At 42.4% G+C, this 288,358-nt stretch overlaps 7 protein-coding genes, 1 long non-coding RNA gene, 1 other non-coding gene and 3 pseudogenes across 25 annotated transcripts; 6 read left to right on the forward strand and 6 right to left on the reverse strand.

Annotated features, from left to right (window-relative positions):
• The first annotated feature begins 1,970 nt into the window (after nt 1-1,970).
• cd18 (CD18 protein) lies at nt 1,971-26,823 on the forward strand. The gene is given in 18 exon segments (NM_001124435.1): nt 1,971-1,997; nt 10,952-11,000; nt 11,182-11,279; nt 12,334-12,538; nt 13,061-13,231; nt 13,474-13,715; nt 15,697-15,855; nt 16,071-16,166; nt 16,404-16,493; nt 16,748-16,825; nt 16,828-16,843; nt 16,845-16,882; nt 21,723-21,916; nt 22,252-22,484; nt 22,711-22,930; nt 23,250-23,461; nt 23,735-23,901; nt 25,767-26,823. Coding segments are annotated over 17 exon segments (2,331 nt in total). The 5' UTR covers nt 1,971-1,997; nt 10,952-10,954; the 3' UTR covers nt 25,833-26,823.
• Nucleotides 26,518-54,064, forward strand: LOC110520005 (villin-1). 6 transcript variants are annotated; one of them, XM_090229585.1, is made up of 20 exons: nt 26,518-27,613; nt 37,581-37,689; nt 38,147-38,221; nt 38,339-38,535; nt 41,968-42,076; nt 44,199-44,307; nt 44,679-44,889; nt 45,204-45,282; nt 48,672-48,770; nt 49,126-49,279; nt 49,356-49,456; nt 49,566-49,703; nt 49,912-50,070; nt 50,283-50,462; nt 50,601-50,746; nt 50,940-51,084; nt 51,964-52,152; nt 52,345-52,413; nt 52,736-52,888; nt 53,027-54,064. In XM_090229585.1, exons 2-20 carry the CDS (start codon nt 37,609-37,611, stop codon nt 53,138-53,140), a joined length of 2,508 nt encoding a protein of 835 aa, XP_090085711.1. In that variant the 5' UTR covers nt 26,518-27,613; nt 37,581-37,608; the 3' UTR covers nt 53,141-54,064. The 6 variants fall into 6 exon arrangements, with proteins under 6 accessions (XP_090085711.1, XP_090085713.1, XP_090085714.1 ...); XM_090229587.1 differs by having other exon boundaries at nt 27,607-27,842; XM_090229588.1 differs by having other exon boundaries at nt 27,611-27,770.
• A 1,526-nt stretch (nt 54,065-55,590) lies between these two features.
• On the reverse strand, nt 55,591-57,075 carry LOC149984616 (peroxisomal N(1)-acetyl-spermine/spermidine oxidase-like; annotated as a pseudogene).
• Nucleotides 57,076-62,865: 5,790 nt separating this feature from the next.
• Nucleotides 62,866-63,604, reverse strand: LOC118956426 (uncharacterized). Its single transcript, XR_016494709.1, has 2 exons — nt 63,477-63,604; nt 62,866-63,305 (listed from the first exon to the last, which is right to left on the reverse strand). It is a non-coding gene; the product is annotated as an uncharacterized LOC118956426 (long non-coding RNA).
• A 1,962-nt stretch (nt 63,605-65,566) lies between these two features.
• On the reverse strand, nt 65,567-81,168 carry LOC110520006 (sterol 26-hydroxylase, mitochondrial). Of its 2 annotated transcripts, XM_021596960.3 has the most exons (9): nt 80,713-81,168; nt 76,828-77,018; nt 75,873-76,072; nt 68,651-68,848; nt 67,837-68,000; nt 67,577-67,743; nt 67,377-67,458; nt 67,019-67,219; nt 65,567-66,109 (listed from the first exon to the last, which is right to left on the reverse strand). In XM_021596960.3, the coding sequence occupies exons 1-9, from the start codon at nt 80,953-80,955 to the stop codon at nt 65,978-65,980; spliced, it is 1,578 nt and encodes a 525-aa protein (XP_021452635.3). In that variant the 5' UTR covers nt 80,956-81,168; the 3' UTR covers nt 65,567-65,977. The 2 variants fall into 2 exon arrangements, with proteins under 2 accessions (XP_021452635.3, XP_021452636.3); XM_021596961.3 differs by lacking the exon at nt 67,019-67,219.
• Nucleotides 69,273-71,091, reverse strand: LOC110520007 (toll-like receptor 12; annotated as a pseudogene).
• Nucleotides 81,169-88,100: 6,932 nt separating the features above from the next.
• On the reverse strand, nt 88,101-110,447 carry LOC110520009 (1-phosphatidylinositol 4,5-bisphosphate phosphodiesterase delta-4). 6 transcript variants are annotated; one of them, XR_016494710.1, is made up of 16 exons: nt 109,649-110,079; nt 107,748-107,801; nt 106,738-106,896; nt 106,330-106,558; nt 106,059-106,188; nt 105,420-105,651; nt 103,870-104,071; nt 103,612-103,756; nt 103,187-103,339; nt 100,048-100,200; nt 99,567-99,717; nt 99,295-99,411; nt 90,261-90,419; nt 89,993-90,125; nt 89,261-89,410; nt 88,101-88,972 (listed from the first exon to the last, which is right to left on the reverse strand). XR_016494710.1 is itself a non-coding variant. In XM_021596963.3 (16 exons), exons 2-16 carry the CDS (start codon nt 107,767-107,769, stop codon nt 88,872-88,874), a joined length of 2,253 nt encoding a protein of 750 aa, XP_021452638.2. In that variant the 5' UTR covers nt 107,770-107,801; nt 109,649-110,447; the 3' UTR covers nt 88,101-88,871. The 6 variants fall into 6 exon arrangements, 2 of the variants coding, with proteins under 2 accessions (XP_021452638.2, XP_090085718.1); XR_016494712.1 differs by having other exon boundaries at nt 99,947-100,200; XR_016494711.1 differs by having other exon boundaries at nt 90,261-90,436; nt 99,947-100,200.
• Nucleotides 110,448-112,745: 2,298 nt separating this feature from the next.
• LOC110520010 (ubiquitin carboxyl-terminal hydrolase 37) lies at nt 112,746-136,081 on the forward strand. 2 transcript variants are annotated; one of them, XM_090229593.1, is made up of 24 exons: nt 112,746-113,150; nt 119,214-119,421; nt 119,566-119,731; nt 119,864-119,952; nt 120,046-120,161; nt 123,866-123,943; nt 124,215-124,303; nt 124,483-124,576; nt 124,719-124,874; nt 125,117-125,248; nt 125,528-125,651; nt 125,746-125,969; nt 126,213-126,330; nt 126,495-126,574; nt 126,784-126,948; nt 127,151-127,201; nt 127,359-127,494; nt 127,619-127,844; nt 128,102-128,262; nt 129,155-129,215; nt 129,341-129,456; nt 132,925-132,994; nt 133,281-133,419; nt 134,000-136,081. In XM_090229593.1, the coding sequence occupies exons 2-24, from the start codon at nt 119,248-119,250 to the stop codon at nt 134,088-134,090; spliced, it is 2,856 nt and encodes a 951-aa protein (XP_090085719.1). In that variant the 5' UTR covers nt 112,746-113,150; nt 119,214-119,247; the 3' UTR covers nt 134,091-136,081. The 2 variants fall into 2 exon arrangements, with proteins under 2 accessions (XP_090085719.1, XP_036830114.1); XM_036974219.2 differs by lacking the exon at nt 112,746-113,150 and adding an exon at nt 113,815-114,125.
• A 16,865-nt stretch (nt 136,082-152,946) lies between these two features.
• LOC110505238 (uncharacterized) lies at nt 152,947-158,207 on the forward strand. Its single transcript, XR_002470717.3, has 5 exons — nt 152,947-153,003; nt 153,196-153,267; nt 156,069-156,153; nt 156,690-156,830; nt 157,712-158,207. It is a non-coding gene; the product is annotated as an uncharacterized LOC110505238 (transcript).
• Nucleotides 158,208-164,836: 6,629 nt separating this feature from the next.
• Nucleotides 164,837-215,598, forward strand: LOC110520011 (3-hydroxyisobutyryl-CoA hydrolase). Of its 2 annotated transcripts, none has more exons than XM_021596969.3 (14): nt 164,837-165,013; nt 171,038-171,080; nt 171,350-171,481; nt 172,526-172,610; nt 172,752-172,832; nt 173,056-173,108; nt 188,951-189,029; nt 205,043-205,188; nt 205,617-205,703; nt 208,317-208,375; nt 211,850-211,931; nt 213,407-213,529; nt 213,756-213,789; nt 213,971-215,598. In XM_021596969.3, exons 1-14 carry the CDS (start codon nt 164,982-164,984, stop codon nt 214,084-214,086), a joined length of 1,152 nt encoding a protein of 383 aa, XP_021452644.3. In that variant the 5' UTR covers nt 164,837-164,981; the 3' UTR covers nt 214,087-215,598. The 2 variants fall into 2 exon arrangements, with proteins under 2 accessions (XP_021452644.3, XP_021452643.3); XM_021596968.3 differs by having other exon boundaries at nt 164,856-165,013; nt 171,347-171,481.
• A 7,262-nt stretch (nt 215,599-222,860) lies between these two features.
• LOC110520012 (A-kinase anchoring protein 19 pseudogene) lies at nt 222,861-228,176 on the reverse strand (annotated as a pseudogene). Of its 3 annotated transcripts, none has more exons than XR_016494714.1 (3): nt 227,342-227,866; nt 226,602-226,662; nt 222,861-226,007 (listed from the first exon to the last, which is right to left on the reverse strand). The product of XR_016494714.1 is annotated as an A-kinase anchoring protein 19 pseudogene, transcript variant X2 (transcript). The 3 variants fall into 3 exon arrangements; XR_002472923.3 differs by having other exon boundaries at nt 226,602-226,739; XR_016494715.1 differs by lacking the exon at nt 226,602-226,662 and having other exon boundaries at nt 227,342-228,176.
• Nucleotides 228,177-229,343: 1,167 nt separating this feature from the next.
• LOC100135920 (myostatin 2) lies at nt 229,344-232,121 on the forward strand. The gene is given in 3 exon segments (NM_001124283.2): nt 229,344-229,829; nt 230,398-230,765; nt 231,565-232,121. Coding segments are annotated over 3 exon segments (1,122 nt in total). The 5' UTR covers nt 229,344-229,456; the 3' UTR covers nt 231,946-232,121.
• Nucleotides 232,122-288,358: the final 56,237 nt, after the last annotated feature.

Raw genomic sequence — 288,358 nt, forward strand, 5'->3', positions numbered from 1 at the left:
GAGCAGTAAATCTGTGGTGAACAACAATTGCAATTAAGACCAGCTGTGCTGGTGATTTTAGAGCATGGTTGAATGAGAAATCAGCTAGCAAACGTCTAGTGGCCATTAGTGGTTGCAGTTGGCCCCTTGGAATTGCAACCTGTCAAAATTGAAAATGATATATGAATTAGAATTGTGAATAGTCATCCTGAGGGATTGAATGTTTAGGTTTTAAACCGTTTGCCATACCGACTTTTCTGACACTCAAAATAGGTAATATATGTGTTTTGTCTCTAAACTGTTTCATGGTCAACTTTTCCAAAAGATGGCGATATAGTATACTATCACCAGTGACATCTTGTTTTGTGGCGTCTACATTTTTACATGTACTCTCATGTGCAGGATAACGAACGGTATAAAATTGTGTATCAATAGCACTTTTTACTCAATATTTTTTCAGAGCCACAGTTCATTTTAAAGGGGTAATCTGGGACTGATACATTCATTTTGGACTTTTAATTAATGATATATAGCCATTGAATGTTTAAGAATGTAACTTACAAATGCATCATGAGCATAGTTCATCTGTCTTACTTCATCACAACCATAAAGATAGGCTTGTTTTTACTCCACTGTTTGTAAACCATCCAATTGTAAACAAAGACTGTAAAACTTCAAAACATGGTTAAAACTGTCATGTTGATCTCTTGGATGGTCAGTCCTTGCATCCATAGCTCTGTCTATGAATTTGAGAGTGGTTACGTTTATTGAGCCCCACCCCTCAGCTGTTCACCAAAACGTTGCCGGGTGTCTGCTTTGTTGTTGTTTGAATCCCAGAATGCCCCCTTTGAACTTACTTCTCATAATACTCTGGTGTATTGCAGTTTGAGAATATGTCTTCTCTAGGCCTCAACCTCCAGGTTATCTTATGATAATGGTAAATTAATCAATGAACTAAAACTAATGTATTTACAAACTAATGTCACAATAGTCAGTTCTACCCACAGTCTGACACAATAACATCCAAATAGCCTTGTTGCCACACTTTAACTTCTTCTTTCAGAATCACGTACTGTAGCATTTCAGTTTACATCCACTATGACTGTAATTTGTGGTTGTCTTACCTAGCTACCTTAAAATGAGTACACTAACTGGACTTTGGATAAGAGAATCTGCTAAATGACAAAATGTCAAATGTAAATATACCTTGACAGAGGTTGTGTCATGTTCAGCTTCTCTTGTTATGATGGAAAGTATCAGGAAATTTCACGTATGCAAAATTATGCTGAGACTCACTTTTTCACTTAAACATGTAAGCTAAACAAACCATTGATCGCAAAGTTAAACAAACCATACAACTCTATGCACAAGGACTACTAAACAAACATACCTTCCAGTTGTTCTATAGCTCACTCAAAGAGGAAGGTCATAAGGTCATAATTCTACATCCCTATTACACACATGCCTGAGATGGTTTAAACCAAATATGATCTATTATTATGAATAGAATTAGAAAATGGGTGGTTCGGGCCCTGAATGCTGATTGGCTGAAAGCCGTGGTATATCAGACCATACACCATGGGTATGGCAAAACATGTATTTTTCCTGCACGGCTAAGGACTGTGTCATAGAACAGCCCATAGCAGTGGTATATTGGCCATATACCACACCCCCTCGGGCCTTATTGCTTAATTATATTATACACTGTGTGTACAAAATATTTAGAACACCTTCCTAATTTTGAGTTGCAGTGGATTTAACAAGTGGCATCAGTAAGGGATTGTAGCTTTCACCTGGATTCACCTCGTCAGTCTATGGAAAGAGCAGGGGTTCTTTAATAGTGTTTTGTACATTTCCTCTTTGTTCATACTATTTCCCTCCATAGCCTTCCTGTCATGTGGGTGGTTGTGTTTCACAAGCTAACTGACATTCACCTCAAGCAGTCAGTCAGCTGCATAGAGAACACACCCATGACAGTGAGTTGAGGGTTACGTAGGAGCTGCAGCACCTTGACCTTTGTGAGTAGCATCCTTACTGCTGTATTTGAGATGTATGTTTGTTGATTCATGTAAGGTTACTGGACACAGTAACATTTTTATTAAGCCTAATTAATAACTGATTACAAAATGTAACTAATGGGACATTCTATCTTTAGGAAAAGCATACAGATAATAGTTTTTAATGTGTTGAAGTAGATTTGATCAAAGTAAAAAAGAATGTAATTTTGTGGCATATCAGATCAAAGATTACCTGACTATAAGGATTTATATAAAATATATCAATCAAATGTATTTTTAGTCCTTTTGACCTCAGCAGATGTTACAAAGTGCTTTACAGAAACCCAGCCTAAAACCCCAAACAGCAAACAATGCAGATGTAGACACACTGTGGCTAGAAAAAAACTCCCTAGAAAGACAGGAACCTACTATAGGAAGACATCTGGAGAGGAAGCAAGCTCTGTGGGGTGTAAAAGAGATAACCATCACACTTGAGCAATATGATTATTCTATATACTACAGCACACATTTGGTTCTTTCTATAAAATCTGTCAATTTTTTTAAATGTCATTACATTGAGATATAAGATATATAGCTATATTCAATCAAATTCACGGGTTGATTATCATGGTTGGTGACGTGATGGATTTGTCCAAAATCGTGTGACATAAACATTACTTTTCTGTCATCAAAAAGAGAGGAGGACCAAGGCACTCTTCATATAATTAATTAAAATGCCTTTATTTGTATGGCATGTTCAATGGAAACAAAATGTTAATAGTCTGACGTGTTTCAGTGGCATGGCCTTTGTCAAAGAGCACCTTCTGTCTACCAAAGTCTACTATTGTGTACCTTAGCAGGGCTTCCTTTCCTTCCCTTTGTATTCCTTTTCTGTCCTTGCATTGTAAGTTGTCCTTATATCATATATTAACCATTAATCAGTTAAATTAGACATTGAACTTGAACCATGTAATAATCCTGGATCTAAGTGTTTTTGGTATAGCGATCTCAGAAATGCAGTGTAACGATGTAACATTTGGTGTCTTCTTATATTACAGGGTGAAAACAGTTTTCAAAGTCACACTAATTCAAAATAATAAATACAATTGCAAAATCAAATGCCTCTAAATGAAAGATACTTCAAACGTACATCCATACTGTCATTAACATGGTTCTTCAATAATTATGCGTAACACGTATTGAATGCGCATTTGGTGTCTAGCTGATTTGTTACGCCTGGATATTTTCACATATCATCATCTAATATGAAGGAATTTCCCAAATGACAGTCAAGTGACAAACAGCTGTTGTTTTCCTGTGTTTTTTATGCCTCTGATTGGACACTGAGTCAACTGTACGCAATTGTGTAGGATAAACTATTGTGCAACACCCAACGCGATTCCTATTAATTATTCTGGATATAATGACAACAAAATACATAGCCTAGAGGGCTAATTCACAATATGATCTGGTAATGGAATAACATGACAAATATATTAATTTTTCCATGTTACACCTGCAATTTTAAACAATACAGGGGGCTTGAAGAAGCCTACTTTAACTTGAATTTGGAGCTCAGAAATGTAAGTACTGGAATAGGCCTACCTTGTAAACCAGACATTTCCTCAATTTGGTGCTTGAAAAGTTGTAGCCAATTTATTAGCTCCGTGCGGTTATTATGAGGACGACAACAGGAAATGCTGGCTTCAACTTGGCTTTCCATACAAATCCTTATATTAAAATGGGAACCTGGTTTATGGTCACTTTATCATTATAAAAACAGGTAATAATTTGATTTTTTTTTTCTCGTTTCAAACCATTTTGAAATGTTTATGCCAATGTCACACTTTGGCCCATTATTTTTTTAGAAATACCTATTTACAGCTAACGTTGACCCAATGTTTAACTGTCGTATGAGATCATTTCGTTGATTTATCAACACGTATACAAATAAAGATTTGCAAGAGGAACTAACATTGTAACTCTAATGCCATGTTTGGAGGACAGAAAAAACTCCTAAGCAATGATAAAAAGACTCGATGAACTAGAAATAATGTAAAATATCATAAAATGACAGTAGCTATCCAATATTATCACAAACGAAAGCTCACAGCCTGTTTTATCCGGCTATTATTAGTTCCTCTATAGCCTAAAGTGGAGCATTTAATGTTTCTAATATTAACCCATTTAGTTGACACATATTTGTGGCGGATTGCTCACCACTTACTAGTGAGGCAAGAAAAGATCATGATTGCTCATGCCTTATAAGGAGATGAGTGAATTGCTTAAGTACTGCTAGTTAACCATTTGAGAAGTGAAATATTTCACAAGAGTATGGGTCATTCCAACTTAAAAAGCACCATCTCAGATTGTTCTAAAATCATGTCTGTAGTTAGTAACATATATGATTAGCATTCCTGAAACATTATTTTGTTGAAATAGAATTTGATCTCTGAGAAATTAAGCTAATTTAATAAGCAAATGTAACCCAGAAGCCAAATGAGAAAATAAGCCAAATTAGCCCTTTTCATTTATAGGATTCAGATAACATTCAATACATGTAGTACCCAACATCCAATTTGGATCTTCTTACATTTAAGTATAAGTAAAACATGAGGAATCAAAAACAAAGCACCATTAAATCCATTATTAAAAAATGGAAAGAATATGGCACCACAACAAACCTCCCAAGAGAGGGCCGCCGACCAAAACTCACGGACCAGGCAAGAAGGTCATTAATCAGAGAGGCAACAAAGAGACCAAAGATAACCCTGAAGGAGCTGCAAAGCTTCACAGCGGAGATTGGAGTATCTGTCCACAGGACAGCTAGGCTTTACGAAAGAGTGGGCAGAAAAAAGCCATTGCTTGAAGAAAAAAATAAGCAAACACGTTTGGTGTTCACCAAAAGGCATGTGGGAGACTCCCCAAGCATATGGAAGAAGGTACTCTGGTCAGATGAGACTAAAATTGAGCTTTTTGGCCATCAAGAAAAATATTATGTCTGGTGCAAACCCAACACCCAACACCTCTCATCACCCCGAGACCGCCATCCCCACAGTGAAGCATGGTGTTGGCAGCATCATGCTGTGGGGATGTTTTTCATCGGCAGGGACTGGGACACTGATCAGCATTGAAGTAATGATGGATGGTGCTAAATACTGGGAAATTCTTGAGGGAAACCTGTTTCAGTCTTTCAAAGATTTGAGACTGGGATGGAGTTTCAATCTACTGCAGAGATAGCCTGCAGAGTTCTGTCATACTATCCAGGTCTTTGCCCAAACAATTTGAGCTTCTACTTTTAAAAATCCATCTTTCCAGGAACAAGTCTCCCACCGTTTCCGCTTGCTATAGACCACCCACTGCCTCCAGCTGTGCCCTGGACACCATATGTGAATTGATTGCCCCCCCCCCATCTATCGTCAGAGCTCGTACTGTTAGGTGACCTAAACTGGGACAAGCTTAATTCCATTCTACAATCTAAGCTAGATGCCTTCAGTCTCACACAAATTATCAATGAACCTACCAGGTACACCCCCAAATCCCTAAAAACAGGCACCCTCATAGATATCATCCTAACCAACCTGCCCTCCAAATACACCTCTGCTGTCTTCAACCAGGATCTCAGCGATCACTGCCTCATTGCCTGCGTCCATAATGGGTCAGCGGTCAAACGACCACCCCTCATCACTGTCAAACGCTCCCTAAAACACTTCAGTGAGCAGGCCTTTCTAATTGACCTGGCCCGGGAGTCCTGGAAGGATGTTGACCTCATTCCATCAGTAGAGGATGCCTGGTTATTCTTTAAAAGTGCTTTCCTCGCCATCTTAAATAAGCATGCCCCATTCAAAAAAAAATGTAACCAGGAACAGATATAGCCATTGGTTCACTCCAGACCTGACTGCCCTTGACCAGCACAAAAACATCCTGTGGCGTACTGCATTGGCATCGAATAGCCCCCGCGATATGTAACTTTTCAGGGGAGTTAGGAACCAATATCTGTAAATAGCCCATCCAACTACCTTTTTATTTATTTTGCTCCTTTGCACTCCAGTATCTCTACAGTACTTGCACATTCATCTTCTTTGCATCTATCACTCCAGTGTTTAATTGCTAAATTGTAAATATTTCGCCACTATGGCCTATTTATTGCCTTTACCTCCCTTATCTTACCTCATTTGCACACACTGTAATACTTTCTTTCTGTTGTGTTATTGACTGTATGTTTGTTTATTCCATGTGTAACTCTGTTGTTGTTTGTGTCGCACTGCTTTGCCTTATCTTGGCCAGGTCGCAGTTGTAAATTAGAACTTGTTCTCAACTGGCATACCTGGTTAAATAAAGGTGAAATAAATAAAAAATCACCTTCCAGCAGGACAATGACCCTAAGCATACTGCTAAAGCAACACTAGAGTGGTTTAAGGGGAAACATTTAAATGTCTTGGAATGGCCTAGTGAAAGCCCGGACCTCAATCCAATTGAGAATCTGTGGTACGACTTAGAGATTGCTGTACATCAGCGGAACCCATCCAACTTGAAGGAGCTGGAGCTGTTTTGCCTTGAAGAATGGGCAAAAATCCCAGTGGCTCGATGTGCCAAGCTTATAGAGACATACCCCAAGAGACTTGCAGCTGTATTTGCTGCAAAAGGTGGCTCTACAAAATATTGACTTGGGGAGGTAGTTATGCACGCTCAAGTTTTCAGTATTTTTTTGTCTTATTTTTTGTTTGTTTCACAAGAATCTTGCATCTTCAAAGTGGCAGGCATGTGTAAATCAAATGATACAGACCCCCCAAAAATCAATTTTAATTCCAGGTTGTAAGGCAACAAAATAGCAAATAAAAAAATAGCAAATAAGCCACTATAAGTCTATGTAGATTCATATACACTGCTCAAAAAAATAAAGGGAACACTTAAACAACACAATGTAACTCCAAGTCAACCCCACTTCTGTGAAATCAAACTGTCCACTTAGGAAGCAACACTGATTGACAATAAATTTCACATGCTGTTGTGCAAATGGAATAGACAACAGGTGGAAATTATAGGCAATTAGCAAGACACCCCCAATAAAGGAGTGGTTCTGCAGGTGGGGACCACAGACCACTTCTCAGTTCCTATGCTTCCTGGCTGATGTTTTGGTCACTTTTGAATGCTGCCGGTGCTTTCACTCTAGTGGTAGCATGAGACGGAGTCTACAACCCACACAAGTGGCTCAGGTAGTGCAGCTCATCCAGGATGGCACATCAATGCGAGCTGTGGCAAGAAGGTTTGCTGTGTCTGTCAGCGTAATGTCCAGAGCATGGAGGCGCTACCAGGAGACAGGCCAGTACATCAGGAGGCCGTAGGAGGGCAACAACCCAGCAGCAGGACCGCTACCTCCGCCTTTGTGCAAGGAGTAGCAGGAGGAGCACTGCCAGAGCACTGCAAAATGACCTCCAGCAGGCCACAAATGTGCATGTGTCTGCTCAAACGGTCAGAAACAGACTCCATGAGGGTGGTATGAGGGCCCAACGTCCACAGGTGGGGGTTGTGCTTACAGCCCAACACCGTGCAGGACGTTTTTCATTTGCCAGAGAACACCAAGATTGGCAAATTCGCCACTGGCGCCCTGTGCTCTTCACAGATGAAAGCAGGTTCACACTGAGCACATGTGACAGACATGACAGTCTGGAGACGCCGTGGAGAACGTTCTGCTGCCTGCAACATCCTCCAGCATGACCGGTTTGGCGGAGGGTCAGTTATGGTGTGGGGTGGCATTTCTTTGAGGGGCCGCACAGCCCTCCATGTGCTCGCCAGAGGTAGCTAGACTGCCATTAGGTACCGAGATGAGATCCTCAGACCCCTTGTGAGACCATATGCTGGTGCGGTTGGCCCTGGGTTCCTCCTAATGCAAGACAATGCTAGACCTCATGTGGCTGGAGTGTGTCAGCAGTTCCTGCAAGAGGAAGGCATTGCTGCTATGGACTGGCCCGCCCGTTCCCCAGACCTGAATCCAATTGAGCACATCTGGGACATCATGTCTGGCTCCATCCACCAACGCCACGTTGCACCACAGACTGTCCACGAGTTGGCGGATGCTTTAGTCAAGGTCTGGGAGGAGATCCCTCAGGAGACCATCCGCCACCTCATCAGGAGCATGCCCAGGCGTTGTAGGGAGGTCATACAGGCACGTGGAGGCCACACACACTACTGAGCCTCATTTTGACTTGTTTTAAGGACACGACATCAAAGTTGGATCAGCCTGTAGTGTGGTTTTCCACTTTAATTTTGAGTGTGACTCCAAATCCAGACCTCCATGGGTTGATAAATTTGATTTCCATTGATAATTTTTGTGTGATTTTGTTGTCAGCACATTCAACTATGTAAAGAAAAAAGTATTTAATAAGAATATTTCATTCATTCAGATCTAGGATGTGTTTTTTTAGTGTTCCCTTTATTTTTTTGAGCAGTGTATATTGTATGACTGATTGTACTCCAATACACAACATGTTAGCTATACCTCACTGGGTGTTTTATTTGCATTGTTTTTTTGTTCTTAGATACCCACCAGGATAAATAATAGTAATTCATTAATTTGCAGTGCCTTCAGAAAGTACTCATCCCCTTGACTTAGTCCAGATCTAGTTGTGTTACAGCCTGAATTCAAAATGGATTAAATATATTTTTTCCCACCTATCTACACACAATACCTTATAATGACAAAGTGAAAACATGTTTCTAGAATTGTTTGCAAATTGAATACAAAAATGCTAATTTACTTAAGTATTCACACCCCTGAGTCAATACTTTGTAGAAGCACCTTTGACAGTGATTACAGCTGGGAGTCTTTCTGGGTAAGTCTCTATGTCTCCCATACCTGGATTTGTGCAACATTTGCTCATTATTATTTTTAAAATTATTCAAGCTCTGTCAAATTGGTTGTTGACCATTGCTAGACAACCATTTCCAGGTCTTACTATAGATTTTCAAGTACATTTAAGTCAAAACTGTAACTCGGCTTTCAGGAAGATTCACTGTCTTCTTGGTAAACAACTCCAGTGTAGATGTGGCCTTGTATTTTAGGTTATTGTCCTTCTGAAAGATGAATTAATCTCCCAGCATCTAGTGGAAAGCAGACTGAACCAGGTTTTCTCTAGGATTTTGCATGTGCTTAGCTCCATTCCATAATTTCTTTTCCCTGAAATATTCCCCAGTCCTTAATGATTACACACATACCCATAACATGATGCAGCCACCACTATGCTTGAAAATATGGAGCGTGGTACTCAGTAATGTGTTCTTTTGGATTTGCCTCAAACAAGTTTTTGTTCCTGAATAGAGTGTTAATTGCTCTTCCACATTTTTGGCATTATTACTTTAGTGTCTTGTTGCATGTTTTTGAATATTTGTATTCTGTGCATGCTTCCTTCTTTTCACTCTGTCAATTAGGTTAGTATTTTGGAGTAACTTCAATGTTGTTGATCCGTCCTCAGTTTTCTCCTATCACAGCCATTTAACTCTGTAACTGTTTTAATGTCGCCAATGGCCTCATGTTGAAATCCCTGAGTGGTTTCCTTCCTCTCTGGCCACTAAGTTACGAAGGACACCTGCATATTTGTAGTGGCTAAGGGTGTTGATACACAATCCAAAGTGTAATTAATAACTTTACCATACTCAAACGGATATTCACTGTCTGTTTTTTTTTACCCATCTACCAATAGTTGCCTTTCTTTGTGAGGCATTGGAAAACCTCCCTGGTCGTCGTGGTTGAATTTGTTTTTGAAATTCACTGTTCAACTGAGAGACCTTACATGTAATTGAATGAATGTGTGGGTTACAGAGATGAGGTAGTCATTCTAAAATCACGTTAAACACTATTATTGCAAACAGAGTGACTCCAGAGTTGAATCCATTGTATATTCAGGCTGTAACAGCAGCTATGCTTTGGAACGATAATTTTATCTCCTTTAGCCTCTCCATTCATATTAGTGGATTTGTCTTCAGTATGTGTGGTTTTAGTTAATGTAGGTCCGTATGCAAACCCCTCTTTGTCTGTGTTGCCCACTCATTTCCATTATAGCAGCCCAATGTCCGAAAGTGAAACTATAGATTCCTCTATGAGAAAAGATTGTGTCATGTAAGAGAAATTGACATTTAAAGTAATGAATTCAGAAAACACAGTGTAAAACCATGTATGGCCTGTTTACTTCAACGCTGTAATGGTGTGAAGCTGTGAGTCCACAAAAACAAGTAACCACGGCAATATTAGCCTCCATCACCATAAACAGAACGAGCACATAATCATTATGACCCGTGCTAATAAATACCAGAGCCATATCTTTAGAGTTACTTAAGTCCAACTTTTAGAGTTTGAAATATTATTTTAATTCTAGACACCCGTTTTTGTGCTAGCTCTAAAGAAATGAAAATATTAAGCATATAACTTTGATATCCTGCGTGTGCTTTTCCCTGTGGATGTATTTTACATTTCCTCTTTTTGAAGTTTGCACAGCAAACATTTACTTGGGAACAATTTATTATGATCTTGGCTGCAAGGAGTTTTGTTTTGAAGATACCGTATATTAACAACAAGCACTGTGGGTGTGAATGTTTGGGAAAGTTTCCAGGCCTGGCGATACTGTGGTAGCCATTGTTGACGTTCTCTTTTTTTCTTCATTTCTTTAACTCTGAACTTCTAATGGATCCATCTCAGTTTTTATTTTGTTCAATTGCCCTTAAAAGTGAGAGTGTTGATCACGTCCACCCAGATTGTTTTTGCTCAGACAGAGCATTGTACAGTGGCCATATAATGTGCATCAAATTGTAGTGGTGTAAGAGCTCTTAAAGTGTATGTTCAGCTACAGCGCATGCATCTTTTACTGGTACTTGAATGGTAAAAGATATATATCGCTGGATATCTAAAAGGTGTGCCTGTAATAGTCTTCAACGTGGTCAAGGTCGATGGAATGACGGCTGTTCCCTCTTTCTGTCACCAGGGAATGTATAAGTGTGTGTCTCTCCTACTCCTGCTGATGGGCAGAGGAGGTAAGTTTTTACAGTCATCAAATCCCCTCTTGATATTGAAAAGTCTCACAATTACATGATGAGAGTCATCCTGTGTGTGTGTGTGTGTGTGTGTGTGTGTGTGTGTGTGTGTGTGTGTGTGTGTGTGTGTGTGTGTGTGTGTGTGTGTGTGTGTGTGTGTGTGTGTGTGTGTTTACCCTAGTTCTCTCCCAGGAAGTGGAAGTATGTTCCAAAACGGTGATCAACTCCTGCAGGGACTGCATCAGATCAGGAGCGTACTGCACGTGGTGTAAACAACTGGTGAGGAGCACAAATATGTGTGATACTAGTGCTAAAACTAGAGAAGTAAATTAACGAGAGTCAGGTGTGGGCCCAAATGCTAACACCTTTGTGAGTTCACATGTATGTATAAAAGCTGTGTGGGTACACTAGGTGTCAGTGGTGGAGAAAGTACCCAACTGTCATACTTGAGTAAAAGTAAAGATACATTACCTTAATAGAAAATGACTAAAGTAAAAGTGAAAGTCACCCAGTAAAATATTACTTGAGTAAAAGTATTTTGGTATTTTGTTTAAAATATACTTAAGTATAAAAAGTGCATGTATTTGGTAAAATATACTTAAGTATCAAAAGTAAAAGTATAAATTATTTCAAATTCCTTATGTTAAGTATACCGGCACTCAGACATCATTTACAAATTTGTTTTTAGTGAGTCCGCCAGATAGGAGGCAGTAAGGGTGACTCGAGATGTTCTCTTGATAAGTGTGTGAATTGGACCATTTTCTTATCCTTCTAAGCATTTAAAATGTAATGAGTACTTTTGGGTGTCAGGGAAACTGTATGGAGTAAAAAGTACAATATTTTCTTTAGGAATGTAGTGAATAAAAGCAAACGTTGTCAAAAATATGAATAGTAAAGTACAGAAGCCACCAAATAATGATACTTTAAAGTATTTTTACTTAATTACCTTACACCGCTGCTAGGTGCTAGCACTATGCATTTGGCTGTCTATGTAAAGCAGTGTATGCAAACAGAGCTGAGAATATGCATGAAGGTGTTAAGCCACAGTATGTGGGTTGGTGTGCTAGCATACGCTTGTGAAGACCCCGTTTTATTTCCATCATTTGAATAATAGTCATTTTACATCTAAATGTGTAACTGTGCACAAGGGCAGTCAACTGTAACAACATTTACAGAGAATGGGCAACTGAAGAAAAAGTATCATTTTGAGTTACAGGATAGTTTGTTAATAGTCTGATTGAGCGTCTACAGACGTGGTTGACATACCTAAGGGCCCTAACCATTCAAAACACACTTATTTTAAATCCAGAGTTTATGTTTTTCCCATTCCCAGAACTTCACCAAGCCAGGTGAGCAAGAAGCAGCTCGCTGTGACACCCGGGCTCAGCTAGAAGAGAGGGGCTGCATGGGAAAAGACATTGTATCCCCCCTGAATATCCTTACTGTGACTAAGAACACCGCCCTGTCCACAAATGCATTTGTCAAGGACGAACCCATCCAGCTGCGTCCTCAGGAGGTCAATCTGAAGCTCAGACCAGGTGGGTGTTCTCAAAATGGCCAAATTGGGTTTTTCTTCTTCTTCGTTTTTTTCTTCTTCTTCGGCCACTAACATTGTATTACCGCCCAAACTGGGTTCTAAGATGACTGCCATGTTTTGAAAATGGATAAAATCATGTAGTTGGATGAAGGACTAAAAGCCTGTTTTAGCATGGGCAGCGCCATTATAGACTTTCAGCATTTTGAAGGTGTCAACTGTGTGGGACTTCCTATGGGTTAAGGAAGGTTCACAGAATTACATCCAGGTCACCACCAGGGATCTGCCAATTAATTAAACTCCTCAGCAATCATCCCATAACTGCATGTGGCAGTAAACAACCAACCTTGGCTTTATGCCCTCTGTCCAACTCTATAACTGGAACATGTTAAAAGTAGCCCTAAGTAATCAAACAGAATGAAATTATCTAAATTTCATCATATCACATTATCGTCATGTGCTTTTGACTTGACATATTTTTATGTGCTTGAGATTTCAGTTTTCACCTCGATTTTGCTTTGCTCAGGGCTGCCTCGGACGTTCAAGCTGGACTTTCGGAGAGTGGAGGGCTATCCTGTTGATCTCTACTACCTGATGGATCTCTCCTACTCCATGGAGGACGATCTGAGGAGCATCAAGACTCTGGGAAACGAGCTCTTTAAAGCTCTGCAAGGAATCACAAAACAAGGGCGAATAGGTGATATCATAAATATCATTTGACTCTTCTATTTGCATTTGGTTTAGCATACCTTGGGGTGCCAGGTTGGTGGGATTTACCCTTTTGGGACGTGTCTATTAATTCCATTCCAACAGCCGAGCTAAAGTATTTCAAATGATTTCAAATAGTATTTGAACCAAGGTCTGTCTCAGCCTCAATTCCTCGTCTATCTATGAGTGTCCATGAATCATATTTTTTATCATCTTTATCTTTTGCTGCAGGCTTCGGCTCTTTCGTAGACAAGACTGTCCTGCCTTTCACTAACACCAACCCAGAGAAGCTGAAGAAGCCATGCGAAGAAAAGGAGCTGTTCTGTCAACCTGCCTTTGGCTACAGGCATGTTCTTAGCATGACAGAGAACAAAGCTGACTTTAATAGGGAGGTAGACAAGCAGCGTATCTCTGGGAACTTGGACTCCCCTGAAGGGACGCTGGACGCCATCATGCAGGCTGCAGTATGTGGGGTAAGAGTAGTCTAATCCCAAGGGCAAAATTAGTTGAACCAACGTTCTATCAACATACTGATATTGAACATCAATATAATGTTTGGTTAACCTATTGTCAAAGCAGCATTGTGTATCATAGATAAGTACAGTGGGGCAAAACAGTATTTAGTCAGCCACCAATTGTGCAAGTTCTCCCACTTAAAAAGATGAGAGGCCTGTCATTTTCATCATAGGTACACTTCAGCTATGACAGACAAAATGAGACAAAAAAAATCCAGAAAATCACATTGTAGGATTTTTAATGAATTTATTTGCAAATTATGGTGGAAAATAAGTATTTGGTCAATAACAAAAGTTTATCTCAATACTCTGTTATATACCCTTTGTTGGCAATGAAAGAGGTCAAACGTTTTCTGTAAGTCTTCACAAGGTTTTCACACACTGTTGCTGGTATTTTGGCCCATTCCTCCATGCAGATCTCCTCTAGAGCAGTGATGTTTTGGGGCTGTTGCTGGGCAACACGGACTTTCAACTCCCTCCAAATATTTTCTATGGGGTTGAGATCTGGAGACTGGCAAGGCCACTCCAGGACCTTGAAATGCTTCTTACGAAGCCACTCCTTCGTTGCCCGGGCGGTGTGTTTGGGATCATTGTCATGCTGAAAGACCCAGCCATGTTTCATCTTCAATGCCCTTGCTGATGGAAGGAGGTTTTCACTCAAAATCTCATGATACATTCATTCTTTCCTTTACACGGATCAGTCGTCCTGGTCCCTTTGCAGAAAAACAGCCCCAATGCATGATGTTTCCACCCCCATGCTTCACAGTAGGTATGGTGTTCTTTGGATGCAACTCAGCATTCTTTGTCCTCCAAACATGACGAGTTGAGTTTTTACCAAAAAGTTATATTTTGGTTTCATCTGACAGTATGGCATTCTCCTAATCTTCTTCTGGATCATCCAAATGCTCTATAGCAAACTTCAGACGGGCCTGGACATGTACTGGCTTAAGCAGGGGGACACGTCTGGCACTGCAGGATTTGAGTCCCTGGCGGCGTAGTGTGTTACTGATGGTAGGCTTTGTTACTTTGGTCCCAGCTCTCTGCAGGTCATTCACTAGGTCCCCCCGTGTGGTTCTGGGATTTTTGCTCACCGTTCTTGTGATCATTTTGACCCCACGGGGTGAGATCTTGCGTGGAGCCCCAGATCGAGGGAGATTATCAGTGGTCTTGTATGTCTTCCATTTCCTAATAATTGCTCCCACAGTTGATTTCTTCAAACCAAGCTGCTTACCTATTGCAGATTCAGTCTTCCCAGCCTGGTGCAAGTCTACAATGTTGTTTCTGGTGTCCTTTGACAGCTCTTTGGTATTGGCCATAGGGGAGTTTGGAGTGTGACTGTTTGAGGTTGTGGACAGGTGTCTTTTATACTGATAACAAGTTCAAACAGGTGCCATTAATACAGGTAACGAATGGAGGACAGAGGAGCCTCTTAAAGAAGAAGTTACAGGTCTGTGAGAGCCAGAAATCTTGCTTGTTTGTAGGTGACCAAATACTTATTTTCCACCATAATTTGCAAATAAATTCATAAAAAATCCTACAATGTGATTTTCTGGATTTTTTTTCTCATTTTGTCTGTCATAGCTGAAGTGTACCTATGATGAAAATGACAGGCCTCTCATCTTTTTAAGTGGGAGAACTTGCACAATTGGTGGCTGACTAAATTATTTTTTGCCCCACTGTACATACTGTAGATAGATAGGTAGATGGGGAAGTAGTTCACTTCTGAAACACCCCATCTCTTTTTTGTCTTCAGACACAACACTCCCTCACACATGATAGGCTGAGTATAGCACTGCATGAGGCTTGCATGCGGGAACAGTAGATAAAGTGACTCACACTTCCTCTGTGAGTGTGACTCAAAAAAACTCCAATGTGGGATGTAAACTTTTTCGCATCTTTTCCATCCATTTTACATGAAGCCTTCAATTGTTTTCCACAGGACAGGATTGGCTGGAGGAATAGCAGCACTCGGCTAATCGTCCTGACCACCGACGATGGCTTCCACATGGCAGGGGATGGCAAGCTGGCTGGCATACTGGAGCCCAACGACGAGAGATGTTACATGGACAACAAGCTGTACACTAAGAGCAATGACATGGTATGTGATGATGACATGGGACACATTCAGATCAATATGATTGGTCCTCACCAAGACTTTGATATACTGTACTGCATATGAAAAATACCATGAGAGAATATGAAAAATATGTAATGAATGAACTGGGACTGAACTAAAGCCTGTATATTCCAACCCTTTTGGCCCTAAACAATTACATTCTTGAGGTTGTACAAGTTAAGTGTCTCTGTATGTAGGACTACCCATCTGTTGGTCAAGTGGCTTCGCAGTTAGAGAAGAACAACATTCAGCCAATCTTTGCTGTGACAAAGAACATGGAGAATGTATACAGGGTAAGTGGACTCTCTTTATTTCGATCATTCTTTCTTTTTTTCTTCCTCAGTTTTTCTACTGTTATAAACGCCAACATATGTAATGCAGTAACTTATTAATACTGCCACATAATAATGAAGAGTATCCTAAATAACTCTTACAATACACCTGACCCCCCCCCCCAACAAAACTCTGTTGAGGGGAAATGTACTTGATTCGATTGTGATGTGTTGTTGTCTTACCTAACTATCTTCCAGGAACTCAGTAGAATGATCCCCAAGTCTGAGGTGGGAGTATTGTCAGAGGACTCCAAAAATGTTGTTGAATTGATCCAAGCTGCCTACAATGTAAGACATTTACAATATTTGTTCAATTCTTATTCAGATATTTACAATCTTTTCTTATTCATTTAACAAATCTCTTTAAAAAAAAGATGGTACTCCAATAATTATGTGTTTAATGTGTAGAACCTTGCTTGATTTTTATCATAAACCTCTAGTATCTCTAGGAATAATGTATCAGTTTGGATTTGCTTGGGATGTTTTTTTTCTGGTGATTTAGCATTGGTGTCAACTCTGAGACTGTTTTGTGTCTGACACAGAGGCTCTCCTCCAAAGTGACAGTGACTCATGATGCTCTCCCTGACAATGTGAGAGTCACTTACACTCCACTCTGTCCTGGAGGGGGACCCGCAGGGGACAAGGGGGTCTGTGATAACGTCAAAGTAGGAGACTTGGTAAGAGATCAGAAGTAAAAGACTATCACATACCAAATATTTATATGGTAACACTTGATAATAACTGAAGTATTAATCAACTATTGATAAAACAGTAATATGTATTTCATTTCTTTGTAAATGAAATGCATTCCAAAACAGACTGCAACTCTTTGTTAAGGGTTTCAGTGACTTCATTAGCTGTGGTTGCTGATGCGTTTATGGTTGAATCCTCAGCATACATGAACACACATGCTTTGTTTAATGCATATGGCAGTTCATTAGTAAACATATAAAAGAGTAGAGGGCCTAGAAAGCTGCCCTGTGGTACACCACACTTTACATGTTTGACATTAGAGAAGATACCATTAAAGAAAACCCGTTGAGTTCTATTAGATACAGTGGGGCAAAAAGTATTTAGTCAGCTACCAATTGTGCAAGTTCTCCCACTTAAAAAGATGAGAGAGGCCTGTAATTTTCATCATAGGTACACTTCAACTATGACAGACAAAATGAGAAGAAGAAAATCCAGAAAATCACATTGTAGGATTTTTAATGAATTTATTTTCAAATTATGGTGGAAAATAAGTATTTGGTCACCTACAAACAAGCAAGATTTCTGGCTCTCACAGACCTGTAACTTCGTCTTTAAGAGGCTCCTCTGTCTTCCTCGTTACCTGAATTAATGGCACCTGTTTGAACTTGTTATCAGTATAAAAGACACCTGTCCACAACCTCAAACAGTCACACTCCAAACTCCACTATGGCCAAGACCAAAGAGCTGTCAAAGGACACCAGAAACAAAATTGTAGACCTGCACCAGGCTGGGAAGACTGAATCTGCAATAGGTAAGCAGCTTGGTTTGAAGAAATCAACTGTGGGAGCAATTATTAGGAAATGGAAGACATACAAGACCACTGATAATCTCCCTCGATCTGGGGCTCCACGCAATATCTCACCCGTGGGGTCAAAATGATCACAAGAACGGTGAGCAAAAATCCCAGAACCACACGGGAGAACCTAGTGAATGACCTGCAGAGAGCTGGGACCAAAGTAATAAAGCCTACCATCAGTAACACACTACGCTGCCAGGGACTCAAATCCTGCAGTGCCAGACGTGTCCCCCTGCTTAAGCCAGTACATGTCCAGGCCCGTCTGAAGTTTGCTAGAGAGCATTTGAATGATCCAGATGAAGATTGGGAGAATGTCATATGGTCAGATGAAACTAAAATATAACTTTTTGGTAAAAACTCAACTCGTCGTGTTTGGAGGACAAAGAATGCTGAGTTGCATCCAAAGAACACCATACCTACTGTGAAGCATGGGGGTGGAAACATCATGCTTTGGGGCTGTTTTTCTGCAAAGGGACCAGGACGACTGATCCGTGTAAAGGAAAGAATGAATGGGGCCATGTATCGTGAGATTTTGAGTGAAAACCTCCTTCCATCAGCAAGGGCATTGAAGATGAAACGTGGTTGGGTCTTTCAGCATGACAATGATCCCAAACACACCACCCGGGCAACGAAGGAGTGGCTTCGTAAAAAGCATTTCAAGGTCCTGGAGTGGCCTTGCCAGTCTCCAGATCTCAACCCAATTGAAAATCTTTGGAGGGAGTTGAAAGTCTGTGTTGCCCAGCAACAGCCCCAAAACATCACTGACTGCTCTAGAGGAGATCTGCTTGGAGGAATGGGCCAAAATACCAGCAACAGTGTGTGAAAACCTTGTGAAGACTTACAGAAAACGTTTGACCTCTGTCATTGCCAACAAAGGGTATATAACAAAGTATTAAGATAAACTTTTGTTATTGACCAAATACTTATTTTCCACCATAATTTGCAAATAAATTCATTAAAAATCCTACAATGTGATTTTCTGGATTTTTTTTATTTCATTTTGTCTGTCATAATTGAAGTGTACCTATGATGAAAATTACAGGCCTCTCTCATCTTTTTAAGTGGGAGAACTTGCACAATTGGAGTCTGACTAAATACTTTTTTGCCCCACTGTAGATAGCTCTGAATCCACAATATAGCAGAGGTTAAAAAGCCATAACACATACCAGTCAAAAGTTTAGACACAGCTACTCATTGAAGGAATTTTCTTTATTTCTACTATTTTATACATTGTAAAAATAATAATGAAGACATCACAACTATGAAATAACACATAAGGAATCATGTAGTGACCAGAAAAGTGTTAAACAAACCAAATATATTTTAGATTTTAGATTCTTCAAAGTAGCCACCCTTTGTCTTGATTCAGCTTTACACACTCTTGGCATTCTCTTAACCAGCTTCACCTGGAATGCTTTTCCAACAGTCTTGAAGGAGTTCCCACATATGCTGAGCATTTGTTGGCTGCTTTTCCTTCACTCTGCGGTGCGGTCCAACTCATCCCAAACCATCTCAATTTGGTTGACGTCGGATGATTGTGGAGGCCAGGTCATCTGATGCAGCACTCCATCACTCTCCTTCTTGGTCAAATAGCCCTTAAACAGCTTGGAAGTGTGTTGGATCATTGTCGTGTTGAAAAACAAATGATATAGTAGTCCCACTCAGCGTAAACCAGATGGGATGGCATATCGCTGCAGAATGCTGTGGTAGCCATGCTGGTTAAGTTTGTCATGAATACAAAATAAATCACAGACAGTGTCACCAGTATAGCACCCCCACACCATCACACCTCCTCCTCCATGCTTCATAGTGGGAACCACACATGCGGAGATCATGCGTTCACCTACTCTGTGTCTCACAAAGACGGCAGTTGGACCGAAAAATCTCACATTTGGACTCATCAGAACAAAGGACAGATTTTCACAGGTCTAATGTCCACTGCTCGTGTTTCTTGGCCCAAGCAAGTCTCTTCTTATTATTGGTGTCCTTTAGTAGTGATTTCTTTGCAGCAATTCGACCATGAAGGTCTGATTCACACAGTCTCCTGTGAATAGGTGATGTTGAGATGTGTCTGTTACTTGAACTCTGTGAAGCATTTATTTGGGCTCCAAATTCTAACTCTAATGAACTTGTCCTCTGCAGCAGAGGTAATTCTGGGTCTTCCTTTCCTGTGGCGGTCCTCATGAGAGCCAGTTTCATCATAGCGCTTGATGGTTTTTGTGACTGCACTTGAAGAAACTTTCAAAGTTCTGGAAATTTTACGGATTGACTGAAGTAATGATGGACTGTTGTTTCTCTTTGCTTATTTGAGCTGTTCTTGCCATAATATGGACTTGGTCTTTTATCAAATAGGGTGATATTCTGTATACCACAACTACCTTGTCACAACACAATTGTTTGTCTCAAAGGTATTAAGAAGGAAAGAAATTAACATTTAACAAGGCACACCTGTTATTTGAAATTCATTCCAGGTAACTACCTCATGAAGCTGGTTGAGAGAATGCCAAGAGTGTGCAAAGCTGTCATCAAGGCCAAGGTTGGCTACTTTGAAGAATCTCATATATAAAATATATTTTGATTTATTTAACATTATTGGTTACTACATGATTCGGTGTGTGTTATTTCATAGTTTTGATGCCTTCATTATTATTCACAATGTAAAAAAAATAGTCAAAATAAAGAAAAACCCTTGAATGAGTAGGTGTGTCCAAACTTTTGACTGGTACTGTATGTTTTTTCAACAACAGGTTATGGTCAATATTATCAAAGGCTGCACTGAAATCTAACAGTACAGCTCCCACAATCTTCTTATTATCAATTTCTTTCAACCAATCATCAGTCATTTGTGTCAGTGCAGTACATGTTGAATGCCCTTCACTATAAGCATGCTGAAAGTCTGTTGTTAATTTGTTTACAGAGAAATAGCATTGTATTTGGTCAAACACAATTCTTTCCAACAGTTTGCTCAGAGCTGGCGGCAAACTGATAGGTCTGCTGTTTCAACCAATAAAGGCCGCTTTACCACTCTTGGGTAGCGAAATTACTTTGGCTTCCCTCCAGGTCTGAGGACAAAGACTTTCCTGTAGGCCCAGATGAATGATATGACAGATATGAGTGGCTATAGAGTCAGCTACCATCCTCAGTAGCTTTCCATCTATGTTATCAATGCCAGGAGGTTTGTCATTGTCGATCGATAACAATCCTTTTTCACATCTCCCACACTAACTTTACAAAATTGAAACTTGCAAAACTTTTCTTTCATAGTTGCGATGCTTTTCTTTTTTTATGCATGAATACAATGGCTCACTGTTCGTTGTTGTCATTTCCTGCCTAAGTTTGCACAATTTGCTACATGTAATGAAGTAATCGCTAAAATAATTGGTGAATAAGCCATCTGATTCGATGAAAGATGGAATTGAATTTGTTTTTCTGCCCATAATTTAATTTAAAGTACTTCAAAGTTTTTTTCCATCATTCTTCATATCATTGATCTTGGCTTTATAATACAGTTTCTGTTTATTTTTGTTGAGTTTAGTCACATAATTCCTCAATTTGCAGTAAGTCAGCCAGTCAGATGTGCAGCCAGACTTATTAGCCACTCCTTTTGCCCCATCTCTTTCAACCACACAGTTTTTCAATTCCTCATCAATCCATTGAGCCTTAACAGTTCCAACAGTCAGTTTCTTAACAGGTGCATGTTTATGAATAATTGGAAGAAGCAATTTCATAAATTCATCAATTGCAGTATCTGGATGCTACTTATTAATCACATCAGACCAACAAATATTTTTAACATCATCCACATAAGAGTCACAGCAAAGTATTTTGTATGATCTTACACAATATTTATTTTACTCTCTTATACACTATTTTAGATCCATTTAGTTAAATGATAATAAATAGCAAAAAAAACATTATCCAAACACATACCACAAATTTACTCATTGCGTCTCCTGAATTCCTCTCAGGTGTCTTTCAACGTAACAGTGACGGCAGATGAATGTATAGACAGGGAGAGGTCTTTTCTGATTGGCCCATTGGGCATAAAAGACAAGCTGAAGGTGAGCTTGTCGACTCGCTGCGAGTGTGAATGTGATGACCCCAAGGAGGAGAATCACAAGGACTGCGACGGGAAGGGTAAAGTCAAATGTGGCATGTGCAGGTAAGGCGGGCATTGGTTGGGATATACAACAAATAGCATGTGCTTTTGTTTCCCCAATATATTCCAACTTATGTTGATATAGTCAATATTGAATCCAATATATGATGCATGATTTCCCCTTCATCCCCCTAGAAGTGCATTGAGTCACCTGAAAAACAAAGAAACTGAGAAACATGGATTGTTATGAACCATCTATTTCATTCTATTTTCTATACTGTATTTCTATTCTCTGTACTCAGGGGGAACAAAAAGACACCACAATTTTGGGGGGTGGTAAATGTAAAGTCTTCACAAGCAATCAGTACAGTAGGCTTTTTCCTCCCAACTCTGTGCAGTTGCAATGCCGGCTTCGTGGGTCAGAAGTGCGAGTGCGCCATCGGGGAGAAGGACGAGAGCTCTCTGAGGGCGGCATGCCGGAAGGACAACGGCACGGAGTGCGAAGGACGAGGGGACTGTGTGTGTGGCATTTGCCAGTGCTATGCCCAACAAGGCGGCAGCACCTACTACGGCACGCACTGCGAGTGTGAAAACGAGAGCTGCGAGAAGTTTCAGAACAAACTGTGTGGAGGTGCAGTCTGATAGAATATATGAAAATATCAATAAATTTAAAAAATAGATTAATAGATTTTTACAGAAACATTGGAAATATAGATGGAAATATATATACAGTACATGTACTGTATAACAATAGAAAGAACACCTGCCATCTGATAATGACAGTCTCATTATGACTGAGGGTACACACGTGAAGTATTAAAACAATTCTGACGTAAAATCATGTCTCTGTGTTGAAGGGAACGGGAAATGCCGTTGTAAAATTTGCGAATGCAACCCCGAGTACGAAGGCACCGCCTGCCAATGCAAGAAGTCGGATGAGCAGTGTCGCACACCAAGCGGGAGCGTGTGCAGCGGCAGGGGCACATGCCAGTGTAACCAGTGCAAGTGTATCGAGGGCTACCAGCGGCCCTACTGTCTGACCTGTCCCGCCTGCCAGACTCCCTGTATAACCAAGGGGTAAGACGGCCTGGGCCCACCTTTTTCACTCACTCACAACCACTGTATTCACTGGCCCCTTTAGGTAATGTTGTTGGATCCATCGTGTACATGTTAAATTGCATCACAACCATAGGACAAACAAAGACGGTTACCATTGACCGTAAAGGATGACTGGTAGAACAGAATGTAGCACTTAAAAATATCATTTCTGCGTGTTGCCATCTTACTCAACGCGAGGGGTTTTGGAACCAAAGCATGTGTTGAAGTCCTTAAAGGGAGAAGACAAAATGTTGAGCAAGGAAGTTTTCCACTCTCTACCTCGTTCTTCTATTTTCAGGAAGTGCATCGAGTGTCTGGGCTTTCAGACAGGCCCGTTCAGCAAGAACTGCTCCCAGACCTGTAAGAGTATTAATGAATTTGAGATGGTGGAGACATTGCCACCTGGTAAGCCTTGTGACGTGAGGGATGTGGAGAACTGCCGGGTGTTCTTTATCATTAAACAGTTGGATGGAGAGGACAACTACTCCGCCCAGATACTAAAGACCAGAGGTGAGAGACGTATGTCTTGTGCAACTAAAAAGTATGCCCATGTTACCTTCATAGCCCACAGAAAACAGATCATGTTTTCTGGGGGTTTTAGTTGACCGACCACGTTGTTTGATGGGCATCAAGATGAAGCCTCCAAGTCACATTGAAAGCATCTGAATCACAGTGTCCGAGAGATGTTTGCTACCAAATGTTTTCACAGTAAACGTAACATGCTACAGCCTCCAGGACTGCCTAAAAATGTATGGTTGTTAATGTCTGTCATAATTGTTTTAGAATGTCCGGAGTTGCCAAACATCTACGCCATCATTGGAGGCTCCATTGCGGGCGTGGCCCTGATCGGCTTACTGATCCTGCTCATCATCAAAGCCATCCTCTACATGAGAGACGTGAAGGAGTTCCGCAGGTTTGAGAATGAGCAGAAGAAAGGAAAGTGGTCCCCGGTGAGTGACATTTGCTACTTCATAGAAATCATCACTTTGGCACAGATTCATTATTCCCTTTTTTATGTGCTTTTCTCTCTATGCGTATTCTGACAAAGAACTTAAGCGTGAGAATAACATACTATATTCACCCACTATTAGTTTGAAGTGGAGCTTGAATAAATGAATATGTGACCTTGAATTAGTTCCCTAATAATTCTACCACCTTTACGCGCGAGGAAACCATGAATAAGATCTAGCGAACCTACCAGTTCCAAATGGAAAAAGCATTTACATTTGGTGCATTTAGAAATTGCACCGTTCTCCATGCACTGAAATCTACAACTTGGTAAGGTCTATTGATAAGAGCTGTGTCAATTAGTAATCCATTTGGAGAAGGGGATTGTAAATACGCATAGCAATTATTTTTAGATGATTTTTCCTTATGATCCCTGGACACTAATGGGAAACCAGCCATATGGAAGCAAACTGAAAATCATATGAACATGACATGTACTGCACAGTGAAATGGGATATAAATAGCAGTGCCGATCAGAATTCTGATTGTGTACCCTTATAATATGTGTGCATGAAATTTGGAGATCCAAGCTATAGGCTTATGTAGGGTCGAACCTGCCGAATTGATGTATGCCAGTGTTTCCAAACTAGGTAGTGGGGACCCCAAAATGTGCAATGCTTGGTGATTACTTGATTATTTGAATCAGCTGTGTAGTGCTATGACAAAAAACTAAATGTGCAACTAAATGTGCACCCTTATATGCCCAGGCCGTTCTCCATTTTATTTTACAATTTGTATCATGCTAAATATTAGCCACTATCGGTAGCCACTGTCAGTAATACCCACATACATTTAATTTTGCATCATTCCATTCCATTCCGTTTACCTTCCTTTCCCCTCTCATGTCCTTGTAAATTGTTCTTGAGGGTCGCTAGCATTAGTGGATCATCTTAGGCTAACGTTGTGTAATAATTTAGGACACGTAACCTATTTGAATGATTATGAAACTCAGTGAGAATTAGGGTAGATTTATAGGATTATTGTTCAACCCCTATTGTACTTTTTTTCACATTCCAATATTTAATGGATTGAACTCGAATATGGTAACTTTCAGAAGAAATCAAAATGTATTTTCTGTACGGTGTTTTGTGCATAAATGCTCTCAAAGTTTTTTTTCAAGGATTCATACATACTTTTCTAACCAAAAAATATGCCTAAATAATCTACAAGATCAGTCTTTTTTTAATCCACCAGTTGGTGCTGAAACGGAGACGAATATGCATAGATGGCTTTCTTTCATTGACCCTTATATTCTGAACCCGTTCTCGCAATATATTCTATTGAGTCTGTCGACAAAATTCTAATTAAAGGTGCTTCGTATTTAAAGGGATGGCTTAAGACAAAAGTACTGAAAACCCCATTGAATGAAAACTCCACGAAAATATGTTGGCCGCAAGCGGGATGGTTTCAGTGGTTGAATTAAATGTATTCAGAGTGCGCAAAGTAGCCACACCTGCTGAGCGCGTTACTCGACTAAATACAGTAAGTCTGAATACCAAATACTGAGAAGTGCGTAGGAGGAAAGGCATACATTCTTAATTGGGATCGGGCTCTTTGAGAATAGATAGAGCTGCACAGCATTGGTCTCCAGAACCGGAGGAGACTTGTTTATAAAGCGCTTTTGCAAGATTTGATCAGTAACTGTGCGTAAGTCGAAATCCATGCCAATGTTGTGATTTGCTATAAATGTATGGCTGGCAAAGACAGCAGCTATTTAAAACAAGACACCGCATTTATCACTCCAGATATCTGAGTTCCATACATTACTGATTTTTCATCATACGTAATTTACTATCTTTCTCAATAGGGAGACAATCCACTATTCATGAACGCGACCACCACCGTGGCTAACCCTACCTTCACTGGAGAATAAGATCAACATCAGTCAGCCCAGACAATCAAGTTGGATTCAAATGCATGTACATTTATTGTTTCTGTTTTAATGTGCTTTTTTTTCTCCACAATTTATAAGTTGGTTTACAAATAGTATTTTTTTATGTGTTCCAAGACTGAATTCAAGAATGATCATGCACTGATTGGAAAAAAACTGTTGCAATGTTGCTACAGGGTCCTTCCACCTAAAAAAAGACCAAGTAAGAGGTTCAGATTATTCTGAAATGGTTTCTGTTAACGTTAGCATTTCTGCAACATTATTTTGTTGGAACAATATTTGATCTCTGAGAAATTAAGCTAATTTATTGCACGGAAATTGGCCATTTTAATTTATAGGATTCATATAATATTCAACAATTATAGTACCTAATATCCGATTTGGACCAAACTTTTGATAACAATGGGTAAGACATGAGGAATCAAAAGAAGTGGTCAAAAGCCATCCACGGACCCCCCCCTATTAATTAATTTTGTTCCTTCAACCAATGTAATGTATTCTCAGTGAATTGAGTGAGGTTTTTTTCCCCTGTTCAGAGGAATTAGTCATTGAAGTTGTTGGGTCCTACATCCTGACCACTAAATGGTGCTGTTCCTGCTATTTGGGGATAATTTATTAAAGATTTTCTTACCCTGTAAGCAGTTTACGGACCAGGTATGACAGCAACCCATTATTTGGTTTTGTTTACCTTGCCACTGTTTCAAATGCTAACTTTTTAGCATTTGTGTCACAAATCCAATGCAAGTTAATGGTACCTATATTAGGATAATTCACGCTTTATATCCAAATCATCCTAAAGTTTCAAATAATGTATTGTGTAACTCAATGATATTTCTTACAGCAATTATTTTTGTAGCTTTTATTTACAAATCTACAATGTACCATGACTCTACATATCCTATGAGGAAATATTGTGTAAAGCAGCAAACGATCACTGATATTTTTCATTACAAATAAAACTCTCTCTTGATTTGATGGACTCCAGCTCATGATTCAGAGAAAGAGAATGTGATGCACTCTGCAGTCATCACAACGACAGAGCATCTACAAAGATCTACTATTGTGTACACTAGCAGCGCTTCCCTTCCTTTTTCCCCCTACATTTTAATAATATTCAAATTCATATTATCAACAAATCTACTATCTCATCTTCCTATTATGCAAAGCTTGATGTCAGGAAAATACCTGACTTTCAAATCTACACAAGACAGAAAGTTCTGCAACCTGCAGCTTCCCAAGCGCTCAAAATCCTGTGCAACCTTGCCATACCAGCTGATCGGCCCATTGTGTTAGAGACGGGGAGGGGGGGGACGGGAGAGGGAACTACGGAGAGAGGCAGGGGGAGCTGGGTCTCCTATGTGTGATTGTTGAGGTTGGGTCTTATCCCCTTCTCTGAGGGCCTTCGACACTCCGTAGCACTTTCACAAAGGGAGAGCCATGGAGCTGAACTAACCATTCACCCAGAGCCACGGAAGGAGGGTGAGAGTCCGCCAGCCCAGCCCCAGGAAAGGAGCACCCAGTGGCAGCCACTCAACAGGGGATACAGGCAGCTCCGAGGTGCTGGCTCTCTTTATCTCCTTCCAGGCACCACCACCACAGCACCAAGGGGTTGGTTAATGAGTTGGAGGAGGCAGAGGGAGTGGCTGTACACAAGGGGCTGAAGTTCACCGAGACACAAGCAGCAGGTGGAGGGAGAGATTGTGAGAGAGAGCCTGACGCACTGACGCTGTCAAGGAGACACACACACCCTCCACCTGACTGAGGTAGGTGAAGCAGTGTTTGACGGGTGAATGCTCCTTGTTTGTTTCCTTGTGTTTCCAGGGGGGTTGTGGTGCACGGCGCTTGTGGTGCACGACTCTGGGAACAGGCTTTGATTTAGTGTGGATTGGACACCAATTCCGAAAGGGAGAAGGTTGTTTCGTGAGTAAACGAGACCTGGAGTCAAACCCTTAGGGCTGACTTTCCACCTAAGGGCTTCAGAGCTGTCAGCAGGTGTGAGCACGTGTTTGTGTGTAATGTGTTAGTGTGTCCGTTTGTATGGATGTTTAAGGTCATCTGTTTCTTTGAGCCTGCTTACATATGTGCACTGTTTGTGTGCCCCTACTGGCATTGTGTGTATGTTGTGTCTCTGTACGCGCCTACTGCGTGTGTGTGTCTGTCTGTCTATCTGATGTGTGTATGCAATCACAGGTCATTGCAAAGCTGAGGGGAAGTGCACCGTATGTATGGCGCTGCCTGCAATGTTTCTGTGTCTCTGTACGAAGCCTACTGTTTGTCGGTGTATGCATGTGTACGTGCATGTCTGTACATCACGTGTAGCCTGTGCCTCTGAGTGTTGGCAAGTCCGTAGATACCTTTCGGTAACCTGTCTTGCTCTGAATTTTCCCATGCCCGCCCCTCTTCTCTAATCAGCAGCGTTTCTGAGGGGCTCCTGTGTTGAGTTGTTGCATGACTTCAGGGGAACAAAAGTCCGGCCCATTAGTGGACCAAACAGCTCCCCACTGTAGCAGTGCACCTCCCACTTAGCGTTTGCCAAATTTGAATGGTCCGTTTAACTTTGTGAAGTTCTTTGAAGATCCATTTGGCCCGGGGAAACGAAGGCAACCCGGTCCAAATGACACAGAGTCAGACCACAGTGGTCTGATCTTTTGGACAGTGGTCAGACAGAGAGGCCAACGAAGGACAAGGAGGGAGAGAAGAGAGTGGTTGGCTGAGGGAAGGGGCCTCCATGATAACAAGAAGGCTTGAATAACAGCCTTCATTCAATATTTGGTTCAGCTGTAGTTCATACTGTACATCATGCTTAGCCTGTAAGTGGTTAGGGTTTGTAAATTGTTGTGGTGTGTGCATGTGTGTGTGTGTGTGTGTGTGTGTGTGTGTGACGTGTGTGTATACATTTGCAGGTCATCATAAAGCTGAGAGGAACTACAAGGGTTAATCATTTGTGCATTTCAGACCATATTTTGGATTGTGGTCAGGAGACCTGGAGGGTTGATAAGAACTGCACATTTTAGAGCAGCCTTTGATTGCCCCCAGCACAAGGTGCACCTGTGCACTGATCAAATCTAATTTATTTATAAAGCCCTTCTTACATCAGCTGATATCTCAAAGTGCTGTACAGAAACCCAGCCTAAAACCCCAAACAGCAAGCAATGCAGGTGTAGAAGCACGGTGGCTAGGAAAAACTCCCTAGAACTCCCTATATGGAACATTTCTGGGATATTATATTTCAGCTCATGAAACATTGGAACACTTTACATGCATGTTGCATTTATATTTTTTGCTCAGTGTACATGCAGTTGTTGTCAGCAGCCAAAAGAGAGATCTTCTGGTAGTTCTGGGCTAATGCAAGACAGCAAAATCTTGTGTGTTAAAAGTCATGTAATGATTAACTAGGCTATTGAATCACTGATACTTATTTTACATAATGTATTAGAAATCATTTATACATACATCCTCTGAGTCAGCAACAGTCGTCTAATGGCTTCATTAAGTATAGTCTCCTCAACTGTCTCCACACTGAAATACTGAAATAAATTAGCAATTAGCTAATTGCCAATGTCAGGCTGGGTCTGTAGTTCTATTTGGCATATCCCATTTAAAATAATTGTGTTTATTTGAAAGAGTAGCCTAGATGTTTGGATTATATAGCTAAATTAGCTAGCTAGCTCACATTGTAATAACGTTAAACTTCGTCTAGCTAATAGTTTATTACTTTGGCTTCATATATATTCATATAATATATATATATATATATTTGAAATAAATAATCAACTTTGCTTACCTTACATTGAAAAATAATGTGTTTATTGGTGGGCTACTTGGTTCAGCTGTAGTTCATACTGTACATCATGCTTAGCCTGTAAGTGGTTAGGGTTTGTAAATTGTTGTGGTGTGTGCATGTGTGTGTGTGTGTGTGTGTGACGCACGCCACTGTCCTCTTGCATGTTCATGTTGGAATGGCAGTTGTTTTTTTTTAATTGACCAAAAGGTACTATACAGAAACCCTTTGAGTTCCGACAAAATTTCCATACTCATAAAAAGCTTATTTCTCTCAAATTTTGGGCACAAATTTATTTACATCCCTGTTAGTGAGCATTTCTCCTTTGCCAAGATAATCCATCCACCTGACAGATGTAGCATATCTAGAAGCTGATTAAACTGCATGATCATAACACAGGTGCATCTTGTGTTGGGGACCAAAAAGGCCACTCTAAAATGTGCAGTTTTGTCACACAACACAATGCCACAGATGTCTCAAGTTTTGAGGGAGCATGCAATTGGCATGCTGACTGCAGGAATGTCCAACAGAGCTGTTGCCAGAGAATTGAAAGTTAATTGCTCTACCATAAGCCACTGTCATTTTAGAGGATTTGGCAGTACATCCAACCGGCCTCACCACCGCAGACCACATGTAACCACTCCAGCCCAGGACCTCCACATCTGGCTTCTTCACCTGCGGGATCGTCTGGGGGGGGGGGGGGGGGGGTGGTATTTCTGTCTTTAATAAAGCCCTTTTGTTGGGAAAAACTCATTCTGATTGGCTGGGCCTGGCTCCCAAGTGGGTGGCCCTATGCCCTCCCAGGCCCACACATGGCTGTGCCTCTTCCCAGTCATATGAAATCCATAGATTAGGGCCTAATGAATTCATTTCAATTGACTAATTTTCTTCTATGAACTGTATCTCAGTAAAATCTTTGAAATTGTTGCATGTTGCGTTTATATTTTTGTTCAGTATATATACCTATTTTAGGAAAGGGTTCCTTAAGCTCATCCAAAAACCAAAAGGTTCTATATAGAACCCCAAAGAACCCTTTTTTCTAAGAGTGCATAACCTACAGAAAACCATAATACAACCAACGAAGAACAAATAACACACACTGTATTATCTGCATTATAAACTGGGTGGTTCGAGCCCTGAATACTGATTGGTTGACAGCCGTGGTAAATCAGAACATATACCACAGGTATGACAATACATTTATTTTTACTGTTCTAATAACATTAGTAATCCGTTTATAATAGCAATAAGGCACCTTGGGGGTTTGTGGTATATGGCCAATATACCATGGCTAAGGGCCGTATCCAGGCACTCTGCGTTGCGTTGTACGTAAGAACAGCCCTTAGCCATGGTATATTGACCATATACCACACCCTCCTGGGCCGTATTGATTAATTGTGCTTCCCTTTACTGACCAAACCCACAGACAGACCAATAATACACAGAAACAACCCATACTTATAACAAACTCCAAATCACCAAGCAACTCCATTAATATTGAATGGGAATTTCACTGATACAACACGTTCAGTTTGAAACTAATTGATGACCAAAGCCAACTCAAACACAAAACGGCTAGCTTTCATGGTATTCATGGAGATATTGTGTTCTGTACATTCTAGGACTTTCTTCAAAAGAATTTAACACAATTGTTTGGGGAAAAAACAAACATGTAACACACAAGTCATTACTGTGCAATTAAGAATAATTTTCATAGAAATACCTGGTAATTTTCTATAGCCTAAAATAAAGTGTTCCTCTAAATGTATATTCAACAGCAAACAAACAACAAGGGCAGGCAGGAGAGGGTTGACCACAAGTAAATATGAGTCACTACTGATGAGGAGGACAAACACAATGAGACAGCTATGGACTAAACACTTGTTTCTAGGAACAAGGTCGCTCGGCACTAGATGAGAGAAGGCACACACACCTGTATGCATATCACATCTGCTTGCCATATATGGTCACTGAGGTAATGGACAATCAAGTGTGTGTGTGTGTGTGTGTGTGTGTGTGTGTGTGTGTGTGTGTGTGTGTGTGTGTGTGTGTGTGTGTGTGTGTGTGTGTGTGTGTGTGTGTGTGTGTGTGTGTGTGTCTGTTAGAGAGAGAGAGGGAAAAATGCAGGTGCTGTAAATGGGGTGGTAAGATCCTGCTAGATCCTGACATATCTCACCCTTTCCTCTCCACTCCTGCTTCCACCACATTAGGTGAGTCCTTTGTACAACGTACCAAGCTATTGGTCTGTTCCTGTTTGTTTCCGCGAAGATAAAAGAGGGTTTATGTTGAACAGGCTCTGTCTTGATGTAGACAATAAAGGATGAAATGTTGACTTGGTTACTGTGGAGCCTTGGAGAGGTAGGCTAAGCTGACCTGCGTTAGATGCCGGTATCAGCTACAGTAGTGTCAACCTGCAAATGTTATATTGGTATTAGGATACACAGACATTTAAATGACTGTACAACACTTCAGCTTGACGCATTGAAAAAGGATGGATCACTGTAGATTTTGGGCACCGATGGTGAAAGTCTTCATGCCGTGACATGGTTGTTGCTGTAATAGATACACGTAGGCTACTTTTTTAGCTTTTGTGATCCATTTCACAGCTAGCATTTGTGTGCAAATTTTCCTATGTATTTTTTACATGTTAGTAGATGGCATGAGAAGGGTGGAGAAAGCAACCTAATGAACCAAAACCAAGGACAACTAGGGCATGACCACAGGCACAGTCCCTTAGAAATTAGGCAATGCTTGGGCTAAAAAACTAGGACGTATCGTGTCTACACACACAAACAATTTCCAGACCATTAAACTTGGTATTAAACTTGTGCAGCTTTCTAAAATGGGGACTTGACTGATCAACCAGGTGAAACAGTGTCTTACCGTTGTATGAGTTATTGTAGTTCACTGTAGTCCACATGTTGAGGGGATGTACACTACCGTTCAAAAGTTTGGGGTCATTTAGAAATGTCCTTGTTTTTGAAAGAAAAGCAATTTTTTTGTCCATTAAAATAACATAAAATTGATCAGGAATACAGTGTAGACATTGTTAATGTTGTTGATCTTCAGTTTCTTGGCAATTTCTTGCATGGAAAGTCTTCATTTCTCAGAACAAGAATAGACTGACGAGTTTCAGAAGAAAGTTATTTGTTTCTGGCTATTTTGAGCCTGTAATCGAACCCATAAATGCTGATGTTCCAGATACTCAACTAGTCTAAAGAAGGCCAGTTTTATTGCTTCTTTAATCAGAACAACAGTTTTCAGCTGTGCTAACATAATTGCAAAAGGGTTTTCTAATGATCAATTAGCCTTTTAAAACTATAAACTTGGATTAGCTAACACAACGTGCCATTGGAACACAGGAGTGATGGTTGCTTATAATGGTCCTCTGTACGCCTATGTAGATATTCCATTAAAAATCACCTACAATAGACATTTACAACATTTGCAAGGTCTACACTGTATTTCTGATGAATTTGATGTTATTTTAATGGACAAAAAATGTGCTTTTCTTTAAAAAACAAGGACATTTCTAAGTGACCCCAAGTATTTGAAAGGTAGTGTAGATGTTATAGTATGGGGAGGGATCTACAACACTACTACCCTACATCACCTTAGTAAGAGGAGAGATGTCATTTGGCACTATGCCAGGCCCTCACCCGATGGGGCCATATCAGTCAATATTATACCACAGGGTGCTGCCCTGCTTGGTCAACGTCAGGGGTTGGTAGTAACTGTAAAGCTATGGGACCTTGAGGTCACAGGCAGGATGATTATCACAGTGCAATAAAAGTTCACCGATCATGAACCATCTCCACCTTTGAACTGGGTTGAGGAAATCAGTGGGATTCATTTCATGGTTGGTTGGCCTGGGAACAGATGTGGGAGGAGGAGTGTCCTCTGTCAACCTGTCACTAAACCAACGTTAGGCCCCTCCTTCATCATAGAGTATTATCCAATCAGGACACAGCGAATATAGGTGTGGTTGCAATGAGTCATTATTGTATTACTCTATCAACAGACCTCTGAATAGCAGTTAGAGGATAATTATTTTCCTCATAAAGTTATTGTTTTATGATAAGCATACACGCATCTATACTGTGGTTAGTTCATAAGTAGAAAGACAAATTATGAGTGCATTGGTCTCACTTATCCTCAATTGGAAATGCTAATAGACTAAATATAATAGTAATAAAGTTTTTGAGGATGTAGATTAAGCAGTGGTATAAATGTAAACAGTAAACACATACAGTACACACACTAACATTGACCAACCATACACAAATGAGTTGCTGGAGGAGTAAATCATCAAGCTCTCAGAGTCTCACTGTAAAATCAGATGTCTAAACCTTTGTCTACAAGCTTCACATTTCGAAGGTTAAGTTTAGGCATTAATTTCGATAGTTAAGGGTTAAGCTTTGGGATAGGGTTCAAACAAACCAAAAAAACGAGTGCCTAGCACTGGGATTGGACAAGTAACCCTCAGAGCTGGAGCTCGCAGTTTACGCCCACCTGCTATTCCGACCACAATGCCCTAGCAAAACCCAAGCCTACTTTATTGTAATAGCACTCACCGTTTCCCCCTGGTGGCGGATTTTGAAGTCATCTCCTAACGTCCTGCTTACCCAACCGGAGGTCTAGTTTCGCAGTGGATGTGTGAATAGCCTATCATGGGTCTTTGTAATTATGAGCGTTATACCCATCAGTAAATGTACCAATGATGTAGGGTGGGGCTTATGATTGATTGATTTACAAACACTCGGGCTACAAAGGACACAGTGTGATAGACATTTTAGGGCTCTATTCAATTTGCATCGGAGAAATTTGGCTTTCCTGCTTTAGTGGAGACTACGTTCAAGGTAAACGCTGCTTATGGCGGCTCAATCGGAAATTACCTTTAGATTTCCAGTCGCAGAATCTGATTGAATAGAGCGCTTAGTCTGTTTCAGCAATGGCTGCTGTTTGGTTTAGCAGCCATATGGAGACAGCTGGGAAGTCTGCGGTTACAAGAAATGGGCAGAGAGCAAACACAGCACAATAACACGTCATGGTCCACTTCTCATAAACTGAACTATGCATCCTCTATGGTCTATCAGCAGCCAGCCTGTCTGCCAGCCACAGATAGCATACTGATCCAGCTGGCCCTTATACTCTCAATAGGAAGATGCTTTCAATGGGGACAATTTTTTGTTTTATTTAAAAAAAATGTAAAAATCACCTTTATTTAACCAGGTAGGCCAGTTGACAACAAGTTCTCATTTACAACTGCGACCTGGCCAAGATAAAGCAAAGCAGTGCGACACAAACAACACAGAGTTACACATGGAATAAACAAAAGCACAGTTAATAACATAATAGAAAAGTCTGTATACAGTGTGTGCGAATGAAGAAAGATTAGTGAGGTAAGGCAATAAATAGGCCATTGTGGCGAAATAATTACAATTTAGCAATTAAACACTGGAGTGATAGATATGCAGAGATACTGGGGTGCAAGGGAGAAAGAAAAAAAGCATTTGGGGATGAGGTAGTTGGGTGGCTATTTACAGATGGGCTATGTACAGGTGCAATGATCTGTATGCTGCTCTGACAGCTGATGCTTAAAGTTAGTGAGGGAGATATGAGTCTCCAGCTTCAGTGATTTTTGAAATTCGTTCCAGTCATTGGCAGCAGAGAACTGGAAGGAAAGGCGGCCAAAGGAAGTGTTGGCTTTGTGGGTGACTAGTGAACTATACCTGCTGGAGCGCGTGCTATGGGTGGGTGCTGCTATGGTGACCAGTGAGCTGAGATAAGGTGGGGCTTTACCCAGTAAAGACTTATAGATGACCTGGAGCCAATGGGTTTGGCGATGAATATGACGCGAGGGCCAGCCAACGAGAGCATACAGGTCGCAGTGGTGGGTAGTATATGGGGCTTTGGTGACAAAACGGATGGCACTGTGATAGACTACCTCCAATTTGCTGAGTAGAGTGTTGGAGGCTATTTTGTAAATGACATTGCCGAAGTCAAGGATCGGTAGGATAGTCAGTTTTACGAGGGTGTGTTTGGCAGCATGAGTGAAAGATGCTTGGTTGCGAAATAGGAAGCTGATTCTGGATTTTATTTTGGATTGGAGATGCTTAATGTGAGTCTGGAAGGAGAGTTTACAGTCTAACCAGACACCTAGGTATTTGTAGTTGTCCACATATTCTAAGTCAGAACCGGGCGGGCAGGTGCAGGCAGCAATCGGTTGAATAGCATGCATTTAGTTTTACTTGCATTTAAGAGCAGTTGGAGGCCACGGAAGGAGAGATGTATGGCATTGAAGCTCGTCTGGAGGTTTGTTAACACAGTGTCCAAAGAAGGGTGGAATAGTAGTCCTGTTATGTGGACGTTTTGTCCCTATGTTGTTGGGGATTATATCTATCTGATATTCAACTCAAGGCTTTTCGCAGTGGACATTTAAATACAGATTAAACATAGGCTAGTCCGGGACAAAAATACATGCTCTGTGCCAAATTTCTATTGAAATGTTTTATTTGTTCAGGACTAGGCTTAGCCTAATGTCTCGTGATCAGATTGTGTGCAGATGACAAAATTACGCAAGAGTTTACTTCATGGTTAACAGAGATTCGGTTTAGCCTAATCTGTGTCTGAGATACCGGTTTTAAAGGTTTAAAGCCTTCATAAGGTCATTGTTCTCCATCTCTCTCTTAGATTCATAGAGAAGAACTTGGCTACCATAAGAACTTGGCTTCGGCTCGCAGCAAAATGTACCAACTAAATGACAAAACATAATGTGTCAATCCCTTAATTTATGCTGTGCAATGGAATAGACTATTACATGAAACACACTTTAGATGCATTTTCAGTTTTGAGATAGATTGTAATGAGTCAAATAAGCCATGAGACCATAGCAGTATAACCATTATAGACACCGTTGTAAGGCGGCACCATGTGTTTTGGCACTCAGGAAATTGGAGACTGCTGTATGTGTTCAAGGATGTGGTAACATTTGGGCGGTACTGAGGCTTTCACTTCCTTCAATGTGGCCAACTGTTTACAATACTCCTGCAATGGTTTCTTCAAAATAAGTGGTTCATTCGAGTAGGGTCCCACCCTGCTTTTGACAGTAAATGAGCACATAGTGAGATACTCTTGAGCAGTATACTCCCATTACCATTCTGTGACCTGAGACAGAAAATGAAATAATCTACTGAGGTGACATCATTGACTCAGCAAATGAACAACTCAAAGATATGCGGGTCAACACCAGCACCAGCTGTCAGAGCAGCTCACAGATTACTGCACCTGTACATAGCCCATCTATAATTTAGCCCAAACAACTACCCCTTCCCCTACTGTAGTTATTTATTTATTTTTGCTCCTTTGCACCCCATTATTTATATCTCTACTTTGCACATTCTTCCACTGCAAATCAACCATTCCAGTGTTTTACTTGCTATATTGTATTTACTTCGCCACCATGGCCTTTTTTTTTTGCCTTTACCTCCCTTATCTCACCTCATTTGCTCACATTGTATATAGACTTATTTTTCTACTGTATTATTGACTGTATGTTTGTTTTACTCCATGTGTAACTCTGTGTTGTTGTATGTGTCGAACTGCCTTGCTTTATCTTGGCCAGGTCGCAATTGTAAATGATAACTTGTTCTCAACTTGCCTACCTGGTTAAATAAAGGTGAAATTAAAAATAAAAACATTTAAACTCCTCCCCTTAGTAAGTCATACAAGGTAGCGGAGCCAGGTAACACTAAGAAACAGTAGAGTTGATAGAGTTTGTGTCTGTTTTGATTAGGTTTTCAGTATTCTAAGTTATCTGTGTCATGGTATGGAATAGTACTGAATGTGTATACAAAATAATTAATTCAGGTTAGCGAGTTCCATTAAGACATAGTGAACCCCGCAATGACTCACATACCATTCCCCCCCCCCCCCCCCTTTCCTTCTAGGTATCTTTTCTAAGCTGAATCTGGCACCATGCCACAGATGCAGGTCAAAACCCAAGTTGCAAAAGTCCTCAATAAAACCACACCAGGGCTGCAGATATGGAGAATAGAGGTGAGACACCAGAACATATATATATGGTCATCACTACACACTTAGAAAAAAAAGGTGCTACCTAGAACCTAAAATAAATATTTGGCTGTCCCCATAAGAGAACCCTTTGAAGAACCCTTTTTTGGTTCAAGTATAACCCTTTTGGTTCCAGGAAGAACCCTTATGGGGTCCATGTGGAACCCTTTCCACAGAGGATTCTACATGGAACCCAAAAGGGTTATACCTGGAACCAAAATGGTTATACTTGAACCAAAAAAGGGTTCTTCAAAGGGTTCTCTTATGGGGAGGGCCGAAGAACCATTTTGGAACCTTTTTTTTCTAAGAGTGTGTAAAGAATATGATAGCAGAACAAACGTCTAATATGTCAATGCCATTCCAAGTTAGGCTCTTAATCTAAACTTTTTCACACAAGGACATTAAATGCTATTGAACTTGTTCATATTTGCCTATTGGTCAGGACATGGAGATGGTGCCCTTCTCTTCTAAAGCATATGGACAATTCTATGAAGGTGACAGCTATGTTGTTCTATACGTAAGTAATCAATGTAACATTATGTTGGCGTAGTCAAAACTACTCCTAAAAAGTGGCCTATACGGACAAAATACACAAAGTGACATCCCAGTAACATATTTCTGTCTGATCCTGTAGACCAATAAGATGCGTAGCTCGTTCACCTACGACCTCCACTATTGGCTGGGAAAGGCCACCTCCCATGACGAGCAAGGGGCGGCGGCCATCTACACCACTATGATGGACGAGCACCTGGGAGGCATGGCTGTGCAGCACCGTGAGGCACAGGGCTATGAGAGCGACACCTTTCGTGGATACTTCAAAAAGGGCATCATGTGAGTGATGTACAACAAACTACACCTGTCTACTGTGTGGATAATATGTAATGTCAAACTATTTATAGACAAACAAGTTCAGTTCCTTCAACTCATTATTCACACATCATCAGAGTGCAACGTATATTGAACACTGAACGAGAGACCTCGGTTTAATGTTTGTGTAAATTTGTGACAGTAGTTCCTTGCAAAAGTTTGATTTATATACTTTTTGATTTTGTGACCCCTACCATCTGCCCTGTGATTGCCGAAGCTAGCTACTAGCCTAGCTGGGAGCTATCATTGTCAAACTAGCAGGGTTTTCCACAAACAGCTTGAACACAGTACACGACACAGTTAGCCCTTGTCCCACGGTTATTATTCTCTGCTGCTTTTCCCCTGCAACCTGACCTGGCTGGAACTACAATGTATTGCTACCAACATCAGCGATGCTACAACCAACAGTATGTGCAAAGATACTGCTTTTGTCCTCACTGCTGTGAGCAAATCTTTAGGAGGACACATTTCAGATTTTTTGGATTTATAACATAATCCAGTTAGAATCAGGAATTCCCCAGGGCAACTATCTAGGTCCCTTGCCTTTTCAATCGTTACTTACGACATACAGCTGGCTTTGAGTAAAGCCAGTGTGTCTATGTAGGCAGATGACTCAACACTATACACGTCAGTTACTAAAGTGACTGAAATGACTGCAACATTTGACAAAAAAGCTGCCGTCAGTTTTAGAATTGGTGGCACGGAATAAGTTAGTCCTAAATATTTCAAAAACTAAAAGCATTGTATTTGGGACAAATCAGTCATTAAACCCTAAACCTCAACTAAATCTTGTAATGACTAATGTGGAAATTGAGCAAGTTGAGGTAACTAAACTGCTTGGTTGTTCAATGTTCATACAACAGTAGCTAAGATGTGTAGAAGTCTGTCCATAATAAAGCGTTACTCCTCATTCTAAACAACACTATCAACAGGGCAGGTCCTACAGGCCCTAGTTTGTTGCATCTGGACTACTGTTCAGTCGTGTAATCAGGGGCCACAAAGAGGGACTTAGGAACATTACAATTGGATCAGAACAGGGCAGCATGTCTGGCCCTGAAATGTACACGAAGAGCTAACATTAATAATATGCATGTCAATCTCTCATGGCTCAAAGTGGAGGAGAGATTGACTTCATCACTAGTGCGTAAAGAATGGTGCCGGAGGAGATGGCTGCCGTTTTACGGGCTCCTAACCAATTGTGCTATTTTGTGTGTTTTTTGTGTTGTTTGTAACTTATTTTGTACATAATGTTTCTGCCACCGTCTCTTATGACAAAAAATAACTTCTGGGTATCAGAACAGCGATTACTCACCTCGAAATGGACGAAAAAAAATGATTTAACGAGTCGGACGCAAAGGATTTACTCCAGATACCGGACCAGGCCCAAATCCCCTTCATTCTCATTAATATAAGATGCCGATACGGGGGACCATCCGTCCTATTGGCCAACATGTAATCATTGGAGAATAAACTGGATAAGCTCCGGTCAAGTCTATCCTACCAACAGGACATTAAAAACTGCAATATCTTACATGGATAATATACAATTGGCTGGTTTTTCTGTGCATCAGCAAGACAGAACAGCTGCCTCCCTTGTATTACCACAAGGGGTGGCAGTCTGTGTCTATTTGTCAATAACAGCTGGTGCGCGAAGGTTTTAAGGTTTTGCTTACCTGAGGTGGAGTATCTCATGATAAGCTGTAGACCACATTATTTACTAAGAGTGTTTTCATCTATATTTTTCGTAGCTGTCTATTTACCACCACAAACCGATGCTGGCACTAAGACCGCACTCATCGAGCTATATAAAGTCATGAGCAAACAAGAAAATGCTCCTCCAGAAGCACTGCTCCTAGTTGTCGTGGACTTTAATGCAGGAAAACTATTTTCTACCAGCATGTTACATGTGCAACCAGGTGGGAAAAAACCTCTAGACCACCTTTACTCCACGCACAGAGATGCTTACAAAGCTTTCTCTCGCCCTCCATTTGACAAATCTGACCATAATTCCATCCTCCTGACTTACAAGCAAAAACTAAAGCAGGAAGCACCAGTGACTCGCTCAATACGGAAGTGGTCAGCTGATGCAGATGCTAAGTTACAGGACTGTTTTTTGTTCTGGGATGGCATTGAGGAGTATACCACAGCAGTCACCAGCTTCATCATGAATTGCATTGATGACATTGTCCCCACAGTGACCATACTTACATACCCCAACCAGAAGCCATAGATTACAGGTAACATCCACACTAAGCTAAAGGGTAGAGCTGCCACTTTCAAGGAGCAGGACGCTTATAAGAAATCCCGCTATTCCCTCAGACGAATCATCAAAGAGGCAAATCATCAAGACTAACATTGAATCCCTACTACACCAGCTCCCACGCTCGTTGGGTATGTCAGTGCTTGCAAATTATTACAGACTACAAAAGGATGCCCAGCCGCAAGCTGCCTAATTGCACCTTCCTACCAGGCGAGCTAATGTAGGTATTACAGTCATAGACTGTTCTCTGTGCTGCCGCACGGAAAGAAGTGCTGGAGCGCATTTGAAAGAGGGGTCTCAAATGAGCATAGGGGGTTTACAGGGTGTGTGTGTCCCAGTCATCAGATCACAACCCAAGTGAACACTTATGGGAGATTTTGGAGCAGCACCTGAGACAACGTTTCTCATGGCAGAATGGTGTCGCATCCCTCCAATAGAGTTCCAGACACTTGTAGAATCTATGCCAAGGCGCATTGAAGCTGTTCTGGCCAAACACGCTATTAAGAAACTTCATGTTGGCGTTCTTGGCAGTTCCTGTAGATTGTAGTGATATTATATAGCCCCCTCCCCTCTACAGCAAAGGCTGTTTCCTCTTGTAGTGTTTCTTTATCTAATCTTAAATTGCATCGCAACTGATGGTCAGAGGGGATGTTACTACAGCAGGCAGGATAAAAAAAATAAACCCTGTGAGGAAGTTAACACAACCATCACTTCTGCATTCTGGCTTCTGAAAAAAAGCATAATGGTCAGGCAGAAGAGTATGTAGGGTGGAGTGGAGTCAGAGTGGTACAGCGCAACATAAATAACTTCAGAACCAAACAGTGACGCACAACGCAAGCTGACGTACCTAATATGTAATGGTATTCAGCAGGGTTCAATTTAAATTGAAGCCAGTCAATTCAGGAACTGAGTTGAATTTTAAATTTGAAAAAAAATGTAATAAATAGTTTATCCATTCTATTGAGAAGTCATTGTAAATATATGCCTATTTTTCAATTATTTATTTTGAATGTCAGTTTACTGACATCAATTCAAATGGACCCCTATCCTGGTATTAATTCCACATAATGACAGCTTTCAAAACCATCATTGATGGCTGTCATCTGACAGCACTCCTTGTGTGTGATTTTCCACAGCTACAAGAGTGGCGGCGTGGCGTCTGGGATGAAGCAGGTGGAGACCAACACCTACAACATCTGCCGCCTGCTCCATGTCAAGGGAAGGAAGCATGTGGTGGCTGGAGAGGTGAAAAAGAAGTACTCCCTTTTCCACATTTTGATACGTTACAGCCTTATTCTAAAACTGACAAAATATTTTTTCCCCTTCATCAATCTACACACAATACCCCATGGTGACAAAGCAAAAACAGGTTTTTAGAACTGAAATATAACATTTACATAAGTATTCAGACCCTTTACTCTGTACTTTGTTGAAGCACCTTTGGCAGCGATTACAGCCTCGGGTCTTCTTGGGTATGACGCTCCAAGCTTGGCACACCTGTATTCGAGGAGTATCTCCCATTTTTCTCTGCAGATCCTCTGTCAGGTTGGATGGGGTGAGATAGCACAGCTATTTTCAGGTCCCTTCAGAGATGTTCGATGGGGTTAAAGTCCAGGTTCTGGCTGGGCCACTCAAGGATATTCAGAGACTAGTCCCGAAGCCACTCCTGCGTTATCTTGGTTGTGTGCTTAGGGTCGTTGTCCTGTTTGAAGAAGAATCTTCACACCAGTCCGAGGTCCTGAGCTCTCTGGAGCAGGTTTTCATCAAGGATCTCTCTGTACTTTGCTCCGCTCATCTTTCCCTCGATCCTGACTAGTCTCCCAGTCCCTGCCGCTAAAAACATCCCCACAGCATGATACTGCCACCACCATGCTTTACCGTTGGGATGGTGTCAGGTTTCCTCCTGACGTGGCACTTGGCATTCATCAGACCAGATAATCTTGTTTCTCATGGTCTGAGAGTCTTTAGGTGTCTTTTTGCTCTAAGCGGGCTGTCATGTGCCTTTTACTGAAGAGTGGCTTCCGTCTGGCCACTCTACCATAAAGGTCTGATTGACTGCTGCAGAGATGGTTGTCCTTCTGGAAGGTTCTCCCATCTCCACAGAGAAAATCTGGAGCTTGGTCAGTGTCCATCGGGTTCTTCGTCACCTCCCTGACCATGGCCCTTCTCCCCAGATTGCTCAGTTTGGCCGGGCGGCCAGCTCTAGGAAGAGTCTAGGTGGTTCCAAACTTCTTACTTTTAAAAATGGTGAAGGCCACTGTGTTCTTGGGATCTTCAATGAGACAGACCATTTTTGGTACCCTTCCTCATATCTGTACCTCGACACAGTCCTGTCTCAGAGCTCTACGGACAATTCCTTCGACCTCATGGCTTGGTTTTTTCTCTAACGTGCACTTTCAACTATGGGACCTTATATAGACAGATGTGTTCCTTTCAAAATCAGAATTACTTATGCAAATAAGGTATTTCAGATTTGCATTTTTTTTTTTTATAAACAAACTGTTTTTGCTTTGCCATTATGGGGTATTGTGTAGGGGGTCTGAATACTTTCTGAATGCACTGTATATATTTCCTTTCTTGATAACTTAGCTTACCTCTTTAACTGTTCAATTGTCATTCAATTGTCATGCACATTGATTGATTAAGAAGTGTTAGGAGTTTACATTGGTATCATAATTGATAGTTATGAGGTTGGGAGATTGGGAACCTATTTAACTGGTTAGCTGAAACCAACTTCATAAAATTGCTAGAAACAACATTTAAATTTGACCTATTCATCAAGAAGGAATCAATAGGCTACATAAATTGAGAAAATTCATTTACAAGCGTACCTCCGTCAGCTAAAATCAAGTAAAACGCTGTGTGCATGTCACCCTCTCTCTCCTCCTCCACTGACTAAGGGCACTCACTAGTGACTAAAGTATCTAGTGACCTGACTAAGCATCTCTTTGCTCCGTGCACCTTGGAAGGAACCACTTACTAGGGAGAATAGGGGGGATACTCTTTGCCTGATCCAGTTACTGTGCCCCCTCTGCCAAATACCTCTGACCAATCGTTTAGTAAATAATAATGATAAAGCGTGGGCTTAGAAATTATGTTTAGTCATGAATTTAACATCTGAAAATGTAAAAACAGGACAAATATGAGGAGGCATGTGCCTCTGTACCCCCTACGTTACTTGATATAACCACGTCAGCATCGAGTAAAAGCCTCAATCTCCCTAGTAAGTGGTTCCTTCCTGTTGCTGTTTGTAATCATATTGTTAATCAAATTCAGGGAATGTTATAATGAAATTAATCTGTGAGTCCTTTCCATCCCCATCCATCACCTTTTCCATCACCATCCATCCATCCATCCTGGAGCACAGGTGGACATGAGCTGGAGCAGCTTTAACAAGGGGGATGTGTTCCTGCTTGACCTGGGCAACCTCATCATCCAGTGGAACGGACCCAAGAGCAACCGTATGGAAAGACTCAAGTTAAGGAGAAATTCTATACCAGTGAAAAAGTGGCTGGCACTTTTAGTTTTTTTTTTTTTACTTTGGTGCATAATGAATGTGTGATAGGTGAAATCATGGGTCAAACTACATTGCCTTCACACCTCCAGGCATATCAGATGTCAGTGATCAGTGATAACCACGAGGAAGAGAAGTGAGGAAGGGTGCATTTTTTAAGGATTCAAACAAGGCCCCTAAGTAGGAAGACCTCTGCCTATAAACCTAGCCCTTACAGCATGGACAAGCATAAAATTAAGACTGGATTGTGGTTCCAATGGCTCAGTGGGGTAGAACAATTGTGAATGTTGACCGTTCTGTAAGGTTGATGTTGTCGCGGATGTTGTTCTTTGCAGGGAATGACTCTAGCCAAGGACATCCGTGACAGGGAAAGAGGGGGACGGGCGCAGGTTAGCGTGGTGGAAGGTGATGACGAGAAGTCTTCCGAGGAGGCCATGAAGCTGATGAAGCAGCACCTGGGAGAGACGAGACGAGACATCAGGGACAGCATCGTGTCTGATGACGTGGTCGACCAGAAGCTGAGGTCCAGCGTCAAGCTCTTCCAGTGAGTGCTGACCATCTCAGGGATGTTTATAACCTCCTTAGGATCTGTCATAGACATTATAGCCCCTTTGTGACCTGTCATATACATTATAAACTCTTATGACTGACATTTCATAGACATTATAACCTCGTATGACCTGTCATAGACATTATAACCTCGTATGACCTGTCATAAACATATACGTAGCAGATATGTAGCAGATGTGAACTAGCTAGTGAGAGTTAGCCATCATGCAGTATGTGACACGGTTGGCACGCTTCTCATTATTATAGAATTATTGTGAAAAATAACAGAATTATGTTTGTTCTGTGCAGTATCTCAGATGCCCAGGGGAACCTTGTGGTGCAGGAGGTAGCAGTGAAGCCTCTGTCTCAGGACCTGTTGAATCACGAGGTCAGACTCCTTGTCAATCATGGAAAGGGGAGGGAGCATGATAAGGGGAAGGGTTTTGGTGGCACTTTAGTGTTCAGTGCTGAAATAACAGGGTAATGTCCGGAAAGTAATAGGAAACAACAGGGAAATAAGGCAGCAACTCCCAGATATGAACTAATAACCCATTAATAGTTTGATTGTAGCTGCTAAATACTTACAGTACCAGTCAAAAGTTTGGACACACCTACTCATTGAAGAGTTTTCTAATACTTTTACTATTTTCTACATTGTAGAATAATAGTGAAGACATCAAAACTATAAAATAACACATAATGAATCATGTAGTCACAAATCTAAATATATTTTAGATTCTTCAAAGTACACACCCTTTGCCTTGATGTCAACTTTGCACACTCTTGGCATTCTCTCAACCAGCTTCATGAGGATTGCTTTTCCAACAGTCTTGAAGGAGTTCCTACATATGATGAGCACTTGTTGGCTGCTTTTCCTGCAGTCCAACTCATCCCAAATAATTTCAATTGGTTTGAGGTCGGGTGATTGTGGAGGCCAGGTCATCTGATGCAACGCTCCATCACTCTCCTTCTTGAGAAAATAGCCCTTACACAGCTTGGAGGTGTGTTGAATCATTGTCCTGTTGAAAAACAAATGATAGTGGGACTAAGCGCAAACCAGATGGGATGGCGTGTCACTGCAGAATGCTGTGGTAGCCATGCTGGTTAAGTGGGCCTTCATTTTAGATAAATCACTGACAGTGTCACCAGTAAAACACCCCCACACTTCATGGTGGGAACTACACATGCAGAGATCATCTGTTCACCTACTCTGCGTCTCACAAAGACATGGCGTTTGGAACCAAAAATCTCAAACTCATCAGACCAAAGGACAGATTTCCACCGGTCTAACGTCCATTGCTCGTTTTTCTTGGTACAAGCAAGTCTCTTATTATTATTGGTGTCCTTGAGCAGTGGTTTCTTTGCAGCAATTCGACCATGAAGGCCTGATTCACGCAGTCTCCTCTGAACAGTTGATGTTGAGAGGTGTGTGTTACTTGAACTCGGTGAAGCATTTATTTGGGCTGCAATCTTAGGTGCAGTTAACTCTGATGAACTTATCCTCTGCAGCAGAGGTAACTCTAGGTCTTCCTTTCCTGTGGCTGTCCTCATGAGAGCCAGTTTCATCATTGCTCTTGATGGTTTTTGCGGCTGCACTTGAAGAAACTTTCAAAGTTTTTGAAATGTTCCGAATTCACTGACTTCATGTCTTAAAGTAATGATGGACTGTTGTTTCTTGTGGCTTATTTGAGCTGTTCTTGCCATAATATGGACTTGGTCTTTTACCAAATATTTCCCTGTTGTTTCCTGTTAAATTCCGGTCGTTACCCTGTTGTTTCCACAGCTACATACTAACTATTAACAGGTTATTACCACTTTCTTACCTGGTTATTGCCGTCTTATTTCCCTATTGTTTCCTATTACTTTCCGGATATTACCCTGTTGTTTCCACAGCTACATACTAACTATTAACAGGTTATTACCACTTTCTTACCTGGTCATTGCCGTCTTATTTCCCTATTGTTTCCTATTACTTTCCGGATATTACCCTGTTATTTCAGCACTTTTATCCACATTTTAAAGTATGTGGGCGTGCGCCATGAAATCATATCGACTGAGCTTAAGCATAATAAAATGATCAGGCTCATAAAAGAATGAGAAAATGATAAGGATATCCTCTTAGCCGTGGTGTATTGGCCATATCACAAACCCCCCGAGGTGCCTTATTGCTATTATAAACTTGTTATCAACGTAATCAGAGCAGTAAAAATAAGTGTTTACCTATGGTACCTGTGTCAAACCTGAGGGATGCGGTCTGGCTTTTTTATGGCAGTTTTGGAGCAGTGGCTTCGTTCTTGTTGTATGTCAGTATAGGGCTTGTTTCACGGTGGATATGGATACTTTTCCACCTGTTTCCTCCAGCATCTTCACAAGGTCCTTTGCTGTTGTTCTGGGATTGATGTGCACTTTTCGCACCAAAGTACGTTCATCTCTAGGAGACAGAACGCATCTCCTTCCTGAGCGGTATGACGGCTGCGTGGGCCCATGGTGTTTAAACTTGCGTACTATTGTTGAACGTGGTACCTTCAGGCGTTTGGAAATTGCTCCCAAGGATGAACCAGACTTGTGGAGGTCTACACAATTTTTCTGAGGTCTTGGCTGATTTCTTTTGATTTTCCCATGATGTCATGCAAAGAGGCACTGAGTTTGAAGGTAGGCCTTGAAATACATCCACAGGTACACCTCCAATTGACTCAAACTATGTCAATTAGCCTATCAGAAGCTTCGAAAGACATGATGTCATTTTCTGGAATTTTCCAAGCTGTTTAAAGGCACAGTCAACTTAGTGTATGTAAACTTCTGACCCACTGGAATTGTGATACAGTTAATTATAAGTTAAATAATATGTCTGTAAACAATTGTTTGAAAAATTACTTGTCATGCACAAAGTAGATGTCCTAACCGACTTGCCAGAACTATAGTTTGTTAACAAGACATTTGTGGAGTTTTAATGACTCCAACCTAAGTGTATGTGAACTTCCGACTTCAACTGTATTTACCCATTGATTCTTGAAGAATACAACTTTTAGCTTCGTTCAATTGTCGTACCCAATCAGAAACTCGAACATAAGCTTGTTTTACTCCAATGTTTGTAAACAAAGTAAATGTAAACTAACACTGTACTGTATAGCCACAAAACATACATAAAACTATCATTTTAGTATCCATAGCTCTGTCTATGAATTTGAGACTGGTTACATTCCCTCCAGCCCCATCCCTCAGCTTTTTACCGAAACAGTGGCAAGGGCATGCAGTGAATGGAATGGTATCAAACAAATGGAAACTAGGTGTTCGATGTGTTTGAGACCATTCCTTTGAGATTCCGTTCCAGCCATTATTATGAGCCCCTCCTACCAATTTAAAATGCCACCAGCTACCACTGCTTTTAATGTAATATTAAAATGCAATCCAGGTGGTTAGGTTGTGTTATTATATGAAGCACAGTGATAATACATTAAGTTGTTGTATAAATACAAATGATCTGACATTGTTTTCCAATTGGAATTTGGTTGTGCTTTTCGATGGTTGTCTTTTTGAGTGGGTGAATTTGACCAAAATGGCCACCTTGAAATGTCGTAGTGTGCCCAGTGGGCTGAATCTGTTAGAATGGTTGCAGATATTCTGACTATGCCACACAAGAGTTGTGCAGCAATGAATAATGCAGTGCTGACACTCATTTAGGCAAACAGTAAACCTCTTTAGTTGGCGGTAGAGGTATCAATAAATTCAATTATATTAATTGAAACATTATCTAATCTAAATGAACTAATTTCACAGGATTGCTATCTGTTGGATCAAGGTGGTTTAAGGATCTTTATCTGGAAAGGAAAGAAGGCTTCCAAGACAGAACGGTCCAAGTCTTTGGATAAAGCAGAAGTGAGCTGCACCTCGACACATTTTAGTTTCACAATGCTTTTGATATCCCTTTGCTGTCCCCTGGATGCTTTTTAGTTGAATACGGGGGGGGGGGGTCCTAAAATATCACCCCCTCCCCCCTTTTTGTACAACCCAGATACCAGTTACTTCAACAAGTTAACCCTAAAAATCACCTGGATACCTGAAACACGTATTTCGGTCCTGGATCACAGATACACACAATCCCTTACCAATTCAACTCTCTCTGACACCCATAACTCTTACCCAACCTAATTTAAGAATACTTAAAAAAAACGGAGGGAGTGATATTTTAGGACCCCTCTGTATTCAACTAAAAAGTATCTTGTAATTCTAGGCATACAAGAAGGCGAAGGGCTACCCTATCTCCACCTACGTCGAGACGGTGAATGATGGTGCCGAGTCTGCCGTGTTCAAGCAGCTGTTCCAGAGGTGGAGCGTGAAGGGTCAAACTGTGGGGATGGGGACCACAAACTGTCCAGGCAAAATTGGTGAGCAAGTCACACAAAAAAAAACACTGATTGAGCCAAAATTGGTATCTCTAAATGTTTTTTCTTGACAATGCAGCCAAGGTTGAGCAGATCAAGTTTGATGCTACTTCCATGCATGCAAGGCCTGACGTGGCTGCCCAGCAGAAAATGGTCGATGACGGAACAGGTGAAGCAGAGGTTGGTAACAACCTGTAATAACTAGCTTTGACAAAATAATTATTCATAATCCTCCCCTTTAAACTGTATATCCAATGGAAATCAACACTTCCCATTTTCCTCCAATCAGGTGTGGAGGTTAGAGGACAGTGAACTGGTGCCTGTGGACAGGAAGTGGTTGGGCCACTTCTATGGAGGCGACTGCTATCTCATCCTCTACAAATATGATGTCAGCAATAGGAGTCACTACATACTATACATATGGCAGGTCAGAACACCCTACTATCCAACATTCCCTCTTTGGCATTATAGGCATAGCTCTCTGTGATGCCTGGCAATCAAGCTTTGATAATACCAGAAATGTTTTATATGAGCAGAGCTTAATTCCATGACTTAGTCTCTGGCTTGCTTGCTTTCCATGCAACCTTATGCAGAAATGTACAGGAACTATGGTGTGTTTGATGTGTACAATGTAGGGTCGCCATGCAAGCACCGGTGAGCTGGCTGCCTCTGCTTTCCAAGCCGTGAACATCGACCAGCAGTACAACGGTGAGCCAGTTCAGGTCCGAGTGCCCATGGGGAAAGAACCACTCCACCTCATGGCCATATTTAAGGGCAAGATGGTGGTCTATGAGGTAGGCGCTTCATGTTATTCATGGTAAGGGATTTCAAATGTCAACTTACAAGAGGTGACTGAAATATGAGACCACATAGATCTTATTCAATTACGAGACAAATTCAAAAAGTCCAAATTATGTTTGACATCATTTGGTTCCGTCTTGGTGATTGGAATCTCACCATGAATGTTATCCTAGCTCATCATCAATATTGCAATCATGGTTTGCAGGAGGGGAGCTCCAGGGCCAACTCTGCACATGTCCAGCCGGCGGTTCGTCTCTTCCACATCCACGGCACCAACGAGTTCAACACCCGCGCCATCGAAGTGCCAGCACGCTCCTCGTCCCTCAACTCCAACGACGTCTTTGTGCTCAGCACTGACACTTGCTGCTATCTGTGGTACGGAAAGGTAAGCACCATTTCAGAGAACTGCCATAAACGTATAATCCAGGTTTGACAATGTAACAGTTCTCCAGTTAAGCACTGATGAGGAGAGTACAAGGGCTGTACCTAGTTATGCGACAGCTATGACTCTTATCCCTTGCAGGGCTGTTGTGGTGATGAGCGAGAGATGGGCAAATCCCTGGCAGACATCATCTCCAGGAGGGAAAAACATGTAATCGCAGAGGGTCAGGAGACGGCTAACTTCTGGCTAAATCTGGGAGGCAAGACCCAGTATGCCAACAGCAAGAGGTACCACACTTCATCCCTTGGTTTTATAGTTCCCTAAGGGTCCTATTCGACTGAACTCAGTTAGCGGGTTGAAATGAAATGTATTCATAAAAGCATTGTACTAGACAGCAAAACACTGTCTAGTACAATGTAACTGAAAAATGACATCCACGTCTGATGCCTTCTGCCTGGGTCATCTGTGGTCTCTACCAAGGCTTCAGGAAGAGCACAACAACATCACCCCACGTCTCTTCGAGTGCTCCAATCAGACAGGCCGCTTCCTGGCCATGGAGGTCACCAACTTTAACCAGGACGACCTGGACGAAGATGACATCATGCTGCTGGACATCTGGGATATGGTGAATACCTGTATTTTTAACCCTGGAATCCAAACTGATGTGCTGTGTTTCCCCGTTGTTTCAGTTTGGTCTTCAGGCAGGATACTACTGTACTGTCCTTTGGTCGTCTCTATCAATTAGTGCTGAGCGATTAGTGCTTTTTGGGGTTGGTTTGGTTTCAGTTAGATTATTAAGAAATAATCACATTTTTCCATTTCGGTTTTCGATGATTTGAATGCTGTAACACAGAACAGAACAATGAATAAAAGTTCAGTGATGCTAGTGACTGCTCATTACTGCTTATTCCCTTATTAACCATCATTTATTCACATTACTTCATCAAATATTTCAGTTGAAGTGTATATTACATATGTTTTATTTGAGGACTTTATTATCTGACAAAATCACTATTTTGTACATCTTCAAAGAAAATAAGGCAAACTTTTATGACTGCTGAATGCCAACTATAAATCACTTTGATAATGTATTTTCAGGTAGATGCCTCGCGAAGCAACAGCCGCTCTCTATATGCCCTCACGATTGCGCATTCTTGTCCCTTCCATTTCAGGCTAAAAGAAAGATTATGGTCATTGTAGTTAGTTATCACACTTTGTAGATAGGTAGATTATTGGACTGTCGGAAACTTCAACTCCCTACTACATCGTACAGTTGAGGCTAGATCTAATTTATCTCTAGAGAAACTGTGCAATGTGCGCATTGAGCTCACAGAAAAAAAACGAACAAACTGGAATTCAAATAATTGAACAGCTGTCAGTCAATTAGTTGTTTAAAAAAAAACGAAAAATAAAAGACATTTCAGTTAATCGCTCAGCACTACCATCAATCTACGATCTGGAAGGTTGGTTCTTTTAAAACACAGGAGGTCCTCTTCCTCCTCAGGTGTTCCTGTGGTTGGGCAAGGGAGCTAATCAAATAGAGAAGGAGAATGTGGTCCCCACGGCACATGAGTACCTGAGGACCCACCCAGGTGGTCGAAATGTGGACACCCCCATCGTGCTGGTCAAACAGGGCTTTGAGCCTCCCACCTTCACAGGCTGGTTCCACGCCTGGGACCCACACATGTGGAGTGTATGTAGCATGCTTTGTAGTCAAGATAATTATGAGATGATAATACATATTGTAAGAGGGTCAAATACGTATGACAAGCCTAACAATGCATTCTAACTGCATAATGATGCATTTCACCGCTTGGCTTCAGGTAGTGTTACCAAAGTCTCTTTACTCAGGGCACAAAAGCTGCTTTGCTTTGTATATCTACAGGGAGGGAAATCCTACCAGGAGTTGAAGGCTGAGCTTGGGGACGCCAGCGACTTCATCCAGATCACCGTGGTGAGTCTCTAATCTCTCTCAAGCCCACTCACGTCACCTGATTTACGAAACAGTTCTCATGTAAACATTCTTTACAAATGCACAGTGCAACGTACAGTATGCAATCCAAAGGAATTGTACAGTATTTACGTGTTCATGTTAATATGCATTAGAAAAAAATGTCCACCAATGAAGTTCCCAAAGGTCTAGCCACGATTTGACCGGGTGTTCTAACCTAGGCAAGTCAAATCCAAATAATGATTGTATCGTCATAGAAACCACAGTCAGATATGATTTTCTGCTCTGGATAAATGAATGGTCTGTTGTCTGTTTATGGCTACAGGACAGAAGCACATCCAACTCTACTCAAAAGAACTCCAAGAGCATTGGAGAACCACTGCTGTCCCCGACCGTTGGGGCCACCTTCCCTGCAGACAAGCTGTTGAACCGCCAGACAGAGGACCTGCCCGATGGGGTTGACCCCACCAAGAAGGAGGTAAAATAACAATGGATCTCCATGATTGGTCTCTCGCCAGTCTATACTTCAGTGTAGCTGTCAGCTAAATTCCTGATTAATGTAGTCAGTCACTCATCTATTTTAACATGTAATATACCATACCTCGATCTTTTCCAGGAGTATCTGTCCAATGCTGACTTTGCTCTGATCCTGGGTGTGTCCCGGGTAGAGTTCTACTCCATGCCCACCTGGAAGCAGCAGAATCTGAAGAAAGAGAAGGGTCTGTTCTAGGAGAAGAATATCTGCACCTCAGGTCTCATTTTGACAGCGTAAAATAGCAGCGTGCTGTCGTCAAATCACACGGTATCTCCTCAAATACTCTCTTGGGAATCTATTTCATAGGGAGGTTGGAATGCAAGAACTATACATCTTAATTCTGTATCTTGAATTTGCACCGTTATTCGTGCATCCTTAAACTCCAAACATATTGCCCCTGCGTGGACTTTGTATCATTCCAAATTAGATCCACTAAAACAAAAGTATAGGGAGAATATCAGACATGGCGAACACTAGCACTGCTTTTTTGCGGTGTCAAAATTAGGCCCCTCGTGTTTTGTCATCTAGCCTTGCAATTCAATCATTCACACATTCTCAGATAACCAACAGTAGGTTGGTTATCAAATGACTGTGCCTTAGGCTTTTTTTTTTGTTTCTGAAATGTTGCTGTTGTAATTTAAACAATCAAGTTATGGAGAGGAAAAGTGTAGGGGATAGGAATAATTATATACGTTTTGTTATCTGAGATTTATCATAGGCACAATAAGCAGCACTTTTCCCCTGAATTGCTACTTGTGTCACCGAATTCTACCTGGATATATAATGTAGATGTCAAGCATTTAAGACTAAGCAGGAGATGATATTGGTTCTATACTTTATTTTCACAATGAGCCTTATTAACATTGAAAATGTGTCTAAAATGTTTCTTTGTAATGCCAATATTCAGAGGACCGCAAGGGCTTAGTTATATGTTGTAGTGCAGAAATATAAAGATGAGTTACTTCATATGCTTTATAATATAAATGTTTAGATCTAATGTATCAATGAAATTCAAGATTGTCAAATGGGGATAACTACTGCGCTATTTAGTTTTTGTCTTTATATGAAGACCCTTCAAATGCCATGCTGAATGGCAGTCAATAAAGATAATATTCCCCACTTTGTGTAAGTTCAATACCTTCAGCAAATCATAATAACTAAAACTGGATGTGAAATGAAATAGCAAAGTGTGGTAAAATACAGTTACTAACAGGGTTCCCATGCTTTTAAAAAACAGTTCTGTACCATAACAGTATAAATCACTTTCGTTTCCAGTTCAGATTCTGTTCCTCTAATCATTTCTCTGTTCTGTTCCCGGAACCGATTCCAACTCCTGTCTTTACTTGTATAAAAGCTGTGGAAGGAAACTTGGTTAGTTGAACTGAATGATAAATCCCATATCGGTCTTTCACAGTCAGGCCAACCCCTGTACTGTGCAAGTAGGCTAAGGTAGGCCTACTATTGAAGCTGGGGCCAAGACTAATTTCTCCAGCCTCCTGAGGTTGAAGAGGCACTGTTGCGCCTTCTTCACCACACTGTCTGTGTGGGTGGAACATTTCATATTGTCAGTGATGTGTACGCCAAAGAACTTGAAGCTTTCCATCTTCTCCACTGCGGTCCCGTCAATGTGGATGGGGCATGCTCCCTCTGCTGTTTCCTGAAGTCCACGATCAGCTTCTTCATTTGTTGACGTTGAGGGAGAGGTGAGGGCCCTGTCTCGTCATTGTTGGTAATTGTCTGCAAACTTGATCGTTGAGGCGTGAGTGGCCATGCAGCCATGGGCGAACAGGCAGTACAGGAGGGGGTTGAGCACTCACACTTGTAGGGCCCATGTGTTGAGGATCAGCGAAGTGGAGGTGTTGGTTCCTACCTTCACCACCTGGGGGGGGCCCGTCAGGAAGTCCAGGACCCAGTTGCACAGGGTGGGATTCCGACCCAGGGCCCAAATCTTAATGATGAGCTTGGAGGGTACTATGGTGTTGAAGGCTGAACTATAGTCAAGGAACAGCATAGGTATACGTAGGTATCCCCTCTTGTCCAGAGGGGATAGGGCAGTATATGTTACTGTCCCTGATTTCTCTCTGGAAGGAGATCCTCACACTTAGCTCGTCTACTTTATTGTCCAGAGACTGAACATCAGCAAGTAATATACTCGGTAGTGGTGGATGGTGTGCACGCCTCCTCAGTCGGACTAGAAGTCCACTCTAAATACCTTTTCTCCGCCAAAGGCATCTTGTAGCAGCCTCTGGGATAAGTTAAATTGCCCGTTCTTTTTGTGTTATTACATACAGCCGGAAATAACTTTTGGTTATCAGAGCGACCGTAACTCACCAGCATTACTACCAGGAATACGACTTTCCCTAATTGTAACCTGATCGTAATGCTGGTGAGTTACCGTCGCTCTGATATACAAAAGTTATTTCCGGCTGTATGTAATAACACAAAATAACGTTCTGGGCTAATAATGTAGGAAATAACACACAAAAAAACAAAATACTGCAATGTTGCTTAGGAGCTAGAAGCAGAGCTACCATGTCTGTTGGCGCCATCTTCCTGTTAAGTCTTCACATAGGGATGAATGGTGTCACGTGATCAATGGATTTATCCATTTATATAATCTATGGTGCGAAACCGTTGGAGGATATCTACAGACCCCACCTTAACGACAGGGTGAAAGGTTAAACAGGAATGTCAGATATCTCAGTGATGAGATATGATGGCCACACCTCTCTCCCACACACCCAATGATAGGTGCACAGGTCAGTGTCTGAGTGATAGACAGACGTGACACACACCTCATACACACCTGACCCAACATCTTCTCGTCCAGGCTCTCCATATGTCGGGCCTCCCGGCCTGTGATCCAGCTGCAGAGGATGGTGGGATGGCGGGCCACTGTGTCGAAGCCACCTATCTTATACCATATGTCTCTCCAGGCACCACCCTCTGACTGAGAGTGCTGGTATACCTCTTCATCCCCCCCTGCGTCCCACACCAATTGGATCCTGACCCAGTCGCGGGACCAGAACCTGTCCTCGAATCGCAGGTAGATCTTGTCCAATATGCATCGGCCTTGGACTTTGGGAGGGCTTGCTTGAACATGGCCGCCACATTCTCTATCTGGAAGCCTAAAGGGATGGTCACGATGACGTGGTCTGCAGTAAAGCACTGGCCCCCCCTGGCACAGCACTCTGGCTGGATGAGTGTGGCTCTCTTTCTCCAGAGCCCAGTGGATACTGTGTACTGGTCTGTCACACAGCATGGCTCCAGGGGTATGGCTGTCCAGGAGAGTGTCTGCCAGGACCCAGAGAGTTGAAAAAGTGCTCTTTCCAAGACTATGTAGTGACCCAGCTACAAGGCATACATCTCGTACAGGTGGGACCTGGCCTCATCCGTGCATTTGCTCCTCTTGCACCACTCAAACACCCCTGGGCAGTCCTCTAAGGCCGCAGGGGGTCAGCTGGGTGACCTCCTCGTCCAAGTAGCCCCTCAAGCTCTGGGTGGTATGCCTTATCTCAGAATCAAAAGCGATGGAGGTGAGTACCTACTGAAGAGGGCACATACCTGCTCCACCTCCCCCAACAGCAGCTGCCTCCCGCTCTCCTCGAAGAACAAGTCCCTAGGGGTGACGGAGACCTGCAGCCACATGATGCTAGCTGAGCCCCGCTACCTGGGCTAGCAAGAAGAGAGCAGTGGTGGCTGGTTGGAGGCGATATAGGAAGATATGCTCATTGTAATTGCTGGAATATAATAAATGGAACGGTATCAAACATCAAACAAATGGAACCCACATGACGCGTACCATTGATTCCATTCCAGGCAATGAGCCTGTCCTCCCATAGCTCCTCCCATCTCCCCTGGAAGAGTGTATTGCCCTCCTGGATCCAGTTGGCCCCCAGCTCAATGATATTCTGGCCAAAGGGTTTGGTGGTGTGGATGCGGCCTCCAGGCCTGCTCATAGCCTCCAGGACTTGGACCTGCTGAAAGCCTGATTTGACAAGGGTGGATGCTGCAGATAAGCCTGCTTCACCAGCACCAACAACCACCAGAACTGTACTCACTCTGCAGTAAGCTGTCTCCTGGGGGAAGTAGGTGGGAAGGGTAAGGTACCGTTTTTGCCCTGTCACCATAGAATTGCTTGGGACACATACCAAACACACTTTACTTATTGCATGCTGTACTTCTGCAACTGTGTAACAATAATAGGCAATTCCAGTTGCTCAACAGTTTAGCCCAAACTGTATCCACATTTTCCATATTTAGAGGCTATTCTATGATTTTCCAAAAGTTGCATGACTGTATTAGCATTTTTTACATTCAGCATCACTCCATCAAGAGAAATATGCAGTGCCTTTGAAAAGTATTCATACCCCTTGACTTTTTCCACATTTTGTTGCGTTACAGCCTGAATTGAAAATGGCTTGGTTTTTGCTCTGACATGCATTGTCAGCTGTGGGACCTTATATAGACAGGTGTGTGCTATTCCAAATCATGTCCAACAATTGAATTTACCACAGATGGACAATCAGAAGCCACTCTTCAGTAAAAGGCACATGACAGCCTGCTTGGAGTTTGCCAAAAGGCACCTGATCTGATGAAACCAAAATTGAACTATTTGGCCTAAATGCCAAGTGTCACATCTGGACAAAACCTGGCACCATCCCTATGGTGAAGCATGGTGGTGGCAGCATCATGCTGTGGGGATGTTTATCAGCGGCAGGGACTAGGAGACAAGTCAGGATCAAGGGAAAGGTGAACGGAGCAAAGTACAGAGAGATCCTTGATGAAAACCTGCTCCAGAGCATTCAGGACCTCAGACTGGGGCGGACCTTCACCTTCCAACAGGACAACGACCCTAAGCACACAGCCAAGACAACGCAGGATTGGCTTCGGGACAAGTCTCTGAATGTCCATGAGTGGCCAAGCCAGAGCCCGGACTTGAACCCGATCGATCGAACATCTCTGGAGAGACCAGAAAATAGCTGTGCAGCAACGCTCCCCATCCAACCTGACAGAGCTTGAGTGGATCTGCAGTGAAGAATAGGAGAAACTCCCCAAATACAGGTGAGCCAAGCTTGTAGCGTTATACCCAAGAAGACTCAAGCATGTAATCACTGCCAAAAGTGCTTCAACAAAGTACTGAGTAAAGGGTCTGAATACTTATGAAAATGTGATATTTCAGTTGCAAAAATGTATAAAAACCTGTTTTTCCTTGTCATTATGGGGTATTGTGTGTAGATTGAAGAGGGAAAAACATGTATTAATCAATTTTATAATAAGGCTGTAACGTAACAAAATGTGGAAAAAGTCAAGGGGTCTGAATACTTTCCGAATGCACTGTATACGTCATGTCCACCACACCCAGGTGGTAATGAGTATACTATGTATAATGTATATTGATTGATTTGTTGTAGATAGGGAAATAGATGATTGTTGTAATAAACTCACAATGTGGAAATATTTTATTTTTCATGATAAATAAATGTTTTCAGCTGTCACAAAGGAAAGTTTATACATTCAGGGGTCATGTTGAATTATTAATATTAGGAAAACCTTAAAAATCACTTAAAATAATATTCAATACAAGTTAACGTACAAATATATAAGAAATGTGTTAGAAATAAATTGTATGATATTTCATTTTCAACTAAAAATGGATGTTTAATGACGTGATGGAAATTACATGTGCCTATGGCTATCTGCGGAAAATGACAGAAATATATGAATTCCTGAATGGTACGATCGCAGCCATTATTGAAAAGATCATGATTATTAGAAAGCAAATTACGGACTCCTCTTTAAATCTGCGTATTCCTTCAAAGCTCAGTTGTCCTGAGTCTGCACAACTCTGCCAGGACCTAGGATCAAGAGAGACGCTCAAGTGTTTTAGTACTATATCTCTTGACACAATGATGAAAATAATCATGGCCTCTAAACCTTCAAGCTGCATACTGGACCCTATTCCAACTAAACTACTGAAAGAGCTGCTTCCTGTGCTTGGCCCTCCTATGTTGAACATAATAAACGGCTCTCTATCCACCGGATGTGTACCAAACTCACTGAAAGTGGCAGTAATAAAGCCTCTCTTGAAAAAGCCAAACCTTGACCCAGAAAATATAAAAAAACTATCGGCCTATATCGAATCATCCATTCCTCTCAAAAATTTTAGAAAAGGCTGTTGCGCAGCAACTTACTGCCTTCCTGAAGACAAACAATGGACACGAAATGCTTCAGTCTGGTTTTAGACCAATCATAGCACTGAGACTGCACTTGTGAAGGTGGTAAATTACCTTTTAATGGCATCAGACCGAGGCTCTGCATCTGTCCTCGTGCTCGTAGACCTTAGTGCTGCTTTTGATACCATCGATCACCACATTCTTTTGGAGAGATTGGAAACCCAAATTGGTCTACACGGACAAGTTCTGGCCTGGTTTAGATCTTATCTGTCGGAAAGATATCAGTTTGTCTCTGTGAATGGTTTGTCCTCTGACAAATCAACTGTAAATGTTGGTGTTCCTCAAGGTTCTGTTTTAGGACCACTATTGTTTTCACTATATATTTTACCTCTTGGGGATGTCATTCGAAAACATAATGTTAACTTTCACTGCTATGCGGATGACACACAGCTGTACATTTCAATGAAACATGGTGAAGCCCCAAAATTGCCCTCGCTAGAAGCCTGTGTTTCAGACATAAGGAAGTGGATGGCTGCAAACGTTCTACTTTTAAACTCGGACAAAACAGAGATGCTTGTTCTAGGTCCCAAGAAACAAAGAAATCTTCTGTTGAATCTGACAATTAATCTTAATGGTTGTACAGTCGTCTCAAATAAAACTGTGAAGGACCTCGGCGTTACTCTGGACCCTGATCTCTCTTTTGAAGAACATATCAAGACCATTTCAAGGACAGCTTTTTTCCATCTACGTAACATTGCAAAAATAAGAAACTTTCTGTCCAAAAATTCATCCATGCTTTTGTCACATCTAGGTTAGACAACTACAATGCTCTACTTTCCGGCTACCCGGATAAAGCACTAAATAAACTTCAGTTAGTGCTATATACGGCTGCTAGAATCCTGACTAGAACCAAAAAAATTTACTCCAGTTACTCCAGTGCTAGCCTCCCTACACTGGCTTCCTGTCAAGACAAGGGCTGATTTCAAGGTTTTACTGCTAACCTACAAAGCATTACATGGGCTTGCTCCTACCTATCTCTCTGATTTGGTCCTGCCGTACATACCTACACGTACGCTACGGTCACAAGATGCAGGCCTCCTAATTGTCCCTAGAATTTCTAAGCAAACAGCTGGAGGCAGGGCTTTCTCCTATAGAGCTCCATTTTTATGGAATGGTCTGCCTACCCATGTAAGAGACGCAAACTCGGTCTCAACCTTTAAGTCTTTACTGAAGACTCATCTCTTCAGTGGGTCATATGATTGAGTGTAGTCTGGCCCAGGAGTGGGAAGGTGAATGGAAAGGCTCTGGAGCAACGAACCGCCCTTGCTGTCTCTGCCTGGCTGGTTCCCCTCTTTCCACTGGGATTCTCTGCCTCTAACCCTATTACAGGGGCTGAGTCACTGGCTTACTGGGGCTCTTTCATACCGTCCCTTGGAGGGGTGCGTCACTTGCGTGGGTTGAGTCACTGATGTGATCTTCAAATCAAATCAAATCACATTTTATTTGTCACATACACATGGTTAGCAGATGTTAATGCGAGTGTAGCGAAATGCTTGTGCTTCTAGTTCCGACAATGCAGTAATAACCAACAAGTAATCTAGCTAACAATTCCAAAACTACTACCTTATAGACACAAGTGTAAGGGGATAAAGAATATGTACATAAAGATATATGAATGAGTGATGGTACAGAGCGGCATAGGCAAGATACAGTAGATGGTATTGAGTGCAGTATATACATATGAGATGAGTATGTAAACAAAGTGGCATAGTTAAAGTGGCTAGTGATACATGTATTACATAAAGATGCAGTAGATTATATAGAGTACAGTATAGACATATGAGATGAATAATGTAGGGTATGTAAACATATTAGGTAGCATTGTTTAAAATGGCTAGTGATATATTTTACATCATTTCCCATCAATTCCCATTATTAAAGTGGCTGGAGTTGAGTCAGTGTGTTGGCAGCAGCCACTCAATGTTAGTGGTGGCTGTTTAACAGTCTGATGGCCTTGAGATAGAAGCATCTTCCTGTCTGGGTTGGCCCTAGGACCATGCCTCAGGACTACCTGACATGATGACTCCTTGCTGTCCCCAGTCCACCTGGCCGTGCTGCTGCTCCAGTTTCAACTGTTCTGCCTTATTATTATTGGACCATGCTGGTCATTTATGAACATTTGAACATCTTGGCCATGTTCTGTTATAATCTCCACCCGGCACAGCCAGAAGAGGACTGGCCACCCCACATAGCCTGGTTCCCTCTCTAGGTTTCTTCCTAGGTTTTGGCCTTTCTAGGGAGTTTTTCCTAGCCACCGTGCTTCTACACCTGCATTGCTTGCTGTTTGGGGTTTTAGGCTGGGTTTCTGTACAGCACTTTGAGATATCAGCTGATGTACGAAGGGCTATATGAATAAATTTGATTTTATTTGATTATCAGATAATGTTTCTAGGCAAATCAAAGACAAATATAATACTGGAAAAGTGGTTTTTCAATGACTTTTCATTTCTGAAAGCTTGCAAGGCCAAAGTGCCCGAAGTTGCAGAATCACCCATTTACTGTACATATGAAATGTCTTCTCGCATCCTTTGAATTAGTGCTGGCTGCATTCATATGCCACGCATTGTTGACAAGTTGACTGTTTTAATATGGGCATCTTGTTTTTCCCTTATTCACTTCCATTAATCAAAGCCCTGAAAGGGAGGAGTATGACAATAACGGCCCGCTTCAGAGGCCCTTATTGGCCAAGACATAGCGTCTGCTATCCAGGGTTTATATACATCATTGGGAGACAAATGGTCAAATATGACATCCATCTCGCCTGGAGGATGTGTCATAATACCAATAAAACCGAGCAGTCAAACACGGAAATTGTCCCAATGGTGAATTTTACAAACACTTTAAATGAAGAATGTGTTTGGTGTTGGCTTACCTTGGGGTGGAGTTTTGATAACCGTGTAATTCCCTCTCGGACAAGGTGAGTTTTATCAATACATTTGCCTCAATTTACTAAACAAAAAATAAACGCTAATTAGCAACAGAGAAGGCAAGACAACAAACTACTACGGGAAACTACTGCACGTCATCTCTAGTTGACGCCGTCAGCTACAGTTCACCAGCAGGATCAAAGACCGTGTGTCCAATCCATGATGAATCCATGTGCTGTATTGAAATGAATTGAATAAAGTGTTGAACTTCTTCCGTACCTTTTCTCTGTTTTAACTAGCCACTGACTACACTTCAGCTAGCTAGTTAACAGAGCAGTAGTTAGTGGAGCTACAACGTACTGCTTTGGTCAGGGCCAGCATGAGGGATACAGTTTATCCTGTGTCGGTGAGTGTAGCTTTTAAGGTAAGTTTGAGCATCTTAGCAATACAATGTGTTGTATACAGCTGTCAACATTCTACAAGGAAAAATCCCCAATCAATGATATAATCATTAACCAGATTACCCTGGATACCAGACTTAGATGAGTGATATCTCAGTTGTAGAATGTTGTGATTGATGAGACTTGAACTGAACAGCCTGTACTATAGTTTTATGACCAGAGAAAAATCTTCAAAGGCACAGTATTCATTTATACAGATGGTACATTAATTCACAGTCTTTATTTATAGGATCCTTCCCACTATATGATTGATATGTCAAGTGATAAAATCCCAAGTGATCAATTAAAAGTTTATGGAAAAATTGTACTTGCCCTCTTGTGAAAAATACAGTTGATTAAATATTGTACAGCTGCAGTGTCATCAATCAAATCAAACTTTATTTATATAGCACATTTCTTACAACTAATGCATTTCAAGGTGTTCACAGTCATGCATTGAAAGGCATGTGGCACTTAACATCCTTCCTCTTGGCAGGTCTCTATAGTTGACCAGGGGATTCTCTCTACCACATGCAAATGCCTCCATAGAGCTTATCAGTGTAGCCATGCAGCATATTTTGGAGGTTCACAATATCGGTCGTATGGGTGTGGAATGTAAGAGAAGGAAGCCAGCCATGTCCAACCAGGTGCAGCAAGTGGAGGACCTGTACTCGACCGAAGACTACGACCCTCTGTCCCAAGACCCCACAGAGGAGGATCTTCAGTATGGTTATCTCTCTCTTTCTCTCTCTCTCTCTCTCTGAACCGTCTCCGAAGCAGATTCTGTGGAATGGCATGTCATTGGGTGGGATGTTGTCTGTAAAGTGGGGCACAGATAACAAAGAAGAGGACATCAAGGCATTCAAAATGTCTACAGGGATGGATGTGCAGGAGTCATGGGGTCTGGGATCCTGGGTGCCTCACCAGATGGTCTAGTGGCCACCACAGCGGTGGAGGTCAAGTGTCCCTATGGTGCAAGGGGCCTTACCATTGAAGGGGCAGTGAAGTCAAAGGATTTTTATATCAAGAGGGAGGGTCTTAACGCCTCAGTGAAGACTATCCTCACTGGCACCAGGTCCAAGGTCAGCTCCAATTCACTGGAAGCGGCACCTGCTTCTTTGTTGGACATAAAGTCAAAATGTCGATGGATCTACAAATTCAATGTTTTACACAATATTGTATCATATTTGATGAGTTACTAACCTGTCCGTTCACAGGCTCGATGTGCTGTAGTCTCCACAACTGGACGCCAGCGCTCGGATCCCACTGACACAGGATGTCCATGCACAGGATGGTCTGAGGGATGCACTCCTGTTGAACTTGTAAACAAAGAGATATTTGGTCAGTGGGGGAATCTTTTTTAAGGCTGTAAAACCATTTTTATCTAGACAGAAAACACATTTTTCTGACCATAACAGAAACCCACCTTGGACAATGTGACAAGTAGTCCCTCAACATCCAATCTTAAGTCATGAGAACCATACACAAACATACAGTGCAGATATATTTACAAATTCATTGTTGTATCACATTTGATGAGCTACTGATCTGTCCATCCACAGGCTCGATCTCCACAACTGGATGCTTGCGCTCAAAAATCACACTGGCACAGCACGTCCACGCACGGGATGTCCTGAGGGATGGACTGGAAAACAAAGAGACATTTGGTCAGTGGTCGGCCTTTTTCAATGCTGCATCAACATCTTTATCTGGACAGAAAATGTACTGTTTATCATAACACAAACCCACCTTGGACAATGTGGTCCCGTCCCTCAACACCCAATCCTCATGCCTCTTTGTTATTGTTTCCCAAACAACAGTCTGGAACTTCCTCTTCTGCCATGGTGGATGAGTTACCTTTTCTGGTAAAAAAAAAAAACAAACAGGGCCATTTCTCTCAATAGAGATTGCATCATCTGTGGATCTGTTGGGGCGGTATGCAAATTGGAGTGGGTCTAGGGCTTCTGGGATAATGGTTTGATGTGAGCCATAACCAGCCTTTCAAAGCACTTCATGGCTACAGACGTGAGTGCTACGGGTCAGTAGTAATTTAGGCAGGTTACCTTAGTGTTCTTGGGCACAGGGATTATGATGGTCGGCTTGAAACATGTTGGTATTACAGACTCAGTCAGGTTTAAAATTCCAGAAAGTTCCAGTGAAGGGAAATCTTAATGCTACAGTATGCAATGACATTCTAGACAATTCTGTGCTTCCAACTTTGTGGCAACAGTTTGGGGAATGCCCTTTCCTGTTTCAGCATGACAATGCCCCCGTGCACAAAGCGAGGTCCATGCAGAAATGGTTTGTTGAGATCGGTGTGGAAGAACTTGACTGGCTTGCACAGAGCCCTGACCTCAACGCCATTGAACACCTTTGGGATGAATTGGAACTCCAACTACGAGCCAGGCCTAATTGCCCTACATCAGTGCCCAACCTCACTGATGCTCTTGTGGCATCAGTCAGTCCCCGCAGCAATGTTCCAACTTCTACTGGAAATCCTTCCCAGAAGAGTGGAGGCTGTTATAGCAGCAAATGGGGGACCAACTCCATATTGATTTCCATGATTTTGGAATGAGATGTTCGACGAGCAGGTGTCCACATACTTTTGGACATGTGGTGTATGAAGTAGTTCCAAAATCCCCAACGCAGAAATTAATGGTGAAAAAACAACGATTGGAACCATTTCCAGGTTTTACCGCTAGGTTTTATGGGTTATATGACTCTGTGGTACTCAATTTGTGCACTGCAGTCATGCATCGTGAATATCCAGACCTCATTATGACTAGTCCTACATGTGTAGCTACTGCAGTTGTTTGACACCGTCAATAACTGTACTTCCTGGTGACTGGTATGCTACTGCCATCTGCTGGACATTATTGCAGCATCCCGGACAGGTACCAATGACTGATTATGTGACTGATCAACCACAATGTGCCGTTTTGGTGCACCTGTATGAAGTTAAACATCCACATAAGAAATGGAACAACTTCACAGATGGAGGGAATGAGGTATACATAGTACGTTTTTATTTTAATTTTAAAGCAGGCCTACTCACACACACAGAGGGGGACGCAGATATCAAGAACTACAACATCACTGTAGTGAATTTATTGACAGAAACAGAAAATATTTTCCATAGTAAGAAAATACATTTTCATCAACAAAATAGAGAATAGTTTGGTCTTGATATAGTTTGGTCTAGATACAGAAATTCATATTGTACATAATAATAAGCCATTGTAAAGCCTTTCCAGAATGACCAACATAAGTAGTGAAGTGAAGCTGAACCCCAGAAACTACAAAAACAAACCTTCAATACAACAGTATTAGGTTGGAGTGTAACAAGTTGCCGTTTCAGTCCAGCTTCCCCCTGCTTCCAATGCAATGTCAACCTATTTATGTATGTTTATTTAAATTCAACGATAGATATATTGAAGGCCTTTATAGCATTGCTACTTGGGTACATGGCTATCACCCAGCTTTAACAAATCAAAGCGCAGCTCTGTTTGTCCTCTCCACGAAGTGCAGATTGACTTGTCTGTCTGCTACTAAGACGGTGCGATTGAGGGCTTTCACCTCTCCTATGCTGGGGTCCGGTCTGATTTCAAACAGCTTGATTATCTGGGGGGAGAGAAAAATATATATTTTTGTCATTGTCTGGGTCTCTTCAGGGGTAGCCATGTTTCACTTTAACATCCATGTCCGATAGGCTCATTGGTCACACACAAGTTCATGCCTCCACCACCTACCACAAATTCATGAAGCCATGCACCCTGAGGTATACACACTATTGGAATTTGCTGCAGTAGCTTAGACATGTAGAGTATGTTCTGTTTTTGTATTTTAATGTCATTCACAGCAAAGTGTGATTATAATGTCCACCTAGGCCTTCATTGTATTTGTAACTGAAAAGCAATGGAAGCCAAGGTAAACTTTTCATTGTGGGACTACCCAATGGGCAATACACGTTTCTTCAATACTTTTAATAAGTAGCCTGATGATGGTGAGTTCAAAGTTGCCACCTTGCCGCGCAAGACAAGTAGCCTGTTACTGCGCAGCTTGGTCAAGCATCTACAGCAGTGTATATAAAAGCATTCGGTTCACCTGTCGGGATCACATTCAGGCTGCAGTTGATTGAAAATATGACAGCTCCTCTGTGAACATTGGCTACGGAGGAGACAAGTAGCCTGACAAGTAGCCTGTTACTGCGCAGCTTGGTCAAGCATCTACAGCAGTGTATATAAAAGCATTCGGTTCACCTGTCGGGATCACATTCAGGCTGCAGTTGATTGAAAATATGACAGCTCCTCTGTGAACATTGGCTACGGAGGATAATAAGGTAGGCTATGAATTGTTCCAATAGTTTGTTAACAGTAGAATAGGTCTAATAGGCTACAATCGCATATAGCATAGTGATTGAAGTAGCCTAGCCTGCTAGAACTGTTGATCAACTCTGCTATCTGCTGTGCTGTTTATCCACATTCTATACTTTTCCCTATGACACTCAGGTATAAAATCTCTGGCTCTTACCCGTGACAGAGCCAAGTACATCTCCAGTTCAGCTATACGACGACCTACACAGCCCCGAACCCCAAACCCAAATGGTATAGAGCCAAATGGGTTTGGTCGAACTCGGCCATCCCTCAACCATCGTTCAGGCTTGAACTTTGATGGTTCTGGGAATGTCTTTTCATCCTGGCTGGTGGCATAGTGACACATTGTAAACGAAGTCTACAGACAAGACATCAGGGAGGGAATTAATTGCTACAGCACTACTTCGACAAAGACATAATTGACATGAATTCAAATGATGTTTTGTTTCAATGGTTGGGCCATTTGTAGGCCATTAAAGTGAATATGTTGATTGTGCCCCTAAAGCTAGACTAACCTTCTTGGGAAAGAAATGTCCTCCAATTATGATATCATTCTCTATCATGATGCGTGCATTCATCGGGACCACAGGGTACATTCTGGTAAACAGGACATACATCAAAAAATTGTGTTAGAGAAAGGTAATGGAACTTTCAAGAACTGGCAGGACCAAGTTTGTGAAACCCTAACGTACCCGACCACTTCCACAGTTCTTACCTCAGTGCTTCCTTGATGACGGCCTTGAGGTACGGCATACGGTTAACGTCTTGGGCAGATGGGATCTTGTCTCCTGGTACGCAGTGGGACACCTCCTGATAAAGGGTGTCCTGCGCATTGGGGTACCTGGACAGCAGGTGCATGGCCCACATCATGGTATTGGATGTCTTCAAGTATGACAACAACAACAGTGTTAGTGAATACAAGCCCTTACGGTACAACACATCGAGATTGTAGTGAAGCTCCATGGATTTGCTAACCGTGTCCACTCCAGCCAATAACAGCTCAGTGACGCTGCCGTACACCTCTTTGTTGGTCATCTTGGTGTTGGAGAGGAGGTACGTTAAATATTCTCCCTCGACTTCCTGGTCTGTATCCACTCGCTTCTGAATTGCCTCCATCTTCATGTCAATCAACTTCCCAGCTGAAAAAGTCCAGCATTATCTACCTCAGGGATTCCCAAACTTTTTCACGTCCAGCATTCGGGAACATCCCGCGCCAACCCCTGCGGGTCTATTTCTATTGGCACAGGCACTGTTCATGACATAAACTGTTCACACCCCTCTTGTTGGTGGAGATAATTTAGCAGTTTTAAAGCAAATTTTCTTGCATTTCTATACATTTTGCGATGTCTAATGTGTATTCCTGTGATATTTCAGTGAATAAAAAATGACAACAAAATCTAAGTGCTAAAAAAACAAAAAAAAATGGGCTAGTTGATCTGGACACTTCTGACAAGTTATAAATATCTCTAGGGTATGCATTGACTGACATGACAAGAGGAACTGATGATGCACTACCCAATTTCGAAATTGCACCTTATGCATTCTGATAGAGGTTTAAAGTTGGACTAAGTTGCTTAAAATGTTGTTTTTTATATAAATATATATATATTTGTTTTTTAGAAAGTACTTTTTGTGGGGGGGGGGGGGGGGCCCTCCATGCCGACCCCTCAGTTTGGGAACCACTGATCTAGGTGACCCAATAGGTCCAATATCACAATGCACTCTCCAATCCAATGCTTTTTAAATTCTTGAGAAGGTATGACCAAGTGACGGGATGTCAATAACTCACAGAATTTGAAGATGCCCTCCCAGCCAGCGATGTAGTGCCTGTAGACTGGCAGGATGTTGCGGCTCCACTTAGGCAGCATGGCCACCGGCATGCTGTAGGAGAACATCTGAGCGATGGAGTCGATGAAGTCCTGCGTCTCTACCGGGATCTCTTCCTCCAGACAGCCGATCCGTGTCTCAAACAGGATGGAAGAGATTCCTGAAGAACAGAGATTAGATATTTATCACTGAAACAGAGGCAGGCAATTCTCACTTGCTGTATGTAGTAACCTACATTTACTAAAACCAACCCCCACAAAAGTATTTTGCTTTAAATGCTGTAAAGACCCACATATTCTGAAAGACATCAGGCTTTCCTCTTATAGGGAGGCAAATCAAAAAACACAAAATATCAAACAAGATAACAAAAAGTAAAGTAAAAGTATTTTGCAAAAACAGGTAGCACATGTTAAAATGTAAAAAGACAGGTCTGTAAATGTTGAATACCCCTGTTGTGATAAGTAGGTAGGGAGGAGGAAGGAAAAGAACTGAAAATGTCAAAACAAACATCTTCACATTTTCACATTTTTGTAAATATTAAATAACCATTAAGATAACCGTATAGCAGTAAGTAGCAGTAGAAATATTGTTGTCCGTTAGTTTACTCCAGCTAGGGTAGGGATGGTAGGGTAAAGGGGGAAAAGTATAGAGAAGAAAAAAAACTAAATAAAGGGATTACAAATTATACCAATACTTACATTGATAGAACCTACAATCTATCTGCAATATTAAAGCTGGTCTTAAAATTAGAAATAGAAACTGTATCTGTGTCCGCAATTGCTGTCCATTGGCTGGTTCAGGAGCCAGTTTCGTCCAGAGCCAGTCCCAGTAGGCAGGCTGCAGGGTCGGGTCCTGGGGCTAGTCCAGGTAGGTCCTGGTCTTGACCAGCCTGGCCAGCCTGTGGTGGGTAGAGAGCTGACGAGGAGGGATGTCCTCCAAGAAGGCCAGGATGAGGATGTCCCTGTGCCCCACCAGCAGATGGAGGGTGGCCAGTCACAGCTCCAAGGAGCACCAATTACTGCGCCGGTAGTGATGACTCACCAGACGCCACTGCCATAGAGGCCGTCAGTGATGTTTTCCACAATGACCTTCACAACAAGTCCCTGTTGTGCAGACGGAGACGCAGGAACGGAGAACTTCTCTGCTTGAGGCCTGGCAGCAGTTGCTACACCATCCCATGTTCGTCTCTGCCGCTATATGACACAAAGGCATTGTAGCGGTATCGCTCCCTGGGGTTGGGCCTCCGCATGGCCTCCTCCATCCAACCGCAAACGATGTGGCAGAGGGCCAGCAGGTAGTCTCCAGCCAGCTGATTGAGCAGGACCACAAGTATGAAGAGGAGCAGGCTCATGGAGGTGCATATGAAGAGGATAAAGCCCATGTCCAGGGAAGAGTTGGCCTCTTGTTGAAACTCTGGATGCCATCTTAATTTTTGCACGTATTGCCAGCTCCCCAGCATGCCATATGATGACCTGGATTTGTCTCTGTCCCCTGGCCCCAGTTCTCCAGCCAGCCGTTCTCACAGCTGCAGTACAGGCGAGGATAGTAGAACATACCTAAGGCTGGTCAGGTTCTGGGAAGTTCTCCATCACACTAAACTCCATTGTCACATCCACATATAAAGTGCAGAAGTGCAGGTCTCTGCTCAACTCCTCCCCCAGAGGAAGGATTCTACAGTAGATGAGACTCAAGCTCTCCAGCCTGTTCAGGTCATCGTAACATGACGCCCAGTGCTGGCCGAGCGATGAGATCCACGTTCATTAGCTTCAGATCACTCAGCTGCACTAGTCTGTTTAAGTCAGTCATGTCCAAACTCTGTCGAGGAAACCAACTGAAATTCAAACTCCTGTAGGGAGGTGAAGTACAGGTCAAAGAAGTCAGACCCACACAGGAGTTGTCCTGTCTTGGCATTGAGGTAGACAACTGACCGAAAGCATGACCACCAGCAATCCTGGAAGATCACAGTCGACGGAGAGTTTTAAGGCGAAGCCTGGTTTTGGGGCTCTGTTGCTGATAATGATGATGGTAAGAGGACACCAGGAGCTAATGTTCGTGTGAGTCAGACCTTGAGGGAAGACACCAAATATGTGTGTCGGATTCACACTTGTCTCTAACTCACTGGTTGGAGGGCGAAAGTCCAAATGTAGTTCCTTCAGCAAAGTAAGGTGGATGAATGCAGATGCTTCAATATGTATAATTGGGTTATCATACAGCAGTAGGGTTTCCAAGCTGTCCAGGCCAAATAAACTGTTGTCAGATGTTGCGTAGTTGTTCCTGAATTTAGGATTAAGTAACAACATTTGTGTCATTGAAAGTTTGCGTTTCACAAATTGATTGAAAGGAACTGTTTTCCTCGTCAAAGTAAAAAGTATCTATTCTGCTGATTCTAGACTGCAGAAGCTGTCTGTCTGCTCACTAATGTCAGGCAAATCGAGAGATGAAATGTTTTCAAAGCTTCTGAATGCTCCTTTCCATAAATTATGTGCAATAGGGAATGAAAAAACATATTTTCTTTTCAGATGATATAAAGTTCAAGAATTGCTCCATTTGTGTCTGAGCAATTTTGGTGTCTCAAAATGATAATCCCCTTTGACTCAAAGTCCAGGGTTGTCAATGACCGCGATATATCGACTATCCTGCATAGCAAATCAGAAAGCTCCTGTGTACAGCTGTTGACTGTGATTTTCTTCAAAACAGGGATTCCCCCATTGCATCCATTACCATCACAGAAAGCCCGTAATTCTGAATGGACAGTTCACTGAATGTGTTGGACGGAAGGGATGAATTGTAACACTGTAGCTCACAGAAAAGAGAAAGTGCCTTCACACTGGACAGCCCCTTGAAGGTGCCAGGGAGAATCGGGGGCAGACAGCCTTTGACATTAAGGATCTCAAGGATGCAGAGTCAAGAGAGAGCGCCAGGCTACATCACATATGCATTCCTGATCTTGATACAGAGGGTCTGGCAGTGAGACAGGACTGTTATGGCCTGGCGCTGCTGGTGGAGAAGTCAGGTGCAGGAGAGCAGAGAGTTGTGATCAGGCGCACTTTATTTGGCAGGAGAAAATAACAGTAGGACCGCGTCAAAAACCTCCAGCCAAAAATAGGCAATAGTGTAAATGTGCCAAAATAGACAGTGAGGGAAAAAAGTATTTGATCCCCTGCTGATTTTTACGTTTGCCCACTGACAAAGAAATTATCAGGTTTATTTTAACAGTGAGAGACAGAATCACAACAAAAAAATCCAGAAAAAACGAATGTCAAAAATGTTATCAATTGATTAGCATTTTATTGAGGGAAATAAGTATTTGACCCCCTCTCAATCAAAAAGATTTCTGGCTCCCAGGTGTCTTTTATACAGGTAACGAGCCTGAGATTAGGAGCACACTCTTAAAGGGAGTGCTCCTAATCTCAGTTTGTTACCTGTATAAAAGACACATGTCAGGGACAAGATTGTAGACCTACACAAGGCAGGAATGGGCTACAAGACCATCGCCAAGCAGCTTGGTGAGAAGGTGACAATGGTTGGTTTGATTATTCGCAAATGGAAGAAACACAAAAGAACTGTCAATCTCCCTCGGCCTGGGGATCCATGCATGATCTCACCTCGTGGAGTTGCAATGATCATGAGAACAGTGGTGAATCAGCCCAGAACTACACGGGAGGATCTTGTCAATGATCTCAAGGCAGCTGGGACCATAGTCACCAAGAAAACAATTGGTAACACACTACGCCGTGAAGGACTGAAATCCTGCAGCGCCCGCAAGGAGCCTCTACTCAAGAAAGCACATATACATGCCCGTCTGAAGTTTGCCAATGAACATCTGAATGATTCAGAGGACAACTGGGTGAAAGTGTTGTGGTCAGATGAGACCAAAATGGAGCTCTTTGGCAACTCAACTCGCCGTGTTTGGAGGAGGAGGAATGCTGCCTGCTTATGCTTTGGGGGTGTTTTTCTGATAAGGGGACAGGACAACTTCACCGCATCAAAAGGACGATGGACGGGGCCATGTACCGTCAAATCTTGGGTGAGAACCTCCTTGCCTCAGCCAGGATATTGAAAATGGGTTGTGGATGGGTATTCCATCATAACAAAGGAGTGGCTCAAGAAGAAGCACATTAAGGTCCTGGAGTGGCCTAGCCAGTCTCCAGACCTTAATCCCATAGAAAATCTGTGGAGGGAGCTGAAGGTTCGAGTTGCCAAACGTCAGCCTCGAAACCATAATGACTTGGAGAAGATCTGCAAAGAGGAGTGGGACAAAATCCCTCCTGAGATGTGTGCAAACCTGGTGGCCAACTACAAGAAATGTCTGACCTCTATGATTGCCAACAAGGGTTTTGCCACCAAGTACTAAGTCATGTTTTGCAGAGGGGTCAAATACTTATTTCCCTCATTAAAATGCAAATCAATTTATAACATTTTTGACATGTGTTTTTCTGTATTTTTTTGTTGTTGTTCTGTCTCTCACTGTTCAAATAAACCTACCATCAAAATTATAGACTGATCATTTCTTTGTCAGTGGACAAACATACAAAATCAGCAGGGGATCAAATACTTTTTTCCCTCACTGTACAAAGTGACAAGACATGATGGGGAACAGAGGAATAAATACATAATACATGATGAAAACTGGGTGTGCAGGGAACAAGACAATGGATACATTAAAAATGGAGCGGCGATGGCTAGAAAGCTGGTGACTTCGACCGCCGAACGCCGCCCGAACAAGGAGAGGAGCCCACTTCGGCGGAAGTCGTGACAAGGACGATAGATAGGTTGAGTTTGAGGTCACATACTGTACATCCCAGCAAATGGCAGATAGGTAGTTGTAACGACAATCCCTTGGGTGAAAGATATCCCAGGTCCAGACAGACAGATATAAGACACGTTTATTACTCAACCAACCCCAGGATCCTATGATACAAACTGCTAATTGTCTCAACTGAACACAGTGTAGCCTCATCTTTCTTGTGAAGTGGAGACACTGGTCATATCAAATCACATTGTATTTGTTACATGCGCTGAATACAACAGGTGTAGGTAGACCTCACTTTGAAATGCTTACTTATAAGCCTTTAACCAACAATGCAGGGTTTTATTAATTTTTTTTAAGTAATGTTATTAAAGAGACTATATACAGGGGGTACCGGTACCGAGTCAACGTGTGGGGGTACAGGTTAGTCGAGATAATAAAGGTATTGCAGTGCATTTGGAAAGTATTCAGACCCCTTGAGTTGTTCCACATTTTGTTACGTCACAGCCTTATTCTGAAATGGATTCAATTGTTTTTTCCACTCATCAATCTACACACAATACCCCATAATGACAAAGAAAATAGTTTTTTAGAAATTTTAGCAAATTTAACAGAAATGTCCCTTTACGCAGTACTTTGTTGAAGCACCTTTGGCAGCGATTACAGCCTCGAGTCTTCTTAGGTATGACGCTACAAGCTTGGCACACCTGTATTTGGGGAGTTTCTCCTATTATTCTCTTCAGATCCTCTCAAGCTCTGTCAGGTTGGATGGGGTCTCTCCATGGATGTTTGATCAGGTTCAAGTCCGGGCTTTGGCTGGGCCACTGAAGAACATTCAGAGAATTGTTCCGAAGGTCAACCTTCGCCCCTAGTCTGAGGTCCTGAGTGCTCTGGAGCAGATTTTCATCAAGGATCTCTTGGTACTTTTCTCCTTTAATCTTTCCCTCAATCCTGACAAGTCTCCCAGTCCCTGCCACTGAAAAACATTCCCACAGCATGATGCTGCCACCACCATGCTTCACCATAGGGATTGTGCCAGGTTTCTTCCTGACGTTACGCTTGGATTTCATGCCAAAGAGTTCAATCTTTGTTCCTTCAGACCAGAGAATCTTTCTCACAGTCTGAGTGTCCTTTAGGTGCATTTTGGCAAACTCCAACAGGCTGTTACCTGCCTTTTTACTGAGGAGTGGCTTACGTCTGGCCACTCTACCATAAACGCTTGTTTGGTGGAGTGCTGCAGAGATGGTTGTACTTCTGGAAGGTTCTCCCATCTCCACAGAGGAACTCTGGAGCTCTGTCAGAGTGACTATCGGGTTCTTGGTCACCTCCCTGACCAAGGCCCTTCTCCCCCGATTGCTCAATTTGGCCGGGTGGCCAGCTCTGGTAAGAGTCTTGGTGGTTCTAAACTTTTTCCATTTAAGAATGATGGAGCCCACTATGTTCTTTGGGACTTTCAATGCTGCAAAAGAGTGTTGGTACCCTTCCCCAGATCTGTGCCTTGACACAATCTGTCTCGGAGCTCTACGGGCAATTCCTTTGAGGCTCATAGCAAAGGGTCTGAATACTTATGTAAATAATAACTGTTTTTTATTTTTTATAAATTCGCAAACATTTCTATAAACCTGCTTTTGCTTTGTCATTATGGGGTGTTGTGTGTATATTGATGAAGAAAATGTGTATTTAATCCATTTAAGAATAAGGCTGTAACGTGACAAATTGTGGAAAAGGGGAAGGGGTCTGAATACTTTCCAAATGCACTGTATGCACATGTAGGTAGGGTTAATGTGATTATGCATACTGTAGATAATACCTAGACTTGGCGCTCCAGTACCGCTTGAAGTGCAGTAGCAGAGAGAACAGTCTATGACTTGGGTGGCTGGAGTCTGACATTTTTAGAGGTTCTGGATGGCGGGAAGCTTGGCCCCAGTGATCTACTGGGCCGCACGCACTATCCACTGTAGTGCCTTGCAGTCGGATGCCGAGCAGTTGCAATACCAAGCGGTGATGCAACTAGTCAGGATGCTCACGATTGTGCAGCTGCATAACTTTTTGAGGACCTGAGGGCCCATGTCAAATATTTTCAGTCTCCTAAGGGGGAATAGGCATTGTCGTGCCCTCTTCGTGACTGTCTTGGTGTGTTTGAACCATGATAGTCACAGAATAATACGAAGTGCTCTGAGAAGTGCTCTGATGTGTCATGAACATGCTTGGCCCTGTTATAATGTCTTATAATCATCTCAATGAGCTGGACGAAATAACAGCCAGTTTGAGACAGTTGAAAATGTAATGCATGGCGACAGCCTACATGAGCCTCACACATGCTTATAATTAGTTATATAGCATTATACCTGATTCTTTATAATTTAACTTAAAATGAACTAGAAATAAGGGTGAAAGAATCGTCCCCTCACACACAGGCAGGATTTCCACGTACCCTCCAGAGAGAATCGGTAGAGCTCATTGGACAGGTTGGTCACAAGGTCTCCCGATGGACTTATCCGGCGCAGGTGGTAGATCCTCTTGATCAGGTCACTGACCACCTCGTTGACAACGTCTCCGTACTGCACCGAGTCTTTGGGGTGCATCATGCGCTTGTTCAGCACAGTCCGCAGCTTGTACCACTTTTCCCCTTCCCTGTCAGAAAACATAATATATCAGGCACTGCATGACACACTCACAGCACATTCACAGCAAAGCAATGATATGGCAGGATAATACATTTTGATTAGTTGGCACATATTGGAATATAGCTCATTACTGCTCATTTATATGGCTTTACTCTTCTTGAGCATCTGTTTGATTCACATGCCTGGAGTTTGACCTACAAAGGGCCTAACAGGTCTTGCAGCATTTGGAGAACACAACTGGGGGAATGTAGTCAGAATGTCTGCCATGCTTATCTATTTGAAACATCTATGTTGGTGTGCATATCAAATCTCACTAAGATAGATGGCTGCTTAGGCCAAGTAAGATGGCTGTAGGCTTATACAGTTTGATGGTTCCAAAAGGAAGCTCCCAGTGCAAACTATGCTGTGTAAGTCTTAGGTCATGTTTCCTGCCTTGCACACTTGCATGGCCTATGGAAATGGTTAATGACACAGCCTTTCTGGATCACTATTGATCACTATCTGTGGCAATCTCTTTCATGACAGAGCACTGGTGTATCAATTATGTCCCTGGGTGTGATTATAAGACATGTACTGTGTATGTACAACACTCTCATGTAACTGTTTTCCATTTCCCACTGCTATGTCCCTCTCTTATGCGATCTCATCACTGCCTGCCATCAGATGGCGAAGCTATAAATTGGTTGAGGCAAAAGACCAGCAATGTACAGGGATGTCATTGTCACCACCTGTCAGGAGACAGTGGCCATCCCTGAGCCTTACTCAGTAAAGGGGCCATAGCCGATGCCTCTCAGGTCCCGGTACTCTGTCCAGAGGGACATATCTCCTCGGCTGGGGAACTTCTCACCCTTCCTAAGTAGCTCCTCCAGGAGCTCCACACTGTTGAGGGCGATGGAGTGAAACTTGCCCATGCCCATTTTGTACATGGGGCCGTACAGCTGTTTCTCATACACCTAGAACACACAGAGAGAGAGAGAGAAAGAGAGACTAGCATTTGCGGAGGGAACAAACTCAGGGTGTTACATACAGTATACTTTATAGTACACTAAACATCTCTACCATTCAGGATGTTCCACATTGTTGTGTAACTGAAAATATCCCTTTTTGAAAATATCACTTTTATGGATTAAGATGGCGCTGAGGAACATGGCTGATGTTTTACATTCTCCCAACCAATTGTGCTATTTTGTTGTTTTTTTGCATTTTGTGTAACTTCTTTTTTTACTTATTGTGTAAATAATGTTGTTGCTGCCGTCTCTTATGACCGAAAATAACTTCTGGACATCAGAAAAGCGACTACTCACTGCGGACTGAAAGAAACTTTGTCCTTTGATGAGTCCGACGAGAAGGATATCCTGCTTTCACAGGAACAAACCCAGATCCATACATTTTGCATGAAGAAAAGACGGCGGAAAAGGGGCCGCAGATCGGGCAGCCTTCTGAGAATCCAGAGGCGAGTGAGTAAATTCCCACTGCCATCCGTTCTTCTTGCTAACGTGCAATCATTGAAAAATAAAATTGATGACCTACGATTAAGATTATCCCCCCAGAGGGACATTAAAAACTGTAACATCTTATGTTTCACCGAGACGTGGTTGAACGAAGATACGGACAATATAGAGCTAGCGGGATTACCCTTGGTAAGACGAGGGGTGTTATTAAATAAGTCTCGAGGTATTGCTCTCCTGAAGTACCTTATGATAAGCTGTAGACCACAGTATCTACCAAGAGAGTTCTCATCTGTATTATTTGTAGCCGTCTATTTACCACCACAGAACGAAGCTGGCACTAAGATCTCTCTCAACCAACTCTATAAGGCCATAAGTAAAGAAGAAAATGCTCACCCAGAAGCGGCGCTCCTAGTGGCGGGGGACTTTAATGCAGAAAAACTTAAATCAGTTTTACGTTAGCAAGAAGAACCAGCATGTCACATGTGCAACCGGGGGGGGGGGGGGGGGGGGGGGGGGGAATCCTAGACCACCTTTACTCCACACACAGAAATGCATACAAAGCTCTCCCCCAATCTCCATTTGGCAAATCTGACCATAATTCTATCTTCCTGATTCCTGCTTATAAGCAAAAACTAAAGCAGGAAGTAGCAGTGACTCGCTCAATACAGAAGTGGTCAGATGACGCAGATGCTACACTACAGGGCTGTTTTGCTAGCACAGACTGGAATATGTTCCGGGATTCATCCAATGGCATTGAGGAGTACAGCACCTCAGTCATCGGCTTCATCAATAAGTGCACCGATGACGTCGTCCCCACAGTGACTGTACGTACATATCCCGACCACAAGCAATGGGTACACACAACATCCGCATCGAGCTAAAGACTAGAGATGCTGCTTTCAAGGGGCGGGACACTAATCCGAACTATAAGAAATCCCGCTATGCTCTCAGACGACCCATCAAACAAGCAAAGCGTTAATACAAGATTAAGATTGAATCCTACTACACCGGCTCTGACGCTTGTCAGATGTGTCAGGGCTTGTAAACTCTTACAGACTACAAAAGGAAACCCAGACGCGAGCTGCCCAGTGACCCGAGCCTACCAGATGAGCTAAATGCCATTTTATGCTCACTTCGAGGCAAGCAAAACTGAAGCATGCAAGAGAGCACCAGCTGTTCTGGATGACTGTGTGATAACGCTCTCGGTAGCCGATGTGAACAAAACCTTTAAACAGGTCAACATTCACAAAGTCACTGGGCCAGATGGATTACCAGGATGTGTACTCAAAGCATGTGCGGACCATCTGTCAAGTGTCTTCACTGACATTTTCAACCTCTCCCTGACCGAGTCTGTAATACCTACATGTTTCAAGCAGGACACCATAGTCCCTGTGCCCAAGAAAGCGAAGGTAACCTGCCTAAATTATTACCGCCCCGAGGCACTCACATCGGTAGCCATGAAGTCATGGCTCACATCAACAACATCCTCCCGGACAGCCTAGACCTGCTCCAATTTGCATACCGCCCCAACAGATCCACAGATGACGCAATATCAATCGCACTCCACACTGCCCTTTCTCACCTGGAAAAAAGGAACACCTATGTGAGAATGCTGTTCATTGACTACAGCTCAGCATTCAACACCATAGCGCCCACGAAGTTCATCACTAAGCTAAGGACTCTGGGACTAAACACCTCCCTCTGCAACTGGATCCTGAACTTCCTGATGACTCCAACACCATCATTAAGTTTGCTGACAACACAACAGCCTGATCACAAACAACGATGAGATGGTCTATAGGGAGGAGGTCAGAGAACTGGCAGTGTGGTGCCAGGACAACAATTGATTGTGGACTACAGGAAAAGGCGGGCCGAACAGCCCCTCATTAACATCAACAGGGGCTGGAGTGGAGCGGGTCGAGAGTTTCAAGTTCCTTGGTGTCCACATCACCAACGAATTATCATGGTCCAAACATTCCAAGACAGTTGTGAAGGGGGCACAACAAAAACTTTTCCCCCTCAGGAGACTGAAAAGATTTGGCATGGGTCCTCAGATCCTCAATAGGTTCTACAGCTGCACCATCGAGAGCATCCTGACCGGTTGCATCACCGCCTGGTATGGCAACTGCTCGGCATCTGACCGTAAGGTGCTACAGAGGGTAGTGTGAACGGCCCAGTACATCACTGGGGCCAAGCTTCCTGCCATCCAGGATCTATATAATAGGCAGTGTCAGAGGAAAGCCCATAAAATTGTCAGAGACTCCAGTCACCCAAGTTATGGACTGTTTTCTCTGCTCCTGCAAGGCAAGTGGTTCCGGAGCGTCAAGTCCATGATCCAAAGGCTCCTCAACAGCTTCTACCCCCAAGCCATAAGACTGCTGAACAATTCAGAAAATCGCCACCGGACAATTTACATTGACCCTTCCCCCTTTTGTAGTATACTGCTACTCGCTGTTTGTTTGTTATCTATGCATAGTCACTTCACCCCCACCTACATGTACAGATTACCTCAAATAGCATGTACCCCCGCACACTGACTCGGTACCGGTGCCCCTGTATATAGCCTTGTTATTGTTATTCTTATTGTGTTACTTTTTATTATTACTTTATATTTTAGTCTACTTTGTAAATATTTTGTTAACTCTCCTTGAACTGCTCTGTTGGTTAGGGGCTTGTAAGTAAGCATTTCACGGTAAAGTCTACACTTGTTGTATTCGGAAAGTGTGACAAATAAAGTTTGATTTGATTTTGATCTGATATTTGGAAAAGGGGTCAACAAACCCCTCAACATGCATTCTGGCAGAATAAATCTAAACCTCTGCCCTTTTGTAATCCTAGCTGTGTCAATGGAGATGGCCCTTGGGATAGTATTTCCAAAGCGAAGGCAGCTCTTGAAGAAGGTAAACACTGCATGTCAGAGAATACCTGTTGTTAGCCCACTAGGTTAAATCCATTATACTCTCCTCTATGCACCATAACAGTCTCTGTGGGTCAGCTTTGACTAAACACAAACGCCTCACACAGATCTCATGTTTCAACTCTAGTTAGTGAGCAGTAACAGAGAAACACACAGTAAGGTATCGGAAACTTACTGTACCCAAAACATAGAGAGGGGTATCAGCAGCCACCATTCCAAAAACAGAGCACACTTTAAAAAAAAAACATTTCCATAGAGGGCATAGCCTTTTTACTGTACCTGTAGCTCATGTAGGCGGTTGTAGTAGCCTTTGACAAACATTCTGTAAAACATATCCCAGGTTTTGATCCTGGGGAGGTCATCTGCAGTCCGAATCTTACTCTGGGAGGGGGATGGTAGGGTGTTGGCGGGAGAACGGGTGCCTCCTACCCACCTGGTGGAGACCAGAGCTGGGGCTATGGAGCACAGCAGGAGCCAGCGGCCGCTCCTCTGCATCGCACTCTGGGCCAGATGCACGGCCATGATGGGAGCAGTAAGAGGAATTGTCTAAAAACACAGGGCTCCTCTTTCACCAGTGAGACTGGGGAGTGGCCATGTCTTTGGGAGCCTGGGGAGGTTAACCCTTCAGCTTCAACATGAAAGAACAGGAAATAAGGAAATAAGGCTGAAGGCTGAAGAGCAGCCCTACTGGAAGACTGGAACACATAGAAATAACTAGTCTTTCCGGTCAGATGTACTGTACCAATGTGTTATGGGATTTTTATGAATAAAGACTAAATTATGTACAGTATATCACAAAAGTGAGTACACCCCTCACATTTTTTTTAAATATTTGAGTATATATTTTCATGTGACAACACTGCAGAAATGACACTTTGCTACAATGTAAAGTAGTGAGTGTACAGCTTGTATAACAGTGTAAATTTGCTGTCCCCTCAAAATAACTCAACACACAGCCATTAATGTCTAAACCGCTGGCAACAAAAGTGAGTACACCCCTAAGTGAAAATGTCCATATTGGGCCCATTAGCCATTTTCCCTCCCCGGTGTCATGTGACTCATTAGTGTTACAAGGTCTCAGGTGTGAATGGGGAGCAGGTGTGTTAAATTTGGTGTCATCGCTCTCACACTCCCTCATACTGACTGGTCACTGGAAGTTCAACATGGCACCTCATGGCAAAGAACTCGCTGAGGATCTGAAAAAAATAATTGTTGCTCTACATAAAGATGGCCTGGGCTATAAGAAGATTGCCAAGACCCTGAAACTGAGCTGCAGCACGGTGGCCAAGACCATACAGCAGTTTATCTGGACAGGTTCCACTCAGAACAGGCCTCGCCATGGTCGACCAAAGAAGTTGAGTGCACAGGCTCAGCGTCATATCCAGAGGTTGTCTTTGGGAAATAGACGTATGAGTGCTGTCAGCATTGCTGCAGAGGTTGAAGGGGTGTCAGCCTGTCAGTGGTCAGACCATACGCCATACACTGCATCAAACATCAAATTGGTCTGCATGGCTGTCGTCCCAGAAGGAAGCCTCTTCTAAAGATGATGCACAAGAAAGCCTGCAAACAGTTTGCTGAAGACAAGCAGACTAAGGACATGGATTACTGGAATCATGTCCTGTAGTCTGATGAGACCAAGATCAACTTATTTGGTTCAGATGGTGTCAAGCGTGTGTGGCGGCAACCAGGTGAGGAGTGCAAAAACAAGTGTGTCATGTCTACAGTCAAGCATGGTGGTGGGAGTGCCATGGTCTGGGGCTGCATGAGTGCTGCCGGCACTGGGGAGCTACAGTTCATTGTACTGTTTCATTGTACTGTTCATTGTACTGTGACATACTGACGCATAGTATGATCCCCTCCCTTCAGAGACTGGGCCGCAGGGCAGTATTCCAACATGATAACGACCCCAAACACACTTCCAAGACGACCACTGCCTTGCTAAAGAAGCTGAGGGTAAAGGTGATGGACTGGCCAAGCATGTCTCCAGACCTAAACCCTATTGAGCATCTGTGGGGCATCCTCAAACGGAAGGTGGAGGAGTGCAAGGTCTCTAACATCCACCAGCTCCGTGATGTCGTCATGGAGGAGTGGAAGAGGACTCCAGTGGCAACCTGTGAAGCTCTGGTGAACTCCATGCCCAAGAGGGTTAAGGCAGTGCTGGAAAATGATGGTGGCCACACAAAATATTGACACTTTGGGCTCAACATGGACATTTTCACTTAGGGGTGTACTCACTTTTGATGCCAGCGGTTTAGACATTAATGGCTGTGTGTTGAGTTATTTGGAGGGGACAGCAAATTTACACTGTTATACAAGCTGTACACTCACTACTTTACATTGTAGCAAAGTGTCATTTCTTCAGTGTTGTCACATGAAAAGATATACTCAAATATTTACAAAAATGTGAGGGGTGTACTCACTTTTGTGATATACTGTATACATTTAACTTAGAACTATAACTCAACAGAATACTACTATGTTACTGTATGAATGTATGAATCTTATTAGAATCATAATACTGGATATAATGTGTGTAGTTTTAGTCAAGAATTAGAACAAGGACTTTCTGTTCCTTGTTAGAAACTAATGGAGCTATCGTCAGACTGACTGGAATACTGTGTTCCTTGCAGCACATTCTGTCCATACCCAGGGAGAGGATAGACCTTGGACTTGTAGTAGATTGTTTAACAGGTGGCAGACAATGTGGGAATGCTTGTGAACTACATTACGATTGTGTCTGAGAGGAGGAGAGACATTTATGATGAAATGTGAGGTATATAAACCAATGTACATGGTATTATGACCAGCGCTCTTGAGAAAAAATGCTTTTGGCTAATTTTGGTAGAGTGGTCTCTGTCTACTTTATGCAAATACGGATCTTACAAACTCTTAGAAACAGACAGGGTGATTTAAATTGGTTAATGAACACCTAAGAACTAAATTCATGTAACACAATGTTCCAGCACATGTCTGGGATTTCCGAGAATAATGAATAACAGTAAATGCTGAAATGGAGAATGTGTTGAAACATTTAAAGTCTCACACTTTACTTCTTGTGATCATTTTGACCCCACGGGGTGAGATCTTGCGTGGAGCCCCAGATCGAGGGAGATTATCAGTGGTCTTGTATGTCTTCCATTTCCTAATAATTGCTCCCACAGTTGATTTCTTCAAACCAAGCTGCTTACCTATTGCAGATTCAGTCTTCCCAGCCTGGTGCAGGTCTACAATTTTGTTTCTGGTGTCCTTTGACAGCTCTTTGGTCTTGGCCATAGTGAAGTTTGGAGTGTGACTGTTTGAGGTTGTCGACAGGTGTCTGTTATACTGATAACAAGTTCAAACAGGTGCCATTAATACAGGTAACGAGTGGAGGACAGAGGAGCCTCTTAAAGAAGAAGTTACAGGTCTGTGAGAGCCAGAAATCTTGCTTGTTTGTAGGTGACCAAATACTTATTTTCCACCATAATTTGCAAATAAATTCATAAAAAATCCTACAATGTGATTTTCTGGATTTTTTAAACTAATTTTGTCTGTCATTGTTGAAGTGTACGTATGATGAAAATTACAGGCCTCTCTCATCTTTTTAAGTGGGAAAACTTTCACAATTGGTGGCTGACTAAATACTTTTTTGCCCCACTGTACACTAAGTTGACTGTGCCTTTAAACAGCTTGAAAAATTCCAGAAAATTATGTCATGGCTTTAAAAGCTTCTGATAGGCTAATTGACATAATTTGAGTCAATTGGGGGTGTACCTGTGGATGTATTGAAGGTACGCCTGAAGGTACCACGTTCATCTGTACAAACAATAGTACGCAAGTTTAAACACCATGGGACCACACAGGCATCATACCGCTCAGGAAGGAGACGCGTTCTGTCTCCTAGAGATGTACTTTGGTGCGAAAAGTGCAAATCAATCCCAGAACAACAGCAAAGGACCTTGTGAAGATGCTGGAGGAAACAGCTACAAAAGTATCTATATCCACAGTAAAACAAGTCCTATATCGACATAATCTGAAAGGCCGCTCAGCAAGGAAGAAGCCACTGCTCCAAAACCGCCATAAAAAGCCAGACTGCGGTTTGCAACTGCACTTGGGGACAAAGATTGTACTTTTTGGAGAAATATCCTCCGGTCTGATGAAACAAAAATAGAACTGTCTAGCCATAATTACCATCATTATGTTTAGAGGAAAAAGGGGGAGGCTTGCAAGCCGAAGAACACCATCCCAATCGTGAAACACAGAGGTGGCAGCATCTTTTCTGCAGGAGGGACTGGTGCACTTCACAAAATAGATAGCATCATGAGGGAGAAAAATGATGTGGATATATTGAAGCAACATCTCAAGACATCAGTCAGGAAGTTAAAGCTTGGTTGCAAATGGGTCTTCCAAATGGACAATGACCCCAAGCATACTTACAAAGTTGTGGCAATAGCTTAAGGACAACAAAGTCAAGGTATTGGAGTGGTCATCACAAAGCCTTGACCTCAATTCTATGGAAAATCTGTGGGCAGAACTGAAAAAGCGTGTTTGAGCAAGGAGGCCTACAAACTTGACTCAGTTACACCAGCTCTGTCAGGAGGAATGGGCCAAAATTCACCCAACTTATTGTGGGAAGCTTGTGGAAGGCTGCCCAAAATGTTTGACCCAAGTTAAACAAGTTAAAGGCAATGCTACCAAATAGTAATTGAGTGTATGTAAACTTCTGGCCCACTGGGAATGTGATGAAAGAAATAAAAGCTGAAATAAATCATTCTCTCTATTATTATTCTGACATTTCACATCCTTAAAATAAAGTGGAGATCCTAACTGACCTAAGACAGGGCATTTGTACTAGGATTAAATGTCAGGAATTGTGAAAAACTGAGTTTAAATGTATTTGGCTAAGGTGTATGTCAACTTATGACTTCTACTGTATATAGGAGAGGTGGAACCAAGCATTCTGGGTATTAGCTCTAGGAACTGTGCATTGTCTATAAAGGGGAGGCTCTCAGTCCAACAGTCAAGACTGTTGGGCTGACGGTTTCATTGTTGCAATAATTAATTGATATTAAATAAGATGATTGTTTGAAGAAATTACCAAGTCTCTCTCAGTACTGAATTTCCAACAAATTTTTTTGCGACGAGGAGGTGATCTGCAACTTCACCTGTTGACCGCTCCTGAAGATCTGGGTAAACTGTGCACAGGGGATCAGAAATTAGGATCTCAGGGTAAACCACGCTTATTATTGAGCACCTGGACCCGATCTGAGATCTGAGAAGTAGCGGGCACGGGATACCAGATCTCAGACGTAGTACTGAGAGAGGTAGGCTTGGACAATCTATCAATAAGTGATGAAATTATAAAGGAAAAATAAAGAAAAAATTAAAGCCCCTCTTGAGGGTACGCTCAGAGTGAGGTCTTCCTTAAGAGGGCCATAGCTAAGGTAACTAGCAGGACTGAGTTTAGTTGATACGATTGTTATTAAGCGGGATATCCTTGGGCACAATTGTTAATTAGCCAGTTGCGGGCAACCAAAAGTCCAGATCTGTGGTACTGAGTTGATCACAGTAGGATTGGTGAGGTTAATGTAGAGTGAAGGACTAGAGGACTAGGGTAATCTTGCGAGAAAAATCAATGATTGTTTGAAGAAATAACCAAGTCTCTCTAAGTACTGAATTTCCACGACAAGTCCCTCTCTTTGAAAGCTGCAGCTCTACACTTTACCTCAGTGCGATTGTTGCCTGTAATCCATGGCTTCTAGTTGGGGTATGTACGTACAGTCACTGTGGGGAAGACGGTATCAATGCACTTATTGATGAAGCCAGTGACTGTTGTGGTGTTCTCCTCAATGCCATCGGAAGAATCCCAGAACATATTCCAGTCTGTGCTATCAATACAGTCCTGTAGCTTGGCATCTGCTTAATCTGACCACATTTTTATTGACCGAGTCATTGGTGCTTCCTGCTTTAATTTTTGCTTGTAATCAGGAATCAGGAGGATAGAATTATGGTCAGATTTGCCAAATGGAGGGCGAGGGAGAACTTTGTACGCATCTCTGTGTGTGGAGTAAAGGTGGTCAGAGTTTTAAACCTTGAGACTTTCTTAGATATCGTGCACCAGCTGTTGTTTACAAATATACATAGACCGCCACCCCTTGTCTTACCAGAGACTGCTTTTCTATCCTGCCGATACAGTGTATAACCCGCCAGCTGTATGTTATTCATGTCGTCGTTCAGCCACAACTCGGTGAAACATAAGATATTACAATGTTTAATGTCCGTTGGTAGGATATACGTGCTTGTAGTTCATCCACTTTATTACCCAGCGATTGTACATTGGCCAGTAGTACCAATGGCAAAGGCAGATTAGCCACTTGTCGCCGGATCCTCACAAGGCATCTCGATCTCCTTCTGCGAAACCTCCATTTCTTTCTCCTGCGAATGACAGGGATGAGGGTCTGTTCGCGTGTCTGGAGTAAATCCCTTTCGTCCAACTCATTAAAGAAAAATTATTTGTCCAGTTCAAATTGAGTAATCGCACTTCTGATGTCCAGAATCTATTTTCGGTCATAAGCGACTGTAGCAGCAACATTTTGTCAAAAAAAAGTGACAAAGAGCCTATAAAACAGCAGCCATCCCCTCCAGCGCCATCTTAACACCACACTAGATCAGAGCTTCAACAAACGGACTGACCATGCCAGTGCTGCAGAGGTACAGTGCCTTCAGAAAGTATTCATACCCCTTGACGTATTCTACATTTTGTGGTGTTACCGCCTGAATTCAAAGTTGATTAAGTAGATATTTTTCTGACCCATTTACAAAAATACCTCATTATGACAAAGTGGCCAATTCAATTGTTTGGACATGTTTTAGAAAGAAACAAAGCTTTCTATATAAGGTCCCACAGTTGACAGTCCATGTCAGAGCAGAAAGTAGGCAAGTCAGTTAAGAACAAATTCTTATTTACAATGACTGCCTACCCCGGCCAAACCCGAACCCTGGTGACACTGGGCCAATTGTGCGCCGCCACATGGGACTCCCAATCACGGCCAATTGTGATATAGCCTGGAATCGAACCAGGGTCTGAGATGCAATGCCTTAGACTGCTGCGCCACTCGGGAGACCCAGATACTATAACATGAAGTCCAAGGAACTGGCCGTAGATCTCCGAAATATAATTGTGAATAGGCATATACCGTATCTGGGGAAGGCTATAAAACTATTTATAAGGTGTTAAAATATTCCAAGAGCACAGTGCTCTCCATCATTGGGAAATTGAAAAAATATGGAATTACCCAGACTCTGCCTAGAGCTGGCCGTTCGACCAAACTGAGCAACCGGGCAAGAAGGACCTTGGTCAGGGAGGTGACCAAGAACCCAGTGACCACTCTGACAGAACTACAGAATTCCTTGGCTGAGATGGGAGAACCTACCAGAAGGACAACAGTCTCTACAGCACTTCACCAATCTGGGCTTTATAGGAGAGTGACCGGGCGGAATCTACTCCTGAGAAAAAGGCACATGGCAGCACGCCTGGAGTTTGCAACAAAATAAAGCAAAAGATCTGTGGTCTGATGAGACATTATTTAAAACAGCCAATTAATGGTGTGTAGTACAAAATTGAAAACTGACATAAAATGAATGGAAAGTATTTTTAACCAATAGGAATATAGCTTTCTAAAATATCGTTTTTTAAAGACAGGTCTTTCATTTCTCTTTATTTACAGAGCTCTATGCACATAAATACTTTACAGTTTAATACTTTTACAACACGATTCTTTAGATAATAGATATAGTTTCATGCCACACTTTGAAGAACTGTAAAGAATATCTATTGAAATGTTTAGATGGAGGAATAATTGTTTATACAATTAAGCTACTCTACCAGCACACAGTGCAAATGTTGAATACTTGGATGGTTATAAAACTGATTTTTTTTTAAAAGAGGCCATTGCAAAGTCTGTTACTCTAAAATGACCTTTGAACCCTGCAATATGTCAGTCCTTGCATCAGTTTGATGAGCCAAGAGCTATTGAATGTGCCATGTCAAAGAAGCTAACACTGGGCTCAAGCATTTCTTCATTGATTTCATCTCAGTTATATGCGTGGGCGTCAAACGTGGACCACTATATGATTTGACGCACTCCCATGACATTCAAGTTTTTAAAAAACTCTGATTATTTTAAAAGATTATATATTGGGGAAATAGCAAAAAAATCCCTAAAATGCTGAAAATTCCCAGGTAAGGCTGTCTAGGCCATGAGACAAGTGTTTTTTTGTCTTTCATCAGTGTGAGGCCCCGCTGATGTTGCTTGAACAGAAACTGCTATTTAAGCAGAAATGATCTAAAGCAGTTCATTGGGCGTATAGATTTAGCTTTAAAAACTGATAACAGTATTATTGTAACCCTCCCATGTGGTTGGTGTTTGCGGCATGTTATTCAGCCAATCCTTGGGCCATCAGACTTCTGTTGTTAGCTCGGAGATCTTGATGTTGACAAACAGAGAAGACAGAGGGATTGCCGTCCCATCTTTGGACAGAAGGTGGATATGGCGATATCCTGTGAAGTGTGGGGAGAGGAGCCAAAAGAAATTCAGCTTGTTGTCATGAAGAACCACTTGGAAACCATCCCTCATACAATAAAATATGTACATTTGTACATTACAGGCTTACATTAAAACACTCAGCAGGGATGTCAAATTCTGACAAGATTCATCAATTGATTTAACCTTTAGCGAGTCAATAGGATCAAATTATTTTGTACAATCATTTAAAGAAAACTGTCATTGGGATTTACCCAGTTGTCCAGACTTCACCCTCAGGTGTAATATGATAAGGTCAATCTTACCTGGCTGAATACAGGTGAAGGGCACAGTGAACTGGCCCATGAAGTCGTTCCTGGAGGACTTGTCATAGTCCTCCACCACAAAACGCACCAGGGCCAACTCAGGGACATGGACGATAAAATTGAGGGTCTCATTCCACAGAGGGTTAAAACCTGTAGGCAGGGGGCAGCAGATTCCAGGTTTTAGACAGCCAAGAGAAGTACAGGGGTTCTATCTAATTGACTAAAACATGGCATGGTGTATCATACTTACGTGTAATAATAATGATAATGCATGCCTTTCTTTTTTTTTACATCAGTAACAGTAGAACGTTTGGACACACCTACTCATTCAAGGGTTTTACTTTATTTTGACTATTTTCTACATTGTAGAATAATAGTGAAGACATCAAAACTATGAAATAACACATATGGAATCATGTAGTAACCAAAAAAGTGTTAAACAAAGACAAATAAAGAAAAACCTTTGAATGAGTAGTTGTGTCCAAACTTTTGACTGGTACTGTATATTTTTTAAGTCTTAGTTTATTGGATAGAAGACAGAGGAGAGTTTGCTGAAATAACATTGGGCCGAATTGGAACCCATGCTGCTGCGGTTCATGTGCACTGGAGGAAGCGGCCTAGACCCCCTTAGGCCACAAAGCGGCCTAGACCACTTTAGACCAGGAGTAAGCTGGGTCTGTACAAAGACCCCAATGAATGTGTTTTGACAGTCCTTGAAAGCTGGTCCCTCACCGTTGTTGTCAATGTAACTAGTTTCTTGCTTGGCTTGGTCCTGAAATACTCCGTAGATCTCCACTCTAACCAGAGGGTCAACGATAGAGCCCTCCTTGTGGTTCACCTTTGGTAGCTGCTGCCCACTGATCACCTTATGGACAACACATGCACATAAAAATCAAAACTCAGACAAGGATACATACTCAAAAACATTGCAAATGAAACCGGCAAAACACACTAACTGTACATGCACACAACAAAACACAACAGATAGTTGTTTCTGGACCTGGATAGACAGGCGGAGTGATGTGTAACCATTCCGGTCCTGGGGTCTCTCTGGATCAAAAGAGTCATCATTCCTCATGAAGTCAGGTTTGAGGACGTAGCCGCAGCAGCCGTTCTGACTGAAGAGCCCATCGTTCAGATCCATCTCTGGCCCAGCTGTCTGGAAGTTCAGAGCCACTAAGAGAACATCAAATATATGCATACAGCTCTTTTCACAAATTTGTCACAAAGTGAAGAAGAGTGAGGAGACAACGTGCTTGTAGTCTCTAACTCTCCTTGGCTTGCACCCTGTTTCTCTCCAGACCCATCTACAGGATGTGTTACCTTGCCATTTCGGGCAGTAAACCTTCTCCTTCTTTCTTCCAGCCAGGAAGCAAGCAATGCATGTACGGATGTGTACAGTGTGTTTAGCCAGGCCTAATGTAATGTATATATTAGAAACAACAGGTTCTAGGCCTGTTTAAGGTAAATCGTCTGGGACAGAGAGTGTATAAAAAAAAACAAGCAAAGTTTTACGTTATGTGCTAGCTGGGCTATGCCTGAACTTGCGCAGCTAGCACATAATGTTCCAGGAACATACATTCTGTTCTCAGAACATAAAGAAAACGTCCCATAAAAACCACAAGAAAAACCTTCGTAGCGTTCAAAGAGAACGTTCTAAGAAAGTTATTTAACAACATAGACATTCCGTTCTCAGCATCAACAGAAGTCTCTCTCTATCCTCTATCTTGTGAAGCGTGGACCTCGCACACTAATTGGCCACACCTGATCTTAATGAGTAATTGTTTTCTTTTGGAATTGGGTTTGTTTGAATAGACTAAAATTAAAAGCTTTGTATGCATGAAAAAAACATGGCATGCTAGCTCCATCCTGGTGGCAAATTGGACTAATTCCATGGATAGAGAACAGAAGATTATGGGCTCTATTTTCGGTTGGCATTAAGGCGGCGCTAGCGTCGATCTCATGTTCGTTGGCAATTTCAACCTGTTAAAGCTAGCGCTCTGCTATTTTCAAACTGTTGGCAATTTACCTGTCTTATATCATCTCGCTTGCGCTCAGATGGGAGGGATAGAAATATTTGATATGTTGATATGTATGTTTCCTTAAAAATGTGATCCAAAGTTCTCATTTCAGGCAGGGCTAGTAGGGATATGTAAGACCAACCAAAAGCTGGTTTTATCAGTAACACGGTTGGTTATGGCATGAATTTTGACAGTGGAAAAACACAGCCTATGTAGCCGTGATGCACACTGTCAATGTGCGCATGGAAGAAGAGTTTTAAGAAACATAAAACTATAGTTTTTCCCCCATTTCATTTTATTTGATTGAAAACCAAGCATAGTCTCCCTTCCTCTCAATGAAAGCTGTTTATTTTTGTCTTGACCAATGCAGTCAAGACTGTTGAAAAAGGGCTTGTCTCGTGAGACCACTTGGAAATAAAACTTAATCACCGAAGCTTATTAAAAGAGCTAACGTTCCCTTTTTTATCTTTGTGTTGTAGGCAGGCCTACATTATTATAGCCATGCAGATCCCTCGGTAAATACTGGTGAACCTTGTTTTTAGAAGTTGTTTTCCTGTAACAATTGCTTGTTTTTACGTTTCATATGTTCAAAACCCAAGCCCTCCGTAGGTTACCCTGGGCCAGGGCTGCCCAACCCTCTTTCCTGGAGCTCCACCGTCCAGCGTGTTTTCAGTCCGACCCTAATTTAAAACACCTGATTCTAATTAGCTGCTCAACAAGACATTAACTAGCTGAATCAGATATGTTAAATTAGGGTTGGACTGAAAACCTACAGGACAGGAGATCTCCAGGAAGAGGGTTGGGCAGCCCTGCCCTAGGTCTACTATAATGAAGGCTGGCTCAACAGCAATACGTCTTGTCTTTTTTTATACTGCCGATTTTATTATATTGTAATGACCTGGCTGGATCATAAAGGAACAGTTGTCCAGACATAGGATTGAGTTTACGAATTCACGGCTACTGTTTGGCCGTAGCCCACGCCAAATAAATGAAAGATACCAGTATAAAACAACAGCGACCTGCTCTTGTGGGGAGAAAAAAGGGCTAAAAAAAAAAAGATGGTTCTCTCTTTGTCTTTATATTGGATCCTTGTCCAGCTACAGTGAAAAATGTTGATGTGTGTAAAACCCTCCATAGTCTGTGTAGTTGTAATATTATATGCCCACAGGGAGTCATTATGGTGCCTGTAGCTGTATTGGACATAGCCTATTTAAAAACAAGTTGTTGTTGTGTTTTGTTTATAATTTGATAATTATTTGTTGTCTTTTTAGGCCTTATCAGTAAAGAATGTAATCTTGCCTATTGACAACGTTTTGCATTTCCATGTTCAGCCATAATGCAATTTACAGTAGGCCTAGCCCCAATATCAGTGTGAATGCTACCATTCATAAGTTTGGACACACCTAATCATTCAAGGGTTTTTCTTTTCTTTTCTATTTTCTACATTGTAGAATAGAGAAGACATTAGAACTATGAAATAACACATATGGAATCATGTAGTATCCTAAGAAGTGTTAAACAAATCAAAATATATTTTAGATTCTTAGCCACCCTTGTATAAACACTTTGCACAGCATCACCAGCAAAGAAGGAGAGTGATGTTGCTGCATCAGATGACCTGGCCTCCACAATCCCCCGACTTCCACCCAATTGAGATGGTTTGGGATGAATTTATATTTGATATTCTTCAAAGTAGCCACCCTTTGCCTTGATGACAGCTTTGCACACTCTTGGCATTCCCTCAACCAGCTTCATGAGGAAGTCACCAGGAAAGCATTTCAATTAACAGGTGTGCATTGTTAAAAGTTAATTTGTTGAATTTCTTTCCTTATTATTGCGTTTGAGACAATCAGTTGTGCTGTGACAAGGTAGGGTTGGTATACAGAAGATAGCCCTATATGGTAAAAGACCCAAGTCCATATTATTGGAAGAACAGCTCAAATAAGCAAAGACAAAATGACAGTCCATCATTACTGTAAAGATGGCACCAACTTCTAGTCCTTAGGAAACTTTGCAGTATTTCTTTTAATGTATTATTTCTTACAATGTTAGCCCAGAAAATCTCAAGTGTTGTTACATACAACCGGGAAGAACTATTGGATATTAGAGCGACGTCAACTTACCATCACTACGACCAGGAATGCGATTTTCCTGAAGCGGCTCCTTTCTACGTACCACCTAGGGCATTTGAATTGATTCCAGAGGCTGACCCAAAACAACGCTGCTGGAGAAGAGGTAGACGGAGCAGTCTTCTGGTCAGACTTAGCAGGCGCGCACACCCCCCACCACTTCCGAGTATATTACTCGCTAATGTCCAGTCTCTAGATAACAAGGAAGACAAAATTAAGGCAAGGGTTGCTTTGCAGAGAGACATCAGGGATTGTAACACACTCTGTCTCACGGAAAATCTCTCGGGATATGCTGTCGGAGTGGTTACATACAGGAACTCAAGTCCTTTTGTTCACCTGACCTAAAATTCCACAATCAAATGCCAACTGTATTATCTCCCGAGGGAATTATCCTTGATTATTGTCACACGTGTATATCCCCCCTCAAGCCAATACCACAACAGCCCTCAAGGAACTTCACTGGACTTTACTTCATGCAAACTGGAAACCATATATCCAGAGGCTGCATTTATTATAGCTGGTAATTTTAACAAAGCAAATTTGAGAACAATTCTATCAGCATATTGACTGTAGATCTCGTGCTGGAAAAACACTGGATCACTGCTACTCTAACTTCGGCTCCCCTCCTTGTTCGGGCGGGGTTCTGCGGTTGGCGTCACCGGCTTTCTAGCCATGGCCACTCCATTTTTCATTGTTCCATTTGTTTTGTCTTGTTCCCCACACACCTGGTTTACATTCCCTAATCACACTGCATATATACATTCCTCTGTTCCCCCCCATGTCTTTGTGTGGAATTATTTTGTTATGTGTTTAGTGTTATGCGCCAGCCTGGTTTTTCCCCGGGTATTGTGATTTGACCCGTAGTATGTTTATTGTCATACATTTGCATTATTGTGAGTGGTTTTGTGCTGATACACTTTTGCCATTGGCTGGAGGGTCTTTTGTGCTTCTGCCAAATAAAGTGTGCCTGATCACAACTCTCTGCTTTCCTGCACCTAACTTCTCACCAGTAGCGCACAACCTTGACAGTATGCTGTATTTTGTACCATCTATTGCATCTTGCTCTGTCATTGCTCATCCATATATTTATATGTCTATATTCTTATTCCATTCCTTTACTTAGATTTGTGTTTATTAGGTAGATTTTGTGGAATCTTTAGATTACATGTTAGATAGTGCTGCACTGTCGGAACCAGAAGCACACGCATTTTGCTACACTAGCTATAACATCTGCTATCCATGTACACTCCCGTTCATAAGTTTGGTGTCACTTAGAAATGTCCTTGTTTTCCATGAAAACATACATGAAATGAGTTGCAAAATGAATATAAAATATAGTCAAGATGTTGACAAGGTTGTGAATAATGATTTTTAATTGAAATAATAATTGTGTCCTTCAAACTTTGCTTTTGTCAAAGAATCCTCCATTTGCAGCAATTACAGTTTTGCAGACCTTTGGCACTCTAATTGTCAATTTGTTCAGGTAATCTGAAGAGATTTCACCCCATGCTTCCTGAAGCACCTCCCACAAGTTGGACTGGCTTGATGGGCACTTCTTACGTACCATATGGTCAAGCTGCTCCTACAACAGCTCAATAGGGTTGAGATCCGATGACTGTGCTGGCCACTCCATTCAAGACAGAACACCAGCTGACTGCTTCTTCTTAAATAGTTATTGCATAGTTTGGAGCTGTGCTTTGGGTCATTGTACTGTTGTAGGAGGAAATCGGCACCAATTAAGTGCCGTCCACAAGGTATGGCATGGCTTTACAAAACGGAGTGATAGCCTTCCTTCTTCTAGATCCCTTTTACCCTGTACACATCTCAAACTTTACCACCACCAAAGCACCCCCAGACAATCACATTGCCTCCACCATGCTTGACAGATGGCGCCAAGCCCTCCTCCAGCATCTTTCATGTTTTCTGCGTCTCACAAATGTTCTTCTTTGTGATCAGAACACCTCAAACTCAAACTCTGTCCATAACACTCTTTTCCAATCTTCATCTGTCCAGTGTCTGTGTTCTTTTGCCCATCTTAATCTTTTATTTTTTCTTTGCAACTCTGCCTAGAAGGCCAGCATCCCGGAGTCACCTCTTCACTGTTGACGTTGAGACTGGTGTTTTGCGGGTACTATTTAATGAAGCTGCAAGTTTAGGACTTCAAGTGAGGTGTCTATTTCTCTAACTAGACACTCTATTGTACTTGTCTTCTTGTTCAGTTGTGAAACTGGGCCTCCCACACCTCTTTCTAAATTATAAATTATAGATGGGCTAAATTATAGATGGACTATGTACAGGTGCAGTAATCTGTGAGCTGCTCTGACAGCTGGTGCTTAAAGCTAGTGAGGGAGATAAGTGTTTCCAGTTTCAGAGATTTTTGTAGTTCGTTCCAGTCATTGGCAGCAGATAACTGGAAGGACAGGTGGCCAAAGGAGAAATTGGTTTTGGGGGTGACCAGAGAGATATACCTGCTGGTGCGCGTGCTACAGGTGGGTGCTGCTATGGTGACCAGCGAGCTGAGATAAGGAGGGAATTTACCTAGCAGGGTCTCGTAGATGACCTAGAGCCAGTGGGTTTGGCAACGAGTATGAAGCAAGGGTCAGCCAACAAGAGCGTTCAGGTCGCAATGGTGAGTAGTATATGGGGCTTTGGTGACAAAACGGATGGCACTGTGATAGACTGCATCCAATTTATTGAGTAGGGTATTGGAGGCTATTTTGTAAATGACATCGCCGAAGTCGAGGATCAGTAGGATGGTCAGTTTTACGAGGGTATGTTTGGCAGCATGAGTGAAGGATGCTTTGTTGCGAAATAGGAAGCCAATTCTAGATTTAACTTTGGATTGGAGATGTTTGATGTGAGTCTGGAAGGAGAGTTTACAGTCTAACCAGACACCTAGGTATTTGTAGTTGTCCACATATTCTAAGTCAGAACCGTCCATAGTAGTGATGTTGGACAGGCGGGCAGGTGCAGGCAGCAATCAGTTGAAGAGTTGCAGTTGGAGGCCACGGAAGGAGAGTTGTATGGCATTGAAGCTTGTCTGGAGGGTTGATAACACAGTGTCCAAAGAAGGGCCAGAAGGATACAGGATGGTGTCGTCTGCGTAGAGGTGGATCAGAGACTCACCAGCAGCAAGAGCGACATCATTGATGTATACAGAGAATAGAGTCGGCCCAAAAAAATTGAACCCTGTGGCACCCCCATAGAGACTGCCAGAGGCCCAGACAACAGGCCCTCCGATTTGACACGCTGAACTCTATCAGAGAAGTAACAATCATTTGAGAAACCAAGGCTATCGAGTCTGCCGTGGAGGATTTGGTGATTGACAGAGTCGAAAGCTTTGGCCAGGTCAATGAATATGGCTGCACAGTATTGTTTGTTATCGATGGCGGTTAATAAGATATCATTTAGGACCTTGAGTGTGGCTGAGGTGCACCCATGACCAGCTCTGAAACCAGATTGCATAGCGGAGAAGGTGGTCGGTAATCTGTTTGTTGAATTGGCTTTCGAAGACCTTAGAAAGGCAGGGTAGGATAGATATAGGTCTGTAGCAGTTTGGGTCAAGAGTTTCCCCCCCTTTGAAGAGGGGGATGACCGCAGCTGCTTTCCAATCTTTGGGAATCTCAGATGACACAAAGAGAGGTGGAAAAGGCTAGTAATAGGGGTTGCAACAATTTCGGCAGATAATTTTAGAAAGAAAGGGTCCAGATTGTCGAGCCCGGCTGATTTGTAGGGGTCCAGATTTTGCAGCTCTTTCAGAACATCAGCTGACGGGATTTGGGAGAAGGAGAAATGGGGAAGGCTTGGGCGAGTTGCTGTGGGGGGTGCAGTGCTGTTGACCGGGGTAGGGGTAGGGGTAGCCAGGTGGAAAGCATGGCCATCCGTAGAAATATGCTTATTGAAATTCTCAATTATAGTGGATTTATCGGTGGTGACAGTGTTTCCTATCCTCAATGCAGTGGGCAGCTGGGAGGAGGTGTTCTTATTCTCCATGGACTTTACAGTGTCCCAGAACTTTTTTGAGTTTGTGTTGCAGGAAATGAATTTCTGCTTGAAAAAGCTAGTGCTGGCTTTTCTAACTGCCTGTGTATATTGGTTTCTAGCTTCCCTGAAAAGTTGCATATCACGCTAATGCAGAACGCCATAGGATGTTTTTGTGTTGGTTAAGGGTAGGCAGGTCTGGAGAGAACCAAGGGCTATATCTGTTCCTGGTTCTACATTTCTTGAATGGGGCATGCTTATTTAAGATGGTGAGGAAGGCATTTAAAAAAAATAACCAGGCATCCTCCACTGACGGGATGAGGTCAATATCCTTCCAGGATACCTGGGCCAGGTCGATTAGAAAGGCCTGCTCGCTGAAGTGTTTCAGGGAGCGTTTGACAGTGATGAGTGGAGGTCGTTTGACTGCTGACCCATTACGGATGCAGGCAATGATCACTGAGATCTTGGTTGAAAACAGCAGAGGTGTATTTAGAGGGCAAGATGGTTAGGATGATATCTATGAGGGTGCCCGTGTTTACGGCTTTGGGGTGGTACCTGGTAGGTTCATTGATCATTTGTGTGAGATTGAGGGCATTAGATTGTAGGATGGCTGAGGTGTTAAGCATGTTCCAGTTTAGGTAACCTAGCAGCACGAGCTCTGAAGATAGATGGGGGGCAATCAGTTCACATATGGTGTCCAGAGCACAGCTGGGGGCAGAGGGTGGTCTATAGCAGGCGGCAACAGTGAGAGACTTGTTTTTAGTGAGGTGGATTTTTAAAAATAGAAGTTCAAATTGTTTGGGTACAGACCTGGATAGTAGGACAGAACTCTGCAGACTATCTCTGCAGTAGACTGCAACACCGCCCCCTTTGGCCGTTCTATCTTGTCTGAAAATGTTGTAGTTAAGGATGGAGATTTCAGAGTTTTTGGTGGTCTTCCTAAGCCAGGATTCAGACACGGCTAGAACAATATATTTGGATTTGTTTAACACTTTTTTTTAGTTACTACATGATTCCATGTGTTCTTTCATAGTTTTGATATCTTCACTATTGTTATACTCAAACCCTTGAATGAGTAGGTGTGTCCAAACTTTTGAATGGTTCTGTATATATTTCCATATTGAAGCCATGCAATTACTTAGAACAGTGTGGACTGCGAACAGGTTCAAGTTAACATATTTAGCAAAGATGGGATAGGTCTACATTTTGTCATTTTGCTTCTGCAAGCTATTTAACAAACTATGACGGACTAACATTGGAATTGGAGTTGATTCCAAGGCAATACATAAAAGACCGCAAATACACAACTTGAACCAACCATATATTTAGCCACGGAGCATGTTCTGATTGGCCAGTGAGGGGTCAAGCCTCGACACACATACTTCTTTATTCATCAAAACCCAATCCTTTCGCACCACCACAATCATTATTATTGGTTGTAAAAATAGCTAAATATTCACCCCGAACCTATAGCGCTACCACATTTCTATGTGTCCTATCTGTGCTTGTAGTTCAAAAAAGTTAACCCAAAATAAGCATAAGCAATAACAGTGTTATTAAAAATGTTATTGAAACATTCAATTAAAGTTTTAAGGAAGCCACAAAATAACCTATAATTTTAGTTCTCAAAAGCGTTAATAAAAACTCCAGGGAAAAATTTCAAGGAACCAGAGTAAATGTTCTCAGAACCTCCCTGCAACCTAAAAATAAACATTCCCAGAACAGACAACATTTTTTACTTCCGTTATCAGAACATTTAAAAACATTCAGTTTTACGGGTCAGTAAACGCATGACTTCATTCCCAGAATCAATGGGAAACCGAAACTGCTAGCTTGTTTAAAAACAGATTTACACTACAACATTGACCTGAGTACAAAATGGTTTTAGTGAAGAGGCTCTCACCTATCTGACAGCCTACGTTCCACAGCTCCTGTGGGTTGTAGTTGGAGGAGTCGGTCCTCATGCCACTGGGGTAGACCCTGCTCAGCTGTCTGCTGTTGTGGTGCACAAACTCTGCCCCTGAGAAAGACACAGCCATACAGTGATGCTTTTGTCTATCCCATAACCCAGCGGACCTACAACAGTGAATGGTTGTGAATTCCTAACCAATGATCCTTGGCAATATCGATACATTGTTTGGTATGTAGGTATTGCTAAAATAGTTCAGGGTGCACCTGTGTCCTTTGCAAGTTTCCTGGCCTTGGATTCAGAGAAGGAGGACATCTCGTAGCACTTGGAGTGCAGGCGAGAGTACTCAAAGCTGTGGAAATGAACACTCTTACAGTACACGACCAGATCCGATAGTTCCCTGGAGAACTTGGATTTCTGAAGAGACAGGACGTTACATGTGAGTGAACAAATATCACCTGCTTGGTGGCTATTAATTAAACCATCGCATATCATGATTAGCTGGCAGGTCAAAGCACAGTGTTTATTGTTTGCTTAGTGTGTGATATTTTTTGCAAAATGGCAGAATGTATTGTCAGTAATAATCTAGTAATGTATAAGTGTAATAGTTGGTGCAGATGACTGCAAGAGGTTGCCAGTCGTTCACCTCCATCCATCCATCCTTCCGTCCATCCTAACAGATCCATCCATCCGTCTGTCCATCATCCGTCCGTTCATCCTTCCAGATACATACGTCCAGCCACGTACCTTATCATTGAGACGAAGGGCCTCTGCAGACAGGCTCTTAGGGTCAGCCTCATCTTCGTCGCTGACCTCATCAGTGACCTCATCGGTCAGCGTTTCACTTTCTTCTACGCCGCCAATCTTCTTCGCTTTCAGCAGGACCTTTCCCTTCAGATCCTTGTATGAGTATGCACGAATCCAAGGACACATGCGCGTACGGGCGCACACACACACACACATACACACACACATACATACACACACATGTGTATAGATGACCGTGTATAATAACTGATGCCAATGAATAGATGATGTCATGTATTATACGTAGATGACGCCAAAGGAAATACTGTGCCATGTTTGAATATTATTTTTTTAGTGTCTCAAATCTATTTGAGTGGTCCACAATATGTTTTTGCTTTATTTGTATTTTGTATCGTCAATTATTATATCATTTTGGAGTAACACTTTAATACATTTTTCTAACTAACTTTAGTCTAGCACACACATACACAAACACACACCTCATTGGATATTTATCTCTCTTTTAAGTGCTCTGACTAGAAGAAGAGTATGAAAATCACTGCTCCCAGCATGACTGCTGAATAAAAACCTGAACAAAGTCATAGACAGGAAATCAAATCCTTAGAGAACGTCTTCTCAATTGACTTGATAAATAGTTGACTTGCCTTGTTGAATAAGGGTTACAGTAGAGTAGATAAATAGAATAGAATAGAATAGAATCAACTTTGCTTGCCCAGGGACCCCAACCCAGGCAAATGGGCAACCCAGAGACCCCCATCATATGTTAGCAAAAATAAACACACACATCTTGCCTTATCAGGTGAATGTAATCAAAATGTTCAATTGAATAGATTTGGTAGACAGCTTCATTATCTAGACCTTCCCACTGATCATTGGAGAGGAAGTGTAAACTCTAACACTCCATTAGCTAGAAAGGTATCTTGGCTGCGTAGATTTTTTTTTTGCTGTTGTAAAGCTCATTTTCTGCCCTTCTATACATTTTGCCATGGCTAATGCTTTGTTCCTCTGCTCAAACATTATCACAAAAATCAATGGCATGTGCCCTGAATTTTTCGATTCCTCCTGATTGTCCAGCTTTTATTTGATTGTTAGCTCTCAAAGATGGTATTATTTAAAAATGTGTAAAAATGTATATAGTTCAATATTTTTTATTCATGCATTCTATCTGTTTTTTGTTGTTTTAAGTTGACACTGAAACTTATTTTTCACCCCGAAAATCATCACTTAGATGGCCTTCCTAATAATGTTGTATACAGAAAAAAGCCTGTAATTAGCACCAATGACTGTAATTTCCTCCATATTAAAGGAGATTTTGGTAATGAAGCCATTTATTTACTTCAGTGTCAGCTAGCATGCTAACTGTTCCTATAGACTTCCAATCATTGTGCTAACGCTAGTTAGCATTGGCTTGTGAAAGTACATCTACAGTGCCTTGCGAAAGTATTCGGCCCCCTTGAACTTTGCAACCTTTTGCCACATTTCAGGCTTCAAACATAAATATATAAAACTGTATTTTTTTGTGAAGAATCAACAACAAGTGGGACACAATCATGAAGTGGAACGACATTTATTGGATATTTCAAACTTTTTTAACAAATCAAAAACTGAAAAATTGGGCGTGCAAAATTATTCAGCCCCCTTAAGTTAATACTTTGTAGCGCCACCTTTTGCTGCGATTACAGCTGTAAGTCGCTTGGGGTATGTCTCTATCAGTTTTGCACATCGAGAGACTGACATTTTTTCCCATTCCTCCTTGCAAAACAGCTCGAGCTCAGTGAGGTTGGATGGAGAGCATTTGTGAACAGCAGTTTTCAGTTCTTTCCACAGATTCTCGATTGGATTCAGGTCTGGACTTTGACTTGGCCATTCTAACACCTGGATATGTTTATTTTTGAACCATTCCATTGTAGATTTTGCTTTATGTTTTGGATCATTGTCTTGTTGGAAGACAAATCTCCGTCCCAGTCTCAGGTCTTTTGCAGACTCCATCAGGTTTTCTTCCAGAATGGTCCTGTATTTGGCTCCATCCATCTTCCCATCAATTTTAACCATCTTCCCTGTCCCTGCTGAAGAAAAGCAGGCCCAAACCATGATGCTGCCACCACCATGTTTGACAGTGGGGATGGTGTGTTCAGCTGTGTTGCTTTTACGCCAAACAAAACGTTTTGCATTGTTGCCAAAAAGTTCCATTTTGGTTTCATCTGACCAGAGCACCTTCTTCCACATGTTTGGTGTGTCTCCCAGGTGGCTTGTGGCAAACTTTAAACAACACTTTTTATGGATATCTTTAAGAAATGTCTTTCTTCTTGCCACTCTTCCATAAAAAAGCTGAAAGTTTAGAGGGACGGCCAGGTCTTGGTAGATTTGCAGTGGTCTGATACTCCTTCCATTTCAATATTATCACTTGCACAGTGCTCCTTGGGATGTTTAAAGCTTGGGAAATCTTTTTGTATCCAAATCCGACTTTAAACTTCTTCACAACAGTATCTCGAACCTGCCTGGTGTGTTCCTTGTTCTTCATGATGCTCTCTGCGCTTTTAACGGACCTCTGAGACTATCACAGTGCAGGTGCATTTATACGGAGACTTGATTACACACAGGTGGATTGTATTTATCATCATTAGTCATTTAGGTCAACATTGGATCATTCAGAGATCCTCACTGAACTTCTGGAGAGAGTTTGCTGCACTGAAAGTAAAGGGGCTGAATAATTTTGCATGCCCAATTTTTCAGTTTTTGATATGTTAAAAAAGTTTTATATATCCAATAAATGTCGTTCCACCTCATGATTGTGTCCCACTTGTTGTTGATTCTTCACAAAAAAATACAGTTTTATATCTTTATGTTTGAAGCCTGAAATGTGGCAAAAGGTTGCAAAGTTCAAGGGGGCCGAATACTTTCGCAAGGCACTGTAACTTCCTTCATGCTGGACGCAGAGACATAAAAATGGTATCCACAATGGTCCTCTTTTGCAGCTAGCGATAGTAAAATATGTATCTTTCACCACAAAATCCCCAACAAATTACTCCCCCCTCCAAAAAACAAAAATTTGCGGAGCCACTGCAGTACCACCCCGGACCCTGATCAGTGAATTGAAGCGGTCCAGTGTTGGTCTTACCTGAGGAGAGGGCAGCTCTTGGGGAACCAGTCTGTCGAGGGGGGCCCTGAGCAGTGTGTCCCCCAGGATGGTGTCCAGAAGCTGGGCCATGACCCTCTGCTGCTCCATGCTGCAGTGGTTCTCCAGGGACAGGATGACAGGAAACTCAGACACCTAGGACACCGGGAGAGGGGAGAGGGGACGGACGGAATTCCTAAAAGGATGTGTTGAACTTTGACAGTCTTTTTTTTTTTACAGTCGTTCTTCTGAGAAGAGGTGAAGGCTGAAGACAGGATGTTTCATGATGCTGAATACTTGGTTGAAGCAAAAACCAATACAGAAGACAAATGGACAGAACCACTAAGAGACTGGATTAGATTTAGAGTTGTGGATAGAGCTGCCGTGGTCATGGAGGCTACAGTTAATTCAGGTATTGAAGTGCCCACCTTGAAGGCGTACTCCGCCAGTGTGGTGATGACGTCTCTGAAAAGTATCTTGGACGTGAAGGTGTGGCCGTGATAAACAACCGGCTCTCCATTTGGCCCATCCCAACAGTCCACCTCAACGCAACGACAGCCACGCTTCAGAGCCCTGCACACAGACACACTGAGTTCAACAGCAGTGCATATCAAAAGCTGTTTGAACAGTGCCTTACTGCCATGTAAGCTATAAAGGGTTGCAATGCTGAGTGTTTTGTTCCTCACTGGATGTAGGCCTCCTGGCTGCTCTGTCCTCGGAGCTGGTCATCCATCAGGTAGGTGTTGTGGGAGGAGCAGATGAAGTAGTGGCTGAGGGGCTGGCTCATGTCCTGGTGTAGGGCCAGCAGCTGGGGATCCAAGATGGCGCCCTCTGGAGAGACCAGGTACATCTGGAAGCCGTCTATAGACATGGCCCCGTGTTTCTTGGCTGTGAGAAGACATGGGAAGTTCTGTCTTATATAAGTCAAACCAATCAGAAAATGCTCAGTAAACTACATCTCTCTGTTGATTGTGGTCGACAATGACAGTTGATTACAATTGACTATGGTCAGTATAATTGTGGTCAATCATGGTTACTAGTTGAAAAATCTATATATATGGACATACAATATACAATACTTAATATAAGGACAAATATATCTATAAAAAAAATCTTATTGGAACTGTAATGGAAATTTTAATGTTTGTGCTTTTCTTATAACTAATTTCTGTGTTCTATTCATATGCTGTTCTATAAATCAATTTCTGTGTTCATGCAAGTGGCTGACTGTACAAATCCTCGCTTATCAGTAGCTGCAATTTGGCAGTATGACCAGACCTTGTTTGGAGAACAAACGAAAGATATCTCAGTTTAAAGGTTTCAGCTTGGAGAGAAAGAAGCCTTGTAAGGTGTTGGTCTGTCCCATGTTATGAAACAGTATTGGTCGGTCACATGAATAAAACAAAACGGTAATGAATTAATTATGCTAAATCATGCAAATATAACTTGTCTGTGCATAGCCGTATATAAGACAACTGCTGGGTCTGCCCAGGCAGAGCTCCTGATTGACATGTGTACTATGGTTGTAACGCTTCTCGTTGGTGGAAGGAGAGGAGGACCAAGGTGCAGCGTGGTAAGTGTTCATATTATTTAATGAAATATGCAACACTAGACAAAACAACAAACACGACAAACAAACAGTCCTGAAAGGTGAAACCAAACCACTAAACAGGAAACAACCACCCACAAAACACAATGGATTACAGGCTACCTAAATATGGTTCTCAATCAGGGACAACGATTGACAGCTGCCTCTGATTGAGAACCATACCAGGCCAAACACAGAAATAGCAAATCATAGAAAACCTAACATAGACAACCCACCCAACTCATGCCCTGACCATACTAAACAAAGACATAACAAAAGAACTAAGGTCAGAACGTGACAATGGTGCATTGAGTTGGTTGGAACCTCTCCAGCACGCTGACAATAAACAATGATTAATTTAAAATTGGCTTTGAGTGTCCCTGTGTAAGAATTTCCATGACAGAAACCCCCCAAAAAAACTACAAAGTAAAAAAAATAAAAGGGCACAAAAAAACGTACAACATATTTTTTATGAAACATGGCGACTTGTTGACCGACCATTGTGGGCTCTTGTGGTTCACTCAGGTATACTAGGTAATGATCATTGTGGTTGTCATTCATTATGATTGACATTGTCTTAATGAGGCTATTAATGATCTCATTCATATAGTTGATTGTGGTTGACCACAGTTGCACAGTGGTCCTTACCGTTCTCTGAGGGTTCATAGCGGTCAATCAACTCTTGGGCGTGTTCCAGACTCCTCTCCCCCTCCTGCTGCTCCTGCTTCAGGAAGTCCTCCAGCTCAGCGAGGGTTAATATCTGTCCGTCCCGAGAATAGTCCTGGAACACCCGCCACACATCCTCCCTCTTCGTCAGCATCTTATAGAACTGGACAAACTCCTCGTTCTCCAGACAACCGGACTCTGAGTTATCAGCCATCTGGGGGTAAAAGCAAAGAGCAGAATACTTGTCTACTTCAGAGAAAAGGTGTTCCCATTACATTTTATTTTCGATTAGAGTTCTACCACCTTATGATGGTAGACCACTGACGGTGTAGTCACTTACGATGACGTCATAGAAAAGCAACCAATGTTGGGGACAATTCCACCACTTACATCATCCACATTTAACTACTGCTCACTATACTTTAAGGTTGATTACATGTCAAAATCCATGGATTTGCATGTGAGTATATGAGCATATGCCTAAATTCCAAATGAATGGGAAAGATAAGCACCCTCCCATTCATTTGGGATTGACAGACAAATAGCTGGATCTATACAAGAGTTAGCATGGGAGATGGATTCAATTCAAAAGTGAACAGTAGATGATGACGGTAACCTCACCGTGAAAAGGCGAAGAGTGTACTCTTCATTCATGTCCACGTTCATCATCTTCAGCAGTGTGCGCACCTCCTTGAAGTTCATCCGTCCATCTTTGTTTTTATCCGCCTTTTGAAACCAGTCCCAGATCCACCTGAGAAAAAGGAAGACGCTGGCTAAGGGCAACAATTAGTAAGAGTTAAGATAGAATGGAGCAACATTATAGACCCTCATTGGTTTGTATGGTTAATCAATCCGTATGTTGTATTTAATGCTGAGCTTGGAACAAGGATACTGGTCGAGCCTCTCCTTGTCATTCATGCTCTTAGTGTTCTGGATCAGTTTGCGGACACCCCGGATCCAGACCTGCGCCTCGGACGGCGACTCCGCCACCAGGTCCAAGTTGCTGCGGCGACCACGGAACACCAGGGTGAAACAGAGGTCAGCGGGGAACTCATCAGCGATACTTAGCAGGATCTCCGACTGGTGACCCTCGCGCACCACATCCACGTCAGCCACAGAGACTAAGAGAGAACATTAGGCATCATGTGAAGACATACTCAGGCTTTTTCTATGCTAAAGTGATTTCTCAATAGATGGTATGGCCGTTCATTCAACTTTTTATCTACAGTCTGATCAATTATTATGCTGTCTCCTCCCTGCTTCCTCCACCCACCCAAACCCACACACTTGCAGTACTCACAGGTGGAGTGGCCTGTCCCTGCCCACCTGGACTTGTACCAGATGGTCTGGCCATCCTCCTGCAGGCGGAAGTGCCGCTGCTTCTTCCAAGAGCGAGACTTGACCTTCCTCAACATTGCCCCCGCCTTCATCACCTGGAGGTCCTCATCACCCTGGGCAACTGTGCAGGATCAGGGGTTAGTGGTCAAGGTTGTGGTCAAAAGTCATCTTGACCATCCTTACAAATATAGTCTTAATCAATTTAGACCTCGTATTGTTTCTCTATTCTGGTTAACGGAGATTTTGATCAGAGGAAATTCTCTTAAGAATCCACACGTTTAAAAAAACTTTTGCCTAAAATGACATACCCAAATCTAACTGCCTGTAGCTCAGGACTTGAAGCAAGGATATGCATATTCATGATATCATTTTAAAGGAAACACTTTGAAGTTTGTGGAAATGTTAAATCAATGTCTGAGAAAATAACACATTAGATCTAGTAAAAGATAATACAAAGACAAAAACATGTTTTTTTTTTTTTTTTGTACAATCATCTTTGAAATGCAAGGTAAAGGCCATAATGTATTATGCCAACCCAGGCACAATTTAGATTTAGGCCACTAAATGGCAGCAGTGTATGTGCAAAGTTTTAGACTGATCCAATGAAACATTGCATTTATGTTCCAAATTTTGTATCAAGACTGCCCAAATGTGCCTAATTGGTTTATTAGTACATTTTCAACTTCATAACTGTGCACTTTCCTCAAACAATAGCATGGTATTATTTCACTGTAATAGCTACTGTAAATTGGACAGTGCAGTTAGATTTAAAATAATTTAAGTGTTCTGCCAATAACAGATATGTCTATGTCCTGGGAAATGTTATTGTTACTTGCAACCTCATGCTAATCACAATAGCCTACGTTAGCTCAACCGTCCCGCGGGGGACCCACCAATCATGTAGAGGTTTTAAATTGTATTATTGCATGATTGATGCAATCTCATGCAACCTTTTAGTATCTGTCAACTTACACAAGCTTTGGGGAGATTCCATTGCTAGCCTTGACACATGCCCGTGGGAATTTCCTGCAAAAAAGAAGACAAAAATAATTGCTGTGATACAAATTGTGCTGTAATAGTGACACAAGTAAAATGATTCCCTCCCTACTTCCTGATCAGTGTGGACATCCATGGCTGAATAATCGATCTAACTGTGTCATCAACATTTTAGCTGGGTTGCATGCAGAGCTCGGAAATCCCATCAGACTTATGCTTTATTTTTCGATCTACTGATTGACTAAGAGGGAGAGGTGTAGAAGATTGACAACCCAAAGCTTGGCATTTCTTACAGTCGGTGTGCCGCATGGACTCAATTAAGTCTAGTGTAGTTTGCACTGCAGAATGCTCAAGCAGTATAGGAGTGAATGCAGTTTAACCAGGACAATACAGAGAATGAACCAGGTGTCTCATTCATGAATCTAAAAAATCGCACCAAAAGTAACAGGTAACTCTCCAATTCAGATGCGAATTCTCAAGTCATATGCCATAACCGAATTGACTCCAACCCTATTCTCTATGTCCCTGTGTTAGTATGACAACTACTTTTGGTGCTGCTATCAAATACAAATGTATTAGCCTTTGGAAGAAAATATATTCCGCACCAATCAGCTGTCTAGTTCCCTAGGGAAGAGGTGCTCAACTCCTCACAGAGAGGAAACTCACAAGAACTTATTGTATTGTACACTCCAATCAGTCAAATGTTCCATAAAGGGAGAGTTCTTTTTTGGCTGTAGAATGTCTCCCTTTCCTCACATTGTCATTTTACAACCTTTGTAGAACAATGGCTAATTTTGATTGTATATTTTCTCTTTTTTTTTTACCGTTTACAGCAAGGTAAATTGTTCCATAGTTCAAAATACCACAAAGGCATTTCCTCCCAGCCCCACTGTTAGTTTGTGAACGAAATATCCACTCCTTCTTCAGCAATACAAGTGTAAATAAAGCATTGTCCCTGAAGTACTGCAAAGAAACTATCTGTTTAATATTTTTTAACAACACCAGTGATGTTTTTGATATGTGGTGTTTGTGAAAAGATGTGAAAGAATAGGAAGAGCTCTCACAAAGCAATCATTTTCATGGACCCCTCCTACACATACAGTACACTCTCATGTGTACACACAAAGTCATACGATTCTAACCAATGAATAAACTTTTATGTTATGTTATTTGGTGGGCCGTTGATAGTGTTTTGGAAATATGACTAATACCCAGCCACGTGCCTGAGAGTATCCACCTGACCACAAACACAGGGAGAGAATCCTGACTCACTGGCAAGTCGGTGTCATACTTTAAATGGGCTACTCACACTAAAACTACTCAAAGTATTAAAGAAACACTGTTTATCAAGTGAAATGGCAGCCTCATCATATGCCCATATGTCTTCACTGTACATTTAATTACAAGCACCCCTTATTATAAACATCTGCGATATATGACCTTCATTGTAAATTAGGCTGTCATTGTAAATAAGAATATGTTCTTAACTGACTTGCCTAGTTAAATAATGGTTAAATTTTAAAATTTCCCCTTTCATGAAAGCTCTGTACTCAACCCTCAATGGGCTGTTGCTACAGTTCAGGAGGAGCTGTGTGAAGAATCCTGTAAACAAATTCAGGTCCACCAGTCTTTTAGCACACATGTAAAATGTGCTTGTGCCATGTAGGGAGGCTGGCTGAAGGACAACAAAGTAGAACCAGCTGCTGTAATATGAGACAGAATAAAAACAGCAACCAGGGGGTAAGATTATAATCAAACCAACAACCGCAACACTAAACCACAACCTGTGCTGAACACATTATGTAGTGTAGGCTATGCCTTTTACAATCAAGATGAGGACAAATAGAATGAGTCAAAGGAGAAGAAATTACACTTACCAAATTGTAGACCTCTCCCTCGGGTCTTTGCCCTGGCCCCGCTGGGGCTGCCACTGCTGTGAAGAGCTCCAGAATAGATTGGGGATGTTTGGTGAGAGAAATCCAGGAAAATGCTACAGGAAAAGGCTCCAGACCAGGATTAGGAAGTGTCAAAGATAGCTGGCCACCCAAAAGAGATAGGGGTCTGGCGGGGGTAGCAGGCCTAGTAGAAAGCTCCAGAACTATGGACGCTTAGGGAGTGTCCCGAGACCACTAGCCAAGCACTGGGCTCAGGAGATGGGGAGTGTCCAGAGGAAAGCTGGCTCAGTGTATATGTCCTCTATGCTCTACTTTGCCTGCTTCATCTGGGAAAAGGTTGCCGCCTTCTGGTACACTCCTCCCCCATCCACCTACCCCCCTCTCCTTCCTTCCCTACCACTCCCTCTCTTTTCCTATTTTCCTACACCCTGATGAGGGCTGTTCAATTTTTCCAAGGCTGCTTTAAAAAAATCCTTTGCTGTTTTCCTGTAGGCTGCCACAGTATGCTGCTGCTCACTTTAAATGTCTTGCTCTCCCCGTCTCCATACACACACTCTCTCTCTACCTTATCCATGAGCAGACTGCAGATTCGATTCACCCCTCTCCATTGTTTTAAGGACAGCAATCCAGACAGTACTCGTGTTTACCTCAGCACAGACAGATTACAGATAACTCAGTCTAGGAGAGGTTGCCTGTGCAATATCAAAATGCATGTAGAGAGTGGCATACAGTCGTCCAGTTCACACATACCCAGACAATCCTTTCCATACCTACTGTACTTATCCCATCAATGAGTTAACGTCTATTGCACATGCAGCCATGGTTTGCTGCGTTTATTGTCTATTATAAACTGGGTGGTTTGAGTTCTGAATGCTGATTGGCTGACAGCCGTGGTATATAAGACTGTATACAACGGGTATGACGAAACATTTATTTTTACTGCTCTAATTACATTGGTCGCCAGTTTATAATAGCAATTAAGGCACCTCGGTGGTTTGTGGTATATGGCCAATATACCACGGCTAAGGGCTGTTCTTAGGCACGACGCATCGCGGAGTGCCTGGACACAGCCCTTAGCCGTGGTATATTGGCCATATGCCCCTCGTGCCTTATTGCTTAAATATATTATTTTCCACTATATTGGTACCTACTTTATGTAAGCGTCATTCCACCCTCCTGTGGAACCTTGATCTGGTATACATGTATATGGAAAACAATATAATGGAAAATCCTGAAGGTTGATGGTTAGGTTTAATGGCCTCTTTGCAACTAGAATGCAACCTACTTGTACTAGAAACACTTGAATAACTATTTTACAATCAAATTATTTTTTCTTCTTACAGAACTGCTTTTGATCATAATCCATTTTCAATATCTACAAATGCTAGTTTTCCTAATGCACACTCAGAATAACATAACATTCAGCGTTTCAGATGGGTGGATAGAACATTTGTTTAGTTGGCACTTGAAAACATTACACACATTTTGGCAGAGATCGTCTAGGGATCCAATTTATTTACAAACGGTGTGAATCTCACAATAAACAAAAAGAAAATCCCTTGTATTGTTAATGTCACCTATAGAGGAAATGGTAGGATAAAAACTGCTGAAGCAAATGCGCAAGTGGGGTAGGGGAAACCTTTTATTTTGATTCAATAATGACGTTGCACTTCAAGATACGTTGCACTCCCAGATCATTTCACGATAACTCTGAAATTAAGTTTGAAATCTCAATTTCCAATACAAGAGAATATATCAGTTATTCCTTCAACATTTCAAGGAGGTAAACGGTTTTTGCTGACCAACTGAGAGTGGGGCTTTGTTTTGGAATACATAACAGTAGATTTGTTAAACGAATAGCTCCTAAGAAAAAAGCTAGCTTTCTGTTGATGCCTGGCCTCAAGAAATCAAGTAAATGGATTAAGAGAAAATATGAAGAAAAACATTCCCAGAAAGAGCCGGTAGTTGCTTGTTCTGTTCAGGAGAGTACAAAAAACTGCGGGAGCAACATGCTTTTTAGCTAGTCTAAAACAAGGCCAATTTGTGACATCAACGTTCATGTGCTTTTTGATAACATCAATGTTAAACCTCATATTATGCATGTCTGCGGAATATATATAATAAATGTAACGCAAACACTTCCATAAGGATTTAGGGAGCATTGTGACAACGTCTCAGTGACAATGCCATGAAAGTGGCAATTACAACTTATACTGTAGAGCTGTATAGTTTCTGTCACATTGGTTTAACTTTTTCCAGTCCTAGCATATTTGTCTCTGACACTGGGACCTCTTGGCTTAAACGACATTCATAGCACAGCTCCTCTCAGTGGACATAAAGACACAAGAGAACAAATTAAACTGGCCTTTTCAAATTTCTCATATATTTATTTACATTCTGCACATTTTCAACAGACTGAAAATAGTTGTTATTTAGGCAAAATAATTGTGAGAAAATACTAACACATTATAAGGGCGTTATACGTGCTTATGGTAAGTTCTACAGTGCCTTTTAACGCCAGCCAACATTTACAAAAAAAATGTGTTTATGTGTTCAAGGTAACAAACTACTTTAATTTTGAAGCTTTTTGAGCTTAATGCACCTAAAATATGCTGATTTCACTGAGCTTGTGTTTGCAAAGGGTCTTGAGATAGGTGTTCTTGTTATAGTGATAGAGGACTCAATTTTGTATATGTGCCATTATAGCCAGATATATTAGAAAAGGAGGAGATAAGAATCACAGCTGGAAATGAATAGTAAATCATATAACGCCCCCCGCCCAGCAGACTGTCGACCAATTGCATTCATGTTGTTGTGCTGCACCAAGCGGTTGCTAAGCTAATCGTCACGCAATCCTGTCAAAAAGTCAGGGAATGAGTTGAGAAATCTGCCTATTTTCCTCAAAAGTATGGAATTTTACGATTTCAAAGCTAATTATCTCAAATCCTGGAAACGATTTGTAATGTTGAGCTTCTTGTTTACATAATTCATGCTCATGTTGGCTTTTTGTGCTAGCATCCAATTGACTCCCATTCCTTGAAGAAGAGATCTACTTGTCTGAGTTTTCCCAGAATGCAACGCACTACCCATTGAGATTCCCATCTACTCAAAAGTATCTCTGTTTTGCGTATGTGACAGCATGGGCAGCGCCATTGAGGCAATCTCCATTTTGAAGTAGTCAATTTTCTTCTTCACAATTGGCTGATCCTTCCTGGACATGACTCCAACAGGGTCACCAGGAGGGATCAGCAAATGCAGTTGGAAGTCCCACCCAGTTCACTACATTAAAATGGTGGAAGCCTGCAATGGGGACTTGGCTGTGGTAGTTGTAACTGAAGGTCAAGGTTGGGAAATAGAGGAAGCGGATGTTTTGTTTGAATCAGATTGCGTGTCTAGTGGAGATGAGAGGAAAAAAATATTGGATTTACAATGGCAAATACAAAAGGATATAAGAGAAGAAAAGTGGTAGTGGAATCCAAGCCAAGTAAGTGTTTGGATCAATGTTACCTGAGAGATCCGTTTGAAGTCTCTAAAAATCGTGGATGCATTGGGTAAATGGGTGAGAATAATGATACGTTTTCTTTGTGTCTGCAAATGCAAATAATATGGCCATGTGTCAAGTGTATGTAGAAGGGAGGAGTATCGTATGCCAGCTGAGCCTAAATTCTGCAATTGAACATGCGGCCAAATTTCTGAAGTGTCCTGTTAGGGTGAAGGAGACAGGTGGCAAGAATACGGGCTGTCCAGCATGTCACCTATCCGGAGGCATTGAGAAGAGTGGAAGAAATTAGTGATGTTGAAGAACTAATGATAGTAGGAGTAGAGACACCAGAGACGATTCCTTGGTCAACAGAGGGAATCTGAAATGTTGCATCTAAAGAAGGTGGAAAAGCTGAGGAAATGGACATCGTCGTGAGTGCGATTGAGTTTTTTTGGGGAAATTGGGATTTTACAGCAGAGGCATTACAATGCATGGTCATCACAGACCCCTGAGCCTGTGTAGGGAAGTTATTGGAATTGTGAGAGAAGGAGTATAATTGGTTTTTAATAAAAATGTTGTATTTTGTATAATGTCAGGACCCCCTTTCCCACGATTGATATAATTTTGTTTCACTACCGTTTAGAGTAGGTGGCGGCAGTACACCAGTAGTCTGCCATAATTCCTCAAAGTAGAATAAACCAGCAATGGCGATGCTCAGGCTAATACGACTTTTTGGCCAGTAGAGGCCTCTATCATTCTCTTTGGTTCCTCTATATCATTTCCGCTTTACATTTTCACATTCCCGCCATCATCGAGTACGGTAGGAAAACGTCGTGTGTGTGTGGACCACACTGTCAACAATATAATATTGGGACCACCGAATGCCGGCAAAAAACAATTTACTACTCCCTTAGGACTTATATAGAGATATATTTTTTTTATATTTTAAAAGTTTCGGTTCAGGGATATTTCATTCGGGTAAGTGTTTTTTTTGTCTTGTAATTAAGTTTAGACGATGTTTTCACCTCCATCAAATGGCAAACAAGCAAATTAGCCAGTTAGTTAGCTAGCAGACGTTAGATCCTCGGCCTTATCGTGCAGGGGATATGGCTAGACTAGGTTCAATGTGCAACTATCCAGTTGTGTTTTGCTGAGTTGATTGGGGGCGTCAATCTCATTTTATAAAATTCAGTTGGCCCCGTTTTGTTAGCAAGCCAACGTTAGCTGTACAGTCGCTTAACGTTAGCTAGTTAACTGACCCGCGTGTAATGGTTGGGTCCTCCCCCTACGTCCCCAGAACTGATATAACGTTAAATTAGCTAGCTAGCTAGCTAGCTAGCCATCAGAATCCGACTGGAGAAGTAATTAACGTCTAGTCGGATTCTTATGACTTATCAACTAACGTTAGCTAATCTGACCATCCACATTGAACAAGTAGGTGATACAGTTGAATCTATAAACTCATCATATTTTCATGCAATCGATTCCATAACGTTGCAGTAGCTAAACATCGTTATGTCAGTTCAATTATTAACCAGGTAGCGTTAACGCTAACTTCGCAAACTATTCTGACACTCAGCTAAAACCCTACATTTACAGAGCTATCTGAGAGCATGCCCATCTCTAACGTTAGTTCCCTATGCAAATCAACTACATTTGTTAACTAAATTTCAGCAATTAGATTTACCAATAATGTTACCTATGCTTGCAACTTTAGCCACAATTAGGGTGTTAGGTGTTAATTCAACTTTGGTTCTGGTGTTATACTAAGTATTTCATGTTGTAGAGCAGCTTTTCAGGAACACAGAACAATTTATTTCATGAAGATAGGATTTACTATTGCTGAGATGTTTTATTTTCAATTGACCGAAAAGGGTCGCGGACAGGTCATTGATAATCCCTTGTCGAAAATAAAGCATCAAAACACCTGTCTGGAATCTCAATTCAATACCCTATGTCCAATATCTGAAGATAGGGTGGCCATATTGTTATGACATAGTCCGGGCTGATGTAGCGCACTTTTTTTTAAATGAAATTAATCTGCAAAATTATACAAAAAAAACTGCTGTAAATTAAGCCCATTTTAAGGTAGGATTGTCATACTATTAACCAATATTAAATGCTTTATGCAAAACTGAGTTGAAACAATTTATGAAAGTAAACTTTCTGACTTTGGGCAAATTAGATATGTAATATGCTAATTCGTCTAAAGAATTTATTGAAAAAAAATACAGCATGTGAAACCCATTAATTTAAAGTCCGGTGGTCATGAACAAAAAGCAGTGTTATTAATTATCAATTATTAACAGTTGGGCTGTATGTCACAGTTATGCTGTATTCAGTAGTCCAACTGTTTAGGCCTAGAGTGCCAAAAATACACCCAACCCTGTGCCACCTGAATACCCTGTTCCACCTGAAGATTTCCTAGCCGATAATAGCTGGCTTTTGTCAGATATTTTTTAGGAAAGCCGCTAAATATTATTGGCACGGGCTAATTGTTCGGGAGAAGAAGGGAAAAATCCCATTGCGAAATTATGCTTTTTAGCCTATTCATTGATGGAAATACATTTGACTGGTTGTGCTTATCGGTCTATAGGTTAATTTAGTGGAATTAGTTTGCCGCGTGTGGACAGTAGGCTATATTCGTTATGTATCTTATTTATCACATGCATACAGATACAAGGCCTTTGAGTGGAAAATCTATCATACAGCGTAGGAGCTGCTGCTGCAGCACCCCGTGGTGCTTTCCAGACAATTGGGAACTGTGGAAAAATACGAAGTGAAATTATGGCGTCTGTGATCTTTACATCGAATGTCAGAGCTCTAGAAAGAGACTCGAGTTGGAATTCTGTTGGAGGACCATACAAATAGAATTTTCCCAGTTGTCTTGAATGCACTAAAGTCCCAGTTGTTTTGAACGTGGGATCAAACTGCAGCAGAAGGCAGGCTTCATCAGCATGTCACACACCACTTTGCAAGAGCTGGAGGCAGTATGCATTTTGAAAACGTATACTTGTACTGAACAAAAACATATAAATGCAACAATTTCGAAGATTTTACTGAGTTACAGTTCATATAAGGAAATCGGTCAATTGAAATCAATTTATTAGGCCCTAATCTATGGATTTCCAATGACTGGGCAAGGGTGGGCCTGGGAGGTCATAGGCCCACCCAGACTGATGTCCTGAGTGCTCTGGAGCAGGTTTTCATCAATGATCTATTTTGTACTTAACTCTGTTAATCTTTCCCTCGATCCTGACTAGTCTCCCAGTCCCTTCCACTGAAAACGGAAAGGAGCTAAATATGCAGGTTTAAAAATATATACTTCTGTGTATTGATTTGAATTTCTTGATTTTAAGAAAGGCGTTGGTGTTTATAGTTAGGTTCAGTCGTGCAACGATTGTGCTTTTTTTTCTCGCAAATGCGCTTTTGTTAAATCATCCCCCAGTGTTGCATCGATTGATTATATGCAGCGCAGGACACGCTAGATAAACTAGTAATATCATCAACCATGTGTAGTTAACTAGTGATTATGATTGATTGTTTTTTATAAGATAAGTTTAATGCTAGCTAGCAACTTACCTTGACTTCTACTGCATTCGTGTAACAGGCATGCTCCTCGTGGAGTGCAATGAGAGGCAGGTGGTTAGAGCGTTGAACTAGTTAACCATAAGGTTGCAAGATTGAATCCCAGAGCTGACAAGGTAAAAAAATCTGTCGTTCTGCCACTGCAGTTAACCCACCGTTCCTAGGCCGTCATTGAAAATAAGAATGTGTTCTTAACTGACTTGCCTAGTTAAATAAAGGTGTTAAAAAAAATAAAAAAAATAAAAGAAAATCTGCGTCCAAAAATACAGATTTCTGATTGTTATGAAAACTTGAAATCGGCCATTCAGATTAATCGGTCGACCTCTGCTCCAGAAGCCGTATTTTCTTCTGTTGAAGCCATTCTGTTGTTGATTTACTTCTGTGTTTTGGGTCGTTGTCCTGTTGCATCACCCAACTTCGAGTGTACTTCAATTGGCGGATAGATAGCCTTACATTCTCCTGCAAAATGTCTTGATTAACTTGGATTAATTTTCCCTTCGACGATAGCAAGCTGTCCAGCAAAGCAGCCCCAAACCATGATGCTCCCTCTACCGTAGGGATATTGGTGCTGTGTGCTGTGCCTTTTTTTCTCCACACATAGTGTTGTGTTTTCCTTCCAAACATCTCAACTGTAGTTTCATCTGTCCACAGAATATTTTGCCAGTAGCGCATCCAGGTACTCTTTTGCAGGAATGTTTTTTTTTTTTTTTGGACAGCCGTGGCTTCTTCCGTGGTGTCCTCCCATGAACACCATTCTTTGTTTAGTGTTTTACGTATTGTAGACTCGTCAACAGAGATGTTAGCATGTTCATGAGATTTTTGTTAGTCTTTAGCGGACACTGTAGGATTCTTCTTAACTTCTTGACGCACCCATCCCGTTAGCGGGATCATTTTCGTCAACACCCGCTGAGTTGCTGACTGCCAAATTAAAATGTAAATTACTAAAAATATTTAGTTTTTATGAAATCACAAGTGCAATATAGCGAAACACAGTTTAGCTTGTTGTTAATCCACCTGGCGTGTCAGATTTCAATACAGCTTTTCGGCAAAAGCATAACAAGCGTTTTATGTAAGAACATCTCTCTCAGTAGACAAAATGTTACAAACACCTAGCAGCCGAGTAGATTGGTCACGAAAGTCAGAAAAGCAATAGATTAAATCGCTTACCTTGGATGATCTTCGGATGTTTGCACTCACGAGACTCCCAGTTACACAAATGTTCCTTTTTGTTCCATAAAGATTATTTTTATATCCAAAATACCTCCATTTGTTTGGCGCGTTATGTTCAGAAATCCAAAGGCTCGAGCGGTCATCGCAGACGAAAATTCCAAATTGTATCCGTAATGTCCACAGAAACATGTCAAAGTTTTTTATAATCAATCCTCAAGTTGTTTTTAAAATATATAATCTATAATATATCAACCGGGACTGTCGCTTTTTCAATAGGAGAGGGAGAGACGATGGCTGCCCCACTCTGTTGCGCAAGCAAAACTCTGCGAACACCCAGCTATCCACTGACGCGATGTTATCTTTCTCGCTCGTTTTTCAAAATAAAAGCCTGAAACTATGTCTAAAGTCTGACACCTTGAGGAAGCCATAGGAAAAGGAATCTGGTTGATATCCCTTTAAATGGAGGCAAGGCATCCAATGGAACAGAGAGCTTTCAGGAAAAACATCACTTCCTAGTTTTGATTTTCCTCAGGTTTTCGCCTGCGATATCAGTTCTGTTATACACAGACAATAGTTCGACAGAGTGTTTTCTATCCTAATCTGACAATTATATGCATATTCTAGATTCTGGGCCTGAGAAATAGGCAGTTTCATATGGGTACTTTTTTTTTTTATAGCCAAAAACAAAAATCCTGCCCCCTACACTCAAGTTAACCTCATTGAGCATTCTGCTCTGTGCTCTTGCAGTCACCTTTGCAGGATAGCCACTCCTAGGGAGCGTAGCAACAGTGCTGAACTTTCTCCATTTACAGACAATTTTACCGTGGACTGATGAACATAAAGGCTTTTAGAGATACTTTTGTAACCCTTTCCAGCTTTATGCAAGTCAACAATTCGTAATATTCTTTCGAGGCATGGTTCACATCAGGCAATGCTTCTTGTGAATAGCAAACTCAAATTTTGTGAGTTTTTTTAATTTTTTATAGGGCAAGGCAGCTCTAACCAACATCTCAAGTCTTGTCTCATTGATTGGACAATTTGCTTTTGGAGAAGTCATTAGCCTAGGGGTTCACATACATTTTACAACCTACTCTGTGAATGTTTAAGTATATTCAATATAGACAATAAAAATACAATAATTTGTGTGTTAAACACTGTTTTTCTATCGTTGTGACTTAGCTGAAGAACAGATAAAATGTTATGACCAATTTATACAGAAATCCAGGTAATTCCAGAAGGTTCACATACTTTTTCTTGCCACTGTATATATTTTAAGAATATGTCCTTCTACTTTTCCCTTCCATTAAGGTTATTTTGGAGAGCACCACCCTGACAGTCACCAATGGCAGTTGCAGTGCCCAAACTCTCCAGTGGTGCTGTTGTCAAAATCCGCTACAACAGCATAGATGTGGGCACCACTCGATGGAAGGAGGGGACCTTTGAGGTTCTTGAGAAGGATAACAAAGTCAACCTGTGCCTGAAGTTTAGTGCCGGTGGTGCAGCCAAAAGTTTCCAGGTATTGTATAATAGTGTTTTCCCCCATACGTGCTCATTTCACGTACCAAAATTGCATGCTTACATTGGACTTGAATAGCTGAGAAATTCTGTATGTTAAGGCAGTCTGAATGTAGATGTTCATTATATATTTCTATGCTTTCAGCTCAACCATAATGTGAATAATGTCGTGATGCAGCCCATACACACTATGAGACGAATTGTGGTGACTCTGAAGGATGACAGCATAGTCACCCTTGAGAGAGTTCCCCCTGTTGTGGCTGAGAAAATGAAAGAATACCTTGAAAAGCTGAAGCATGGAAAATCAACCGGTAACAATCTATTGGAAATTGTAGATCATTAAGTCTTTAATTAAAAAAAAAAAAAAGCTGTTTCTTAAAGTTGCAGCATGATTTACTGTGGACCAGTCCCTCTGCTGGAAAGTAAGTGTTGTTTTCTGGTAGTTCTAAAGACCTCCCAGGGAAGTGCCAGCTTTGGTGTGCTCGGGAATCGATCCGTAAAAAATGAGACCAGTCCGCATGGAGAACGACAGGTAAATAATTGCGTTTAGAAAACACCTGTCATTTAAAACCACACTAAGTACCTCTGACAAGCTCATCCACTTAAACTCTGCCTCTTTATCAAGACAACACCCAGGCGACCCATTGTGGACAACAGGGAGGAGACGACGACCCGCAAGCCCCTGGGTAGCCCCAGCAGAGTGACCTCCACACCTGCCCGCAGTGGGCTGTCTGAGAACAGGTAGTCATTCCCTCCTACAGAGGGAAATCATATTTTTTTTAGCTCCACATTAAATTACTTCACCAATCATGCGGTGTGGACAGAGCAGCGTGCTATGGAGTGGGCAAGCTATAGCCCAGTGAGTTGTTTACATACATGATGGAAAGTGTAGGGCAATGACAATTTTGCTGGTGGGGAGAGGGGGTGGAAGAGATTTGACTTGAAGCCCTGGGCATCTTGTGATGACATACATTATCTAAATTAGGCCCATAGAATTATTCCTACGGAGGAGTGGCTTCTATGGAGGAACTTTGAATGTTTTTGAACTTCAGTTGGCTTAACATTGGACCAGAGAAGCTAACAAGCTTGTGTGTGCAGAGTGGCACCAGAATTAAAAACACATCTTACTTTTTTGTAGTTTAATAAATCCAATGTGAAAGGTGAGGATAACTATAGTATCCCTAACTAGCATTAAAAAAAGTTAATCCATTCTTGTCATGAAAAATGTATCTCCCTATCTTCTGAGTCACGCTTGTAATATCGGTAGGCTACAGATTTTCAGCTGGCTGGCAGACAATGAAAGAAGTTTTTGGTTAATAGAGGGAGGGCTTTGTGTTTTTTGTGGGACTGGGGGGAAAATTATGTAACAGAATGTTATTAACTTCTCTGGGATATGTGGGACGCTCCCACCTTTTCCAAAGAAGGAGAGGTGTCACAAAAGACAGAAATAGCGTTAAAATTAATCACTAACCTTTGATCTTCACCGGATGGCATGCCCAGGACTCCATGTTAGACAATAAATGTGTGTTTTTGTTCGATAAAGTTAATCTTTATGTCCAAAAACCTCATTTGAAATTGGCATGTTATGTTCAGAAATGCATTGTCTCAAACAAACATCCGGTGAAAGTGCAGAGAGCCACATCAAATTACAGAAATACTCATCATAAACATTGATAAAAGATACAAGTGTTAAACACACATTTAAAAAAACTTCTCCTTAATGCAACCGCTGTGTCAGATTTCAAAAAGGCTTTATGGTAAAAGCACACCATACAATTATGTTAGGTCAGCTCCTAGCCACAGAAAAACATACAGCCATTTTCCAACCAAGGAGATGTGTCACAAATTATAAATATTCACTTACCTTTGATCTTCATCGGAATGCACTCCCAGGAATCCCAGTTCCACAATAAATGTTTGTTTTGTTCCATTTATGTCCAAATACATCCTTTTTGTTTGCGTTTAGTACAGTAATCCAAATGCACAATGCGTGAGCACTTAGTTCAGACAAAGTAAAAAAAAGTTATATTACAGTTCGTAGAAACATGTCAAACGATGTTTAGAATCAATCTTTAGGATGTTTTTATCACGAATCTTCAATAATATTCCAACCGGACAATTCCTTTGTCTTTCGAAATGAAAGGGGACGCTGCTCGCTCTCACGGCCGCGCGTATTATTTAGCTCATGGCATTCTGCCAGACCCCTTTGCCAAACAGCTCTTATTCACTCCCCCTTCATAGTAGAAGCCTGAAACCAGTTTCTAAAGACTGTTGACATCTAGTGGAAGCCTTAGGAAGTGCAATATTACCCCATAGACACTGTATATTGGATAGGCAAAGACTTAAACCTACAAACCTCAGATTTCCCACTTCCTGGTTGGATTTATTTCTCTGGTTTTTGCCTGCCTTATGAGTTCTGTTATACTCACATCATTCAAACAGTTTTAGAAACTTCAGTGTTTTATATCCAAATCTACTAATTTATATGCATATTCTAGCTTTTGGGCCTGAGTAGCAGGCAGTTTACTCTGGGCACCTTATTCATCCAAGCTACTCAATACTGCCCCCCAGTCCCAAAGAAGTTAACCGGTTCCCATGCCTTTAAAATAACGGTTCTGTTCTGGGACAGTATAGATCACTTTTGTTCTTATTCTGTTCCTTAACAAATGTTAATTTCTAGTGTTCTGTTCACTGAACCGGTTCCAACCCTTGATGAAAATACCCTCAAATTAAAGCTGACAGTCTAAACTTTAACCTCCGTAGTAGAGGTCGACCAATTATGATTTTTCGATACCGATTATTGGAGGACCAAAAAAAGCCGTTGCCGATTTTTATTTGTAATAATGACAATTACAACAATACTGAATGAACATTTATTTTAACTTAATATAATACATCAATAAAATCAATTTAGCCTCAAGTAAATAATGAAACCTGTTCAATTTGGTTTAAATAATGCATAAACAAAGTGTTGGAGAAGAAAGTAAAAGTGCAATATGTGCTATGTAAGAAAGTTAACGTTTCAGTTCCTTGCTCAGAACATGAGAACATATGAAAGCTGGTGGTCCCTTTTTAACATGAGTCTTCAATATTCCCAGGTAAGAAGTTTTAGGTTGTAGTTATTATAGGAATTGTAGGACTATTTCCCTCTATACCATTTGTATTTCATGAACCTTTGACTATTGGATGTTCTTATAGGTACTTTAGTATTGCCAGTGTAACAGTATATCTTCCGTCCCTCTCCTCGCTCCTCCCTGGGCTCGAACCAGCAACACAACGACAACAGCCACCATTGAAGCAGCGTTACCCATGCAGAGCAAGGGGAACTATTACTAGAAGGCTCAGAGCGAGTGATGTTTGAAACACTATTAGCGCGCGCTAGCCATTTCATTTCGGTTACACCAGCCTCATCTCGGGAGTTGATAGGCTTGAAGTCATAAACCGCGCCAATGCTTGACGCACAACGAAGAGCTGCTGGCAAAACGCAAAGAAAGTGCTGTTTGAATGAATGTTTACGCTCCTGCTTCTGCCTACCACCGCTCCGTCAGATACTTGGATGCTTGTATGCTCAGTCAGATTATATGCAACGCAGGACACGCTAGATAATATCTAGTAGTATCATCAACCATGTGGGGATAACTAGTGATTATGATTGATTTGTTTTTTATAAGATAAGTTTAAGGCTAGCTAGCAACTTACCTTGGCTTACTGCATTCGCGTAACAGGCAATCAGTCTCCTTGTGGAGTGCAACGAGCGGCAGGTCGTTATTGCGTTGGACTAATTAACTGTAAGGTTGCAAGAATGGGTCCCCCGAGCTGACAAGGTGAAAATCTGTCCTTCTGCCCCTGAACGAGGCAGTTAACCCACCATTCCTAGGCCGTCATTGAAAATAAGAATGTGTTCTTAACTGAATTGCCTAGTTAAATAAAGGTATACATTTTGTTTGGGGGGGGGGGGGGGGCAAATCGGGGCCCAAAAATACTAATTTCCGATTGTTATGAAAACTTGAAATCGGCCCTAATTAATCGTCCATTCCGATTAATCGGTCGACCTCTACTCCATAGTCATTGCAACATTTCAAATCCAAAGTGCTGGAGTATAGAGCTAAAACAACCCCAAAAGAATAATTCACTGTCCAAATACTTTTGGACCTCACTGCATGTCATTTAGCAGATGCTTTTATCCAATGTGACTTAGTAATGCATGCATACATTTTACATGTGTGGCCCCAACGGGAATCGAACCCACAACTCTTGGTGTTGTAATCACAATGCTCTACCAAATGAGTCACAGGACCACTTTGCAACACAACCTCTGTCCCAAATCTCCTCCCCTCTCACTAGCCTTTCCCCTGAGAGAACATTTCTACACTTGACATTGGCATTAGATTTTTTTGTATTTATTGGTCTCGTAACCAATCTTAATGCTCGGTTTGCCCCCTCAGGAATGAGAAGAGGAAGAGACTCCACATCTTTGACTGTGACTTGACTGAGGACTACCCCAAGGAGAATGACTCATCCAGGTATGACAAAGGCAATATGTTACTCTACCAAGCAAAGTTTTGGGTTGATTTCACATCCCTTACTGTCATTTTAGGAATTGAAATGCTGTCCTATGAAAATGTCTTGTCTGTAGTCCACTGACTGATATTGACCAGGAATGCACCATACACTGCTACCATTACTGGGATATGAACACTATTATACCATGGGAAATAAATTTGCGGCAATGGTAGTGAAACCATTGTGCTCCACTTAATTTAAACTGTTCTCTTTAATCTTACTTTATATCAGCAACAACAAGGCCACGTCGGACCCCTCCAGGAAATTTCTGCTGAGCTGCAAAGACAAGCTGAAACAGGCGGAGGAGAAGCGTAGCTCAGGTGAAGACCCTCAGTCAGTCTGCTACACATACAAAGTGGGGATGTCCTTCTCCAGACTAGAACAGAAGCGTCTCCAGACGCCCTGTCTTTGTCTGACATTACTGACTTTATTGTCCCTATGAGGAAATTTTGTTGCAGAGTCATGTACACGTCTGATAACTGTCTAGCTTTGCCAACAGTTTCACTGGTCCAGGCACCACTTCAGCCCACGTCATTCTACGGCAGCCGATCGGCGACCAAAGACTACTCCGCGAGTCAATCCTTTCTAGACAGGTAAGTAAAACATTTAAAAAAAAAAAATGTTTTACCTTTATTTATCCGGGTTGTTTCATTGTTGTTAATGATGCATTAGAATGTATTTTTAAGATGCTGCCACACCTTCAGTTCCTCAACATTTATTCCCTCCTCCCCACAGGCCATCCACTACATCCCAGACCACCTCGGCTAAGAGAAGTCTCATGTTACCCAATCACTCAACCCCCTTAAAGAAAGTGCGCCCCACTCTGGACTACGGTGGCTGGAACAAGCCGAGACCGTCCACTCTGGCCCAGCCCCAGCCTCCACTGCAAGGGTAAGGAGACACCTCAGGGTTATAGTGGTGATTCTGAAGTTAACCTCCATAGTCAATAAGGGGCTGTTCTAGTGCTGCCTAACTACCAGAAGTTAGTCATTTACTGTAACTGTTCATGCTTGTTATGAGTATGCCAGTACAGACACTTCCATGTCACAACATGTATTCTTACCACCAATGGTTGTAGTGGTGGTACGGATATAGAGTATAACTCAAATGTCCTCTTAACATCTTTGCTGCAGATTCTCCAACCTGGGCAACACGTGTTACATGAACGCCATCCTCCAGTCTCTTTTCAGCCTGCCATCATTCTCCAATGATCTGCTGAAGCAGGGAATCCCATGGAAGAAGGTCCCAGCCAACGCCCTGCTCAGGTAGGCTGCTGTTAGTGTTTCATCAGTCAGCCTCTTCAGCTAACCCCATAACTGAATATAGGAAACTGTCATTAGTTTGATCAGTTCTTCAAATGTCCTCACCTTGTTTCTTCTTAAACACAAAATATTTCTACTTTTTCCAAGGGATGCACCTTTTAAAAAATCTGTTTTGGTGGCTGAGTGATGTCATTTACCAAATTAACTGCTTAGCTGACTTGTGCAACTGCCCTGCGCCCTTATGTACCACTAACCCCCCTCCCTTTCTCCCTGTGCATGCAGACGCTTTGCCCACTTGCTGGCCAAGAAGGACATCTCGTGCCCCGAGGTGAAGAAAGACCTGCTGAGGAGAGTGAAGAGTGCCATCTCCTCCACCGCCGAGCGCTTCTCCGGATACATGCAGAACGTAAGACCTACAATATTAACACCACCACCATTTAGACTCTTACGCGGCTCTGTATATTCGCTCACATGGTGACTTCCTCATTCTCTCTCTATAGGATGCCCATGAGTTTCTGAGCCAGTGCATGGACCAGCTGAAGGAGGATGTGGAGAAAATGAACAAGAGCTGGAAAAGCGAGTCGGCAGCGGCCGCGTGGGATGAGCCTCCCCAGCAGGCGGCCGCAGCCCGGCCCGGGGAGGAAGCGGACACCTCGCGCATCTACACCTGTCCTGTGGTGGTTAACATGGAGTTTGAGGTGCAGCACACCATCACCTGCAAAGAGTAAGTGAGTTGCCCCCTTTTCAGACTGTGGATTCCTGGGCGGTAAGTCTCTCCCTTGATGGTAAATAAAATAACGGATCTCCATTACATACAAATATGTCAAGATTTTCTCTTGAGTCCATTCCTTTTAGTTTTTGTGATGTTACCTCTACAAAGCATATGAAATTGTTCTAAAGACTCACTGGATGTCATGTTATTAATGACAAATCATAACAAAGGTTGTGCTGTTATGTGTGGTTTCAGCTGTGGCGAGGTGGTGACCAAGCGGGAGCAGTTCAACGACCTGTCCATTGACCTGCCTCGCAGGAAGAAGACCATCCCTCTCCGGTCCATCCAGGACTCTCTGGACCTCTTCTTCAGGGTGTGTGCCCACTGTCCCCACAAACCACCACATGTCTATATATATATATATATATATATATATATATATATATATATCTCCACTAAAGGCAATGAAATAGTCCACATAGTATTTAAATCATAATATCACGTAGATGAGTTACATTTTCTTTCTGTGTATTCCAGATCGAGGAAATCGAGTATTCGTGTGAGAAGTGCAGCGGGAAAGTGGCGACGGTGACTCATAAATTCAGCCGACTCCCCAGGTGCTCCCATTTGTCTACAGCGGGGATCTTTAGCCCTGGTGTTAAGAACACCAACTCCGTACTAAGCTGATCATTCACCTGGGTTGTGTCTTATTTGAAATTGCCGTTTATTCCCTATATAGTGCACGGGAGTAGGGGGCCATTGCCATGACCAAATTGAATGAGACAGAGGTAACCCTACATCGCTTTCTATCCTTTCCCTCACGCAGAGTTCTGATTCTGCACCTGAAGCGCTACAGCTTCAACGCCCAGCTGTCACTGAACAGTAAGCTAGGCCAGCAGGTGATGATCCCCCGCTACCTCACGCTGCTGTCCCACTGCACGGACGCCACCCGCCCCCCACTCAGTCTGGGCTGGAGCGCAAACGCCGCCATGTAAGAACCCCCCCCCACACACACACACACACAAGCACACTTGGAGACTGTCAAATTGTTGGGACAATGTTCACTTTTTCTTTTGAAGTCACCACACAGTCGGGTCTTCAACGTTATTTGGACATTTATCACTGCACGTGAATATTTTGTTTTCTAACCTACCATGCTCTGTTTTATTTAAAAAAAAAAAAAAAATGTACAGGTCACGAACACTGAAGGCCTCCCAGTCGGTGAACTCCTCCTCACTACTTCGGTAAGCCAGTCTCTAGCAACATGGAATCACTAACACCCACTTTTACAGCCAACCCAGGAAGGCGGATCATGTTCACTAAGTCCAATGTTTCCTTGGTGAGGCGCAAAATTGTGGATGTTTGGTTCTTCTAACTACTGTTTTCATTTCCTTCCACCAGGAAATTGTCTCTGAAGGCAGGGGGCAGCTCCAGCACTATCCTGGTGGACTCTGACAGCGAGGAGGAGCTGAGCCGGAAGGTGGTGAGCCGCAAGCGCCGTCTCAGCGACTGTCTGCCCGACGACAGAGCAGATGAGGTTGGGGCACCAGAGGGATTGGGGGGGATATACATTACTACACCCTAACCGCTGACACATGCGGGGCCAGGTTGAAAGAACACTGTGTTTAGTGTGTGACATGATGAGCTCTGGCTGTGTTTAGGTCCAGCGAGGCGTCCACCACACAGACGCGTCAGACTTCAACAGCATCAACGATGAGGAAATGCTGGCGGCGGTGCTGGAGATGAGTCGCCAGGACGCTGGGCTCTCCTGCCACGCCCCTGAGGACGAGCCAACCGGCAGCCCTGACACGGGCTTCGGTGACGCTGACGCCCAGGAGATGAACTACCGCCCAGACCTGCTGGAGACGGACACTAAGCCGTCTGCAGGTAACCACCGATCTCAGAAACACAGACACACCAGCCAGGAGGGAAAGGCTTAAACAGTTCACTAAAATTATTTTGAGACTACACACCAAAACAGCTCTCTGTAGTTACTTACTAGATGCCCATTCATTTCATTGAACTATGCAATTTTTTTAAGACTATATACTTGAATTATACAACATGCATGCAGAAGCCTCTGGTTTTTAAATGTGTGTTTTACCAACCCATGCTAAACGGAGTGTGTATCTGTGTGTGTGTAGACGTGCTGGACTCCCTGGACCTGACCATGGACGAGAACAAGGAGAACCAGACCCCCGAGGGGGTGCAGGGGGATCTGGACTGGGTGCAGCAGTATGGCCTGGAGCAGGAGAGGGAGGAGCAGGAGCTGCAGCAAGCCCTGGCCCAGAGCCTGCAGGAGCATGTAAGACTCAACACACACTAGGATGTTAGAGAGAGACCCCCTATACAGCTCTACCATTGGACATTTTACTGTAGGGGAAACATGATGTTGGTGGTTCACCAATGTTTTTGTAATGTAGGCTAATCCTCCTTCCGCTTCTGTAATGTTTTTGTGATCCACAAGAAAATAATCTGTCTTGAGCTCAGACCCACCGTCACTAGCACGCGCTCCAGCAGGTATATCTCACTGGTCACCTCCAAAACCAACACCTCCTTTTGGCTGCCTTTCCTTCCAGTTCTCTGCTGCCAGTGACTGGAACGAATTGCAAAAATCGCTGAAGCTGGTGACTTTTATTTCCCTCAACAACTTTAAACATGAGCTATCTGAGCAGCTAACCGATTGCTGCTGTACATAGTCCATCTGTAAATAGCCCACCCAATCTACCTACCTCATCCCCATATTGTTTTTATTGACACTTCTGCTATTTTGCACACCAGTATCTCTACTTGCACATCATCATCATCTGCTCATTTATCACTCCAGTGTTAATCTGCTAAATTGTAATTACCTCGCTACTATGGCCTATTTATTGCCTACCTCACGCCATTTGAACACACTGTGTATAGACTTAATTTTTTTCTAATGTGTTATTGACTGTACGCTTGTTTATTCCATGTGTAACTCTGTGTCGCACTGCTTTGCTTTATCTTGGCCAGGTCGCTGTTGTAAATGAGAACTTGTTCTCAACTAGCCTACCTGGTTAAATAAAGTAAATAATAATAAAGTAAATAAATAAAAAAACTATAGGGCCAATGTTACCTATGTGAACCTTTGATAGAGCTGGACAGGACAGCTGGTTATTGCATCACCACGATGCAAACCTGACCTTTGCAGCGTGTGGTTTCTCCTACAGGAAGCCCAAGAGATGAGGGAGGACGACGACCTGAAGAGAGCCACAGAGCTCAGCCTGCAAGGTACAGCATAGACACTGCTACCCCTTTTTATGCCAATACGCAGCTTCACTAAAGTAAAGAAGTGTGTGTATGTTTGCACATTTTTACATGTCTTGATTCTTCCTCGTTTTTCTCCGCCCTCCCAGAGTTCAACAATTCGTTGCCGGAGCTGCTGTGTTCAGACGAGGACTCTGGGAACGAAGAGGTGCTGGATATGGAGTACAGCGAAGCAGAGACCGAGGATCTGAAGAGAAATGCTGAGGTACGAAGTCTCCCTCACACTAACCTTCACCAGGTTAGTGTCATTTATCTACGGCATACTTTTCATAAAATTCCTAGGATTTGCGTGGCAACAAATTTATTGGGATTTCTCAAAACTGTCGTATGCAACATATACGCATGTTTTCATTGCTTTAATCAGAGCCCTACGACGTTTGTGCGCTCGTGGCGAGCGTTACAGCCCCGCCTGGAAAATGCAATTTTATGGTAACAAAAGCATCTTCATTTGCTGTATGATTTGAAGATGTTGAAACTGGGCCATGATAGTTTTAAAAAAAAAAAAGCAATTTGATCAGATTTGTAGAAGTACGGGCAGAGTGTTTTAATCTTTTAAAATTAAATGCTACAGGCCACACTTCTATGGAAAAAAATACAAATTGTTCAGTATTTTGTTTCTCTTGCTTTCGTATAGGCTCTGAGATTAAATAGGCTACGATGTCACACTCCTATCGCAATACTGTAGCCAAACAATACTGTCAAATATTTTAAATAGACGACCGGTCTATTTACTTTCGAGCATGCTTGGCTATTGAATGAGAGATGGCGAAATGGTAGTGTAATATTTGTTGTGTAGCAGAAAAAAACAGTCATGTCAGAAAAGGAGACATGTCCCGCAATATGATTATGATTTAGACCTATTTAATAAAAGTAAAATAAATATATTAGGGAACATGCTGCTATGTGATCTCCTTACCAATGGCAAATGTATCTGTTTTATCATTAGGCCTATGTTTTTTAATGTTTTTATTAGCCTACCATTGTTATAAATTCCCGTGCCTCAAACACCTCAATTTCCCCCAAAATAACAATATTTGCTTGCAATACTTTTTTTTTTTTTTTTTTTTTACCTTTATTTAACCAGGCAAGTCAGTTAAGAACAAATTCTTATTTTCAATGACGGCCTGGGAACAGTGGGTTAACTGCCTGTTCAGGGGCAGAACGACAGATTTGTACCTTGTCAGCTCGGGGGTTTGAACTCACAACCTTCCGGTTACTAGTCCAACGCTCTAACCACTAGGCTACCCTGCCGCCCCACAGTTGATCAACCACTAGAAGTTATGCATGGCGATGCGCAGACTATTTGACATAATCTGAAGTGTTTGTTGTGCCTGCCATCGGTTGAAACACAGCATGCACCCAGGGTGGTTGTCTTATTTTGGCAAAGGAAATGTACTAAAATGGTGCACACATCATAGAATGTTGACCTTGAATGGGAATATCTGTTTTAAGTTATGCTGTCAATCCTCCATAGGAAACAGATTTTGAAATCATAGAAATGTAGATAATAGAATACACATGACCAATTAAGTTGACGGTGGGTGGACCGGCGGCTATCTTTGTGGTTGCAAATATAAGTTACTATTTCAATGGTGTGTACTAGAGGTCGACCGATTTTATGATTTTTCAACACCGATACCGATTTATTACTGGACCAAAAAAAAGCCGATACGATTCATCAGCCAAATTTTATATATATTTGGAATGACAATTATAACAATACTGAATGAACAAAAACACTTTTATTTTAACTTAATATAATACATAAATCAAATTTAGTCTCAAATAAATAATGAAACATGTTCAATTTGGTTTAAATAATGCAAAAACAAAGTGTTGGAGAAGCAAGTAAAAGTGTCTTCAATATTCCCAGTTAAGAAGTTTTAGGTTGTAGTACAGAAAGCAGTGCTTGTCTGCATGTTCCCCTGTCAGTCTGCTCTTTCGCTTATCATAAATGATCCCCACCTCACTGAACACTCTCGCTTGGGCCCGAAGAAGGTGGGGGACAAACTTCTTTCTGAGTGATTGTAATCTGTCCTCATTCTGCTTCCACCACTCCAAAGGCAAGCTGCTCTTTCTGTCAATGACAGGTGTCGTGGAAATTCAGTACTGAGAGAGACTTGTTCATTTCTTCAAACAATCGTTTTCATTTAATATCGATTCATTATTTGCAATAGTTAGACTGTCAGCCCACCAGTCTTGACTGACTGTTAGGCTGAGAGTCTAGCCTTTACAGACGATGCACAGTTTTTATAGAGGCTGTCCACCAGACTGGGTGGCTGATCTACTCCGGACTCTTTACCTCTTTGCACCTGGTTCTGGGTCTTCCTCTTCACTTGTCCCTTCTGCTGTGGCTCTGGGATTTGGTTTCCTTAGTAGGCCAGATTCCTCCTTCAGCCACTCTTTTGCTTTCTCTAGTGCTGTCCCTGAGGTGAAGGCCTAACTCTTGTAACGTAGATCCATGACAGTTGCCAGCACCAGGCACTTTGTCTCCTCGACCTTGGAGAACCACCTCGTCAGGCTGTCCAACATGGTCTTCCGTAAAGTTTTGGTGCCTTGAGTAGAAGAACCCTCCTGCTGCAGCTTCAGCAGCGACACACTGGGGATGATGCATGTGGCTGTAGAGTTGGAGTGGCTCATCTCCAGTGTCGCCTCCATAGGTGCCAGTCTCTCAATTGAGTTAGAGACAATGTCCCACTGTGCAGCAGACAAACTGCTGACGTGTCCGTATTCACCTGCATACACATTCAGTGCACGCCTCTGTTCAAACATCCTCTGCAACATGTGTAGTGTTAAGTTCCAGCGAGTTTAAACTGCTTGGATGATGCTGTGTTTGGGACGGCCCAAGCTCTTCCTGAATGGACCTCAGCCTCTGTTTGGCCAGTAGAGTGGTCAAAGTGAGTTGCACAGCTCTTCAACATGGCATTAATGTCTAGCACAGCTCTCTGACTGGATAGTCCATCATTGATTACAAGCTATAGGGTATGTGCACTGCAGCTGATGTCTGGAAGCACTGCCAGTCTCATAACTTTCACCATGTTTGCCCCACTGTAGCTGAGGACCAACACTACACATTCTGTGTGGATGTCCCAGTATTCCAACACTGTCAAAAACATCGCTCTGGTGCAGTTTCCTGTGTGTGATCCAGTCATAGTCTTGACATTCAGCACAATCTGCTTTCTTGTTCAGACATTGCCAAAGAAATGTCCATTAAGGCTCATCAGTGCCCGACCAGCAGTCAGTTGTGAATGCCATGTGTGGAGTGTTCACTGGTGCCACCAGATTCTTCACTTTCATCACAACTCTTTCATGTGTTTTATCTTGCATTTCTGTGCAGTAAAATGTTTCCTCTTTGATCCTGTACAGGGGTTCAGCAAGAGTAATCAGCTGCTGAAAACCAACGTCAGACACCACTGTGAATGGCTTGTTGTCAGTGGCAATCATCTCAATAATTGCTTCAAATCATACCGTCTGTGTTTCAAAATACCCGGGTATAACGGTATATCACCCAAGATGAGTGGAGTCTTTGCTAGTCTTGTTAGTGTCTTTTCTAACATGTCCCCCAAGAACTCAATAAAGCATCTGGCACAACTACGCACCATTTTAGTTCTGGGTGTCTAAGATTAAGTAGGGAGAAACGGCCCAGCTGAACACCTTCCTTTCTTGTTCCCAGAGCGGAGACTTGGCCAACTCGTTCCGGCTGATCAGTGTAGTCAGTCACATCGGGAGCAGCTCCTCCTCTGGTAAGCACTGCCTATAGACCACAGTCTGCTAAGATACAGTATATGTCCAAGCTACGAGATGCACTCATTTCTGGTAACCACAAATAGGGGTGTAAGAGATGTGAATGTTATGATTTTGTTTTGGTATCGACTAATCTCATAACACACTACTGTGTTAGCAGGAGCCACAGATCATCAATCTGTTAAAAAAAATGTAAAGCATAAATGTAAAATTTGTCAGCTGAGGCAGCAACACTGTATATTTGTAGTCTAATATTAACCTATAATTCTATCTCCGGACCCTCAGGCCATTACATCAGCGACGTGTACGACATGAAGAAGCAGTCGTGGCTGACCTACAACGACCTGGATGTGTCGCGCACGCAAGAGGCCACGGTGCAGAGAGACCGCGACCGCAGCGGATACATCTTTTTCTACATGCACAAGTTAGTCTCCCTCTACCAGTTTCAGTTGTGTGCTGGGTTATGTTCATTAGGGCAACAATGTGAAATTTGTCCAATACGGAAGCAGATTTTCATTTTCAGTTGCAAAATGTTTTTCTAGTGTCTCCTACTGATCACAACTCTGTTCTCTTATGGTAAGGGAAAAACCACCAGCCTCTCACTATATGCCCTATACCAGTCTGTGTGACTGATTATAATGCAGTGGAGGCTGAGAGAGACCCAGCTCTGGTAAGCAGGGTTGTCCATACGATTGGCAACTCTGAGCAGAAGCTGGAACAAAATCTCCCGTCTTTCATGCTATAAGAAAATATTATTTGTTGAAATTTCTAAACTGGCAAAGTGAAACCGTCTGGTAACTAGACGTTTGCTGTGGGGTTTTAATATCAGAACATTAATACAACTGAAGTTGTACATTCACTTATGGTGGGAGATATTGTGGGGAACTTAATGTAATGTGTGTATCATATTATGCACTGGAACCCACTGTAAGGGGTGTGGATTTGTTTCAGTGAGCTGTGCCTTGACTGACTGCTGTGTGTGTGTGTGTGTACCTTCTCCTCAGGGATGTGTTTGAGGAGCTGTCTGAGCTAGAAAGGACAGGGGCCAGTGGAGGAGCCTCTGAGGCAGGGAGGACTGTCCTGCAGCCCCTCTGAGCCACCAGTCTGTCATCAGTCACACACCAACCAACACACTGAGCTCTCCCCAACAGATGGGTCGGGTTTGGGATGAAGGAGAACCTTTCTCCAGTACTACTGATCACCATCCACATTTTTCTGTCTTCAGGCACTTTGTGCTTTTTTAAAACAAAACAACAGGCCATGGTAGCTTCTGTTGCGAAGGCAGGCTCAGACGTCAGCACACACAGCCAACGTCCTTCTCGCCAGGTCTGTTCAGAAATGAGAGACGGTGCTCTCAAAAGAAAGAAAATAGACTGTTCTTTGTTTATTAAACACAGAGATATTAGGCCTGAACTTTTCAGGCTTCTTTATTTAATTTTCTATGATTTGTTGTTGTAATATAGTGTTTCTTGGCACACATGATATTAACTGTCATGCATTTAAGAAATTAAATAGTATGTGTCAGATGCTTGATGCTGGTGCTCCTTGGATTGTATGGTTTTTACTTTTTATTTCCAATATAATTTAAATGTATTCTAAAATATAGTTTAGGGTAAGGAGGGTGTACTTTTTTTGTTCTATACAGTGCATTTGGAAAGTATTCAGACACCTGGACTTCTTCCACATTTTGTTATGTTACAGCCTTATTCTAAAATTAATTAAATTGTTTTTTTCCCTCATCAATCTACACACACAATGACCAGCAAAATCAGGATTTTAGAAATGTAAAATCGGGTTCACTTCCGGGCTCCGGCTGGGCCACTCAAGGACATTCAGAGACTTGTCCTGAAGCCACTCCTGCATTGTCTTGGCTGTGTGCTTAGGATCGTTTTCCGGTTGGAAGGTGAACCTTCGCCTGAGGTCCTGGGCACTCTGGAGCAGGTTTTCATCAAGGATCTCTCTATACTTTCCACCGTTCATCTTTCCCTCTATCCTGACTAGTCTCCCAGTCCCTGCAGCTGAAAAACATCTTCACAGCATGATGCTGCCACCACCATGCTTCACTGTAGGGATGGTTCCAGTTTTCCTCTAGATGTGAGGCTTGGCATTCAGGCCAAAGAGTTCAATCTTGGTTTCATCAGACCAGAGAATCTTGTTTCTCATGGTCTGAGTCCTTTAGATGCCTTTTGGCAAACTCCAAGCGGGCTGTCATATGTTTTTTACTGAGGAGTGGCTTCCGTCTGGTCACTCTACCATAAAGGCCTGATTGGTATGCTGCAGAGATGGTTGTCCTTCTGGAAGGTTCTCATCTCCACAGAGGAACTCTAGAGCTCTGTCAGTGACCATCGAGTTGTTGATCATCTCTCTGACCAAGGCCCTTCTCCCCCAATTGCTCAGTTTGGCTGGGCGGCCAGCTCTAGGAAGATTCCTGGTGCTTCCAAACTTCATGAATTTAAGAATGGATGGAGGCCACTGTTCTTGGGGACCTTCAATGCTGCAGAAATGTTTTGGTACACTTCCCCAGATCTGTGCCTCGACACAATCCTTCAACCTCATGGCTTGGTTTTTGCTCTGACATGCACTGTCAACTGTGGGACCTTGTATGGACGTGTGTGCCTTTCCAAATCATGTCCAATCAATTGAATTTACCATAGGTGGACTCCAACTGGTATCAACATAAAGGATGATCAATGAAAACAGGATGTACATGAGCTCAATTTTGGGTCTCATAGCAAATGCTTATGTAAAATGGGATAGTTAATTTTCACACCACAAATCTAAACCCGCTTTTGCTTTCTCATTGTGGGGTATTGTGTAGATTGAGGATTTGTATTTATTTCATCCATTTTAGAATAAGGCTGTAACAAAATGTGGGGAAGGGGTCTGAATACTTTCCGAATGCACTGTATGCCGCGAAACGTGGCGCAATATTTATTTTGTGGCATGGATTTGCCAATTCTGCTTGTATTTGTTTCAAGTCTGTTCATTTGAGTTGGGTGATAAAGGAAGTTTGCAATTTCTTTCAATGATTTACTTATGGACTGTTTGTTGCTGTTTTATTCATGTTTTATAAATCTTAAGCTAAACAGTCGCTTGTCTTTTGTAAGCTTACAATCATAGGGGTTCCCTAGTGTAGGGGTTTTCAAACTGGGGTCTACATTTTGTTTCTTTTTTGGATGAACAATATTTATATATTTTTTTTGCGTAGGGGTGAAATATTATTTTATGAATATCGCTAGCTGCAACAGAATATCATCGTGGATACCATTTTTATGTCTGCGTCTAGTATGAAAGTTGGGAGGTAGTTTCATGAGCCAACGCTATCTAGCGTTAGCGAAATTACAACGTGTACAAAAATAGCTACCGCTGTTCATCCGACTCGCAAGTAGATAAATGGCTTCATGACAAAATCTCAAACTATCCCTGGAGGAAATGTAGTAATTGGAGCTAATTACAGGTTTTTTTTCTGTATAGAGCAATTCTTAGGCGGGCCATCTTAAGTGGTAATTTTCGGGATGGAGAAGCGATTTTATTATTCTTTTTTTACCCAAATTAAACTAACTAGATTGAAAGCATGCAGAAAAGATATTGAACTCTATTTTTTTATAGTGCTGTCTTTTGGGAACTAACAATCAAATAAAAGTCAGAAAAAACGTCCGTTCATGGCACATCCCTATTGATGATAAAAAAATAAAAAAAATTGAGCAAAGGAACATAGAATTAGCCATGGCAAAATGCATAGAATTACAGGAAATTAGCTTTAAAACTGCAAAATTGTCTCTCGGCTCAATGCAAATTTCCAGAAATGCTCGTTTGGCATCAAAACAGCAAAGCTTTCTCAGCTCAATGTAAAAATGTGTAGAATTGATAAATTGCTTTACAGCGGCAACATTTTCTCGATGCCGCCAAGGTACACTACCTTTTCTAGCTAATAGACTAGAGTTTACACTTCCTCTTCCAATGAACTGTGTTTAGGTCTAAATAATACATGTTTACTAAATCTCAACATTTAAAAAAGTTGATTACTTCTACTTGCCATTATCATTCAACTGATAACCAAAAAAAAGTAACATCTTAACATGATGGGGTGGTCCCAGGGTTGCTGGTCCCTGGGCAAGAAAAGTTTGAAATACCTGATCCTAATGCCTCCCAGTAAAGACCTGGTAGTTTACACAGTTGAAGTCGGAAGTTTACATACACCGTAGCCAAATACATTTAAACTCAGTTTTTCACAGTTCCTGACATTTAATCCTAGTACAAATTCCCCGTCTTAGGTCAGTTAGGATCAGCACTTTATTATAAGAATGTGAAATGTCAGAATAATAGTAGAGAGAATGATTGATTTATTTCAGCTTTTATTTCTTTCATCACATTCCGAGTGGGTCAGAAGTTCACCGACACACAATTAGTATTTGGTAACATTGCCTTTAAATTGTCTAACTTGGGTCAAACGTTTTGGGTAGCCTTCCACAAGCTTCCCACAATAAATTGGGTGACTTTTGGCTCATTCCTCCTAGCACAGCTGGTGTAACATTTGAGCGAAATAAGCTTTTTGTGAATATGGAAAAATTCTCGGTTCTTTTTATTTCAGCTCATGAAACATGAGACCAACACTTTACATTTGCGTTTATTTTTAAGTATATTTTAGCGAAGAATTTTTAAATGTCGGCTCAGATGTCTCCTCACACCATTTTTTTCTCCATCTGACAAGGCCAGTATTCACATCTTTTAGACATACTTTTGCTAAGATTAGGGTTTGGCTAGCTATTTTCTGGTCTCCTGCTTGCATTAAGTGAGGAGATTGAACGGGTGTCACGTTTACGTGAGTGTCTGATATGGAAAGCAATATCAGCAGAGCTTTTTAGTTGTTCAGGCTCCAGTATTCGATTCTTCCTAGAGTGCATTTTAATAAAAATGTATGCGAAAACCAGTTTTAGATTTTTTTTATTATCATCAATGTCGTGTTATAAGTAGTGTCCATAGTCAGTAGTGCAGTTTGATTGTGAAAATAGAGTAGTCTGTCTAGTTCCATAGGTAATAGGCCATCAACAATCACAAAAGGGCTGACATGGTCCGTGACTATCACTTTTTGAAATGGACAGTTAATTAATGGTCAAGGAGTCGTCTGTGCAAGTTTCAAAATCCATTCAATGCAAAAGTCAATTAATTTCGTAGTCCTTCCATTACAGGTGGTTCTTCTTGGTCGGTCACCTGTCTTGGTCAGAGGCACCAGGTGTCTGCCGGTGAATCTGAGGAGCTCATTCAGAATGTAGCTTTCCTTCTGCAGTATCTGGGAGTACAGATGGACAACTGTTAAAAGGAAAATCTTTCAATCATTGAAACATTTTCGTATCCCACTGGACACACACTGGTTGAATCAACATCGTTTCAATGTATTCTGTTAACGTATTGTGACGCGGAATCAACCTGGAAAATACATTAGATTTGAAAAATGTCAGCCAGTAGCCTACTTTATCGCATTTCAACCAGCGTTGTCAACAGGGTAAAACTTCAACTTAAATACATCGACTTAACCTGACTAACAGGATGTTGTTACATCACTAATTTCAACATAATCATCAGAACTATGTACACATTGAAATTACATTAAATTCCACATTGAGTGGTTGAAATTATGTAGAATTTCAAATTTGATTAATCAAATGTATTTATATAGCCCTTCGTACATCAGCTGATATCTCAAAGTGATGTACAGAAACCCAGCCTAAAACCCCAAACAGCAAGCAATGCAGGAGTTGAAGCACGTTGGCTAGGAAAAACTCCCTAGAAAGGCCAAAACCTAGGAAGAAACCTAGAGAGGAACCAGGCTGTGAGGGGTGGCCAGTCCTCTTCTGGCTGTGCCGGGTGGAGATTATAACAGAACATGGCCAAGATGTTCAAATGTTCATAAATGACCAGCATGGTCAAATAACAGGTCTGGGACAGGTAGCATGTCCGGTGAACAGGTCAGGATTCCATAGCCGCAGGCAGAACAGTTGAAACTGGAGCAGCAGCACGGCCAGCCCAGACAGGAAGATCACATTAGTGACTCAAGTGACGCACCCCTCCTAGGGACTGCATGAAAGGGCCCCAGTAAGCCAGTGACAGCCCCTGTAATAGGGTTAGAGGCAGAGAATCCCAGTGGAAAGAGGGGAACCAGCCAGGCAGAGACAGCAAGGGCAGTTCGTTGCTCCAGAGCCTTTCCATTCACCTTCACAATTCTGGGCCAGACTACACTCAATCATATGACCCACTGAAGAGATGAGTCTTCAGTAAAGACTTAAAGGTTGAGACCGAGTTTGCGTCTCTCACATGGGTAGGCAGACCATTCCATATAAATGGAGCTCTATAGGAGAACCCTGCCTCCAGCTATTTGCTTAGAAATTCTAGGGACAATTAGGAGGCCTGCATCTTGTGACCATAGCGTACGTGTAGATGCGTACGTGTAGATATGTACGGCAGCACCAAATCAGAGAGATAGGTAGGAGCAAGCCCATGTAATGCTTTGTAGGTTAGCAGTAAAACCTTGAAATCAGCCCTTGCTTTGACAGGAAGCCAGTGTAGGGAGGCTAGCACTGGAGTAATATGATAAAAAATGTTGGTTCTAGTCAGGATTCTAGCAGCCGTATTTAGCACTAACTGAAGTTTATTTAGTGCTTTATCCGGGTAGCCGGAAAGTAGAGCATTGCAGTAGTCTAACCTAGATGTAACAAAAGCATGGATTAATTTTTCTGCATCATTTTTGGACAGAAAGTTTCTGATTTTTGCAATGTTACGTAGATGGAAAAAAGCTGTCCTTGAAACAGTTTTGATATGTTCGTCAAAAGAGAGATCAGGGTCCAGAGTAACGCCGAGGTCCTTCACAGTTTTATTTGAGACGACTGTACAACCATTAACCATTAACCAGATTAATTGTCAGATTCAACAGAATATCTCTTTGTTTCTTGGAACCTAAACCAAGCATCTCTGTTTTGTCCGAGTTTAAAAGTAGAAAGTTTGCAGCCATCCACTTCCTTATGTCTGAAACACAGGCTTCTAGCGAGAGCAATTTTGGGGCTTCACCATGTTTCATTGAACTATACAGCTGTGTGTCATCCGCATAGCAGTGAATGTTAACATTATGTTTTCGAATTACATCCACATGAGGGAAAATATATAGTGAAAACAATAGTGGTCCTAAAACAGAACCTTGAGGAACACCAAAATGTACAGTTGATTTGTCAGAGGACAAACCATTCACAGAGACAAACTGATATCTTTCCGACAGATAAGATCTAAACCAGGCCAGAACTTGTCCGTGTAGACCAATTTGGGTTTCCAATCTCTCAAAAATAATGTGGTGATCGATGGTATCAAAAGCAGCACTAAGGTCTACGAGCACGAGGACAGATGCAGAGCCTCGGTCTGATGCCATTAAAAGGTAATTTACCACCTTCACAAGTGCAGTCTCAGTGCTATGATGGGGTCTAAAACCAGACTGAAGCATTTCGTATACATTGTTTGTCTTCAGGAAAGCAGTGAGTTGCTGCGCAACATCCTTTTCTAAAATATTTGAGAGGAATGGAAGATTCGATATAGGCTGATAGTTTAAAAAAATATTTTATGGGTCAAGGTTGGGCTTTTTCAAGAGAGGCTTTATTACTGCCACTTTTAGTGAGTTTGGTACACATCCTGTGGATAGAGAGACGTTTATTATGTTCAACATAGGAGGGCCAACTGTATCTAGGGTATTGCGCAAGGTTAAATTGAGTTGCTCAGTTAGGTGGTTAACTGATTTTTTGTCCTCTGACGTCCTTGGGTAGGCAGAGGGAATCTGGAAGGGCATCAACAAATCTTTGTGTTGTCTGTGAATTTATAGCACGACTTTTGATGCTCCTTGGTTGGGGTCTGAGCAGATTATTTGTTGCAATTCCAAACATAATAAATTGGTGGTCCGATAGTCCAGGATTATGAGGAAAAACATTAAGATCCACAACATTTATTTCATGGGACAAAACTAGGTCCAGAGTATGACTGTGACAGTGAGTCGGTCCAGAGACATGTTGGACAAAACCCACTGAGTCGATGATGGCTCCGAAAGCCTTTTGCAGTGGGTCTGTGGACTTTTCCATGTGAATATTAAAGTCACCAAAAATGTGAATATTGTCTGCAATGACTACAAGGTCCGATAGGAATTCAGGGAACTCAATGAGGAACGCTGTATATGGCCCAGGAGGCCTGTAAACAGTAGCTATAAAAAGTGATTGAGTAGGCTGCATAGATTTTATGACTAGAAGCTCAAAAGACGAAAACATATATATATTTTTTTGTAAATTGAAATTTGCTATCGTAAATGTTAGCAACACCTCCGCCTTTGCGGGATGCACGGGGAGTTTGGTCACTAGTGTAACCAGGAGGTGAGGCCTCATTTAACACAGTAAATTCATTAGGCTTAAGCCATGTTTCAGTCAGGCCAATCACATCAAGATTATGATCAGTGATTAGTTCATTGACTATAATTGCCTTTGAAGTACGGGATCTAACATTAAGTAGCCCTATTTTGAGATGTGAGGTGTCACGATCTCTTTCAATAATGACAGGAATGGAGGAGGTCTTTATTCTAGTGAGATTGCTAAAGCGAACACCGCCATGTTTAGTTTTGCTCAACCCAGGTCGAGGAACAGACACGGTCTCAATGGGGATAGCTGAGCTGACTACACTGATTGTGCTAGTGGCAGACTCCACTAAGCTGGCAGGCTGGCTAACAGCCTGCTGCCTGGCCTGCACCCTATTTCATTGTGGAGCTAGAGGAGTTAGAGCCCTGTCTATGTTGGTAGATAAGATGAGAGCACCCCTCCAGCTAGGATGGAGTCTGTCACTCCTCAGCAGGCCAGGCTTGGTCCTGTTTGTGGTGAGTCCCAGAAAGAGGGCCAATTATCTACAAATCCTATCATTTGGGAGGGGCAGAAAACAGTTTTCAACCAGCGATTGAGTTGTGAGACACTGCTGTAGAGCTTATCACTCCCCCTAACTGGAAGGGGGCCAGTGACAATTACTCGATGCCGACACATCTTTCTAGCTGATTTACACGCTGAAGCTATGTTGCGCTTGGTGACCTCTGACTGTTTCATCCTAACATCGTTGGTGCCGACGTGGATAACAATATCTCAATACTCTCTACACTCGCCAGTTTTAGCTTTAGCCTTAGCCAGCACCATCTTCAGATTAGCCTTAACGTCGGTAGCCCTGCCCCTTGGTAAACAGTGTATGATTGCTGGATGATTCGTTTTAAGTCTAATACTGCGGGTAATGGAGTCGCCAATGACTAGGGTTTTCAATTTGTCAGAGCTAATGGTGGGAAGCTTCGGCGTCTCAGACCCTGTAACCGGAGGAGTAGAGACAAGAGAAGGCTCGGCCTCAGACTCCAACGCTGCATAATGGGGAAAACCGGTTGAAAGTTTTGTCGGCTGAATGAGCAAGAAACCATGAGAAAGTTGTCCGGCTGCGGGGACCGTGCGAAGGGATTTATACTAACGTCACTATCAGTACTTACTGGTGGCACAGACGCTGTTTCATCCTTTCCTACACTGAAATTACCCTTACCTAACGATTGCGTCTGAAGCTGGGCTTGTAGCACAGCTATCATCGCCATAAGGCGCTCGTTCTCCTGTATATTATGAGTACAGCGACTGCAATTAGAAGGCATCATGTTAATGTTACCACTTAGCTTCGGTTGTTGGAGGTCCCGACGAACCATGTCCAGATAAAGCGTCCGGAGTGAAAAAGTTGAGTGAGGGAAAAGCCAAAAATATAAACGGTAATTAAAAAGTAAAAACAGTAAAGTTGTCAGGTAGCAAAGTAAGGTTGGCAACAAAACGCACAAAGCGAACAGCAACACGTAAACAAGTCTGCAAGTTGTTAAACATTTTACTTGACCTTGTTTCACTGTTAATAGTAAAATGGTATGTTTGAATAAAATGTGAAGCCACAGTCCAACAATTCCTGCCAAAACATTGACTACTCCTGGTATATGAAGGCTAATGCCTTTCAGTGAGAACAAGTCTACCATCCAGATGCCTACCTCAATGTCCCTGCTTAGATTTGGAAACAAACTGTGGTCGATTCAGCTGAGCTATCATGCCAACACATTTAGACTTGCTGTGATTTTGAGATTTTCTCCATTGCCAAGATAATCCATTGTGGCCTATCAAGAAGCTGATTAAACAGCATGATCATTACATGGGTGCACCTTGTGGCAGGGACATTAAAAGGCCATAATGTCACAGATGTCCCTAAGTTTTGAGGAAGCACGCAAGTGGCATGCTGACTGCAGGAATGTCCACTAGAGCTGTTGCCAGATAATTTAATGTTAATTATCTACCACAGCCCAGGACCTCCACATCCGGCTTCTTCACCTGCAGGATCCTCTGAGACCAACCACCCAGACAGCTGATGAAACTGGGGGTTTGCACAGCTGAACATTTCTGCACAAATTGTCAGAAACCGCCTCAGGGAAACACATCTACGTCTTGACCCTACTTCAGTTTGGTGATGTAACCAACTTCAGTGGGCAAATGCTCACCTTCGATGGCCATTGGCACACTGGAGAAGTATGTTCTTCACAGAGGAATACTTGTTTCAACTGTACCGGGCAGATGGCAGACAGTGTGTATGGCGTCGTGTGGATGAGCGGTTTGCTAATGTCAATGTTGTGAACAGAGTGCCCCATGGTGGGATTATGGTATGGGCAGGCATAAGCTACGGACAACAAACAGTTGTATTGTATTAATGTCAATTTGAATGCACAGAGATACCGTGACGAGTTCCCGAGGCCCATTGTCATGCCATTCATCTGCCGCCATCACCTCATGTTTCAGCATGATAATGCATTGCCCCATGTCTCAAGGATCTTTACACATTTCCTGGAAGCTGAAAATGTTTCAGTTCTGGGCCTCCTGGGTGACGCAGTGGTCAAGGGCGCTGTACTGCAGCGCCAGCTGTGCCACCAGAGACTCTGGGTTCGCGCCCAGGCTCTGTCGTAACCGGCCGCGACCGGGAGGTCCGTGAGGCGGCGCACAATTGGCCTAGCGTTGTCCGGGTTAGGGAGGGTTTGGCCGGTAGGGATATCCTTGTCTCATCGCGCACCAGCAACTCCTGTGGCGGGCCGGGCGCAGTGCACGCTATAACCAAGGTTGCCAGGTGCACAGTGTTTCCTCCGACACATTGGTGCGGCTGGCTTCCGGGTTGGATGCGCGCTGTGTTAAGAAGCAGTGCGGCTTGGTTGGGTTGTGTATCGGAGGACACATGACTTTCAACCTTCGTATCTCCCGAGCCCGTACGGGAGTTGTAGCGATGAGACAAGATAGTAGCTACTAACAATTGGATTCCACGAAATTGGGGAGAAAAAGGGGTCAAATTAAAATATATATATATATATTTTTTAAATGTCCTAGTTCTTCCATGGCCTGCATACTCACCAGACATGTCATCCATTGAGCTAGTCTGTGATGCTCTGGATCGACGTGTACGACATTGGGTTCCAGTTTCAGTCAATACCCAGCAACTTCGCACAGCCTTTGAAGAGGAGTGGAACAGCATTCCACAAGCCACAATGAACAGTCTGATCAACTCAATGCGAAGGAGATGTGTTGCGCTGCATGAGGCAAATGGTGATCACACCAGATACTGACTGGTTTTCTGACCCACAACCCTAACTTTAAAAAAAAGTATGTCCTTCCCAGTCATTTGGAATCTGTAGATCAGGGCCTAATGAATTTATTTCAATTGACTGATTTCCTTATGAACTGTAACCCAGTAAAATCTTTGCAATTGTTGCATGTTGGATTTATATTTTTGTTCAGTGTTTTTATATATATATATATATATATATATATATATATTTACATACAGTGGGGAGAACAAGTATTTGATACACTGCTGATTTTGCAGGTTACAAAGCATGTAAAGGTCTGTAATTTTAATTTTTTATCATAGGTACACTTCAACTGTGAGAGACGGAATCTAAAACAAAAATCCAGAAAATCACATTGTATGATTTTTAAGTAATTAATTTGCATTTTATTGCATGACATAAGTATTTGATCACCTACCAACCAGTAAGAATTCCAGCTCTCACAGACCTGTTCGTTTTTATTTAAGAAGCCCTCCTGTTCTTCACTCATTACCTGTATTAACTGCACCTGTTTGAACTTGTTATCTGTATAAAAGACACCTGTCCACACACTCAATCAAACAGATTCCAACCTCTCCACAATGGCCAAGACCAAAGAGTTGTGTAAGGACATCAGGGATAAAATTGTAGACCTGCACAAGGCTGGGATGGGCTACAGGACAATAGGCAAGCAGCTTGGTGAGAAGGCAAGAAGTTCAAGATGACAGTCAATCACCCTCGGTCTGGGGCTCCATGCAAGATCTCAACTCGTGGAGCATCAATGATCATGAGGAAGGTGAGGGATCAGCCCAGAACTACACAGCAGAACCTGGTCAATGACCTGAAGAGAGCTGGGACCACAGTCTCAAAGAAAACCATTAGCAACACACTACGCCGTCATGGAATAAAAATCCTGCAGCACATGCAAGGTCCCCCTGCTCAAGCCAGCGCATGTCCAGGCCCGTCTGAACATTGCCAATGACCATCTGGATGATCCAGAGGAGGAATGGGAGAAGGTCATGTGGTCTGATGAGACAAAAATTGTGCTTTTTGGTCTAAACTCCACTCGCCGTGTTTGAAGTAAGAAGAAGGATGAGTACAACCCCAAGAATACCATCCCAACCGTGAAGCATGGAGGTGGAAACATCATTCTTTGGTGATGCTTTTCTGAAAAGGGGACAGGACGACTGCACTGTATTGAGGGGAGGATGGATGGGGCCATGTATCGCGAGATCTTGGTCAGCAACCTCCTTCCCTCAGTAAGAGCATTGAAGATGGGTCGTGGCTGGGTCTTCCAGCATGACAATGACCCGAAACACACAGCCAGGGCAACTAAGGAGTGGCTCCGTAAGAAGCATCTCAAGGTCCTGGAGTGGCCTAGCCAGTCTCCAGACCTGAACCCAATAGAAAATCTTTGGAGGGAGCTGAAAGTCCGTATTGCCCAGCGACAGCCCCGAAACCTGAAGGATCTGGAGAAGGTCTGTATGGAGGAGTGGGCCAAAATCCCTGCTGCAGTGTGTGCAAACCTGGTCAAGAACTACAGGAAACGTATGATCTCTGTAATTGCAAACAAAGGTTTCTGTACCAAATATTAAGTTCGGCTTTTCTGATGTATCAAATACTTATGTCATGCAATAAAATGCAAATTAATTACTTAAAAATCATACAATGTGATTTTCTGGAATTTTGTTTTAGATTCCGTCTCTCACAGTTGAAGTGTGCCTATGATAAAAATTATAGACCTCTACATGCTTAGTAAGTAAGAAACACTGCCGATTTTGCAGCTTATCAAATACTTGTTCTCCCCACTGTATATGGTACCAGTCAAAAGTTTGGACACACCTAACCATTCAAGTGTCTTCTTTATTTTTGCTATTTTCTACATTGTAGAATGATAGTAAAGACATAACTATGAAATAACACATGGAATCATGTAGTAACCAAAAAAGTGTTAAACAAATCAAAATATATTTTTCCAAGTAGCCACCCTTTGCCTTGATGACATTGAGTTCCCACATATGCTGAGCACTTGTTGGCTACTTTTCCTTCACTGCTTTCGTAGCCATCTCAGTTGGGTTGAGATCGGGTGATTGTGGAGGCCAAGTCATCTGATGCAGCACTCCATCACTCTCCTTCTTGGTTAAATAGCCCTTTTATTTTTTTAACTAGGCAAGTCAGTTAAGAACAAATTCTTATTTTCAACGACGGCCTAGGAACAGTGGGTTAACTGCCTTGTTCAGGGGCAGAACAGATATTTAGCTTGTCAGCTCAGGAATTTGATCTTGCAACCTTTTGGTTACTAGTCCAATGCTCTAACCACTAGGCTACCTGTCGCACCATTACACAGCCTGGAGGTGTGTTTTGGGTCATTGTGCTGTTGACAAACAAATGATAGTTGCAAACAAGATGGGATGGCGTATCGCTGCAGAATGCTGTGGTAGCAATACTGGTTATGTGTGCCTTGAATTCAAAATAAATCACTGACCGTGTCCGCAGCAAAGCACCCCCACACCATCAAACCACCTCCTCCATGCTTCACGGTGGGAACCACACATGCAGAGATCATCAGACAAAAGGACAGATTTCCACTGGTCTAATGTCCAGTGCTCGTGTTTCTTGGCCCAAGCAAGTCTCTTCTTATTATTGGTGTCATTTAATAGTGGTCTCTTTGCAGCAATTAGAACATGAAGGCCTGATTCATACAGTCTCCTCTGAACAGTTGATGTTGAGATGTGTGTGTTACTTGAACTCTGAAGCATTTATTTGGACTGCAATCTGAGGTGCAGTTAACTCTAATGAACTAATCTTCTGCAGCAGCGGTAACTCTGGGTCTTCCTTTCCTGTGGCGGTCCTCGTGAGAACCAGTTTCATCATATTGATTGATGGTTTTTGCGATTGCACTTGAAGAAACTTTCAAAGTAATTGAAGTGCTCCGGATTGACTGACCTTCATGTCTTAAAGTAATGATGAACTGTCCTTTCTCTTTGCTTATTTGAGCTGTTCTTACCATAATATGGACTTGGTCCTTTAACAAATAGAGCAATCTTCTGTGTACCACCCCTATGTTGTCACAACACAACTGATTGGTTCAAACGCATTAAGAAGCAAATAAATTCCACAAATTAACTTTTGAAAAGGAACACCTGTTAATTGAAATGCATTCCAGGTGACTACCTCATGTAGCTGGTTGAGAACGAGCCTAGAGTGTGCAAAGTTGACATCAAGGCAAAGCATGGCTACTTTGAAGAATCTCAAATATTAATTATATTTTGATCTGTGTAACACTTTTTGGTTACTACATGATTCCATATTTGTTTTTTCATAGTTTTGATTTATTCACCATTATTCTACAATGTAGAAAATAGTCAAAATAAAGAAAAACCCTTAATAATATGGGATTGGAAAAATGCATTTGCATTGATGTAAGCTACAATCTATCAGCAATATTAAATCTGATCTACCCCTTACAAATTCAAGTTCATTTCTTTTTTCCATTTTTTGCAGTTTCACTTTAGTGCCTTATTGCATTCTGTACAGGCTTCCTTCTTTTCATTCTGTCAATTAGGTTAGTATTGTGGAGTAACTACAATGTTGTTGATCCATCCTATCATAGCCATTAAACTCTGTTTTAAAGTTCCCATTGGCCTCATGGTGAAATCCCTGAGCGGTTTCCTTCCTCTCCGTCAACTGAGTTAGGAAGAATGCCTGTATCTTTGAAGTGACTGGGTGTATTGATACACCATCCAAAGAGTAATTTACTACTGTAACTACCCCATGCAAAAAGGGATATTCAATGTTTGCTTTTTTATTTTGGGCCCATCTACCTTACTCATCCGTATATGTTAACAATATGACCACATTAATTTAAAGAAATGGGTTTAAAATGCTGTTTATTTTTTACATTCCGTACAGACTAATTGGCATATGAAGTATCTCATTCACATATATATATTTTTCAAATTCTATTTTCATAAATTGTTACAAACTCTGTTTTGCATAATGCATGTAGATTTGTTTATAATATGACCACACTGGCTTAAATTACTCTAAATATATATTCTGTACTGCCTAATTTGCATAATATTACATTTAAATGTAGTAAATTGTACTTTAATTTGAATAAACTCTGTTGTACTTCAGCCCTGAAAACATAATAACAATATCACCACCCTATCTTGAGGTATTGAAAAAAAAGTGTTGAATTGTGTTCTCTATGCTCTTATTGCAGGATCTTGACAGACTGGCTGGAGAGAAAGTTTGGCGGAGGTGAAAGTTCATAGTCACAGAGAAGGAGCAGGAGGGGACACTAAAGACACTCTGCATCACTAACGGACTCAGGGATGCAGGAGACCAGACTCAAAGTACACGTCAGCATTAAGGTGGGAGCAAAAACGGCGTTGCCAAAACATTTCCCCAAATGACTAGTGACTAGTTGAATAACAACTTTCTACAGTATGACGGAATATTATCCTGATGCATACACCAATCCCATGAAATCCCATCTCAAGACACTTGACTTCAGACAGCAGTGTAGTTGTATTGACTGTCTGTGTGTGCTATACCTCTCAGGTGTCTTGTGGCCCACTGAGTGAAGATGGCCTGTCCAATATGGAGAAGACCCAGGAGCTCCAGGGCATGAGGGACCTGCTGATGCTGCTGCTGCCGGCCCCCAGCCCAGGGAGCGAGGACCAGGATGTGGCCCTGCTCTCCGCTCTGCTCCAGCTCAAACAGCTCCAGTAGGCAAATATCTGGGACTGCCCGCTGCCCCTTACAATATTGGTGCCCGGCTCGCACGATACACAGAAACTGGAGGAAGGTTAGGGGTACCCCAACCACACACACATGGCTGGACATCACCAGCATTCTCTTACAGGGATCGCTGACACAATGGCATATTGTGAATTAAGTCTAATGACCAAATCTGTAACTCTCTACACTCTGCCTGTCTTTTCTTCTCTTCTGGATAGACCTGATGCTCAAGATGTTGGTTGAAGACGCTCTGTTATCAGCACACATGTTCTTCCACATCACAGAGACCACCAGTGGACATACAGTGCTCGGAGCAGGTGCGGAGAACCCTCTTGAATCAAAAGAAAACACTTGAAATGGCTTCTGAGAGTATTCAATGAGTAGCGTTGTATTGAATTGGAAGTATTCTAATGTGCTGTTTTTTGGTGTTTGCTTACCCCCAGGTGAGAGGGGCGATGCGCTGGCTCTTTGCGCGTGCCACGGCACCCTCTCCTCTCCTTCGTGGAGGCCAGGCCTGTGCCGCGAGATCAGCGCCCGCCTCTACCGCCACCGGCAGGACCGAGCGAGGGCAGGGCTGGCGTGCCAGCACTCGGCGCCTGTCCTCACACTCTACAACGCTGCGCTGGCCTTCCTGGCCGAAGTGGTGTCCTCCCAGCAGCTCTCCAGCTTCTCCTGGCCCCCGGGGGAGTTCGCCCTTCCAGAGACCCGGAACAAGGTGCTTCACCTGGCCTGGAACTCCCCCCAGCACCTGGCCTGGTTCCGGAAGACAGTCGTCAGCCTGCAGATACCCAGCTGGGGCCTGCCCGCTGACACAGGTGGTTTGCTTTGGGTCTGTTGACTTGTGATTTTTATGCCCTAAAACTGCTGAAATGACATCTGTTTACATTGTCCCCTCACCACCTCCACCACCCCCAGCCTCCTGGCCCCTGCTCCTCCATCTTCCAGTAATCCGACCAGATCCCAACATCGTGCCACAGCCAACCCCATCTCATGTCCCGCCTGGAGAACCTCCTGGAGAGGGTGCGCTGCTCCACGGCTGCAGCCCAGAACCACTGAAAAGAGAAAGAATAAACAAAGTTTTCAGCAGGATTTGAGAGAATAAACTTTTGTATGAGGAAAGCAAGAGCCATGAATTAAAAAGCCTTTATTGCTTTGGAATTTGTAAAGAGCTAAACCTAATCCCAAGACTCCTGTATTGCTGTTCCAGATGCCATTACGGAGGATGGAGAGGTCCTGGTCTACTTCCCCAAGGAGGGACTGAAGAACTTCCAGCCCCCTGCAGAGTGGACGGAAGAGGTTGACTTGCAGCTCTCCCTCGGCCGGATCCCCCCACACCCTGCCCCACCTTCGACTTCACACACACCCCCTCGCCCCAGAAGATCCTCCACAGTCTCCAGGATGAGAGGGCCCACAGCCAGGGGTGTGAGGAGCAGCTGCAGCGCTGGCTAGAAGTGGCTAACTCTCCATGACTAACTGCATGGCCCCCATCGGTACTGCTGCTGCACAGGTACAATGTTAAGATGGCGCCGAAGAGGATGGCTGACGTTTTACATTTACCTAACCAACTGTGCTATTTTGTTAGTTTTTTTTGCGTTGTTTGTACATAATGTTGCTGCTACCGTCTCTTATGACCGAAAATAACTTCTGGACATCAGAACAGCAATTACTCACCATGCACTGGAAGAAGCTTTTTCCTTTAACGAGTCCGACGAGAAGGATACACTGCTTTCCCGGGAACAGGCCCAAATCCCTGTCATTTGAGGGGGCGGCAGGTAGCCTAGTGGTTAGAGCGTTGGAACAGAAAACCGAAAAGTTGCTAGATCAAATCCCCGAGCTGACAAGGTAAAAATCTGTTGTTCTGACCCTGAACAAGACAGTTAACCCACTGTTCCTAGGCTGTCATTGTAAATAAGGATTTGTTCTTAACTGACTTGCCTAGTTAAATAAAAGGTGAATATCTGTAGGAGAATTAGTAAATTCCCACTGCCATCCGTTACGATTATCCTACCAACGGGACATTAAAAACGGTAATATCTTATGTTTCACCATGTCTTGGCTGAACGACGACAGCAGAGCAGAGAATGCACCAGCAGAGCAGAGAATAAGCTACGTCTGGTACGACGAAGGGTGGGGTATGTGTATTTTTGTCAGCTAGTGCGCAATGTCTAATATTAAAGAAGTCTCGAGATATTGCATGCCTGAGGTAGAGTACCTTATGATAAGCTGTAGACCAAACTATCTACCATGAGAGTTCTCATCTATATTATTCGTAACTGTCTATTTACCAGCACAGACCGATGCTGGCACTAAGACCGCACTCAACCAACTCTATAAGGCCATAAGCAAACAAGAAAATGCTCATCCAGACGTGCCATTCCTAGTGGGAATTTAATGCATGCAAACTTAAATCAGATTTACCAAATTTTTACCTGCATATCACATGTGCAACCAGAGGAAAATAATCTCTAGACCACCTTTACTCCACACACAGAGATGCATACAAAGCTCTCCCCCACCCTCCATTTGGCAAATCTGACCATAATTCTATCCTCCTGATTCCTGCTTACAGGAAGTACCAGTGACTCGCTCAATACGGAAGTGGTCAGATGACGCAGATGCTACGCTACAGGACTGTTTTGCTAGCACAGACTGGAATATGTTCCAGGATACATCCGATGACATCGAGGAGTACACCAACTTAGTCATCGGCTTCATCAATAAGTACATTGACGACGTCATCCCCACAGTGACCGTACGTTCATATCCCAACCAGAAGCCATGGATTACAGGCAACATCCGCATCGACCTAAAGGCTAGAGCTGCCGCTTTCAAGGAGGGAGACACTAATCCGGACTCTTATAAGAAATCTGGCTATGCCCCCAGACGAACAATCAAACAAGCAAAGCATCAATACAGGACTAAGATTGAATCCTACTACATCGGCCCTGATGCTCGTCCGATGTGGCAGGGCTTGAAAACTATTACGGACTACAAAGGGAAACCCAGATGCGAGCTGCCCAGTGACGCGAGCCTACCTACCAGACGAGCTAAATGCCTTTTTAAGCTCGCTTCGAGGCAAGCAACACTGAAGCATCCACGAGAGTACCAGCTGTTCTGGATGACTGTGTAATAACGCTCTCGGTAGCCGATGTGAGCAAGACCTTTAAATAGGTCAACATTCACAAAGCCGCAGGGCCAGACGGATTACCAGGACGTCTACTCGAAGCATGCGTGGACCAACTGGCAGGTGTCTTCACTGACATTTTCAACCTCTGCCTGACCAAGTCTGTAATACCTACATGTTTCAAGCAGACCACCATAGTCCCTGTGCCCAAGGAAGCGTCGGTACCTACACACGTAGGTAGGCATGAAGTGCTTTGAAAATGCAGGTACGTTGGGTATTGGCGAGCCATGATATACATAATGTCGCTCATCTCTTGCATTATGGGTCGAATACTTGGACCCAAAAGAAGCAATTTAAAAAAAAAACTAAAAAGCAAGTTTAATTACTGACCTGTTATTTTCTGACATGCTGTCTGACTGTTCCTACAGGGGACCAGTGGATCACAGCTATGGGACACAGCTTTTGCAGTACAGGCCTTTCTAGAGGTGATATATTCATATTACGCTACAAAGACTACAACAACTCCACTTTACTTGTTCACCATGCTATATGTTCTGCTCAAATTACTCTCCATTAATGTGATGATTGATAGCTGGAAATAAGTCAAATTTAAGAGGATGATGTTTTGATGTTCACATTTCTAATGTTTGTGTTTTTTTACAATTGGGGTCTTTCAGGCAGGGGATCAGGACAGCCCCAGTTTAGAAGAGTGCCTTAAACACGCCCACCAGTTCCTAACCATCACACAGGTGAGAGTCTAGTATATTTGCTCAGAACACCTTGACAGCACCCATCCCTCTGTTCCATTCTCAAAATATTTGGTTTGATCTCTCTGTTCACTAGGCTAGAACAACACCTGTTGTTTTCCTATGCATTCTTCCTGATCTGACCAGTTTTACCCTTCAATCAGATACCTGATGACTACTGAATACCAGAACTACTTCCAATAATCAGAGGAAGTATATGTGTGTGTGTGTCTAAGGCACTGCATTATGGAACGCCGTAAATAAGCTTTTAATTTGACACGTTAAATAACAGTTTAATTGTTGAATGTTGTGTTGGACCGCAACTTCTGGGGTAGCTAGCTAGCGTTAGCTTGGTACCTAGCTAGCACCAATATAATCAGCCTGAAAACAATGACCTGTAGAAACTGCAGTCATTTTCATTATTCTTGGAAATGAATTAGGAATCCTTGTAAGTATTAGCTAGGTAGCGACTTGTTGTTCGCCTATTGAAATTGAACTTCAGTTCATGAAAATAAATAACTAGCCAGCTACTTAAACCCTGTTGCCCAAAGCGAACGTTATAAACAGCCAGCTAGCTTCATGAGGCTTGACCTGACCGGGTTAATTTGTGAAGCTTTGCCTTCAAAATAAAAGTACCTCTTTGAAAGTGATGCAGAAGGTTACAATTGGTGGAATCATGCCATATTTAGACGAGATAATGTTAAACAACGTTGGAATGTGACGCAATGAAATGGGTTATCAGTCTACTCGGCGACACCTACAGAACACAACTGTGAAGAGTTTACACAAATATCAGTCTACTCAATTCCCAATATATGTTTTTCCCAACGTCGTTCTCAGAGTTATCAGACTCAAACACCAACGCAGTATTGTTTTTCCTCTGGAATAGTGTTCAATACACATAGGTTGACAATAAATGTGGTTCAATTCACAGTTTCACAATAAGAGCTACGACGCTAATGTTCTCTGGGTGTCACTGAGTAGACTGGTACCCCATGTCATTGATCCACAATCCATAGGTAAGGCTGTACAGTGAAATAAGTACGACCCCAATGCTATTCTAAAGTCAAATTAACAAATTATCTTACGTTGATTTTAACATATAACATTCCATCCTTGTTTAGCATGACCTATTCAATTATGGCATAATTCTACTATTTGTATTCATTTGCATCACTGTCAATTACATACTTTTTTTTTGAAGGCTAACCCCAAAGTCCACTGTTGTGGCAAATCCTTATTGTGGCTAGATTCACATAGATGGGTCCGACCACCATTAATCAAATAAGAACTGTCTTATAAATTTGGGTTATTTTAGATGATGACACCTAGCTATATAGTTAACTAGCTAACTATAGCTACTGAAACAGATTATGCAGTTTTGCTATGTTTTTGGTGAAGAACATTGTTTGCATTTTTATGACCAGCACTGTAGGTTGTCCCAACTTTACCAGCATCATAGCATACGTATCGATGAATCGTTGTGACATATGAAATACGAGTGATAGTGATAATAACTACGTAAAATAATGATGAACGTGTTACATTATTATGTGATGTGCAGTCGTATTCAGGTCCTGACAAGCTAATTTGACACGTCAAATAGTGTTATTTGACACGTGTATCTTTTTTGACACGCAAAGAATCCAGGCTGTATCACAACTGGCCACGATTGGGAGTCCCATAGAGCGGCGCACAACTGGCCCAGCGTGGTCCTTGTTTGGCCGGTGTAGGCCGTCATTGTAAATAAGAATTTGATCTTAACCTACTTGCCCAGTTAAATAAAGGTTCAATAAAATAAAGATGTGCTAATAAAGATGTGCACATGAATGTTTGTGTCTGTGCATGCTTGTTTATCAGGGAGGGTTCCCCTTCAGCACACGGGACTGTTGCTGGATCTTGAAGTCAGTGATGCTTCTGCAGTAACACTGTCCCTTCATAAATCGTCACGTCTCCTTAGAACCCTTGTGCGACGCTGTCAGTGTGGTCAGTGGCATTACCAACTACTTCTATCTACTATACAACCAATCACAGTTTTTAACACAAGTTGATATACCATGTGTCAGAGTCTGATCTTGTGGTAGCGATGCTGACTTTGGACTGGATATCCCCCCGTAGTGACGAGGGGTTTAGAATCACAGCCCTTCGTGTGTGTGTTCCCAATTTTTCATACGTCTTCCTTCTACTATCTTGCCAACTTTAAACTACTTTCAAGGCGATATCTCAAGATGCTGATAATAATGCTATCACTGTTCATGTTCGATTCCATCATCCAACAAAGCTTCCAGTCTCCGGTATGTCATGGCTGCGTGTTAGTCAGTACTCTCTCCTTGTCTCCTTTACATCATGATTAGTTCCAGGAGTTTTCCTGACCAGAGAAAATATCGGGCATCTAGTTATAGGCTATTATGGGTCAGAGGGTAACGAGGTATAACTTTAGCCCTACTCATGACAGCTGATGGGTGAGAGAATATGGATAGGTCTCCTCCATGTTTCTTCCATCTAACAAGTCCAGATCAGTAGTCACAGAAGAAAGGATATAAGTAAAGGAGGCTATTAAAGACTGTCGGTACTCTGGCTGTGACTTGAATGCCAATTTCGTGACCCTGATTTGAATGCCGTACCACTGGGCACAAACGTCAATTCAATGTCTTTTCCATTTTGGTTCAACGTAACTTCATTGAAATTACGTGGGAACAACTTTGATTCAACCAGTGTATGTGCCCAGTGGGATGTTGTTGTTTATGCCTCTGTGTCATATGAACTTTTCAGTAATGTGTTCATTCTTGATGTCGTGTGTGTAGCCAGGTCCTGGGGAGTGTGCTTCACCTGTGGGGTTTGGTTCGGCTTGGAGGCCTTGGCCTGCATGGGTCATAGCTACCACAATGGGTAAGGATCCTTATTGCTGGAGGAAATATCGGTGGAATCTTTTTCAAACCGTTACAAATACATATCTCTCTCCCTCTACCTCTATGTCCCTCTCCCTCTATGTCCCTCTCCCTCAATGATGTATATAATGTAAACCCTGGATTGTAGATGCTATCTATTGGCCATTGAGAGGCTTTGAAGCCACCGGTTGGCAATATTGGCACTCCACAGTAGGAGCAGACCCCCATAGTATTGTGACAATAACATTTGTAATCAATTTTTTTTAAATGTTTTTAAATATACTTTCATTTTTTAAAGTTTAGTTCACATAATCTAATTTAAACGTATGCATTAAGGTGTCTGTAATAGAATACATGTGGCAAAAACAAATGTAGACATTAATAAATGAATTCTCTACAATGGTGGGGGAGTGCCAAGATGGAGGCACAGTGGCTTCACCACAGCGCCGCCTATCAATCATCTAGTGTATATATAATCCCCTCCCCCCTTTCTGACTCTCTCTCTTGCGGCTCACTGTGGTGTGTGGGGAGGTACAGAGAGCCTGTGACTTCCTGATGGCCCTCCAGATGAAGGACAGGGGGCTGGGGGTGAGGACTTTGAGTCCTGTGAGCAACGTCGCTGTGTCCAGAGCGGTAACTCCCAGATCCTCAACACCTGCTTGGCCTCATGGCTGCCAGGTAACTGCCTATGTAACTGCCTTGTAACAACCTATGTAACTGCCTTGTAACTACCTATGTGACTGCCTTGTAACAGCCTATGTAACTGCCTTGTAACTACCTATGTGACTGCAACTAAACTTCCTATAGACGGGTTGGTTGTTTAGCAACAAAACTAACGCTTGCTTAACTATGGGGCAAAAGAGACAGGGTTGGTTTAGATTTGTGAACAACATGTATACTAAATTTTGTGTCCATTGTTTATTGAAAACATTAATAAATGTGTACAATGAGCACTTATCTCTCAACTACATCGTTACAGTTGTTGGTTAGATAGCTAACGAATTTTTGCCATATTAGCATAGATGTGACATCAGTCCATCCACCTCAAAACAAGACATGGCTTCAAGAACAAGATGAAAATAGCTGAAAAGACTCACCTACGATTCCCCAAATGGCAGCTTCTTGTCATCAAGAATCACAACAACACACCGACTTCTGCCCCATTGAAGCATGCACATGGCTTTCGTGACGTTGTCAACTAACTCGTCTATGTAAATAAACCATAACATTTGATAAATAAAACACTTTAGACATGTCAGGAGTAAACCCACCACCTCTCCTGTTCTTTGGGAGATATCCAGATGCCAAGGTGATTGAGTGAGGAATACAGCTGTTGATTGACAAGCAGCTGCCCAATGGAGACTAACCACCACGCGTCCTGTCATACTGTGCTCAGTGCTTTGCTCCACCCGAGCTTTAAATCAAATACAACAAATGTAGACTTTACTGTGAAATGCTTACTTTAGTATGAAGTTGTCACATTGTTCAGAATAATTGCCCTCTGTCTGTCTTGTACATCTGTATTGAAGCAAATGGTTTCTGTGTTTTGTTTCTTGAAGACCAGAACGCTGTGGGGAGAAATTCTAGAAGAGAGACATACTGCAATAAATAACCAGAAGCTTTATAGATTACCCAAAAATCTATTTTGTCCTCAGGAGAGCATCTCGAGGATGTTCAATAAGAACTGTGCCATCAGCTACACCTCCTACAGGAACGTATTCAGTGTGGACGCTGTGCCGCCTTCTCCAACCTTTACCTTTACCCCTCCAGCCCTCTGGCTGTGAAGGTCAAGCTGTGAGGTCAGGAGTCAGCAGATGTGTGCTCAGTGTAATTTCTGAAATCTTTACATAAAGGACAGTGGGATGCTAATGAAAGGTGCTGAAACAGGAGTCCTGAAATGACCTCAACCCTGGGATTACTTTACCATGCATGCTATTTAACATTCTTTTTGCCTTACGTTTTTGGTGGGACTGAACTCGTTGAAACAACCTTTTAGCTGAGAAATAGTGTCATTTTGGCTCCTGTATTATGACATTAAATCGATACATACATAAATCATCAGTCTGTAAATAGTGCTGAAATAGAAAAATGTCCATGTTTCCTATTAATATTAACCTTAGTTTCTGAAAATATATTGATCAGTGGCAGTCAGTGCCGTTTAAGATGAGGGAGGACTGTTTTTTTTCATGAGCATGGCCGTGTTTCGATTACAGTATATTGAATGACTCATTCATATTCCAGTCACCCAGTTCAATGTGACAGCGATAGGTTTAGGCTACGACATGAAACTCAAATGTTCCCTATTGTAACGAAGTGCGGGAAACAAGTGAGTGGTTTAATGAAAAAAAAACGCAACATAATCCAAAACAAACACGAACAACGCACAGACATGAAACTGAAACAGAAACAATGACGCCTGGGGAAGGAACCAAGGGGAGTGACATATATAGGGCAGGTAATCAAGGAGGTGATGGAGTCCAGGTGAGTGTCATATTGAGCTAATGCGCGTAGTAACGATGGTGACATGTGTGCGCCTTAACGAGCCGCCTGGTGACCTAGAGGCCGGAGAAGGAGCACACGTGACGGTGACCCCTCCCCGACGCGTGGCCCCAGCCGCAGGACGTCAAACAAGATGACGATCCCGGGGATCAGGAGCGGACCGGTTACCTCTGCTAAGGCACAGGAGCATGGCAACCTAGAGCGCCGGAGAGAGAGCATACCCGACAGTACCCCCTCTACAGCGCTTTCGGCTCCAGCCGAAGGACGCCAACCACAGAGTGTCATGTTGCGCTAATGCGCGTAACGATGGTGACAGGTGTGCGCCATAACGAGCAGCCTGGTGACCTAGAGGCTGGAGAGGGAGCACCTATACCCTTCACGAGAATGCTACAACCTAACCTTTGAATGAAAGTTTACATCGTAGGTGCACTAAGGTTGAGAGACAAATTTGAGGTGACAGACCGTGAAATTCAATATGCCTTGCACACTTGCCTGCATCTAGCTGATATACAGTACCACAAAAAAAATCTACATTGTAGAATAATAGTGAAGACCTCAAAATTATGAAATAACACATATGGAGTCATGTAGTAACCAAAAAAGTGTTAAACAAATCTAAATATATTTTAAAAATATTTTGCCCTGATGCCAGCGTTGAACACTCTTGGCATTCTCTCAGCCTGCTTCACCTGGAATGCTTTTCCAATAGTCTTGAAGGAGTTCCCACATATGCTGAGCGATTGTTGGGTACTTTTCCTTCACTCTGCGATCCAACTCATCCCAAACCATCTCAATTGGATGAGGTCAGGTGATTGTGGAGGCCAGGTCTGATGCAGCACTCCATCACTCTCCTTCTTGGTCAAATAGCCCTTACACAGCCTGGAGGTGTGTTGGGTCAATGTCCTGTTGAAATACAGATGGGATGGTGTATCGCTGCAGAATGCTGTGGTAGCCATGCTAGTTAAGTGTGTCTTCAATTCTAAATATATCACAGTGTCACCAACCATGCACCATCACACCTCCTTCTCCATGCTTCACGGTGGGAACCACACATGCATAGATCATCCGTTGACCTACTCTGCGTCCCACAAAGACATTGCAGTTGGAACCAAAAATCTTAAATTTGGACTCATCAGATCAAAGGACAGATTTCCACTGGTCTAATGTCCATTGCTCGTGTTTCTTGGCCCAAGCAAGTCTCTTCTTATTGGTGGCCTTTAGTAGTGGTTTCTTTGCAGCAATTCGATCAGGAAGCCCTGATTCACGCAGTCTCCTCTGAACAATTGATGTTGAGATGTCTCCCTGAAGCATTGATTTGGGCTGTAATTTCTGTGGCTGGTAACTTTATTGAACTTATCCTCTGCATCAGAGGTAACTCTGGGTCTTCCTTTCCTGTGGTAGTCCTCATGAGAGCCAGTTTCATCATAGCGCTTGATGGTTTTTGAGAATGCACTTGAAGAAACGTTCAAAGTTCAAGAAATGTTACGGATTGACTGACCTTCATGTCTTAAAGTAATGATGGACTGTCGTTTCTCTTTGCTTAGTTGAGCTGTTCTTGAAATAATATGAACTTGGTCTTTTACCAAATAGGGCTATCTTCTGGATAATACCCCTACCATGTCACAACACAACTGATTAGCTCAAACGCATTAAGAAGGAAATTAACTTTTAACCAGGCACACCTGTTAATTGAAATGCATTCCAGGTTGGAAAAGCATTCCTCATGAAGCTGGTTGAGAGAATGCCAAGAGTGTGCAAAGCTGTCAACAAGGCAAAGGGTGGCTACTTTGAAGAATATCAAATATTTTCTGATTTTTTTTACACTTGTTTGGTTACTACATGATTCCATATGTGTTATTTCATAGTTTTGATGTCTTCACTATTATTCAACAATGTAGAAAATAATACAAATAAAGAAAAACCCTTGAATAGTAGGTGTGTCCAAACTTTTGACTGGTACTGTTGGGTGTAATCATTAGTCCAAGAGTTTCTTTTGGACAAATTCAGGAATCTTTACCCCCATTTTGGCAAAGTACGTGAAACTGAAATTGAACAAAAATAACTCTCTCGCTTCTCCTTCATTTTGGAAGAAATTAATTTGTTCAAAACTGTTCAACTATTGTCTTTCTCTTTGAGTCAACTGTTCACCACATTTTATACAATGCAGTGCTAGCTATCTGTAGCTTATGCTATCAGTACTTGATTAATTCTCTGATCGTTTGATTGGGTGGACAATGTTAGTTCATGCTGCAAGAGCTCTGATAGGCTGGAGGACGTCCTCCGGAAGTTGTCACAATTACTTTGTAAGTCTATGGAAGGGGGTGAGAATCATGAGCTTCCTAGGTTTTGTATTGAAGTCAATGTACCCAGAGGAGAACGGAAGCTAGCTGTCCTCCGGCTACACCATGTTGCTACCCTACAGAGTGCTGTTGAGGCTGCTGTAGACCTTCTTTGCAAAATAGTGTTTTAATCAGTTATTTGATGACGTGATTATATGTAGTATCGTTTTATCTAAAAATGATAACTTATTAAAAAAAAAAGTTTTACATTTAAACATTTTATGAAATTCACTGAGTATGGTCCTCCCCTTCCTCCTCTGAGCCTCCACTGGTATTGATGTACTTGGTTTGTAATTAGATCATAATTTCAAATGCAGAATAAAATAACTATGGTTTCACTTAGACTATTTCTTTCTTGCTACCGCTGATGTTTGAGTGGGAGAATAATGTGAGTCAAACCTACCAACCAGTAGCCCCTGACCTGTCCTGCCTGTCATAAGTACATCAATCCCACACACAATTCACCTCCCCATGTGACATGCCTTTGCCCCTCAGGAGACTGTAAAGATTTGGCATGGGTCCCCAGATCCAACAAAAGTTCTACAGCTGCACCACCTGGTGTGGCAACTGTTCAGCACCCGACCGTAAGGGGCTACAAAGGGTAGTGCGTACAGCCCATGACATCACTGGAGCCAGGCTTTCTGCCCTCCAAGACCTATATACGAGGCGGTGTCAGAGGAAGGCCCAAAAAATTGTCAGACTCATTGTTCCCTCTTTCCTTACCAGTCTACCCGTCCCTGCCGCTGAAAAACATCCCCCATAGCATGATGCTGCCACCACCATTCACCTGTACTTATGTCAGTTGCCACGTCTGCTCCGGCTCCTCCTCCTGGCGCTCGAGGTCGCCAGACTGCTCATCATTACACACACCTGTCACCATCGTTGCACGCACCAGCGCTTTATCGGACTTGGACTCCATCACGTCATTGATTGCCTCCCCTATATCTGTCACTTCCTCAGTTTAATTTCTGTGTCTGCATTGATGTTGTTTTGTAGCTCTTGTCCAGACGCTGTTCTTGTTTAGTTTCCCTTCTCCCAGCGTCTGTAGTTACGGAATCATTACATCAGTACAGGTGCATTAAAGCTTGGACCGAAAGACTGAAAAACATCTATCTCAAGGCACCCGATTTACCCTGCACCTTAAAAGCTGCTGCCCCATATACATGGAATTACTGGTTACTTTAATAATGTTTACATACCGCTTTACTAATTTGATATGTATATACTGTACTGTATTTTAGTCAATGCCACTCCTAATATTTATATATTTTTACTTTTAGATACTACTGCACTGTTGGAGATATGAACACAACTATATCACTAGACCTGCAATAAAGTCTGCGAAATATCAAATTTGATTTGAACATTTGATTTAGGAATGGTGTTAGACGAATGATGAGCTGTGACTGGTTTTCTCCAGACATGGCGCTTTGCATTTAAGCCAAAGAGTTATATTTCTGTCACATCAGACCACATCATTTTTTGCTTTATCTGTCTTTCACATGCCTTGTTGCAAACTCCATGTGCTGTCATGTGCCTTTTTCTCAGGAGTGGCTTCTGTCTGGCCGCTCTCCCATAAAGCCCAGATTAGTGAAGTGCTGTAGAGACTGTTGTCCTTCTGGCAGGTTCTCCCATCTCAGCCAAGGAACTGTGTAGGGCGTCAGAGTGGTCATTGGTTTCTTGGTCACATCTTTGACCAAGGTCCTTCTTGCCCCGTTACTCAGTTTGGTCGGTCGGACGGACAGCTCTAGGCACAGTCTGGGTAGTTCAATATTTTTTTCCATTTCCCAATGATGGAGAGCACCGTGCTCTTGGAAACTTTCAACACCCTAGAAATTGTTTCATACCCTTTCCCAGACAGGTGTGTTTCTTTCTAAATCTTGTCCAAACAATTTAATTAGCCGTAGGTGGATTCCAATCAAGTTGTAGCGACATCTCAAGAATGAAAAGGAAATTGGATGCACCGGAGCTCAATTTGGAGTGTCATAGCAAAAGGGTATGAATACTTATGTAAAGGAGATATTTCTGTATTTCATTTTTCTAGGATCTTTTAAAACATGTTATCACTGTGTCATTATAGATTGTGTTTAGATGGGTGAGAAAAAAGATTGAATCCATTTTGAATTCAGGCTATATCACAAGAAAATATCGGATCGGTCAAAGGGTATGAATACTTTGATGGCCCAGTAAATTAGAAGGATTCCTCTGGGAAGCCAAGCAGACAACACTTCCTGGAACTACATCCCAGGAACTACACTACTTCTAAATGCTATGCCTCATTTTGAAACTTCAATTTGAAAATACCATGTTTTAAAAGATCTGTTAAGACCTGATTTATGTAGTTTAACATGTATCACGTTGAGTACTTTTGTTTACAAAGTGATAGCGGATTTTTAAATTTATTTTTAAAAGTATTTTTGGCCCAAGCTTAGCTCCAACTTGAGGAAAACGCATGCAAAAAGAGTGAATTTAAAATAGTGTTTGTTTCGTACAATGTCTTCTGAAAGTATTCAGACCTCTTGACTCTATTTTGTTACAGCTTTATTCTAAAATTGAATTGTCCCGAAACCACCCCTGCGTTGTCTTGGCTGTGTGCTTAGGGTCGTTGTCCTGTTGGAAGGTGAACCTTCGCCCCGGTCTAAGGTCCTGAGCAGGTTCTCATAAAAGACTAGTCTCCCAGTCCCTTCTGCTGAAAATCATCCTCACAGCATGATGCTGCCACCATGTATCATGCTTCACCGTAGGAATGGTGCCAGGTTTCTTCCACATGTGACGCTTGCCATTCAGGCCAAAAAGTTCAATCTTGGTTTCATCAGACCATTGGCAAACTCCAAACTCCAAATATGCCTTTTAATGAGGAGTGGCTTCCATCTGGCAACTCAACCATAAAAGCCTAATTGGTAGAATGTTGCAGAGATGGGAGAACCTTCCAGAAGGACAACCATCTCCACAGAGGAACTCTAGAGCACTGTCAGAGTGACCATCGGGCTCTTGGTCACCTCCCTGACCAAGGTCCTTTCCCCAGATTGCTCAGTTTGGCGGGGTGACCAGCTCTAGGAAGAGTCTTGGTGGTTCCAAATTTCTTCCATTTAAGAATGATGGTGGCCACTGTGTTGTGGTGGACCTTCAATACTGCAGAGAGCTCTACGGACAATCCCTTTGACCTCATGGCTTGGTTTTTGCTCTGACATGCACTGTCAACTCTGGGACCTTATATAAACAGGTGTGTGCCTTTTCAAATCATGTCCAATCAATTGAATTGACCACAGGTGGACTCCAATCAAGTTGTAGAAACTTCTCAAGGATGATCGATGGAGATTGCTGAGGATTTTTAAAATCCATTTTTGAATAACAAAACGTAACAAATGTGGAAAAAGTCAAGGGGTCTGAGTACTTTCCGAAGGTATTGTATGTGCTCTACAAAACCATGTCCCTCCTTGCTCATATGATTTGTTTTCTATCATAGTAATGTCAGCGAATAGTGAATATTGTCTGATTAAAATATTGTATCTGGTTTGTTTTATGTAGAATAATTAAATGATTCCCAGAGGAGAACATCTAATTTCTTGTTGTATGCTGAAATTATTAAAATAGATGTCCAATTATGTTTTTGATATTTCAGTTATTGTGGGCCTGGGGGAATGCTAATTTGTTTATGGGTATTTGTTTATCCAAGCCGGTCTATAATTTGAACCCTGCCTAGTTTCCTCATAAAGTCAAGCTTGCCTCAACAGTGATTTGTGGTGACCTAAAATCCAAATTGGTGAGTGTATGTATATATTGTCCCAGTAGATGGCAGTGTAGTGAATTCCCACTTTTAAATGCATCGAACGTTAATTTGATGGTGCATACGCCCCCAATGACTGTTACGAAGGTAACCAATCAGGAATAGTCTGTTGTCTGCTACCCAGGAAGAACTGTTCGTAAACTTGAACCATTTCTTGAAGCAGGCTGTGCTTTTCAAGCTAATTAGAGAAGGAAAAACTACACAATGTCAATAACTATTTTGAATTCTACGCACAGGTAGGCATACGTCTGCAAACGATTTAAATGTATGTTTAGTCGACGAGGACGCCGTGCATGTAGCTAGAAAAAAAGAAGAAAAAAAAAGTCTATATACAGTGAGTGCAAATGTTTAAAAAATAATAATTAATGTTAGGCGTACATAATAATTTTGTAAGCATTAAGGTATGTAATAGAAAATAAATGCATTCTATAGCTTCCAAAAATATTTTTTGAGAGTTTAACGTTAGCTGGCTAGCTTTATGTGGGGGTTTTTCAGAAGATACTGACAATACCATTACGCTTGTTAACACTGAGCTGCACTGGGGTCTGAACGCAATCATGGTTACACTTAGACACCATGTAACGAGTATGTGTATAAACCCTGGTTGACTGACAGAGGGCTTTGTATTGAAGCTACCACACAGCCATCTTGGTGGTACTCAATTGTAAAAAATATTTTTGGAAGCTATAGAATGCATTTATTTTCTATTACATACCTTAATGCTTACAAAATTATTATGTAAGCCTAACATTCATTATTTTTTTTAAAACATTTGCACTCACTGTATATAGACTTTTTTTTTCTTTTTTTCTACTGTATGTTTTGTTCATTCCATGTGTAACTCTGTGTTGTTGTATGTGTCGAACTGCTATGCTTTATCTTGGCCAGGTCGCAGTTGCAAATGAGAACTTGTTCTCAAATAGCTTACCTGGTTAAGTACAAATGTACAAATGTACAAAAAATACTTAAATACATGTAATTTTGTGCCTGAAACTTTTCATTGAAATGCAATAGAATTCCATTCATTGTAATAGAGGACTGGTTCTATTCGGGAGTGCCAATATGGTCAACTGGTGGCTTTAAAGCCCAATACATAGCATCCGCAATCCAGGGTTTAGATACATCATTGCCGTGGAGCCGGCGTGGGATGTAACCATGATTGCGTTCCGACCCCAGTGCAGCTCAGTGTAAACAAGCATAACAGTAGGTTCTTCCCCCAGGCCCACAAATCCACTGTCAGAATAGTTTGTCTAGCCTCCCGAGTGACAAGAGTGACGCAGTGGTCTAAGGCAGTGCTAGCTGTGTCACTAGAGATTCTGGCTTCAGCTGGCCGCGACCGGGAGACCCATGGGGCGGCGCACAATTGGCCCAGCATCGTCCGGGTCAGGGGAGGGTTTGGCCGACAGGGATGTCCTTGTCCCATCGCACACTAGCGACTCCTGTGACGGGCCAGGCACAGTGCAAGCTGACACGGTCGCCAGGTGTACAGTGTTTCCTCCAAACCCATTGGTGCGGCTGGCTTCCGGGTTAAGTGGGCATTGTGTCAAGAAGCACTGCGGTTGGGTTGTGTTTCGGAGGACGCACGGCTCTCGACCTTCGCCTCTCCTGAGTCTGTACGGGAGTTGCAGCGATGAGACAAGATTGTAATACCAATTGGGGAGAAAAAGGGGTACTTTAAAAAGTATAATAGTTTGTCTGAGTATACTGTGTTGTGTTGCTGCCCAATGGTGCTTCAACTCTCCATGCATGATTACAGTAGCTAATATCTTGACATTGCAATCATCAACCCATTAAACCTTGTTCACATGGGAGTGACTCAAATTAAATTGTTTGCTTATCTGATTTGAATCTGATATTTTTCCTGCTGTGTTAACAGCCAAAAAGCACATGGAATCATATTTCAAGCCACATTTCAAACCACCTTCATAGGTTTGAAATCCGATGCAAATCTGATTCCTGGCCATGTGAAAATAAGACTTTATTTTGCCCACAAGTGGTTTTTAGATTGTTATTTGGCATATCTTACTTGCTAGCTACTCTGACAGTTTTGAAAAAAAAAAACATGTGGTAGCTAACTAGCTTAATTATTTACAGACACATGAATGGGCTAAACTGCTACCTAGCTAGCTAATTGACTGCTGTGGCTAGCCAAAAAATGACTTGTTTTGAAAGTTCAATAATCTTATCCTTTGAGGCGTTTAAAAGTGGTCTTACACTATGATTTTTAACATTCAAAGCAACTGGGAAACGTTCATGGCAGGCATTGTCACCTTGGCTTGCTACACAACTCTTGAGTGATAGGAAGCATGAGCACCACCACCAATCAGCCTACACCACTGCATGCACACCCGTTGTTACTATGACAACTAGCGTAGACATGCCAGCAAATGGCTGCTGTCTGAATACACACGCACATCCTATTTGGTCAAAAGTAACTTGCTGTTTGGACCAATAATGTGTATCTGCTGACTGCGGTTACTACATGCCACACCTACTATGCTGCGCCCACACCATTGAGGCTGCTAATCGCTCTCTGGCTCATACTCCAGCACAGTCGGTGGCGGAAATGCACCTACTTTGGATGCCAACCAGGGCTCGACATTAAGGCTGGTCCGGAGCAAGTAAAAAATAAATCACAATATCAAACAATTACTCTGATCAGGCAGCTGTGCTGCCGCAGGGCAGTGTATGGTTGATATCCTGAGTAAATTGCCTATACTCCTATTTGCTATAACCTATTTCAATAAATATTTTATATTTACACAAAGCAAGAGAACAAAGGCAGAGCTGAGTCCCACCAAAGCAGCGCAAAATATCCGGTCACAATTTTGTTTTTTCTTCTCCCTGTCGAATGTTGGATGATCTGGGCCAATAGCCAAAGTCTATTTTTATAGCAGACACTCGGGTGTCTGATTTTTGTAAAAGGCCAAATGTTCTATTTTCTCTCAATTTGAAATGAATATGACTTGGCCTATTAAGAAACTCTTTCGGTTTAATTGCATGCTTAGATTTCTCCTGCCATGCTGTTTCATGATCAAACAATGAATGAATCAAACGGAGTCCTAGTTCTATCTCAAAGTTTTAAGTGCTTTTTTAAATAACTCCCAACACATGGGAGGCCTAAGGTAATAACGAGAGACAAAAGAAGCAATAGCAAGATATAAACATCGAATGAGAAATAATAAAAAAAAAAAAACTTAAGACAGAAATTATGCATGCGTGGCCAGAAAATAAATCCTTCCTTGTTATTGCAAACCAACGACCAAAAGCCTAATCCTACTAACTGAAATATCATTAAAGCATTAAGAGAAATTAAAGTTATGAAGAGGAATTTCCAAACTATACTAACAGTGTTTAATGGCCTAAAGTTGAAGCTTTTAAATGGGAACAATTAGTCGGAGTATATGCTATTCTCATTCACATATTTTGAATTACAAATATTTTAGGCCACAAGAAGTGAAATTGAGCAAACAATGCCAATATGGAAAAATCAAATGAGTCGTCAAAAGAACTTAGGCTACAGCTGAGGAATGCTTATGAAAGAAATGCATAGTTGAGCTAGGCCTATTTCCATATTATTTTAGCACTGTGCAACCTACCTACAACGCATATAGTAACCTAGGCCTAATATGAGCGGAAGATGAGGGAAAAATGTGAATCAGTTTATAATTATCCTGTTCTGAGAACAGCAGAGTTGCTTTTGACTATGTCACTGGCTCCATCTGTGTGCTTCTCCACACACAGGTAGCCAGATTGCTTCTGCACACACAGGTAGCCAGATTGCTTCTGCACACACGGGTAGCCAGATTGGCATAGCTGAGCAAAATAGGGGTGCTGAGTGTGCTGCAGCACCCTCTGAAAAATCTGATTTATTTTTATTTTTATGATTAATAAATAAGTATGTTTTTATTTTTCTCACAAGTACTGCATTGGGGCTTTACTAGTCCTTTATTAGTGACCGATATTGCCCTCTGTAGTGTGAAAAAAAAGAAAAATAATCTGCCCCTTTATTTTGGATGGCTGCTAGGGGCGATAACATCGTCTATGGCTGGGTTGTCAAACTCATTCCATAGAGGGCCTAGTGTCTGTTGGGTTTTCTGTTTCCCTTTCAATTAAGACCTAGACAACCAGGTGAGGGGAGTTCCTTACTAATTAGTGACCTTAATTCATCAAGTACAAGGGAGGAGCGAAAACCTGCAAATACTCAGCCCTCTGTGGAACAAGTTTGACAAGTGGACTATGGGTCTGCAGAATTTGTTCTTAGCTGACTTTCCTAGTTAACTTTTTATTTTTGATTTTATTTATTTTTAATCCCTACTATATATATATACTTCACTCATTTTCAGTCACCCTTTTGGCTGATGGTGTTACATACCTTTTTTTGTTGGGACAAGTGACTTAAGCATTTGGACAAGTAAAAAATGTGTCCAAAGGACAAGTGGCTAAAAAAGTTCATGTCAAGCCCTGGCAGCCACTGAAAACCCACCACCGAAGAAGAAAGAGGCTGGTAGCTAGATAGGCTAGGGGACACCGGTACACAGTGTGAAGGTTAGTGTGTGCTGGTGTCCTAGCTAGCAAACCAAACTGATTTGAGCATTAAGCCCTGCAGTGTGAACAAGGCTTTAGTCTTCCAATTTCAAATTGTGTTTCTCCAAAGAGACTGTACTTTCTAGCTAGTCCTTATTATAATGCAAGGTAGAATAAAAAAGCTTTTTAAATAAATCAAGCCTTGTCTTCTGCCGTTTGTCCTCTAACATTGTGAGCCAATATAACAGTAGGGAGGTCGAATGAATTGGCTGCTGCACAGTCACTATGGGAGCTCTTTCTAGAGCACCTGGTTAAATTGTGCATAAGAGCTTTTTTTTTTTATCTCAATGCTTAAACTAGTGATGGGGGGTCGCAGGACTTAGAACTATAAAAAATGTATTTCTCAAATGACACAAATCATTTGGAGTGGTCGCTCTATAAATGTCGCTGGCCACATACTAATACACGGATTAGACAGTCAAACTGTCATTTAAATAGCAGCCAACCGTTGTCACTGTTGATATTCTAAGGTGGGTCGTGATTCGTTTGAAAAAGTGGTTTGTTCCCTTTGGCAGACTCCCGAAATCAACATCCGCCATTCCAAAATATAGATAGCAGCCTTCAACAAATGTTTATCTAACCAACCTGTTAGATAAACCCAATGTATATGTAAGGGGCTTAATACAGTTGTATTCCAGCCACTAGGGGATACTCTGGTGAAGCCCATGGGAAGTAAAGTAATATAGTTTAAGTGAATTGGGAAGAGTAAGAATGAAAATTAAAGAAAGACTAAATGACTGTTACCTGTGCTGACATGATTAAAAGTGAAGTAAACCGTACTTTTCGCGTTGTAGTTTATATGATCCTTGGAAGTTTATATATATATATGTTATTCCACATTTCCATGTGACCTTTGTATAATGTACGTTTAAACAGAACATACAACCAAAAAATGTTGCCCTCGTTCTATTGATTTCAATATGTAATGATATGAGTGATTAACACACAAGTGTTGCGTTAATCTTAGTGCGTTGGTGACCCACCTCAATCATAAAGCAACACTTCAAAGTGTGGCTGGTTGTCTTCTACGAGTTGTCCACTACCACTAAAATTCCCAGGTTCCGTGTGGTTTTTGAGCTGTGCTAGTTTTAACAGAATGTCCATCCTGATTTTCCGCCTTCTCTCTCTATTGATTTCAATGTGAAATTGATATGAGTAATTGACAAAACAGCGCTGCGTTTCCCTTTCTGTTTTGGCGACCCCCGTATCAAAATCTAACACTCTGAAATATAGCTGACTGTCTCCTGCCGATTGTCCTCTAACCTGTGAGAAGAGAAAAAATCTCCTGTTTCCATGTTTTGTTTGTTGTTGTGTTAGTTTCAACAGCGTGTAACAACCAGATTTCCACCTAATCAATTTGTGATTTATTGCCGCTTGTCAAAACAATATGGCTTTTGGTGCTTGTACAGTTTTATAAGATGCTTTAAAAAAAAATACAAGTAATGATGGCTGCATTCTACCTTCATCATAAATTTCCAATGGTATTGTACTTAATCAGGTAAAAAAACTGCTGAATGAGTCCAAAAAAACGAGTTGCAATTGATTTATTTTGACGATATACCAGCAATCACCAAATCAGGTTCGCCCAGCCTAATAAGAGGTTATTATGTCCAAGTTTAGTGTTCATAGTGTTTAATCTCACCATTTTCACATCTTTCTTGTATTGTCTTTAGATTTAGGTCCCTCTGCAGATTGCAAAGAATTCGAGGGCAAATGGTAAGCACTTCAAATTTTTCTGTAAGACATTTAGCTAGCTATATGTGTGGTAATACTCCCTCCACAGAAGTGAAGGGGAGAGAGATGGACACACACGTTAAGCTATAGCTACAGTAGGTAACAGCACCACTTTATTGTATAGAATAGAAATCCTCTTCCTTTGGGTCAGGAGTTTAAGTCAAACCTGTCATGCTCGTCCTACTGCTATACCTAAATGTGTTTTCTTGTGTTGCATTGCCTTTTTTCTGTGTGTGTGTTTTTGGTAGCAGATGACGAGCCAGGCGGGAGCTGAGATACTGGTGGAGAAAGTGGGGAATGCTGGGGTGATTACCCTGAACCGCCCCAAAGCCCTGAACGCCCTCAACATGAACATGATACGACTCATGTACCCCCAGCTCAAGGTGAGCGTTAGTTGGTTAACACTGACTAGGCTACCTGTCACTGGGACAGGGGGCAAGGACAGGCAATAATATCAGTCCTGCTGCAAACAACGGCAGCGATCTGTAGGAGTAGTTCATTAAACGTGGCAAATTGTTAAATGTGGCTTACTGTTAAGGCCTCTAGCCACAGAAGGTAAACGGGAGCGTTTAAGGTTGCATTCAGCAAATTCAAATGTTTCAAAACCTGTTTTTAACCCTTTACACTCATGGGAATTGGCCTATATGGATAAGGATAAATTGAAGAGTTTCTTACAGATGAAATATGAGAAGCATATGCATAACCATGGTAGCAATTGAAAGGGAACAGTTTGGAGATAATGCGAAAATTATTAGGCCAACGGTGAGTACACAACAGTTCACAAGACTGAATCCAAACATTACACTGTTGATTTTATGTACATTTTACATTTACTGTACTTTTCGCTGCGTTTGTTGATAACAAAATCTGAAAACACTCTGGATACATTCAGTAACACGATAAGACTATTCCTGACAAATGTGGGGTAGGTGCAATGGTATTTATTATAATCCTCAATGTTTCATCTTTGAAAATAAATAGTCATCCGAATTTACGCCGTTTTCCTCACTTAGGAAACAAAAAAATTGCAAAAGATGCACAATTTACCGGAAGGGATGGGGGCTCACGTTCAGATCGGCTGTCAGTCAAAACCCGGAGCTCTGACGTCATGTATAGCATGTTACTGTACCGCCGCTACGTTCCAAATTAATTTAGGTTGTTTTTCATTACCCAAATCTGCCAATTCTAACCCGTATACGGGTATGAGTGGAAAGGGCTAATGTCAATGGAAAGTGGAACTTGGAAATGCTTCTATGTCTAAACACAAAAAATACTTAGCTTGAATGCGATCTGGGTTACATGGGCATTGCAATGGGCAATGTAACACCTTGTAATGTACCACGTGTAAACTTGGATAGCAGTCAGAATTGACTTGATCCACATAATGTACTCAAGCTGTTTTGAATCTGCTGCACGTTCCATTGTAGAAATGGGAGACGGACAAGGAGACTGATATTGTTATTGTCAAAGGAGCCGGTGGGAAAGCCTTCTGTGCTGGTGGAGACATCAGAGGTAAATAACAGACTGTCGAGAGTACACACGCATACTCGCACAGTATCTTGATATGTACTGAATATGTCGTCATCTTCCTTTTCAAAAGTGTCTTATCTCTGTGCTTTACTGAGTGCATTTTGTAATCACATTTCTTCCTAGCTGTGACTGAAGCAGGGAAGATAGGAGATGCTCTTGCTAAGAACTTCTTCCGTGAAGAATACATCCTGAACAATACTATTGGTACGTGTCCCAATCTCGCCTCTTCCATGATTCTGGTAGAGGGGAAACATTTTAGAACAAACAATATCCCTGTGTATTACAAAACGTTTGGTTTTCGTTGTGAATCTACAAGAACAGACCATTCTCTGATGAGACCAGTTATGTTTAGTATTTTGGGAGCACCAGTTTCTCTCCTTTTGTCTATCTGTTCTGTTTTGACTTATATTTTATTTGATCTTTTAAGGAACATATCAGAAGCCATATGTGGCCCTTATTGATGGGATAACAATGGGAGGGGTGAGTATCTTAAAAAAAAAATTAAAAAAATTTGGTTACAATTTTTGGCCCAGGTCACCAAGCATACAGATAGATGACATTGCATGTTATTGCTGTGGTGCACGTTTTCACCACAAGATGGCGACATGAGAGGGCACGATTAACACGATTTCCTGGGATCAGAGGGGCAGGGATGTTGTGTGGTCCTGGTGGTCATTCTGTCACGGCAGCTTGTCTCTGTAATCTCTCTTGGAGGGAAAAAAAAATGATGGAACAAAATAAAAACATAGGGGTAGGAGGGGAGGGCCTCTCAACCCAAACGCGGTTTGGCAAAACCCAACAAAATGGCAAATGGGTAACCGGTTGGTTCCCAAACTAGAATGGGTATTTGAATATGCTGTCATTTCGTGAATATCATGTCCCTTTTTGTATGCAGAAATAAAGTGAGAATGCTAAGCCTTTGAGCCATTGCCAGTGACCCAGTTTCGGGTTTATTTGAAATGACAATGTACCACAAACAAGGACAGATTTTTCCTTTGGTGGAAAACACTTGTACTGTGCGTGCATTAGACTACCGTTAGACATATGTCTCTCTATTATGCTTGGGAATAATTTTGAACCGATTTTCAAAATGATATCACTTTGAGCTGGTTTGCTGGTGTTTTTACAGTATTTCATTTCCCCCAAAAAGAATAGATATTATTTGTATGCATTTTTTTTGCTCAGGAAACTTGGGAGGCCAAATGAAGTTGCTCTAGAGTTTAATTTGTCCCTATAAATTTACATCACCCTTGTGTGTTTGCAAACATTGCTGCACCAGGGCGACGTGAGCCATATTGGTTGCAGAACATGGGGGAGTTCTCATAGACCGGAAACAAAAAAGCCTCTCTTTACATGTAGCTTAAGAGTGCATTTCACACTACTTTGGGATTATAATTTAATTTTAAGGCCTGTATGAATGTTGACCTTAATATAAGCTTTGTGTCATCATCGCAAATGAACTGCATTATACTTGCACTTCAACCCAACTTCAACTACTGCCTAGGTCAATGAGCGTTAACATTCTAGCTAACAACTGCTGCATCCAAAATAGGTATTTTGCAATGATATCAACCAAACATGATCTTAGCGACTGTTCAAGCAATAATCGTAAGCGTATGAGAAGTAATACCTACGTAAATCTAGGCTGTTGAATGGGCACAGATAGCGATGGTGGTCTTTCAAAAAATTGAGAGCATCAGTGCCTGAGGTCAGTGTGTCTGTACTGAAAAGGGGCCTATGGCCGAAGATTAATCTTTCATTGTGAGTGGTAATACACCGACCACCCTGCAGGTGTCAGTCATATGCTTTACATCCTGTAGTCCTGACCAGCTCCTTTTATTGTGAATTGATACCTAGCTGGGCTCTCATTGGTTAGGATGAGAAGTGGCGTAGACCAGAGCATGTTGCTGCCACTTGTTTTTTTTCTTTCATCCTCCTGTTAGACTCGCTTGGAATGGGAATGAATACCTTGTTGTCCTGCAGTTTGCTAGAGGAGGAGAGACACTAGCTAGAATTACACAGATGGTAATCATACCCTGAGCTGATGCCTAAGGCAGTCAATACAGCCATGAAAGCATACCGTTATCGGTCTTTCTGATATTAGAGTACAAGCCACTCCATCTTTTTTTTATATGAGTAGATCGTTTTGGAGTATAGGACTATAGAATGTCTCACTTATACGTACCTTGTTGTAACAACACATTTCGATCCACACAGATCCTTGTGAAGTCACGTCTGTAATTCTACAGTAGTAGTGCATTATTTTGCCCAGCCTGTCACTAGAAGTGATATATGATGGACGAGACACTGTGACAATAGTCCCACCCATCTGTCAGACTGTCAGCTGTGTGTCGCCTCCTCTTCCTCCCTGGTCCCTGCCCATCCTCTGTGTCCTGCATGTTTCACGGCTGCCCACCGAGGTCTCTGAGCACAGACGAGATGCGTGTGTCTATCGGGTTCAATGGTGTCGTGTGTTTGTTCTCGGTATCCCTCTGGCAGGGTGGAGTCACAGAAAGCTGTGAAAAATCTCTCTCACACACACACACACACACACACACACACACACACACACACACACAGCTATGTCAATGTTCTTGTGGAATATGAAAGGGTTGGACTCAGGCAGGCTACGTTCAGATAACTCTCCTTGTGCAGGGTCAGACTTAAAACAAATAAAATCAAACTATTTATCACATGCGCCGAATACAACATTTGTAGACCTTACCATGAAATGCTTACTTACCAACAGTGCAGTTCAAGAAAGAGTTTAGAAAATATTTACCAAATACGCTAAAGTAAAAAATGATAAAAAGTAACACAATAAAATGACAATAACGAGGCTACATACAGGGGGTACCGGTACCGAGTCAATGTCGTGGGTAAGGTTAGTCAAGGTCATTTGTACATGTAGGTAGTGGTGAAGTGACTATGCATAGATAAACAGCGAGTAGCAGCAGTGTAAAAAAAAACAAATGGAGGGGGGTGGTCAATGTAAATAATCCCGTGGCCATTTTGATTAATTGTTCAGCAGTCTTATGGCTTAGGGGTAGAAGCTGTTGAGGAGCCTTTTGGTCCTAGACTTGGCGCCCCGGTACCGCTTGCCGTGCGGTAGCAGAGAGAACAGTCTATGACTTACTCACCAGTAAGGGGCGCTCCTTGGAATCTTCTTTGGATTGAGAAGTCCTCTAAAGTATGTTTTGCCCTCAACATCACTATTGTTTATACTTTAGTGCTTCACTTTTGTTCACTGCATATTTCCATGGGGGTGAAGGTATGGATGTCTAGCGATAGACGACTGGGAAAATGCATAAATTCAGTGGTTGGATGGTGGAAAGCAGTAGTTTAATGGAAGTTTTAAGCCCTGTCCGATCAGAACCATCTGTCCTGAATAAGGGCTTGATTTATTGCCCTTTCAGATTTTTAAGGGTGTTCCCACATCTCGGTCTAACGCAGCAAACGAGGACTACCTGTTGGCCTAATCAAACACAACAGAGCCACTGGGCTAGGCTATACTGACACAATTTATTAGCACTGTTAACCGATGAAACTCCATCCAGACACCTCACACCTCTTTTCACTAAACATTGCCTGCCTATCACAAAACACACTTTCAAATAGGGTTTTCACAATTTCACCTGATCCCTGCATTTGGAAGACAGTATCGGTCTTACATTGTAGAGCGATTCCTCACTTTTCCACAAAATGCAATCCATTGAATGGTCCTTTTGGAGGAAGGATTGTTGACATACATTTGTATCTGAAAGCATAATTGAAAAATAATTAAAGTCAATATATTTGTGACATTTTGGCCTTACCCAGGCCTCCTTTAAGACTCCATAATGTTTAGTCTGTAAGTGCTACGAAGTAGAAATCGGTGTCGTATTGAAGCTTTACTACTTGCTCTTCAATATGAGTAGTATTTTTCCCCCTTTGTTTTATGTTAATTTTTGAATATAGAAAAATATAAACATGAATATTGGAAAAACAGACTGTTTTGACAAATGATTCTATATATTATTGAACATAATATACTTTACGGGCGTATCAAAGTTCCAGAGTGCTAGTTTTAAAGTTATGGCCCGTTGTATACATACAAATTGGAATAGTAGGCAGCCCTCCTTTTTACTTGAATCATTGCACATTCTGCAAATCACCAGCAGAGGGTGACCATTTTTTGAATACATTTTCACATGGCTCATCACTGTAAAAGTAGCAGAAATCCCACTCTAGAACTTCGATATGCCCGTACAGTATTTTATGTTCAACAATATATTGAAACATTAACCAAATCCAAAATGTAATTTTTTTCAATATTTATGAATCAATGTAAATAAAATAAAAACTAAAAAAATGTTTTAAAGTGAATGGAATCAAAACACTACTCATATTACAGAGCAAGCGGAAAAGCCTCATGTGACACCAATGTCTGCTTTGTAGCACTAACAGATGAAACATTATGGCACTGCATCTCAGTGCTATAGGCGTCACTACAGACCCTGATTTGATTCCAGGCTGTATCACAACCGGCCATGATTGGGAGTCCCATAGGGCGGTGCACAATTGGCCCAACATCAAATCAAATTTTATTTGTCACATATACATGGTTAGCAGATGTTAATGCGAGTGTAGCGAAATGCTTGTGCTTCTAGTTCCGACAATGCAGTAATAACCAACGAGTAATCTAGCTAACAATTCCACAACTACTACCTTATAGACACAAGTGGAAAGGGATAAAGAATATGTACATAAAGATATATGAATGAGTGATGGTACAGAACGACATAGGCAAGATGCAGTAGATGGTATTGAGTACAGTATATACATATGAGATGAGTAATGTAGGGTATGTAAACATTATATTAAATGGCATTGTTTAAAGTGGCTAGTGATACATTTTTTTACATAGATTTCCATTACTAATTACTAAAGTGAGCTGGAGTTGAGTCAGTATGTTGGCAGCAGCCACTCAATGCTAGTGGTGGCTGTTTAACAGTCTGATGGCCTTGAGATAGAAGCTGTTTTTCAGTCTCTCGGTCCCAGCTTTGATGCACCTGTTTTGACCTCGCCTTCTGGATGATAGTGGGATGAACAGGCAGTGGCTCGGGTGGTTGCTGGCCTTGATGATCTTTATGGCCTTCCTGTGACATCGGGTGGTGTAGGTGTCCTAGAGGGCAGGTAGTTTGCCCCCGGTGATGCGTTGTGCATACCCTTAACATGATGCAGCAACCAATATGCTTGAAAATTTGCAGAGTGGTACTAAATATGCAGAGTGGTACTCAACATCGTCCTGTTTTAGGGTTTGGCTGGGGTAGGCTGTCATTGTAAATAAGAATTTGTTCTTAACTGACTTGCCTGGTTAAATAAAAATATAAAAAATATGTAACTTTTTGACCAAATTGACATATAAATGGATTTATAGATTTCTCATCTGTTCTATGTGCGCTATTTCTATGCTTCCAGTTCTTATGTTTCGTTTTTGCGTCTTTTACTTTGTTTTGTACACCAGCTGAAAATACATGTTTTTGAAAATATTTCACAGTGGTTTAGATGGTACAATAATTCTCTACACTATACTTGCTTGTTTTGTCACATAAACTGGAATTAGGCGAACTATTAGAATTTTTGCAACCGGGAAATGACAGAGTGATTTCTGCATATTGCACCTTTTAAAGAAGGCCTGGGTAACACCGAATTCACAGCTTGAATTTAAAATGGGTTAAATTGAGATGTTTTGTCACTGGCCTACACACAATACCCCATAATGTGAGTGGAATTATGTTTTTAGAATTGTTCACAAATCAATAAAAAATGCAAAGCTGAAATGTCTTGAGTCAATAAGTATTCAACCCTAAATAAGTTCAGGAGTAAAAATGTGCAAGTTGCACTCTGTGTGCAATAATAGTGTTTAACATGATTTTTGAGTCACTACCTCATCTCTGTACCCCACACAAACAATTATATGAAAGGTCCCTCAGTTGAGCAGTGAATTTCAAGCATGGATTCAACCACAAAGACCAGGGAGGTTTTCCAATGCCTCGCAAAGAAGGAAACCTTTTGGTAGACGAAAAAAGCAGACATTAAGATCCCATTGAGCATGGTGAAGTTATTAAGTACACTTTGGGTGGTGTATCAATACACCCAGTCACTAATAATTTACAGGGGTCCTTCCTAACTCAGTTGCTGAAGAGGAAGAAAACTGCTCAGGGTTTTCACCATGAAACCAGAAAGTAAGTTTAACGGCTGTGATGGGGAAAAAACTGAGGATGGATAAACAACATTGTAGGCCTACTCCACAATAGTAACCTAATTGACAGAGTGAAAAGAAGGGCGCCTGTACATAATAAAAGTATTCCAAAACATGTATCCTGTTTGCAACAGGGCACTAAAATAATACTGCAAAAAATGTGGCAAAGTTATTCACTTTTTGTCCTGTATACAAAGGGTTATGTTTGGGGAAAATCCAATACAACACATTACAGAGTACCACTCTGCATATTTTCAAGCATATTGGTGGCTGCATCATGTTAAGGATATGCATGCTTGCAATCGTTAAGGCCTGGGGAGTTTTTCAGAATGAATATAAACGGAATGGAGCTAAGCGCAGTTAAATTGTAGAGGAAAACCTAGTTCTGTCTGCTTTCCACCAGACACTGAGATTTATTCACCTTTCTGTAGGACAATAACCCGACACACACGCCTAAATATACACTCAAGTTGTTTACCAAGACAACATTGAATGTTCCTGAGTGGCCTAGTTATAGTTTTGACTTAAATCGGCTTGAAAATCTATAGCAAGGCTTGAAAATGGCTGTCTAGCAATGATCAACAACCAACTTGACAGAGCTTGAAGAATTTAAAATAGAATAATGTGCAAATATTGTACAATCCAGGTGTGCAAAGCTCTTACAGACTCTAACGTATTGACTGGTGGGTTTGAATACTAATATAATTTTCAATAAACTTGCAAAAACTTCTAACAACATGTTTTCACAGCCATGATGGGGTATTGTATATACATGGGTGAAAGAAAAAAATATGATGTGAAATTCAGGCTGTAACAATTTTGGGGGGGGGAATAAGTCAAGGGGTATGAATACTTTAATACTTTCTGAAGGCACTGAATGCCAACTGTGATCAATTATTTCTCAATGATGCTTTTACATACAAATGTCAAACACATGTCAACAATCCATCTCCAAAATCATGGTCGTCTTTTGTCCTGGTTTTGTGAGGAATCACTCTGTAGGTGTATTCTTATGGTTGCATTTCATGCCCTTAACCCTTGCTTTTACCCCTTGTTTGATGTGCTTGCCTGCAATGTTCACCCAGCAATGTCTACATAGTTTTTTTTTTTTTCCTCATTTGGATTTGTTCAACCCCTGTGTCCTCTCTCGCCTACTTTTCAAAGGTTACCGAGAAGAGGCAGAGAGGGACGTGGACGGACAAATGCGCTTGAAATGAGTGTGAAATTAGATTATCCTTCTCCACTCGCTTGTCATCAGGCAAATTACATTTACAGGGGCGTATCCCGAAATAAAATTAAGTTTGTTGTTCGAGACACTTTATAGTTTAAATGATAAGTAGCATATTTTTCTTTAAACGTGTGCATGGTTTTCTTCTCCGACAAAACAAAATCTGATTCAAAGGACTCCGGTAGGATACACATTACTGCCCTTAACAAAAGGTGGCTGTCAAGGAGAGGAGGACACGCTTCCATTTGCATCTCCTCAACCACCTATCTGTTTCCGGGTCACAGAGGAGAGAGGGGCTGGAGGACAGACTTTTGCCCAAATGAAAAGGCCATATAGGCAAAACAGTAGAGGAAGCAAAACATTTAAATGGGATTGAGCCTTTGATGTTGCAGCAACATGCATTATCTTCTGTTGATGATGATAATGTGCTGATGTAGTGTCAGGTTGATTCGCTACTGCATGTGACAATTGATCTTAGCTGACGCTCGCTATTGGATCGATAAAGCGTGATATTTTTGGTTTTGAACTGCTTGTTTTACTAAGTCTGCATGATTTTTCAGCAGTTCTCTCGACATTTGTTCATTCAAATTTTTTATTAGGATGTGGAGGGGCTGCTGGTGGCTGCCAGACGTTGTAGTCTATCAAATCAGCCATTCTTCCCAAACCTCCAGATGCTTTTTCTGGAACGGTTCGCATCCGGATGTTCGATTAATCACTTAGTGAGGTTAAATAACAGTTCCCAATACTGGGTCATAGTCATTAGGGCACGCAACAAAAAATGTACAGTTGAAGTCGGAAGTTTACATACACTTAGGTTGAAGTCATTAAAACAAGTTTTTCAACCACTACCCACATTTCTTGTTAAACAATCTATAGTTTTGGCAGGTCGGTTAGGACATCTACCTTGTTAGAAAAATGACTTGTGTCGTGCACAATTGTTTACAGACAGATTATTTCACTTATAATTCACTGTATCACAATTCCAGTGGGTCTTACACTAAGTTGACTGTGCCTTTAAACAGCTTGGAAAATTCCAGAAACTGATGTCATGGCTTTAAAAGCTTCTGTTAGGCTAATTGACGTCATTTGAGTCAATTGGAGGTGTACCTGTATTTCAAGGCTTACCTTCAAACTCCGTGTCTCTTTGCTTGACATCATGGGACAATCAGCCAAGACCTCGGGGAAAAGATTGTAGACCTCCACAAGTCTGGTTCATTCTTGGGAGCAATTTCCAAATGCCTGAAGGTACCACGTTCATCTGTACAAACAATAGTACACAAGTATAAACACCATGGGACCATGCAGACGTCATACCGCTCAGGAAGGAGACGCGTTCTGTCTCCTAGAGATGAACGTACTTTGGTGCGAAAAGTGCAAATCAGTCCCAGAACAACAGCAAAGAACCTTGTGAAGATGGTGGAGGAAACCGGTACAAAAGTATCTATATCCACAGTAAAATTAGTCCTATATCGACATAACCTGAAAGACTGCTCAGCAAGGAAGAAGCCACTGCTCTAAAACCGCCATAAAAAAAGACAGACTACGGTTTGCAACTGCACATGGGGACAAAGATCGTACTCTTTGGAGAAATGTCCTCTGGTCTGATGAAACAAAAATATAACTGGCCATAATGACCATCGTTATGTTTGGAGGACAATGGGGGAGGCTTGCAAGCCGAAGAACACCATCCCAACCGTGAAGCACGGGGGTGGCAGCATCATGTTGTGGGGGTGCTTTGCTGCAGGAGGGACTGGTGCACTTCACAAAATAGATGGCATCATGAGGAAAGAAAATTATGTGGATATATTGAAGCAACATCTCAAGACATCGGTCAGGAAGTTAAAGCTTGGTTCCAAATGGGTCTTCCAAATGGACAATGTCCCCAAGCATACTTCCAAAGTTGTGGCAAAATGGCTAAAGGACAACAAAGTCAAGGTATTGTGAGTGGCCACCACAAAGCCCTGACCTGAATCCTATAGAAAATGTGTGGGCAGAACTGAAAAAGCATGTGCGAGCATGGAGGCCTACAAAACCGACTCACTTACTTACACCAGCTGTGTCTGGAGGAATGGGCCAAAATTCACCCAACTTGTGGGAAGCTTGTGGCTACCCGAAACGTTTGACCCAAGTTAAACAACTTAAAGGCAATGCTACCAAATACTAATTGAGTGTATGTAAACGTCTGACCCACTGGGAATGTGATGAAATAAATAAAAGCTGAAATAAATAATTCTCTCTACTATTATTCTGACATTTCACATTCTGAAAATAAATTGGTGATCCTAACTGACCTAAGACAGGGAATTTTTCCTCTGATTAAATGTCAGGAATTGTGAAAAACTGAGTTCAAATGTATTTGGCTAAGGTGTATGTAAACTTCCAACTAAAACTGTAAATGAGAATTTCTTATTGGACAAGTCCATGTAGTCCCTCCGTGTTTCATAATGAACGCATCCCACTTGTTGTGATATGTCTGTGTCTGATTAGGGTGAGGCTGCAGAATGAGGACGACCCCTCAGCCCTTCCATTGGGACTAAATAAAGCCACATGCTAACAAAGGGGGTCCTTTACTGTGTTCAGTTACTTAGCACTGATCCCGTGTTAGCCCCAGGCTAGTTTTCCTTGTGATGTAAAGGCTTACTGGCACGTGTGCGAAGGTGATGCGGTGATGAATACCAGATGATCTAATGCCACGGCATGACGAATGCCCAACTCCGTTCAGAGGGTAACATTTTAGTGACGTTCTAGCTAGATCATCCCAGTTCCTTATCCTGTGTCTGCTGTCGATTATGTAAACAGAGTACAGCTACAGGAAAGACAACATCAGGTTGACATTTTAGTCATTTAGCAGACGCTCTTGTCCAGAGCGACTTACACTTAGTGTGTTCATCTTAAGACGGCTAGGTCTTTTGATCATCTTTTTAGCAAACCTCTGCCAAGCATGACTTTATAGTCTGATGGGTGAAATGGGGGATTGACTCATGCTGACAGCTCAGACCGAGAACACGTTCACACCCCACACACAAACTCTGAATCCAAAAACTAGTCGCACTATGAAAGCCACTATTAAATCTATGCCTTACATTGAAACAGCAAGACCGTGGTTGTGTGAGAAGTGCTTACACCACAATAACGGCTGGTAGAGTGCACTCAGCTCCTTCTCAAGAGTGCGGTACATTTCCATATTTATTGAAAGGCTCTAATATTGTGGGAAGACCAGAGAGGACTGTTCTGTGGCTAAGGCTTGGGAGTCATGGCTGCTCATTGATTGAGATTTGGCACTGGTTAGTTGTGTGTATGCGATCTTTACCTACCTCCCGGGGGAAAAGCCTTCCATTTCGTTAATGTTTCTGTAATACTATCTGTGGGTTTCATTTAGGGAGAGTCGGCTCTAACAGAGACCCCTTAGTTTCTCCTCAGGGTATTTCCTTTCATTTTCATTTAGACTCCTGTTGAAAAGACAAGGAAATCCCTTAACCTTGTTTCAGTCATAGTTAGATTAGCCTGCCCCTCTCTCCTGCTTTCATCAGATAATGGAGATGTTATTCCACACAAAGACCAGAGGATTGTAATGAACTGTGGTCAAATCCTGCAGTTGTTTTTTTACTTCAAAGGGAATACTTAGCAATTGTCTTTGCCTCTGATGCCATTCTAGTGAGCAGTAGGGTACTACAACTTAACTACTAAAGTAAAGATGCAAAGCTGAGTGAAAGTGGCATAAAGAGTCAGATCGGACCCCCCCCAAAAAAGAAAAATAACTACTACCCACATGGATATTTCATTGTGTTTTATGGAGAAGTTTTTTCCTATAAAGGTGTGGAAAAACACCCTTCTGCAGGGTATTAATAGCTTTATACTGTAGATGAGAATAACCCAGTGACTCCTGATGAAGCGGTAGAATGTGAGGAACGTGCTAGTCCTGGGCTACACTGTATATTTGACAAGTCCCATGTTCCCAGGAAAACCCGAGTACCCTGGACGTGTAATATGGTGGTACCGATAGATCATGTTGTTCCTTTTACTTTTATGGGTATGATTTCATTTCATGGAATGTTAAACGAAGTGCTTCCCTTTCATGCTTCTTCATTCCGACCAGCAGTTCCCATCGTTTATAAAAAGGCGAGAGATATACGGCCTCAGATTCCATCCTGTTAAGGATTCTCCTTGAACCTTGGTGGGGGAGGGGGGAATCTGCTTTTTCCACTCCCGTCTCCAGAGTCTGCACAGCCATGTCAATGGGTGGTATTTTCCACTTCGGAGGAAAGCCTGGTTAGAGCTGGCTAGACAGACAACTCAAATTCCATCCATTTGTTAATGGCTTCTCTATCTCTGGTGTCCTGATTTGATGGGAATGACTCAGGGAACCAAACAAGGAGCATGTCCTTCAACGGCCATTTACACGCACAACACTTCATAAATAAGCCTTACCCTGTACATTCTATAAAAAATTTAATCGGAACTTCATGAAATATAGATTCATACACAAATTCATGCTAGTTAGAGAGGTCAAATATGATGTAGAAGTCCCTATCTACAAGCTAATTTGGTCCTTGTATATAAATCATCCTTCAGTGCGACAGAAATCACTTGACGCTTTAGGCCTTCAGCAAAATGTGATTGATTTGAATTGCTGCAAGGGTGCGTGTTGGAATGTATTGGGAGGAGACGGAGGTATTGATACATTAACCATGACACTTATCACCACTGACTGCTCTATAGACCTACGGTAAAAGATGTCCATCCTCCGGGGACCATTGACTCTGTCAGGGCAGGTCAATCAACTAGTAAAGTTCTGTTTTCCTTACCAAGGTCTCCTCCCATCATCTCGTCATTTCCTCAATGTCATTCTATGCTTTTATTTCCTTAAAGGTCTCCTATACTGCATATCCTAATTTTCTTTGGGCTGCTGCCCCCTCGTGTCCCTGAAGCTACCCCAAGCAGAGTTGACTCAGCTCAAGGGTCATTGTCTGTTGTAGGTCATGCCTGTCAATTGGGGGCTCTCACGTCACATCAGAGCTACATATCTCCCGGTCAACACCAGAGAGTTGTCTGTTCAGTTTCTGTTGATAAGAGGTTGTTTAATCTGCACTGCCATTTGTCACACAACCCCTAGATTTACCCGGGGTGGTTGGGGTCGTCTATGTGTTTGTTTTGGCTCACTGTTTATTGTTACTGTTAGCCAGCTGCCTGCCTGTCTGTAGTCACGGACTCACTGCAGACTAGACTCTACGTGCTCTTTCACAGACATCATCAATGCAGAGCAGATGCTGATGTGCTCTGTGCACATCTACCAATGTTTTAAATCACCTTTATCGCCAAATAGAACAACTAAAGATTAGATAAGGCTTTCCACATCATGTTAAGATTAAGGGAGCTGTGCAGCTGTTCTTAACCAATGGCCATGTATTGTGAACAATGTGCTTCTCTTTTACACTGATCTTTTACTGAGAGGAAACTTGTATAAAATGAGCTTGGGCTGACGGCAGTCTCTCTTACCATATAGTACCAGTCAAAAGTTTGGACACACCTACTCATTCAAAGGTTTTTATTTATTTGTACTATTTTCTACATTGTAGAATAATAGAGAAGACATCAAACTATAAAATAACACATGGAATCATGTAGGAACCAAAAAAGTGTTAAACAAATCAAAATATATTAGATTCTTCAAAGTATCCACCCTTTGCCTTGATGACAGCTTTGCACACTCTTAGTATTTTCTCAACCAGCTTCACCTGGAATGCTTTTCCAACAATCTTTGAGTTCCCACATATGCTGAGCACTTGTTGTCTGCTTTTCCTTCACTTTGCATTCCAACTCATCCCAAATCATCTCAATTGGGTTGAGGTCAGGTGATTGTGGAGGCCAGGTCATCTAATGCAGCACTCTCACTCTCCTTCTTGGTCAAATAGCCCTCTACATAGCCTGGAGGTGTGTTGGGTCATTGTCCTGCTTAAAATGATTAGTCCCACTAAGCGCAAACCAGATGGGATGGTGTGCCGCTGCAGAATGCTGTGGTAGCCATGCTGGTTTAGTGTGCCTTGAATTCTAAATATATCACAGACAGTGTCACCAACCAAGCACCACCACACCACCTCCTCCATGCTTCATGGTGGGAACCACACATGCAGAGATCATCCGTTCACCTACTCTGCGTCTCACAAAGACACAGCGGTTAGAACTAAACATTTCAAATTTTGACATTTAACCCGGTCCAATGCCCATTGCTCTTGTTCCTTGACCCAAGCAAGTCTCTTCTTCTTATTGGTGTCCTTTTAGTAGTGGTTTCTTTGCAGCAATAAGACCATGAAGCCCTGATTCATGCTGTCTCCTCTGAACAGTTGATGTTGAGATGTGTCTGTTACTTGAACTCTGAAGCATTTATTTGGTCTGCAATTTCTGAGGCTGGTAGCTCTAATGAACTTATCCTCTGCAGCAGAGGTAACTCTGGGTCTTCCTTTCCTGTGGCGGTACTCATGAGAGCCAGTTTCATCATAGCGTTTGATGGATTTTGTGACTGCACTTGAAGAAACTTTCTAAGTAATTGCAACGTTCCGGATTGACTGACCTTCATGTCTTAAAGTAATGATAAACTGTCGTTTCTCTTTGTTTATTTGAGCTGTTTTGCCATTTGCCAAGACTTGGTCTTTTACCAAATAGGCCTACCTTCTCTATACCAACCCTACCTTGTCATGACACAACTGATTGAGCTCAAACGCAGTTTAACACTTTTTTAAAAGTTCCTACATGATTCCATATGTATTATTTCATAGTTTTGATGTCTTCGCTATTATTCTTATATAGGTCCTGGATGGCAGGAATCTTGGCACCAGTGATGTACTGGGCCGTACGCACTACCATCTGTAGCGCCGAGCAGTTGTCATACCAGGCGGTGATGCTCTCGATGGTGCAGCTGTAGAACTTTTTGAGGACCCATGCCAAATCTTTTCAGTCTCCTGAGGGGGAAAAGGTGTTGTGCCCTCTTCATGACTGTCTTGGTGTGTTTGGACCATGATAGTCTGTTGAGGTGGACACCAAGGAACTTGAAACTCTCCGCCCGCTCCACTGCAGCCACGTCGATGTGAATGGGGGGCGTGTTCGGCCTTCCTTTTCCTGTAGTCCACGATCATCTCCTTTGTCTTGCTCACGTTGAGGGAGAGGTTGTTGTCCTGGCACCACACTGCCAGTTCTCTAACCTCCTCCCAAAAGCCTGTCTCATCGTTGTCGGTGATCATGCCTACCACTGTTGCGTCATCAGCAAACTTAATGATGGTGTTGGAGTTGTGCTTGGCCACGCAGTCATGGGTGAACAGGGAGTACAGGAGGGGACTAAGCACGCACCCCTGAGGAGCCCCCGTGTTAAGGATCAATGTGGCAGATGTGTTGTCTAACCTTACCACCTGGTGCGGCCCGTCAGGAAGTCCAGGATCCAGTTGCAGAGGGAGGTGTTTAAGTCCCAGGGTCCTTAGCTTAGTGATGAGGTGTTCCTTTTGTCCAGGTGGGAAAGGGCAGTGTGGAGTGCGATTGAAATTGTGTCGTATTTGGATTTGCCATTGGATGAATCCCGGACCATATTCCAGTCTGTGCTAGCAAAACAGTCCTGTAGCATAGCATCCGCGTCATCTGACCACTTCCGTATTGAGCGCGTCACTGGTATTTCCTGCTTAAGTTTTTGCTTCTAAGCGGGAGTCGGGAGGATAGAATTATGGTCAGCGTCCCTGTGTGTGGAGTAAAGGTCGCCTAGAGGTTGTTTTTTTCCCCCTCTGGTTGCATTGAGGTAAAACGGATTTAAGTTTGCCTGCATTATATTCCCTGGCCACTAGGAGCACCACTTCTGGATGAGCATTTTCTTGTTTGCTTATGGCCTAATACTGCTCGTTGAGTGCGGTCTTAGTGCCAGCATCGTTTGTGGTGGTAAATAGGCGCCTACGAAAAATATAGATAGTGTGGTCTACAGCTTATCATGAGTTACTTTACCTCAGGTGAGCAATACCTTGAGACTTCTTTAAAATTAGAGCTTGCGCACCAGCTCTAATTGACAAATAGACACACACCCCCACCCCTTGTTTTACCAGACATATCTGTTCTGGCCTGCCGATGCATGGAAAACCCAGCCAACTGTATATTTTCCATGTCGTCCTCAGCCATGACTCGGTGAAACATAAGATATTACAGTTTTTAATGTTCTGTTGGTCGGATGGTCTCGAATGGAGATAATCCAGTTTATTCTCCAGTGATTGCACGTTGGCCAATAGAACTGATGGTAGGGGCGGATTACCCATTCACAAGGTACCCCCCCCCCCCTGTATTTTAGTCTTAACGCGAATGACTGGGATTTGGGACTGGTCTCAGAGAAGCAGTATATCCTATCCCGTCAAATTCATTAAAGAAAAACATCTTTGTCCAGTTCGAGCAACATTATGTACAAAATAAGTTACAAACACACAAAATAGCACAGTTGGTTTGTAGCCCGTTAAACTACAGCCATCCCCTCCAGCTCCATTCTATTCAATAGTGCTCTAGGAGGCTCATTACACACACGCACACACACATACACAGAAGATCAAAGGGCATAGCCTGGCCTCTACCTCTGTCTACATTTCCAATCTGTTACCTACCTCTCCGTCAATCACATCACTCATATCCATAGATAAATTGTTAGATGTCCCTCACTTAACCTTTCTTCTCTTGCTCTCATCATTCTCATCTTCTCTCTTTGTCTCTCATCTATTCACTTTCCCACTTTCTTGCCTCACTCTCTGTCTCTAGTCCTCTAATTAATATGCCCTCTCTCATGATCTTCCCCTCTCTTTCTCACTCTAACACTCTCACTCTCTCTCTGCTTTTCAGGGTGTGGGCCTCTCGGTCCATGGGCGGTTTCGGGTGGCCACTGAGAAGACTCTGTTCGCCATGCCGGAGACGGCAATCGGTAAGACAATCTACTGGCATCCGTCCCTTTTCTTCCCCCTAGGTCCATGTTTGGCTCATGTTATTGCGAGTGTGTTGCCTTGCTTTGCACGGTCGCTCCAGTGCATTAATAATAAATGGGCCATGCAGACTTAAGCATTGCAAGAAGAGCATCATCATCATCAGCCAGATATGAACAGGCCAACAGGCTGTTCTGTAGCTGTTTCAGTGCAGTTATTATGTAAACATGAGAAAATTATTTGACCATCTCATACCACCAAGCAGTATATTTCCTCAGTTATATGGTCACACTTCAGGTGACAAAGTAATTAGTTGGTAATTAGGTTATCACTTTTAAATTATTGCATCTGAGCTCCTAGTGTGTGCGGCTTTTCTTTTTCAAGTGACAAAAGTAATTAGCAGTAAAAAAATCTTAACACCTAGCTAATTACGCAATAGCTTGTTACCTGTTTAACTCTGAGGTCAAAATCTGTCTTATTTTCTCAAACTACAGTAAGTATCCGAATCTAAAGTCTGAATATTAACCTAAGTGCACAAATTGATTTGGCTATATCAGTCTTATTATTTTAAGTGTTTATGGGGACCTTGGGAACCATAGGAAAATACTGTTTTATGTGGAAACTGACAATATAAAGTTATGCAGTGTGAAAGAGGGTATGCAGATTATCACCTAGTGGGTACTACTTGCGATGGAAGGAAGGAATGCTCGCCACGTGGCCAAAGGCAAATCAAGCGATCATTCAAATGCTTGAGGCCAGTCTCACGCAGAGCCTCAGTGTCGATCATTGGTCTCGGACAGTCACTCATACCCGCTTGCACTTTGTGCCATGTTGCCAGGTGTGAGGTTGCCCAGAAACTGTTCCACTAGGCATAATGGACACCTTACACTCCTCGATTGTCGAAGATGGGCCACTTTTCCTGAGACGATTGATTGTAATGCACAATAGAAAGCTTTCATGGCACCACACGTGATAATGTGTCCCAGATCATTTCGGGTGTTTCTTAGCTTGTCTGTTATGTTTTGATGATTTTCTTTACTAATCGCACCATACTGGCTGATGCCATAGTGGCTCTCTTATACTGTACAAAGATGAACAGCACAGTCATCGACGGAGGACATGTTCTGAATCGATCCAGATGCTTTGCTGTGTTTTTGGCAGGTTTTGTACTAGCCTGTAATTATCAGTGTGGTTTGCCGTGAAAGGGGTCATCTTGTATATCGACGCTGTAGTAATAGGCCATAGAGATGCATAATGTCTGAAATGGTACTCTTCTTCTATGGTTAATGAGCCTCCCCTCTTACGTTGGCTAGTCTTATCTCAGGGTTTCTCACAGCAATTAAGTTAGTTCTGGTGGATGTCCACTCCATGCAAGCAAGTTGGAATTGTTTGTTTATTTTTGTAACTCTCAGTCTACACATGCTATAGGGCATTTGTCCCAAAATCTCGAAATAATCTTCTCAAACTTTTTGAGGGCCATATATTGAACCCAGCGCATGTTCCTGAATCAAATTGAAATGTCTTTATGTTTTGGACTGTGACCGTTTTGTATATTGTCAATAATTATTCTGAAGGATGGTGTGTGCTCGGTCTTTATCAATCACCTCTAAGGTTGGGGCGATATTACAATAGCATTGTCTGTCGACGGTGATTGACAGCCAGCGTCGATGGTGACAACATCTTGACGTGACAAGACGATGGTTTAGCCTATTTGAACTCGTGTCTCGCAGCGCACAGCAGAGCAGCACACAAGTGACATTCAGTGTAATTTGCCTATTCCTATTTACTGGAGCCTATTTCAATAAATATGTCATATAGCCTACAGAACGCAAAGAGGGGAATGTAGGCCAGACAGAGTGGAGAATTCCACCAAAGTAGCGCAAAATGTCCAGTCACAACCATTGTTTTTTTTCTCTCTGTCAGTGCATGGGCATTTGGCTATAACTGAAACTTTTATTTATATATATATAATGGACGCCAATGCAACCGTTTGTATCTCAATATCAAATCATTTCTGGGTAACAGTTAAGTACCTTAATATTATTGTTTTCAATTAAAATAGTCTAAAAGAGTTGCAAGTTGGTTGCAGAACAAGGTGGAGTTTTTTAAAGAACGCCAACAAAACAAAAAAAAAAGCCTTGATTTAAATTTTTCTTAGGAGTGCATTTCACATTACTTTTGGATCATAATTGAATTTGAAGGCTCTTATGAATATCCTGCGTAATGTTTGTGTCGTTATCTAAAATCAACTATGTTATGCTTAAAGAGCACTTTACACCAGTAAAATGACTCTTTGGCTAGCTTTTGCTATAGGCAAAAAAAAATGTTTTTGCTGAGATCACAACCAACATATCTCAGCGACTGTTAAAGCAAGAATCAGAACATCATTGTAAGTGTATGAGTGTATTAAAGTGTATTAACTTAGAACTACCCATCCCGGATCCGGTATATTTGTCATCAGCAACCAATCAAAAAATATTACTAGAAAATATTCATGAAATTACAAGTGAAATATAGCGAAACACAGCTTAGCCTTTTGTTAATCACCCTGTCGTCTCAGATTTTGAAATTATGCTTTACAATCAAATTAACCGTTTACCTTTGATGATCTTCGGATGTTTTCACTCACGAGACTCCCAGTTAGACAGCAAATGCTCCTTTTGTTCCATAGAGATATTTTTTATATCCAAATACCTCTGTTAGTTTGGTGCGTTATGCCCAGGAATCCACCGGAAATAGCGGTCACGACAACGCAGACAAAAATTCCAAATTATATCCATAATGTCGACAGAAACATGGCAAACGTTTTTTATAATCAATCCTCAAGGTGTATATATATCAACCGGGAAAGTTGGCTTTTCACTAGGACCGGGAGGAACAATGGCCGCCTCTCTCTTTTGCGCAAAAATCACTCTGAGAGCCCCCACCTGACCACTTACGTAATGTGGTCGTTCATGGTCGTGAAACTATGTCTAAAGGCTGTAGACACCTTAGGGAAGCCATAGAAAAATGAATCAATAGGGATGCATAGGAACACAGGGGTTTCAAAATAAGAGTCACTTCCTGATTGGATTTTTCTCAGGCTTTCGCCTGCAAACTCAGTTCTGTTATACTCACAGACAATATTTTTACAGTTTTGGAAACTTTAGAGTGTTTTCTATCGTAAGCTGTCAATTATATGCATATTCTAGCATCTGGTCCTGCGAAATAGGCCGTTTACTTTGGGAACGTTTTTTTTCCAAACATCAAAATAGTGCCCCCTAGCTTCAAGAATTAATGTAATAAAAAAAGTAAATGTTGAATGGGCTTCAGATGGCAATGGATTTCTTACTGTCGCGGATGTCAGTGTTTTCTTACTGCCACCAAGAGTCGCATTCATCTGTACGTGATGTTTATTGCCAGAGGTTTACTTTCTTATTGTTCTATTAATAATTTTCAAACCGCTGTTACCCTAAAGGGTCAACATAATTTTCAAATGGTCATAGTATTTTTCCAACCTCATAGTGTATAAGAAAACATATAAAACATCGGGGGAAATCACGTTTTTGACTGCACTTACTTCCTACTCTCCATGAATATGACTTAAGGATACACTTTTCATGGCTTTCTCCAGATCAAACAATGAATGACGTTTTTATTTGAGTAGCCTAGAAACGTAAGGTAGCCAGAGGACTAATTAATGAGAAAGAACAGATGATATCAATAGCCTAAAGAAAAATCTAATGACAAGTTTAATCAAACAAATGATCCATGCGCGCCAGGGGAAATCCCTCCATGCAAGGTTGAAACCAAATGGCCGATAACCTTTGATGACCTTTTGTGCAAAGGAAGGGAGCGAGGTCTCCTCCCTCGCAAACGGAATCTCTTGTCCCAACCCCCCTCCCTTCACCTATGTTTATCATGGCCGCCAAACAACAACAACAAAAATCTGGAATTTTAGATTTTGTGGCTTTAGGATGTAGTGGAAACTGCTTATCCTCCACACACAACCTTCAAAATCACTGCACCATTTTAAGCATTGCTTTCACCCAAGCCTGATTCCTCCAAATAATCAACGGCGAAAACCAGGAACTACTGCTGCTCGTAACCTATTATAGCTCAGTGATTCGTAATCACATAATTCTACTTGAGCCTTGACAGATTCTCAACGTTTCATCTGTCCATGAGAATCAGTCCACGAGAGATTAGAAGACTGTCCAACCCATAATGTAGGCCTATCATCTAGCTCGCTATGGTAACACAGCCCATTACTCATCAGTCACTGTTCCACCAGAAAGGAAAATTAGAAAAGATTTGCCATTGCCTTCACTTAGCCTCTGCCCAGGCTTTCAACAACATTATCTTTTGTGATTCATTCAGTTGCATTCAATTTAGTTTTATAGCCCAGCTGTCGTTTTAGCGGAGGACAAAGGTTGACATCGCCCAACCCTACTACACCCAAACACATCCTCTTTTTCAAGGACACTTGCATACAAATACACATCCTGGGACACACATATAGTCGCTCTCTTTCTCCCTCTGTCCCTGTTTCTCTCTCTCTCTCTCTCTCTCTCTCTCACACACACACACACACACACACACAGAGTTAACGATCTCTCTCTTGCGCACACATACACACACAAAAGGACATGTCCGTGTGCTGGTTGAGCTGTCTCAATGATTACTTTCCTGACTGTGCTCCACCTGAGCTGTGTGGTGTCCTTCACTGCAGAGAGGCTGTCTCCCACTGGAAATGGGACTGTCTCTGGAAGTTCTCTGATCTCTCGCTGTGTGTGTGTGCGCGCGTGCGTCAAGGTCGATCAGTTCGTCTATCTTTTTCTTAGAGATGGAGCAGTCATTGTCAGTTACGACTCTGAATTCGAAAGTAATGGAGTGGTTCCAAGGGTCTCATTGTTTTTCCGATAGGCTACCCCTGAAGTAAAGCCTTAAGTTTTTTATAGAAGAAAAACACTACATATTCTGTTGTTTTTGAACACATGGCATGTGCCCCGAGACTTGCAAGACAGCAGAGGAAAAATAACAATCAGGATAATCATTAAATTGCACATACTGAGACCCGTGCGTGCGTGACCGGACAGTACAGACCAGCTATTAGCAGAGACAGCTTCTCGGGCGGTGTTAGACTTTATCTAGAACTGAGGGACTAATCCTCTTTTGGGCTGCCTGGCTTTCTACCCTGCTGCTTGGTCACACTTCTCTGGCCCAGAGCCACAAGCTGCAATGCATTTCTCTTCACTTCAGCCCCTACCTTTACAGTGGAAGGGCCAAAGTTTATTCATGCATTTTTTTTTACACTTTCTCTTGCATTTGAATGCTAACGCCAATGGTAGGCCAACACTGCTTCCATCCGCTTGGAAAGTTTTTCTTTGATGTTCTAGTGAAAGGAACTTTAAGAACAGGGCCTTTAGGGATTTCCCTGAAGGGAACCCTTACCTAAGGGCATTGCATAGAGCCCCTCAAACGTTTTCCTTAGGTAAAGGCACAGAGTTTCTAAACCCAGAGACACAACATCGTGAGACTTCCGGGAATGTTCCGGTGTTTTCTATTTTGTGCCACACTCTGCAGCATCTGCTGAAAAACTTTGGAAAGCAAAACAAATGATTTGGGGTGTTGGTATTTTGGTTACTGCTGTTTTTTTGCTCGTTCGTACTGCTTGTTTGAGGCTCGTCTGTTGCTACATCGGTTAATTTTTTTGTCCGGATTTTGTCGAAGAAATCGCCCTAATAACAACTAGTGGCAGGCTTGTGGGAAAATGTTCATGTGAGCATTGCAGTAACTTCCTGTTGCCCAATGGACCAGATGATTATTTGCATAATTGTCACAGGCGCAATTACTTTTTGTGATCACCCACTGATATTTGTGTAGTTTTAACCCCCGTTTCTCCCCAATTGGTAGTTACATTCTTGTCCCATCGCTGCAACTCGCATCACTCCAGCTATTGACTCGGGAGAGCTGAAGGTCGAACCATGCATCCTCCGAAACACGACCCTGCCAAGTCGCACTGCTTCTTGACAAACTGCTCGCTTAATCCGGAAGGCAGCAGCACCAATGTGTCGGAGGAAAGACTGTACAACTGCCAACCGAAGTCGCGTGCATGCGCCTGACCCGCATGCGCCCGGCTCGCTAGAGCGCGATGGGACAAGGACGTCTCGGCCGGCCAAGCCTTGCCTAACCCCGGACGGATGCTTGGCCAATTGTGTTGCGGTCGGCTGCGACACAGCCCGGGATTGAACCCAGGTCTGTAGTGACACCTCAAGCATTGTGAAGCAGTGCCTTAGACCTTGGGAGGCCCTATTTGTGTCGGTTTTTTTATTGCAGAGTGAAAACTAAATGGACACTTGTCAGAACCTGGGTATGGGATGGAGGGGGAAAATGGGAGGGTAGAGCGAGATGACAAATTCAGACATGCTACTTTTCTACACTAAATGGGAGAGAGACCAATAGCTAGAATGTTATTTTACTTTTTAACTCAATACTATTGTTTTACATTTTGAAAATCAGTTTGTTTCTTTACCGGGCAAAGCAAAAATAGTCTGCTGGTGACTAGTGATTACGGGGAAGCAAGAGTCGCTTGTGCAATGTGTCAGGGATGTCAACTTTTTCACTCAGGGCCCCCTTCCAGCATTGGGGAATATCCCGCACCCCCCTTGCTGTGCGACACGTTTATTCCTTGGGCACAAGCACTCTTCATGACACAAACTGTTCACATCTTGTTGGCGGAGAGACAACTTGGCAGGATTAAAGGTTATTTCCTGCAATTCTACACATTTTGCCATGCCTAATTGAGTGATTCAAACATTACAACAAAATCTATAGGCTAAAAAAACCTAGCTTAAAACATTAGCTGACATGGGCTAGTTGAGCTGGATAATTCTGACAAATTATTAATAGCTCTCTAAGGTATGCAATGACTGACATTATTTTTGGGGGGTGGAACCCTGTGCCACCCCCCTTGTCGAACCGGGGGACACCCTACAGTGGCAAGAAAAAGTATGTGAACCCTTTGTAATTATCTGGATTTCTGCATAAATTGGTCATAAAATTAAATCTGATCTTCATCTAAGTCATAACAACAGACAAACACAGTCTGCTTAAACTAATAACACACAAATTATTGTATTTTTCTTGTCTATATTGAATACATCATTTAAACATTCACAGTGTAGCATTGCCTGATCTGAACAATGCCTCGAACAAAAAAACCTTGATGTTCATCAGTCCATGGTATGAAAAATTGCCTATAAATGGAGAAAGTGCAGCACTCTTGCTACTCTCCCTAGGAGTGGCCATCCTGCAAAGATGACTGCAAGAGCACAGTGCAGAATGCTCAATGAGGTTAAGAATCATCCTAGTGTCAGCTAAAGACTTAATGAAATCTCTGGAACATCTCTGTTGACGAGTCTACGATACATAAAACACTAAACAAGAATGGTGTTCATGGTAGGACACCATGGAAGGCCATTGCTTTCCAAAAAAAGGGAGCATCATGGTTTGGAGCTGCTTTGCTGCCTCAGGGCCTGGACAGCTTGAATTCCCAAGTTTATCAAGACATTTTGCAGGAGAATGTAAGGCTATCTGTCCACCAATTGAAGCTCAACAGAAGTTGGGTGATGCAACAGCACAACCCAAAATGCAGAAGTAAAATAACAACAGAATGGCTTCAACAGAAGAAAATACGCCTTCTGGAGTGGCCCAGTCAGTCCTGACCTCAACCCGATTGAGATGCTGTGGCATGACCTCGAGAGCAGTTCATACCAGACATCCCAAGAATATTGCTGAATTGAAACAGTTTTGTAAAGAGGAAGGGTCTAAAATTCCTCCTGACCGTTGTGCAGGTCCGATCCGCAACTACAGAAAACGTTTGGTTGAGGTTATTGCTGACTAAGGAGGGTCAACCAGCTACTAAATCCAAGGGTTCACATACTTTTCCCATCCTGCACTGTGAATGTTTACATGGTGTGTTCAATAAAGACATGAAAATGTATAATTGTTTGTGTGTTATTAGTTTGAAGACTGTTTGTCTATTGTTGTGACTTAGATGAAGATCAGATAACATTTTATGACCAATTTATGCCGAAGTCCAGGTAATTCCAAAGAGTTCACATACTTTTCCTTGCCACTGTATATGTTCGGCGTGGAGCCTGTCTTTCCACACTCATCACTTGCTTAGCCGCAGCTCACCAGCTAATGTAGGCTGTGTGCCGGTGGAGCGCGTCCTTCTCACTGCTATAGAACAGAACCCTCGCCGCTCTGTGCACCCAATGCTGCTAATATTCGACTTATCATAGTAGCCTATTCAGTCCAAATGCAAATAAAAGTCATGGAAAGGTGAGTCCCGGTCACCAATGGTCGAGTCCAAGTCATGAAAATCGTGACTCTAGTCCGAGTGCTGGACTGGAGTACTACAACACTTCTTTCTAGCACGTCAAGCTAACTTAGAGTAATTAGCCAGCTAGCTTTGTAGCCATGGATTGTGCACCTTCCATCATTTAGCTAATTAGCTACATAGCTATAGATCTAGCTAGCTGGTTGATGTTTTCCTTTTGCAACCAGGGCAGAGGAAAGCAACATTCACCTCCTAAAATTCTGTTTACATTCATATCAATACTTAATGAAGCACTTAAAAACTTCTTAGGGCCTCAATCCCATTAACAGGATCGATATGACAACAGCCAGTGAAAGTGCAGGGCGCCAAATTCAAAACAACAGAAATCTCATAATTAAAATTCCTCAAACATACATGTATCTTATACCGTTTTAAAGATAATCTTGTTAATTCCACCACAGTGTCCGATTTCAAATAGGCTTTACGGCGAAAGCACCACAAACGATTGTTAGGTCACCACCAAGCCACAGAAAAACACAGCCATTTTTCCAGCCAAAGATAGGAGTCACAAAAAGCACATAGAGATAAAATTAATCACTAACCTTTTGATGATCTTTATGTCCAATTAGCTACTTTTATTAGTACGTTTAGTACAGAAATCCAAACGCTCGTGCAGGTCCAGCCGAACGTCAGACGAAAAGTTCAAAAAGTTATATTATAGGTCGTAGAAACATTTCAAACTAAGTATAGAATCGATCTTTAGGATATTTTTATCATAAATCTTCAATAACGTTCCAACCGGAGAATTCCATTGTCTGTAGAAAAGCCTCGGAACGCAGGTCGCTCTCATGTGAAATGCGTGTGACCAGGACCTGGCTCTCTGCCAGACCACTGACTCAAAGAGCTCTCATCCGGCCCCACATCACAGTAGAAGCCTCATTCAAGTTTCTAAAGACGGTAGACATCTAGTGGAAGCCCTAGGAAGTGCAACTTAAACCATATCCCACTGTGTGTTTCGATAGGGCTGAGTTCAAAAACCTCAAAACTCAGACTTCCCACTTCCTGTTTGGATTTTTTCTCTGATTTTTGCCTGTTAGTTCTGTTATACTCATAGACATCATTCAAACAGTTTTAGAAACTTCCGCGTGTTTTCTATCCAAATGTGCTAATATTTTGCATATATTAGCAACTGGGACTGAGGAGCAGGCCGTTTACTCTGGGCACCTTTTTCATCCAAGCTACTCAATACTGCCCCTGCAGCCATAAGAAGGTTTAAGGGGTTCTGGTGGCCAACTTAACTTTTTCTCTTAATTTAAGGGGGTAAATTCACCTTCATGTTTGTGCAACTGACATAAAGTTAAGGAAACTTTAAGGAAACTTTTAGACTGCAATGGTGCGATAAGGGGCAGGGGGTGGTGGTGAGAAAAGAGGATATTACTAGGCCAATCATCTCAAATGAGTAATTGATTGAAAGGCTGGCTGGTGTCTTTGTAATCACTCTGCCCTGGTTGTAAAAGGAAAACATCAACCAGCTAGCTAGATCTATAGCTATCTATCTACTTAGCTAAAAGTTAAGTAAACTTTAAGCGAATGGATGAGGGGAAAATGTAAATTAAGATGTTTTAGGCAACCGCGCCCAGGCACTTATCCCACCATTGCAGTCCACTTGGCTGGTGTCTTCGTAATCACTTGTCAAATTATCCCGAAAGCAGTGACAAGGAAAGACTAACAATTTATCTCAGACACCCTCCACCGCCCCCTCACACAATGCTTGCACCCACAAAGTAAGTCTTTCAAACATGGTTCAAGTGTGATCGGGACTTGTTGAAATGGCGCATCGTGAAGCATTTCAAACTTAATTTCTTCCTCAGTCTGAGACTTTCAGTAGAAAAGTTCAGATCCAATGTCCGCTAGTGCTTCTCTGAATGTGTCATGCAGAGTGGGTGCTATAGAGCAAGTAGTCTCACTAGTCTTTCTGCACGTTGACCAGAAATTAAGAGAAGCACAAATGAATCAGTCATTTTGTTTTAACCTGTGAGAAACATTTATAATGGAACAGTCTTAATCCATTTGGACCAGAAATAAGAGCCAAACAGAAACGGAAGCCAATTTTTAACACGGGTCTACACTTGCCCAGCTCAATTAAAATCTCATCACTTTATGTGCTGTCGATCTGGGATTTCACTTGGACGTCCCCTCCCCCATCATCCACCGCCAGTACCTTAACCCCCTCCGCTATAGGATTAAGAGATTGTGTTTGTCTTTAACCCTCCCTGCCTTAGGCTTCAACAGGATTTATAATCTGGCATTTATAATATTACATTTTCAGTCCAGAATCAGGTCAGAGATTCTAATCCCTGACCCTACTCACTTTCTCTCGCTCTCTTCCTCTCCCACTAGTGTCATCATGCCATGGAGAAACCAAGCTCGCTTTATATCTGCTTTGCTGTCAAAAGATTGCCGCGTTGCATAATTTAAGACAGGAATACTCAAGTCCTTTACAATTTGAAACATCCTTGAAATGTTTCCTAAATAACATGCAGATTATGGCAAGGATCTGAACAGTCACTGTACCCCATCGCCCGCTTTACCCCTCACCACAATTGAGCCTCCATTAGAGATTTCTGGAAAGCTGTCTAATCAAGGGCCTGTTTGAGTCTCTTGTTCTGGTGGCCAACTAGCACCAGTTTTATTTCAGGTGCCTGTCCATGTATTGAAGTGGCTCAACTGAGAGACGCTATTGTAGACACCATCTGTGTCAAGGGAGGTTTGTCTGCTAGCGTTTTCATTACTGGGCGGTTGTCTTTCTGGGCCTCACAGCAACGACCCAGGAACTCGCTGAGAAGGAAATCTCTGGCCCTTTTGTCACTTGTGGATGTAGGATCTGTGACGAGATTGACAGCTTCCACACTGCCCTTTCAATTTATTGTATTTACCAGAAATTGGGGCAGAGCTTCCAATGTTGTGTACCAATTACATTTCATTTTTATTGCAACAAATATATATATATATTTTTATAGCAACATATTTGCACCTGCTATTTGTACTGGGTTAATCAATAATTGACTGAAACATGTTGCCAACCACTCTCCCAACTAGATAATCAAATCAAATGTAATTTGTCACATACACATGGTTAGCAGATTTTAATGGGAGTGTAGGGAAATGCTTGTGCTTCTAGTTCCGACAATGCAGTAGTAACCAACGAGTAATCTAACCTAACAATTCCACAACTGCTACCTTATACACACAAGTGTAAAGGGATAAAGAATATGTACATAAAGATACAGTGCCTTGCGAAAGTATTCGGCCCCCTTGAACTTTGCGACCTTTTGCCACATTTCAGGCTTCAAACATAAAGATATAAAACTGTATTTTTTTGTGAAGAATCAACAACAAGTGGGACACAATCATGAAGTGGAACGACATTTATTGGATATTTCAAACTTTTTTAACAAATAAAAAACTGAAAAATTGGGCGTGCAAAATTATTCAGCCCCTTTACTTTCAGTGCAGCAAACTCTCTCCAGAAGTTCAGTGAGGATCTCTGAATGATCCAATGTTGACCTAAATGACTAATGATGATAAATACAATCCACCTGTGTGTAATCAAGTCTCCGTATAAATGCACCTGCACTGTGATAGTCTCAGAGGTCCGTTAAAAGCGCAGAGAGCATCATGAAGAACAAGGAACACACCAGGCAGGTTCGAGATACTGTTGTGAAGAAGTTTAAAGCCGGATTTGGATACAAAAAGATTTCCCAAGCTTTAAACATCCCAAGGAGCACTGTGCAAGCAATAATATTGAAATGGAAGGAGTATCAGACCACTGCAAATCTACCAAGACCTGGCCGTCCCTCTAAACTTTCAGCTCATACAAGGAGAAGACTGATCAGAGATGCAGCCAAGAGGCCCATGATCACTCTGGATGAACTGCAGAGATCTACAGCTGAGGTGGGAGACTCTGTCCATAGGACAACAATCAGTCGTATATTGCACAAATCTGGCCTTTATGGAAGAGTGGCAAGAAGAAAGCCATTTCTTAAAGATATCCATAAAAAGTGTTGTTTAAAGTTTGCCACAAGCCACCTGGGAGACACACCAAACATGTGGAAGAAGGTGCTCTGGTCAGATGAAACCAAAATTGAACTTTTTGGCAACAATGCAAAACGTTATGTTTGGCGTAAAAGCAACACTCTGAACACACCATCCCCACTGTCAAACATGGTGGTGGCAGCATCATGGTTTGGGCCTGCTTTTCTTCAGCAGGGACAGGGAAGATGGTTAAAATTGATGGGAAGATGGATGGAGCCAAATACAGGACCATTCTGGAAGAAAACCTGATGGAGTCTGCAAAAGACCTGAGACTGGGACGGAGATTTGTCTTCCAACAAGACAATGATCCAAAACATAAAGCAAAATCTACAATGGAATGGTTCAAAAATAAACATATCCAGGTGTTAGAATGGCCAAGTCAAAGTCCAGACCTGAATCCAATTGAGAATCTGTGGAAAGAACTGAAAACTGCTGTTCACAAATGCTCTCCATCCAACCTCACTGAGCTCGAGCTGTTTTGCAAGGAGGAATGGGAAAAAATGTCAGTCTCTCGATGTGCAAAACTGATAGAGACATACCCCAAGCGACTTACAGCTGTAATCGCAGCAAAAGGTGGCGCTACAAAGTATTAACTTAAGGGGGCTGAATAATTTTGCACGCCCAATTTTTCAGTTTTTTATTTGTTAAAAAAGTTTGAAATATCCAATAAATGTCGTTCCACTTCATGATTGTGTCCCACTTGTTGTTGATTCTTCACAAAAAAATACAGTTTTATATCTTTATGTTTGAAGCCTGAAATGTGGCAAAAGGTCGCAAAGTTCAAGGGGGCCGAATACTTTCGCAAGGCACTGTATATGAATGAGTGATGATAAAGAACGTCATAGGGAAGATGCAGTAGATGGTATCGAGTACAGTATATACATATGAGATGAGTAATGTAGGGTATGTAAACATTATAAAAAGTGGCATTGTTTAAAGTGGCTAGTGATACATTTTTTACATCCATTTCCATTATTAAAGTGGCTGGAGTTGAGTCAGTATGTTGGCAGCAGCCACTCAATGTAAGTGGTGGCTGTTTAACAGTCTGATGGCCTTGAGATAGAAGCTGTTTTTCAGTCTCTCGGTCCCTGCTTTGATGCACCTGTACTGACCTCGCCTTCTGGATGATAGCGGGGTGAACAGGCAGTGGCTTGGGTGGTTGTTGTCCTTGATGATCTTTATGGCCTTCCTGTGACATCAGGTGGTGTAGGTGTCCTGGAGGGCAGGTAGTTTGCCCCCGGTGATGTGTTGTGCAGACCTCACTACCCTCTGGAGAGACTTACGGTTGTGGGCGGAGCAGTTGCCGTACCAGGCAGTGATACAGCCCGACAGGATGCTCTCGATTGTGCATCTGTAAAAGTTTGTGAGTGCTTTTGGTGACAAGCCGAATTTCTTCAGCCTCCTGAGGTTGAAAAGGCGCTGCTGTGCCTTCTTCACAATGCTGTCTGTGTGGGTGGACCAATTCAGTTTGTCTGTGATGTGTACGTCGAGGAACTTAAAACTTACTTCCCTCTCCACTACTGTCCCGTCGATCTGGATAGGGAGGTGCTCCCTCTGCTGTTTCCTGAAGTCCACGATCATCTCCTTTGTTTTGTTGATGTTGAGTGTGAGGTTATTTTCCTGACAACACTCCGAGGGCCCTCACCTCCTCCCTGTAGGCTGTCTCGTCGTTGTTGGTAATCAAGCCTACCACTGTAGTATCGTCCGCAAACTTGATGATTGAGTTGGAGGAGTGCATGGCCACGCAGTCGTGGGGGAACAGGGAGTACAGGAGAGGGCTCAGAACGCACCCTTGTGGAGCCCCAGTGTTGAGGATCAGCGGGGTGGAGATGTTGTTGCCTACTCTCACCACCTGGGGGCGGAAGTCCAGTACCCAGTTGCACAGTGTGGGGTCGAGACCCAGGGTCTCGAGCTTGATGACGAGTTTGGAGGGTACTATGGTGTTAAATGCTGAGCTGTAGTCGATGAACAGCATTCTCACGTAGGTATTCCTCTTGTCCAGATGGGTTAGGGCAGTGTGCAGTGTGGTTGCGATTGCGTCGTCTGTGGACCTATTGGGGTGGTAAGCAAATTGAAGTGGGTCTAGGGTGTCAGGTAGGGTGGAGGTGATATGGTCCTTGACTAGTCTCTCAAAGCACTTCATGATGACGGAAGTGAGTGCTACGGGGCGGTAGTCGTTTAGTTCAGTTACCTTAGCTTTCTTGGGAACAGGAACAATGGTGGCCCTCTTGAAGCATTAGGGGACAGCAGACTAGGATAAGGATTGATTGATTGAATATGTCCGAAAACACACTAGCCAGCTGGTCTGAGCATTCTCTGAGGACGCGGCTGGGGATGCCGTCTTGCCCTGCAGCCTTGCGAGGCTTAACACGTTTAAATGTTTTACTCACGTTGGCTGCAGTGAAGGAGAGTCCGCCGGTTTTGGTAGCGGGCCATGTCCGTGGCACTGTATTGTCCCCAAAGCGAGCAAAGAAGTTATTTAGTCTGTCTGGGAGCAAGACATCCTAGTCCGCAACGGGGCTGGTTTTCTTTTTGTAATCCGTGATTGACTGTAGACCCTGCCAGATACCTCGTGTCTGAGCCGTTGAATTTCGGCTCTACTTTGTCTCTATACTGACGCTTAGCTTGTTTGATTGCCTTGCGGAGGGAATAGCTACACTGTTTGTATTCGGTCATGTTTCCGGTCACCTTGCCCTGGTTAAAAGCAGTGGTTCGCGCTTTCAGTTTCGCGTGAATGCTGCCATCAATCCACGGTTTCTGGTTTGGGAATTTTTTAATAGTTGCTATGGGTACGACATCGCCAATGCACTTTCTAATGAACTCGCTCACCGAATCAGCGTATTCGTCAATGTTGTTGTTGGACGCAATGCGAAACATATCCCAGCGTGGAATCAGATTAGTCGGACCAGCGTTGAACAGACCGCGGGAGCTTCCTGTTTTATTTTCTGCCTGTTGGCTGGAAGCAACACAATGGAGACATGGTCAGCTTTTCTGAAAGGAGGGCGGGGGAGGGCCTTATATGTGTCGCGGAAGTTAGAATAACAATGATCCAGGGTTTTACTAGCCCTGGTTGCACAATCGATATGCTGATAGAATTTAGGGAGTCTTGTTTTCAGATTAGCCTTGTTAAAATCCCCAGCTACAATGAATGCAGCCTCAGGAAATGTGGTTTCCAGTTTGCATAGAGTCAAATAAAGTTTGTTCAGGGCCCTCGATGTATCTGTTTGGGGAGGAATATATACGGCTTTGATTATATTCGAAGAGAATTCTCCTGGTAGATAATGCGGTCGACATTTGATTGTGAGGAATTCTACGTCAGGTGAACAGAAGGACTTGAATTCCTGTATGTTGTTATGATCACACCACGTCTCGTTAATCATAAGGCATACTCCCCCGCCCCTCTTCTTACCAGAAAGATGGTTGTTTCTGTCGGCGTGATGCGTGAAGAAACCAGCTGGCTGCACCGACTCTGATAGTGTCTCTCGAGTGAGCCATGTTTCCGTGAAGCAAAGAACGTATATGTTTCACTGCTTTGTTGTTGTTTTTTAAAATCAAATTTACAGCACCATGACTTGATTTGTCTTGATTTACCAGGACTGTTCCCTGATGTGGGCGGCGGCTACTTCCTGCCAAGGCTACAGGGCCAGCTGGGCCTCTTCCTGGCCCTGACAGGATTCCGCCTCAAAGGACGCGATGTCCAGAGAGCAGGAGTTGCCAGTCACTTTGTGGAGTCTCAAAAGGTACTGCTGGGCTAAGGGCTGGGAGGAGGGCGGGAGGTCAGGGCTTTAGTGGGGAACCGGGTGCTGAGTCAGTGGGTCCATGGCCAACGTCTGCAGGTGCCAACAAACTCCTGGCACAAAATGGCTGCTCCTTTTTATAGCTGCCATGACACTGTTGGTGTGAGGCTATTATCAGTAGGGACTAGAGTTCATGTAAGACTACAACCTTGAGCGGATGCAGGAGAGCAGCAGGGGTCAGATTTCCTGAATACAAAAACAACATTTTACCTGTGTGTAATACAAATAGTTGTAGCCCCCACTGGGAAAATCATCTTGACCTGAGAGGGTTCCATTTTGGAGAGGTGAAAGTCTTGACTCATGAGTCAAAGTAAAGTATTGTAGTGTGGTCAAGATCAAGATGGATCATTCTCTTCCCTCTTTTTCCCCAGATTGCAGCCCTTGAGAAAGAGCTGGTGGACCTGAAAACTCCCTCCATTGAAGATGTCTCCAGAGTGTTGGACTCGTATCAGAAACGGGTAGGTTGCCTGGTTCCTGGCTCCTAACCAACTTTGTAGTATATTGTTTATCCTGAGGCTGCATTTATTTTAGCTGGGGATTATAATAAAGCAAATCTAAGGAAAACACTACCAAAGTTTTACCAACACATTGCCTGCAATACTCGCGCATCAAAAACTCTCAAAACATTTCTACTCTCCTTTCTGGGGTGGCTACAAGGCCCTCCCTTCAGCAAATCAGACCACGTCTCCATTCTGCTCTAAAGGCAGAAACTCAAACAGGAAGTACCCGTGGTAAGGTCTGTTCAATGCTGGTCTGACCAATCAGAATCCATGCTTCAAGATTTTTTGACTATGTAGAATGGGATATGTTCCGGGTTGCCTCTGAGAATAACATTGACGTTTTCACTGACACGGTGACGGAGTTCATCAGGAAGTGTATAGGAGATGTTGTTTCCACCTTGACGATTTAAAACCTATCCAAACCAAAAACCGTGGATAGATTGCAGCATTCGCACAAACTGAAAGTGTAAATCACCGCATTGGTCCCAACCACGGCAACTGGTCCCACGGTGACTGGGAATACGGTTTAGTACAAACAGTCCAGTTATGCCATCCGTAACGTTAAACAAAACGTTAGTACAGAGACAAAGTGGAGTCGCAATTCAACGGCTCAGACACAAGACATATGTAGCAGGGACTCCAGATAATCATGAGTTAAAAAGGGAATAACAGCCACGTCTCAGACACCGTCTTGCTACCAGACAAGCTAAACACCTTCTTCGCCCGCTTAGAAGGAAAATAAACAGTGCCACCGACGCGGGCCATCACTGCTTCCAAAGACTGTGAGCTCTCGTTCTCCCTGGCAGGCGTGAGTAAGACATTTAGGCGTGTTAACCCTCGCAAGGCTGCCGGCCCAGACGACATCCCTAGCAATGTCAACGGAGCATGCGCAGACCAGCTGGCTGGAGTGTTTACGGACATATTCAATCTCTCCCTATCCTAGTCTGCTGTCCCCACTTGCTTCAAGATGTACACCATTGTTCCTGTACCCAAGAAAGTGAAGGTAACTGTCATCATGAAGTGCTTTGAGAGGCTAGTTAAGGATCATATCACCTCCACCTTACCCGACACCCTATACCCACTGCAATTTGCATACCGCCCCTATAGAGCCATGGATGACGCAATCACACTGCACACTGCCCTAACCCATCTGAACAAGAGGAATACCTATGCAAGAATGCTGTTCATAGACCACAGCTCAGACTTCCAACACCACAAGCTGGGTCTGAACCCCGCCCTGTGTAACTGGGTCCTGGACTTCCAGACGGGCCGACCCCAGGGCCCCGTCAGGCAACAACACCTCCACAAAGCTGATCCTCAACACAGGGGCCCCACATATGCGTGATCAGCCCCCTCCGGTACTCCCTGTTCACCCATGACTGCGTGGCCACGCTCGTCTCCAACTCAATCATCAAGACGACGCAACAGTGGTAAGTAAGCCTGATTACCAACAATGAGACAGCTTACAGGGAGGAGAGGAGGGCGATGTCGGAGTGGTGCCAGGAAAATAACCTCAACATCAACAAAACGAAGGAGCTGATCGTGGTCTTCGGGAGACATTAGAGGGAGCACGCCCCCATCCACATTAATGGGGCCACAGTGGACAAGATGAAAAGCTTCAAGTTCCTCTGCGTACACATCACTGACAATCTGAAATGGTCCACCCACACAGACCGTGTGGTGAAGAAGGCGCAACAGCACCTCTTCAACCTCGGGCGGCAAAAAAAAATGTGACCCTCGCTAATTTTTACAGATGCACCATTGAGAGCATCCTGTCAGTCTGTATCCCCGCCTGGTACGGCAACTGCACCGCCAGCAATCGCAGCACACTCCACTGGAACAATGGTCACTTTAATAATGTTTACATACTGTTTTACCCACTTCATGTGTACAATAATGTATTCTAGTCATAGCCTATCCTATTTAACTAATGATGTACATGTACTATTCTATCCTATGTACTCTTCAGAGATACTACATATTCTACATCTGTATACTGTCCATAATTTCTATACATCCCATATAAACTGTATACATACATACTCACTCACTCCGACATTGCTCGTCCTTTTACTTCTTTAGATTAGTGTTTATTGTTAGATATTACTGCACTGTTGTAGCCAAGCACACAAGCATTTTGCGACCATTACATTTGATTTGATTGCTTTTTTCCGTTTTGTGTAAATGCTCTGCTTCATACTAATTGGGTTGTTAGTCATGTCTATGTAGGATCTACTGTGTGTGTGTGTGTGTGTTCACGCTCCGTTGGTCTATGCCTTGGTTTGGTGTGTTCAGGAATAGGGTTTTTATAGCCCCCTATGTGGGTTTATACAGGGGTAATATAAAGTTGGACCTGCATTAATCTGGTGGAGTTGAACATAACAATATGTGGGGCGTAGTGTTGTGCCAACTGGCCTGCGATTTCCCAAAGTGTAAATGGAATTAATTGAAAACGCCAGCAATATCTGCATTGCCAGTCCTTAACATTGTAATACACTCCCAAGAGGAAGAATGTGAAAATGAGAAAGTGTATGTATGTGTTTAACTAGCATCCATGAATTCTGTCCACAGAGCAGTCTGGATGCAGAGAAGCCATTTGTCCTTGAGCAGCACATAGACTTGATTGATAAGTAAGTCCTCCACAGCCTCCATTTTTTCCCCCCCTAGGTGGTCTAACCGATGAAGCCATGAGCCACACAATTTAGAAACGGGTTGGGTGAGGGTCAGTGAAATGTATGCAGCTTTTAACTTGCTAGCTATAATACAGTATATCTGTGTCTTCACGCTGATGAATGATTCCTGCCAACGCTGTCCTTGTTTTACCGCTGGCTTATGCACCTCTGCTTGTGTGCTCACACATACACACCGAGATGAACCCAGCTCTTTGAAAGCATGTCCCCGTTACAGAGCGTAGCCATATTTATTGTAATAACACACTGGCAAGCCAGGTTGATTTCCCTCCCTTACCAAACAGCTACAGAACATTTCCTTAGCACTAATTACTTTTCTCTGTGATTTACAATATGTGTCCATGTGTGACAGAGGCACACTCTGGCCTAGAAGACATTGGGCCGTGGTGTAACCAACAGCCCTTGGAGCAGTACATAAGCCTGAGTCACAGTAGGCCAACTGTTATTAGCATTAAACGCTTCTCTCTGTTAGTTGTCCTGTGGTAGCTTGACGCCAGTGTTCTTTAATCCTGGTTCTAGTGTGCCGGCTTTTGTTCCAGCCCAGCTCTAAATGATGTCACACGTGATTCATCTAATCAAGGGCTCGATAAAGACTGGTGTCGGATGTTGTAGTACTGGGCTAGAACAAAAGCACACTGCACAACAAATGGTTCTGTTACATTGAGCATTGGTGCCAATGATTTATATATACACTAGATGACTGACTGAAGCCACAGCACCTCCATCTTGGCACTCCTCCACCGTTGTATTTCGGAAGCTAGAGAAATGCATTTATTGATGTCACATTTTTTTAAACCAAATGTATTCTATTACAGACCCCTTAATGCATAAGTTTAAATTATGTGAGTGAAACGTCAAAATATAAAATCCCAAAATATAACATTTTCTTAAAGCATACTTTTTTTTAAAGTACTAATGTTACTTTCCCCACATCAACAACAAATACTTAAATACTGTAGAATTCCATTAATTCCTATGGAGGACTGTTTCATCTGAGGAGTGCCAGTATGGCTGACCGGTGGCTTCAAAGCCTCTCATTGGCCAATACATAGCATCAGCAATCAAGGGTTTATATACATCATTGATTGGTGCACTGCTAACACTGTTGGGGGCCTGCAGCACAGAGAGAGAGAGTGCGCGCTTCCCTTTGAGCTGAGAAAGAGATCGCCTCCAGTCGCTATTTATATGCCCTCTTATCGAGTACACCCTTCATTTTTACTTATCATCATCACTGGCCCTGTCTACCGTATGTGTTTGTTATGAACCGCTGTTATGTAATGTAGGCTATTTTTTACACTTGTCCTTGGCTGTTTGCTGTTTTACTGACACACATACTCCTTCTAATGTCTCTCAGGATGATTGATGTGATGTTTAACTGTAGACAATTAAGGCCCTGGTGGATGTCAATCCCACCTGCACACTAGGTATTATAACATTGGTCTCGTGCCAAGAAAGTGCATATTTCATTAAAATGGGTAGTTGCATTAAAATGAGTAGTTGCATTGCTTTAAACATTTTGCACATAGTGAAATGAGTGACTCAGCAGCCGCACACAAGCCTATTTCATCAAGCTCCCAACAAAAAGGTTTTAACGACATTGTTCCAGAGGCCGTTTGGAACCTTGTAGTGAGTGTTGCAACCGAGGACAGACGATTTTTACTTTCTGGCTGAGCCATTGTTGCTCCTAGACTTTTCCACTTCACAATAACAGCACTAACAGTTGACCAGGGAAGCTCTAGCAGGGCATAAATCTGACAAACTGACTTGTAGGAAAGGTGGCATCCTATGACAGTGCCACGTTGAACGTCGCTGAGCTCTTCAGTAAAGCCGTTCTACTGCCAATGTTTGTCGATGGAGATTGCATGGCTATGTGCTTGATTTTATACACCTGTCAGCAACTGGTGTTGCTGAAGTGGCCGAATCCACTAATTTCAAGGGGTGTCCATATACTTTTGTGTATATATAGGTAGGGGTAAAGTGACGAGGCAACAGGATAGATAAGACAGTAGCAGCAGCGCATGTGGTTAGTGTGAATGTGTGTGTGTTTGGGTGCAGTCCAGTATGTGTGCATAGAGTCAGTGCAAGTGTTAGAGCAGAAAAGGGTCAATGTGGGTAATCCGTGTAGACATTTGATTAGCTATTTAGCAGTCTTGTTTAGCAGTCTTGTGGGTAGAAGCTGTTCAGGCTAGGGTCCTGTTGGTTCCAGGTGCACTGGTCCTGCTTGCCGTGTGGTAGCATAGACTCTGGCTTGGGTTGCTGGAGTCTTCGACAATTTTGGGGGACTTCTTCTGACACCACCTGGTATAGAAATCCTGGATGCAGCCAGTCAAGATGCTCTCAATGGTGCAGCTGTAGAACTCGACTTGGGATCCCGAGTGGCGCAGCGGTCTAAGCCACTGCATTTCAGTGCTTGAGGCGTCACTACAGACACCCTGGTTCGAATCCAGGCTGTATCACAACCAGCCATGATTGGGAGTCCCATAGGGCGGTGCACAATTGGCCCAGCGTCGTCCGGTGCAGGCCGTCATTGTAAATAAGAATTTGTTCTTAAACTGACTTGCCTAGTTAAATAAAGGTAAAACATTTTTAAAATATATACAATGTTTTGAAGATCTGAGGGCCCATGCCAAATCTGTTCAGCCTCCTGAGGGGGAAGAGGCGCTGTCATTCCCTCTTCACAACCTGTGTGGCTGTGTGTGGACCATGTTAGTTCCTTAGTGATGCGGACACCGACGAACTTGAAGCTTTCTTCTCGCTGCACTACAGCACCATCGATGTGGATGCTCATCCCTCCGTTTCCTGTAGTCCACAATCAGCTCCTTTTGTCTTGCTGGTGTTGAGGGAGAGGTTGTTGTCCAAGCACCACACTGAAAGGTCTCTGACCTCCTTATAGGCTGCCTCATCGTCGTCAGTCCTACCACCGTCGTGTTGTCAGCAAACTTGATGATGGTGTTGGAGTCGTGTTAGGCCTCACAGTCGTGGGTGAACAGGGAGTACAGGAGGGGACTACACACACCACCCCCGACGGGCCCCCATGTTGATAATCTGTTTTCGGTCATAGGAAATGATGGCGGAGACATTATGTACAAAATAGCAGAATTGGTTAGGAGCCTGTAAGACTGCTGCTATCCACTGCAGCGCCATCTTATATGATGGTTGGGGGTACTCGAGGACTGGAGTCGGGGAAACACGGCACTAGGTGATGAGTTCAGGTGGTGGAGTGAGTGAAGTTAGGGAAAGGGCATTTGGGAGCTATAGATAGAGGGGTAGGGCTGTGAATTCCATATGCAGCCCCTCACAACACCAAAAGTGCTGCCTTGTGTGTGTGTGTGTCTATCTGAGTGTGCACGTGTGTATTCAGCCATATGTACTTCAACTGACCATGTCTCATTCCTGTATTCCTGCGGCCCTTAGGCTATTCCAGTCCAACAGCGTGGAGGGGATTGTACACAACCTAAAGACAGACGGCTCTCCATTCGCCCAGAAACAAGCTGAGGTGGGTCCAGCCTCAAGCTAGTTAGCCTCACCGCGACCTCCATTCCCATCTCCCACACATACGCTAACTGGAGGTAAGGTGGGAGCTTTGGCTAGCAGAGAGAGGGGCTATAGAGGAACTGAATCTGTCGCTATGTACAAATGTCTATGGACTATGTTCTAAATTAGAGCGTTGGGCCAGTAAACGAAAGGTTGCTGGATCAAATCCCCGAGCTGACAAGGTAAACATCTGTCATTGTGCCCCTGAGTAAGGCAGTTAACCCACTGTTCCCCGTGCGTCGAAGACGTGGATGTTGATTAAGGCAGCCCCCCCACACCTCTGATTCAAAGGGTTAAATGCGGAAGACGCATTTCAGTCGAAAGCATTCAGTTGTACGACTGACTAGGGATCTCCCTTTCCTGAATGACTTCCTCTCATCTTCTCCTTCTCAATGTGAATGAAACCCAGCTAGCCAGCCAATCATCTGAGAGTGTGAGAACATAACCCAGGCCGTTAGTCCAACATTCAGGGCTCTGCTAACGGTTGTAATTGTCACTCTGTAAGCCCTTAATATGGTTAAGCTTACCACAGTGGCTCAATGGAAGGCTCTAAAAAAACACCCTTAATAAGGATGATGACTTGACCGAACAGTCCCATTGGCAGTGTGACATTGGGTCAGAAATGCCCAATCTCTCCCAACTGTCCAAAGTCCCCTGTTGGGCAAACACTTGCCATGGCACAACCTTATCCTGAATGATAAATACCTCCTTTAATAGTGCCAAAAGCCAAGCTGTCCTTGTTTGATTGGAAGCTAAATGCTCTGTAAACCTGGATGCCATGTGAGAGAGATGTGCACAAGGATTGCGACACATTTCCATGTTGCCTGAAATGACATTGTACGGTGTTTGCCATCCCTGTTGCCGTGTGATCACAAGTGCAGATTCAGTGTGGAGAAAACTGATACCATCGCCTCATAATGCTCAGTGTCTACACACGTTTTATCACAGATGGTGTCGTTAATGAGATGGGATGTGCTTGATCGTAAACATGCCTGAATCCAGCTGGTGTATGAGTTGGGAGGAAGACACTGGTTATGTAAAACAGGAAATGGGCCCGCTCTTCTTGAAAGAGAGCGATGATAATGAAGCTGGATGTTGTAACTGCTGAGTGGAAAGTGCAGCAATTGGTATAGTCCTGTCCATAAGCACAAACGTTTCCCTATTGGTTCAAGGGCACTAATAAGAGAAAAATAGTTAAAGTATCTATGCAGGCTTTGGAGGGAAATCCTGAAATGCCCTTATTTCGTCACTGCCAATTATGGTACAAGAGTTACACTAATCAATGCAATGGCAGTAATTGTGTGTGACTACAATGATATAGGCTACTCACAATATCACATGAAAGAATTGCTAGTGTATTGAACATTAGGTTCTGCTGGCTAATAACTACCTGGGCTACAGCTAAGCAGTTTTTTTTTGTATTTGTGAATTTCACAGACCCTCGCCAAGATGTCTCCCACATCGCTGAAGATAACCTTCAAGCAGCTTCAGGCTGGAGGCACCATGAGTTTGCAGGAGGTTCTGGTGATGGAGTACAGACTCAGTCAGGCCTGCATGGTGGTATGTGCTGAAAGGCCCTAGGCCTTTAATACTACTTCCTGTTCCCCGTCACATTTGATTTACTTTATCTTAGTTTAAATGTTTTTCCATCCGAAGGTAATGTAATTTACTCATTTACTGGGTTTTGAATAGGATAGACCCTCAACAGCTCCTGGTATATATTAGTGGTATTCTTAGTTTAAAGCATGTATGTGTGTCAGGATTTTTGATTCTTGTTGTTTTGCAGAAGGGCGGTGACTTCTACGAGGGCGTGAGGGCAGGTAAGGTGTTTGACTCTTGCAAAACACAGAAATAAATCCCTTTTGAGATTTTACAGATTGACCTCTTATTTCTGTACAATGATATTGAGTACTAATTGGCAAAAACTGCTCCACGTTTCTGTGTTATTAGGACGTTTCTGTCAGTATGCAATTCGTTGTTGTTTTTTTTGTGTGTGCCTAGTGCTGGTTGACAAGGACCACAGCCCCAAGTGGAGTCCATCCACACTGAAGGAGGTCTCAGAACAGAGTGTGGAGGACTGCTTCTCGTCTTTGGGGGAGCGTGACCTCAAGCTGTAAGGACACCTCAATAGAATAGAACAAGGGGTCAAGGGACATCACTTCCCGCTCATGAGGCCTTCTCATAGGAAGCGTCCTAGTTGCCTAAATGTGTTTCCTTCCCTTGTATCCTTTCCTTCATGGCCACTCATCAGAATCCATATTCTGACTGAGAGCTTTATCGTTGAGATAAGCCACCACCTTCACCCATCAGTGGTCAAATAGTTGGAGAGGAGACAAAGAAAGGAAGCTACTCTAGAGTAGTCGGTCACAGCCATCAGACATGGTACGCCAGTCACTGGCCTATCACAACAGCAGGACTTTGGCAAGACCACACCCCAGTGCTGTGCCCATTTTTCAATGCATTTTTAAACTAATTGAACGGACTCTTCAAGTATGCCTACTCAAAAGCTAGCATCAGGCTAAAAGGCTAAAGTTGGATGGATACCAGACCAGTTCTATAGACATTGAGTCAGACGATATGTACAGTATCTCCATTGTGCTGGTGTACAGTATTATTTTCAAAGACCAATATTTCTCGGTACAGTTGGCGGTGCCAAGAAACAAATGTTTGTTTCGGTGAGTAGCTGGGTAAAGAAGAGGTTCTGTCCTGTTTGAAGTGTCATATAACTTGGGAGAGTACTGTCAGGTGGTTATTATGGCCCTTGTTGAGTGTCATAATGTCCTGTTTATGACTGTCTTTCAGTCAGTCTGTCTCTCCAGTACATTTCCTATGGATTCAATCAAATGCACATTGCTGGAAGCCCGGACTGGGAAAACACCATGTTAAAATGTGCAGACTAATTTCTACCTAATTTGGATTTTTATGATTTTGCAGTGCTTTGTCATTTTTCTGCAGTGTGTCTTCGACTGAATCTGGCCTTTTTGCGTTTCTCTGTACCCAGCTCAAATCATTGATTATATGAAATCCCATTCGCAGCACTCAAACCCTCAGCACACAGTTAAGAGCTCTTACAGGCTCCCAGAGAGAAATTAGGTCAGTGGCTGAAAGACCCACCACAAAGTTTGCTAAGTAAACAATGAACCAGCGTAAACACTCTCCTAGAGCACACAGGCTCAGTAATTATCTTGGCTTCAGAGATAAGCTTTTATGGTTTAGGATTTGCCCTTCAAAAGTCACCAGCCAGGTGTCATTCTTAATGCCTTTTAGCTTTGTCATGTAGCTGGAGTGATCACTCGGCGTTGCATTTTTCATTGCATTACTGTATGGCAAAGGCCAGAAGTTCTCAATTCATTGTGCGCTCTTCAGTATCCAATTCAATGGATACAATTTCCCAACTAATAGCTGTAAAAAATCTCTTGTATAAGAAATATGTTGATAAAGATGTGTATGGAAACCTGATTGTAATTTGTTTTATTTGATTTAATTGTTTGAACTCATCGTTGATAAAAACCATAATTATGTTGTGCCTGCCTATGTAACTACACAGAACAAAAATATAAACGGAAAGTGCTGGTCCCATGTTTCGTGAGCTGAAATAAAAGATCACAAATGTTCCAAATGCACAAAAAGCTTATTTCTCTCAAATATTGTGTACAAATTTGTTTACATGCATGTTAGTGAGCATTGTGTCCTTTCTCAAGATAATCCATCTACATGACAGGTGTGGCATATCAAGAAGCGGATCATTACACAGGTGCACCTTGTGCTGGGGGACAATAAAAGGCCACTCTAAAATGTGCACTTTTATCATGCAACACAATGCCACAGGTGTCTCAAGTTTTGAGGGAACGTGCAATTGGCATGCTGACTGCAGGAATATCCAACTGAAGGGCCTCCCAAGTGGTGCAGCGGTCTAAGGCACTGCATCGAGGTGCTAGAGGCGTCACTACAGACCAGTGTTCGATCCTAGGCTGTCGCAGCCGGCCACGACCGGGAGACCCATGAGGCGGCGCACAATTGGCCCAGCGTCATCCGGGTTAAGGGAGGGTTTGGCCTGCCAGGATGTCTTTGTCCCATCGTGCTCTAGCAACTTGTTGTGGCGGGCCGGGCGCATGCACACTGACTTCGGTCGCCAGCTATACGTTGTTTCATAGAACGCATGGCTCTCGACCTTCGCCTCTCCCGAGTCCATATGGGAGTTGCAGCGATGGGAGAAGACTGTAACTACCAATTTGGATATCACGAAAAAGGTGTAAAATGTATTAAAAGGAATGTTCACTGGAGCTGTTTCCAGAGAATTGAATCATTTTAGAGAATTTGGCAATACGTCACCCACAGACCACATGTAACCACTCCAGCCCAGGACCTCCACATCCGGCTTCTTCACCTGTGGGATCATCAAAGGGGGAGGGCTGGATGATGAGGATTTCTGTCTGTAATTAGGCCCTTTTGTGGGGAAAAACACTATCTGGTCGGCTGAGCCTGGCTCCCCAATGGGTGGGACTATGCCCTCCCAGGCTCACCCATGGTTGCACCCTTGCCTAGTCATGTGAAATCCATAGATTAGGGACTAATTTATTTATTTCAATTGACTGATTTCCTTATATGAACTGTAACAGCAAAATCTTAGAAATTGTTGCGTTTATATTTGAGTATTAATTACCTAGGGACACTTACTGTAAAATGAGACCCAGTTGGATATTCCATTTCTAAAGTGGAATGTTTATTTTTTTTATTTCACCTTTATTTAACCAGGTAGGCTAGTTGAGAACAAGTTCTCATTTGCAACTGCGACCTGGCCAAGATAAAGCATAGCAATAAACAAAACATACAGTCAATAATACAGTAGAGAAAAGTCTATATACAGTGTTAAACATCAGCTTTGAATACAAAGCCTGTAACGTTGAGCTCCTGAAGCAGGGTTCCCCAAATATTATTTGTCCCGCCAAAGCCCCCAAAATGAATTATGAATTTTTCTTTCATAATTTAAAAAAAATCTTGGACCTGAGATTCAAAAAGTCTCAAATGCAATGTCCCAAGAAAAAAGTGACACTACCTAAATAATGCAAAAGTTACATTTGAACTTAATGAGGAGGCCAAATGCAGGAGACCATTTTGTTGTTCTGAAACATAAAGCTGCAACCGCAGCGCAATCAATAGGTGAACAGTGCCTGGTGCTGAAAATATAGCTAACTTGTTATGCAAGTGGCACCCAGAAACAGATGTAGAACAACTACACCAGTTGAGTAATTCATTTCAACAATAATCTTCATTTTAATTTGACTTAACAAGCTGACTTGCCTAGTTAAATAAAGGTTAAATAAATAAAAAACAAAGAGGGCTTAATTGGAGTCTATTTCCTCCGAGCCAAGGTCTACGTAAAATAACTCGGCCTACCTCAGCCAGTTATGTGACTTAAAAGCGTCTTTCTCACAGCCTAGTAGGACTTTTTAAATTTAATTTATTAGGCCTACTTGAAATTGCAACTGGCCAAAAAGGTAGCGTTCTACATAAAACAATAATTTAAAGGGAAAAAAAGGCAATGTCTGTGTCTGAATGTCTGTATCGGGAGTCTCGGCATAACCTGCTCCTGTTACAAAATGAACAGAAAATACTGTCAGCATGAGCCCTAAAATAGCCATGAATAAGCACTAACAATAATAATCACAACAATGTTAGTAGCCTATATGACTATTTATTAAGTACAAAGTAAGTTACTGTTTTCCTATGAGCTTGCTACCCAAAACACGCACAAGGCCTCCGCACTCCTGAGTGCATCCGATTTGTCTCGACGTCTGGAATTCAATCAGCTCAGTTAGAATTGCAGCCTCATCCAGCGAGGGCATCATTTTCTTAGCGAGGGAGGAGAATTATCCACCTGGGCGGACTGTGAAAGGATCACATACAAACGCAATGATATCCTTGGGCCCGCTGTTGTAATTCATCTGGTGGAGAAGTTGTCCCTCAGGTTCTTGGTGAAATCTTCCATCACCTCTGAAAATGCTGTGGCCTGGTCCCTCTGCCTGTCGTTTCTTCAGTGTGATGAAGTGCAGTAGCCTTCCAGATGAACTCGAGCTTCCTAGTAAAGGCCTCAACTTTTCCCACCGTGTCCACGACTGTTGTCCCTCTTCCTTGTAATTGCAGATTTAACCAGTATAAGTGACAGAATGTCAGCCAAAAACAAGCAACATTAGAGAGGAATTCCTTTAATTTCCAGAATACGAAGGTGGTCACTGCCCTCATTTAGCTTTTTCTGAGAAAATCCACAACCTGGTCATGCAGCTCACAGAATCGTTGTGAAGCAGGAGATGCATAGTCAACTAGCCTGTACCCCTGCACACAGACTCGGTACCGGTGCCCCCTGTATATAGCCTCGTTATTCTTATTGTGTTACTTTTTATTATTACTTTTTATTTTAGCCTTGGTTAATATTTTCTTCTTCTTGAACTGCACTGTTGGTTAAGGGCTTGTAAATAAGCATTTCACGGTAAAGTCTCCACTTGTATTAGGCGCATGTGGCAAACAAGGTTTGATTTGATTTGATCATCATGGGTGGCCTCCTCTGATTCTGTCACAAGCTTGTGGAAAAGACAGTGTTAGGTGCCTGACGTCCCCCTGATAAAGTTGATCATGAGTATGACTTTATCCATCCCATCTTTCAGCTCAGCGTTTAGTCTGGCACACAGCACACACTCTGATGGATGAGACAATGCAAGCCATTCATTTTTGGGGGCGATTTCCTTCAACCTGCTGACCAGGCCTCTGTGTCTGACCACCACAGCAGGAGCCCCTTCAAGTAAACACAAAGTTGACGTTTTCGAAATGACAGGCCATGCTGCGTAAACAATTCCTCCAGCTTTGTGAATAGGATGTCCCTGGTGGTGTGTCCTTCGAGGGGAATCAGTGCCAGTAGCTCTTCTTTAAAGTTATTTCCATGAAAATAACAGACATACAGTGGCAAGAAAAAGTATGTGAACCCGTTGGAATGACCTGGATTTCTGCGTAAATTGGTCATCAAATTTGATCTGATCTTCATCTAAGTCACAACAATAGACAGTGTGCTTAAACTAATAACACATTGTATTTTTCTTGTGTATATTGAATACATAATTTAAACATTCACAGTGTAGGTTGGAAAAAGTATGTGAGCCCCTAGGCTAGTGACTTCTCCAAAAGCTAATTGGAGTCAGGAGTCAGCTAACCTGGATTACAATCATTGAGATGAGATAGGCGATGTTGTTTAAGAGCTGCCTTGCCCTATAAAAAACACTCACAAAATGTGAGTTTGCTATTCACAAGAAGCATTGCCTAATGTGAACCATGCCATGAACAAAATAGATCTCAGGAGACCTAATATTAAGAATTGTTGACTTGCATAAAGCTGGAAAAGGTTACAAAAGTATCTCTAAAAGCTATGATGTTCATCAGTCCACGGTAAAACTAATTGTCTATAAATGGAGAAAGTTCAGCGCTGTTGCTGCTCTCCCTAGGAGTGGCTGTCCTACAACGATGACTGCAAGAGCACAGCGCAGAATTCTCAATGAGGTTAAAAATGTTGACATAAAAAAAAGTAGTGGACTACATTAGGCTACGTTCAGTAGACCTGTTTTTCCCCACCAATCAAAGCACAGAGAAATGGACTAAGAATAATAATTGAATAGAGACATTGGTGATTTTATGAGCTTAATCAGATCTAAATTATTGTTATTGTCACTGAATTAATTAAGTATTAATCCGACTTGTCAATGTTGTTCTGTTCGATTTGTAGTGTTGGCCTATTAATTGTGCTAATATTATATGTTAATTATGTTCTGGCTTGCCGACTATTGGCTCAGAAATGTTTTGGGCCCGAGGCTAACCCTAGTTGACAAACCCTGTCCTAAAGCTTCTGAGCCACTATATCAAAGCTAGTTGGCGTGATCCATTAATTACATTAAGTCATTTAGACGACATCTGGACCTGACCGTCTATCAGCTAATCTAACGGTTAAATAAATGTTACAGGGACATAATACAGGTGCAGAGGGAGCTGTTGGATCTGGATAGGCATGGGTTGCCCACATGATGAAATCTCAGTTTAAACCGTAAGTAGTGGATATTCAGACGGTAGATCCAAAGGTTAAGGTTAGGCAATAGCTATATGGGAATTGAAATTGGTTGAGGTTAGTGTAAAGGTAGCCTTGATTCCAGCCGTCCTACGTGTGTCAAGCCATTCTCAAATGTGAATACAGTGTTGCATGGGAGGCTGGTGGGAGAAGCTAAAAGAGGACGAGCTCATTGTAATGGAATGAGCCCGTCCTCCTATAGCTCCTCCCACTGCCGCCTCTGCAGTGTTGAGATCTGATAAAACGAGACTAGGGTAAGGGTTAGGATCATTATTGGATAATAACCTTGGCTGATGCTCAGGATCAATAGCCCCATGTATACAGGGTGCTAGCTGGCATCCTGTGTCCTGATCTTGCCCACATTCTGATTGTGCCCACATTTTTAAAAAGGTGTAGACGATTAAAATAACTAATTGTGATCAGATCTTCCCGACCATTTCGGAAGTAGTCGGGATTAATTGATTGGTTGGATGGATTAAATAGATGTTTTTCTCTCACCCATCTACACACAATACCCCATAATGACAGTGAAATTGTGTTTAGACATTTTAGATATTTCTGTATTTCTTTAAAAAAAAATGTTTAGCTAATTTGCTTAAGTATTCTCAACCCCGAGTCAATACATGTTAGAATTAGCATTGGCGGCGATTACAGCTGTGAGTCTTTCTGGGTAAGTCTCCAAGAGCTTTGCACACATGTATTGTACAATATTTGCCCATTATTTTCAAAATTCTAACTCTGTCAAATTCGTTGTTGATCATTGCTAGTCAACCATTTTCAAGTCTTGCCATATATTTTTAAGCAGATTTAAGTCAAAACTGTAACTTAGCCACTCAGGAACATTAACTGTCTTCTTGGTAAGCAACTCCAGGTTTTAGGTTATTGTCCTGCTGAAAGGTGAATTCATCTCCCACTGTCTAGCTGAACACAGACTGAACCAGGTTTTCCTCTAGGATTTTGCCTGTGCTTAGATACATTCCATTTATTTTTTTATCCTGAAAAACTCCCCAGTCCTTATTGATTACAAGCATACCCATAACATGATGCAGCTACCACTATGCTTGAATATATGGAGAGTGGTACTCAGTAATGTGTTGTATTGGATTTGCCCTAAACATAACACTTTATATTCAGGAGAAAAAAGTTAATTGCTTAGCCACATTTTTTGCAGTTTTACTATAGTGCCTTGTTGCAAACATGATACATGTTATGGAATGTTTGTATTCTGCACAAGCTTCCTTCTTTTTACTCTGTCAATTAGGTTTGTATTGTGCAGTAACTATAGTGTTGTTGATCCTTCTGTTTTTTTCCTATCACAGCCATTAAACTCTGTAACTGTTTTAAAGTCACCATTGGCCTCATGGTGAAATCCCTGAGTGGTTTCATTCCTCTCCGGCAACTCAATTAAGGACGTCTGGATCTTTGTAGTGACTGGGTGTATTGATACACCATCCAAAGTGTAATTAATAACTTGCTCAAAGGGATATTTAAACCGTTTTTTTTTTACCAATTGGTGCACTTCTTTGCAAGGGATTGGAAAACCTCCCTGGTCTTTGTGGTTGAATCTGTGTTTGAAATGCACTGCTCGACTGAGAGACCTTACAATTATCTGTATGTGTGGGGTACAGAGATGAGGTAGTCATTCAAAAATCATGTTAAACACTATTATTGCACACAGTGAGTATATGCAACTTATTATGGAACTTGTTCAGCACATTTTTACTCCTGAACGTATTTAGGTTTGCCATAACAAAAGGGTTGAATACTTATTGACACAAGACATTTTTGTTCATTTAGCTAAACATAATTCCACTTCGATATTATGGGGTACTGTGTGTAGGCCAGTAACACAAAATCTCAATTTAATCCATTTCAAAATCAAGCTGTAACGCAAAAAAATGTTGAAAAAGTCGAGGGGTGTGGTGAATACTTTCTGAAGGCACTGTATACTATTTTAAAGGCACAGTGCATTCAAAATGAGGTTTTCCTGTGTTTTATATCATATTGTACAACAGCTAATGAAGCTAACGTTGTAAAAGTGTGATTTTCTTTCATCCGTGTTTTTTCCTGATAGTTGCTAGTTGAAAATGCAATCTACACAGGACCTTCTAATCAGCAGATTTGCATGGGTGGGAGTTTTGGCTTTCCATGGTGACATCACCATGCGGTAAATTGGTTAATAAATTGGTCCAAACCTCTCTGCCCATAACGGCTAGTTATCAGTTTCCCCTCCCACTCAGACCACTCCCAGAGAGTCCTTTTAACATTCTCGCTTTTATTTTATCAGGTAAGTTGACTGAACACATTCTCATTTACAGCAACGACCTGGAGAATTGTTACACGGGGGAGGATTGGGAAAGAACAAGCCAATAGGAAGCTGGGGATGATTAGTTGGCGATGATGGTATGAGGGTCAGATTGGAAATTTAGCAAGGACACCGGGGTTAACACTCCTACTCTTACGATAACTCTCTTCCAAAAGACGGCACCCTACACAGGGCAATGTCCCCTATCACTGCCCTGGGGCATTGGGATCTCCTTACACCAGAGGAAAGAGTACCTCCTACTGGCCCTCCAATGCCATTTCCAGCAGCATCTGGTCTCCCATCCAAGGACAGACTTTGCTTAGCTTCAGAGGCAAGCCAACAGGGGGATGCATGGTGCTTGAGAAATTACATTTTTATGGAAATCTATTACAGTAAGGTACTTAAATTGTTACCCAGAAATGAACCCCCCCCCCCCAATCCGCCAATGCCCTTTCTCAAAAAATGAGATGAAGTCACTTAAATAATGGTAGAAGGCATAGATTTCAGCTTTATTGTCGTCACATTTTTTTGTCATTGATTTATTTACAGACCTGTACAGTGCTGCAGGTTAAATGGTATATGATATAAATATAGATGAGTCCTTAGACGCTGGGGGGAAAAGAAGCATTAGGATCTCCCAACATACTTTTTTTTTTTGTTGTTGCCCATAATCAAACTGAAGGCTTGACTGGAAGACTGATGTTACAAGATGTAACTGTTCCCGACATTGAAATATTTAGAAGGAAGGAATCCAGGTATACCTCGTTTGTACATACTTTGGTATACCTTTGTGTTTATGTCAAGCTGTAAGCATTGTGAACTGCGACATTGACCATCATTATACAAAGCATTTGAATTCTGTGTTCGACATAGCTTCAAAGGCAGGGTAGCTTGGGGCGGCAGGGTACCCTAGTGCTTAGAGCGTTGGACTAGTAACCGAAAGGTTGCAAGTTCAAATCCCTGAGCTGACAAGGTACAAATCTGTCGTTCTGCCCCTGAACAGGCAGTTAACCCACTGTACAAATCTAGGCCGTCATTGAAAATAAGAATTTGTTCTTAACTGACTTGCCTAGTTAAATAAAGATGCAAAAAATAAAAGGCAGAGATAATGATAGGGGCTTGATATATGGCATGCAGTGCTAGCCGTCTCCTGCATAGTAAAACGACTTGTACCAATTCATCCGAGTGAAAATCAAGCTTGATGGATTTTTTTTTGTTTGATTTCATTGTGTTTTTTGCAGCTTGATCTGTAAAATTGTTTAAAACATTAGCTGAGGCAGTAACAACAGTGATCTGTGATCTGTCCAGTTCTTAGATTTAGGAATACAGTATGGGGGGGGGGGGGGGGGGGAGTTGTCACCACTAAGCTTTTCAATTGGTTTACATAATTGAATGGGTTCAAGAGATTCATCTTTCAACCCAGATTAGTGAAAATGCTGTTATATATTTGTTGCTTTTAACTGTAATGGATTTTTGGGTGTAGCATTTGAGGCACACCACTACCATTTCCTTTACTGAGCATACCTAATGACTTAGCAGCCGAATCTTACTTGAGATGCACAGGTCAAACTTCCTTAGCCGGTGAAATAATGTCTACTTGTTCTTTGTGGTGTGTATACAATGGCACTCTGATTTAATGCTCTGTGAAATGTTCCATGTTGCCCAGCCTTGACTCATCCGCCATTTAAAGCTTCTTGAACATCAGTTGTGGTATGGTAGGAACTGACCTGCCATGACTGACTAAAACCCACTGATATGACCTCTCTTATAAACGCCATACGAAAACCCATCAAGCGTATTGTGCTTGTACTACCATTCATTAAGGACTTTGACAGTTGTTCTCCTTTTCCAAACAACTCAACTCTCCATTGTGCTTATGTGTGCCTATGGCCTGTTAAAATAGCATCGTACTATTTTAAGAAGCCATTTGCTCTCAATAAAAATACCATGGCCTTGGAGAGTTGCATATTTGTGCTGTAAATTCTATGGGGCGGATGGCAGCAGTTCCTCATTACGTAGAACACAGTATGTTAAAACCAGGGTGCTTGGCCCAAGACATTTTGGCGAAAGCAAAATGTATTTGTGAACCCAGAACTCGTTTTGTGTACAAAAGCCAAGTCTCAGTAAAAGTGTGTCAATCCATCCTCGTGTCCTGATTTCCTCGAGGCATGGGGGACTTAGCCAGCCCTCAGGGATGTCCTATTGTCAATGGCATTCAAATTCATAGAATGGGAGGGTGCTGAACCTCTGTAAAACATTCCTAAACATAGCCGCAGGAAGTAGGGATGCTGAGGGTGCTGCAGCACCCCCTGATAAATCGAAAAAAGCATCCTTAGTGAACTTGTCCTTTATTACTCCTATATGAGTGGACAAAAATACTCATCAGCACCCCCAACCCAAAACATCTTCCCACGGCCATGTTCGTAGAGCATCATTTCGTCAAAGTGACCGTTGTCAGGTCCTTGGTTGCTGCAGCTCGTCGTCGTACATGCTTAATGGGTAGGTGGGCAGGATGAATAATGAGCTCTCCTTTGTTGGTCGACCACAGGCCCCCTGGGATGCCATTATCCAAGAACCCTGAACTGGGAACTTCTGTCTGGGCAGACAGATGGAGAGGGAGGCATGTACCTGCTGACTCTAGCAAAAAATCTCAAGTGAAAAACATTGGCCATTTGAGGTGCTAATAAATAACTTCCTACATCGGAACTGCTATTTGGCCGCAAGGATGGCACGCGTCAAGCGGAAACGATAGATATTCACTGAAGGGCAGAACCGGTCATTTTCAAAGCAGGATTCAATGATACTCTTCTGCTTTATCGGCTCCCAAGACAAAGATATCACACACCCCAGCTCGGAACTCTTATCATCTAGCTAACGATGGAGACAAGCACATGGTCTGGATTGAAAATGAGAGGATTAATCAAGGTCTTTGTCCAAGTATGAATTAAACAGAAAAATGGCTTTGGACCATAGAATGGCATCAACATCTTGCATCAGCTAGTAGATCTTCGTAGTGTATTGTTTCAACCTGAAGGAGAGTGATGTCTGTCTGTCTGTCTGTCTGTTTGTTGGGCATCCAGTAGTCTTCTTTTCCCCAGAGGTTCAAGGTGAATCCCATAACAGAAATAACACTCTCTGGCAATGCCCTCCCCCCATCCCCCTCATGGCACATCACACTCAATGTAGGGGATGTCAATGTAGCGGCTGTCCACCTCCAACCACTGCTGCACGGCCCGGGCCACTATCTCCTCGGACAGCCGCTGGGCATACTCCAGCAGAATGGGGTCCACCCGGGCAGAGTCGTCCACGGACCCCGTCTCATAGTGGACCAGCAGCGCGTTCTCGCCCTGCCACTTCCCAGGATTGCCGTCCGCCTTCACCGAGTTGGCGTACTGGATCGGATCGCTCTTCTTGGATTTGACGCATCCCATTATATAAATCATGGAGCATTGATCTCAGAGAGGAGGGGAGAGAGAAGGTGGTGAAGGAGGAATGTGCCAGAGGGGGGCTTGGCCCCTGGTTAAGAAGCGACGGCTAGGAAGCCGATTCTTGTCTTAACTGAGCTGCCCTGAAATAGTCCAGACAGTCAGCCATGCTCCTATGCTGCCCTACTTATATCTTCCCCTGTGCTGTAGGGAGAGAGAAGAGGGAAAGAATTTCAGTTATTTACTTTCCATCAGAATCTGCCTAAAATTACCAAATGGCAGAGAAAAGACTTGAGAGGCCTACTATTTAGACAGTGACTTAGCATCATTACCCCTATTACCACACAGCAGCAGTAGCCACAGGTAACTGCCAAAATAAAGGAAAACACTAACATAAAGTTGCTGACTCGTGGTGGATTTAATGCACCTTGGCTTACATAGATTTTATGCTCATCAAACCATTCAGTGACCACTCGTGCCCTGTGCATTGTCTTCCTTTGGGGGCATAACCACAGTAGCCAAAACAATGGCCTGCCTAGAATTGGTATACATGACCCTAAGCATTATGGGATGTGAATTTCTTAATTAACTCAGGAACCACACCTTTGTGGCAGCACTTGCTTTCAATGCACTTTGTATCCCTAATTTACTGAAGTGTTTCCATGGCAGTTCCCTGTATCTACTACCACACGACGCCTAGACTAGGCAGTTGTAGTGACCTTTGGGGAAAAGGTGAGTCTATGACAGCTGCTATTTGGGCTTAGAGTAGTTATTTTGAACATCATTTGTATGTATTACCCATGATCTTGTTGTTTTGTATCCTCAGTCTTTTCAGTCTTCATAAATAGACCACGTGACCCTGGGTTGAACGCACAAAGCACTGCTGTTATTTGCTGTAGTCTCCATCTGTCCTGGTGTGTGTTGCCTCAGTCCTGCCTGATCCAGATTCACAGCGGCGGGCGTGTGATTATTTATTTTAGACAGAGCAGCACACTATTATATCATCCTGTTCATCTCTCACATAGGATGAGCCTTTTTACTGAAGTTGCAAAATGATGCCACTGTAGCTTATGCATTTTGACAAGAGGCTACTGCTTATCTAACTACAGTGCTGAGCCATAAAACGTCAAACAGATTTTGTTGTTGCATATACACATAATTTAACATTGTGGGAAAATAGGATATTGTCTGTTCCATATATCTCAAGCATGTCACTCTAGCCCTGATATCATGGGAAGCGACCCTTGAAACCCCCTCCCCACCTTTAACTATAACCCACCTTTACTGAACTAATAAAGGCATATGTGGAAGAATGTCACTATTCAAATGTGAACATAAAAGGTCCAGGAGAAATACTAGCCCGGATGGAGGAAGGGCGAAATAAATGGTTGTCCGCGTTGTAAATAGGCTTCTAAGAATTCTTACATGAGCGTATTTCTGTTCAATATGTTTAGAGGTAGCGTCTAGTCCATTTCATACACAGTTACCAGAAAAATAGGTACATGGAATATTGCTGAAGCGTGGGATAGGCAGCCTACCTTCAAAAAGACTCTTGGAAAAGTAGGACTGGATGAGTTTCCCTCCATGAATATCAAATTCATCCCGTAGGAAAACGCATCGTTTTATCTTGAACGACACGTTTCAATAAAGAAGTCTCATACATCCACACGGTTTGTGAACCGAAATCACCAAACGTGCCGCCTCTCGGACTGTGTCTACTCCGTCTCCTTATCAAACCGCCGAATATGCGTCCAAGGCTTGAACATGAAACTTGGAAGGCAGCGACCACATTGGTCAGGTTTCTCTCTCAGCACGAAATTTCCACCAAGTTACCAAACTGGACATTCAATGTTCCACCATACCACATTGTGCAGTAATCCCACTAAATACAAACATCGATTTAATTAAACTCTCACATCCTGGAATAGTCGGACATGGAGGACTATACCTTCTTCTTGCCATCATTCTACTGGAGATTCTACATAAATCATCGTTGAAAGTGTTGCCTGTTTGACTCAACGTTCTGAAGGCAGTTAGTAAACTGTAGAACGGGTTGTGGAGATAAATTGTGCGCGTTCACACGGGTTACTGTTACTTGTAGAATATCACCCTCTTGTGGCGCATGGTGGCTCCATGCTTGACTCCCCAGTGACTATTGAAATGTTTAAAGTAAGGAATACAGTCAGTTGTTTCTATAAGCTATCTACCTATAGATTACATTCCTGTCTCTTGCCTTTGATGGACGTGTACCCACGATTAGCTTCCTTGTATCAAAGTGTTCTAAGGCTACTCATGCGCCTGTCGAGAGGTCTGGATCATTATGGCACGAGGTATATTAGCGAGCTTTCCCAATAGCCACTGCAGTCGCACTGTGTCAGATTTTCAGTTATGAGTTATCGGATATGTTCAAAACCAATTGGTGTCATTTAAAAAAATATATATGACGCATTCATAAAACAGTAAAACTCATTGGACGAGTGTGCGTAAAACGGTATAATGTACATTAGTTAAATTCGTTTATGTTTTTGTAAATACAGTATGGTATATTTTCTTTCACATAAGGGTTCCAGTCTCAAATTCGATAACGACAATAGGCTATAATTAACCATTCATTGACCTAACATAGTGCCATGCCATTCATATTGCTGCGTAAAATGTGCATAAAGTGGGCAATTTGATTGACTCTTGTGAGCCATACACATCTTCTAAATGCCGGTTGCGTTGATCTAAATTATAATGCATATGTTACTGTTTATTTGTGAAGGAAAATAATATCTCATAACCTGTGCGTAATTTTGCAACTGTTGTTGATTAACCGCATGATGGCACTAAACGTCTGGACTAAAAAGCTTTCGTAAATAGTAAGCGCAAACACCTCAAGACAACAATATCCAGTAGCCTATAGATTAATACAGTATCGTAGGCCTACAGAAGAGCCCATTTCGCCATAAATGTTCAATGCAATAGTATCTATCCTATAGCCTATTGACAAAAGTATTTAGCATTTGGAAACAAGTTTAGAAAGAAGTAGGTCTACTCCATGTAGCCTATATCAATATAGACTAAAGAGTGGTTCCTGTCATATTTGTCAATTAATATACCTTGCATTTTCGAGAGAAACAGATTTAGAGAGTTAGGCAAACTGGTCATATAAACTAACTGATCACAGGGGAAGGGAAGTCATAACACCGATTCATTTGAACCCTGTTGCGTTGATGGGATGAGCGGAAAAAACGCCTTTTCTCAGTGGCGTTCCTATGGTGACAGGCTTGCGGATTTAAGTTTATGCAATTAATCAATATAACCGCATCCGTAATTTGATTTGACCATTTGCAGAACTGTCTTGTCTTTGATTGGTAGTGTAGTTGTCTCAAAACTATTCCGAACCTTGCCATACCTCTTTTAAGGGTTGACAGAAAAATACAGTTGATGTCTGTCCGTTAAATTCATTGTTGCCAGCCCAACCAATCGTCGATTTTGACGACACAAAAGAGAGGCCAAAGTTGCAGTATAAAAAGGGCTGACGAATTAAAGTATGCCACCTATCAGTGTAGAGCCTGATTTTAAACACAGGCAACTCTGTAGTCCGCCTTCACGCAAATACGTATTCACTTTTGGATTTTTTTTTTATAGCAAACTCCGCACCTTAGATAATGAATCTGATGCAGGTTCTAATTTATCTGAGTTTTATGGTTGCTTTCGGTCCAATGGGTCTTGGTGATCAAACGGCGCACCACCAATCCCCGGCCACGGATGACGGTGAGCAGTGCTCAACATGCGAGGTCCGACAGCAGATCAAAAACATGAGATTACACGCCATCAAGTCACAAATTCTTAGCAAACTGCGACTCAAGCACGCGCCCAATATTAGCCGAGATGTTGTCAAGCAGCTCTTGCCCAAGGCACCACCTTTGCAGAAACTTCTTGACCAGTATGATGTACTTGGAGATGACAATAAGGATGGACTTATGGAAGAAGATGATGAACATGCCATCACAGAAACAATCATGACAATGGCCACTGAACGTAAGTTGTATATGCTATTATTCAATGCAACACTATGCGTCTCAATATAATAACTTTGAAAAGGCACCAGAGCTCAGATGTTTTTTACGCATGGGGCACAGTGCGCAACTTCATGTCTGATCCCGTATTAGCCTTCTTGCACCACTATGTTGGAAATAGGTTGACATTTCATAGGAATTATTAATGATTTGTTTATCTGTCATATCATGTTGACTTGAAACAAATATATAACTTTTACGTCCGAGCCGAGTTCCATCTTACAAGGTGCTAGTGGCTCTGGTGTTGAGTGTGGCGGTTCTAAAACTATATAGGCTATATTGGAAGATACCCTGGAGATGACACATTGCTGAGTGTTTTATAGTTTATCAATGTGTCATGACATTGTAACTTTAAATCTATATTTTGAAAGTGGTTTACCAAGGGGTTTCGGTAACGAAAACACAATTGTGAATTGTGTTACATAGAACCGCCAAAAATAGTAGTCATTTAATTTAGAAATGTAGTTTAATTGAGAAAATAGATAAGACATTTGCATATTATAATTCAAGTTCTAATTTTTCTCCTCCAGCCGAATCCATCGTCCAAGTCGATGGGAAACCCAAGTGTTGCTTTTTCTCCTTCAATTCGAAGATTCAGGCGAACCGCATAGTTCGGGCACAGCTATGGGTGCACCTTCAGCCACCTGACGAAGTCACCACCGTGTTCCTGCAAATCTCCCGCCTGATCCCTGTCACGGACGGGGGCAGGAACATACAGATCCGGTCTCTAAAGATCGACGTGAATGCAGGAGTCAGCTCTTGGCAGAGTATCGACGTGAAACAAGTGTTGTCGGTGTGGCTGCGGCAACCGGACACGAATTGGGGGATCGAGATTAATGCGTTGGACTCAAAGGGAAATGATCTGGCCGTTACCTCAGCTGAAGCCGGAGAAGGACTGGTGAGTTTAGATTTATCTCCCATCGAAGCAATTTACAAATAGGTTCGTAGTTTATCCTCGTGGGATCTATGGGAAGTAATCCATAACCAATTTAGTAATGCATAATAATGCAATATCCACATTTAACACCCTTGGCAAGAGAGGGCAAATTCATGTTTGTGTCAAATTGTAACCAGACTAATTTAGAACCAGGGCTTCAAATACCAGTTGTTTATTATCGATACCTGCTGATCAGAGGGGTTTTGGCACTCTGTGGATTTGCTCTCATGTGCTCATATTTAAAAATATCTTAGAAGCTTTAATATAAACACACATACCTAACATACCACATACCTAATATCCTGTGACAGAATATTTGCCCTTGCCACCACTAATCTCATGTCCTATCACCTGGTTACATAAACATTCACATTATTCACATGGCCAGAACTTCCAGAAGTCTTCTGTGTGACTGTGCTAATCAGAGGAATTTCCTACAGCCTCTGTTATCACACACACACATGCACACACACACACACACACACACACACACACACACACACACACACACACACACACACATTTAAAGGAAAAGGGTGGGGTTTGCACACAGCTGGCACCCATTTCTGGTGCAATTAGAATAATTTTTACCAAACCAAGCATTAAAGTGAGTGTTTAAAAATGCAATAATTTCAGTGGCACAAAGTATCACAACACCCAGGTTTGAGACCTTGATGTAAAGGATCAGCAATATTAGATTGGAGTAACAAACTCCAATATGTTTCCCAACGTGTCACGTTTCTGTATTGTGCCCTCACAGCAACCCTTCATGGAGGTGAAGATTTCGGAGGGCCCGAAGCGCTCCAGGAGAGATTCGGGCCTGGACTGTGATGAGAACTCCCCCGAGTCCCGCTGCTGCCGGTACCCCCTCACAGTGGACTTTGAAGACTTTGGCTGGGACTGGATTATTGCCCCCAAGCGCTACAAGGCCAACTACTGCTCTGGTGAGTGCGAGTACATGCACCTGCAGAAGTACCCCCACACCCACCTGGTGAACAAGGCTAACCCCCGGGGCACCGCAGGGCCCTGCTGCACCCCCACCAAGATGTCCCCGATCAACATGCTCTACTTCAACCGCAAAGAGCAGATCATCTACGGCAAGATCCCATCCATGGTGGTGGACCGCTGCGGCTGCTCGTGAGCGAGAGTTCTGCTGGGGAAGGGGAGGGGCTTAGCCAGGGTCTCCACCCTGGACTTTGGGACAGATCCATCCATCACTACCAGTGCTTTCTGCAGAACACAGTGCAATAGAGCCACAATAGCGGCTAAAGAAACACCTGTCCATTCGCTGAGCAGGCTTCAACCACGGACATGTCTCGTTCGTTTTTTTCATTTTCATTTTCTTCTCTCCTCCAATCACATGTTCGCCCCACAATGGCCTAAAGTCACAAGGATGTAGGAACACAATGCCTGTTGGACTTGACATGGACACACACCAGACCTAGGTTCAAATAGTATTTGTTTTTTTTCTTCAAATACTTTAATGGAGAAGGGTGGGGTTTGCACTTTGGGGAATAATCCATTGGTTCCATTGAACCAGGCAAGCTCAATCAAGTGCAGCTTAAGTATTGGAAATAAAACAAATCCTTTTTAAACCCAGGTCTGACACACATAGACTAATCCCCCAACCCCCCAAGCTTTTACAGCGTACGTTTAACTATCGGTGTGATAATCATATAAGCAATTTTTGAGAGTGAAACCGGGAATCCTCAAGGACTTTTGAAAGGGCTTGGAAAACTATAGCTGAGGACTCAGTCTGAACTGGCCTTCATGCACAATGCCATAAACACCATATACACACACAGCAACAGTGCATTCTTATTCAACTTTTAATCATAGCTTTACCACCATTCAACTGCCTGAACTGCCCTACTCACTTGAATTATTCTTATTGTAAATCAACATTACTGGACAGGAGGACTTGAATCGGAAGCACAATGAATGCAGTCTACACATTGAGATGTGTTTAAGACAGAGAAATATATATTTGAATGTTAAAACCACGTTTAAACTCTGTCTTACAAATAACACAGTTTGCACTATGGCAAACCAATAGAAAGAATTGGTTGCTACAAAAGTTGTAAAAACTGATTTTGATACGTTTGCTAATTTGTATTGTATATGCCATTGTTTCCATTAGCAGTTGCCTTTCTAAACCACTGTTAGTAAATGTATAAGACCACAAACTAGCAAGAAAACGTTACAATAGCGACTGTATACCTGTTTAACAAATAAAGGTGCTTGCTTATATGTTAAGTTCAGTTATTTCATACAATAGCTTGGTAATGGTATTTCAATGCACAAGGAATACTTGGGATGTGAATGCATTCTAAACAATGTGCTCTTTCAGCAATGTGTTCTGACTGACACAAGTGCCATGTGGAATCATATAGAGGTCATTTATAACATTCCTGTTCGTGTGCATTTGGTCACAAGCTTCAGTCATGTAAATCCAATCATAAGATGAAGGTTCTCGTAATAAACACAACGATACGAATTTATCCATACGGTTCCAATTCACATCCAATAAACGTGGTACAATATAGACAGCAACAGAGTTCATTATTTTCTGCGCCAAATAGGGCTCAAACTTACAATGTTCTGCACAGCACAACTTATAACCAGCTGTCTAAGCCATCAGGGCAAGAGACAGGTCTGTCATTCCATGAGTGACAATTGGCTTTAGATCTCATGGATGGGGACATCACTGATGCACTCCGGCCAACATGCTACGGGCAGGTTTCTCATCCACTACACAGACAATTTAGTCAAAGAGCGCAAGCCCCAAAACCAACCCATCCATGAGTGTGCCCAGGCTAAGGAACAGCATGGCTCTTACCATACCCTTTCAAATGATTGGAACAACATGGTGCCTTTCAGCTGACCAATCACGCAAACCCAGGCACACCTGGTGTTACCATTTCGTTTCCTCATCAAAACAACATAAAATAAGCCGAGTGGTCTGGATAACGTACACTGGGATCCAAAATTATTGACAGCCTTGATAAAGATGAGTAAAAATTAGCATATAAAATAAGTAGTTAAAAGATTGAGCTATATTGTAGGCTCCCCAAAAAATATTTTATACTAGTACAATTTTATATTAGAAACTTGGTCTCAGGTGGATCTTCCAGCACAATAATCACAAGCACATCAAAATCCACAAATAAATGCTTAATTGACCACAAAATCAACATTTTGTGATTGCCATCTCAGTCTCTGGATTTGAAACACATTGAAAACGTGGTTTGAATTGAAGAGGGAAGTCCAGAAGCAAAGACAAAGGATATCAAGGATCTGGAAGTATTCTGTTTGGAGGAATGGTCTAAGATCCCTCCCAAAGTGCTCTCCAACTCATAAAACATTTGAGAAAAAGGCTCAGTGCCGTTATCCTTGCAAGGTGAGGTATTGAAAACGGTGTCAATAATTTTGAAGAATTTTTTTCACTTGATATTACTATTTTTCTGAGCAATTGTATTAGAATAAAATATAATTTCTCCAAAATGTTTAGCATAAAATATAGCTCAGTATTTTAATAATTTATTTTATACAGAAATGTTTGTTAATTTTATCAAGCTTGTCAATAATTTCAGACCCCACTGGATGTCTCATTCAGTTGAGTTTATCCACCATTATTCTTTCAACAGATGTCTTCTACTGATGGATAAGCAACAGGAGGTGTGTGAGTTTGTGTTCTTGAGTTTGTGGTCAGAAGGCATTGTGGTCTAATGAGAGGATGTGAACTCTTGCATTCTGTCAGCATGACTTATTGGACTGATGGCTTCATGGAGGCTTCACTTCCGCCCAGCAGAGGGCGAACTGAGCAATGGCCCAGAGTGACTTCCTTTCCTGCTGTGAGTTGGAGGCCTGCCATGACAGTCAGGTGGGAATCTAACAGAAGGGTGCAGTGGATTCACAGAATAGCTTTCCTTGAGAGTCAATCTGTTTTTCAAACGCTTTCCCTTGCCCACTGCCAGCCATACTCATGCATACGGACACGTAACAGGTGCATTTTCAGGAAGGAAAGAGCTAAAGAAGCAAGTTCTACACATGACATGGGCCCCATACTGTAATAGTGTGCATATAGGCTACATAGCAATGGAAGGAAGTTCTAAGAAAGACCACAAATAGTAGTAGGAAGGTAGAATATTGAAAAAATCATGCCAGATCCAAATCCTTCTCAGAGGTAGATGTGATCAATTCAATTAAAGCATGTAATAAAATGACATTCACACAAATAACATTGAACGTTATGAATAAAATGTCAACATTACATATGGCGATTTTCCAAAATGTTTACGATGGTGGAAAAATGACATCTATAGTTCAATGTAATACCTGATGTAACTCTTTACAATATAGACTAACAGATTCATGAACACCAATGAATGCGATAGTTAGCACAAATACATGATTAATTATGTTACAAAGCATTGAGTATTCTTTATGCCAACATCATATTTTCCACCAGGTTCATCTATTTCATTTTGCCGAGATTGAGCTTTCAGAATTTGTAAAGGAACTCAAATCTATTGATATTAAGAAAGCGGCTGGCCCGGATGAATTGAACCCTTATTTAAAAAAAATTGGTGCAGAGATCATTGCTGCCTCTCTCAATCATATATTAAATCTTTCATTGGCGAGTAATACCTTACCAAAAGTTTGGAAAAAGGCCTGTCACACCTTTGCGTAAGGGTGGAGATCCGTCCCAGTTGGATAACTATTATCCCATATCTAAATTGCCTGCACTGGCAAATGTTTTGGAAAACCTGGTGAACTCACAGTTTAAATACTTTCTTTATAATAACTCAGCGTTATCTCAGTTTTAGAGCCAAGCATAGTACAGTTACTGCTGTAAGTAAGGTTGTAGGTGATATAGATACTAGATACTCAGGATAAGAACAATCACTATTTCACTTTTTATTGACTTATCGAAGGCCTTCGACAATGTTGACCATGCCCTACTGTTGTATAGACTAAAAAAGGTTGGTTTAAGTGTTGATGCACTGGATTGGTTTCAAAACTACCTTTCTGACAGAACACAGTGTGTTGCTCAGGAGGGTATGAAATCTGAGTTTCAAAGGATTACAAAAGGAGTTCCCCAGGGCTCAATTTTAGGTCCGATCGTTTTTACACTCTATATAAATTATATAGGGAAGATTGTTGATTCTGCTAATCTCCATCTGTATGCTGATGACACAATGATTTATTCTAGTGCATCTAATATTGAGAATGCTTTTCAGGATTTACAGTTGGTTTTTGATGTTATTCAGAAGCAGCTTTTCCAATTGAAACTTGTGCTTAATGCAAGGAAAACAACGTTTATGGTTTTCTCTGTCCTGAAAGTAAACAGATGGAGTCACTTGCAGATTTTAACTATAACAGGCCAGCAAATTGATAGGGTCACCTCCTATACGTATCTTGGGATTTGGTTAGATGAAAAGCTGAATTTTAAACAGCACATTGATAACTTGACCAAGAAACTGAAGTTGAAATTGGGTTTCTATTACAGGAACAAATCTTGCTTTTCAATGTTAGTCAGAAAATATCTTGTTCAAAGCACTTTAAAAAAAATCAGTGCTGGATTATGGTGATATTGTTTATATGCAGGTCTCCACAAGTAACTTGAAAACTCTGGACACAATGTGTCATGGTGCTTTAAGATTCATTACAAATGCTAGATCACTGACCCATCACTGTGCTTTGTATGCCACGGTGCATTGGAGCTCTCTTTCCACCAGGAGGCTAAAGCACTGGTACACATTTGTGTACAAAGCATTGATGGGACAACTCTCTTTGTATCTCTGTACTTTACTGATCAGATACAGTAAAGAACAGTCTTCAATTCAGTCTTCGTTCACAGTCGCTGCTGTCCTTGTCTGTTCCTAAGGCTAGAACTGAGATGGGGAAACAACATTTTTTCCCATAATGCCCCTTCATCCTGGACATGCTTCAAAAAGGTTTTAAAGTCAGAGGAGTTAGTGTCCTTCTCTATTTTTTTTTAAAACTCGGATTGACAACACTGTTTGTGATAACTGCAGTTGTTTCTATTCTTCAATTGTATCTGTAACTTGTGACACTTTGTCTTGTGTGTGTATTTTGTATTCTTCTGTAATATTTTATGGACACGCTGCTATTTCCCTGTTTTGCATTCTTGCCAGGTCGTCCTCGCAAAATAGTTTTTTAACCTCAATGGGTTTACCTGGTTAAATAAAGGTGAAAAAAATAAAATAAATCTAGTTCAATGTTGATCTAATACCTAATCGGCAATATAGCCTCATGTTGCGGGACCTATACTAAACTGGTAACTTTTCTCCCTTTACTTATGGCTTATTATTGTTTATTCCCTAAGAGTCTATTGACGGCCCCGTGCGTAATTCTACGTAACATAATAACAAACAAAAAAAATGATAATCTGAGTGGAAAATCTGCCTCTACTCTCCATTCTACTGGCGAATGTGTCAATCACTGGAGAATGAACGAGATGAGCTCTGTTCGAGACTATCCTGTCAACAGGACATTCAAAACTGTAATATCGTGGCTGAACAAGGACATGGATAATATTCAGTTAACTTGGTTTTCCATTCATTGGCAAGACAGAACCGCAGCCTCCGGTAAGATCAGGGGGGTGATGTGTGTATCTTTGTCAACAACAGCTGGTGCACATCTCTACTATTAAGGAAGTCTTGAGATTTTGCTCACCTGAGTTAGAGTACCTCATGATAAGCTGTAGACCACATTATTTACCAAGAGATTTTTCATCTAGATTCTTCGGAGCTGTCTATTTACCACAAACCAATGTTGGTTCCAGAGGCGATGCTCCCAGTGGCCGGGGACTTTAATGCAGGAAAACTGAAACCGTTTTACCTAATTTCTACTAGCATGTCACATGTGCAACTATAGGGAAAACAACTCTAGATCACCTTTACTCCACACACAGTGACATGTACAAAGCTCTCCCTCCCCCTTCATTTGGCAAATATGACCATAATTCTATCCTTCTGATCCCTGCTTACATGCAAAAACTCAAACAGGAAGTACCACTGACGGTCAATACGGAAGTGGTCCGATGAAGCGGATGCTAAGCTACAGGACTGTTTCGCTAGCACAGCACATATGTTCCGGGAATTCATTAATAAGTGCATCCAAGACGTCGTCCCGCAGTGACCGTACGCACATATCCCAACCAGAAGCCATGGATTACAGGCTAAAGGCTAGAGCTACTGCTTAAAATAAATCCTGCTACGCCCTCCATCAAACAGGCAAAGCATCAATACAGGACTAAGATCGAATCCAATTACACCGGCTCTGACGGATTGGCAGGGCTTGCAAACTATTACGGATATACAAAGGGAAACCCAGACGTGAGCTGCCCAGTGACGCGAGCCTCCCAGACAAGCTAAATGCCTTCTATACTCGCTTCGAGGCAGCAGTGGAAAAAGTATCCAATTGTCATACTTGAGTAAAAACAAAGACTCTAAATAGAAAATGACTCAAGTAAAAGTGAGTCACCCAGTAAAATCCCATTTGAGTAAAAGTTTATAAGTATTTGGTTTTAAATATACTGAAGTATTGAAAGTAAATGTATTTACTAAAATATACTTAAGTACCAAAAGTAAAAGTAAAAATCATTTAAAATTCCTTATATTAAGCAAACCAGATGGCACGATTTTCTTGCTTTTTTACAAGCAAAAAGGGGCACACTCCAACACTTTTGATAAGTGTGTGAATTGGACCATTTTTCAGCCCTGCTAAGCAAGTACTTTTGGGTGTCAGGGAAAATGTATAGAGTAAAAAGTACAGTATTTTTGTGAGGAATGTAGTGGAGTAAAAGTAAACATTATCTAAAATGTAAATAGTAAACTAAAGTACAGATACCCCAAAAATGACTTAAGTAGTACTTTAAAGTATTTTTACTTAAGTACTTTACAACGCAGCTTCGAGGCAAGCAACACTGAACCATGCATGCTCTCCGTAGCCGATGTAAGACCTTAAAACTTTGCACCACATTATTTTTATTTCTACTTTGCACATTCTCCCATTGCAAATCTACCATTCCAGTGTTTTACTTGTTATATTGTATTTACTTTGCCACCATGGCCTTTTTGCCTTTACCTCCCTTATCTCACCTCATTTGCTCACATCGTATATAGACTTGTTTATACTGTATTATTGACTGTATGTTTGTTTTACTCCATGTGTAACTCTGTGTCGTTGTATGTGTCGAACTGCTTTGCTTTATCTTGGCCAGGTCGCAATTGTAAATGAGAACTTGTTCTCAACTTGCCTACCTGGTTAAATAAAGGTGAAATAAAATAAACAAAAAAAACAGGTTAACATTCACAAGGCCGCAGGGCTAGACGGATTACCAGGATGCCCACTCTGAGCATGCGCTGACCAGCTGGCAAGTGTCTTCACTGACATTTTCTCCTTGATCGAGTCTGTAATATCTACATGTTTCAAGCAGACCACCATAGTCTCTGTGTCCAAGGGTACCTGCCTAAATTACTAACACCCCGTAGCATTCACAACTGTAGCTTTGAAAGGCTGGTCATGGCTCACATCAAACCGCCATCCCAGAAACCCTGGACCCACTCCAATTCGCATACCGCTCCAACAGATCCACAGATGACGCAAACTCTATTGCACTCCACACTTTCCCACCTGGACAAAAGGAACACCTATGTGAGAATGCTGTTCATTCACTAAGCTAAGGACCCTGGGACTGAGCACCATCCCCTGTAACTGGATCCTGGACTTCCTGATGCCCCCCCCCCCAGGTGGTGAGGGTAGGCAACAACACATCCGCCACGCTGACCCTCAACAAGGCTGAAAAGATTTGGCATGGGACCTCAGATCCTCAAAAGGTTCTACAGCTAAAATTCTAAATCAAATAGCTCATTGATCCATGGGATGACCATCTTAAAACAATTCCATATGTTAGCTTACTAGATCCCCCCCCCCCCCCACACACACCTTTTAGAGTCTATAATGATTTACTTAAGAAACTTTGTGGGTCCTATTGTAAAGTGGGCACTATTCATGCTTTATACAATTATTATACCTAACAACCATGGCATTTTTACTTCATTAAATGTATATATTTGAGGACTTATTGAACAGCTCTTAAATACGTTTTTAGGATTATAAATGTAATCATCAGGTAGGCGTGCTTAGGTGATAAACCTCCAAACAGCATCCTTCTATAGAATCTCCAAAAATGCTTTGCTCTGTCGCAGTGGTGGAAAAAGTACTCAATTGTCATACTTGAGTAAAAGTAAAGATACCTTAGTAGAAAATGACTCCAGCAAAAGTGAAAAGTCACCCAGTAAAATACTGCTTGAGTTAAGTCTGAATAATTTCACATTCCTTATATTAAGCAAACCAGATGCCATGATTTTCGTGTTTTTTAAATTTACGGATAACCAGGGTCACACTAACACTCAGACATAATTTACAAACGAAGCATTTGTGTTTTTTGAGTTGCCAGATCACAGGCAATAGGAATGACCAGGGATGTTCTCTTGATGTGTGTGAATTGGACCATTTTTCTATCCTGCTAAGCATCTGGGGCTCCCGAGTGGCGCAGCGGTCTAAGGCATTGCATCTCAGTGCTAGAGGCGTCACTACAGACCCTGGTTCAATTCCAGGCTGTATCAGAACCATCCCTGATTGGGAGTCCCATAGGGTGGCGGTTTGGCCGAGGTAGGCCGTCATTGTAAATAGGAATTTGTTCTTAACTGACTTGCCTAGTTAAATTAAAATAAAATAAAAAACACTGAAATGTAACACTTTTGGGTTTCAGGAAAAAGTTTAAAGTACATTACTTTCTTTAGGAATGTAGTGAAGTAAAAGTTGTCAAAAATATAAAAAAGTAAAGTACAGATACCCCATGAAACAACTTAAGTAGTACTTTAAAAGTATTTTTACTTAAGTACTTTACACAACTGCTCTGTCGCGGTAGCAATAATACTGCACGTGTTGGATTGTTTTCCTGGTCTGCTGCTTAATCAGGGGTGTCAAACTCATTTTGCCCTGTGGGCTGCATTCGGTCTTCAACGAGGTCAGTAGGGCCATACAAATTTTAACATTTTTATTTCCTTGCTGTCAGAATGTTTATTTTTCTCTATCCATCGTTTTATGATTATTTTTTAATGCTCCCCGATTGTCTAGCTTTCATTTCAGTGATTATTAGTGGTGTCAAATAAGGGGTGAACTGCAGCGGTGAAAAGTTTTGACTAATCATTCCTACATCTGTCACTGCTAGTTTTTCCAGAGAAGTGATGCTGTCAACAACATTCCATGCTTGACAGGTGAGGAAGTGACAGTGAGAAAAGTGGAAGGAAGGGAGGTGGGGGGAACCCCAGCGGTGGCTAGGGAGACAGCTCAGGATTCCCCTTCGTCTGGTCCACCTCCTACCAGTCCCAGATGGGCAGAGGGCCACGAACAATCCAACATCTGGAGAACTTCGGCAGACGTGCAATACCTACAGAATCTGCTAAAATAAACATCTGTGGAACACTCTGGCAGGCACCTCTGTGGGGCGGAAGGACACCCTTGGAAGGTACATAGGTTGATAGGGAGGATGAAGCTGTCGCACTTGACAAAACCCTTTCGTGTTGCATGTCTTCGCATGTGTTCTCTAACTGATTGGGGAATGTCTAATGTCTGAGTTGTCGTCAATGGCTAATCACTACTATTTTAGGCGTGAAGGAGACTTTTGGGCAGCCATACTAGAGGGACAAGCACTTTGTTCTGGCTCTTTGGTAACTGGTGTGGATTTGATCCTCTGTGTGCTCATGCCTCATCTATTTAAGTAAGTATTCAAGTCTCAAGAAGGTTACACATTACGCAAGTGTGAGTAATGAATTTAATCAACGTAGATAGGTTAGACACTGGCATAAAATTGCAGCAAGAGATGGGCCAATCCACCACAGAGAAGACTGGGAAAGCTTCTTAATCCTGGAAAGCCTCTCAATCCTCACACTGCTTGGAATCCAGATACCTGCAGATACGTAGTAATCACAAAAATAACCAGGAGAGGACGAGAATCAGGGGCCAGCTGAAAGGTTGTCTGTTAAAGTCTCTCGGGGTCCAAAGAAAACAATGAAATGCAATAAAAGGAGCCCGTCTGGAACAAGGGGAGCCAAATGTGAAGCTGCCTGTCATCAGGCCGCAATGATTTATCCTTCCCGTCCATACTGCTGCTTGCTTTTTCACTTAGCGGAGGAATCAGCGCTCCCATACCAAAATATACTGACCTCTGGAAAGCGATCACATGATTAATGGCATTGTAAAGCTACTGGAAGTTGGCAGATGGGATATTTTTGGTATCCATTCAAGAAAAATGTAAATTGCAAATGTTTTGTCATTTCTCTGATATCACAGAGTTCCATCCTCTGAAACAATCGTGTTCACGAAACGTCTAAATCTTGGTTTAGGAAGAGGACAGTGACTAACATAAATGCAGCCAAAGTCCAAGGCAAGTAAGCATTTGTTCCCAGGGGGCTGTGGACTAAACTGAATGTCTCCCACAGTCATTCCTATGGATGAAGAGGAATGTCACATACAGCACCTTCAGAAAGTATTCACACCCCTTGACTTTTTCAACATTTTTACAGCTTGAATTTAAAATGGATTACATTTAGATTTTAAGTCACTGGCTTACACACAGTACCCGATAAATGTCAGTGGAATGATGTTTTACAAATTAATTAAATGTCTTGAGTCAATATGTATTCAACCCCTTTGTTATTGCAAGAATAAATAAGTTCAGGAGTAAAAATGTGCTTGGACTCCCTCTGTGTGCAATAATAGTGTTTAACTGGATTTTGCAAAGACTACCTCATCTCTCTACAACACACATACAATTATCTGTAAGGTCCCTCAGTCGTGCAGTGAATTTCAAACACAGATTCAACCACAAAGACCAGGGAGGTTTTCCAATCCAAGCTGCAGGCTAAAGTTAAATCTAGACTTGATTTCCTCTATCTTAATCACTCCTCTTTCACCCCAGCTGCCAAACTAACCCTGATTCAGATGACCATCCTACCCATGCTAGATTACGGCGATGTAATTTATAGATCGGCAGGTAAGGGTGCTCTCGAGTGGCTAGATCTTTACCATTTGGCCATCAGATTTCCCACCAATGCTCCTTATAGGACACATCACTATACTCCTCTCTAAACTGGTCATCTCTGTATACCTGTCGCAAGGCCCACTGTGGTTGATGATTATTTATAAAACCCTCTTAGGCCTCACTCCCCCTATCTGAGATATCTACTACAGCCCTCATCCTACACATACAACAATCGTTCTGCCAGTCACATTCTGTTAAAGATCCCCAAAGCACACACATCCCTGGGTCACTCGTCTTTTCAGTTCGCTGCAGCTAGCGACTGGAACGAGCTGCAACAAACACTCAAACTGGACAGTTTTATCTCAATCTCTACATTCAAAGACTCATTCATGGACACTCTTACTGACAGTTGTGGCTGCTTTGCGTGATGTATTGTTGTCTCAACCTTCTTGCCCTTTGTGCTGTTGTCTGTGCCCAAGAATGTTTGTACCCGGTGTTGTGCTGCTACCATGTTGTGCTGCTGCCGTGTTGTGTTGCTACCATGCTGTGTTGTCATGTGTTTCTGCCATGCTATTTTGTTGTTGTAGGTCACTCTTTATGTAGTATTGTGTTGTCTCTCTTGTAGTGATGTGTGTTTTGTCCTAATTTTGTATTTAATTCATTTTTATTTTGAATCCCAGCCCCCGTACCCGCAGGAGGCCTTTTGCCTTTTGGTAGGCCATCATTGTAAATAAGAATTTGTTTTCAACTGACTTGCTTAGTTAAATAAATAAAAAATGGTGAAGTTATTAATTACACTTTGGATGGTGTATCGATACACCCAGTCACTACAAAGATACAGGCATCCTTCCTAACTCAGTTGCCGGAGAGGAAGGAAACTACTCATTTCACCATGAGGCCAATGGTGACTTCAAAACAGTTACAGAGTTGAATGGCTGTGATAAGATAAAATGTAGGATTCATCAACAACATTGTAGTTATTCCACAATACTAACCTAATCGAGTGAAAAGAAGGAAACCTGTTGTAATGTATACTCTGAGAGTCAGAAAGCAAGTGCAGGTGGTGAGTTTAATAATAAACGTAACATCAAACAATATAACAAACACGAGTAGAGTATAGACATGAAACACAAACAATAGTGACTGGGAAAGAACCTAAGGGAGTGCCAGATATAGGGGAGGTAATAATGAGGTAATGGAGTCCAGGTGTGCTTGATGATGACGTGCAGGTGCGTGTAATGATTGATCCCAGGACCGGTGGATAGTATACCGGTGACGAGGAGCGGAAGTAGACGTGACAATACCTCCCCCCCGACGCGCGGCACTAGCCGCAGGATAACGCCAACCAGAGAAGGTGGAAATCACGGATGACGTTGGGATCCAGAATGTCCTCCACCGGAACTCAATACCGCTCCACTGGGCCATTCACCTCCCAGTCCACCAGATACTGGAGCCGACCCCCACAACGTCAGGAGTCCAGTAGAGATCTGACGGCATAGGCTGGACCCCCCTCGATGTCCAGGGGGTGGAGGGGTGTCGTGGGGGACAGAATCAGCTAGGGGGCCAGGAACCACCTGCCTGAGAAGGGAGACATGAAAAGAAGGTGAGATACGGTAGTCACTGGGAAGCTGTAACCTATGTCACCTCATTGACACTCCGGAGAACCTTGAAAGGCCCCACAAACCGGGGGGCTCAGCAGGGCAGATGGCGTGGGAGTTTCCTGGTAGAAAGCCACACACAATACACTGGGGTCTCACTGTGGTGGCGGTCTGCCTGCTCCTTTTGACGGTGGACGGCGCGCTGGAGTCTCACGTGAGCATCGCTCCACACTTCTCTGTGTGCCTGAACCACTCATGAATAGCTGGCACTTCGGTCTCTGGCCAGCGGTCCACGGAGCCAGGGCCAGCTGAAAACCCAGAACACACTGGAAGGGAATCAGCCCAGTGGAGGAGTGACGTAGCGAGTTCTGTGCGTACTCCGCCCATGGCAGGAATCGAACCCACTCTCCCTGACTCCTCAGGAACCTCCCCAGCTCCTGGTTCATCCTCTCTACCTGCCCGTTGGACTGAGGCCTATACCTGGAAGTGAGTCTGACCGTGACCCCCGAGCTTTTCCAAAAAGGCTCTCCATACACGTGATGTGAATTGGGAGCCATGGTCAGAGACGATGTCCTCAGGAAGGCCATTATGCAGGAAGACCTGCTGGAACAGTGCCTCAGCGACCTGGAGAGCAGTGGGGAGACCAGAAATATGGATTAAACGACAGGATTTTAAAAAATCTATCCACAACCACCAAAATGGTGGTGAAACCGTCAGTGGAGGGGAGATCAGTAAAAAAGTCAATGGATATATGCGACCAGGGACACTGAGTGTTGGGAAGGGGAAGGAGTTTCCCTGCTGGAGCTTTCTGGTGGGATTTGGTTTGGACACATATGGAACAGGAGTTGACGTAACAAGTGTACTTCTCAGAGATGGATTGGGTAGTGCGAGAAATACCTGGATGACCAGCGACGACAGCTGTGTGTGCCCAACCACCATAAAGGGGTTAAATCTATGGCAATACCTAAAAATGGTATTAATGATCAACAACCAACTTGTGTGTAGGCCAGGAACACAAAATATGTGTGTATATACACTGCTCAAAAAAATAAAGGGAACACTAATATCCTAGATCTGAATGAATGAAATATTCTTATTAAATACTTTTTTCTTTACATAGTTGAATGTGCTGACAACAAAATCACACATAAATTATCAATGGAAATCAAATTTATCAACCCAAGGAGGTCTGGATTTGGAGTCACACTCAAAATTAAAGTGGAAAAACCACACTACAGGCTGATCCAACTTTGATGTAATGTCCTTAAAACAAGTCAAAATGAGGCTCAGTAGTGTGTGTGGCCTCCGTGTGCCTATATGACCTCCCTACAATGCCTGAGCATGCTCCTGATGAGGTGGCGGATGGTCTCCTGAGGGCTCTCCTCCCAGACCTGGACTAAAGCATCCGCCAACTCCTGGACAGTCTGTGGTGCAACGTGGCATTGGTGGATGGAGCAAGATATGATGTCCCAGATGTGCTCAATTGGATTCAGGTCTGGGGAACGGGCGGGCCAGTCCATAGCATCAATGTCTTCCTCTTGCAGGAACTGCTGACACACTCCAGCCACATGAGGTCTAGCATTGTCTTACATTAGGAGGAACCCAGGGCCAACCGCACCAGCATATGGTCTCACAAGGGGTCTGAGGATCTCATGCCGGTACCTAATGGCAGTCAGGCTACCTCTGGCGAGCACATGGAGGGCTGTGCGGCCCCCCAAAGAAATGCCACCCCACACCATGACTGACCCACCGCCAAACCGGTCATGCTGGAGGATGTTGCAGGCAGCAGAACGTTCTCCACGGCGTCTCCAGACTGTCACGTCTGTCACATGTGCTCAGTGTGAACCTGCTTTCATCTGTGAAGAGCACAGGGCGCCAGTGGCGAATTTGTCAATCTTGGTGTTCTCTGGCAAATGCCAAACGTCCTGCACGGTGTTAGGCTGTAAGCACAACCCCCACCTGTGGACGTCAGGCCCTCATACCACCCTCGTGGAGTCTGTTTCTGACCATTTGAGCAGACACATGCACATTTGTGGCCTGCTGGAGGGCATTTTGCAGGGCTCTGGCAGTGCTCCTACTGCTCCTCCTTGCACAAAGGCAGAGGTAGCGGTCCTGCTGCTGTTGCCCTCCTACGGCCTCCTCCACGTCTCCTGATGTACTGGCCTGCCTCCTGGTAGCGCCTCCATGCTCTGGACACTACGCTGACAGACACAGCAAACCTTCTTGCCACAGCTCGCATTGATGTGCCATCCTGGATGAGCTGCACTACCTGAGCCACTTGTGTGGGTTGTAGACTCCGTCTCATGCTACCACCAGAGTGAAAGCACCGCCAGCATTCAAAAGTGACCAAAACATCAGCCAGGAAGCATAGGAACTGAGAAGTGGTCTGTGGTCACCACCTGCAGAACCACTCCTTTCTTGGGGGTGTCTTGCTAATTGCCTATAACTTCCACCTGTTCTCTATTCCATTTGCACAACAGCATGTGAAATTTATTGTCAATCAGTGTTGCTTCCTAAGTGGACAGTTTGATTTCACAGAAGTGTGATTGACTTGGAGTTATATTGTGTTGTTTAAGTGTTCCCTTTATTTGTTTGAGCAGTGTATATATATATATATATATATATATATATATAAAACATCTATTTAGGATTCAAAATTAAGCAGTTGTCTACCTCAGATCTATAAATTATGTACACACAATTGATATCTGCAATGGTGAAGTGAGGGCCATAAGACTGACAGACACCTTCTCACAGGGAGACCATCATGTTACCATCACATGGGGCGGCAGGTAGCCTAGTGGTTAGAGCGTTGGACAGTTGCAAGATGTTAGAGGTTGCAAGATCAAGGTTAGAGGTTGCAAGATCAAATCCCCTAGCTAACAAGGTAAAAATCTGTCGTTCTGCCCCTGAACAAGGCAGTTAACCCACTGTTCCTAGGCCGTCATTGAAAATAAGAATTTGTTCTTAACTGCCTTGCCTAGTTAAATAAATGACAGCAGCCAAGAGGGTGTTTGAACAGAACCTCTCAAGGTTCTGCAGTAGTTACATTCAATATATTTCATTTATTGTGTTTGGGAAAAGATTACCGTTGTCCTAACACATACATTTTAGGTCTAATGGAGTTAATGAAGAAAATGTGAGGGCCGAAGTAAATGTATATGTAGGCGAAGCTGCCAAGTTCCACAGGCCCCACATACGTAGCCTAAGGGTGAGGGTCAAATTCAGCGAGTTGGAGACAAGTCAAAGTTGCTGAGGAGGGCATATGGAGGAGTTAACTTTGGCTCGGTCTCCACTTTATTACATCTGCCGGGGGGCACTGCTGACCCTACTTTCTAGGATGATACACACCCCTCTGATTGTACTTGGGACAACGGAGCGTTTCCCCCAAAAAAATATATGTTAAATGAATGAGGCCCTGATAAGTCAGCTTTGTTCAGTAATGGATACAACCTCTTAATTGATTAGCCTGCATTGTATCCCCATTGGAGAACATTTGGACAAGCTTAAGGGTTTAGTCTGAGCCACTGGTTCTCCTTTGGGGAGATTTGCCATGCATCTTATCATACTACTGTAGCAAGCAATAAATGAATAAAAACACAGGGCATTGGTAATCTGCTTGGGTTATTTAATACTGGTGGAGACAAATAACCTCTTGAGTTGATGTGGCTCTGGATCTGTCTGGGTCTGGAAATTACACACTTTTTTAATAAGCAAAATAAAAATGTATCCCATAGCCAAACTAAATCATTAAATATGGGCCTGTATTCCACAGGTGGTCTCTGATATTGTCAATGTATTTCTTAGAATGTCATCTTTAATGGTCACATGCGCCTACCGATGTTAAATGTTAGGAAGTCATTTGAGTACACTGAACATAATTAGATTCTTCCACCAATGCTGTTCTTTGAAATAATGTTGCTTCTCTGAGTAACAGAGAGCAACATCTGACACACAGTTTGACTCCTGACACATCCGAAGCTCCAGAAGCTTGCCACCCCTGAGCCTCATTGTGGCACTATTGGAATGGGTCTTATTTGGCAAGCTCCTCCACTAGGACATGCAGCGGCCCACTGGGTGCCTGCTGCTCCCACAATCCCCTTCCCTCAATTAGTGACAGCTGCTGGGATCTTTATTAATGACAGATAGTTGTGTATAGTCCCTGGATGCACAAGATGGCTCAGAGATTTGCACACTGTGATTGTGACCGCAAAGTTAAGTTTAGCAAAGCCTTGACACTTCTGGTGTTGCTACCTTCTGTGGACACAGAATAGCTAAGCACTTTTACCACTACATTTCAACATATAGTTAAAATTTGTTTAAAGTCGGAACTAGGCTTTTATGTTACCTGCTTGGTAAAACTGATTTTATAAGAAAGAACCAACACCACAAATTAGTGCTGGCTAAAATGACGGTACAGTATTAACACCTTTTGCATCCATGAGTCGGACAGGAGGGAAATAATACAGACACCCAACCAGGCCCAGATCCCTGTCATTCGCTGGAGAAGGAAACAGAGATTTCGCGAAAAAAGATCAGGGTGCCTTGTGAGGATCAGGCGACGAGGGGCTAATCTGCCTTTGCCTTCCATCCTGCTAGCTAACGTTCAATCGCTGGAAAATAAATGGGATGAACTGAAAGCCCATATATCCTACCAACGGGACATAACATTTTTTAATAACTTATGTTTCACGAGTCGTGGCTGAACAAAGATATTAAGAACATACAGCTGGCAGGTTATACACAATCAGCAGGACGAACAGCAGCCTCTGGTAAGACAGGGGGTGGGGGCCTATGCATATATGTAAACAACAGCGGGTGCATTATATCTAAGGAAGTCTCAAAGTTTTGCCAGCCTGAGGTAGAGTATCTTATGATAAGCTGTAGATCACACTACCTACCTAGAGAGTTTTCATCTGTATTTTTCGTAGCTGTCTACATATCACCAAAGACCAATGCTGGCACTAAAACAGCACTCAATGAGCTGTATACCGCCATAAGCAAACAGGAAAACGTTCATCCAGAGGCGGCACTCCTAGTGGCCAGGGACTTTAATGCAGGGAAACTTAAATCAGTTTGACCTAATTTCTATCAGCATATTAAATGTGCAACCAGAGGGAAAGAAATGCTAGACCACCTTTACTCCACACACAAATATGACCATAATTCTATTCTCCTGATTCCTGCTTACAAGCAAAAATTAAAGCAGGAAGCACCTGTGACTTGGTCAATAAAAAAGTGGTCAGATGAAGCAAATGCTAAACTACATGACTGAAAATATTTGGCATTGTTCCTCAGATCCTCAAAATGATTTACAGCTGCACCATCGAGAGCAACCTGACGGGTTGCATCACTGCCTGGTATGGCAACTGCTCGGCCTCCGACCGTAAGGCACTACAGAGGGTAGTGTGTACGGCCCAGTACATCACCAGGGCCAAGCTTCCTGTCATCCAGGACCTCTATACCAGGCGGTGTCAGAGGAAGGCCCTAACAATTGTCAATGACTCTAGCCACCCTAGTCATAGACTGTTCTCTCCGCCACCGCACGGCAAGCGGTACCGGAGCGCCAAGTTTAGGTCCAAGATGCTTCAAACCCGCTTCTACCCCCAAGCAATAAGATTCCTGAACAGCTAATCAAATGGCTACTCAGACTTTTTGCATTGACCCCCCCCCCCCCCCCCCCATGCTGCTACTACCCTCTGTTGTTATTATCTATGCATAGTCACTTTAATAACTCTACCTACATGTACAGTTGAAGTCAGAAGTTTAAATACACTTAGGTTGGAGTCATTAAAACTCCTTTTCAATCACTCCACAAATGTTTTGTTAACAAACTAGTTTTAGCAAGTCGGTTAGGATGTTTTTACCTTTTAAAAAATATATTTTTTGTTGTTGTTTGTTTTGAAGTTGATGCTACACAGCTGCTGTTGTCTTCCTGCATATAGGACACAAGTCAATTGGAGGTGTACTTGTGGATGTATTTCAAGGCCTACCTTCAAACTCAGTGCCTCTTCGCTTGACATCATGGGAAAATCAAAAGAAATCAGCTAAGACCTGAGAAACAAAATTGTAGACCTCCACAACTCTAGTTCATCCTTGGGAGCAATTTCCAAACGCCTGAAGGTACCACGTTCGTCTGTACAAACAATAGTTCGCAAGTATAAACACCATAGGTCCATGCAGCCGTCATACCACTCAGGAAGGAGACGCGTTCTGTCTCCAAGAGATTAACATATTTTAGTGCGAAAAGTGCAAATCAATCCCAGAACAACAGCAAAGGACCCTGTGAAGATGCTGGAGAACACAGGTACAAAAGTATCTATATCCACAGTAAAATGAGTCCTATATCGACATAACCTGAAAGGCCACTCAGCAAGGAAGAAGCCACTGCTCCAAAACCGCCATAAAAAAGCCAGACTACGGTTTGCAACTGCACATGGGTACAAAGATCGTACTTTTTGGAAAAATGTCCTCTGGTCTGATTAAATAAAAATAGAACTGTTTAGTAGAGGTCGACCGATTATTATTATTCAACGCCGATACCGATTATTGGAGGACCAAAAAAGCCGATACCGATTAATCGGCCGTTTTTTAAATATTTTTTTTATTTGTAATAATGACAATTACAACAATACTTAATGAACACTTATTTTAACTTAATATAATACATAAAATCATATACATCATAAATCATAAAATCAATTTAGCCTCAAGTAAATAATGAAACATGTTCAATTTGGTTTAAATAATGCAAAAACAAAGTGTTGGAGAAGAAAGTAAAAGTGCAATATGGCCTATGTAAGAAAACTAACGTTTCAGTTTCTTGCTCAGAACATGAGAACATATGAAAGCTGGTGGTTCCTTTTAACATGAGTCTTCAATATTCCTAGGTAAGAAGTTTTAGGTTGTAGTTATTATAGGAATTATAGGACTATTTCCCTCTATACCATTTGTATTTCATTAACCTTTGACTATTAGATGTTCTTATAGGCACTTTAGTATTGCCAGTGTAACAGTATATCTTCCTTCCCTCTCCTCGCTCCTCCCTGGGCTCGAACCAGGAACACAATGACAATTAGTGCGCGCTAAGTAGCTAGCCATTTCACTTCAGTTACACCAGCCTCATCTCGGGAGTTGATAGGCTTGAAGTCATAAACAGCGCAATGCTTGACGCACAATGAAGAGCTGCTGGCAAAACACACAAAAGTGCTGTTTGAATGAATGTTTACGAGCCTGCTTCTGACTACCACACCTCAGTCAGATACTTAGATACTTGTATGCTTGTATGCTCAGTCAGATTATATGCAACGCAGGACACGCTAAATAATATCTAGTAATATCATCAACCATGTGTAGTTAACTAGTGATTATGATTGATTGTTTTTTATAAGATAGGTTTCATGCTAGCTAGCAACTTACCTTGGCTTACTGCATTCGCGTAACAGGCAGTCTCCTTGTGGAGTGCAACGAGAGAGAGGCAAGTCGTTATTGCGTTGGACTAGTTAACTGTAAGGTTGCAAGATTGCATCCCCCGAGCTGACAAGGTGAAAATCTGTCGTTCTGAACCTGAACGAGGCAGTTAACCCACCGTTCCTAGGCCGTCATTGAAAATAAGAATGTGTTCTTAACTGACTTGCCTAGTTAAATAAAGGAATTAAAAAAATGTCAAATAGAAAAAGAAAAAAAATTGGCAAATCGGCGCCCAAAAATACAGATTTCCGATTGTTATGAAAACTTGAAATCAGACCTAATTAATCGGCCATTCCGATTAATCGGTCGATCTCTACTGTTTAGCCATAATGTCCATCGTTATGTTTGGAGTAAAAAGGGGGAGGCTTACAACCGTGAAGCATGGGGGTGGCAGCATCATGTTGTGGGGGTGCTTTGCTGCGGGAGGGACTGGTGCACTTCACAAAATAGATGGCATCATGAGGAAGGAATCGTATGTAGATACAGTAGGGCAAAAAAGTATTTAGTCAGCCCACTTAAAAAGATGAGAGAGGCCTGTAAATTTTCATCATAGGTACACTTCAACTATGACAGACAAAATAGGGAAAAAAATCCAGAAAATCACATTGTAGGATTTTTTATGATTTTATTTGCAAAGTATGGTGGAAAATAAGTATTTGGTCACCTACAAATAAGCAAGATTTCTGTCTCTCACAGACCTGTAACAACTTCTTTAAGAGGCTCCTCTGTCCTCCACTCGTTACCTGTATTAATGGCACCTGTTTGAACTTGTTATCTGTATAAAAGACACCTGTCCACAACCTCAAACAGTCACACTCCAAACTCCACTATGGCCAAGACCAAAGAGATGTCAAAGGACACCAGAAACAAAATTGTAGACCTGCACCAGGCTGGGAAGACTAAATCTGCAATAGGTAAGCAGCTTGGTTTGAAGAAATCAACTGTGGGAGCAATTATTAGGAAATGGAAGACATACAAGACCACTGATAATCTCCCTCGATCTGGGGCTCCACGCAAGATCTCACCCCGTGGGGTAAAAATGATCACAAGAACGGTGAGCAAAAATCCCAGAACCACACGGGGGGACCTAGTGAATGACCTGCAGAGAGCTGGGACCAAAGTAACACAGCCTATCATCAGTAACACACTACGCCGCCAGGGACTGCAGTGCCAGACGTGTCCCCCTGCTTAAGCCAGTACATGTCCAGGCCCGTCTGAAGTTTGCTAGAGAGCATTTGGATGATCCAGAAGAAGATTGGAAGAATGTCATATGGTCAGATGAAACCAAAATATATATTTTTGGTAAAAACTCAACTCGTCGTGTTTGGAGGACAAAGAATGCTGAGTTGCATCCAAAGAACACCCTACCTACTGTGAAGCATGGGGTGGAAACATCATAGTTGAAGTGTACCTATGATGAAAATTACAGGCCTCTCTCATCTTTTTAAGTAGGAGAACTTCCACAATTGGTGGCTGACTAAATACTTTTTTGCCCCACTGTATATTGAAGCAACATCTCAAGACATCAGTTAAAGTTAAAGCTTGGTTGCAAATGAGTCTTCTAAATGGACAATGACCCTGTCATGTATTGTCATGTTGTGTCTTTCTGTCCTTTCCTTTCACCCTGTCTCCCTCTGCTGGTCGTATTAGGTTACCTTTTCTCCCCCGCTTTCCCCCAGCTGTTCCTTGTCTTCTCTGACTACCTCATCCACCCCTTTTCCCACCTGTTCCCTTTTTCCCTCTGATTAGGTCCCTATATCTCTCTCTGTTTCTGCTCCTGTCTTTGTCGGATTCTTGTTTGTGTTGTTCATGCCTGAACCAGACTATCGTCATGTTTGCTGCAACCTTGTCCTGTCCTGTCGGAACCTGCCGGTCCATCTGAGCCTACGTTTTGTTTTGTTATTAAAGAAGCTCTGTTAACGTTAATTCGCTTTTGGGTCCTCATTCACGCACCTGACAGACCCCAAGCATTCTTCCAAAGTTGTAGCAAAATGGCTTAAGGACAACAAAGTGTCCATCACAAAGCCCTGATCACAATCCCATAGAAAACGTGTGGGCAGAACTGAAAAGGCGTGTGCGAGCAAGGTGGCCTACAAACCTGACTCAGTTACACCAGCTGTCAGTAGGAATGGGCAAAAATTCACCCAAAGTATTGTGAGAAGCTTGTGGAAGGCTACCCGAAACGTTTGACCCAAGTTAAACAATTTAAAGGCAATGCTACCAAATACTAATTGAGTGTATGTAAACTTCTGACCCACTGGGAATATGATGAAAGAAATAAAACCTGAAATAAATCAATCATTCTCTCTACTATTATTCTGTAATTTCACATTCTTAAAATAAAGTGGTGATCCTAACTGACCAAAGACAGTGAATTTTTACTAGGATTAAATGTCAGGAATTGTGAAAAACGTAAATGTATTTGGAGTTTAAATGTATTTGGTTAAGTTGTATGTAAACTTCCGACTTCAACTGTACATATTGCCTCAATTACCTCGACACCATGTATATAGCCCCGCTATTGTTATTTACTGCTGCTCTTTAATTATTTGTTATTCTCATCTCTTACTTTTTTGTGTTGGTATTTTCTTAAAACTGCATTGTTGGTTAAGGGCTTGTAAGTAAGCATTTCACTGTAAGGTCTACCTACACCTGTTGTACTCGGCGCATGTGACAAATAACATTTGATTTGATACTACGCACAACTACAGGTAACTGCCAAAATAAAGGAAAATTAGGGATACAAAGTATATTGAAAACAGGTGCTTCCACACAGGTGGAGTTCACACAGGTGGAGTTCATGGAGCAATTAACTTTCTATCATGCTTAGGGTCGTGTATAAAAATACCCAGTTGCCCATTATTTTGGCTACCATGGCTAGAAGAAGAGATCTCAGTGACTTGGAAAAAGGGGTCTCAAAGGAGCACCAAATGGGTTTAAAGGGTGTGTGTGTTTCAGTCACAAGATCTCAACCCAACTGAACTCTTATGGGAGATTCTGGAGCTGTGGCTGTGAGAGTTTTCCAACACCAAACACCAAATGATGGAATTTCTGGTGGAAGAATGGTGTCACATCCCTCCACCATTGTAGAATCTATGCCATTGTAGACTCTTTGCCAAGGCACAGTGAAGCTGTTCTGGCTCGTGGTGCCCCAACACCCTATTAAGACACTATGTTGGTGTTTCCTTTATTTTTGCAGTTACCTATCTGTCATTGATCGGCCCCAATACTGGGACCATCATTTATAATATATTGATAACTACTAATATGGCTGTCTAGTACTACTTCCAGATATGCTTACAAATATCCCAGGATGCACCAGTGAAATAGTTGTGTAAGCATGTGCCACACTACAATGTGCTAAATCTGACACTGCATCCCTGCTCTCATGCTCGCTTATCTGAGTCTGAATCAATAATAAACAATTAAAATAAGGAACCGGATTACACTAAACTAAGAAACATGCTTATGGACACATGAATGTCTGGGGGAAGGGGGGAGACACCCCTATTCATATCTATTTTTCATATTTTATTTTTAGGGAAGGGAAGACTCGTAAGCAAGCATTTCCCGGTTGTTGTACCTGTTGTATTCAGCGCATGTGATTTATAAAATTAGATTTTTATTTGATGCTCAATACAAACCGGGGGGGGGGGGGCTCATCCTATGATAATATCATTGTTGTCACAGAGAAAGGTCAAACCTCAGCACACATGTTAGTTTTCATGGCCTCTGCTGTGACTCCACAGATGGCTTCAGCATTGCTGCAGGGCAAAGATTCCCTTAAGAGCCTGTGGGGTGCAGGAGGAGGGCTGGGAGCCTTCCCAAAGTGCCATCATCTTGCCTCTGGACCCTGCCTTACCCTTGTTTGAAACGTCAATTAGAGCCGTGGGTATGCTGAGGCGCTCGTGTCCAGAACTGCTGCAGCAGAATCAGCCCCATATGTGCTGCCTTTGGCACATGGGGGGCATATCAGGCTGATTAGTGGGGATTAACTGATGATCATCTTTTGAACCTGACCAGTCAGTTAAAAAGGTCAGTCATGATTTATTTAACCAGCTGTCAATCAAAACTCCTGACATGTTCTTGCGTGTTGTTTTCCTGAGCCTATAGTTTCTTACTAATAGTTAGTGCAGTAATTATCATAGCCCAGTCACAGACAGCCTATAATGCATTATACTAAACAAAAATATAAACAAAACAAACAATCAACAATTTCAAAGATTGAAATCAATAAAATGGATATTGGCGGGAACTGGACCAGGGCTGTTGTACACGTCGATCCAGAACAGGAATTACAGGAATTGTGTACAGATCCTTGCGACATGGGGCCATGCATTATAATGCTGAAAAATGAGGTGATGGCGGCGGATGAATGGCACGACAATGGGCCTCTCGTCACGGTATCTCTGTGCATTCACAGTGCCATCGACGCGATTGTGTTCGTTGTCAAAAGCTTATGCCTGCCTATACCATAACCCCACCGCCATAATGGGGCACTGTGTTCACAAAATGGACAAGCAAACCGCTCGCCCACACAATGCCATACATGTGGTCTATGGTTGGAAGGCCGGTTGAATGTACTGCCAAATTCTCTAAAACAATGTTAAAGGCGGAAAAATGCACATTCAATTATCTGGTGTTACGGACACTGGTATTCTGTGTGAGTATCTGTGTGTGTGTATTTGTTTTCTCTCCTTCTCCCCTCACAGGAGGCATTGTTTTCTCTCCTTCTCCCCTCACAGGAGGCAATCATCATTCCCCAATTAGAAGACACACCTCCTCCTGTTTCATTACCCTATCACATTCCCTTTCCCTTGGTTTAAAACCCCTGTCAGTTGTTTTCTCAGGAGCTCAATCTCTTTGTGTTTCAATCACTCTGTGTCTCAATCCCTCGCAATATCTCTCTCTCGTCATTGAGTTCTCTTTTGGTTTTTGCACCTACATGTCACTTTGTCCGTAAACCTGTGAGTATTGCTTTGTTATGGTGCTTGATGGTGGGAAAAGGGGGTACTAAGACAAGTCGCCCATGGGCATACACTACCCGTGGGTAAACTTTGTTTAAGAACACTAGGTAGAACTGGGAGGAACACCCACTGTATTTTTGGTTAGTTAGCTGTATTGAAGTAGGCTAGTCTAGCTTAGTGGTGTTTTTGGATATTTGTTTCTTTCCTTGGGTCCAGCTCAGCCCCTTTTCCTGCCCCCCTTTACCGTGTGTTTAGAAATAAACCCTGAGTGTTTGACGGTAACTTAGTCTGTGGTTTTTCGTTCGCACTTTTACTTTGTTACTATTATAATTTGCATGAGTTATGTTACGGGTCTCGATACCATCCCCCCCTAGACTGCCGGGCCAAAGGGATTCGTAACATCTGGCAACAGCTCTGGTGGACATTCCTGCAGTCAGCATGCTAATTGCACGTTCCCTCAACTTGAGACATCTCTGGCAATGTGTTGTGTTACAAAACTGCACATTTTAGAGTGGCCTCCTATTGTGCACATGTGTAATGATCATACTGTTCAATCAGCTTCTTGATGTGCCACACCTGTCAGGTGGGCAGGGTGAGGGAGGTGAGGGATTATCTTGGCAAAGGAGAAATGCTCACTAACAATGCTCACTGTGCATATGGAACATTACGGGGATCTTTGATTTCAGCTCATGAAACATGGGACAAACACTTTACATGTTGCATTTACATTTTTGTTCAGTGTACATACAGCAAACTAGCTCCTCATTATACACAGTGGACTGTCCAGATGGAACATTATCACAAGTTATATAATCTCACATCACTGTGCCAATTTGCGAGGCCTCTACTTCTCAGGTTGTATTTGGAAACTGGGGCAACTGTACAGCACAGTAACCTAACTCCTTTAACAAAGTCATCCAATCCAAAATAAATGATGTGCTATATTTAACCACCTCCCCACTCTATGTTTAGATGGGCAATGAGAAATCCATACATAGCAGCAAGATTGTTTTGATCACGAGGACTGCAACATGTTCCGGGTAGCCTCAGAGAATAAATATTGATTTAAACGCTGATTCGGTGAGTTTATAAGGAAGTGCATAGGAGATGTTGTACCAATTGTGACTATTAAAACCTATCCTAACCAGAAACCGTGGATAGGAGGCGGCATTCGCGCAAAAATGAAAGCGCGAAGCACGGCATTTAACCATGGAAAAGTGACTGGGAATATGGAAGAATACAAAACAGTTTAATTATTCCCTCTGCAAGACAATCAAACAAGCAAAATGTCAGTATAGAGATAAAGTGGAGTCACAATTCAACGGCTCAGACACCAGACGTATGTGGCAGGGTCTACAGACAATCACGGACTACAAAAAGAAAACCAGCCACATCACGGACGCCAACGTCTTGCTTCCAGACAAACTGAACACTTTCTTTGCCCGCTTTGAGGATAATACAGTGCCACCGACGCTGCTCGCTAACAAAGACTGCGGGCTCTTTTTCTCCGTGGCCAAAATGACTTAAGCGTGTTAGCCCTGGCAAGGCTGCCGGCCCAGATGGCATTCTTAGCCGCGTCCTCAGAGCATGCAGTTTCAATTTTGGTTTCATCTGACCAGAGCACCTTCTTCCACATGTTTGGTGTGTCTCCCAGGTGGCTTGTGGCAAACTTTAAACAACACTTTTTATGGATATCTTTAAGAAATGGCTTTCTTCTTGCCACTCTTCCATAAAGGCCAGATTTGTGCAATATACGACTGATTGTTGTCCTATGGACAGAGTCTCCCACCTCAGCTGTAGATCTCTGCAGATCATCCAGAGTGATCATGGGCCTCTTGGCTGCATCTCTGATCAGTCTTCTCCTTGTATGAGCTGAAAGTTTAGAGGGACGGCCAGGTCTTGGTAGATTTGCAGTGGTCTGATACTCCTTCCATTTCAATATTATCGCTTGCACAGTGCTCCTTGGGATGTTTAAAGCTTGGGAAATCTTTTTGTATCCAAATCCGGCTTTAAACTTCTTCACAACAGTATCTCGGACCTGCCTGGTGTGTTCCTTGTTCTTCATGATGCTCTCTGCGCTTTTAACGGACCTCTGAGACTATCACAGTGCAGGTGCATTTATACGGAGACTTGATTACACACAGGTGGATTGTATTTATCATCATTAGTCATTTAGGTCAACATTGGATCATTCAGAGATCCTCACTGAACTTCTGGAGAGAGTTTGCTGCACTGAAAGGAAAGGGGCTGAATAATTTTGCACGGCCAATTTTTCAGTTTTTGATTTGTTAAAAAAGTTAGAAATATCCAATAAATGTCGTTCCACTTCATGATTGTGTCCCACTTGTTGTTGATTCTTCACAAAAAAATACAGTTTTATATCTTTATGTTTGAAGCCTGAAATGTGGCAAAAGGTCGCAAAGTTCAAGGGGGCCGAATACTTTTGCAAGGCACTGTATGTGCACAAAATTTGAGAGAAATAAGCTTTACGTGGATATGTAACATTTCTGAGATCTTTTATTTCACCTTACATGTTGCATGGCTATTTTTGTTTAGTATAGTTGAAAATGCTCTTAAATGCTCATGAGACAACTGCCAACAAGTGCCAAATCCTTTGCCATCCTCAAGACACATTTTCTTTTATTTTGCCAAATCAACACGTCAATTTACTGTGGTTTTGGAGAGCCGCATTTGAGAGGCTTTCCGCAACACTTCATGTGGAAAAATGTACTGCTCTCAAAACAAGGCTTTCAGCTACTCAACACCCCCCTTCAATTTCCTTTCACGAATGACGATTGGCTTGAAAAGCTTCAGAAAGTTAAATGAAATAAAGGTCAAGCATGTTTTCACACCAATGACAAACACAGAGCACATGCCTTTGGGGCATCAAAGTGTAGAGGTGAGGATCCATCAGGATTTAGTCTACTATAAACATTGCATTAGAGGGCTACATTTATTCCACTGTGGATCTGTCAGTTACTTCTTGCTTCACTTCTCTCATAAACTCACCACTTGGCGCCATGACTGATGGGTAACAGGGCTATGAAATAGTATGCCCAAGAAAATAATAATCTATTGAAAAGTACTGCAGGAATAAAAAAATATGAAGCATTGTTGCACGTAAGAAAGACGTGGGTAAATTGTTGTGAATGGAAATAGTAACACAATGTTCTATATTAAGTGTGGAGCAATAACCCTAAGGTTTAACTAAGGATAACCACCACCACCTTGCTCATGTGGAGTTGATCAACACATTTTAAAGCCACGAACCATATGTCCACAGGGCACCAACTGTTAAATTCTTACTGCATCTGAGCTTTATTTTCAGCAAGGTAATTGGAGGTGTCTCGCTGTGAATGCACTTTTGGGCCAACCACAGAGGAGCAACTACTTTCATTTTATGGGCATCAAGTGCACACTGCGATGGCATTAAAAGGTACTAGTTTGCAGGAGAGGGAGAATTTTTACAAACACACCACATTCAATTTCATGGGTCAATGGCATCTTCAGTGGGGTCATTGATTCTTCTGTTTTAAATTTTTTTAAATTATATGTGTCAACAAGGCCCATAGTAAAAACTGTATTTTTAAATCTAAAGTCTAACTCTGTGAGTATCTCTGAATAGTGAGCATCTCACTAATAGTAAGCTCTTTTACAGCCCATTGTTTAATGAGTTCAAAAATATCATCACAACTAAAATACTGGATGATCACATCCCATGTTTATCAGTAATTGTCACTCACTGTAAATAACAAATAGAGAAATACATTACAAAATATAACAAATATGCTGAGGTCCATTTTAGAATATATTAAATTAAGTGTTTTCTACAGAGCTAAGACTAATATGTTCCTGAGTATTGTTGCGAACATCGTACAACAACGATCTCTTGTGGGCTCCTGAGTGGCACAGCGGTCTCAGACACTGCATCTCAGTGCTAGAAGTGTCACTACAGACCCTGGTTAGATTCCAAGGTGTATCACAACCGGTGGTGATTGGGAGTCCCATAGAGTGGCGTACAATTGGCCCAGCGTCGTCCGGGTAAGGGTTTAACCGGGGTAGGCCGTCATTGTAAATGAGAATTTGTTCTTAACGGGCTTGTCTAGTTAAAAGGAAAAAAAATTTTTTGGGACTGAAGGATGTACGATTCATCCTTAGTCACCTGATAAGAACTTACAAATATTATATCAGCATCAGTCTGATGTGGAGACAAAAGCTGATGTTGGGAACAGAAATATATCTGCTATAAGCAGCGGAGACAAACAGTGTTCTGTAGTCAACTGAATGTGCTGCTTAACCGTAGTTACGTGAGTAAGCTTTGATATCTGCAAATAGCAGTTTGGACAAACTGAGTGGTTTCTGTTTTCTTCCTATGGTTTTGGCTCAAGCTAAATAACCTCCTTCCTTGAAGCTAAGACTCTCAGGAACATGTGTGTGTATTCTGTTTCCCTCTAAGACACACACGCCATGTTAGAAGAGGGACTGTGACAAAACTGCCGTTGAAAGCAATGCAGATATTTTTTCTACACACACAATTATTGCCTGATGATCTTCCCTTATGTTTTCCTGAACTTTCCAATACCTTTCTTATGTAGTATTTCAGCCACTTTTTGTGAGACAAATAAAATATATATTACAGCTTTCCCATAGAAACTTGGTTGCAGTTTGCATGTCTGCTAGAATGGTTAAAAAGGTCATATACATTGCATTCAGAAAGTATTCAGACCCCTTCCCCTTTTCCCACATTTTGTTACATGACAGCATTATTCTACAATGGATTAAATACAAACATCTACACACAATACCCCACAATTCCAAAGTGAACACTTTTTTTTAGATTTGTTTTTTTAATTAATAAAAAAAAAAAAACTTTTGTCACAAAAGTATTCAGACCTTTTGCTATGAGACTCTAAATTTAGCTCAGATCAAATCACATTTTATTTGTCACATACACATGGTTAGCAGATGTTAATGCGAGTGTAGCGAAATGCTTGTGCTTCTAGTTCTGACAATGCAGTAATAACCAACGAGTAATCTAGCTAACAATTCCACAACTACTACCTTATACACACAAGTGTAAAGGGATAAAGAATATGTACATAAAGATATATGAATGAGTGATTGTACAGAACGGCATAGGCAAGATGCAGTAGATGGTATCGAGTACAGTATATACATATGAGATGAGTAATGTAGGGTATGTAAACATTATATTAAGTGGCATTGTTTAAAGTGGCTAGTGATACATTTTTTACATACATTTCCATTATTAAAGTGAGCTGGAGTTGAGTCAGTATGTTGGCAGCACCCACTCAATGTTAGTGATGGCTGTTTAACAGTCTGATGGCCTTGAGATAGAAGCTGTTTTTCAGTCTCTTGGTCCCTGCTTTGATGCACCTGTACTGACCTCATGTTCTGGATGATAGCGGGGTGAACAGGCAGTGGCTCGGATGGTTGTTGTCCTTGATGATCTTTATGGCCTTCCTGTGACATCGGTTGGTGTAGGTGTCCTGGAGGGCAGGTAGTTTGCCCCCGGTGATGCGTTGTGCAGACCTCACTACCCTCTGGAGAGCCTGACGGTTGTTGGCAGAGCAGTTGCCGTACCAGGCGGTGATACAGCCCGACAGGATGCTCTCGATTGTGCATCTGTAGAAGTTTGTGAGTGCTTTTTGTGACAAGCCGAATTTCTTCAGCCTCGCTGCTGCGCCTTCTTCACAATGCTGTCTGTGTGGGTGGAGCAATTCAGTTTGTCCGTGATGTGTATGCCGAGGAACTTAACTTACTACCCTCTCCACTGCTGTCTCGTCGATGTGGATAGGGGGGTGCTCCCTCTGCTGTTTCGTGAAGTCCACGATCATCTCCTTTGTTTTGTTGACGTTGAGTGTGAGGTTATTTTCCTGACACCATACTCCGAGGGCTCTCACCTCCTCCCTGTAGGCCGTCTCGTCGTTGATGGTAATCAAGCCTACCACGGTAGGGTCGTCCGCAAACTTGATGATTGAGTTGGAGGCGTGCCTGGTCACGCAGTCGTGGGTGAACAGGGCGTACAGGAGAGGGCTCAGACTGCACCCTTGTGCGGCCCCAGTGTTGAGGATCAGTGGGGTGGAGATGTTGTTACCTACTCTCACCACCTGGGGGCGGCCTGTCAGGAAGTCCAGTACCCAGTTGCATAGGGCGGGGTCGAGACGCAGGGTCTCGAGCTTGATGACGAGTTGAGGGTACTATGGTGTTAAATGCTGAGCTGTAGTCGATGAACAGCATTCTCACATAAGTATTCCTCTTGTCCAGAGGGGTTAGGGCAGTGAGTGTGCAGTGTAGTTGTGATTGCGTAATCTGTGGACCTATTGGGGCGGTAAACAAATTGGAGTGGGTCTAGGGTGTCAGGTAGGGTGGAGGTGATATGGTCCTTGACTTGTCTCTCAAAGCACTTCATGATGACGGAAGTGAGTACTATGGGGCGGTAGTCGTTTAGCTCAGTTACCTTAGCTTTCTTGGGAACAGGAACAATGGTGGCCCTCTTGAAGCATGTGAGGACAGCAGACTGGGATAAGGATTGATTGAATATGTCCGTAAACACACCAGCCAGCTGGTCTGCGCATGCTCTGAGGACGCGGCTGGGGATGCCGTCTGGGCCTGCAGCCTTGTTTTCTATTTTCAATACATTTGCAAAATAAAAAATAAAAAACATTTTTGCTTTGTCATTATAGGGTATTGTGTGTTGATTGATGAGGGGAACAAACGATTTAATCAATTTTAGAATATAAATAATTTCATTTATTGTTCAGTGTAGTTTCAGGTTTTATTAGTCGGATTTGCGGATAAACACGGTATACACCGTCCAATGAAACGCTTACTTGCAGGTTCCTTCTCGACAATGCAACAACAATAAAAATAGAAGAACACAAACATAAAGTACATGTCTCATTAGAATAGAATAAACATTTTAGCAGAAGTATAATACAGGAAGGCACAATTTATAGTCCCAATATTTCAACGTGTTTTGGGGAAGGGGGGGATTGGCAAGTGTTTAAATTTTGCAGTATTTAGCAATCATAGTAAGAGTCTGTTAGCAGTGTGTGTGTGTGTAGCATGAATGTGTATGTCTGTCTCTGCCTGCATGAGTGAGTGCATCTGTGCTACGGTGCGGAGAATCAGAGCAGGTGGCCAATCCAGTTCAACTGTTCAGAAGTCTGATGGCTTGTAGTTAGAAACTCTCTGAGCCTGTTGGTATCAGACCTCATGCTCCAATATGGTCTTCACAACAATAAGGGAGTGAACAGCATGAGGCTGGGGTTCTTGGGGTCCTTGAGATTCTGAGGGTCTTTCCTCAGGCACCGTTTTGAGGAGATGTCCTGGATGGGTGGGAGCATGCTCCCAGTGATGTACTGGGCCATCTTCACTTCTTGCTGGATGGCCTTGCGGTCGTGGATGGAGTAATTCCCACACCAGGCCATGATGCAACCAGTCAGGACGCCCTCAATGGTGCAGCGGTAGTATTTGGAGAGAGTCCAAATTTGAAATTTTGGGCTCCAACCGCTGTGTCTTTGTGAGATGCAGAGTAGGTGAACGGATGATCTCTGCATGTGTGGTTCCCACCGTGAAGCATGGAGGTGGTGTGATGGTGCTTTGCTGGTGACACTGCCAGTGACTTATTTAGAATTCAAGACACACTTAACCAGCATGGCCACCACAGCATTCTGCAGCGATGCGCCATCACATCTGGTTTGTGCTTAGCGGGACTATCATTTGTTTTTTCAACAGGACAATGACCAAACACACCTCCAAGCTATGTCATGGCTACTTGATCAAGAAGGAGAGTGATGGAGTGCTGCATCAGATGACCTGGCCTCCACAATCACCTGCCCTCAACACAATCGAGATGGTTTGAGATGAGTTGGACCGCAGAGTGAAGGAAAAGCAGCCAACAAGTGCTCAGCATAACTAGGAACTTGTTAGTGACTGTTGGAAAAGCATTCCAGGTGAAGCTGGTTGAGAGAATGCCAAGTGTGCAAAGCTGTCAATAAGGCAAAGGGTGGCTACTTTATGATTCCATGTGTGTTATTTCATAGTTTTGATGTGTCCACTATTATTCTACAATGTAGAAAATAGTAAAAATAAAGAAACACTTGAATGAGTAGATGTGTCCAAACTTTTGACTGGTACTGTTGTAAATGTGATAGTTCTGTTTTTGTTGTTGTGGATTAAATCGTTTTTTCCCCCCTTCTCATCAATCTATAAACAAAAACCCATAATGATGAAGCAAAAACAGGTTTTCATAAATGTTGTAAAAACTGTTTTTACGTCGTCATTATTTAAAAACCTGTTTTTGTTTCATCCTTATGGTTTTTTCTAAAATGTATTGAATATTCTAAACATACAATATACTTTCAGTGAAGCCACTCAACAACCACATCATACCAGTCATCCAACAGATTCCCATTCAGAGCGACACACAGATGCATCCAGGGTCAATGTCCTGCTCAAGGGCATGTTGACCGAACTACCACCAGGCCAAAAAACGTGAACCCGACCCCCCCCCCCCCCCCCACATTTCCCCAATAGCTGTCCCTGAACCATTCAAGACCCCTCCCACAGTCCCCCCCCCCCCCCCAGGAAAAATAATAAAATACAATTCATTCCCCACCCCCAAGAACCCCCCCCCCCCCCCCAATACACCAACAACATTATGAGGTTTTTGTTTATAGATTGAGAGAAAAATAAAAAAAACGATTTAATCAATTTTAGAATAAGGATGTATCATAACAAAATGTGGAAAAAGTGAAGGGGTCTTAATACTTTTAGAACACACTGTAACAAAGGTCCACCACCAGATTTTACAGTAGGTATGGGGTTCTTTTCTGCTTATGCATCCTTACTTACAAAAACACCACTGGTGTGCGTGACCAAAGAACTATATTTTCATATCATCTGACCATTGCATCGGTTCCAATCCAAGTGCCAATCATGTTTAGCAAACTCCAGGCGTTTACATTCGTTGGATGACATGACAATAGGGCTCTTTGGCTATTTTTTTCTCCATTTTGTGCACCTGCCCCCTGAAAGGTCTGTGCACTGCATGATTTTAAGTGTTAATCACTCAACAATGAGGGAATACATGGCCAAAGGAAAGCAAATGTAATAGGGGCCGCACTGGCAAGAGATCAAATTTGGGTCAACAAGCAACAAGTCACCACTCAACAATTTTGTAAGATGGAACATGGTCACGATGGTCATTATAAAACCAGTTTTTATATTTTCCTATGGCCAAACATGCAAGCAATATTACATTACTCTTTCCAGAATATATCTATCTGATATAGCTACCGTTGGCACTCTACACCCTGGCTACCTCAACTAACATTCACACCCACCTGCTGAGATTGGCAGAAATTCTTCCCTCTCTAAAGGGCAGCCATTCTGTTCACCTGCACACTGTGGTACAAACCCACTGTGAGGGCACAGTGCCTGGCATAATGCCAACGTCAACTGAGGTGACCCATACAGGCACCAACACAACCAGGATTTGAATTTGGAGAAGGCCTTGTGTGCACTTTTCAATCGCAAGGAGAAATAAGGTCACACAAGGACAAGCGGAGGGGAGTAGGCTGAGCTTTCGCAGGCATTCATGGTATTCTATACAAACACAAAATTACAAATATACACATTATAGTACAGATAAAATGTGCAGATGTCATATGAAAAACACTAAAACCAGTGGTTTATTTGAGTTGGAATCTGCTGGAACAGGATCTGGCACCTCTCAGATTTGACCTCTAATAGCATGATTTACACTGAACAAAAATATACAGGCAACATGTAAAGTTGGTCCCATGTTTCATAAGCTGAAATAAAACTCCCATAAATGTCCCATGTGTGCAAATAGCTTCTCAAATGCAAAAATGTGTTTACAATCCGGTTAGTGAGCATTTCTCCTTTGCCAAGATTATCCATCCACTTAACAGGTGTGGCTTATCAAAAAGCTGATTAAAGCCCTAGTGAAGAGGTCCCTACGTAATCACGTAATATAGCCTAGGCTAACTAGCAGTCTCCCTAGTCTACTATTAATTCTGAATTTGAAAGGTGAGATAGCCTTCTTTAAAAAAAAAACATTTATAAGAAAAGGCAATCTAGTTTAATGACCTTTTTTCAAGTCCAGAAATCCACAGAAAGATGAAACATTAACCTGAAACAAGCCAAAGAATTGCCAGATCCAGAGAGGAGTGAGAGGCAAGCTGCTCCTGATGGAGATGCCTTAGCTAACAGCGCTTCTAATGCTCCCAGTTCAGTATCACCACGGCACCACCACTTGCTATTAGGCCTACTAGCGAGTCAGACTTGGCGGGAACGGGAGACAAGAAGGATAGTGCATCCACCAATGAAGTCCCCGGACCCGGTGCAATTTGGACGGAGGCTCAGCTCGAGAACAAGCAAAAACTATAACCCTTGGCCTGTCATGCAAAATTCGAGGCTGGGCTGTACAACATGCAAAAAGGCAGGGAGCTTGGGTCCGGGAAAAGATTGGGGGGGATGAAACTCGCAACAGAGTGGGTGGAATGTACACTAACCTCCAATATTACAAGAAAAGAAAGAGCCCTCCGAATGAAAGTTGAACATGCCCGAACCAAGGCCCATTTAGCGGCAGCAAGCATTGCACAAGGCTAAAGAGGACACCTTATCTTCTTATGGCTGGGGGCAGTATTGAGTAGCTTGGATGAATAAGGGGCCCAGAGTAAACGGCCTGCTACTCAGTCCCAGAAGCTAAGATATGCATATTATTAGTATATTTGGATAGAAAACACTCTGGCATTTCTAAAACTGTTTGAATGATGTCTGTGAGTATAACAGAACTCATATGGCAGGCAAAAATCTGAGAATAAATCCAACCAGGAAGTGGGAAATCTGAGGTTTGTAGTTTTTCAACTCATTCCCTATTGATGACACAGTGGGATGCTGGTCATGTTGCACTTCCTAAGGCTTCTACTGTGAAGGAGGGGGGAATGAGAGGGTAATGAGTCAGAGGTCTGCCAGAGAGCCATGAGCTGGTGACACTCGTTCACGTGAGAGCGATTTCTGTTCCATTGCATTTCTACAGACAAAGGAATTCTCCGGTTGGAACATTGAAGATTTATGTTAAAACATCCTAAAGATTGATTATATACTTTGTTTGACATGTTTCTACGACCTGTAATATAACTTTTTGGACTTTTCATCCGTACTTTCCGCTGGACATGCACGCTAACAAAAGGAGGTATTTGGACATAAATTAACTTTATCGAACAAATCAAACATTTATTGTGGAACGGGGATTCCCGGGAGTGCATTCTGATGAAGATCATCAAAGGTCAGGTCAAAGGTAATCAAAGGTAAGTGAATATTTATAATGCTATTTCTGACTTCTGTTGACTACACAACAAGGCGATATCTGTTTGGCTTGTTTTGGTCTCTGAGCGCCGTACTCAGACTATTGCATGGTTTGCTTTTTCGGTAAAGCTTTTTTGAAATCTGACACAGCAGTTGCATTAAGGAGAGGTTTATCTAAAGTTCCATGTATAACACTTGTATTTTCATCAACATTTATGATGAGTATTTCTGTAAATTGATGTGGCTCTCTGCAAAATCACCGGATGTTTTTGGAACTACTGAGCAATGTATACTGAGAATTTTTTTAAAATAAATATGAACTTTATCGATCATAACATACATGTATTGTGTAACATGAAGTCCTATGAGTGTCATCTGATGAACATCAAAGGTTAGTGATTAATTTATCTATATTTCTGCTTTTTGTGACTCCTCTCTTTGGCTGGAAAAATGGCTGTGTTTTTCTGTGAATAGGCACTCACCTAACATAATCGTTTGTGGTGCTTTCGCTGTAAAGCCTATTTGAAATCGAACACTGTGGTGGGATTAACAAGAAGTGTATCTTTAAAATGGTGTAAAATACTTGTATGTTTGAGGAATTTTAATTATGAGATTTCTGTTTTAATTTGGCGCCCTGCACTTTCACTGGCTGTTGTCATATCGATCCCGTTAGCGGGATCTCAGCAATAATAAGTTAAAAAGGGCAACTCACCTTCTTTTCAACCTCATATTCATTATCTCCAGCATCAAAGCAGGGTCTACACATATGTGACCGACCGGCTCAAATCGGTCTTATATCAAATTTGAAGTTTTTTTTCTTCTTTTTACATTGGATAAAAGCAGAGACTCAGAGCTACAAAATGGTATATCATACACTACAGTTGAGGAACAAAGGGAAAGTAATGTTGCTTTGAAAGTTGATAAACTTTTGATAAAATTGCCTTTGAATGTTTTGGTACTACTGCTGGAGAGCAGTTCTTTGTCTGCACCCATTCAGCATCGTGTACACCCTCTTAAGCTTTAGCCTCACCCATCTATTTAAGGGTTGATTAGAGTGTTCTGTACTAACAGCAGCAGTCAAGCACCCAAGCTAACCTGCTAGCAACTTCCAGAAACAAATGAGAGAACAGCTCACTGAACATTACTTGCCCTAGCAGAGCTGGTTAGGCTGTTATGTTATCCAGAGCGTTGGGGACTACAACTGTGCTGTCAGATTGTCCATTCGTAAATTCAGAGCATTTCGCCAGAGCGAACACTGGCCGATGAGTAGGGTTGATCCGAACGGTCAGACCTCACAACGGCAGTCAAGCATCCAAGCTAACTGGCTAACATTGGCTAGCTTGCTAGCTACTTCCAGACAAATATTCCTCACCCTAGCAGAGCTGGTTAGGCTGTTTCCATGTTATCCAGAGCGTTGGTGACTGTAACTGTGTTGCTGGCAACAATTGAATAACGCTTTTTTTGCCGACGCTTACTGACACTGCAATATTCAATGGGTGTTGAGCGTTCGTATATTCATCAGTTATCCACGTCGGCACCAACGATGTTAGGATGAAACAGTCAGAGATCACCAAGCGCAACATAGCTTCTGCGTGTAAATCAGCTAGAAAGATGTGTCGGCATCGAGTAATTGTCTCTGGCCCCCTCCCAGTTACGGGGAGTGATGAGCTCTACAGCAGAGTCTCACAACTCAATCGCTGGTTGAAAACTGTTTTCTGCCCCTCCCAAAAGATAGAATTTGTAGATAATTGGCCCTCTTTCTGCGACTCACCCACAAACAGGACCAAGCCTGACCTGCTGAGGAGTGACGGACTCCATCCTAGCTGGAGGGGTGCTCTCATCTTATCTACCAACATAGACAGGGCTCTAACTCCTCTAGCTCCACAACAAAATAGGGTGCAGGCCAGGCAGCAGGCTGTTAGCCAGCCTGCCAGGATAGTGGAGTCTGCCACTAGCACAGTCAGTGTAGTCAGCTCAGCTATCACCATTGAGACCGTGTCTGTGCCTCGACCTAGGTTGGGCAAAACTAAACATGGCGGTGTTCGCCTTAGCAATCTCACTAGGATAAAGACCTCCATTCCTGTCATTATTGAAAGAGATCGTGATACCTCACATCACAAAATAGGGCTACTTAATGTTAGATACCTTACTTCAAAGGCAATTATAGTCAATGAACTAATCACTGATCATAATCTTGATGTGATTGGCCTGACAGAAACATGGCTTAAGCCTGATGAATTTAATGTGTTAAATGAGGCCTCACCTCCTGGCTACACTAGTGACCATATACCCCGTGCATCCCGCAAAGGCGGAGGTGTTGCTAACATTTACGATAGCAAATTTCAATTTACAAAAAAAAAAAATATGTTTTCGTCTTTTGAGCTTCTAGTCATGAAATCTATGCAGCCTACTCAATCACTTTTTATAGCTACAGTTTACAAGCCTACTGGGCCATATACAGCGTTCCTCATTGAGTTCCCTGAATTCCTATCGGACCTTGTAGTCATAGCAGATAATATTCTAATCTTTGGTGACTTTAATATTCACATGGAAAAGTCCACAGACCCACTCCAAAGGGCTTTCGGAGCCATCATCGACTCAGTGGGTTTTGTCCAACATGTCTCTGGAACCACTCACTGTCACAGTCATACTCTGGACCTAGTTTTGTCCCATGGAATAAATGTTGTGGATCTTAATGTTTTTCCTCATAATCCTGGACTATCGGACCACCATTTTATTACGTTTGCAATTGCAACAAATAATCTGCTCAGACCCCAACCAAGGAACATCAAAAGTCGTGCTATAAATTCACAGACAACACAAAGATTCCTTGATGTCCTTCCAGATTCCCTCTGTCTACCCATGGACGCCAGAGGACAAAAATCAGTTAACCACCTAACTGAGGAACTCAATTTAATCTTGTGCAATACCCTAGATGCAGTTGCACCCCTAAAAACTAAAAACATTTCTCATAAGAAACTAGCTCCCTGGTACACAGAAAATACCCGAGCTCTGAAGCAAGCTTCCAGAAAATTGGAACGGAAATGGCGCCACACCAAACTGGAAGTCTTCTGACTAGCTTGGAAAGACAGTACCGTGCAGTACCGAAGAGCCCTTATTGCTGCTCGATCATCCTATTTTTCTAACTTAATTGAGGAAAATAAGAACAATCCGAAATTCCTTTTTGATTCTGTCGCAAAGCTAACTAAAAAGCAGCATTCCCCAAGAGAGGATGGCTTTCACTTTAGCAGTGATACATTCATGAACTTCTTTGAGGAAAAGATCATGATTATTAGAAAGCAAATTACGTACTCCTCTTTAAATCTGCGTATTCCTTCAAAGCTCAGTTGTCCTGAGTCTGCACAACTCTGCCAGGACCTAGGATCAAGAGAGACGCTCAAGTGTTTTAGTACTATATCTCTTGACACAATGTTGAAAATAATCATGGACTCTAAACCTTCAAGCTGCATACTGGACCCTATTCCAACTAAACTACTGATAGAGCTGCTTCCTGTGCTTGGCCCTCCTATGTTGAACATAATCAACAGCTCTCTATCCACCGGATGTGTACCAAACTCACTAAAAGTGGCAGTAATAAAGCCTCTCTTGAAAAAGCCAAACCTTGACCCAGAAAATATAAAAAACTATCGGCCTATATCGAATCTTCCATTCCTCTCAAACATTTTAGAAAAGGCTGTTGCGCAGCAACTCACTGCCTTCCTGAAGACAAACAATGTATACGAAATGCTTCAGTCTGGTTTTAGACCCCATCATAGCACTGAGACTGCACTTGTGAAGGTGGTAAATTACCTTTTAATGGCATCAGACCGAGGCTCTGCATCTGTCCTCGTGCTCCTAGACCTTAGTGCTGCTTTTGATACCATCGATCACCACATTCTTTTGGAGAGATTGGAAACCCAAATTGGTCTACACGGACAAGTTCTGGCCTGGTTTAGATCTTATCTGTCGGAAAGATATCAGTTTGTCTCTGTGAATGGTTTGTCCTCTGACAAATTAACTGTACATTTCGGTGTTCCGCAAGGTTCCGTTTTAGGACCACTATTGTTTTCACTATATATTTTACCTCTTGGGGATGTCATTCGAAAACATAATGTTAACTTTCACTGCTATGCGGATGACACATGTTCAATGAAACATGGTGAAGCCCCAAAATTGCCCTCGCTAGAAGCATGTGTTTCAGACATAAGAAAGTGGATGGCTGCAAACGTTCTACTTTTAAACTCGAACAAAACAGAGATGCTTGTTCTAGGTCCCAAGAAACAAAGAGATCTTCTGTTGAATCTGACAATTAATCTTAATGGTTGTACAGTCGTCTCAAATAAAACTGTGAAGGACCTCGGCATTACTCTGGACCCTGATCTCTCTTTTGAAGAACATATCAAGACCATTTCAAGGACAGCTTTTTTCCATCTACGTAACATTGCAAAAATCAGAAACTTTCTGTCCAAAAATGATGCAGAAAAATTAATCCATGCTTTTGTCACTTCTAGGTTAGACTACTGCAATGCTCTACTTTCCGGCTACCCGGAGAAAGCACTAAATAAACTTCAGTTAGTGCTAAATACGGCTGCTAGAATCCTGACTAGAACCAAAAAATTAACCTACAAAGCATTACATGGGCTTGCTCCTACCTATCTCTCTGATTTAGTCCTGCCGTACATACCTACACGTACGCTACGCTACGTACGGTCACAAGACGCAGGCCTCCTAATTGTCCCTAGAATTTCTAAACAAACAGCTGGAGGCAGGGCTTTCTCCTATAGAGCTCCATTTTTATGGAACGGTCTGCCTACCCATGTCAGAGACGCAAACTCGGTCTCAACCTTTAAGTCTTTACTGAAGACTCATCTCTTCAGTGGGTCATATGATTGAGTGTAGTCTGTCCCAGGAGTGGGAAGGTGAACGGAAAGGCTTTGGAGCAACGAACCGCCCTTGCTTTCTCTGCCTGGCTGGTTCCCCTCTTTCCACTGGGATTCTCTGCCTCTAACCCTATTACAGAGGCTGAGTCACTGGCTTTACTGGGGCTCTCTCATACCGTCCCTGGGAGGGTTGCGTCAACTGAGTGGGTTGAGTCACTGATGTGATCATCCTGTCTGGGTTGGTGCCCCCCCCCCGGAGATGGCGCCCCCCCACCCCCCCGGAGATCTTTGTGGGCTATACTCAGCCTTGTCTCAGGATGGTAAGTTGGTGGTTGAAGATATCCCTCTAGTGGTGTGGGGGCTGTGCTTTGGCAAAGTGGGTGGGGTTATATCCTTCCTGTTTGGCCCTGTCCGGGGGTGTCCTCGGATGGGGCCACAGTGTCACCTGACCCCTCCTGTCTCAGCCTCCAGTATTTATGCTGCAGTAGTTTATGTGTCGGGGGGCTAGGTTCTTTTTGTTATATCTGGAGTACTTCTCATGTCCTATTCGGTGTCCTGTGTGAATTTAAGTGTGCTCTCTCTAATTCTCTCTTTCTCTCTTTCTTTCTCTCTCTCGGAGGACCTGAGCCCTTGGACCATGTCTCAGGACTACCTGACATGATGACTCCTTGCTGTCCCCAGTCCACCTGGCCGTGCTGCTGCTCCAGTTTCAACTGTTCTGCCTTATTATTATTGGACCATGCTGGTCATTTATGAACATTTGAACATCTTGGCCATGTTCTGTTATAATCTCCACCCGGCACAGCCAGAAGAGGACTGGCCACCCCACATAGCCTGGTTCCTCTCTTGGTTTCGGCCTTTCTAGGGAGTTTTTCCTAGCCACCGTGCTTCTACACCTGCATTACTTGCTGTTTGGGGTTTTAGGCTGGGTTTCTGTACAGCACTTTGAGATATCAGCTGATGTACAAAGGGCTAAATACATTTTGGCATTTCTGCCAAAAAACACATTTTCATTTTAAAAAAAGTGACATACGCCTAGTTTCCTGAAACGGGTCACAAATGTGAAAACTGCGTGTTTCTATGACTTGTGGTTAAAAGGGTCCTAAAAAGCGCTTCTCTGTGACATCAAAGGGTAGGATTAAAAGTAAGAAAAAACAATGATTTTCAAAAACTGCAAGGAGTTTCTAGCCAGAGGGAGGGTATTTTCTTGCTCCCCACATCACTGCGAATCTCATAATGTTTGAATATCACTGTTTTAAAATGTTTAAACTTTTGATGATCTCGTCAGGTATAATCAATCAATCCAATTTATTTATAAAGCCCTTTTCTACATCAGCCGATGTCACAAAGTGCTGTACAGTAATCCAGCATAAAATCCCAAACAGCAAGCAAATGGCTAGGAAAAACTCCCTAGAAAAGCCAGAACCTAGGAAGAAACCTAGTGATCGAACTGGGTGGCCAGTCCTCTTCTGGCTGTGCCGGGTAGAGATTATAACAGTACATGGCCAAGATATTCAAACGTTCATAGATAAATAATAATAATCACAGTGGTTGTAGAGGGTGCAACAGGTCAGCACCTCAGGAGTAAATGTCAGTTGGCTTTTCATAGCCGAGCATTCAGAGGTTGAGACAGCAGGTGTGGTAAAAAGAGAGAGAGAGAGAGCGAGAGAGAGAGTGTGAGTGTCAAAAACAGCAGGTCCGGGACAAGGTAGCCGTCGCATTTTATCTTACTATGTATTTTCTACAAAATGCAGAAATGCATGCAGACACTGATATTGTACTGGATATAATTAAAATGAGGTTGAAAAGTGGTGGAGTTGTCCTTTAACAGAGGTCATACTTAACACTCAAAATAAAAAAAATTGGCACTACAGCCAGAGTTTTCCGAACAGCTTACAAAGGAGGCTAAACGTCACAGGCCCGCTCATGGCTTTAAGCAAGAAATCAACTGTCAGGAGTTAAATGGACTTGACATGGGGAGAATTCTCCATTCCAACAACGCTGGCTGCAACACACAGAAACATATTTAATCCGAAATGAAGCGAAAACTATTTGAAAGAATAGTACAGGGTACTCCCAAAATCAGCTTAATGCTGGATGAGGCTACTAGTTTGAATAAGAAAAGTGCCTTGATTGTAAATATTAGACTTCAGCTGGCAAATACGGACATACCTGCAAAAAAATGTTTTGACCTTGTAGAACTGGATGATTTATCTGCAGAGGGATTAGTCCATAATCTGTTATCTGCATTAGAGGGTGTGAAGTTGACTGAGAACTTTCGATCCAAAACTCTCATTGGAATAATGTATGATGGTGTGCCTGTCATGCTGGGACGCAAGAGTGAAGTAGCAACCAAGCTCCTGGCAATGTGGTAAAAGAGATGGGAGCGATCAATCATTTTAAAATAGTGATGGACAAACTATACGCACTTTATAGCGTATCTAACAAAAAACAAATGTAGCTGAGGAAGTGCGTAGATAGTTTAGACATTCAGCTGTGAAACTTGGCAGGATCTTGGACTCTAGATGGGTGGCATCCAGTTTTAGAACTGTAGATACTGTTTGGAAGCATTTCAACACAGCAGCTGAGGATGCCTCCCGTGACAGCGTGACTCGTCAGAGCTATAGTGACCTTGCTATGCTCATATCCTTGCATACGTTTGTTAACAATCTAGGCCTTGTGTAATGTACTTCAAGAACTGAGTTGTCACTCGAGCTGCAAAAGAGAAACTGCACCATTATTAATAAACACAAGGATGTCTTCAGAGAAACAAGGGTGGTCAGTGCAATGGCACAGCAGCCAGGCTGACACACAACTCAGCCAGACAGGGACTCAAGAGAACTCTTTCCAAGGTGTCAAACTGAATGGGGGAGACCCAGCAAAAGAGTCCTTAATCAAAGGGAGTTTTTTGAGAGTATGGGGAAACAGAGATAGAATCTCTCTGCCAGCGGTTTGATGCGGGCCTACAGACAGTACAGGGACACCAAAGGTAAAGGAGACATTCCAGATGGATTGAAAGAGTGGTTTGTGACAGTTAGCACCATCCCCAGTGCAGAATGCGAGCTGGGATGTTCTCAAATTAACCTGATATGCACCTCACTGCACACCACCAGAAACTGTGGATAGATGGGAGCATTTGCACAAAACTGATGGCGCGAACCACCGCAATTAACCAGGGTAAGAAGACTGGGAATATGGAAGAATACAAACAGTGTAGTTATTTCCACCGCAAAGCAATCAAGCAGAAACGTCGGAATAGGGACAAAGTTGACTCCCAGTTCAACAGCTCAGACATCAGAAGTATGTAGCAGGGTCTACAGACAATCACGGATTATAAAAGGAAAACCAGCCACGTCATGGACACCGATATCTTGCTTCGGGACAGGCTGAACACCTTCTTTTCTCGCTTTGAGGATAATGTAGTTCCACTGACGCGGCCTATCAAGGACTGTAGGCTCTCCTTCTCCATGGCCGACGTGAGTAAGACATTTAAGTGTGTTAGCCCTCGCAAGGCTGCTGGTCCAGACGGCATCCCTAGCCGCGTCCTCAGAGCATGTGCAGACCAGCTGGCCGGTGTGTTTACGGACATATTCAATCTCTCCCTATTATGGTCTGCTGTCCCCACATGCTTCAAGATGGCCACCATTGTCACTGTACCTAAGAAAGCAAAGGTAATCGAACTAAATGACTATCGTCCCATAGCACTCACCTCTGTCATCATGAAGTGCTTTGAGAGACAAGTCAAGGATCATATCACCTCCACCTTACCGGTCACCCTAGACCCACTTCAATTGTCTTACCACCCCAATAGATCCACAGACGATGCAATCACCACCACACTGCCTTGTCTCATCTGGACAAGAGGCATACCTATGTAAGAATGCTGTTCATTGACTATAGCTCAGCATTCAACACCATAGTACCCTCCAAGCTCATCATCAAACTCGAGGCCCTGGGTCTGAACCCCGCCCTGTGCAACTGGGTCCTGGACTTCCTGACGGGTTGCCCCCAGGTGGTGAAGGTAGGAAACAACACCTCCTCTTTGCTGATTCTCAACACTGGGGCCCCACAAGGGTGCGTGCTCAGCCCCCTCCTGTACTCCCTGTTCACCCATGACTGCGCGGCCAAGCACTCCTCCAACTCAATTATAAAGTTTGCAGACGACACAACAGTAGTGAGTTTGATTACCAACAACGATGAGACAGCCTACAGGGAAGAGGTGAGGGCTCTGGGAGTGTTGTGTCAGGAAAACAACCTCTCACTCAACCTCAACAAAACAAAGGAGATGATTGTGGACTTCAGGAAACAGCAGAGGGAGTACCCCCCCCCCCCCCCCCCTCACCGACAAACTGAAGTGGTTCACCCACACAGACAGTGTAGTGAAGGCGCAACAGCGCCTCTTCAACCTCAGGAGGCTAAAAAATGTTGGCTTAACACCTAAAACCCTCACAAACTTTTACAGATGCACAATTGAGAGCATCCTGTCGGGCTGTATCACCGGCTGGTACGACAACTGCACCGCCCACAACCGCAAAGCTCTCCAGAAGGTGGTGCAGTCTGCCCAACACATTACCAGGGGAAAACTTCCCGCCCTCCTGGACACCTACAGCACCCGATGCCATAGGAAGGCCAAAAAGATCATCAAGGACATCAAGCACCCGAGCCACTCCCTGTTCACCCCACTATCATCCAAAGGCGAGGTCAGTACAGGTGCATCAAAGCTGGGACCAAGAGACTGAAAATCAGCTTCTATCTCAAGGCATCAGTCATCACTAGCACATCAGAGGCGGCTGCCTACAGACACAGATTAGGGATCACTAGCCACTTTAATAATGTTTCCGTGTCTAGCATTACTCATCTCATATGTATAAACTGCACTCCACACTATTCTACGGTATCTTAGTCACTTTTAAATTGTGTTTACATATTGTGTCACCCATCTCATATGTATATACTGTATTCTATACTATGCCACTGTATCTTAGTCCAATGCCGCTCTGACGTGTATATATATTCTTAATCCATTCCTTACTTAGATTTACGTATTTTGGGTATATGTTGTAAAACTGCTAGATATTACTTGTTAGATATTACTGCACTGTCGGAGCTAGAAGCACAAGCATGTCGCTACACCCACAATAACATCTGCTAAACACGTGTATGTGACCAATAAATTCGATTTTGATCATATCAGGACAACTTTTTCTGAACCTTGTTTTCCCCTTACCAAATTCAACCCATGTGAGGTCATGGATTGCTAAAGGACAAAGATGTGGCACAGACACCAGAAAAAAAACAGGGAGAAGACACAAGAGTGAAGGGCTGTCTTGTGGGAGGTTTTGGAAAACTAAGGTAGGCACATACTGTATGTTGTTTTTGACAAACCTGTTCTGTACTGTGAAGTTAATCTGAATATGCGCTTCATATCATCACATAGGCAGGCCTATACAGTTTGATACAGTGTGGGAAAAAAGTATTTAGTCAGCCACCAATTGTGCATGTTCTCCCACTTAAAAGATGAGAGAGGCCTGTAATTTTCATCATAGGTACACTTCAACTATGACAGACAAAATGAGAAAAAAAAATCCAGAAAATCACATTGTAGGATTTTTTAATTAATTTATTTGCAAATTATGGTGGAAAATAAGTATTTGGTCACCTACAAACAAGCAAGACTTCTGGCTCTCACAGACCTGTAACAACTTCTTTAAGAGGCTCCTCTGTCCTCCACTCGTTACCTGTATTAATGGCACCTGTTTGAACTTGTTATGAGTATAAAATACACCTGTCCACAACCTCAAACAGTCACACTCCAAACTCCACTATGGCCAAGACCAAAGAGCTGTCAAAGGACACCAGAAACAAAATTGTAGACCTGCACCAGGCTGGGAAGACTAAATCTGCAATAGGTAAGCAGCTTGGTTTGAAGAAATCAACTGTGGGAGCAACTATTAGGAAATGGAAGACATACAAGACCACTGATAATCTCCCTCGATCTGGGGCTCCACGCAAGATCTCACCCCATGGGGTCAAAATGATCACAAGAACGGTGAGCAAAAATCCCAGAACCACACGGGGGGACCTAGTGAATGACCTGCAGAGAGCTGGGACCAAAGTAACAAAGCCTACCATCAGTAACACACTACGCCACCAGGGACTCAAATCCTGCACTGCCAGACGTGTCCCCCTGCTTAAGCCAGTACATGTCCAGGCCCGTCTGGAGTTTGCTAGAGAGCATTTGGATGATCCAGAAGAAGATTGGGAGAATGTCATATGGTCAGATGAAACCAAAATATAACTTTTTGGTAAAAACTCAACTCGTCGTGTTTGGAGGACAAAGAATGCTAAGTTGCATCCAAAGAACACCATACCTACTGTGAAGCATGGGGGTGGAAACATCATGCTTTGGGGCTGTTTTTCTGCAAAGGGACCAGGACGACTGATCCGTGTAAAGGAAAGAATGAATGGGGCCATGTATCGTGAGATTTTGAGTGAAAACCTCCTTCCATCAGCAAGGGCATTGAAGATGAAACGTGGCTGGGTCTTTCAGCATGACAATGATCCCAAACACACCACCTGGGCAACGAAGGAGTGGCTTCGTAAGAAGCATGTCAAGGTCCTGGACTGGCCTAGCCAGTCTCCAGATCTCAACCCCATAGAAAATCTTTGGAGGGAGATGAAAGTCTGTGTTGCCCAGCAACAGCCCCAAAACATCACTGCTCTAGAGGAGATCTGCATGGAGGAATGGGCCAAAATACCAGCAAAAACCTTGTGAAGACTTACAGAAAACGTTTGACCTCTGTCATTGCCAACAAAGGGTATATAACAAAGTATTGAGATGAACTTTTGTTATTGACCAAATACTTATTTTCCACCATCATTTGCAAATAACTTCATTAAAAATCCTACAATGTGATTTTTTGGATTTTATTTTCTAATTTTGTCTGTCATAGTTGAAGTGTACCTATGATGAAAATTACAGGCCTCTCTCATCTTTTTAAGTGGGAGAACTTGCACAATTGGTGGCTGACTAAATACTTTTTTTGCCCCACTGTATGTGTGTTCTGATGTATTCTACATTGATATATTTTATTAGAAATTATAAACTGGGCTGTTTGTTCCCTAAATGCTAATTGACTGACAGCCACGGTATATCAGACCGTATAACACGGGTATGATTATCATTTTTTTACTGCACTTATTACGTTGGTAAGTAGTTTTTAATAGCAATAAGGCACCTCAGGGGTTTGTGGTATATGAACAATATATCACGGCTAAGGACTGTATCCAGGCACTACACGTTGCGTTGTACAGCATATACCACACACCCTCTGGCCTTATTGCTTATTTATATGAAGTTGGGGCATGTAAAGCTCAGAGCTGAGTATGTGGGCATATGCGTATGGTGACTGTTCTGCATTGACGTCTAAAATGCTTGGAATTAATCAGCACCTTGGAGAGCGCTGTCCATTTCAGTACCATTGTACTGAGTGTATTCAGGTAAAAACTATGATCCCATATTAACGTCACTTGTTAAATCCACTTCAATCAGTGTAAATTAAATGGAGGAGACAGGTTAAAGAATGATTTTTAAGCCTTGAGACAATTGAGACATGGATTGTGTATGTGTGCCATTCAGTGAAGGGCAAGACAAGATTTAAGTGGGGTATGGTAGTAGGTGCCAGGAGCGCCGGTTTGTGTCAAGAACTACAACGCTGCTGGGGTTTTCACACTTAACAGTTTCCCGTGTGTCTCAAGAATGGTCCAACACCCAAAGGATATCCAGCCAACTTGACACAAATCCGGGAAGCATTGGAGGGGGGGGGCAACTCAATATGAAGAATGTGTCCTTAATGTTTTTTACACTCAGTGTGTAGTAGGCTACCTGGCTGATTCATTTGTCTTCTGTGCTGTTACGCTGGTTGCCATTTTTTCCCCCTCATTTGTCCTGGTATTTTGATGTGTGTTCGGTTGCTGTTGTAAGGCAGGTCCTCACAAGACATCACCGGCAACAATGTCGCCTATGGGCACAAACCCACTGTCGCTGGACCAGACAAGACTGGCAAAAAGTGCTCTTCACTGACGGGTCGCAGTTTTGTCTCACCAGGGGTGATGGTCAGATTCGCATTTATCATCAAAGGAATGAGCGTTACACCGAGGCCTGTACTCTGGAGCAGGATCGATTTGGAGGTGGAGGGTCCGTCATGGTTTGGGGTGGTGTGTCCCAGCATCATTGGACTGAGCTTGTTGTCATTGCAGGCACTCTCAACGCTGTGCGTTACAGGGAAGACATCCTACTCCCTCACGTGGTACCCTTCCTGCAGGCTCATCCTGACATGACCTTCCAGCATGACAATGCCACCAGCCATACTGCTCGTTCTGTGTGTGATTTCCTGCAAGACAGGAATGTCAGTGTTCTGCCATGGCCAGCAAAGAGCCCGGATCTCAATCCTATTGAGCACGTCTGGGACCTGTTGGATCGGAGGGTGAGGGCTAGGGCCATTCCCCCCCAGAAATGTCCGGGAACATGCAGGTGCCTTGGTGGAAGAGGGTAGGGTAACTTCTCACAGCAAGAACAGGCACATCTGGTGCAGTCCACGAGGAGGAGATGCACTGCAGTAGTTAATGCAGCTGGTGGCCACAGATATTGACTGTTCCGTTTGATTTTGACCCCCCCCCCCCCCCCCCCTTTGTTCAGGGACACATTACTCTATTTCTGTTAGTCACATGTCTGTGGAACTTGTTCAGTTTCTCTCTCAATTGTTGAATCTTGTTATGTGCATACAAATATTTACACATGTTAAGTTTGCTGAAAATAAACGCAGTTGACAGTGAGAGGACGTTCCTTTTCTTGCCAAGTTTATATGGTGTGCTTCTGCAGTGACACTGAACAAAAATAAGCGCAACATGCAACAATTCAAGATTTTCCTGAGTTACAGTTCATATAAGGAAATCAGTCAATTGAAATAAATGAATTAGGCCCTAGTCTATAGATATAACATTATTGGGAAAACATATATGCATCTGTTGATCACAGTTACCTTAACAAAAAGTAGGGGCATGGATCAGAAAATCAGTCAGTATCTGGTGTGACCACCATTTGCCTCATGCAGCACAACACATTTCCTTTCGCATCAGGCTGTTTATTGTGGCCTGTGGAATGTTGTCTCAATACTCTTCAATGGCGAAGTTCGAAGATGCTAGATATTGGTGGGAACTGGAACACGCCGTCCGTCATACATGGTGATCCAGAGCATCCCAAAAATGCTTAATTGGTGACGCGTCTGGTGAGTGTGCAGGCCATGGAAGAACTGGGACATTTTCAGGTTCCAGGAATTGTTTACAGATCCTTGAATTATCATAATGAAACATGAGGTGATAGCAGCAGATAAATGCACGGCAATGGGCCTCAGGATTTCATACATTTATTTCTGTGCATTCAAATTGCAATCAATAAAATGTTTTTTATCCGTAGCTTATGCCTGCCGATACGATAACCCCACCACCACGGTGCTCTCTGTGTACAACGCTGACGCCAGCAAACATCTCGCCCACACAACGACCATCTGCCCGGGCCAGTGGCCATCAAAGGTGAGCATTTGCCCACTGAAGTCGGTTACGACACTGAACTGTAGTCAGTTCCTGGCGAGGACGACGAGCATGCAGATGAGCTTCCCTGAGACGGTTTCTGACATTTTGTACAGAAATTCTTTGGTTGTGCAAACCCACAGTTTCATCAGCTGTCCGGACGGCTGGTCTCAGATGATCCCGCAGGTGAAGAAGCCGGATGTGGAGGTCCTGGACTGGCGTGGTTACAAGTGGTCTGCAGTTATGAGGCCGGTTGGACTTACTGCCAAACTCTCTAAAATGATGTTGGTGGAGGCTCATGATAGAGAAATTAACATTAAATTCTCTGCCAACAGCTCTGGTGGACATTCCTGCAGTCAGCATGCCAATTGCAGTCAGCATGCTCCCTAAAAAAACTTGAGACATCTGTGGCATTGTATTGTGTTACAAAACGGCACATTTTAGAGTGGCCTTTTATTGTCCCCAGCACAAGGTGCACCTGTGTAATGATTATGCTGTTTAATCAGCTTCTTGATATGCACAGCTATACGGAGCTCTCTGCATTGTTACACAATTTGTGGAGGCACACGGCGATGGAGTACAGAACTTATTTTGGCCTCTGCATGCCTCCGGATGCGCCGCAATTGCGTCACACCCTCCATACAGAGCTTCCGACCACATTTTCGGATCAAGCATAAATTGGCTTTTAAATCAGCACCGGAGAGCGCTGTCCATTTCAGCACAACTATATAGTAGGCTACTTGGCTGTTTGTGCTGCTATCTTGTGTTTGACACTTTTTTTTCATGTGTTCCAGTACATCAGAACCCCCCCGGTTCACCCCCCACTCACGATCAATTTTGCCACCTCACGATTTACAAATAAAGCCCAGATAAAAGAATAGCGGTACACACATATTGACCAAAAATAACGCTATCAAAAAGCTAATACACATGGCAAATCTGTGGCCTTTGAATCTTAACTTGAATTTTCCCCTTCCGTAATTGATGGTAAGGGATTACAACTACGACTCATAATAATGGGGTGGATCTATTTAGCGCTTTTCACCAGGGGGAATTTGGTCCCAAGTCAGCACCTAGACAAGATTCTTGTGAGAATACAAAAATCCCTTCATCAACTCTAACATGTTGCGTATGGTGGAAGCATTTTGGAGGAACATTTTATGTTTTCTGTCTCACCCACTGCTAATCCAATACTGACATAGCAACTCTGTCAGAAATAATTGACCATAATCCTGTTACTCCAGCTCTTATGTTTGACATTTCTAAATTATTTGTGAACTATGACATTAATGATCCAATGGGCCCAACCTTTGTTAAATCGAATTGGACAATCCTTGAGACCTTTAAACAGCTTGAATCAAACGATAATAAAGGCCTATTTTCTCTCAGAAGGAACGGGTGGGCTGTAAACTGTACCGTCTTATTTACCAGCTAAAGAAGATAAGTTGGATGAAAGTACCATACTAGGAGAACGAGCGAGAAATATTCTAGTGCTTAAATCCTTTTTAACAAGCCAATGAACTTTCACTGCTTGTTCAACGGCAACACCAGGACCAGGGAAATGCTGACATGTTTTCCTCTAAAGCAATTTATCCTCACAATGTCATCATCATAAGTGTTAATAAGGGGATTTGCTAAAAATGTCAGCTTGTGCAAAGAAAAGTCATGTTTCTTCAAGCTAATTACTGTCTGGAAACCCTCAAAAGGTTCAAACTCAGTTTGTTTTGCTCAAACAAATTATTTGCATCCGCTCTTGTCGATCGCTTAGCCAGGTAACATGGAGAGGGTCGATCTCCTCACCAAACATCCAAACAAAAGGTGTTCCTTAGGGATCAGTGCTGGGTCCCCTAATGTTGTGAAGGTTTTACATTTGTCTTTTTCAACTCAAGATTACATTTGTCAATTTACCTACCACAATGGCGCGATCTGTTAATTTCATATTCTACCCTACCTGGAGTGAGTCGGATTTGAAACCCGTTGGCCACAAGCCTGGGATCAGAGAAGGCCACTCCACTCATCTCAGGACTTCCCTTCTCCATGTTCCAGAGAACCTGAGTACACCCACTCGGAAACTAGAAAAACACAAGAACATATTAATCAAGGATACCAAATCTGTACCTGATACCAAATGGGACATTGTAGTACTCGTTTCAATGAATCTCACAGTAATCCAAAAATGAATTAGTATGTAATTATTGAAAAACTACACAGTTTTATTTATAAGTATATCAGGTAAATAGCAAACTGTGAAATGAAGTGTAACTAGATACATAAGGGGTGCTACATAATGACCAGATTATAGAATGCGCCATGAAATCGCTCTGAACTTATGAGCTGAGAACAAGATCGTCTCAATGTTCCCCTTTTTCTGTCAGGTGAGAAATTGGAGTGATATGTCACCCATCTGTTAACTGTATAGGGTTCTTCAGGATCGCTGCGGGAAGTATATTATTCTGCAGAAGTCTCCTAAACAGCAAGGCCTCCTCCACCCGAAGCAGATTTAACAACATGAGCTTTCTACCAAATAAAACGACCCAGGCGCTTTGAGAGGCCAAGCCGTTTACAAGCCTGAGGCCCCGAAGTCTTGGGATGCTCTGGGACGAAAGGCGATTAAGCCGCTGCCTGAGGGCAACCACACTGAACGGCAGGGGTTGTGAGGGCTTGGGCCTGGGGCTTCTCTTCTTCTGGAGTTGGGAGGAGAAGAGCTGGTCCAGGACCGGCTGGTTAGAAGGCAGGTCCTTGTGTTTCTAGCCCTGGGGCCGACTCAGCGGGGAGCCCAGACTGAGCCCCCTCTCGGGCTCTCTCACACCTCGATCTGAGGCCAGCTTGACTCTGGAGGTCATAGCGTTCCAGGTGTTTCTTTGCCTTATCTTCATACCTGCAAGGACCAGAAACCCTTTAGCCAATTAAGAAATGGTATATTATCATCTCCTGAAAGAAAGGAGAAACAAGTACTCGCTGAAATATTGACTTGTTTTTTTGTTCAGAATCATTATTTATTTACATGTTCTACTGTTTTCCCACAAAATAAAAAGAAACAAAGAAAACTGCACATTTCTCAAGGGAAGCAACCTAACACGAGTTCTTCATTAAGGCCTCTAGGGCTCTCTGTTTTGTAAGACATGGATATAATATGCCTCTCTCTGTAACAGTCATTTGTATCTATTTCCTCCCCTCTTATGTGGCTGTACAACTTGGAGCGTCAGTTTGCACACGTCTGACCGCATTAAAGTGCCTGGCTACAGGGGGCTTCTCGTCACCAGTTCTGATGTTGCACTTGTGCTCTGTAATACAAACGTTCAATTCCCTCTTAGACTTTCCAACATAATATTAGCCACATGAGCACTTGATAGTAAATGGACCACAAATGTTGTTTTCATTCCCGTATGAGGGTGAAGAAAGAAATCACCATTGGTCATTGCATTACAGTTCACACAATTATGACATCACAGTTCACACAATTATGACATAGAAAATTGCCAGGGGGGAGGTTATACAGAAAATGTTGAAGGGGTACATATTAATCTGCTATTACCAGGCCGTCCCTTAGGTTTCTAGCACGTTTAAAAGCGAATCGAGGGATAGTCTGAAAAGCCCGACCAACAGAGGGGTCCGTAGAGAGAACATGCCATTGCTATTTAATGGAAGATTTAACAGCCAGAGACATAGGGGAATAAGTACTAGGGCTGTCCCCAACTAAAAACAAAATCTTGGTCGACCGAATGTCTGTTCTTTCGACCAATACCTAGGTGTCTGGCTAGACTGTAAACTCTCCTTCCAGACTCATAAGCATCTCCAAACCAAAATTAAATCTAGAATCGGCTTCTTATTTCGCAAATAAAGCCTCCTTCACTCACGCTGCCAAACATACCCTCGTAAAAGTGACTATCCTACTGATCCTCAACTTCAGGCGATGTCACTTACAAAATAGCCTCTAACACTCTACTCAGCAAACTGGATGCAGTCTATCACAGTGCCATCCGTTTTGTCAACAAAGCCCCATATACCACTCACCACTACGACCTGTATGCTCTCGTCGTCTGACCCTCGCCACATATTTGTCGCCAGACCCACTGGCTCCAGGTCTTCTATAATTGTTTGCTAGGTAAAGCTCCGCCTTATCTCAGCTCACAGATCACCATTACAACACTGGAGCAAGCGCTCCAGCAGGTATATCTCACTGGTCATCCCCCAAGCCAACACCTCCTTTGGCCACCTTAAATTCCAGTTCTCAGTTTTTACTTTGTCATTATTTATTTATTTCACCTTTATTTAACCAGGTAGGCAAGTTGAGAACAAGTTCTCATTTACAATTGCGACCTGGCCAAGATAAAGCAAAGCAGTTCGACACATACAACGACACAGAGTTACACATGGAGTAAAACAAACATACAGTCAATAATACAGTATAAACGAGTCTATATACGATGTGAGCAAATGAGGTGAGATAAGGGAGGTAAAGGCAAAAAGGCCATGGTGGCAAAGTAAATGCAATATAGCAAGTAAAACACTGGAATGGTAGATTTGCAATGGGAGAATGTGCAAAGTAGAAATAAAAATAATGGGGTGCAAAGGAGCAAAATAAATAAATAAATAAAATACAGTAGGGAAAGAGGTAGTTGTTTGGGCTAAATTATAGGTGGGCTATGTACAGGTGCAGTAATCTGTGAGCTGCTCTGACAGTTGGTGCTTAAAGCTAGTGAGGGAGATAAGTGTTTCCAGTTTCAGAGATTTTTGTAGTTCGTTCCAGCAGAGAACTGGAAGGAGAGGCGGCCAAAGAAAGAATTGGTTTTGGGGGTGACTAGAGAGATATACCTGCTGGAGCGTGTGCTACAGGTGGGAGATGCAATGGTGACCAGCGAGCTGAGATAAGGGGGGACTTTACCTAGCAGGGTCTTGTAGATGACATGGAGCCAGTGGGTTTGACGACGAGTATGAAGCGAGGGCCAGCCAACGAGAGCGTACAGGTCGCAATGGTGGGTAGTATATGGGGCTTTGGTGACAAAACGGATTGCACTGTGATAGACTGCATCCAATTTGTTGAGTAGGGTATTGGAGGCTATTTTGTAAATGACATCGCCAAAGTCGAGGATTGGTAGGATGGTCAGTTTTACAAGGGTATGTTTGGCAGCATGAGTGAAGGATGCTTTGTTGCGAAATAGGAAGCCAATTCTAGATTTAACTTTGGATTGGAGATGTTTGATATGGGTCTGGAAGGAGAGTTTACAGTCTAACCAGACACCTAAGTATTTGTAGTTGTCCACGTATTCTAAGTCAGAGCCGTCCAGAGTAGTAATGTTGGACAGGCGGGTAGGTACAGGTAGCGATCGGTTGAAGAGCATTTAGTTTTACTTGTATTTAAGAGCAATTGGAGGCCACGGAAAGAGAGTTGTATGGCATTGAAGCTTGCCTGGAGGGTTGTTAACACAGTGTCCAAAGAAGGGCCAGAAGTATACAGAATGGTGTCGTCTGCGTAGAGGTGGATCAGAGACTCACCAGCAGCAAGAGCGACCTCATTGATGTATACAGAGAAGAGAGTCGGTCCAAGAATTGAACCCTGTGGCACCCCCATAGAGACTGCCAGAGGTCCGGACAACAGACCCTCCGATTT

This window comes from Oncorhynchus mykiss, chromosome 3, assembly GCF_057628025.1.
Source record: "Oncorhynchus mykiss isolate SJ-2025 chromosome 3, ASM5762802v1, whole genome shotgun sequence".
In the NCBI taxonomy this organism is placed as follows: domain Eukaryota; kingdom Metazoa; phylum Chordata; class Actinopteri; order Salmoniformes; family Salmonidae; genus Oncorhynchus; species Oncorhynchus mykiss.

Bases quoted from the DNA above. Each gene is read 5' to 3' on its own strand.
- LOC110520010 (XM_090229593.1), top strand. From the start codon at position 119,248: ATGGCAGTTGCAGTGCCCAAACTCTCCAGTGGTGCTGTTGTCAAAATC. The intron at 127,202-127,358 runs GTAAGCCAGTCT...TCCTTCCACCAG, and splicing joins AACTCCTCCTCACTACTTCG to GAAATTGTCTCTGAAGGCAG. The intron at 132,995-133,280 runs GTAAGCACTGCC...CCGGACCCTCAG, and splicing joins CGGGAGCAGCTCCTCCTCTG to GCCATTACATCAGCGACGTG.
- LOC110520005 (XM_090229585.1), top strand. From the start codon at position 37,609: ATGCCACAGATGCAGGTCAAAACCCAAGTTGCAAAAGTCCTCAATAAA. The intron at 50,071-50,282 runs GTAGGCGCTTCA...CATGGTTTGCAG, and splicing joins GCAAGATGGTGGTCTATGAG to GAGGGGAGCTCCAGGGCCAA. The intron at 52,153-52,344 runs GTATGTAGCATG...GTATATCTACAG, and splicing joins GGGACCCACACATGTGGAGT to GGAGGGAAATCCTACCAGGA.
- LOC110520009 (XM_021596963.3), bottom strand. From the start codon at position 107,769: ATGGAATCTCCCCAAAGCTTGT. The intron at 106,897-107,747 runs GTAAGTTGACAG...GATCCTGCACAG, and splicing joins GGAATCTCCCCAAAGCTTGT to TTGCCCAGGGTGATGAGGAC. The intron at 88,973-89,260 runs GTAAGATTGACC...CACACTTCACAG, and splicing joins CTTCACCTGTATTCAGCCAG to GATATCGCCATATCCACCTT.
- LOC110520011 (XM_021596968.3), top strand. From the start codon at position 164,982: ATGTCAATAACTATTTTGAATTCTACGCACAG. The intron at 172,611-172,751 runs GTAAATAACAGA...ATTTCTTCCTAG, and splicing joins TGCTGGTGGAGACATCAGAG to CTGTGACTGAAGCAGGGAAG. The intron at 211,932-213,406 runs GTGGGTCCAGCC...TGAATTTCACAG, and splicing joins TCGCCCAGAAACAAGCTGAG to ACCCTCGCCAAGATGTCTCC.
- LOC110520006 (XM_021596960.3), bottom strand. From the start codon at position 80,955: ATGGCCGTGCATCTGGCCCAGAGTGCGATGCAGAGGAGCGGCCGCTGG. The intron at 68,001-68,650 runs GTGAGTTATTGA...GGACTTTTTCAG, and splicing joins GGAGGGCATCTTCAAATTCT to CTGGGAAGTTGATTGACATG. The intron at 67,459-67,576 runs GTAAGAACTGTG...CCTGTTTACCAG, and splicing joins GTCATCAAGGAAGCACTGAG to AATGTACCCTGTGGTCCCGA.